At 37.7% G+C, this 272,479-nt stretch overlaps 2 protein-coding genes across 2 annotated transcripts; one reads left to right on the top strand and one right to left on the bottom strand.

Annotated features, from left to right (window-relative positions):
- The first annotated feature begins 44,611 nt into the window (after positions 1-44,611).
- Positions 44,612-129,796, top strand: PSMB7 (proteasome 20S subunit beta 7). The gene is made up of 8 exons (XM_051979621.1): positions 44,612-44,727; positions 49,051-49,144; positions 49,997-50,094; positions 51,687-51,827; positions 64,033-64,148; positions 86,442-86,500; positions 125,760-125,911; positions 129,579-129,796. The coding sequence occupies exons 1-8, from the start codon at positions 44,666-44,668 to the stop codon at positions 129,688-129,690; spliced, it is 834 nt and encodes a 277-aa protein (XP_051835581.1). The 5' UTR covers positions 44,612-44,665; the 3' UTR covers positions 129,691-129,796.
- An 898-nt stretch (positions 129,797-130,694) lies between these two features.
- NEK6 (NIMA related kinase 6) lies at positions 130,695-256,894 on the bottom strand. Its single transcript, XM_051979620.1, has 10 exons — positions 256,496-256,894; positions 212,589-212,693; positions 191,594-191,734; positions 188,885-188,947; positions 184,206-184,316; positions 168,640-168,748; positions 167,683-167,790; positions 152,389-152,483; positions 136,318-136,431; positions 130,695-132,249 (listed from the first exon to the last, which is right to left on the bottom strand). Exons 1-10 carry the CDS (start codon positions 256,877-256,879, stop codon positions 132,139-132,141), a joined length of 1,341 nt encoding a protein of 446 aa, XP_051835580.1. The 5' UTR covers positions 256,880-256,894; the 3' UTR covers positions 130,695-132,138.
- Positions 256,895-272,479: the final 15,585 nt, after the last annotated feature.

Here is a 272,479-nt window from a genome sequence, read left to right as displayed (position 1 = left end):
TAAAGATCAAGTTTGTAGCATTTATTAGAGAAAGTGTGAACAGATCATCCCTTCCCTCCCTCCTGTGCCTCTGAAGGTATTGTCTCTTCCCTGATTCTTCTCCCTCACTATTAAGGATGGAGGTGGGAGGCGGAGGGAATGGTGGCTCAGAATGTCATTCTCAGGAGTGACTCATAGCATCATAAGATTAGATTCCCAGTTTGGGAGGGATCTGAATTATCATCTGATCCAGCCTCCTCATTTTTGTAGATGGGTACACTGAGGTACAGGGAGGGATGCTGATAAGCCTGAAGTCACAGGACCAGTAAGCAGCCAAGCCAGCACAAGAATACAACTGCTTTCATTTTCCATGCAGGAATCTCACCCCAGCATCCTCCTGTCAAGTGAATAGTGCGCTGCAGAGGGTAAAGTACAAGGGCACTCTGTGTCCTGCTAGGCTTGAGTAATGTGAGGGTAAGTGGTTAGTAACCTCTTTAGTTCTGAGGGCTCCTGGTGGACCATCAACCTAAAACATAGCTTTTAGAGCTGGAAGGAGTCTTAGGGAAACCCTGAAGATGAGGATGTAAAGCTAGAAGGGCCTTAGAGACTATTCACTCCATCCCCCATCATTTTACATATCATAAAACTGAAGGCTTAGAAGTGACTTTCTCATAGTCACATAGGGAGCAAATATCAGAGGGGGATTGGAACCCATGCCTTCAGATTGTAAATCCAGATCTGGGTCTCACCAGACTAGTTTGGAATATCCTAATGACTGCCATTAGATATCCCTGCTCTCAGAGTAATGATAACTGATGTCTCTGAAGCATTTTATGGTTTGCAACATGTTTTTGTGCAGTGCTTATGGAAAGTAAGTTGTGAATTATCTTCTTTTTACAGATGAGTAAACTGAGGCTTAGAGAGAAAGCTCTAATAGGAGAGAAGAGAACAGCAGAGCTTTGTTTCACCCAGGGTCTAGCATGATGCCTAGGTTAGGGATTTGATCAGTTTTTGTTCAAATGAACTGAAAGGAGAGAAATGATTTGCTTGAAGTTTCAGAGGTAGAGAATGTTGATAAATTCAGACCTTCTAATATCAATTTAGTTCTCTAACAAGCCATTTAACTTCTGAATTTGAGTTTCCTCATTATAATATGAGGAGTTCTACTATTTTCAGCTTTAAGTCTATAACCCTACTCCATTATCTAGGAATAAGATACTGTCAATTAGAAAAAAACATGTTAAAAAAAGAGAAGACAATGAATTGAGCATATAATTTTTAAAAGATCTAGAAATCAACAATCAAAAAAGTCCCTAAAGAAGCACAATAATAGAAATCCTGAAAAGTCAAAGAAGAGATTAACAACGCCGAAAACAATAATATTGTTGTTATAATAACTTTTTAAGCTCCAAATTCCCTCCTTCAATTGAGCCCCTCCCTTACCAACTGAGAAGACAAGCAGTATGATACCCATTATACATGTGAAGTCATATAAAACACAGTTCTTTTTAATTTAGCATTTTAACGTCTTTTTGAAGACAAAATAGACAAGCAATTAGCCTTGATTTTAAAAGTTTAAAAGTGAAAAATGAGGAAAAATAACAACAAATGAATACAAAAATAAGGAAAATGATCAGAACCTATTATTTCCCATGATGGAAAAAACCAAAATAATTGTAGGATTATCTAGTCTAACCACTTCATTTTGTACATAAGGAAACCAAGGTCCTGCAAAGCTGAGTGATTTATACAAGGATATAAAGATAAGATTTGAACCTCGGTCTTCTGATTCCAGAGCCAGTCCTTTTTTTTTTTTTTTTTTTTTTTTAAACTGTATTTCATTGTCTCTCAATGAAGTAGATAAATATTTACAAAAATAAGAAATACCCATATTGAAGGAACAGGAACTAATTTTAAACAGTCAAATCTTGGAAAGCTAGGTTGAACAAACCATACAATAGCATTTGCAGCAGAAGTCTAAATAGATTATAAGTGAATACTACTAAATGTCTAAATAACCATTAATTCTTAAACTAGGTGTACAAACTGTTGTCATAAGTAGAGAAAGTAGGTACTTTCTCTTTTCCTTTTTTATTATTCTTCTTATTATTATTTAAAAACTTCTTTCTAATAGCTTTTCCCCCCAAAACATGCAAAAATAGTTTTCAATATTCACTTTTGTAAAACCTTGTGTTTTCCTTCTCTCCCAATCTTCCCCTCACACTAGACAGCAAGCAATCTGATATAGATTAAATATGTACAATTCAAGAAGGTTTTTATAAATTCCTTCTGTGAGACACATGTGGCCCTAATGCCCCAAACAGGGAAAGATAAAGCAGAAAACTAATATCATACATCAATATCACTAATGTATACTAATGTAAGATTAAATAAAACATTTGCAAGAGATTGGATTTATACCAAGAGTTTAAAAATTAATGTTAAAAAACTTTTAATATAAATAATAACATCTTTTTAAAATCACTTTATTATAGCATTAGATAAAAGAAAAAATCTCCAACAGAACACAGAATCCATTTGTGTTAAGGATACTAAAATGTATAAAAACATAAGGATCTTTCCTTAACATTATCCAAAATATGAATCTAAAACTAATAGCTAGCATTATTTACAATAAGATTGTTCATCATCTGAAGTGCTACTTGATATAGGGCTAGAAATGCTGGTCATGTCAATGAGATAAGAAATAGAAATTGAAAATACAAAAACAGTCAAAATTATCTCTATTTGTAGATGATATATGAATGAAAAAACATTAATTAAGCACTTATTACGTTCCAGGCACCATACTAAGTGTTGGCATTACAAATCGAGAAGTTAAACTCTCTTCCCACAAGGAGCAGTAGAGGAAAACAATACCCCGGTAATAGATAGGGAAAGAGGTAGTCATAAGGATGGTGAGTGGAACAATAGGGATGTCAATTAATATGCCTTTTTCAGAAAGAGTGGTAGAATGCTGCTTTGAATTCAGATCCCAAAGCAAGGTGAGGAAATTTGAGGAGGAAAGGAGTTATTTACAGGAGTAAGATAAAAGGTAGCTGAGAGGAAGAAGTGTAGTTGAGTCTGTGATTTATTTACAGAATCCCAGTGATTCAGTAAAAAAAATTAATCAGAGCAATTAATAGCTTCAGTAAAGTGAAAGGATACAAAATGAAAATACAATATCATTAACTTTTCTGTAGATCACCAACAAAATCCAGTGGAAAAGATAGAAAAATTCCATTCAGAGTAATTACAAAATATATAAACCACCTCAGAGTTCACCTATGGAGATGTTCTCATATAACTACAACAACAAAACACTACAAAAATAAAGGATGCTAACAAATTAGAAATTAATTTTTCATGACAAGGCCATTACAGTATAATAAAAAATAACAAGTGGTTTCTCTTTATCATGTTACTAAATTAATTTAAAGATATAATATTATATCAATCAAATTACCAAAGAACTACTAAATAAAATAATAACATTCATTTGGAAGAACAAAAGGTTAAGAATCTCAAGGGAAATAATGAGAAAATGTTGGAATGAAGAGAATCTAATATTATAAAATCTCCAATCATACTACAAAATGATTGGGTACTATTTGAAAAATTGAAGAGTAGATATTACTATTGCTGCTGCTGCTACTAGTACCACTACTAATTGTTAACATTTATATAGCTCCTATTATGTGCCAGGTACTATACTAAACACCTTACAATTATCTTATTTGATACTCATAACCTGGGAAATAGATATCATTATTATCTCTCCATTTTACAGATGAGGAAAACTGAAGCAAACAGAGGCTGAGTGAGTTGTTTAGATTTATATAGTAGATTTATGCTGAATTTGAACATGCATGATATTCCAGACTCCATGTTCCAGTGTTCTCAATCCACTGTACCACCTAGCTGCTACTATTACTACCTAATATTTTATGATGCTTCAGAGTTTTACTTCATATTCAACAAATTGGCAAAGAGGATAAAAGTAAAAACCCAATGCTGAGAAGCTATAAGGAGTTAGATACATCAATACACTATTGATCAATTGTAAATTGGTTCAACTTTTCTAGAAATAAATTTGGAATTATACAATATTTACTATTTACTAAACTGTTCATATCTTTTGATCCAGCAATCTTATCACTGGATATATATCCTAAGGAAGTCAGAGATAGAAAAAGTCATCATTATTATCATAATAGCAATTATACAGTTCTTGACAATTTGCAAAGCAATTTACATAAATTATCTCATTTGATAGGAAAAGGACCTCACCATTTTGGGGAACAAAAAAGCTGGAAACAATGTTTGTTCATAAATTAGGAAAACAGTTAAACATATTCTGGTGTATACATATAATGGAATATTTCTGAGCTATTAGAAACAAAGATGGAAAATTCAAAGAAACATAGGAAGTCTTGCACCAATTGATATAGAATGAAGTAGGCAGAATCAGAACAATACACACAATGACTACAAGGATGACTATTAAAACAACCAAAAAAGCAAGTGAATGTAGAATAAAATGCAATGACTCAAACTGAATTTAGAGGTCAGATGACTGCAAATGTTGAGTTTGGCAAATATCAACAAACAGTAGTTTTATTTCTCAGCTTTTGACTGTTCTTCTTTGTTATCAGGTGTGTTCTGGGTGATGATAGATAGATATAAAGAAATATTATGATATAAAAATTAAGGTATTGAGAATTTTTAAAAGTAAAAAAGAGGGGTTCAAATAATCCTTGGGTACTTGTTATTCCTTTGTGTTATTACAGACACTGGAATCAATGATAGTCTACAATACTAAGACAAACACATTCTACTGAGGGGACACAAATAGGATGTTTTCCTTCTGCTTCTTCTTCCCAAAGGATTTCAGTAGAGCACAAAATTCATATACAAAAATATCCCCAGGATATTTTTCTGATATTAAGGTACCCATTCAATCTTCCTGTGCCTCTCCTCATTCTGTTGCTGGTTTAAAAATGTTGATTGTGTCCTGTACAGAGTTCAAGGAACCAAGATAATTTGATCTAACTTCAGGGTTTATTGAATAATATGCAAATTGTATAAGTCAGGTCATACCAGGAAGGTACTAAAAAAGTACATATATTTCACTATATTACTCCCCTGAGATTCTGTCTTTATCTAGTTCACAGAAATGAAGCAATATTTGTTACTATTCCTATCCAGACATAGGTTGGTCCCTGAATGGCTCCCAGACTTTAGGTGCTGTGATATTTTTTAGTGAGATAAACAAAAGGATCTGGAGCCTCTTACAAATGCACTGATCTAAAGGTAAGCAGACCTTTTGTATCTTTGAATACATCAACCATGAGTAGTTCAGATAAGGCTAAACAGAGAAGTTAATAGAATTCCTTGGAGTCAAGGGCTACCCTCATGGATATTCATTTTCTGCTTTAAATCTATGATTCTCCTCCTCCTGGGTGAAGGGGCCTGTACCACCCTATCTCTTATATATATAAGCTGCATGCATTCTCAGCATGGAGAAAAATGCTGCCATAATGTAGCCATGACTGCTCCCTTCTTTTTACCACATTGCTTTCCACCACCCTAGTAGAATGTAAGCTCCTTGAAAGCAGGAGCTATTTATTTTGTTTTTGCCTTTTTATCCTCTGAACCTAGCACAGTGCCAGGGACATTGTAGATGTTTAATAAATAACTGTTGGCTATAAATATCCATGTTTGGTGTATCTAAAGTATCCCTATTAGTTTACCCAACAAGCCTGGAAAGTGACTTTTTATATAATCAGCAGCAGAAATTCCCCAGTTCTAATATCTAAATACCCACTGTATGCAGAACATTGTACTTGGCCCTGGGAGAAGGAGGAAGATACAGTTTGAATAAGACATCATCCCTCAACTCAAGGAGCTCACAGCAGGCAATGAAACACACAGAGATAAACATAACATGCAATACTGAATGATGGGTGCAGTGAGGCTGTTAGAGCATTGGTCATCTAAGACAGAGAGTTTCCTAAAATGTGGGTACCTTTGCTATGCTGCCTCATCGGGAGCAAGTTGTGTCTTTACAACTGGTGAAACTGTGAAATTCGTCTTTTTGACTTATATTCTTTCTGTGTCCCTCTGTTCTGTGCAGTTCAGCCATTGTGGGGTAACGAGGGGACTTCGTCCCTCTGCCCTCCTTCTCTTTTACTGAAGACCCCAGAAATCAGCCTAGAAGTGTCATATATCCTTCTTTCTTTCAGATGTTGTCAGTGATCCCTACCAGAACCAGGAATTTAAGCCATAGTGACCTCAGTCAGTAGAATGGGAGATATAGTCAGTTGGCCCAATAGAGAAGTCCCAAGAAATCCCTTGGGACTCCATTGCCTCAGGAAAAAAAAAAAAAACCTAATTTGACTGTTAATAACTAAATGAAACTGAAGGGCAGGGGACATTGCCCTATACTTTGGCGAATACCTTTGGTGAGGGCTGGAGCCATTTGCAGAGTACCTAGATACCCCAAAAATCCCTTAAGAGACTGGAGAATCCTGGGAATGTGAAATGTAATCTACCTGGTTTTCCAGGAAGAAAAGATCACTGTAGTTAGTTTGATTCTAGATACCTTGTCCTGCAAGATTCTAAAGAAATTTGTGGTTTTTTCTGTTTGCCATCTCGGGGAGGGGGTGCAGGGAGGGAGGGGAAAAATCGGAACAGAAGTGAGTGCAAGGGATAATGCTGTAAAAAATTACCCTGGCATGGATTCTGTCAATAAAAAGTTATTTTAAAAAAAAGTAAAAAAAAAAAAAAAAAGAAATTTGTATTTTTTTTAAAGGTTGTAAATAAAGTTGATCTCCCCCCCCCCCCCGGAATATTCCTTTATAAGTTATTTTCATTTTTTGCATTTTGCTAATTTTTTATTTTGTTGAATACTTGACTGCTAAGTAGTATCCTTTTTGTATTACTGAATTCTGTATAAATATTTAGTTCCCAGTGATTGATTTTGCAAATTTTCTTTTGTTGGTTGCTAGATTATTTAAATATCACTATTTCTTGTATTAGTGAATTCTGTAGAAGTATTGATATACTGATATATGTTCTGTATGAATGAACCCTGTATAAGAATTGATATTAAATTTAATGTGATAAATATAGAATCACTGAATGGCTAGTGGAAATATTAATATTTTCACATTTAGACAGACCCAGAGTGCTTGTCTTGTATGAAAGCAAAATGTCTTCTAGCTTCTTAAGGTGAGAAGCCCTGTGCCCCAAATCTCTAAATACCTGTTATTTTCCTCCCCATTTCTCTAACTGAACCAGCTTGTTTTCTCTTCCTGGTGGATGAGTTTGCAGTGAATTTACCCTGACAGTAGCAAGAATTCATGAGGGAATTTGGGGTGTCCTTTGGGATAAGGGAAACAGAGGAAATTGCTGGTACCTGTGACAATCACCTATACTAGAGGGATCCCTAGAGAATAATGATGTGCCATGTGTAGATAGGGACACTTTGTGCAGATCCCAGTAGGATGGCCTTATGCATTGAGGGAATTGTTGGAAGAGCTTCCACCTAGAAAAGTTTCTCATTTGAGAAAGGGGTCACATACATCATGACCCACCTCCCTGTGGGGAGAGTTCCATGTAGTTTGGATAAATCAGTGGACTAGGTTTCTGTTCTATGTGAGAGTCAGTTTTTCTTGTCTTTGTTCTTTCTTTTGCTTGTTGGTTGAGAAAGGTTCTGTAAGCCCAAGGCTTAAACAAGCAGAAATATTTGGTGAACTTTTTGCTTGTTTTATGAATCTGTAAATCAGTAAAACTTTGTGTTTGGGGATAATTGTGATTTTGTTCATCTGTACATGTAGGAAGTCACATGATCTTTTGACATTGGTTGTATTGAGATTTTACTGTGTGGCATTGGGGAAAGAAGTGCATGGAAATTATTTATATCTCCTCAGAGACCACAGAAAACAATTCTAAATCTAAAGCTAGGATTATAAAACAAAGCAAAACAAAACAAAACAAAACACCCCAAACTGAACAGGTGTGAGGGGAAGAATTTCTTTAAAACTCTCCTTCTCTTTTACTCAAGTTCTGAAAAATGGGCTTCAGGGTGTTTGTATTTTTAATTTGTCATTTGTCTTTCTCACTTTCTGGTGCAGTACTCCTTACTGAACCAAGTCATGGATTGCAACAACAGGGTGTTGTAGCCTGCCATCCCTAGAATCCAGGGTATATGGAACTTAAGTCCAAGAAGGGATTTGGACTTGGAATTGAGACGCTGCTAAAATATTAGCTCAATCCCTTTCCCTTCCCCAGAATATAAGGTGGTTCAAAGAGGGGGTGGATTATTCCCCATGTGGTAGGGAATGCAGAGCACCTCCATGGTAAACAATATGTGCATGGTCCAAAGACTCTATTACAAATGCATTAGAGAATGCAAATAAAGTACTCTATGATACTGAGGGGAAAGGTCATTTATTCAGGGGATATTTTCAAGAGAGGATGACATTTTAGTTGAGTTTTAAAGAATGAGAAACTATTGAGCAAGTAGAAATGGGACATAATGGGTATTTAATAAATGTCTTTTTAAAAAATAATGATAGTTTTATTTTTCAAAATACATGCAAAGATAATTTTCAACATTCATCCTTGCAAAACCTTGTGTTCCAAAATTTCGCCCTCTTCCTCCCCCTCCCCTTTCCCTTAGACAGCAAGTAATCCAATATAGGTTAAATATGTGCAATTCTTCTAAACATATTTCCACATTTATCATGCTATATAAGAAAAATCAGTTCAAAAATGAAAACAATGAGAGAATAAAAACAAGCAAGCAAATAACAACAACAAAAAAGGTGATAATACTATGCTGTGATCGACATTCAGTTTCCATAGTTCTCTCTCTGAATACAGTTGGCTCTCTCCATCACAAGTCTATTGGAATTATCCTATATCACCTCATTGTTGAAAAGAGCCATGTCCATCACATGATCTTGTTGTTATTGTGTACAATACTCTCTTGGTTCTGCTCATTTGACAAATGTTAGTTGAGTTTAGTTGAATTATTTATATGTCCTCATCCCTCCTAGTTCAATGGAAAGTGGAGTTTGATGTGGAGACATGGCTACAGCTGAGTAGGTATTAGAGGCAGGAGGCTTCGGCTGAAGTTGTCCTGGCCCTTAATGACAGTAGAGTGCTGTGGAAAAGCTCAGGATGCCAGGTTCAAGTCCCATCTGTACTAAGAGCTAACAATGATTTTTAGACAACTCTTTACCAGCTTGAGTCTGAGTTTCCAAGTTTTCAAAATCAAAAAAATTGTCCTAGAAGTTCTCAAAGGCTTCTTCTGACTCAACTGTGGAATTTGTCCCCTGAGTCCCTGAGGTTTTCTTTTAGAGAACTATAAGCTAAGAATTTCCAGGCACTGGTTTGCAGAACTTTTGTTACTCAAGGCTTTCACTTCAATGAGCGAGCACATTTTGGAATTGTGGTTTTTCCCTGCGCTCTGCACCTAAATAATAATGTTATTTTAAGCAAGTCCAGGCCTCTTTCTGAGCCTTAGGTCCTTCAATTATTAAATGAGGACAATGAAGGACTGTGCAATAGATAGATGGTTTCGGAAAGACCTATGAGCAGCTTCCACCTCCCTGACCCATCCTGGGACCTGGGATCATAGACTCAGAGAGAAGGGACTCCAGAGATCCTTTTGTCCAACTCATTGTCCAACGTTTTACAGATGAAGAAACAGAATCAGATACATTGAATAATTACCCTAAATTCATAGTCATCAGGCCTCAATGGCAGGATTTGAATCCTGATTCTTGAATTCTAGAACCAGTATATATTCTATTGTATCAGATTTCAAAGCATGTTATTTACCTTCTCAGTTTGTTTAAGCTACTTTAAGACTTTTAAGTTGTGTAGCAAATGTTACTCTGTGCATTGATAGAAGGAATTTCCCCAATGGGAGTCCCCTATGCCAATGAAATCACATAGTAGTCAATATTTATCCATCTACTTCATTGTGTTGTTTTGAGGAAAACACTTTGTAACAGGTACTTGAGCATCAACTATTGAAGTGAGAGTTTTTATCACTGTAACATGCTGATACAATAATTAACTCATTTTAGGCTTAGGGGCCATATGGTCCCTATCATCGTGGTTCCCTCCTCTCAGATTTTAGAAAGTTTATTTTATATGAAAAGTATTGAATTAAGGGCTTTTTGAGCCCTTAGTTTGGAAAATTCCCAACACCTTAAGCAATATATATACACTTGAAATAGAGAGACATGCACAGAATTCAAATAAGGAGTTAGAGAAGAATCTATTATGCTTCAGGTGAAATAAAAAGACAGGAGTAGCAATTATGATGTTAAACAAAGCAAAGTAAAAATAGACCTAATTAAAAGAAACAAGCAGGGAAACTACATCTTCCTAAAAGGAACATAAACATAAACAATATGAATATTAATATACATGCAGGAAATGATACATTCTTAAAGGAAAAAATAAGTGAATTACAAGAGTAAACAGAAGGTAAAACTGTGCTAGTTATGCTAGCTCTCAGAGCTAGATAAATCTAACTATAAAATAAATAAGAAGTCAAAGAAATGAATAGAATCTTTGAAAAGTTAGATATGATAGACTTCTAGAAAAAATTGAATTTTCTTAGTTGTACATAGCATCTTTTTTTTTTTCTTTTTGGGAGTAAGTGACTTGCCTAGGATGACAAAGTTAATAAGTGTCAGAGGCCAAATTTGAATTAAAATCTTCCTGATTTCAGGACCAGCGCTTTATTTACTGTACCATCTATCTACCCCTTTCCCTTTTTTGTACATACAATCTTCACAAAAATTGATCAAGTTTCAGGGCATAAAATCTCACAGCCTAATGCAGAAAAGCAGAAATATTAGAATACTCTTTTCATACCCCCATGCAATAAAAACTACATTCAATAAAGGACCTTGAAAGCATAGATTAAAAATTAATTGTAAACTAAATAACCTAATCCTAAAGAATGAGTGGATTAAAAAAAATCACACAAACAATCAATAATCTCATTAAAGAGAATGACGACAAAGAGACAACATTCCCAAATTCATGGATACAACCAAAGCAATATTTAAGGGAAATTTTATATCTCTAAAATTATGTATCAATAAAAGAAACAAAGAGTAGATCAATAAATTGGATGCACAACTAAAAAAATTAGAAAAAATACAAATTAATAATCTCCAATTAAACACCACAGTATAAATCCTGAAAAATAAAAAGAGAAATTAATAAAATTGAAAGTAAAAAATTGAACTTATATGTAGGGAAAACCATTGGTTAATTTGATTTCAAAAAAGAAAAAAATTTAATTATTCACATCAAAAATGAAAATAATGAATGTACCACCAATGAAGATGATATTAAAACAATTTATTGCCCAATTACATTCCAGTAAAACTAACAATCTTAGTGAAATGAAGACATAATATGTTGGTGTACATAAATATTACATCCATGAATAGTGATCAACAAAGCTATTTCCTCTAGCAGATCATCAACTTTAGGAATACCTTTATCCTCCACTCACGAGAGATCAGCAATCCACCATCTGAAGATACACTATCCTTCAGAGCAAGCCCATTTTGCTCTGAAGGATAGTGTATCTTCAGATGGCGGGTTCAGATCAACTTGATCAAATGGTCAATATGATGAATATTTACAAAGATGCAAATTGCCCAGATTAACAGGAAAGGAAATAGAATATTTACATTACCCTGTCTTAGAAAAAGAAATTGAACCATAAATGAGTTCCTTTAGAAAAACCTTAAGGACTAGATAGATTTATAAGTGAATTCTATCATTTGAGAAACAGCTAATCCCAGTACTATATAAACTATTTGGGAAAGTAGATGAAGAAGGAATTCTATCATATTACTTTTGTGACAAAAGTATGGTTTTTAATATCTGAACATGGAAGAGCAAAAGCAGAGAAAGAAAACTCTAGACCATTTTCCTTAACAAATATCAATGCAAAAATTTTAAATAAAATGCTAGTGAGGAAATTACAGTAATATATCACAAAGATGACACACTATAACCAGGTGGGATTTATACTGGGAATGTATTGCTTATTAAAGATTAGGAAAACTATCAACATAATTGACTATAATTGATGTATCAATAACAAAAACGACAAAAAATCATATCTCATTAGACACAGAAAAAGCCTTTGACAAAAGAAAACACTCATTCCTATTAAAAAATACTAGAAAACATAAGAATAAGTAGAGCATTTTTAAAAATCAAGAGTAGACGTCTGTAACAGAGATAAACTAGAAGCTTTCCCAGTGGGATGAGGAAGTACTAGCTACAGCAATAAGACAAGAAAAAAAATTAAAGGAATAAAAATAGGCAATGAAGAAACGAAACTTTCACTCTTTGCAAGTGATATGATAGTATACTTAGACAATCCTAGAGAATCAACTAAAAACTAGTTGAAGAATTAACAACTTTAGCCAAGTTGCAGGTTATGAAATAAACCCACATAAATCATCAGAATTTCTATAAACAACAAAACCAGTGGGAAGAGAAAGAGAAATGCCATTTAAAATAGCTGCAGGTACTGTAAAATACTGATGAATCTACTTGCTAAGACAAATCCAGGGATTATATGAACTCACTGAAAATAATACTTCTCACAGATAATAAAAAATCTAAATAATTGGAGAAATGTTAATTGTTCATGAGTGTGCCAATCCAATAATTCTACCTAAGTTAACTTACTTATTCAAGTATTCAATCAAATTACCAAAGACTGACTTTATAGAAATACAAAACAAAATAAAACAAAATTCATTTGGAATAACAAATAGTCAAGAATACCAAAGGAATCAGTAAAAAAAAAAATGTGCAGGAAGGCAGCCTAGTAGTTCCATACTATATTGCAAAGTGGTAATCATTAAAACAACCTGGTACTGTGGATCAGTGGAATAAATTGAGTATGCAATACATAGCAGTAAATCTATATTATAGTAATCTAGCATTTGATGAGTTCAAAGAGCCAAGCTTTTGAAGTAAGACCTCGACATTTAAGAAAAATTGCTGGGAAAATTGGAAGAAATTTGGTGAAAAACAGGCACACACCAACATTTCACACCATATATCAATATAAGGTCAAAACTGATAAATGTTTCAGATAGGAAGGATGATATCATAAGTAAATTAGGGGGAATATGGGAAAAAGATATCTGTCAGATCTATGGATAAGGAAAGAGTTTTTTTGACTAAAGAAGAAGTAGAAAGGATGACAGAAAGTAAAATAGATCATTTTGATTACATGGGGGAAAAAATCTTTTGTAAAAACCAAACTTATATAGCCAAAATTAGGGGGAAAAAACAAACAAACTGGGAAACTTGAGACTGAGGAGGAGGGGAATTTATAGCAAGTTTCACTGTTAAGTCTTTTTCTCAAATATATCAGAAAACAGTGAAATTTATAGAAATAAGAACCATTTCTCAGTTGATAAATGTTTAAAGAATAGGAAATGGCAATTTTTCTTTTTTCTCTTTCCTACTTAATAGTATTTTTCCCCAATTGCATGTAAAGATGGTTTATAACATTCACTTTGGTAAGATTTTGAGTTTTAATTTTTTTTCTCCTTTCCTTCTTTCCATCACCTCTCCAACACAGCAAACAATTTGATATAATACAATTATTTTTTATAACATATTTCTCATATTAGGGCAGCTAGGTGGCGCAGTGGATAGAGCACCAGCCGTGAATTCAGGAGGACCTGAGTTCAAATCTGATCTCAGACACTTACCGCTTCCTACCTATGTGACCTTGGGCAAGTCACTTAACCCCAATTGCCTCAGGGGAAAAACATATTTATCATATTATTCATGTTGTAAAAAATCAAAATAAAAGGGAGAAACCACAAGAAAAAAAAACAAATATCTTCAATCCATATTCAATTTCCATAATTCTTTTTCTGGGTGTGGATGGTATTTTCTATCCTGAGCCTATTGGAACTATCTTAAATCACTGTATTATAAAGAAAACCTAAGTCTATCATAGTTTATCATCACACAATCTTGCTGTTGCTGTGTACAATATGCTCCTTGTTCTGCTCACTTCATTCAGCATCAGTTCAGGTAAGTCTTTAAAAGATTTTCTGAAATCAGTTTGCTCATCACTTTTTTTAAATTAAAGCTTTTTATTTTCAAAACATATGTATAGATAATTTTCAACATTCATCCTTTCAAAATCTTGTGTTCCAAATTTTTCCCCTCCTTCCTCCTCCTCCTCTAGATGGCAAATAATTCAATATGCTAAACATGTGCAATTCTTTTATACATATTTCCACAATTATCATGCTGCACAAGAAAAAATCAGATAAAAAAGGAAAAAATGAGAAAGAAAACAAAATGTAAACAAACAACAATAAAAAAGGTGAAAATATTGTTGTGATCCACACTCATTCCCCACACTCCTCTCTCTGAATGCAGATGACTCTCTTTATTACAAGATCATTGGAACTGGCTTGAATCATCTTGCTATTGAAGAGAGCCATAACCATCAGAACTGATCACTGTATAATCTTGCTACTGCTGTGTACAATGTTCTCCTGGTTCTACTCACTTCACTCAGCATCAGTTCATGTAAGTCCAGGTTTTTCTGAAATCATCCTGCTAATCATTTCTTTTAGATCAATAATATTTCTATAATATTCACATACCATAACTTATTCAACCATTCTCCAAAAGAAGGGCATTCACTCAATTTCCATTTCCTTGCCATTACAAAAACGGCTGCTACAAACATTTTTGCACATGTGTCCTCTTTCCTCCTTTAAGTTCTCTTTAGGATAAGGTCCAGTAGAAACACTGTTGGATCAAAGAGTATGCACAATTTGATAGCCCTTTGGGCATAATTCCAAATTGCTCTCCAGAATGGTTGGCTCAGTTCACAATTCCAACAACAATGGAGTAGTGTTCCAGTTTTCCCACATGCCCTCTAACATTCATCATTATCTTTTTCTGTCATCTTAGCCAATTTGAGAGGTGTATAGTGGTACCTCAGAGTTGTTTTGATTTGCATTTCTCTGATCAATAGTGATTTAGAGAATTTTTTCACATGACTATAGGTGGTTTTAATTTCTTTATCTGAAAATTGTCTGTTCATATATTTTGACCATTTATCAATTGGAGAATGATTTGAATTCTTATAAATTTGAGTCAATTCTCTATATATTTTATAAATGAGCCCTTTGAATGTAAATCCCCCCCCCCAGTTTATCATTTCCTTTCTAATATTGTCTGCATTGGTTTTGTTTTGAACAAAATCTTTTTCACTTAATATAATCAAAATTATCTATTTTGCATTCTATAACGTACTCTAGTTCTTCTTTGGTCATAAATTCCTTCATTTTCCACAGATCTGAGAGGTAACTACCCTTTGTTCTTACCTTTTGCTTATAATATCACTCTTTATGTCTAAATCATGAACCCATTTCGAATTTATCTTGGTATAGCGTGTTAGGTGTGGGTCAATGCCTAGTTTCTGCCATATTAATTTTCAATTTTCCCAACAATTTTTGTCAAATAATGAGTTCTTATTCAAGAAGCTGGGGTCTTTGGATTTATCAAAGCACAGGTTATCATAATTTCTTATAGAACAATAATATTCCATTACATTTAAGTACCACAACTTACTCAGTCATTCCACAATTGATGGGCCTCCACTCAAGTTTCAGTTCCTTAAAAGCACAAAGAGAGCTCCTATAAACATTTTTGAACATCTAAGTCCTTTTCCCTTTTTATGATCTCTTTGGGATAACCCAGTAGTGTTACTGTTGAATCCAAAGTCATGCACACTTTTATAGCCTTTTGGGCATAGGGAACAAGCAGTTTTTTAAAAAATAAACCAAAGCTATCAATAGCCTCTAAAAAATGCTAATCACTACTATTTGGAGAAATGAAAATCAAAACAACTCTGAGATATCACCTCATACCTGTCAGATTAGCTAACATTACAGAAAAGGAAAATGACAAATACTGGAAAGGATATGGAAAAACTGGGATACTAACACACTATTGGCAGAGCTGCGAACTATTCCAACCATTCTGTAGCACAATGTGGAACTACACCCAAACTGCTATAAAATGCTGCATATTCTTTGACCCAGCAATACTTCTACTAAGTCTGTATCCCAAAGAGATTAAAGAAAAGGGAAAAGGATCTCTTTGAACAAAAAATATTTCTAGAAAACCTTTTTATGGTGGCAAAGAACTGGAGAATGGTTAAACAGGTTGTGGTATATGATTGTGATAGAATAATGTTGCGCTATAAGAAATTATGAGCAGGATGGTTTTAGAAACATCTGGAGAGACTTATATGAACTGATTCAAATTGAAGTGAGCAGAACTAAGAAAACATTGTGTACAATAACAACAATAATATAAGGATGATCAGCAGTGAATGACTTAGCAAATATATCATTAGCTATAATAGTTATAATAATCCAGACAATGATCCTAGACAGTTCTAAAGGATCTATGACAAAAAAATGTTATCCACCTCCAGAGAGACAATTGATGAACTCTGAAGCACACTTTTTAAAACTTTATTTTTCCTTTTTTTTTTGTCTGTGTTTTCTTCACAATATGACTAATATGGAAATGTGTTTGTTTGACTTCACATGTATAATTGCTATCAAATTTCCTGCTTCCACAAGGCAGAGGGAAGGGATATGAGAGAAGAAAAGAACTTGGAACTCAAAATTTAAAAAAAATTGTTAAATTTTTATATGTAATTGGGTAATATTTGATGAAATTAATAGAAATATATTTTTAAAAAATTTCATTGGGGGCATGATTCAGTCTCTTATAGTAGCTTTGATTGATTTAAAGAGGTATATAAGCTCCAATCACACTCAGTTCTGATCTATGCAATTAAAAAACATTCTCATCTAGTCAAAGCAAGAACCAAATAGGGGTGGTTTTAACAATATCTTTGCACTACTCTTTTAAGCCTTCTCCCTTGTTGTCTTTTTTCTTCCTTCATCCTATTATTGTCATCCCTTGCTCTGTCCTCTTTCCTTTTAAAAAATTATTTTATGTTTCCACAAATTAGCTTGGATTATCAAATACTATTATAAATAGTCTCCTGTTGCCAACCTCCCAAACTTGGGAACCACAAGAAGAAATCCTTAGACTCAAAAGTGGCATTGTGTATTAGCTTTTGACTTAATAGGCAGAAGATCTAGATTCCATTGCCTGCTTTTGTTACTTGTTGGACCTCAGATAGGTCATTTCCTTGGTACTAAGTTCACTTGGGTTTAATTTGGTGGGTGTGGGGGACAGGAAGGGCTAACCTCCGATCTCACATTTGTAAAGATAATTCCCAATGAGGAAACTTCATTGATGATCAACTTCTATTTTTCAACTTTCAGTCTTAAAGAGATGCTTGAGACCCTAAGAAATTAAAAGAATTAGTAGGATTATTTAGCCAATATGTGTTCAAGATGGATCTTGAATGGAACAGCCCTTCTCTGCCTCAGTTTACTCATTTGTAAACTGGAGATATTTGGATCAAAAATCTGTGGCTAGAAGGGACAATAAAAATAATATTCCTCTATCTCAATGTTGTGAAACAGAAGCAAAGCATTTTCATACTGCAAAATACTGTGAAGATATCAGGTATTATTACTCTTACATATTACTATTCAGTCAAGCTACAGGGCATGCTGCAAAGTGAGGTGCCCTCAGCTATATCTAGTGCTATGTAGAAGCAACTGATGGGGGTGGGTGGGTATCAGTTTTTCACTTAAGAAATTGCATTGGCAAGTTTGGTTCCCAGAGGATGGAAAGGATGTGGAAAAACTGGGTTCTAACACACTATTGGCTGAGCAAGCCAGAGACCCATCAGGGTTCTAGGTACAACCTTACAGGAGCTTTCTAATACCATCAAATTTAACTTCTATTCTGGTATGTTTTGCCCAATAATATCACCAGTGTTTACTGTCCCAATATTGGTTAACTAATTAATATCAATTTCATTTTACAAAATCATATTCATTGAAAAGATATGTCAAAATAAAAAATAATCACCCCAACTTGGGAGTATAAACTCCTTGGGGAGAATGGACTCAGATATAAAGTCATTGTTGCAAAGCATTTATCTCACCAAGTTCATGTCTGAATATGACATAACAAATGGATGAATTAATTTCTTTTGCTTGTAGGACATAGCATCTTTGTAGGACATTGTTGCTCCACTGCTGGACTTGCTCTTATAGGTCTTTCCTCTATGGGCTCAGCTGCTAAAGTCTGCCAAGAACTTCCATCACAAGGACCCTCTGCTTTCCCAGTCTCCACAAGTCCCTTCATCAAAGGGGAAAAAACACAAGATGGAGATGGCCCCATCTAAGACATGGCCTGAGAGACCATGTTTTCATAGTCCAACCTGATAGAAGGGCAGTGAGGGAAAAAGATTCTTCCTTCCCACTGGCCCTTTAGAACTCAGAAAGTCATCTTTATTATTTCCAGAAGTAAGCACAGCAAACATCCTCATGGGTTCTTTGTACAAGCTTCCAGGATTGAGCCCACATTGGCCAGTCCTGTGTTATACATGTGTATGATTCATTTAAATTTCCAAAATTTCCCATGTTTTGTCATATAGAATATATTTTACTATTCCCATTTCACAAATGGGAAGAATAAGGTCAAAAGAAAAGTGACTTTTCTTAAATCACATAGCTATTATATAGTTTTTATCAACTTCATAGTTCCCATTTCTATAGTACTTTAATATTTATGAAGTGTTCCCCTCATAGTAATCCTGTAAGACAGAGAGTGGGTGTGAGAGAAAGACAGAGTCAGTCAGGCAGACAGAGATAGAGAAACATACAGAAAGAGACAGAGAGACACATACACAATACACACAGAGAGACAGAGACAGGGACAGAGATAGAGACAAAGGCAAATACAGGGCAGAGAATTTGAAGCCAAAAGAACAGATGTGATTTGGAATCATTGCTCTGAATTTAAAGGGACTTTAGAGATTATTTGTACCAATCTCTTCATTTTATACATGAGAAAGCTCAGGAAATTTGGTATGTCAGAGAATCATAGATTATAATTAGATCTGGAAGATGTACTAAGGGACACAGAATGTTGGAACATAGAATATTAGAATATGGAATGCAAAATGTTAGAGCATAGAACATCTTCTCACTATATCAGAATGACATTCTCATAATTACATTGTGCTTTATTAAAAAGCTAGAGTCACATAAGTGGAAAATTAATGACTCTGGACTTATTGAGAAGCCAGATTCCTGCCAAAAGCAGGAGGGCTTGAACAGGGGATTGTGGGAAGCATAGAAGCTGGGAACTGTGCAGCATCTACAGTAATTTGTGCACAAGAAAGCTACACAAGTTTTTTATGCCTATTTATATCGAGAGAGAGAGAGAGAGAGAGAGAGAGAGAGAGAGAGAGAGAGAGAGAGAGAGAGAGAGAAAGAGAGAGAGAGAGAGAGAGAGAGAGAAAAGGAGAGAGAGAGAGAGAGAGAGAGAGAGAGAGATTTATTGTTGCCCTAGCAACTAGTGCATTGTAGACTAACTAGTAGGATTGTGAATAGGAGGTGGTACACACTTTTCCCATATTACTCCACCTTCCACCCCATAATCTAACCACATATGTCTGGCTGATGAGGGATGAGGGAAACTCTTTCTAAATCTTCACCCTGGACTTCTCCGCTGACCAGTTTGTCAGAGAAACTGGTCAGCACAATGGAAGAACATGTAGTTAACATCAATTATCTGACCTCTAGAAGTCTTATCTGGTTCCAACCTCCCACCCTATGATAATGAACCTTCATTTTTTATACCTTATTTAGAACTTTGCCCTTCTATAATAAACTTCTCTCGAATTATCATGTATTATATTTACTTACATATGTGTGTCCCTCATTCTCCCACCCCACAACCACATTCTATCTCCTCATCTCTCACTCATACTCTTCTCTTCACTCACACAAATATCCTAGCTCAGGCTCTCATCAACTCTTCCTGGACTATCAATTACTCAATAAATAAGTATTTATTAGGTGCTTACTATGTGTCAGGTAAGATATGTTAGTTGCTGGGGATATAGAGACAAAAATGAAAATCCTGCTCCACTCTGTCTCTGCTTCTTTGCATAGTTTCAACTCTGTAGAACAAGCTGCTCTTTCCAGGTAGAGTTCATCTTCTCTAATCTTCTCACCAAGCTAATTTGAACCGTGATTGATACTACCTCCCCAAACCTCCTCTCACCTCTGATTGGAGGGCTAGAAGGTAGAGTACTAAGCTTCTTCCAAAGCTTTCCTTTATGGAAGATAAAAATTGGGCTTTTTTTTAGTTCATTACATTCTTCATCTATTACTCTACTTAGTTTTCTTTTTATTATAATAGTTTTTTATTTACAAGATATATGCATAGTAATTTTTCAGTATTGATGGTTGCAAATCCTTTTGTTCCAACTTTTTTCCTCCTTCCCCCCAACCCTCTCCCTCAGATGGCAGGTTGACCAATACATGTTAAATATGTTAAAGTATAAGTTAAATACAATACATGTATATATGTCCATACAGTTACTTTGCTGTATAAAAAGAGTCAGACTTTGAAATAGTGTACAATTAGCTTGTGAAGGAAATCAAAAAATGCAGGTGTACAAAATTTATAGGGATTGGGAATTCTCCGTAATGCTTCATAGTCATCTCCCAGAGTTCTTTCGCTGGATGAAGCTGGTTCAATTCATTACTGCTCTATTGGAGCTGATTTGGTTCATCTCATTGCTGGTGATGGCCACGTCCATCAGAGTTGATCATCATACAGTATCGTTGTTGAAGTATATAATGATCTCCTGGTCCTGCTCATTTCACTCAGCATCAGTTCATGTAAGTCTCTCTAGACCTTTCTGAAATCATCCTGCTGGTCATTTCTTACAAAACAATAATATTCCATAATATTCATATACCACAATTTATTCAGCCATTCTCCATTTGATAGGCATCCACTCAGTTTCCTATTCTGCTTAGTTTTAACTCCAAGAACAAGATGCCTTTGTGTCAGATACCCCCAGTGGGCTTCCAGCTAAACTAGATCACTATCCATGTCCTGTTTTTATCTTTCTGTCTTCCTTCTCTATGCCATTATTTACCCTGTCCTACACACTTAAAATAAATATCCCTCTCATTTGTTTGTCATTCTCTTGAAGCTCACCTGGGGATCTCCTAGTGAAAATAATTTATTTATATTTTCTTATAGTGAATTACCTTCAAGGAACTATCTATACTTCTGAATCTCTCTTAGATTTTTTCATTATTACAATCTCATGTCAAATTGTATCACTTTTACTGTGTACCTGTTGTGGCTTTCTTCCCTTCACTAGATGGTAAAGTCCTTGAGAGCAGAGAAAGTGTAATTTTTCCTTTTTACTAAACCCACCACATCTTGAGTTTTTTAAGTGCTTAATAGTTATTGAATTGAATTGTATGTTAAGTTGTTCCTTGTTTTCCCTACCATACAAGAGGAGAAGGAATATATCTCATTTATCTTTCCCCAGTACTTTCCCCAATACTTAGCACAATGTTTACATCTATCATAGATTATATATTTAAAGCTGGAAGGGGCTTTAGAGGTCAACTAATTCAATTCCTTTATTTAATTAATTTTTAAAAACAATAAGCCTTTATTTTCTGTACTTCACATTTCACCCGTGGGAAAAATACAAAACTCTTATAAATATTCATAGTCATACAAAACAAATTCTCACATTGTCTGTGTCCAAAAAGGTATGCCTTATTCTCCATTGTAAGTCCATTACCTTTTGTCAAATGGTGTCAAATGGTGAGTTTTTATCCCAGAAACTGGAGTCTCTGAGTTTATCAAACATTACTATAGTCATTAACTATTGTATCTTGTGAACTTAATCTATTCCACTGATCAATTACACTATTTCTTAGCCAGCACCAAAAGATTTTGAGGACCACTGCTTTATAATATAGTTTTAGGTCTGGCACAGCTAGGCCACCTTCATTTGTAATTTTTTTTCATTAATTCCCTTGAAATCCTTGACCTTTTGTTCTTCCAGATGAACTTTGTTATTATTTTTTTCTAGCTCCATAAAATAATTTCTTGGGAGTTAGATTGGTATGGTACTGAATAAGTAAGTATTATTGTCACTTTTATTATATTAGCTCAGCTTATCCAGGAGCACTTGATATTTTTCCAGTTGATTAGATCTGACTTTATTTGTGTGGAAAGTGTTTTGTAATTGTATTCATATAGTTTCTGACTTTGCCTTGGAAGGTAGACTCCCAACTATTTTAAATTATCTATAGTTATTTTCAATGGAATTTCTCTTTGTATCTCTTGCTGCTGGACTTTGTCGGTAACATATAAAAATCTGATGATTTATGTGGATTTATTTTGTATATACTTGGGAACTCTTAGATGAAGCAGTCTAAGATTCTGCTGACATGCCAAGTGCTGCAATGTTCACTTTGGGTCAGGTAGTTTTATGCAGTGAAAAGAAAATTGTAATAAGAATCAAAGTATTTGGCTTTTAGTCGCATCCTTGCTGTGCAACTGGGCAAGTCATACCACCTCTTTACTCATCAGATTCCTCATCTAAAAAAGTGAAGACAGCGTCAATACTGTGTTGTCTGTGTTCTAACCTTCTGAAGTCTAAGGTTTCTTCTAGATGTAATATTTTAGGATTGGTTGTTAAGCTTCCTGTGACTTAAAGTGATTCAGTACCATAGATAGTTCTCATATTTTCTAAAAGATTCTCACCATTGAACCATGACATGTTCTAGGTATTTTTTTAGTAAGTTGTATTTGTGCCTTTTGCTTTTTATCTCACAGTTATTTCTGGATGTGCCACTCTTTCTCCCCAAAGGAGCCATCCCCTATAACCCATAAATGGTTAAGCAAAACCTACTAACATGTCAAATTCATCTGACAACTTTGTGTAACCCTCCCCCACCTCTCTAATGAAAGAAAGATACAGATTTCCTCATCTTTTCTTAGGACCAAAATGCCTCATTTTATTTATACAATGTTAAGTTTTGCATTCTTATTATAGTTACTATGTATATTCATAGGATCCTAAATTTAGAGTAGGAAAGAACCTTAGAGGCCAATGAGTCCAAGCTCTTCATTTTACAAATGAAGAAACTGTAGTATAGAGAGGTTAAATGATTTGTCCAGGTTTATAGACCTAGAGTCTGAGGGAAAGACTCAAACTCAGGTCTTCCTAAATCTATGTCCAGCACTCTATCTTCCTTGCCATCTAGTTGCCTATTGTTTTACTGATTCTGTTTATTTCCCTCTGCATCATCTCATACACATAAAGCCTAAATTTATCTGAATTCTTCAAATTTCAATTTCTCATAGCAGTATAACTCATTTTTTTTCATTCCTGGACTATTGAGTACTTTGTTTACAACTCTTTTCTATCACAAAAACTGGTGCCAGAATTTTTTTGTATATATGGAATCTATCTTTCTATTTCCCCCTCCTATATCTTTAGTGTTATACATTCATCATTGGAAATTCTAAACTAAAGAGTGTGAACAGTTTAATTATGTCTCCTTTAAAATTATAAATTGTTTCCCAGAACAGTTGGACTAATTCACAGTTTTACCACCAGGATATTTGCATTTCTGCCTTCCAATAGCCCTTTCCAACACAGACAATTTGCTTCTTTTATTATCTTTGCCAATTTGCTGGACTTATATATTTTGATCTTTTTAATTTTAATTTTTCTTAATGTTAGTCATATGGAACAATCTTGCATATATTGCTTTAATAATTTGAAATTCTTCATTGGAGAATTGTTTGACATAAATTGTGTCACAGTATAAAGGGTAGTAAATTTGAAGTTAGAAGACCTGGGTCCAAATCCTGCATTTGTCATTTACTGTGTGATTTCATCTTTTTGGAATTCAGTTTCCTATTTGGAAAATAAGAAAATTGATTAAATGACTTCTCTGACTCTTCTTATCTCTAAATCTATTGTCCTTTGATCATTTATCTATTGGAAAATGGTTCTTTGGCTTTATACTTATGTTAATTTCTTATGTATCTTGAATATCATCTTGAATATATATATATAGGAAAAGACAGGTTGAGTATCTATTTGGACTTTATTATGGAAGGAAAATGCTGATCTAAAATCCATCTTCTGTCAAATAGTTGTTTCCCACTTTCAGAGAAACTTTTAATCCACTGAAAGTCTTCCTCTAGTAGCTTATATTCTTGGGTTTACTGGGTGACTACACCTAATCATGTCTGATTTTGCTCACCTAATTTGTTTTGATGATACATATTTTTAAAACTAGTACTAAAAATTAATGATTGCTGCTTTATAATATAATTTGAAATATTTCCACATCATTCTAACTTTTCCTTCATTATTTTCCTTGAGATTCTAAACATTTTATTCTCCCATTTTAGTCATGTTGTGAAAGAAAATGCAAACAAAACCCAAGAAAAATAAAGAAAAATTATTCTTCAAATTATACTCAGACTCCATTGTAAAAGGCTGAAACTCTTAAAAGATATGCTTGAATCAGACAACCGAGCATTTAAGGCTAATTACCTATTCAACAATGACTCTATTAGCATATGATTGGAAAAATGGCCCTTCTCACTGTTTGGTGCTGGCTCAATGTTTGGTGTATACAGAAAATCATAAGCAAGGATTAGAGGGTTGGGTGAGACAAGTGAGACTGACTTTGCCGCAGGTTGAAGATGAGAGAAGTTGGTGGCGACCCTCATGGCAGTTTTTCTGTCTCCTTCATTTCTCCCCCTAAAGATCAAGGACTTTTGCTTATCCTGACTCTGACTGATCCCAGGACCTCCAAGGAGCTAGCCTGGACGTTACACTCCATCAGTTCTTTTTCTGGAGATAGATAGCATTTTTTATCATAAGTCTTTCAGAACTGTCTTGGATCATTGCATTGCTGATATAGCTAAATCATTCATAGTTAAGCATTATACAATATTGCTGTTTTTGTATATAATATTCCCCTGGTTCTCTCATTTCACTTTGTATCAATTTATGTAAGTCTTTACAGCTCTAAATGACTATTTTACTTAATAGTATGGCCTAAACATGAGCAATGAAAATTCCTCCAATTATTTATCTTCCTTTATTTTTATAAAGAATATTTTCAGAATTCTATATATTTATCTTAAATGTGTCTTGTTAGGTTTATCCCCAAATATTTGTGCAGGGTACTTACTTTGAATGGGGTTTTCCCATCATTTCCTCCCTGTGTGTTGTTATAGGACATATAGAAATAGCAATGTTTTGTGCATTTTTCTTGTGTCCTGATATTTTACTGAAGCTATTGATTGCCTCAGTTAGTGTGTTTGCTGCCTCTCTCTATTTTTACTATTCACTTCTTTTACTATCCCTGTTCTCCAAATTGCTCCTGGGAATGTAAGCAATCTACTACATCAATTTGCCTTCCTCTAATCCAAATGATTATGAGATGAGTTGTTTTGAATTAATTCATAGTAATTCATCCACTTATTCACTAAACAAGTATATTAAGCACCTTGCTGACACAGAGCCCTGTGCTAAGTTCTGGGGTAGAAATAAAGGCTATATAAGGCATTGTTATACAAATGTATACATTTTCAAATCCAGGTGGATTCATGATTTCATTAATTTGGATGTTACAATAATACATATTACAATCCACCTATGCTTGCCAGTACCATAAGGCTCTTGTCCATATTGTGCACAAATTTGCCAAAGAATGTCCAGTCAATATGGGAGGGCCTTCCTTGCTTTTTCTCAACATTACAAAGATAAGGATGCAATAATTGGCTTTGCAAAAGTTACATCTTGCTCTTGACATGTGCCTAAGACACTCTCTTTGAAAAATGTTTGTGGTCTAAGAAATGCTGTCATTATGTGCCAATGGGTGGCAGTTAGTGTGAAGTTGATGATGAGGGTAGAAGGAAGGGGATGATATTAGGCTCCTTGTCCACAGGAGTTACTATTCTAAATGCTGATTGCAGGGACGATGATAGAGGTAGGGTCAGGGAACTAGGGAGCACTATTATTCTTGGGGCTCTTAGGCACAGATTGTTGTTCAAGATGGTAGCAGTAGTTTAACCCTTCTGATATATGTTGTCTCTTTTCTCTCTCTCCCTTCTATCTCTCCCTCCCTTCTCTCCCTCCCTTAGCAGAACACTTTTCCCTCCCTGTCACTCTTTTTTTAAAAAAACTTTTTATTGACAGAACCTATGCCAGGGTAATTTTTTACAGCATTATCCCTTGCACTCAACTCTTTTTTTTTTTTAAAAGACCAGTCTTGCCCAAGCTGAAAATGTGAATTGGATATCTTATTCACAGTGCTACTATGAGGCTAGAAGGACTACTCATAGGCTAGATCCACTTTTCTTTATTTGTGCAATTTGGTGGCCCCCTGCTCCCATGTTCTCTCCATATTGATGTTGAACTTAGTGAGGTCACTCAATAAGATTAGCTCACTGTAGCTTAGTATTCTTGAGCTAAAGCAGTCCATCAGCTTCAGCCTCCCCAGTAGCGGAGATTATATATATATTATATGATTTTTAAAATAATTATAACTTTTTATTGACAGAACCCATGCCAGGGTAATTTTTTTACAACCTTATCCCTTATCCCTTTACAACTCTTATCCCTTAACACTTCTGTTCTGATTTTTCCCCTCCCTCCCTCTACCCCCTCCCCCAGATGGCAAGCATATATTATATGATTGTGCATTTCTTTTATCTTACACTTCATTTATAATATGATGAAATATACATACACAGACAGAAAGACAGAAAGAGGGAGACACAGAGACAGAGAGAGGCAGAAAGGAATGCGCTACAGGGAAACTGATTAATTCAAATCCCTCATTATAGATGAAACATTTTGCTTCACGTTGACACAGTCAGATCTGGTGTTTCATTGATTAACAGCACTAGGAAATATGGTTAGTGATTCAGAGAGTCATATTTGAGTGAATCACCATGAGATGCTCTAGGTTCAACCACACTATTTGGAACCACTGTTCCAATCCCCTCGTTAGACATGAGCGAATGAAACAGCTTCCCCTGTTGTTTGCTATATCTGATCATGATATTGTTCAAAGCTTGAAGTGTACCAAGTCATTTCTGATCCATGTGTGAAATTTTAGTTTTGCTATCCTTGATTTTTCTCAGTGCATATTTGTATTTTATATATAGGAACAGAAGAGCTAAAATAATAACTCATAAATATCTCATAGCTCAGTCCTTATATAGATCTTTACATCTTGTAAAGAAGTAACAAAGTATAGCTACTAATTTGAACTTTGTTGAAGACCTTAACACCTCATTGTCTCTGTTACCTATCCATTGCCTTCTGGCATTTTATTAACTGGTCCAGGGTAAATAAATTGTTAACCCGTGGCTTGATCAATTCCTTTATGCTTCATAAGCATTTCATACTCAAAGAGAAAGTCAGTGGATTGTCTCTTTCTTGGCTCGACACATTCTCTTTTCACCATCAAGCTGTTCTTTTACTGACTGCTACTGATGCCTCCACAAATTCTATAGTTTTATTCTAGCCCCTAGTATGATGATGCTACTTCTAGATACCTCAAAGGCTACACTACACTATTAGTCATGTGCCATTTTTTCATCTTCTCCTACAGACCTCAAGGACTTCTTTTCACTATCTTCTTTAAAAAGCATTGTGATTCTCTTTTAAAAAGTCCCACTCTTAGCAGGATACTAGAATGGCTTCAAGCATACTATTTATGTCTTCTGATTTAAAATCATTCCAATCCTGCCTTTCTTTTTTCTTATGGCTCCTAAAATATACAAGAAATCCAAGGAAAAAGCAATAGTTAATATCTTAAACAGATAAGAGAATAAATAGCTAAGTGACTTGGCCACAGTCAAATAGATAATCAATAGTAGAATTTGCATTTAAATCTAGATGTTCAGATTCAAAATTCAATGTGCAAATTTTTACTGTGTCATATTATCTTTCCTTTACAAGTCTACTTACCTTTATCTTTCCAAACTGATTTCATATTGCTCTATATCATATATTTTGCATTCTAGTCAAACTGGATTAACTATTATCTTCTAAACTTAATGTTTCAGCCTCTATGTCTTTTAAAAAATAATTTTGAACTTAACCAAAAAATAAAATGAATATTTTATTCTACTAAGATACTAAGGATTATTTGTGTAATTGTGAATTTCTATTATGCCCAGCTTGCTTTTATTTTAATGTAGTAAATTCAATATGTTATATTCAAAACCTTCTTTTTTTGAGTTTCCTTCTGAGTTTTCTTCTGTTAGTTTCTAGACATTAAATAAAAGTTTCAGTGACCCTATTTTTCTTTTCTTCTTTTTTTTGAGGGGAAAGGGGAATACTATTATAATTCCCCCTCTATCCCCTATCACAGCATTTGAAAAAAGGGAAAAGTAAAGCTCTTGAAATAAATATTCATAGTTAAAGCAAAACAAATTCACACATTGACAATGTCCAAAAATGAATATCTCATTCTGAAAATTAAGACCACCATCTCTCTCTTTGTGTGAAGTAAATAGTATGCTTCATCAATAGCCCTCTAAAAACATGGGTGGTCATTTCATTAAACAAACAATTTAAGTCTTTCAGAGTTATTTTCCTTTATTGTAAAATAGTTGCCCTGGTTCTGCTTATATTACTGTGCATCAGTTCATATACAAATTTTCAAGTTTCTCTGAAACTATTCCTTTCATCATTTTTATGGCTAAATAATATTCCATTCTATTCATATAACATAATTTGTTCAACTATTCCCCAATTTATTAGTATCTCTTAGCTTCCAATTTCAATTTTTAAACATATATGTCTTTCTCTCCTTCCTTCAATCTCTTTGTGGTATGGATCTACTAGTAATATTTGAGTCAAAACAAATGCATAATTTAGTTATATTGGGGAACATAGATCCAAAGTCTTCCAAAATGGCTAAACCAATTCATGGCTCCACCATAATGAATTAGTGTACTATTACTTCTCCTCCTCCTCTTCTTCCTCCTCCTCTTCCTCTTCTTTCTTCTCTTCCTCCTTCTCTTCCTCTTCCTCCTCTTACCCCTCTTCCTCTTCCTCCTTCTCTTCCTCCTCCTCCTCCTCTTCCTCCTGTTCCTCATCTTTCTCCTCTTCCTTCTCTTCTTCCTCCTATGCACAATTTGATGCACATAAGTTAGCAGCTCAGAGTTTTAAAAATCTAGATTTCTCTAATTGTTATTGACTTCATGCATTTTTATGTGTGGTTGTTGATGGCTTGAATTCATTCCTCTGAGAATTACCTGGCCACATTGTATCCCCATTATAAACTTTATGAGGTCTGTTTAAAATGCCCTCCTCACAACAGAATATTAGAATGGCTTTGGGAATAATTTGTTACCTAACCTGGTCATCCCAGTCCTGAATTTCCTACTCTTTATGATTTCTAAAATATCCAGGAAATCAAAAGGGAGGAAACAGTAGTTAATATCTGAAATAGAGTAGTCTGAAGTGTCCAATAGGCAGTTGTTGATATAGGAATGAAACTCGGAGAAGAGACTGGGGATGGAGCTATAGAGTTAATCTTCACGGAAATAAATCCATGAATACTGATAAGGTTGACAAGAGAAAGTATGAAAAGAAAAGAGAATGAACAAGGACAGGGCTTTGAGGATCATGCACATTTTTTAGGGGATGTGGTATTGATATTAAGCACAAGGTATTGGAAAAAGAACAGTCAGACAAGTAGGAGGGAGACAAGTATTGTGATGAAATCCTGGAGAGAAAGAATATTCAGGAGGAGCAGATGGTCAGTAGTTTTAAATGCATCAGGATAGTTAAGTAGGATGAGGACTGAAAAAAGGACATCAAATTTGGCAATTTGGATGTATTATAGTCCATTTACCCATGCTCAGAACTATCCTTCCTGGTTCCAGTGGATTGTGTAGGTAATTTGTTTCCATCCATGTGGTAGCCCAATACTGAAAGTACTTTGCATTTTAACAAGATTGATGAATGCCAAGTGTTCCCTTGATGTTTTCCCTGTCCTCTGACATGGAGGCTAGATGGGGGTAGTGCTACATCAGTTAAAAGAAGTTCCCTGCTTGGTGTTCTCTTTGCTGTGACTTTTCCAAGTGTCACATTCTCCTACCTACCTGTGCTTTGGACTCCATTACATGAGTTTATGCTTTTATGAGTTAGACCCTCTATTGATATTATGTATTTTGATTTTACTTTCCTGAATAAATTAATGATCATAGTTCTCAAAATAGACATGGAGGCTTGGAGGCAACCTTGGGAATTTGAAAAATCCAGAAGTCATAGGCTGAATAAGAAGGGAGCTTAGATGTGATAGATGTAGGAATGGTTATCTGCAGAAGCAGTCACATTGATGGTAGTGTGAAGTTGAATTGGTTAATTTTAGTGCAAAGATTGGGAAGAAAAGAAAGTAAAGTCAGAGTAGGGGTAATGGCCTGAGAAAGAACCAAAAGGTGAAAGGACTAAAGATTGCAATGAAGTGAAGAATAATTTAGAAGGGGGGACACATAGGGAGAGATTGAATGATAAAAAGTTATGGTAAGATAGAAGAATGTCAGTTTACTTATATGTTAATTTGCTTGTTTGCTTATTTATTTAGCTGAGGCAATTGGGATTAAATGACTTGCCCAGGGTCACACAGCTAGGATATGTTAAATGTCTGAGGCTAGATTTGAACTCAGGTCCTCCTGACTTCAGGGCTAATCTATAAGAATGTCAATTTTTGATTAAAGAGATGGGACATTTTTTTTTGTAATAGTGAGATACAGATTATAAGCATTCCTGTATGTATCTCAGGTATAGTAAAAGAATAAATTATAGGATTAAAAGCGGCCAAAGAATTGGGATATTAAAGAATTTTAAAACATTATTATAGATATTCCTGAATATAAGGGCAGAAGTTAGAGATGAAAGGAAAATAATGATGGACTCTTTGAGAAAGGGGATGGAAGTGGGGGGGAGTTAGGGAAGAAAATCATTTAATTCTTATACTGTTTTCTGAGAAATCTTACAGATTGAGGATTTTATGTACTATGATTTTTTTTTTCTATTTCTGATAGTCAATTTTCTAATCTCCTTTTCAAACTCAGATATTTTATGTTTTTAGACTTCTTTTAGCTGTCATATTTTCCTTTTAATGCTTTACTTTCTATGGCTATCTTCTTTTTCTGTATTTTGTAAAGGCTATTCTCTCATGCTTGTTTTAAAAATAAAAAAAAAGACACAGTTGATTGATACATTGAAAAAGTTCAAAAACATGTATCATGTGTAATGCCTGTCGATCTTTCATCTCTATGAAGAGATTGGTTGGAGTTGTTTTCTCTAAACTCTTCATTAAAATCACACTTGATTTTCATAATATTGATTTTTTGGTGTATTACTATTTTTTTCCATTTATATTGTTGTAGTTAATATGTATGTTTTTTTTTTCTGACTTTTCACTTTACTCTGCATTAGTGATTTTTCCATGCTTTTCTGTATGCATCACAAACACACGCCATTTCTTATAGCTCAATTGTATTCCAGTACATTCATGTACCATAATTTGTTTAGCCACTCCCAAACTGCTGGACATCTACTTTGTTTCGAATTCTTAGGTATTACAAATAGTGATACTATAAATATTTTGGAGTATAGGGGAACTTCTTTTCTTATCAATGGCTTCCTTTTCTTATCAATAACTGTAATGGAGTCTCTGGTTCAAAGAGTACCTATATTTTAGTCACCTTATTTGCAGCTATTTACAATTAATTCCAAATTGCTTTCCAAAATGGTTGTACCATTTCATAGCTCCAGAATAATGTATTAATGTGCCTATATTTCCACTATCCTTCAGGATCATTCAGGGGAATCATTTTTGCCAACTTGTAGGATGCAAGGTGAAGCCTCAGGACTTTTAAATTTGCACCTTTTCATGTCTTTATGAATACTTTGCAATTCTTTTGAGAACTATTCATATCCTTTGATCTACTGGGAATAACTTTTAGTCATATATATATATATATATATATATATATATGTGTGTGTGTGTGTGTGTGTGTGTTTGTGTGTGTGTGTGTATATAAAAATATGTATGTGTGTGTGTAATATATCTGTATATATGTGTGTGTAATATGTATGTATATGTGTGTGTATATATGTATATATATATATACACACACACATATACACACACACATCTGTATTTCAAACCCTTATCAGAAAAATGTGATATGAAGACTATTTCCCATTCAGTTATTTGCTTTCTTATTCTAAAAACATCATTGTTTGTGATGAAATTTTTCAATTTCATGTGATCCAAGTTATATATTTTATTTTTTATAATTGCCTTGATCACTTGTTTGGTTAAGAAGCTAGGTGGCACAGTATATAGAGCACCAGCTTTTGAAGTCAGGAGAACCTGAGTTCAGATCTGATTTCAGACACTTAACATTTCCTAGTTGTGTGACCCTGGGAAAGTCATTTAACCCCAATTGCCTTAGGGGGAAAAAAAGAATATATCTCCTACTCAAAGCAATGAGGGGTATATGATATTTTTTATCTTTTCGTTTTTAATGTATTTTTTAAACTCTAATTTCTCCAGTCTATTCCATTGCTCTATCTCACCATTCTTTGACCAATGCCAAATAGTTTGATGACTGCTGCTTTATAATATCATTTATTCTTAGTCCTTTTCATTATTTCTATTGGTATTCTAGATATTTTATTTTTCAAAATGAGTTTTAAAATTTTTTATTGCTCCATCAATTTCTATAAAGTATATCCTTGATAATTCGATTGACATATCATTAGATGTATACATTTTGTCAATACTATCATGTTTATTATATTGATACAACTTAACTATGAATACTGAATATTCCTTCAGCTATTTAGATTATTCTTTATTTCTGCAAGGAATGCTTTGTAATTAAAGCTATACTTTTTGTATACTTTGGGAAGTAGATCCTCAGATATTTTAGGCATATTTGTAGCTATTTGAAATGGGATTTCCTTGACTACTATTGCTTCTTGTGTTTTGTTTATATAGAAATGCTGTTTATTTTTGAGGATTTATTTTGTAGTTCTCAACTTTGTTGAAGCTATTATTTTACTATCTTTGCTGATTCCATGGAGTTTGCCAAATAAACTTTCTACAAATGGAAACTTTAGCTATCTTTATTCCTTTATTTTTTTCTCTTGTCTTATTACTAGAGCTAGTATGTTCAGAAGTATGTAAAATAATAGTGGGAAGAACGGCATCCATACTTCACTTTATATTCATTAGAAAAGGTTCTACTATATTCTCATTACATATGATGCTTTCTTTAGATGCTTTTTATAATATTAAAAATGTTACTCTATAATTATAATTTGTAGAATTTTGAGCATAAAAAGCTTTACTTTGTCAAATGCTTTTTCTGCATCTATTCAGATGGTCATGTGGTTTTGGAAAATATGATTGTTTTCTTAATGTTAAACAATCTTTGCATCCCTGGTATAAATTCCACTTGATCATAATGAACAATTTATTGGATAAATAAATTCCTTCAGCTGGCTAATAGGATTTTATTTAAAAATTCTGGTCAATATTCATTAATGATATTGACCTTTTATTTTTCTTTTTATGTTTTATTTCCCCTAATTTAGGTATTAGAACTACATTTGTTTTATAAAAGAATTCTGGTAGGATCCTTTATCAATTTTTGAAAATAATTTGTGAAAAATAGCATTAATTGTTTAAGAGTTTGATAGAATTCTCCTGTGAATTTAATCAGGAAAAGAAGTTTTGTCACTTTAGTACTTCCTTTATGAATAGATCTACATCCTTTTCTGAGATCAGGTCATTTGAGATCTCTATCTGGTCTTCTGCTATCTTGAGTATTTTATATTTTCAAATATATTTCTCTATTTATTTCATGTTTTCAGCTTTTTTTAGCATGTAACTGTAGACAATATATTCTGATTAATCTTTTTTATTTCTTCTGATTTTGCTGTAATTTCATGTTGTTCATTTACTGTTTTATTGATTTGGTTTTCTACTATCTTCTTTTTAATTAAGTTAGCTAAGGATTTATCAATTTTATTAGTCTTTTCAAAAAATCAATTTTTAGTTTTATGTATATTTTTTGTTTTCAAATTATTTCCTTTTGGGTTTTTAATTTCTTCCCTATTGTGCCTATTTTACATTTGTTTATTTGCTGAATTTTTAAAAAATGTATATTCAGTTCACTATCCCTCTCTTTTTCTATTTTGCTAAAGTAAGATTGTAAAGTTGTGGTATCCCCCTAAAGATCAGTTGCATCCCAGAAATTTTGCATCCCAAGAAATTTTATCCCAGAAATTTTAAATCCCCAAAATTTGTATCCCCAAACTTTCTTTTATATAATTATTATTTCTATGATTTTTTTCTTTGACTCACTCATTATTTAAGATTTCATTGTTGTCTCCAAATGGTTCTATCTTTTTTGTTTGTGATCCCTGAACCAATTTGTTTTTTAATAACATTATTTTCTATAAAGAATCTGCTAATGATACCTGTTTTTTCAAATATTTTTTCTGTGTCCTAGTAAAGGGTTAGTTTTTGTCAAAGTTTAATATGGCAGAGAGAAATATATTACTATGCTCTTCCATTTAGAAAATGTTAAAAGTCTTCATTCACATTTAAAGTTATAAAAGGTGGAAGGTGGCCTTGTTCCCACTGACTTTCTCCCCTTGCTCTTATCTCCTTGTATGTTACCCACTCCCTTTTGTTTTGTTCATTAGTTCCTTTTTCTCTCCTGCTTATGTCTTTTCCCTTTTTCTTTCTCATCAAGTAAATTCCCTTTCCTCTCTTACTTTTTGACTAAGAGTATTCATTAATTTTTTAAAATATTTTTTTTGGTACCCCTTTTCAAAAAGGATTTTTTTCACTCTCTTCATTACTCAAATTTTCTTTCAATTTAATCTAGATCCACATTCTCTGATGCATGAACTTTATAATTATCTGATTTCTCTCTTTTCTCTGTATTTTTCCTATAATTAAAGCTTTCAGAGTATTCATTCTAGCCTTTCCCCTCTGCATGCTTTCTGCTACTGCCTTGTAAGTCTTACTTCATGGATTCCTCTTTTCCACTGTGCTTCATTCATGGAACAATGCCAATTATTCCAAGTCTCAAAGAGGCAATTTCCCCATTACTCATCTATACTCTTTCTTATCAACCATTTTCCCTGCATTTGCCCAGAAATCTCCCTGTGCCCATGCTCTCCAGAGAATTCTAACTTCTCTTACTTGCAGAACAAGCACTATCTTTTGGGCCTCATCCAAAGCAAGACTTCATCTTCCTTCACTGTTCATCTCTTTTCACCTATAGGAGCACTCATCTCTAGAATCCTTTCCCACTTTCAAAGTAAGGCCTCCTTCCTACCTCCCTTCACTCCCCCCTTTCAATCTTTCCTTCTTCCCCCCATCCACTTCTCTGTAGATGCTTTTCTTTCTGAGACCACAAAGGTCATCTGTGATGGTTAGCCCTTAATTTGACCCTAGCACATTACACATTACCCTCTATTTCTCTACTGTCCTCCCCTCTTTTATATAACCTTCCATACTGAAATGTCTTTTTTTGTATTTGAAAGTCTTTCTCTTGTTGACTTGCAGAACTTGTTTCTGAATTGAATTGTTGAATTTTTGTAATCTCAATTTTTCTCTCCTTCTGGAGATAATCTTTGAATTTTTTCATTAGAATTTCATTTTTATAGGCAGGAATTTTGGGTCTCTTCTATTTTTTCTTTTATTATGGTACAAAATTTTTTTTGTCCTCTCATATTCTTCTGGGAAATTTATGATCCATAGGTTGTCTCAGTGCATGCTTTTTTTTTTTTTTTTAAGATCAATATGTTTTCCTTGCATGGTGAGAATATTCTCTTTTAATGTTATTGTGGCATTTTATTTCTAGGTTATCTTTCATTTTGTTTAGTTGAATTCTCAATCTTTTTTTTCTCTTTTGTCTTTTTGGTAAGGCTTGCTTTTGCAGATTCAAGACTTTCTATTTTATTTGTGGGGGTGAAAGATGTGACTTGAAAAAAAGAAAGACTGAAAAATATCTGAGGAAACAAAGGTCTGAGCTCCTGAGCAAACTGATTTACTAAGCAAAGCATGCCAGTTGTCCAAATCTAGACCAGGCTCCCTTTTCATCTTTGACACTGAACCCTGAATAGAGGGAAGAGGAGGACAACATCATTTTATACATCAAAAACAATCAAATAAGGTCATTTAATTAAAAGGAAACAATTAACCAGGATACAATATGAAGTAATCTGATTTCTAATTGAAGGAAAGATTAGGGATTTTCCTCTTAAAAGAAGAGAATGAACAGGTACAATTCCCTGAAATCAGAAAAAAGAGGTGTCTCATTTCCCCCAAAGCATCTGTGAACAATCAAAGGAACAAGAAAATAGTAACAATTATCATTAATTAGGCATTAACTCAGTCAAACTGGGACCTGTTGAAGACCTTAACTTAAAAAGGCCAAGATCTTCTATGCATTCAGGGCCATTTCCAGCCATTCTGATCTATATCTTGCCACTAGACCAGATGGCTCCAGAGGAAGAAGTGAAGCAGGTGACTTTGCACAGCCCTCCCTCACTTAAATCCAATTCACTTGCATATCATGGCATCACCTGCCTGATATCATGGTTTTCATATCTATATATATCATATCTCTCTTTGAGAATGAAGGACAAACAACAAGCTAAAAAATAACAGGTAAAGATGGTCCAGTTTTCCGGTCATATAAGGGTAAGTTCTAACAATACACCCAATCCCCACAACTAAATAAAGCTTTCTCACAGGACAAAAATTGGACTTGACCAATAATTGAATAGAAAGGAAATTGAGCAAGTTCCAGAATTGAATAACAAGGAGTCAGTTTGGTTCACTCAATTTCCACCACCATTTGCTATTTTAATCCCCTCAGTTCCTACATGTTTATCCTTTTTTCTATGCATAAATTCTGCTCTCATATTTATCATTTCTCTTTTATTTTTTAAATAAATTTATCATTTATTTTTTGTATTCATTTTTTAAAAATTGAATTCCAGATTCTCTCTTTTCTTCTACTCCTTCCTTTATCCACTGAGAAGGCAAAGAAAACCGATACCAATTATATAAGTGGAATCATGCAAAACGTATTTACATATTAACCATATTGCAAAAAAAAAGCAAGAAAAATAAAGAAACTGAAAAAATATTTCAATCTGCACTCAAACTCCATCAATTCCCTCTTTGGAGGTGGATAATATTTTTCATCATAAATCCTTTGGAATTGCTTGGATCATTGTCTTTATTATTATAACTATCATTCATAGCTGATCATCTTTACAATTGTTCTGTGTACAACATTCTCCTGGTTCTGCTCACTTCATTTTACATTAGTTCTTATAAATCATTCCAGGTTTTTTTCTGAAACCATTCCTCTCTTCATTTCTTATAGAACAATACTATTCCCACAAAACCATATACTATAACTTGTTTAACCATTTCCCAGTTGATGGACATCTCTTATTTCTAATTCTTTGTCACCACAAAAAGAACTTCTGTAAATATTTTATACATTTACATCTTTTTTTCCTTTTTCTTTGATGTCTTTTGAATACAGAACTTATAGAGGTATTGCTGAGTCAAAGGATATGCAAAGTTTTATAGCCCATTAGGCATAGTTTCAAATTGTTCTCCAGGATGGTTGGACTAGTTCACAACTCCAACAGGGCATTAATGTCCCAAATTTTTCACATCTTCAACATGTTATTTTCCTTTTCTGCCATATTAGTCAATCTGAAAAGTATGAGATGACATCTCAGAGTTGGTTTAATTTGCATTTCTCTAATTAGTAGATTAAGAACACTTTTCTCCCTGACAATAGTTTCAAATTTTTTCTGAAAAGAATCTATTTCTATCCTTTGACCATTTGTCAATTGAGGAACGACTCCTATTTTTATAAATTTGGCTCAATTTCCTATATAAGCAACAAGTCTTTATTAGAGAAACTTATTATAAATTTTCTCCCTGAAACCACACCTTCCTCCCAGCCCTTTCCCTTTCTTTCCCCCCCACCTCCTTCCTTCTTCCCCTCCTCAGTTTCCTGCTTTCCTTCTAATATTGGCTGCATTGGTTTTTGTATAAACCCTTTTTAATTTCATGTAATCAAAATTATATATTTTACTTCCTATGATCCCCTTTATCTCATTTTTGGTTATAAATTCTTCTTTTAACCATGTAAATTTTTTTATGTTCCCCTAATTTTCTTATATTATACTTTATGCCTAAATCATATATCCATTTTGATCTTATATTGTTATACATTATGAGTTGATTTATACCCAATTTCTGCCAAATTGCCTTTTAACTTTTCTAGTGATTTTTGTCAGACAGTGAGTTCTTGGTCCAAAAGCTTGCATTTTTGAGTTGATCAAATACTATTTTACTATATTCACTTACTACTGTGTATTATATACCTAATCTATTCCACTGATCTATCCTTCTATTTCTTAACTAGTACCAAACTTATTTGATGATTATTGCTTTGTAATATTTTGAAATTTGGTACTGCTGTGTCATCTTCCTTTACATTTTTTATTGATTTCTTCGATATTCTTAACCTTTTGTTCTTCAGATGATATTTTTATTATCTTTTCTAGAACCTTAAAATAAAAATTAGTATGGCATATCACTGAACAAATAATTTAGGTAGAATTGTCAATTTATTATATTGGCTCAGTCTATCCATGAGCAATTAATATTTCTCCAATTATTTAGATCTTTCTTTTGCAATTGTGGTCATGTAATTCATGAGTTTGTCTCAGCAGGTGAACTCCAAGTATTTGTCTGCAGTTATTTTAAATTTTCAATTTCTCTACAGTCCTGCTGGGTTTTGTTGGCACTATATAAAATGCTAATGATTTATGTAGCTTTATTTCATAGCCGGCTACTTTGGTAAAGGTGTTAATTTTTTCAATGGGGTTTTTCAGTTGATCTAATATTCTCTAAGTATACTATCATATTGTCTGCAAAGAATGATAGTTTTGCTTCCTCGTTGCCTATTTTATTTCTTTCAATTTCTTTTTTTTTGTCTGCTATGGTTATTATATCTATCACAATATTGGATAGTGATGATAAAGGATGGATATGCTTGCTTTCATCTGTGATCTTTTTGGGAAGGTTTCTTGCTCAAACCCGTTGCAAAAAAATGCTTGCTGATAGTTTTAGATAGCTGCTACTTATTGTTTTAAGGAAAACTCAATTTATTCCTATTCTTTCTAGTGTTTTTCTAACAGGAATAAGCATTTTATTTTTTCAAAGTTTTTTTCTGTGTATTATTGGGATAATGGCATGATTTCTGTTTTTTGTTGTTGTTGAAGTGGTCGATTATGCTGATAGTTTTCCTAATATTGAATCAGCACTGCATTTCTGATATAAATCTCACTTGGTCACAGTGTGTAAGCTTTGTGACATATTGCTGTAATCTCCTTAAAAGTATTTTATTTAAAGTTTTTACATTGATAATCATTAAGGAAAATGATCTATAGTTTCCTTTCTTTGTGTTCTTCCTGGTTTAAGTATCAAAACCATATTTGTGTTGTGTAGGAGAAAGAAAACTATCGACCAATTTTTCTAATAAATATTGATTCAAACATTTTAAATAAAATATACTTGTGTCTCTGTTACCATTTGGCCAATTTTGTTTTTTTAAGGTGCGATAGCAATGAGATCCAGTGAGAATCTTCTTCCTAAATATACTGAAGGAGAGAGGGGTAAAGAAGACCATTTTTCTGGGACTGAGCCACAGTGGAAAAGGCAAGTTAGTGGACAAACTCCACAAAGCAGTGGCAGAAATTACTTACAGGAGGGAGAATGGATACTTCAAAAGTTCTGATTGCTTGAACGGCAAAGAATCAAGAGTGATTAGTAAATACAGGAGTCATGAATAAAAGAGTGAGTCTGGAGTAGACAGAAAGGAAAGATATAAAGTAAGGAAAGTGAGGGAAAAAGATGTTCTTTGAACAAGGGTGCAAAAATAAAATTAAAATTAATAAACAGAAATAGTTGAAGGGGAAGAGAGGAGGAAGAAATCCATTTGATTGAATGAGAGGAAAAATAGAGGGTAGTGATGAGGTCCTGAGTAACTGGATGCAGCTGGCAGAATGAGACTTGCCGATTGATGGAATTACTCCCTGAAGCAGGCAGGGAAGGACACTGATGAAGATCAGTTTAACCTCACAGTCCCTCCTTCTGTGGAGATCATGAATAGCATTACCTTGCTATATCCAGTCAGAAATCTGAGTTATGTCAACTCCCTGAGATTACGTTTCCCTTATAAAGCTATCCTTTGCTTATGCCATCTTTGCTGAACCTCTTTTGGGTTATAACCCACCATAATATTCTGCCTCTTGATGTCTTTCCCTTCCCTGGTCCGCCTCCCCCATGTCTCTCCCCATATCCCTAAATACCTCTTACTGTCTCGCTTCTCATTCCACCATGCCTCATGGTGTCTTTCTCCTTCTTATAGCTCACTAACTCTTTTTAAAGTGCTAAACTTCTCTATAGATTTAACCTGCTAGCCAAGGGCATACTTCAACCTCATCGAGTGTTCCCTTTCTCTGGGCTAATTCTGAGTTCCACTAAGGAACTTGTCTTTTCCATCATTAATTATTAAAATCCCTTTCCTTGCTAACTATATGCTCTCCCAATTCTATTTCATATTTACCACTCCCAGTGTCTATTTTATCTCTTCATTTTATCTGTAACTTCTTCTCCTAAATAAATCTACTTTGTGAATTCTTCAAAACATTTGGTCCCTACAATCTCATAATTTGGTGCTAAACCCCAAACACACCATTTGGAACCAGGAATTACTCTCCTAATTCACATCAGTAAGAACTAAAAAACAGATAAAAGTAGGAGAGAAAAAGGAAACAATAAGCAAAACTCCAAAGAAAAAGAAATATCAAATGGGAGGAGGAGCTCAAGCCTGAGAAGAAAGCCAGTTGAAATAATGACACCTTATAAAAGAATAAATATATTATATAAAATATAAATATACTAAATAAAAGAATAAAATAACTGAAGAGACATAATGTTTACCCTGGAAGTGGAAAAAACCTAACTTTTTTTTTTTAAAAAGCCTTGTATTTTCAAAACATATGCATAGATAATTTTCAACATTCACCCTTGCAAAACCTTGTAGTTTCAAATTTTTTTCTCTCCCCCTTCCTCCATCCTCTCCCCTAGATGGCAAGTAATCCAGTATATGTTAAACATGTGCAATTCTTCTGTACATATTTCCACAATTATCATGCTGTACAAGAAAAAACAAATCCAAAAGGAAAAAAAATGAGAAAGAAAACAAAATGCAAGCAAACAACAACAAAAAAGTAAAATACTATGTTGTGATCCACTCTCAATCCCCACAGTCTTCTCTCTCGGTGCAGATGGCTCTCTCCATTGGAAGATAATTAGAACTGACCTGAATAACCTCAATGTTGAAAAGAACCACATCCTTCAGAATTGATCATCGGATAATCTTGTTGTTGCTGTGTACAATGGGAAAAAACCTAACTTGAAAAGAACACAATATTAGAGACAAATGGAGGAAAATATAAACCTGACTCATATAACTTTCAATATGAAGGGATTAAACAATCCAATAAAATGAAAAAAGAGTGACAGATTGGATAAGAAAACAAAGTCCCACAATCTGTTGCTTACAAAAGATCCACTTAAAAAAAACAAAGACATATGTATGAGGGAGCGATGAGAAAAAAATTTACTATGCATCAAGTGAATCCAAAAAAAAGTAAGTGTAGATTTCATGCTATCTGACAAAGAAAAAACAAACATTCAAAAAGTTAAAAAGGGAAATAGAGTTTATCAAAGGTTATTAAAATAATAACAAATTCTAAGAACCTCTACTGGACTTCAGGATCTCTTGAAACTATTTCCTGGTTACCTTATTTCACTAATTTTGGAACCATTGGTTTAAGACTGGGCTTACCTAATTGTCAAATCAGCTAGTGCAAAGGTAGCCAACCTCAGACCCAAACAATGTTTCATAGACCAGGCTGGCTATTGGCCCTGACATCAAACTCTATCTATAGCCCCTTTTCATTTCTTCCTTTGTAAATAGCTAAACAAAACAGTACTACTACTTCTTTTGGAGAATGTGAATCTGTTGGCTCCTTTATCCTTCTATTCACTATCCCTGTGACTGTTCAAATAAAAATAGCATGACCTTGCAGGTGTATTCTTTTTCTTCTACAGGGAGCCTTGGCTTCTATTTAAGGGCTGGGACCATTGTTTCTGTATTTAGATTCATAGCATTAGTTCAATGCACATAGTAATCCCTTAATTTTTCTCATTCATTTTTACCAATTAACACAGTTGTACTTTGCTTATTTAGTATCTTTCAGAAATGGGCTGTTCCACAAAAGCAAATAGCATGTTAAAGATATGGATTGATCTATATTATCAACAAGGTGTATGAGTCTTGGTAAATGATTTTTAGATATTTTGTTAAGCACTTATTATGTGCCAGGAACTTTGCTAAGCACTGGGGACATACTTTTCAAAAGTTCTCCTCAAGGAACTTACATGGTAATTGGAGAAGACAAACGATATATATAATATTTGTTTATACACACATATGTATGTATAGGTGCATATATATCTGTATCTGTATACACATGTATATATACACATGTATGTACATACATGCAATGAAAGTGGAGTGTTTTGGTCAGGAAAGTCACTGAGATAGTGAGTGAAGTCACAGGACAATTAAATAACCCTCCCTGTTCTGGAATGACAATATTGTTCTGAGAGATGAAGATGGAAAGGAATAAAGAGAATTTGTGACTGCACGGCCCAAAGATAGCTTACTAAGGATAGTGTAGTTCTGGGTCTAAGTAAAAAGTTTCATCACTTGGAAGCCCGGGGAACTAAGCTGGGAAATAGAATTCTGACTCAGCACAGTGAGAACATGATTAGCAAATAGCTATCAGTGCCTAATTGTTTCTATTTTAGGTATTCAGAGAGGAACTTGAAGGGACTTACTTTCAAACTGTTGACTGACTTCAAATACCCAGGATATTTGGAATTCTTGAATAAATGATTTCTAGAAAAATGAGATGTTATTATTGATGAAATCAGGGTAACAATTTCTAGTTCAAAATAAACATCTGACAAATTCACAATGGCCATTCACAATGGTAAATTTTAGAGGAGGTTACAGACAAAATGAAGAGGTAAAATAGGCTGCAAGAGTGGTAAAAATGAAGAGTTTGGGAGAGTAGGGTTACCAGGGAAAGGAGTTTGGAAGAATCCATTAGGGAATATGCTATGAGGCTTGATTATGGGTCATTGACTGGCAGTTTAAATCCCTAGAAGAGTTTGACAGACTAAGCGGAATTAGTTATAGTAAAGAGAAAGATGCCATTGAAGGAAGACACTACGAGGATGAGAGAGAATACTTCATATTTGGTTTAGACCTGGAAAAGACTTAGCAAAGCTCTTCAACATGAATGCCTATTTTATAGGGGAAGTAGCCTTGGCGGGAGAAGGGGAAGAATTTGGTAACTCTGAGGGAGGGATCAAGGAGGAGCCAGATGGAATGCACCTGGCAGACCAGATATGCTAATCAGTATCTCAAAGGTAGTTGAGATGCCCAGAGGTGGGAGGGATAATGGAAGCTGATCAAGACTTCCACCCTTACAACACCCCATCGCAACAGGATGTTTGTGGACTGGGTTAAACCTGATAATAGCCAACTGGATAGGCTTCTTGCTGACATGGGAAGCTCCAAGTCCACATTAGTAAGTGCTTAATTATTCCTTTCTGTACTTCTAGTTTGTTATGACCCTGGCCAAGTCACTTAACCACTCTCTGCCTCAGTTTCCCCAACAGTAAAATGGGAATAATAGCGCCCACCCCATTAAATATTTGCAAAGTCCTTAGCACAATACTTGGCACATAATTTATGTTTAATAGATGCTTGTTTCCTTCTTTCATCCCTTGCTCTCTCCCTCCCTTTCAGCTCTAAATGCAATGATACCGTGAGATAAGCGTGTTAGACCTGAGACATTAGAAGATAATGTAACAGTAGTTAAAATAGGTACAGGTACTGGACCTATGCTTTCATTGGTATGAGGAGCCAGGAGAAGTTGGCACCATCTCCGCCCCCTAAAGTCTTAGAGAACTGCCTGGGTCACTGAAAGGTTAAGGGTCTAGCATGAGTCAGTCAGCACTTGAATTCAGCTCTCCGTGACTCAGTGGCAAGCCCCGGTGGATTAGGCCCCTCCCCCCTCGGCAATTAACAATATTAAATACTAACAGCTACAAAAGAATGATCTCACTATGTGGGATCACGTAAGCAACAAGGAACGTGGGCAGTCGGAAATTGGAACCGTAACTTCCTGTTTCGTAAAAGGCACCTCGGCCTTTAGGACAAGAGCCCGAGAACCTACGTGCTCTGCGTCCTCCGAAGGCCCGCCCCATTCTCTTTTCGTGGAGCCGCCGGCGGCGCCGCGCCGGAAGCACTGTGCTTGCTCCCGAGTTCCCGCCCCGGCTCCGGAAGTACTCCCCAGGGAAAGATGGCGGCCGTCTCCGTATGCCAGGCCCCGGCCGGCGGTTTCTCTTTCGATAACTGCCGCAGGTATGAAGTAGGATTGGACTAGGGCAACGATTGGGACTGGGAGGCGGAGCCGCATTCCGTGAGGGCGGCCGGGGAACAGGGCTCTGGCCGGGCCGGGAGAGGGACGGAGGAGGGTTGGCGGATGCGGCCCGCGGGTGACTAAGGGATTCGAGATCCCGAGCGCGGGCCCGCGGTAGCTGTGGGGGACCCCCTCTCCTCTGCTCTCCTCAGCTGTTAATGTCGGGGGCCTGTGAAGGGGGTTCCTGTGTGTGACATGAGAACATGTGAGTTCTCATGGACTAGGCGCCTTCCTCGTGCCGGGCACTGTACTGGGAGTACAAAGAAAGGCTACAGCCCAGGGAGCTCACAATCTGAGGGAGACAGCATGCGAACAATCCTACGTCAATGTGCTACGTATAGGATGAATTGGAGATGATAAAAGGAAGGTACTAGAATTAAGATCGATCAGGAATAGTCTCTTATCGAAAGTGAGGTTCTAGCAGAGAAGAGAGCAAGGCAGTCCTGGAAGCAGAGAATTGAGGAGGGAGAACCATTCCAGCCCGAGAAAATGTCCAGTTGAGAGACGTTGGATCTTGTTTGCATAGACTGGGTCTTTAAGAAAACTGCAGCGGACTTATGAAGGGCTTTGCATTTCAGAGGATGTTATATTTGAACTTGGAAATGATGAGGAGTCATCGGAGTTTATTGAATAGGAATGATTAAGGAAGATCACTTTTGACAGCTGAATGAGGATGGAGAGGAGTGAGAGAGACTTGTGTCAGGCCAACCACCAGCAAGCTATTAAATATAGTCCTTGCGTAAAGATGGGCCAACCTCAGTTTGGTGACAGTATCAGGGGACAGGTGAAATGGGTTAGCTTGTATTAGATGTTAAATCGACAGACTCTGGCAACTGATTAGATTTGGAAGAAGGAGGTTGGTGAGCGTGAGGAATTAAGGATGATAACTAGATTTTGAGCCTGTGTGACTGGGAGAGTGGCTGTATTTTTGGAAGAAATAGAAACATTAGAAAAAGAGGAGGGTTTGGGGAGAAAGATGATGAGTTTGGCGTGTTGAACGTGTGTGTTTGTGAAAGCTCTTTCTCCGTCTTTCCCTAAAGGAAGATCACTCTGAGGTTAAAAGAGACCTCAAAGGCTTTCCACTACAACTCTTTCTTTTTTATTAATAAAGAAACTGAGATACAGAGAAATGAATTGACTTGACCAAAGGGTGTAATATAGTAAGCATCAGAGGTAAAGCTTAAACTCAGGAGACAATGCTCTTTCCACTATTGTAGTATTTCGTGTTCTTTATCCTGGTTTCCTTTTTTCCCCTTCATATCTCCCCAATCTCTTGTCCCTTTTTATTATTATTTCCTTTCCTCTTTCTTTTTCTTCTTCCTCCACTCCTGTTCTGTTACCTCTCAGCATCCTCTCATCTGCATTAAATTTTGATCTTGTACTTTTTTTTTTTTTTAATAACTTTTTATTGACAGAACCCATGCCAGGGTAATTTTTTACAGCATTATCCCTTGCATTCACTTCTGTTCCGATTTTTCCCCTCCCTCCCTCCCTCCACACCTCCCCCAGATGGCAAGCAATCCTTTACATGTTGAATAGGTTACAGTATATCCTGGATGCAATATACGTGTGCAGAACCAAACAGTTTTCTTGTTGCACAGGGAGAATTGAATTCAGAAGGTATAAATAATCCGGGAAGAAAAACAAAAATGCAAGCAGTTTATATTCATTTCCCAGTGTTCTTTCTTTGGGTGTAGCTGCTTCTGCCCATCTTTCATCAGTTGAAACTGAATTAGCTCTCTTTATCGAAGAGATCCACTTCCATCAGAATACATCCTCAAACAGTATCATTGTTGAGGTATATAATGATCTCCTGGTTCTCCTCATTTCACTTAGCATCAGTTCATGTAGATCTTGTACTTTTTTGCCCTCTTTTTTTGTTTGTTTTGTGTTACTTTTACTTTTGTTCTTTTTTTAATTAAAGCTTTTTATTTTAAAAATATGCACGAGTAATTTTTCAACATTGACTCTTGTATTCCACTTTTCCTCCACTTCCCCTCACATCCTTCCTTACATGGCAAGAAATCCAATATATGTTAAACTTGGTAAAATATATATGTTAACTCCAATATATGCATATATATTTATACAATTATCTTGCTGCACAAGAAAAATCAAATCAAAAAGGGAAAAAAATGAGAAAGAAAATAAAATGCAAACAAATAACAACAAAAAGAGTGAAAATGCTATGTTGTGATTCACACTCAGTTCCCACAGTCCTCTCTCGGTGTAGAGGGCTCTCTTCATCACAAGACCATTGGAACTAGCTTGAATCATCTCATTGTTGAAAAGAGCTATGTCCATCAGAATTGATTATCGGATAATCTTGTTGTTGTTGTGTACAATGAGCTCATTTCACTTAGCATCAGTTCATATAAGTCTCTCTAGGCCTCTCTGAAATCATCCTGCTGCTTGTTTCTTGTAGAACAGTAATATTCCATAACATTCATATACCATAACTTGTTCAGCTATTCCCCAACTGATGGGCATCCACTCAGTTTCCAGTTTCTTGCCACTACAAAAGGGCTGTCACAAACATTTTTGCACATGTGGGTTCCTTTCCCTCCTTTAACATCTCTTTGTTGTCCTCTTTTTTTTTTTTTTTTTTGTTTGTTTGGCAGATTATCGGATCACAGTAATTTCCAGATACATCCTTCCCCTTAGCAATAGTTTAAAAAGAAAAAAAAAAAAGTTGAGCAAAAATAAATAATACCCCTACCAATTCTGATAACATCTTTAACATTGGACATTTCTTCAGTGAAAGTAACCCTTTTCAGTTTCAAACTTGGTTGTTAATAATTACACAGCATCCAGTTTCCTTTTAAAAAAATAAAAAACTTCCCCCATCTCATTTACAGTGTAGTTGTTGTGTATATTGGTTTGCAAATTCTACTTCATTCTTCATCATATAAATCTTCCTATATGTCTCTTGATTCTTTCATATTTCTCATTTTCTTATAGTACAATAAAATTACATTATATAGTCAAATATTACCTTCCTGGGCTTTAACATAGAAAAAACATGCCCTATTCACCTCTGACTTGGTAAAATCCCTTTTTTTCTTAAGACCTCTTGTTTACATCTCTGAGTACAGTTTTTTTGTCTTTCTTTCCTGCAAGGTTTCTTCAGGCAGAGATTGTTTCTTTGGACTTTTGAGTCCTTACTGCAGAATGTGGAGTTTTAATGTCTTTGATAACTATTTGTTTAATTAAATTGAATCCTCTATTCTTACTGGCTTTTCTTCCTTTTCCCTTTTCTCCCTTCTGTGCTAGGATCACTTAATCTGCCCTCCTTCTTAAGCGTGATAATGAGTGTCCCCACGCAATAGAATTGATTTTATTTAACCCAATGCTATACTGATATGTGGAGAATTTACCTGTTGATCTCACGGTACTGGAGTTTTTTAGGTGCAGCCTCCAGTAGTTCATTTCTGAAAATCTGGAGAACTGGACTGTACCAAAATATTGCATGTCATGGGCAAAATTTGAATACAATTTTACTTTTTAAAAGAACAGTTAAATAATTGTTATTTTGGTTCTGAACTCACTGGTATAGTATTTTATCCAAATTTATTTATAAGCAGTAGTTTTAAAAAGAAATGAGAGTGACATAATGATTAAAGACCTAGCTTTGGAATCAAAACCTGTATTCTAGGTTCTTTTCTAAATACACTGGCTGTGTGACCCAGGCAAGTCACTTTGCCTTTGATACTGGAGGTGACTTTTCAGTTTGAGAAGGTGTTGATTTATATTGGTTGAGGAAGTTTTCTCATCCAGTAGTACCTTATGTCAGTGAAATCATGATTTTCTAAAAAATTGTCTAGCTGTATTTTCCATTTTGCTTAAGTAGCATAGACCCTAGATCCTGGCTTGGGTATCATGCAAATCCTTACTGTTCCTTTCTCCATCCCATCCCAGTTTGCTTTTGATAAAGTGATGTAAGCATTTTAGAATTGGAAGGTATTTAAGAAATCATTTAGCCCAATGCTTTATTTTAGACTTGAGGAAACTTAGGTGAATAATTGACTCAGTCACAGAACTTGACCTCAGGTTTGTGGCTACAAGACTTCTTGCAGAAAGAAAGCTTTGTGCTGTACCACTCAGTATGATCTACTAATTCTTCATCCTGTGCTCTTTCTACTCAAACAAACTGGTGCCTCCATTTTCAAGTTTTTCTGCTGAGAACTACTTCCTCCTTTTAGCTAATCTCCCACAGAGAAGTAGGGTGCTGTTTAACCAGATTTTTTTTTCCCCCTCAATGTCAGAAATGCCATCATTGAAGCTGAGTTTGTGAAAAAGGGCTATAAACTTCCAACAGCTCGGAAAACAGGCACAACCATCGCTGGAGTGGTTTACAAGGTATAGAAAGAAAACCTAGAATGTTAAAATTTTTGTCAATCTATTAGTATCTGAGAATTGTCAGACTATATGTGTCATACTGAATTCTGGTGAATAAAGAATGCTGTGTGGGAGTTAGCTATAATTTAATACTTTTTCTATCTTCCCCAATGCTGTCACATTAACATGTACATGCTGAACATTCATTAAGTAAATATTTGTTGAATTGAAACCTTTTAATTGGAAGCATTTTGGACATCATTTGATGCAAATGATGTTGATTCCCTTTTGTAATCATAAGACTTTGAATGGGAGTGAACTTGGTAAATTGTGTAATTCAACCCTCTCATTTTTATAGAAGAGGAAACTAAGCTCCAAAGAGATAGGTACCATGTTTAAGTCACAAAGTGACAGAACTTTGATTTGAACCCAGGTCTTCTGATTTTAATTTGCTATTTCTTGGGGATGAGTCCAGTAAAAGTGTATTATAGTAGAATATCTTTTTTAAAGCATGATTATAGCTGTTTTATTGGGAAGGAATGCTAATTTTTTTGTTTTTGTTTTTTATCCATTTTTTAAACCATTCTTTTAATGTGTACATTGTGTCTGATATGAATTTTAAAATTGTTTTAAACTCTTGATAGGCTTATTATCCCTTTTTTTAATAGATGAATAAATTGAAATATGTAGCGGTAAAGTGACTTGTACATGGTGACATAGCTAATAATTGTCAGAGATTTGATTCGTATGTATGTTTTCTGACTCAAATCCAGTGTAATTCCCATTGTACCCCACTGACTTAAAGACTTAAAATATGTTTTTGTGGTATGTCTGTTTGTTAAATATGTTTGCTTTTTTTTTTTTTTTAAATAGGATGGCATAGTTCTTGGGGCAGATACAAGAGCAACAGAAGGAATGGTTGTTGCTGACAAGAACTGTTCAAAAATACATTTCATATCTCCTAATATCTAGTAAGTATTGATCATATTTATAATTCTTGGTGTTTTGAGAGTTTGGTTTTAGTAATTTAAACTCAGTGGAACTGAAGATATTTGGATCATAAGATTTAGAACTAGAATAGACTTTAGAGATCATCTAGCTGCATTTTCCTTATTTTATAATTGAGTAGGCTAAGGCCCATTTTGGTTAAGTGGCTAAAGCCATACAATTCATATTAAGCTGAATTCTTTTTTCTTCAAGTCCAGTGCTATTTCCACCATATAAGATCTTTCAGATATAATACTTTTATAAAATTCCTTCCAACTCTCAATTTATGATCCATGACTTCATGAATTAGATGTTCTGTTTTAAAGATCTCATATCTTTAAGACTATTAATATTCAAAGAACATTGAAACAGAATGTCAGAATAGTAGTTCCTAGTCTGTGCCGTGGAGTTACTGCAAAGAATCCTGATATGGAATCTAGGTCTAAGATTTCCTTCCACCAGACTTTTTAGTCTCTGAAAGCTACAAAATGGCATTGGCCACTTCATATAGCCTCAGTATAATCAATAAGGAAATGTATTTTCTCTGGACTGGGTAACTAACATGTTTCAAAGATATGTATCACTCTTTTGCAAAAGGATGTAAATTCTGTGGTTAATAAAATACATGTTCACTTAAGTTCATAATAGCTTTTTTGTTAAGTATTTTCCTCAGTCATCAGATGCTAATAGAATAGCTATTGCTATCCTGTGGATCCAGTGAAATATTTTGATATTTAGGAAGGTTTGTTATATTTGCACAAGTTGGGAACTGTGTTAGAAAATAGAATATTAGAATAGGAAAGTTACTTTAGAAATAGGTTGTTAGAAAAAAGAATGTAAACTGAGGAGCTGGACCTTAGAATAAAACACAAAATGTTAATGCTGATAAGGATCTTGGGACTTGGAATATCTGAACTGAAATCATAAAATGTCTCCTAGAATGAACAGTAAAAATGACCAGAAATGCCCAGGTTTCTCAATAATGAGCCACGTGTCCAGACAGCATGAATTTATTATATTAATTTTCAGTGATAGTTGCTAATAATTGTTCTGAACTCTCTAATATGACACATGGAAGCATTTGGATGCAGAGGGACAGTGAGCAAATGTATTTACTTCCCTACTTTCTAGCTAATGAGGTAAACATCTTCTTGCTAAAAATATTTGGCAGATTGTGTACTCCAAGGTCAAATAAGTTATATTTGGATTGCAGACTGCATGTTGGATTCTCAGGATCTAATCAGTTCTCACTTTTTCTTTTGAAAAAGCTGATTCCTTTATTAGGTACAATGACTTGCCCAAGATCACATGAAAAGTTAATGGAGGAGCTAAGATGAAAACCACCTCATTTCATTCCTACATTAGTGCTTTTTTCATTATACTTAAGAGAATTTTAGCATTTTATTTGTTGCCTTTAACAGTCCAGATCTTAAATCTAAGCAAGGGATAGATTGAGTAATTGGGCTTACCAGTCTTAATATCACCCCACCTTTCTTTAGAAAAGTTATCTGAAGGTTTTCTATTGACTGAATGGGTAATTGGACCTTGACATTTCTAAATTGCTCATATTTTCCAGTTGCTGTGGTGCTGGGACTGCTGCAGACACTGACATGACAACTCAGCTGATTTCTTCCAACTTGGAGCTCCATTCCCTTTCTACAGGACGTCTACCCAGAGTTGTTACAGCTAACCGAATGCTTAAACAGATGCTTTTTAGGTAACTTGATGACTTATTTTCATTGTAATATTGTACTACTTACTAGGGTTTATTTTTTTTTTTAAATTTTACATTGTGACGAACTTCGTGCTTAGATGCATTTAGGATTGTAAGGAGCTTCTGAATGAACTAGTCCAAACCCCAGATTTTGCAGATCAGACTAAGTGAGCTCTGAGAGGTTGTGACTTAAACAAAGGAGCATGAGTAGTAGGGAGGAGAGTTAGAATTCCTTCCAGTCCAAGTTTCTTAACTCCATGTCCTATACCATCCATTCTATGACTTTGTCTCATAGAATTACAGATTTAGGGTTAGGAGGATGTTAGCAGAAATATAATCCAAATCGCCCATGTTACAGGGAAGAAAGTAAGACAAGAGAGATGATTGTGTCTCCAAAGTCTTGTAGCCCAGGAAGTTGTCTCTTGTGAAATCTACTTAATAAAGGTAGGACATGACTTGCCCAAGAATTTGCCTAGGGTAATGCAGCTAATTAATAGTCAGGATTAGAAACTAGGTCTTTAGATGACTAGACCAATGCTCTTTTTTGTGATATCCTGTTGTCTTCTCTGTCATTTAATGGGTTAGAATAGTTTTAATTCAGAAATAAAAATAGTTGACTGTTTTGGTAAAATATTGGATTCTGTGAGTTGTCTTTGTTTATTCATTTACACTAACATTGTGCACCTATTGTGTATAGAATAGTATAATATTAGGCACTTATGGGGAATGCATGGTTTAGGTAAGACATGGTCCCTGTCTTCCTGAAGCTTAAAGTTTGAAATATTGGAGTATATAATAATACATTATAAGTTTCAAATGCTATGTGAAATTGAAGACAGGAAGCAAACCTTTGAGCACCTTCTATGTATTAGGCCCAGTGAAAGACACTTGGGAGAAATACAAATAATAGGGTTCTTGCCCATGAGAAGCATAGTCTCTTCTGTAAGTGTAGTTTTCACATTGTGAACAAAGTAATCTAAAACAATATGATGACTGAATTGCTTTGGGGTTGGTTGGAGGTGTGTGTGTTTATGTTTAAATATGTATATTATCTGCAATCTCTTTGATTTATATCCACTTTTTTTTTTTTTCTTACGGGGGTTTATTAAACTTAAAAAAGGTAACTTGCTACTATGAATGGAATTATAGAGCTGGCATATCTAGAATACAGAATTTTAGAGTCAGAAGGGACCTCAAAATATAGAATGCTATTAAAACTTCAGTGTGCCCTAGGCACAGTTTAGTCCAACTGTTTTTGTGTTATGGACTCCTTTGATAGTCTGATAGAGCCTATGAATCCTTTTCAGATTAATGTTTTTAAATTCATAAAAAGAAATGACATAAAAGAAGCCAATTATGTTGAAATAGTGTTATCAAAATATTAAAAAAAAAAAAAAACAACCCAACAAAAACCAACCCCAAATTCATAGATCCTTGGCTTAGAATCTAATTAGATATGCTCTGTTTTACATATTAAGAATCTGAAGCCTCTTGACTTATCTAGGGTCTCATAATGAGTTAATAACAGAGCTTGCCCTATTTGTCAGTTCACAGATATAGAATGTATGGAGTTCATAAATAGAAAGTACATAGCTCCTTGTTGTACCTTGGAAAAGCATTGTGGAAAGACTACTGGAGTTCAAGTGAAGATGTGGGTTTGACTCCTGCTTGCACTGCCTAGTAATATGTGCAAGCATGGGCAGATAACTTAACCTCTGAGTTTCCTTATGTTGAAGTAGGGATTATGCGGCTTGTAGTGTGTCTCCCTCACAGATTGTAGGGCTCAAAAGAGAAAAAATATATAAAGTGTCTCATAAACTTTAAAGACTAAGATGACTGCCATCCATGAATACAATCGTTTCTACTTAGTTACAGCTAGACATGTGATTTCTAAGTAGTACCTCTGTTTCTTCCTTCTCTTAATCTTCCATTTTCCCTTTTAAATTCCAACCTCTCTGTGAAGCTTCTCATTTACCCAGTTGTTTTTGTTCTTTCTCTCTTCAAATTAATTTGTATTTACTTACCTGTGTACATTTTCTTTCAGTAGTAAAATAAAAGCTTCATGAGTGCTGGCATTCTCATGATTGTCTTCACATCCAAGGTGGAGCATGATACCTTGCCCAACCCAAAGACTTAACAATTTTTTTTTTAATTGAATGGAATTAAACCATGGGTATAGCCAATGAATTGTTGAGCATTCATTAAGTGCCTACTGTGTGCCTGATGGTGTGCTATCTGGATGTATAAACATAAAACTTCCCCTCTCCTTAAAGAATTTATATTCTACTGTGGATGATACATGTACACAGACTGAGGTTCTGAAAAGGAGAGGTGAAAAGGGCAAGCATTTCTGGAATGGAGCCAGCGTGGGAAGTGAAAAATGGAATGTTACATCTGGGGAATTGTGACTGGAGCATAAATTGTATAAGGGAGAATAATGTATTATAATAGTCTGAAAAGATAGACTGAAGCCATATTATGAAGGGCTTTTTTGGGGGGAGGATAATCATAAATCACTTATCTTTAAACATTCAAGTGGTTGCAGAGCAAAGATCATTCACAAGGAACAGTCAAAGTCTTAATTTCTCCAATCCATGCTTCAGTCCATAAGAGAAAATTTTTCATAGGAATTCTGAAGCAGAAGCTCATGGTTCAGTTTCCAAACTTCATCATTCAGTAATTTGAGGAAAATCCTTTCACCTCTCCAAGTCTCTTAGCTTTTTTGTATACCAAACTATTTACACAATGCTATTGAATTCCACAAATCAGTATTTTAAAATTTTCTTTGGGTGAAGTGTTTCTTAATTCTCTTATTAGAAGGTATTACATAATTCATTTTTCTAAATCTTAGCATTTCTAGTCTAAAGAGTAATGTCCAACTTGCCTGATCCTTGCTTCTCCTTTCCCCCAAGCCGTTGGGCATTTCTCTATCCTTCCTCTTATTGTCTTCTGCTTAACTGTGTTTCATTTTTGCTAATTATTTGTTTTTTTAAAAAATATTTTATTTTATTTAATAATAACTGTATATTGACAGAATCCATGCCAGGGTAATTTTTTTTACAACATTATCCCTTGCACTTGTTTCTGTTCTGATTTTTCCCCTCCCTCCCTCCACTCCCTCCCCAGATGGCAAGCAATCCTATATATGTTAGATATGTTGCAGTATATCCTAGATACAATATATGTTTGCAGAACCGAACAGATCTCTTGTTGCACAGGGAGAATTGGATTCAGAAGGTAAAAATAACCCGGGAAGAAAAACAAAAATGCAAATAGTTCACATTCGTTTCCCAGTGTTCTTTCTTTGGGTGTAGCTGCTTCTGTCCATCATTTATCCATTGAAACTCAGTTAGGTCTCTTTGTCAAAGAAATCCACTTCCATCAGAATACATCCTCATACAATATTGTTGTCGAAGTGTATAATGATCTCCTGGTTCTGCTCATTTCACTTAGCATCAGTTCATGCAAGTCTCTCCAAGCCTCTCTGTATTCATCCTGCTGGTCATTTCTTACAGAACAATAATATTCCATAACATTCATATACCACAATTTACCCAGCCATTCTCCAATTGATGGACATCCATTCAATTTCCAGTTTTTAGCCACTACAAACAGGGCTGCCACAAACATTTTGGCACATACAGGTCCCTTCCCTTCTTTAGTATCTCTTTGGGGTATAAGCCCAGTAGTAGCACTGCTGGATCAAAGGGTATGCACAGTTTGATAACTTTTGGGGCATAATTCCAGATTACTCTCCAGAATGGTTGGATTCGTTCACAACTCCACCAACAATGCATCAGTGTCCCAGTTTTCCCGCATCCCCTCCAACATTCATCATTATTTTTTCCTGTCATCTTAGCCAATCTGACAGGTGTGTAGTGGTATCTCAGAGTTGCCTTAATTTGCATTTCTCTGATCAATAATGATTTGGAACACTCTTTCATATGAGTGATAATAGTTTCAATTTCATCCTCTAAAAATTGTCTGTTCATATCCTTTGACCATTTATCAATTGGAGAATGGCTTGATTTCTTATAAATTAGAGTCAGTTCTCTATATATTTTGGAAATGAGGCCTTTATCAGAACCTTTAACTGTGAAGATGTTTTCCCAGTTTGTTGCTTCCCTTCTAATCTTGTTTGCATTAGTTTCGTTTGTACAAAGGCTTTTTAATTTGATATAATCAAAATTCTCTATTTTGTGATCAGTAATGGTCTCTAGTTCATCATTGGTCACAAATTTCTTTCTCCTCCACAAATCTGAGAGATAAACTATCCTATGTTCCTCTAATTTATTTATAATCTCGTTCTTTATGCCTAGGTCATGGACCCATTTTGATCTTATCTTGGTATATGGTGTTAAGTGTGGGTCCATGCCTAATTTCTGCCATACTAATTTCCAGTTATCCCAGCAGTTTTTATCAAATAATGAATTCTTATCCCAAAAGTTAGGATCTTTGGGTTTGTCAAACACTAGATTGCTATAGTTGTCTATTCTGTCTTGTGAACCTATCCTTTTCCACTGATCAACTAATCTATTTCTTTTTGCTAATTATTTGTAAAGATAGTTTTCAACATTCACTTTTATAAGCTTTTGAATTCCATATTTTTTCTCCTTTCCCAAGATGGTAAGCAATTTGACAGGAGAGCTATATATGTAAAATGATATTAAATATATTTTCACATTGGTTATGTGAAAGAAGAAACAGAATAAAAGGGAAAAAAATCACAAGAAAGGGGGGAAAATGAAAGTAGTATATTTGATCTGTGTTCTTTCTCTGGGTATGGATAGCATTTTAGGAGGGCCTTTAAATACCAGAGGAATTTACATTTTATCCTAGAAGTAGTTGGGAAGCCACTAAAAAAAATTGTAGGAAGGATACTAGTGAATTAGAACTCATTTAGAGAAGAGTAACCAACAAAATAGTCAGTGGACTAGAAGACCATACTTTATGGTGATGAGACAAAAGAGCTTAGGATATCTAGCTTATTAGGGAAGAGAGAACTGGGGAACCTGATAATTCTTTTCTTTTTTTTTTTTTTTTTTTAAATTTTTAATTTTTTTTTAAAATATTTTATTTTATAATAACTTTATATTCACAGAATCCATGCCAGGGTAATTTTTTTACAACATTATCCCTTGCACTCGCTTCTGTTCCGATTTTTCCCCTCCCCTAGATGGCAAGCAGTCCTATATATGTTAGATATGTTGCAGTATCTGATATTCTTTTCATTTGGAAAATAAATTAGATTTATTTTGTGCCTTCAGAGGGTAGAACATGAATAGTGAATAGAATTTTTAAGAGAGGCAGATTTTGATTTGGTGTAAGAAAAGTCTTCCCAGACGTTAGGACTGTCCAAAATTGGTGTGGCTTGGCTCAGAAGTTATTGAGATCTTATTGAAGTGTTTCAGCTGGAGAGTAGGTGATCATGTGAAGATGAGAGAACTTTTTTTTTCAGCTATGGATTGACCTTTGAGGTCTTTTCAAGCTCAGAAATACTTAGCTTCTCTGAATGACTGAAAGAATATATCTACTTAAGTTTCATTCAATTAAAAATGTCACACACAAAAAGCAAGTTGATGGAAATTAAAGGAAAAAATTGCTGTTTTTTATTTTAAAATCACAAGACTGTAAGAGCTCCCTCCAGTGGCTTGTTAAATATATTACAAAATTAAAACTGAATTCTTGTCAGATGAGGGTAGTTTAAACATTTAGAACTGGAAAGAATCTTAGACATCATCTAGTCTAAACCTCTTTTCAAAAGAAGGGAAATGACTTGCGTAAGTCCCCACAGATAATTTTCCAAATGGGGATTTAAATCCAAACACCCTAACTCAAAAGCTAAGTTGTTTTTTTTCCCCTGATATTAGGCCCTTAGATCTGGTAGAGGACCATAGAGGCAATTGAGTCCAGTTAATATGTTGAGTAACATAAGAACAGAGTGAATATGCACATTTCTAGTCTTCTAATTCAGTGTTCTAAATATTCTAAGATAGTTACCAGATGAATTATTCTAGGTAAAGAGCTTTACAACCTTATTAGATATTAAGAACTCAGAACTCTTAGGTAGGAAAAAGTTCAATGACTTTTTCCAATGATCTCCTTATATTATTTGAAAGAACAATCGTATCACCCTATATTTGTATGCAGTATTACACTTTAAAAAGCCTTATGGAAGTGAAAGTGATTTAGGTGTTCAAAGCTTAAACCAGTGGAATAAAAGCTTAGGCTAGTTACCATATTGGAAAGGCTTTGGTATTGTGCCACAATTTCAAGTATTAATTTATAGTTTAGTATAATATTTTATCTAAGAATGAACAAACTTAAGTAAGTTATTCGCTTGGTGATGAATTATTTGGCCATGGCAGCTATTGAAGTGAAAAAGAAAATGACCTTTAATTTTATTTGTTTTCACTGTAACTATAATGCAGTGGTAGAACAAAAGGAGTTTTTAAACCATTTGTAAACATTAACTTAATCTTATGTACTCTAGAAATGAATTATTTGTCCAGTGGATACCATTGAAAGAATTTAACAATGAACAACAGAAGACAAGCAAGTTGCAGTTAAAATCAAAGGGTAGCTCACAAATACTCCATAAAGAGGTAAAGGGATTGGTTTCATTTTTTCCTAAAGGCAACAAGAAATATTTAGTTCTCTTAAAAATATTTTTTTTCATTACTGTGAACTAAAACAAACATACAAATAAAATAAAATTTTTTGTGAAACTCTTCCTATTTAAATAAAGTAAAAAGATGAATTAAGAAACAAACAAAAATGCTTTTATTCCCTCTCTCCTAGATACGACCGAAGTTCTACAATTTCTGGTCTTGTTCCTTCTTTCCTCTCTCCTAGCATAATTGTAGTCAATGTATGCACACTTCTGGTTCTGCTGACTGTACATTTATTTTCATGTCTGTAGGTCTTTCCACATTTCCTTGTGTGAATCATTTTTTTATATCACAAAATTGTACTACATTATTATACACAGCAGTTTATTCAGCATTTCTCAGGTTTTTTTTACATATAGGTCGCTCATCTATTTTCTGCTATTACAAATAGAGAAACTGTGAGTATTTTTGTTCATATAGGGTTTTTTCCCTTCCTTTTATGTATTTTTGAGGTAAAGTGCTAGCAGTAAGATTACAGAGTTGTTAAAAGCTATGTTTTACTACTTTTAATGCATATCACTGTATTGTTCTCAAATGTTTGTACTAATCTGCAGTCCCATCCACTTCTGTTTTTCCACAGCACTATTAATTTTGGTTTTATAATTTTCTTGCTACTTTGACAATGCTAGGTGACGTTTTAAGGTTGTCCTGATTTGCATTTCTTTGATAATTAGGGAATTTCAACAACAAAGTGTCATTTGTTTTAACAGTATTTAATAATTACAGTTTGTTTTTTGAGGAAGAGAGGTGAGATAGTTGGGGTTGAGTGACCTGTCCAGGGTCACATAGCTATTAAGTGGCAGCTCGCTGAAGTGAACCCCCCTATCCGGGATCAGTGCTCTATCCATTGTTCCATCTAGCTGTACTCTAGAAACATCATTTCTTAGGACAATTTATTTTAAAGTGGTGCTTATTATGAGCATAAGTAAAAAGACTGCCATAAAAATTAAATGCAACTTATGCAGTTATTATCTAATATGTTTTTTTAAGAAAAGTTTTTATTTTTTATTATTCTGAATTGGATAAATACTAGGATTATAGTGAAACTTGGACTATACTTTATGTCTCTCTCTCTTTTTCTCTCTCTCTGTGTATATATATATCTTTTTTTAAGATATTAATTCTAAAGCTATATGAGTTTCTAACAAAACTCATGTCTTGTGCAGCTTTTAAAAGGACTTGATGTTCCTATTCTTTTGAATGTTCTTGTTCTTTTTTCTGCCTTATTACTCTAAATCTCCTTAAACCCTCTTTTACTGTTTTCCCTCTCAGCAGAGCAACTCCCTTTCTTGAAATCCTTCAGCATAGTCAAGTTAAACAAATTTGCATTTTGAGTTAAGTCTGAAAATGTATGTCTCATTTTAGTCCTTAACTTCTTTGTCAAGAAGTAAGAAGCATTTTCATTTCTTAGGAATCGTGGTTAGTCATTACACTGGACACAAAGTTCTTCACTCTTCAGTTTTTCTTTACAATACTATATAGTCTCTATATATTGAAGCAACTTTTGTTTATTGTTAAAGTGCTGGGCCTCTGGTTAGCAAGATCCAAGTTTAGATGTGACCTCATATACTCACTAAGTGAATCTGGGCACATCATTTGACTTCTCTTTACCTCAGATTCCTCAATTCTATAATGGGGATCATGAAAGCACCTGCCTCAAAGATTTTTCATGATAATCAAATGAGGTATTAAGCACTTAGTATGGTGTCTTGCACATTGGAACTATTAATAAACGCTATTATTACTGTTGTTCTCTTTGATTTACTCATTTTACTTTTTCTAAGTCTTGTTGTTATGACTTATTAGGTCATACAGACTTTCAAGGTTTTTCTAAATCTTCCCCATTAGTTATTTTTTATGGATATGCCAACATCTATTTTAGAAAATGAAGAACAGTCATTCTTTGAGGAACTTGATGAGATCTGCCAGGCACAGTCTTTGTGTGCTTGGTTCCTCAGCAACATCAGTGAGAGAGTGGGGAGATGGGTGAAGAATGTGTGGCAAAACATGACTCAGTTTTGAGAATCAACAGAGACCATATAAGCAACTCACAAGTTTTAGAGCTATATGTCATGAATTTTTTTTTTTTTTTTTTTTCAGAAAGAAAGCAAAGTGATATGGGAGACATGAGAATCATGTTTTTTTTTTTTTTTTTTTTTTTTTTTTTTAGGTCAACTATCAGCTGATAAGAGCAAAGGTTAAAATAACCATTAAAATAGAAAGGATATATAGGATAATATATTTTGAAAAGTTGTAACAGCTTTTAAGTCGATTGATCCAGATATATCCTTTGATGTAGAAAAGTTGGGAAAACAGGGAAAGATATTGACCCCCATTATCACCATTTCCTGCAAAAGCTCAGTATGTAAAATTCTTGTCATGGTGAAGAAACCAAAGGAGCCTGGAAATTGACTTAGCCAATAAATACTTGCTTTCCTTGCTAGGTAAAGAGCAATGACTGCTAAGGATAATTTCAGTTTGAACTGCAAGCTCATTTATTAAATAATACTGTAGCATGATGGAAAATTATGAGCCAGTATTGCTCTGTAAAATACTGAAAAGCTGTGGAAGTAAAAATTAATTTATAAAAGTTGGGTGTGAAAGTTAAATGAGCCAGATCATCTTGAAAGCATTCATAGATGAAACTGTAATGATGGCAGGTATATTTAAAATGGAATAATTTATTGGCATTTATTTCATGACCTATTTTTATAGTCAGTGTTAGAAAACACCATATTTGGATCATAGTGTACTTGTGGCATTTAGGAAGAAAAGGTGAAAAGAGTAATTGGATCAGATCAAGTGAAAATTTAAGGAAGGTGGGATAGTCTTGAAAGAATTAAGATTGACTTATAAGATGTCTCAAGGAGGAAAGATAAAAAAAGAAAAAGGAAAAAATAGAAGACTGTAGTAATGTGCCCCTTCTCTTTCCTCTCTCCCCCCCGTCCCTCCCTAATAATGGGAAGAACATAAAATTGACCACACTTATCAGACAGAAAAATACTTAAAATCAGAATTAATAGTAAATCAAAGGAAAAAACAGTTATTAGAAAAAGATTCATTATGCAATGAAGAGTTAAACCTGAATCATTTAAGCTTCTAATTAAAAATTGGAAGTGGACAATGAGAATAATAACTCTTCCATCTATATTAATTTTATCTAGAAGATAAACCAGTGTAAATTAATTACTACAGCAAGGAAACCAAAGGAACCCAGATAGTGCTAGTCATTTAGCAATCACTTGCCAAATGGAAAGAGATAGCTGCCAAAAGCAACAATGGATTAGAATATAAGCTTGTATATAAAATCACATGAAAAAAACACAAACTAAACAGTATCATCTTTATAAAGTAGAGAAGTAGTTGGGAAGAAGGAAGTTGGTAAGATAAGCAGCTAAGCAAAATCATCCCAAGGATATTAAGGATTAAATAAGAAAAGGAATTACAAACAAGAAAAATGGAAAAGATTTGCAAAAATTATTACAGAAAACTTTTCTCCATGAAGGATAAAGAAAGAGTCACATTAACTTGGATTCCAACATCACAATTCCTGGGGAACTTAACAGAGGAAATAGAATTGACAGTAAAGAGTACAGATATGGGGAAAGTATTTTGATTTGATCAGGCATACAGAGGAAGTTCATGTTAGAGGTGATAAAATTGTGACAGCATCAAATGAACAATATATAAGATATCTAAAGGAGAGAAAGATACCAATGACTTGAAAAAAAATTCATACCTTATTGATACCCCAAAAAGCAAATAAGAAAATGTTATTTAGAGATCTATATATCTATTCTCCTATCTTTACCTTTATGAGTGTTTACTATACATAAATTAAGGACATCTTTGATGATGATACTTAAGCAAGGCATAATAAACAGATTTATGCTTACCAAAAATTATGCCACCTTAGTAACAGATATATGGAAATTAGCGTTCTTTCTAGATATTCCTGTTTATAGATGACATTGTATTCATTGCTCTTACCCTTCTGGAAAAGTTTGATAATCACATAACTCAGTTTGGCCTGTTCAACAACACAGGATAGACTAAATGGATGAAAAATGTTTGCTTTCCAGATCTCTTTGTGCCTCTGAATGGCTATCTTGTAGTACGTATATCTGGGGCAGACAATATAAATGAACAGTGACCTGGCTCCAGTGTTGAAAAGGAAGAGAGTGGGCTATGTTGCTTCAAAAAACAGTACTTTGATCTATAAGCTTCCTATACTTTACTAGAGCTTTTGTATGATAGTGAGATCTGGAATGTCACAGCCTCTGAAGAACCAAAGATGGATAATCATCAAGAAAATATAAGATCAGAAAAGGATGAGAGCAAGATTTAGCAGATGGATTTTCTGAATGTTCTCTTGATTCTCAAAACTGTAAGAAAGAGCACTAGGGAAGTCCTTCAGTAAATTAGAATAATCCTCTGATATGTCTATGAACTAGATAAGAAGACATGAATGGGTTATACTTTGTACCATTGAACCAGTACTAGTTTTGAAGTTCACAGATCCATCAGCATTCTTAATGATCTCTGCATTTCAGAAGTGTAGCATTTATATATAGTGTTCCAGTTTATAAAATGTATATCTCTGTCAGCCCCTCAAGGCATAGGAGAAGGGATTTTGTATGGCTATTCATTTGCTAAATAGTCAGGAGCATATACCAAAGTTTGGTTTGCTCTTTTCCCTTTTGCCTTGATGACTTATTTCCTCAAAAATAGTTTCATTATAATAGAGTCAGTGAGGAAAATAGGGTTTTTCTTTTCAGGGACTCTTTGGCACTTTCTTTTATGTGTGAGGCTCCATTTTTAGTGTAAGCCATTTAGGCTTACAATTTAGTGTCCACAGAAGACAATGTGGCATAGAAAAAAAAGCCTGGTAGTTAATTGGTAGTTAGGGGATGGTGATTTGAATCTTGTCATTAGATGTACAACCATTTTCCTTCTGTAGGCCCCCTTTTGCTGTCAGTTGAAGCATGTTTTGTGGAAACCAGTGAGGTGGTATCCAGTGGATAGAACCCTGGGCTTAGAATCAGTAAGTCTCACTGTCAGGGACTCAAATTCTGCCTCAGACACTGATTAGCTCTGAAACTTGTCCTGTTTGTCTCAGTTCCTCACCTGTAAAATGAGCTGAAGAAGGAAAGAGCAAACCACACAGTATCTTTGCCAAGAAAACTCCCAAAATGGAGTCATGAAGAGTCGGACAAGACATAAACAACTGAACAACAAGAGTTTGTAAATGCAAAATTTTATCATTGTTCAGATATGAATAATCATTCAGAACACACCTTGAAAAAAATGAGTTTGGGCATAGTTTTGGAGAATCCTACCTTTAAAAAAGCCCAGGTAAAAAAGAAAGAGAATCATTTTGCTATCTTTATATTATAAACAGTGTTACTGAATGTCAGTGCCTTCCCTCTTAATTATTTCCTTTTTTTTTTTTTTTTTCCCGGAATATAATTTGCTTTGTTTATTTTAAAATTTGTTTAAATGATGCTTTTTTTTTTTTAATGTACACTCTCCATTAGGTATCAAGGTTACATTGGTGCAGCTTTGGTTTTAGGAGGAGTGGATGTTACTGGTCCTCACCTTTACAGCATCTATCCTCATGGATCAACTGATAAATTGCCTTATGTCACCATGGGTGAGTTGAACTACATATTTTAGAATGATGTTCTTTTCCTTTTTGACCTTTGAAATAAATGTTCTCTTTTTCTTGAACAGGTGTCTTTCATAGCCTTCTAACATTTCTTGACTTGTATTTTGGCTGCTACCCAAAAGAATGATTTAAAAAAATCACTTTGAAATCAAAACCTAGCTGGTTAGAGATAGTAAAGACTTTGGAATATTGAATGTCAGAATATAGAAACTTATCATTAGAAGAAACTTTGGAATTTAAAATGGTAGATGAGACAATTTTAGAGCTGGAAAGGATTCTTGAAGTTATCTAGTCCAACATCATCCTAAACTGTGAGTCCCATCAACAACATATAGGACAACATCTAGTTTTAGCTTGAAAACATCTACTGATAAAGGAATCTGCAATTTCCAAAAGCAGTCCATTTTAAAGAAAGTTTTTCTTTATTGAATTAGGAGAATGAAATGATAGGTGTCAATTTGTGCTTTTATTTCTGAGATTAATGGACACAGAAACATAGATACAGGGGTGTGTGTGTGTGTGTGTGTGTGTGTGTGTGTGTGTGTTTGTGTATGAGAGAGAGAGAGTAGTTAGTTCTTTAGTAAGCTCCATAAAACTGGATGTTTTCTGCATCTTAAAATTTTAGTAATTGGTATCTTGGCACCACAAAGTCTAGGAAACTACTATCTCGAGTCATTTGAAAATTGTCATTTAGAGACTCTTTAATCCCATTGTGTTATCTGTCCTCTTATGAGATTTTTATATAACAGCTGTTCTGTCTTTGGTGGGAAAATGATGTGCCCCCTAGATGCTGTACAAATGAATCCTTGTAATTATTTTTAAATGAAGGTTCTTAAAATAAATTTAGAATTGCATTCAAAACTGTTTCCTTAAAATGTATTCTCTACTGTCAGTTTCAGCTCGTAAGTACTGTTTCCTTCTTTTCTGATTCCTTTAAATTGTGGGATAGTAATGGGATAGAGCTGATTTTTAAAATATTTTTTAGTCAATGTAAGGAAAACATATCTGGTTTCCTTAACCTTTGGAATCATCCTGTTTGGACCAATAATAATAATCACTTACAATTTCCCTAGTATTTTATATTTTACAAAGCACTTTTCTTACATAAACACTATAAGATAATCCAACTATTACCTCCATTTCACAAATGTGCAAATTGATAAAAAGAGAAATAATGCTTTTTTCACAACAAATCTATAAGAGTTTTCATATAGACCCATTTTATAGACTGAAAAACTTTAGCTTAGACAAAATGGTTTGTCCCAAATCACACAACTAATGAGATTATTGAACATTAATCTTATATTTTATTGGGGAAAAAAATCATAGTAATGAAATAAAGATTTCCTTTCATAGTTCACCCACATCCTTCAATATACATATGCTTTATATTTACCTAGCTACTGAAAACAATTCTCATTTATAAATTCCATTGTAGGCGAGGGTATATGTGATTCAGTATTTCTATTTTACAAACCACTTTAATAGGTTAGAGTTGCCCATATATATTTTCTTGGTTGTTGGGTTTTTTTTTTAAGTAGTAGATTTTTTTAAAAAAAGAATTCACACACACATATACAAAAAAGAATTCACTCTTCATTCACCTATTTATTTATTTATGATGGAGGCAATTGAGTTTAAGTAACTTGCTCAGGGTCACACAACTAGGGTATGTTAGATGTCTAAAGTCAAATTTGAATTCATATCCTCTTGACTCCAGTCCTCTTATCTACTGCCATCTAGCTGCCCCAAGTAGATTCTTTAGAAGAACATTAGATTGTCTAATTTCTCATTCAAAATTTGTGTGGATAAGCCTTTAAAAATATACTATTTTGATTAAATTTTTTTGGGCATACTTTGACCACCAGGTGGTGATATTGCTGTGTGAGAAGTAGTTTTTTTTTGTTTTGTTTTGTTTTGAGGTTTTTTTGAGGGGCCATAGGTTTTGGATCCATGATTTCCTCAGTGTGGAGAGCTAGAATGTTAGGAAATCTTTTTGTCCCAACCATTTGGGACTTACTACCCATTTGAAAAATTAAAAATAACCATTTTACTACCATTTGAAAAATTAAAAACAACCAAACCAAGAGAAAGATCAATCAAGATAGTGCTTTATATGATCTTTTGATATGGTAATGTCAGGACATTAGGAAATGATAATACATAATTGTAACAATCTTATAAAAATATAGCAATATTAATCATTACTTATTACCTTTTGCAATTATTCATGTTTTAGACATGAGAAACTGAGTCTGTTTAAGAGATGATATAATTTGTTTATTCAATGTCATGCTACCAAATTGCTTCTCCCATTTTGTATGGTCAGTGTTCTAAAGTTATTAGCCTTCCATCTGTAATATCCTGTTCTGTGTTCTAATATTTTATACTTGTAGTTTTAATAACCTGTTCTGAGGTTTTTTAGCTGCTTTTATATTTTATTTCAAAGTCTTTTCCAGGTGTAATATTTTGTGTTCAACATTTATTTTCTCTGGTTCCATCCAGCTCACACATTCTATGATCCTATAATTTATGAAGTCTTTTCCAGGTATAATATTTTGTGTTCAACATTTATTTTCTCTGGTTCCATCCAGCTCACACATTCTATGATCCTATAATTCATAACCTCAGACTGCAGATTAAAAAACAAACAAATCCCTCAGGATCTTCAAGTTAGAATGTTTTTATTGAAGTAATCTTTTCTTGTGGAACATTTAAATTCACAGTGGAATTTGGGTCTCTACATGTAGAATAAGTGTGAAAATGGGGTTTTAATACAGATTTTTATAATTTACTCAAATTAGAACACTTCATTTACAAGACACAAAACTAAAGTCAAACTTGTTAATTAAATTTTTGAGAGATTTGACAGGAAGAGCTAGAAGCTACAAATTACTTAAAAGACAAAGGTGCTTATATTTTGTCTACTCATGGGATTATGTTGGCAACTAGCCAGAAAGTAGCCTGAAGACTACTCCTAATTTATGTTTAATTGACTATTGCTATCTTGTTCATATTTAATATGGTAGGATACCCCGAGTTGGGACCAAGTCTTGAGTGTAAGATCTTGGCCCTTGATTAGAAGGGGGCACTTGGGAACTCTTAGGTGAACTGTGTGTTAGTAAATCTGTGTTTTAAAAGTTTAATGCTATGTGACATGTCTGTGAAGAAAGTTTGTGGCCATCCAAAGAAATGCATTGCCTTCCTTAGATTTCCCCCTCCCCCTTTCTTTATTTCTCTCATTTTTTTTAATCCATGTAGTAGGTGGTTTTTTATTAGATTAATTTTTGAAGTAGCTGATTTTTTTTCTTGGCTATGTTAAAGATTGAGTAAAATATCCAAACTTAACCACTGAAAGGAAAGAAGTAACATATATATTTCTCATAGACAAAAGAGGCATTCTTATAATTCTTTAATTATATGATTCTTTTATCTTACCAGTTTTCTCAGCTTAGGCAGACCCATATAGGATCAGGAAAAGCTTAGAGGCTGTTGCTAGACAATATCTTGGCAACCCTTTTTATATCAATCCTGATACCCCTTCCCCACCTTTCCCCAAAAAAGTTTGATTTTGCTAGCTTATTCGCATAGAAGAATCACATGATTAAAAATTTAGACAGGATATTTCTGCCAAATAAGGCCTTTGTATATTTTCAGAATATTAGCCTAAAAGAATATTCAGCTAACTCTGCAAATGTACTTACTTGGCTATTTCTCTCCACTCTTGAGTAACAGGCAACAGTTGCCAGAGGCACTCATTCCTGCTTCCAGCATTAGTTCAGAGTTTTTCTGCCCTGGTATTCTGTCTTAGCCACCTTTCCATTCCTGAACCATGTTCCTGATCAGATCCTTCCCTAATGTCCAAATATCTTTCTGTTTGTCTTTTTAAGCTGCCCTGGACTAGAGAAATGCCTCATTGTGACTTTTTCTTGATTTTCCTATTCAGGATTCAATAGTATACAGTTTTCTAATTGGAATTTATCTATAGCAGGTCTTCTTAAACTTTTTCCACTCTCCATGATCTCTTTTTGCCCAAGAGATGTGATTTGATGTAGAAATGAAAATTTTCTAGTAATTTTTTTCTATGTGTTTATCTTCAGCTGTTAAGTAAGATTTCAAGAAGTGAAATATATGATATTTTGGCTTATTGTGAGTCTTTTTAAAGGTAAAAGCAAGTTATACAAATTTTGTAATTGATAAACACAAATAGTTTATCCTCCCTTTTGTTTATTTTCTCCTTTTCAAAATGAACTTTCTTTTAAAAAATCATCTATATTTCTTGACTTCCCTTTTTTTCTTTTAAATGTTCAGCAATATGAATTGCAACTTCATAGTTAACTGAAATTTCTGTCTTTAAAGTTACATCAATCTCTTAATTGACAAATCTAATACCCTCTTTATTCTTATTCTTGATTGCTGTGCAGCATTTTTGATAACTGACTATCTTCTTCTTCCTGGATACTCTCCCAGTATGGGTATTTGTGATTCCTCTTTCTTGGATTTCCTTCTGAGTGCCCCTTCTCAGTCTCTTGCTGGATCTTCATCTTTGTGATGCCTACAAACTGGGTACCCCCAACTCATTCTGGCCTCTCTTCACTTCACTAAGATAATCTTCACAGTTCTGCATCACTTGGTAATTTTATTAGCTTCCATGGTGTCGAATAATCATCTATGTAAATGACTCAGATCTATATTTCCACAGTTTTAGTCTTCTCTCTTAAACCTGAAATTCATCATTTAAGTCAGAACTTATCTTTCTCCTCAAACCTAGCTTACTTCTAGACTTTTGGATTTTGGTTCAGGATATCACCATCATTCCATCCATCCAGGTTCTCAATATTGGAGTTTTTCTCAATTCCTTACTTTTCTTACATAACTAATCTTTTGTTAAATCTTCATATTTGTATCTTCACAAGATCTCTTGTGTCTGTTCCTTTCTTCTCAGCCAACATTTTAGTTTAAGCTTTAATCACCTTTTGTCTGGATTAATGCAGTAATTTTCTGATTACTTTTTTCATATCAAGTCTCTCCCACTTTAACCCATCTTCCACACATAATTACCAATGTGATTTTCTTGTAAAAAATAAATTTTATCTTTTGTTTTTATGTCACCTAAGGAAAAAAAAAGAAAAACAGAAAAATGTCAGCAAAACTGATTAAGAAATTGAAAAAAAAAAACCACCTAATAATCTATATAATATTCCATACCCATAGATCTCCCATGACTGCAAAGAAGTGAGGAGAAAGGAGTTACTGTGTTCTTTTTTCTCTTCTTTGGGGCTATTTTGTTCTTTGTAACTTTTCAGTGTTTATTTTCTTTCTTAAATCAACAAGAATTAAAAATTTTCAAAGAAAAAGAGGGAGAAAAAAACATTAGAAAAATACAAAACTGTATTATGGACTTCATTTCTGGGGAGAGGAGTTGTCTCTTCATAGCTCTACTTTGAGTTCATGCTTGTTATTTGTAATTTTGCAGTATTCATTTCGATGTTTTTGTGGTGGTTTTTTGTATTACATTGTTATAGTCATTATGTATTCTGGTTCTTGACTTTGTTTACTTCACTTTGTAACTGTATGTGTGTAAGGCCATGCTTTTCTGTATTCATCGTGTTGGTCGTTTACAGCACAGTAACGTTTTATCATTTGTACCTCAATTCATTTAGCTGTTCTCTAGTTGATGAACATTGACTTTCCCTCCTAGTTCTTTGCTATAACAAAAAGTATTGCTATAAATATTTTGGTGTATAGTGGGTCCTTTTTGTTAGTGTCCTCCTTTGGGGATATCTCTTCAGTAGAAACTCTGGGTTGTGTGCAGAATTTGTACATTTTAACCAGTTTATGTGAATAATTCCAAATTGCTTTTCAAAATGATTATACTAATTCACATCTCCATAATATTGCATTAGTATACCTTTCTTCCTATGACTCCTCTAACATTGATTCTTCCTATGTTTTGTTATCTTTACCTATTTTCTGGGTGTTTAAAAAAACCTGAGAATTGATTTACAGTATTCTTATTAGGAATTTAAAACATTCTTTTCATATAATTGTTAATAGCTTGCATTTAAAAAAATTTTTTTCTTTTGAAAATTGCTTATTCATAGCCTTTGTCCATTTCTCTTTTGGGGGGAATAGTTTTTGATCTAATAGATTTCTATTAGTATTCTACATACCTTGGCTACCAAATCCTTATCCAGATGATACCAAGATTTTTTGCCCCCTGTATTTCACAACTTTCCTTCTTATTCTAAATATGTTAATTTTCTTTGTGCAAAAGTTTTTCATTTTCTTGCATTAAAATTATTTTGTCTTTTTTAAATAAATACATTAAGTACCCATCTAAAGTTTTTCTGAAATGTAAGTCCTACCATGTCACCTCCATATTCTTTTTTTTTTTTAATTTTTTAAAATTTTATTTAATAATTACTTTATATTGACAGAATCCATGCCAGGGTAATTTTTTTTACAACATTATCCCTTGCACTCATTCTGTTCCGATTTTTCCCTTCCCTCCCTCCATCCCCTCCCCTAGATGGCAAGCAGTTTTATATATGTTAGATATGTTGCAGTATATCCTAGATACAATATATGTTTGCAGAACTTAACAGTTCTCTTGTTGCACAGGGAGAATTGGATTCAGAAGGTAAAAATAACCCAGGAAGAAAAACAAAAATGCAGATAGTTCACATTTGTTTCCCAGTGTTCTTTCTTTGGGTGTAGCTGCTTCTGTCCATCCTGAAATCCACTTCTATCAGAATATGTCCTCATACAATATCGTTGTCGAAGTGTATAATGATCTCCTGGTTCTGCTCATTTCACTTAGCATCAGTTCATGTAAGTCTCGCCAAGCCTCTCTGTATTCATCCTGCTGGTCATTTCTTACAGAACAATAATATTCCATAACATTCATATACCACAATTTACCCAGCCATTCTCCAATTGATGGGTATCCATTCAATTTCCAGTTTCTAGCCACTACAAACAGGGCTGCCACAAACATTTTGGCACATACAGGTCCCTTTCCCTTCTTTAGTATTTCTTTGGGATATAAGCCCAATAGAAACACTGCTGGATCAAAGGGTACGCACAGTTTGATAACTTTTTGGGCATAATTGTCACCTCCATATTCAATAAATATCAAATCCTGGTTATTTACAGGATCAAATATAAAAGTCTTTTACTTGGCATTTAATACCTTTTATAACCTGACTCCTTCCTACTTTTACAGTCTCCTTAAATTCTGCTGACCTCCATATAGTCTTCAGTCCAGCCATACTGGTCTGCTTGCTGTTTCTTGAAGACATTGTCCTTATTTCCCATTTCCTTCTTTTTGCTCTGGTTGTTCTCCCTCCCACCCTTTGACTTTTAGCATCTTTGGCTTAGTTTAAGACTCAGACCTACAGACTGGCTAGAATGACAGGGAAAGATAATGTGGAATGTTGGAGGGTATGTGGGAAAACAGGAACACTGATACATTGGTGGAATTGTGAATACATCCCACCATTCTGGAGGGTGATTTGGAACTATGCTCAAAAAGTTATCAAACTGTGCATACCCTTTGATCCAGCAGTGTTTCTACTGGGCTTATATCCCAAAGAGATCTTAAAGAAGGGAAAGGGACCTGTATGTGCAAGAATGTTTGTGGCAGTCCTGTTTGTAGTGGCCAGAAGCTGGAAAATGAATGGATGCCCATCAATTGGAGAATGGCTGAATAAATTGTGGTATGAATATTATGGAATATTATTGTTCGGTAAGAAATGACCAGCAGGAAGATTTCAGAAAAGCCTGGAGAGACTTACATGAACTGATGCTGAGTGAAACGAGCAGGGCCAGGAGATCATTATATACTTCAACAACAATACTATATGATGATCAGTTCTGATGGACGTGGCCATCTTCAGCAATGAGATGAACCAAATCAGTTCTAATAGAGCAGTAATGAACTGAACCAACTACACCCAGCAAAAGAACTCTGGGAGATGACTATTTGTCAAAAAACCATTACATTGAATTCCCAAACCCTATATTTTTGCCCGCCTGCATTTTTTGGTTTCCTTCACAGGCTAACTGTACAACATTTCAGAGTCCAATTCTTTTTGTACAGCAAAATAACGGTTTGGACATGTATACTTACTTTGTATTTAATTTATACTTTAATATATTTAACATGTCATCCTGCCATCTAGGGAAGGGGGTGTAGGGAAGGAGTAGAAAAATTGGAACAAAAGGTTGGCAATTGTCAATGCTGTAAAATTACCCATGCATATAACTTGTAAATAAAAAGCTATTAAAAATAAAAATTAAAAAAAAAAGACTCAGACCTAAAGACCAACTTCTCTAAGAACCCTTTCCTGAATTAAGTATTTCTCCTTTTATTAGAATATAAACTCTTGAGGGTTAGGACTATTTTTACTTTTTCTTTGTATCATTAGTGCTTAGACCATTCATAGTTAGTTGATTGATTGACTGGAAGACTGATTATAATTAAGTGTTTGGATAACAGTATATTTCTAGTTTAAGTGCAACAATAGAATTGATGTCTTCTCAACAATTATACTTCTTTGAGAAATAGAAAGCTCTGAAGAAAGTAATTTCTATTGAGATGTTTATTTCAGCAGTCAAAGTAAAATATATCAGCATTAAGTTTTCATTTCCATGTATTCTTTTGATTTTATATGGAAAGATAGCAGCTACTAGTCTGTGAGAATTTAATCTAGAGATTATTTTTTTTTTAAAAATAATATGATACCCCCTCCTGTACCATCCCAACCATTGGGCTTGGAATTAGAAGACCTGGATTCAAATTGTAGTCTTGCCACTTCTTTTTGATCATGGCTGACTTGCTTCTTAGCAAGTGTATATCTTTATCTGTAAAATGAAAGAAAGTTGGGCTAGATGGTTATTGTGTTATAGTATAAGGTTTTATAATCTTCTAATACAGCTTTTTTGTGTATAGTTCTAAATTCTGATTTCTTTATTAGTTTTTGCTTTTATGAGTTTATCTTTTATAGGATAGTAATTAGAATATCAAATGCACAATGAGTTGAATCTATATAAAATAGAAAAGGCTAGGTTAAAATATTTGGGAACAAACAAGGCTATGGACTTTGAATTTAAGAATCAAAATTTTGACCTGTTGTAAATGTGGCACAAGGCCAATAGATGGTGCCATCAGCTTAAAAATCTTTGCCAGTAAAATCCCTAATATGATTACAGGGTATATAGGGTGTCCCGCACTTCATCAATTCTTAATTGTAATTACTATAGATGAACCAAATTTCCCTTTCTGTTTCTGCTTTAAAACATCAAGTGTCTTCTAGTAACTGGAATGGCCAAAGAATTGACAAAGAGAAACATTTTCTACTTTCTTCTTGCCTCATCATTTTTTGCCACAAAGTCTGTTCTCTCCATTTTGAGTTTAGTTCTCAATGTACAACTAAATATAAGCTCTTGTCAATGCCCTCCTTTCAGAAAGGTTAGTTCTGCTTTCTGTTCTTACTCCTTTGCTTTAAACTGTACTTCAGAGAGAGAGGTTAACTTGGGCAGCATTACCTGCTCTTGTTTCAGTGTTGGACTGAAATTATGCTCTCTGAAGAATGCCTTTATACTCTTCTGTCACTTGGTGCTTTCCTAATATCTTGTCTCTGTTGTGTAACTAGAGTTGAAACCATTTTAGACATTAGTGAACTTGGATTTTAATCTGGGACATGAAGGATTGCTCTTGGTTCTTTGCAGACAGATCTCATTGTTATAAGAACAGTATGAATTTTTACACTTAAATACATTTAAATAATTATTAACTTTTGTGATTCTTTCAACTGTGAGGAGTTTGAGTGATGTAAAAGAATTAAAAAGTAGAATAACCTGCCACTGGAAAAGTTATTTAAAAAGTGGACCAGGGTTAGAGATGCATTTTTGAAACCTGTCAGATCTACCTAGAATGAGCTTCCAGTAGAAGCAAAGTTTCTTTCTTGAAGAGCTGATAACTAGATAAGATGCAGAATGCTGAGTTAGAGCTTCTTTTTTTGCTGGTATGATTTAATGACATATGAATGTGATTAAGAGAGGCAAATATTAAAGCATTTTTTCCTGTGCCATTTTTCTGACTTAACTCTAGCTTTGGTAGTTATTTGTAGAGCCTTTATTTTTATTGATTTGTATTTTTAAAGAAGATACTGAATTTGGTGCCAAGAAATTTAGATTCAAATCTTGGTTCTGTTATTTTATGACTAATATGACTTGAGCAAGTAATTTAACCTTGCTTTGTTTGCCTCTCTACCCTTGTTGGCACAATGAAGATGTTGACATAGTTGGTCTGTAATATCTCTTTCAGGCCAGACATTTTAGGATTCTAAAAAAAAATTTATAGTTGCATAGAATTAAAATTCAAATCTCTTCCATGTAATATCTTCCTTTCAACTAGTGATCTCATCTGTATTTTTTTCCTCTATTTGGTTCAGCTTTTTTTCAAACTGTATATTGTATTGTGAATGAAAGATTTTGAGAAAATTTCAGTGTTGGTATTATTTTCTCCTTGAAATACTAAATATAAAATTGTGGATTATGAATACATGTTACATGCTGTATTTCAGGGGACATTGAAATAGGCTAAATTTCCTCTGTGAAAATTTTTGTGACTTTTTAAAAATTTCTGAAACGATTTCATATTCTCTGTGCTATTGTCTTTTTTTCCTCTTACCCGTCAATTTATAAATTTTCCTGGTATCTTTCAAAAGTGATCCCTGGCCAGATTAGTTTGAAAAATACTTGCATTAGTTAAAATAAAAACCTTTCATTTCTTAGGTACCAGTGGTTCTGGTATTTAGTCTCTTCTGGAGAGAAGGGATATTATAATCTGTCAAGTCAGTGAAACAGCACAGCAGTAATTGTGTGAAAAATCCCATATCCCTTAAAATAGTGTTTTAAATTATTTATTCTGAATAAAACTGGACTCAGTTATGTTTCTATCCCATTACTAGTATAAATTGAATTAAACTCATTGGGATAATTAGTATTTCAGAGAAAATGTCCCTTTACATTTGAAAAACACTTTAAAAATACATATTAAATGGAAGAATTGGTTTTTTTGTATGTTCATTGTAAATAAACAGCAAAATATCTGACATAGAGGTACATTTGCTGATGAAAAGAAAGCGTTCTTCCCTCTCACGAGGGGTTTAAATGTGATACTCAGTGCTTACTCAGGAGTGAAAACATCAAATTAAACTGTTTATGCTGACAAAGGACAAATCTGGATTTCAGCAAACGATGCAAGATTGTCTGATTGCCTGGCTTGTCTAAGGATAAAGCTTCTGGCCAAGACATAATGAAATGCATGCATAAAATTAAACCATGGAAAGGCAGTATTTCAGCTTTAGGAAGCAGCGAGATGTTCCACCGCTCTCTAGTGGCTGAACTGGGTCCCCTGGTACCCACGTTGTTTCATATTCATAAATCAGCTCTTCACGCATTGGCAATGTCGGCCTTCGGAGCCGGTGGAAACACCGAGAGACTGGGCCTCTCAGCCAGGAACCAGAGTGAAAAATGATCCCAATCGATGGGGCTGTGGAGAGCACCAAATTTTACCCAGAACGAGAAGCAAATTGACTAACAATGAGGGAGGGTGAGTAAGCGCCCTGTCAGGGAGGGCTGACACTGATGGATTGGAAAGTTCTAAATGTTACTCTTTTACCGCTGCATACATCTTGCACTGTGGCAGTCAGTGGTGGCAAACAGGTCCTTGGATGCCTAAAATGGACTGCTCCTTAGCACAAGACGTTTCAGTTAGTAAAAAAAAATCTGGCAAAATTGATTTGGAAGAAGAGCAATTGAGCTCGGGTTCCTTGTAAGGTGTTTTTTTTTCCCCTCTCCAGAATTCTGAGGCATTGTTGAGAGAGATGTTTTTGTTTTTGTTTTTTCCTCAGACAGGGATGCTGCTGGCTGGCATAATACCATGTGTGGTTCATTGGCCAAATTCATATCTAATTGCAGTATTATTCCCTAGAAGCCAAATGGAGGAAACTAATTTTAATCAAGGTCTTAAATGTGTTTTAATTGTGTTAATTTTCAAACCTGTACTGCCTTACATGAGTATATCATAGACTATTTGTCCCTATGCTGGGTAAGCAGTGCTAGGGATATAGTATACTCCTAAAAATCATAGAATCAAAGAATATTAATACTAGGAGGAATACTGGAATACAGAATGTTAGAATATGGAATGTTATTAGCATCTAGATTTTTAGAATAAAGAACATAAGCTATTAGAAAATCACAAAATTAAAAAGTATCTTAGAATTAAGAATAGTTTTGATCCTATTTATATTTTCTCAGAATGTTTTGACATTCTTGGTGAACATAAAATGGAAAAAACCAAACAAGGGAAATGATTTTTATATTTCATCCTTTTATGTAATGGGCTGCTGAATTTCCCAATGAATTAAAAAAAATTTAAAAACAGAAACAAAAAGCTCCTCAAACAAAAGATACATTGTTTGTACATTTTCAGAACAAATAAATCATATCATTTTCTTGGTGCATATCAGTTATTAATGTACTATATTGTGTTTTCATAAAATTGAATAAAAATTAATCTCATAATGGTAAAGACCAGGGTTCTGTTCCTGGTTCATATTTAATATTGAACACTCCTCTTTTGTCATCAGTTAAAAATCCTGAATGACTTGTGGTTATCAAAAATTATATACATTTTCAGAGCCTAGAAATTGATAATATTTAAATATTATATGCTGAAAGTAACTCCAAAAGGAGAGCTCAACAAGCATTTATTAAATGTTTCCTGTGTGCCTGGTGCTGTTCTGAGTGCCACATTTTATGAAGGACATTGACAAAGTAGAGCTTGCATAAACGAGAATAACTGAAATTGGAGTATAGCCACCATCATGGTACACAAAAAACTGTTAAAGGAACTGGAGAGAGTTTAGCTTAGAGAAGAAGGCTTGAGGGGGGTGAGAGTGGGGTCTGGTCTATGGAATAAAAATTGATGCTTTCTTGAGTCGGTTTGACTTCAGAAGTAGATTGTGGACAATGAGTAGAAATTATGTGGAGGTAAATTTTATTTAATGTAAGGAAAAACTTCCTAACAATTAGAGCTGTTTTAAATTGTATGGATGCCTTAGTACATAGTAAAATCCTTGCCATTGTAAGTTTTTTAGCAGAGTATAGATGACTACTTCTTGGAAATGTAGTAGATGGAATATGTGTTTTAGATCAGAAGTGGACTAGATTCTGTGATTTTCTAATTCTAATAAATATCTAGCTTCCCAGGGTGACTGTTTTGAAAGGGGCAATATATAAACATAAACTCTGGTATATTTGTTAAAAAAAAAAAAATTCTGTCTTATAAAGTGTCATACATCATAATGAAATTCTTTTAAATCTTTCTAATTTTAGTTTAAAATTGACATATTGGTCCTTAATGAATTTCTTTTATTTAAGAAGAAGAGGCAAATATGCCAGCTATAGACTTTATTAATCAGCTGCCTACTGAAGATAGACCACACTTCTAAATAAAATTACCCTGAAAGCAAAAAAAAAAAAAAAGTAGAGGTGGAGCCTGAAAGATAATGCCAGCATAATATAAATCAAATTCAAGGAGGTAACATCTGTGATTGAGCAAAATGGTATATAATTTGCTTATGGAACATAACGATTTCCTCAGTCCCTGATTTGGGTGTGAAATAGGCAAGTACTTCCCCCTTAGGGTTTTGTCCTTAGCTGCAGACACTATGTGATTATAGTCATCTATATTCTGTCTCTTAATTGAAGAGATGGTCCTAGAAGGGAGAGGGGCAGATGGAAGAAGGAGAGTAGAATAAAAGTTTACTTAGAGCATAGAGTGCTAGAAGTTAAAGGGACTTTAATAGACGCATTCTAGAAGGAAATCCATAACATAGAATGCCAAAAATGAACAGGAGTTTTAGAGACATTTAGAAATCTCTTGGAAGCTTTGTTTAACTAGCATCCCTCCTTCCCACTCTCACTTTACCTCCCCCAAATAAAATGAGTTTTGTTTGTTTTCTTATGTTGCTTTTTCCTGGAAGAGATCAAGCCATTTTGAAGAGATTTTCAGAGTAACTTGTAAATGAAAGACTGAAAGGAGTTGCTATAGAACAGTTTTATTTAAATGCAATTCTAGCAAGTCCAGTACTGCCTTTGGAATTGAAAAACTGTGGATCAGAAGGAGGGAAACTGCTTCATTTATACTATATTTGAGCAAAGTACAGAGTGTGATGATCTTTTTGTTTCTTTTTGAAAAGTAGCTGAATTCTTTGAAGTGTTCTCTTAAAAGTGTGACATTGGACAATCCCTTTTCCTTTCTGAACTTTAATGTTGAGATGTTAAAAAAAAAAAAAGGTTATGATAATACCTCCATTTTTATTGGCTTCAATAGGAATTTGATATTTACATACATATGTGCACATATATTTATATACACACACAGAGTACTTATGTAATATGCACTTATAGTTCAGTTGTTTAGTTATGTCTTATTCTTTGTGACCCATGGACTCTTATCACAACAGGCCCTTCTATCAGTATTGTTCATGGGGTTTTCTTGGCAAAAACATTGGAGTGGTTTGCCATTTCTTTTTCCAGTGGATCGCTATTGTCAGAACTTTCTATTATGTCTCTCTTGAGTAACCATGCATGGCATAGCTTTATGGAGCTACACAAGACCTTCCCCTGTGATAAGGCAGCGATCCAGGAAGGAACACATACATACTTGTTCAAACTCAGGTTTCAATTTTGCAGATTTTTTTTAAAGGTTGGCACACAAGTAATCAAACACCAACATAAATATGCAGAAGTCTCCTAATTTCATATTCTTATGATGATCCAAAACATCAAATTATTTTGCCATTAGATAACAAATCAAGATGACAGAACTAGAACCTTGTTGAATTTTCTCTGTTGAAGGTCTTCAGTAATGAGAACTTTCTCCAGAAGTGGTCCACTCTATTCTAGGAAAGCTCCTAAATGTTAAGTTAGTTCTTCATTTTATAAAATTTCTCTCTCCCTCTCCTCCCTCTCTTTTTCCCTCCCTCTATACTCCTCTCCTTCCTTCCCCTCTTTCCCTTTTCCTCTCCACCCCCTCCCATCTCTGTCTCTGTCTCTCTCTCTCTCTTTTTTTTTTGGCTTAGGCATTTGGGGTTAAGTGACTTGCCCGGGATCACGCAACTAGGAAGTGTTAAGTGTACAAGGTCAGATTTGAACTCAGGGCCGGTGCTCTACCCATTGTGCCATTTAGTTGCCCCTATATATGTATCTCTAGAAATATCTCTTTGTAACTTCCCTTCACTGTATCCTTTTGACTTATTTCAAAAGATTCTCCAGTCCATCACTTTACATATGCAGATTGAAGCCCCTTCCTCTCTTGCACCATAGAATTCATTGCGGGCTGTGGCCAAAAATCACTATCTGTTGACCATCCTGGTAATCCTTCACTCTGCTGATACTTTCCTTGTTTAGTAAGACCTGCCAGAGTTTATGATCTTGTTGGCATAGTCTTTTGGGAAGAAAAGAAGATTTTACTTTCATACATTGGTGTAATGAAAAGAATGCAGGTTTTGAAGTTGAGGACTTCCAATTCAAATCACTTTTTTCCCCTACTCTCAATATGACCTCAGCTAAATCATTCAGCCCCTTTAGGCCTCAGTTTTCTCAATTGTAAAATGAGAACGTTGAGCTAGCCTGCATTTCAAGACTTTCCAGCCCTCAGTCTGTGACCCTGTAATTTTAATGGAAGTATGTAACTTATATAGAATAATACAATTGACCTTGTATATGCATATTATACATGGTTTTATTAGTTATATAAGAGAACTATTAGATGAGAAGACATTTAGTAATCCTTTCAATGGTTTGACTTGTTATATATTGTATTTCAACATGTTGCTCAATCTAACGTTTGATAGAAAGGATAGCTTCAGAGATTTTTTTTTTTAAGGAACTAAGGATAGTTAGATCCTGAAAAGATAGTAACCTTCACAATATTTGAAGAATTGTAATGTGGAGAATAGAGTATTTTATTGTGTACTGGAAGGCAGAAGGAAGTTACAAAGAGACAGATTTCTAGAGCTACATAGGGAGATTTTATAAAAGGAAGAACTAAACTAACATTTAGGAACTTTCTTGCAGTGGAGTGGGCTGCTTCTGGAGGAAGTCCTCTCATCATTGAAGGTCTTTAAACAGAAACTCAATGACTGTGTTAGACTTGCTATAGAGAGGATTCATCCATTCATCCAGGGTTTGGGACTGATTGCTTCTTAGGTCTTGTTTAGTGTTTTTTTTTTTTTGTTTTTTTTGTTTTTTTTTTAATATCATTGGTTTCCTTTTTAATTTATTTACTTTATGCATTTAAAAATTTATTTTGAGAAGAGAGTCTAAAACTTCACCAAAGTGCCCAAAAGACTCTATGCTACAAAAAAAAGTTAAGGATCTCTATTCTAGTGAGATCAGAAGTGGGAAGTATATACTAGCTCCCATCATTTGGTGCTATCCTAAACCAGGACTGGTGGAATGAAGGCAGAAATACCTAGTGACAAAGAGTTGGGCAACTGTAGAGAGTAATTGCTGACTAACTTTTTTTTCCCCTCCACTTGCTTTTGGAAAGATCATTCATAGAATCCTAAAATGTTATGGTTGGAAGCACCTTAGAATGTAGAATTTTAAACCTTAAAGGAACCTGAGAACATAGTAGAATCTTGGATCACAGAAGTACCTTGTTGGAACATGGAACAATAGAGTATGAGACCTAGAAAAGAACCTTGGCGATGATCACATACAACTTTTTTATTTTATAAAGTAGACCTGGAAGAGAAAATTATTTGCCCAGTCAGGTTATGGATGTGAGGGTAAATGAGTGTATTCTAGTGGAGGAGAAGGGGAGAGAAGACTGGATGAAGAGAGATAGGTAGTTTGACAATGTGCTGCTTGTTTCTCAGAAAGAAAAAAAAGAATTTGGTATGGTAGATATTTTTATATGGGAAAATTAATTTTTTTTAATGGAGCTTGAATCTAAAAAAAACACTTGGTGGGGAGAGGATATTTTTTGATGATTCTTAGGGTCATGTACTATAATGCAGTAGAAAAGGATTTGAAATCAAGACCTTGTTTAGATCTGTTGCTTCCTATTTTGTAATCTTGGCCAAATCACCATGATGATAGCTAACATTTACATAGTCCTTATAATGTGCTGAGCATTGTTCCAAGTACTTTATGACTATTATCTCATGTGATTTTCACAACACTCCTAGGAGGGTAGGTGCTTTTTTATTATCCCCATTTTACAGATGAAGAAACTGAAGTGAAGAGATGTTAAGAGATGTCCAGGGTCCCACAACTAGTAAGTGTCTTAAGCTATATTTGAATGCAGTTTTTCCTGACTTTAGGCTTGTTACTCCATCTAATGTTGCTTCAGAGCTCTCTCCTGGGCTCATTTTCCTCATTTGTAAATTAGAATGTTAGGATAGATGAGAGTGTGTCAATATGAGGCTTCATTACAGCCCAATCCAGATTAAAATACAATTTGAGAAATGTTTGATAAGCAAAAAACACAGCACAATATGATGTTAATTTGATGTTTTCTAAGTCAGTATGTGGCCTACAAGAATTGAGTTTGACACTACTTGACTAGATGACTTATAAGGTCCTTCCAGCCATAAGCCATAAGATCTGTAAGTGGTTAGGTTGAAAGTTGAAAACTGAAACCTAAAAGTTTTTTGGGAAAAATTGTTGCCAAAAACAAACAAACAAACATTCATCTCTGAATTATCCCATCTCTCTACTACCTTTGAACTTTCCCTTACATCAAAAATTCAGGAAGAAAAAACATTCAAAACATCAAAGAGGTTTTGTTTGAATATGCAACATTCCATACCCATAATGCCCCATTTCTTTAATAAAGGGCGTAAAGTGATTTTCTCATGTCCTCCCTGGGTTTAGTTTGATCATTATAATTATACAACATTCAGTTTAGTTTTAATTTTTTATATATATTTTTGTGATTATTTTGTTTATTCTTCTTTTGGTTTTATTTCACTTTTTATCATTTCATATAAGTCTTTTCATTTTCATCATTTCTTATTGCACAGTAATATTTTATTACATTCTTGTTAGCACAACTTTGTTAGCCATCCTTTAGTCAGTGAGCATTTTCTTTATTTCTGTTACTTTATTACAACAAAAAATGATGTAACTATGGTGCTTATGTGGCTTTTCTTTCTTTTTGACACTCTTGGAGCATATATGTCTAGCAAAGGAATCTGAGTCAAAGGATATGGATAGTTAGTAATTTTTTTATTAGCATAATTCCAAATTGCTTTCCAGAATGGTGGAACCAATTCACAGGTCCATCTTTACGGCATTTGTTACTTATCTTTCCACTGCCCCTCCAGGATGTGCTATATTCTCCTATCTTTTTTTACCCCAACTTTGCCAATTTCTTGATTATAAGGTCAACATTCAATTTAGTTTAATTTTTTTAAATTTTATTTTATTTATTTATTTTTGAATTTTGCTTAAAAAAAAATAATCATCAACAAGTGTCAATTAAAAGCTTTTATGCCAGGCTTTTTTCTAGACCCTGGGGATTTAAGTACAAAGAATGAACCCCTACTGGCAAAGAGGTTGCATTCTAATGAGAGATTTGCATTTCTTTTTCTTTCTTTCTTTCTTTTTAAGTGTTCTAGAGCAATTTTTCTTATGGTTGTTAAAATTTTGCAATTCTTTTGAGAACTGTTTATATCCCTTTGGCTATTTAACTAATGATTCTTGATGCTATGTAGTTGTGTTAATTTCCTATTACTTAAGTATCAGGCATTTATTAGAAATAACTTAATGTAAAAATTTCCCCTTCCCCCTTTGAACAGTTTCTTAGTTGTACTGATTTTTTTTTCCATGCAAAAGCTTCAATTTCATATAATAAAAAAATACCTAAATTTTATATTTTGTAATGATCTTTCCCCTTTGGTTCAGAATTCTCCCTCTGACCATAACATTTGTGAATTTTTGATTGCCAGCCATTCCTCCTCTTTAAATTTTTTAATGCAACCTTTTATTTATATGTAGGTCAAGTATCCTTTTGGAACTTATATTGGGATATATGATATTGCATGCTATTCCATCCCTATTTTTTGCCAATCTTCTTTAAGCTTGTGGATCTTAGAACCTTTATCTAAGATTTGTGTTTAGTGATGGAAAGAACATTGTATTCATGTTCAAAAACCTGTGCTGAAGTTTTTGCCATTAATATTACCAGCTTTGTCATCTCAGGCAAATAGCTTGCCCTTTCTGGACCCAAATTTTTTTCTTATAAGTAAAATAAAGAAAATGAGATCTCTAACCTATCTTTCTTCTAATACTCAGTATAGTATTTTTTCTCATATATATAACAAGCCCTTAGTAAATGTTCAGTTATTGACTAACAATACTGTTTTGGAAATCAAATGGGATAATATATATAAAAATTTCTTGAAAACTAAAGCACTATTCAGATGTAAGGTCTACTGTCTACTACAATAATAACCTGTATTGCTATAAAACATTAGTAGTACCTTATTAATTTTTTCATAAGCATACTCCTTTTCCCTCTTATGCCCAATTGGATAACTTATCGCTGAAGTCTGAAGCTGTGTGCAGATTGTCCTGAACTGTAGTATAGCTTTGTATATTAGTTCCCTTTATTCCAAAGATCTCAGTCTGAAGATGAATGGAGCCAAACATATTTTCTACTTCTCAGAATTGCGACTTATAAATGATAAAATAGTGTGTATATATAAAACATTTTGTAAACCTAAAAATAGCCACATATTTGTAAGAGATTGTAATTCTTTACAAGAGAATGTAAGCGCTTGGAGGGCCTGAACTCTTTCCTTTTTTTTTTTTTGGGGGGGTCTTTGTAAAGCCAGATCTACCAGCTTAATAGTTGCTTAATTCATGCTTTCAAATTAGATTGAATTTCAAGCTCTTGGGGACTGAGGAGATTTGTAATTTAGTGAATTTACTAGGAGGCAACCCATAGTGGAAAGCTTACTGTATTGGTGACTTTGGATAGTTTTTCACCTTTTTGTTTCTCTACTTGGGCTCTAACTGGTACTCATTTTATTCTTCTTCAATTTGGAGTGCTAATCTCAGAGGACTTTTTCAGTTCTGAAATTCTCTTTGAAGCTTCCTTTTAGTTTTGCTATTTTATATTCCAAAGTTTCTTCCATCTTTAACATTGTCTAATATTTCTAATATTCACGGTGCTAACATTGTATTTCCCAAGGTCTTTTCTAACCCCAACATTAGGTGATTTTGTACTAATTTGTGGTGATAGCCCTGTTTTATATATCGAGTTTATCACCATCCCTTTTGAAAGGCTTCTTAAGAATTCTTTAATTTTCAGTTTTAATTTTCTTAAAGAGGAGGCATAAAAAAAGAAATTGGAGTTGCCTATTGCTCTAGTGCCTAAATGAATAGTCATTGCTTGTAATACAGGTCCACACTCTCTGCTTCCTACTGCTCTTAGATGTGATGTATTTGGTACTGTAAAGGTAATGATCCTCAACCACAGCAATATTCTGTAACAGGAGTATCTGTCATATTCATCGGGATTACCATGTTCATTGATTTGTGTCTGTAAATCTGCTGTTTCTACCCTTTAAATTTGATCTATAATTGGACCTCCTTAAATGGTTCAGATAAGGCAGTCTGTATTTTCTCAATGTGGTGTCACTGTCAGCGGCTCCTTTTTCATTATACATTCAGCCGACTTGATAAAATCAGCAGGACACCTCATTTGAAACTGTTTAATCGCTGCCTTTTTCCTTTGCTAAAACCATTGAGGTGGTCAAGCGATGTACACAAATCATTTTAAATAGAAAATATGGTTTTCTCTGTGACCCAGCTAAATAGATAGTGGTATGCAAAACAAGTTAAAAAGTCATAAATGCCAAAAAAATCTTCTAATTGGAGTAAAAAATTGTGACCAACTTTATTCTTGCTCCCAAAGTAGAGCGGCCTGAAATATTGCCAGGATCCAGTAAAGACAAGATGATGGTTTTCTAAAGAGTCACTCTTTTCTGAACAAAGCAAGTTTAAAATTTCAAATAGTGCTGAGCTGCTTTTTTTTTTTTTTTTTTTTTCTGAATATCCATGAATTGGGAGCATGTACTTATTTATAACACTGGGACCTTTGTAGTACTTTATTTGAAATGAATTTGGTAGCCAGTTAGTTACATCAGTACAGTAATAACCTTTGAACCAATCACTGTTGAGATAATATATTTTTGTTTCCTTGTCTGTCATTTTGGGGCCACTCAGTTGTTACTTGTCAGAGCACACACTGAAAATAATCGTCCCAAAGCCATGCTCTGTAGGAGTAGTGAAAGAGTGTGGTGGCAGCAGCTTGAGGTCCCATTACTGTTGCCAGGACATTACTTTCTTCCCAATGTGTCATTGCTGGTGTGCTAGTGTCCTCCCTGTGTGTCAAGGTGGCTGTTACCAGGACAGCTCATTAAAACAATCTAGTCTTCTAGCATGGTATTTAGCAATATACCCAACAACCTGCCAAAGCAGAAATGTGGGCCATAGGAATCAAAGTGGAGCAGAATATATAAAGTGATGTGGCATTCTCTCTTTTTTGTATTTTTCTTTTACACATTCTCTCTAACCTCATTTTCATGCTTCAGCAGTGTAGAATAGTTGAAAGAGCACTGGGCATAGACTTGGAAGATCTGGATTTGAGTCTTAGCTCTTATTTACATTGATTATGGACACCTGTCACTTAGCCTTACTTATCAGTATTTTTTTTATCTGTAAAATGTAATAATAATACTTATATTGCCCATATCATAGTGTCAAATGTTAAAGTAAATATTAAAATGCTAAGCAAATGTGAGTTGTTATTATTTTGTTATGAATAATATATTCTCACTCATGCTAGTAATTAAAGCAGGGCTTAAAACCAGGCTTTTTTGAGTTTTGTAAGTGTGAATATTATTTGAAGAAGAACATGCTGGGTATATATGGTCTAATTAGGATTGAGCATTTTTTCACATTTGAATGTGACTTTGTAGTATTTTGCCCTTTTTCAACAGCACAGACTTGGGAAATTGGACATTTTTTAGGCAAAAAAAATTAAATCTTTTTGAGTACTAGTTGAAAAGTATATTTCCTTTCCTTGTTTTAGTTTTTCTTTCTAACAGGGGGTTAGACTGGACAATGTCTTAAGATCTCTGTCAACTCTAATAAACTGAATCTTATTTCTTGTAGGTTCTGGGTCTTTGGCAGCAATGGCTGTATTTGAAGATAAATTTAAACCAGACATGGAGGTATGTAAAGCTGTTGTGTTTCAACCATCTTCTATAGAAATTTTATAGTGGATTTTCTTTAAAAGAAAACTTAAGTTCATTTGTTTCAAAAACAGTGTGCTCTATATAGCTACCTATGTACCCATCTCTCTGTCTAATGTTCATATTAAAAATTGATAACATTCCTAAAAAATGTATGCCAAAAGAAGTATGGTATAGCAGGAAGAATTAGCCTTAGAGTCAGATGGCCTGAGTTTGAATCTAGGCTCTGCCACTTAGAAGTTTTGTAACTTTGTGCAAGTCCCTTTACTTTTGCGGACCTTGCTTGTTTTCATAAAAAGGAGTTGTACGAGATGATCTCTGAGATCTGTTCTGCAGTTCAGCTCTACTTTTTTGTCATTCTGCAAATGTTAATTCACATTCTCTAATTGGGAATTCAAAATAAATGTGAAGTAAGTAGGACAGGAGTTTTTCTGATTTATGAATGAAGGGACTGAGATATAGAGCAGATCTCTGACTTACCAGTGGTAACAGCAGAACTAGAGTTCAGAGCAAGATTTTCATGGTCCAAACCCACTTGTGTTGGGTTTTCCCCCACTATATTCCATTTTATCTGAAGCCCATTATTAAAGAATTGATTATGGACACATCTCTTCGCTTTACATATCCTGGTTTTTCTCATCTGTAAAATGGAATGATAATACTTGTGTTTCCTGCATCATAGTATTAAATGTTAAAGTAAATGTAAGTCAATTTGAATTGTCATTATTTGTTAGGAATAATTTATTCTCACTCATGCTAATATGCAAAGAATACTAGAATGGTTAATTTTATATTTGCCCAACATTTCACTGTTATTCATTTCTGTCTTACAACAATTAGTAGTTTGCAACCTCTTGTGGGCTATTGAATCTCATCGTCCTTTATAGTATCGGAAACTAGCATGTCATTTTCACTGGAGTTTGGAGTATACATTTGTATGGTTTAATGATTGACTAGTCTACTCTTCTGTTCTGCTCTTTGGAAATAGGAATAGTACCTGATATTTATTTAGCACTTATATTTTTAAAAATAAATTCTTAATGATTTTTTTTCGATATCACTTAAATTTCCCCCCAGTATTCCTCTTCCTTTTTGTTTCAAGAGTGCAAAGCCATATAATATATACTTTTTTTTTTAAGAAAAAGAGAAAGAAGAGGAAAAACCCTAAAAGCAATCCCTATATCAGAAAAATTTCAAAATATATGTGTAATCCACAACTGTGGACTTCCCACTTCTTTAAGGAGTATCACTTTGAATTTTGCAAAGTATTTGCAGGATCTTCTTAGTTTAATGAAATTTGAAAATTTCATAATGAAGGTGACTAGATGAGATGATTACTACATGGCTTGAGGGCCATTCTTCTGGCATATTCTACCAATACCAGGATGAATCAGATGTCTTTCTCCCAGCCATATTAAAGGAACATCATGTCAGGTGGTAAACTTCAAAATGGTGGCTGATTTCTTCTTTCACATTGGGGTGCAAATGGCACAGCTGTATATGTATGATGTTAGAGTATCGCAAAATCCTGGAGGGAAGGTTCACAGCTTTTTAGGTCTGAATGGTTTGGTCCTTATCGTGGCATATGAAGAGGATGTATTCATTAATGGACCAGGCTTTTCCACAAACAGATTGGAACACTGGTTTCAAAGGGACCCTAATTTATATAGATATTTTTTATTTCTTTTTCCAGATAGGATGAGAAATAAGGATTATCTTCTGAATGACATACCACAGAATCTTTTTTTAATGATCAATACCTTTCCTATTTTCAAGACTTTCTTTGCATTCTTTCATTGTTCTCGTAATCATACTTCCAGAACAGGAAATTAAAATTGTCATTGACTCTTAGGATTTTAGAGGTAGAAAATGCATATAAAATCAAGAAACTTGAGGGGCTTTAGAATAAAGAAGTGTAGACTGTAGAAATTTTAGAAGTATAAGAGACTTTTGAACATAGCATGATACTATTGGAAAGGATACAGAACATTAGAATTGGCAGGATGCAGCCATGGTATCGTAATTAGAGCATTGAGTTTGATGTAAGAAATCCTAGGTTCAAATTCTGTAACAACTACTAACCATATGACTACATGTAACTAAACTTCTTGGGGCTTCATTTTCACAATGTACAATGTACAGATATACATGTACATTTTCCCTTTGTACAGTAAGGAGGTTAGATTAATGACTTCTAAATTCTTTCCTATCTCTAATACCTATGATCTAAGCATCTAGGGCATTGAGCATAGACTGTCACAGTTAGAAAGGACCTTAGGTCATCTGGTCTAATTGCTACCTTAATCAGAAATCATCCCTAAAATATCCATGACAGGTGGTCACACAGTCTCCACTTAAAACTTCTTTCTTTCTTATACATTGAAGACTTATTTCTGAATTTTGTAGCTTTGTACTTGTGTATGTAAAATTACTTTTAGAGGCAGCTGGTTCCATTTTTGAAGAACTTTAATTGTTAAATGCTGTTCTGTTAAACTTATCCATTGATGCTAGTTCTGTGCTCTTTGGTAAATCAAATCCATCTTCCATATAACATCATTTCAAGAGTCTTCTCCATAGTAGTTTTCATGATGACATCACAGGATATCTTTTTAGTTGGGTATTATTTATCTCTGCTTGGTCTTTTGAGTAGGATACTCATTTTATAAACCATGTACAAATCTGGGAGGAAATAAGGTTGTTGCTAGTCCAGAGTTTTGTGTTCAAGATAATTATTGTCTGTTCTTCCCCAATATTCAGTTGACTGATTCAATTTGATTTTTAGCCTACTAGTAGATAACTGCTTATTACAATCTAGTTAAGATTCCGTGATCTTGATATGTTTTGTTTAAAAACAAAATAGCAACCAAAAAACCCAACCATTTCCACCAAAACTAGAGGATATAAACTCTAAAAGGTTAAGAGTTTGGGGTGTGAAGAATTAGCAATTCTTTTTGTTTCCCTCCCATGTCATTAGGATTGAACCTAGAAATGAATGACATGTAGGCAACATTGTCCATTGCTACCAAATTTTCTCAGGTTTTTTTCCTTCTTGGATTTCAAGTCAGATGGAACCTTGAGCAAATAATTTAATCTGTCAGGATTTTTATTTCCTCAGTTGTAAAATGCATTGGATTAGAGCATTTTTAAAATCCTTTTTCTCTTACATTTTGTCTTTCTCTTCAGTCCCTTTCCAGCTTTTGGTTCTACTCCAACAATCAATCACTAAACATTTATTTAGTGGGTACTATGTACTATACAGTACTAAGTACTGGGGGATACAAAAAGGGACAAAAGATAGCTCTGCCCTCTAAGAACTTACAGGCTAGAGGAGACAACATGCAAACAAATATGTGATAAGCAAGGTATATACATGATAGATCAGAAATAATTTAGAAAGAGGAAAGCCCTAGAAGTAAGAGGGGTTGGGAAAGTTTTTCTTTAGAAGGTGGATTCTATTTAGGACTTAAGGAAGCCAGAGTGTCTTGTTTGAGGTTCAGATTACTAGATGAGAGTATCTCTTGGGGAATTGGGGTATAAGAATATTGGAAAAGTAGAAGAGAGCTATGATATGAAGGGCTTTGAATGCCAAGTAGAGTATTTTATATTTGATCTGGGAGATAATAGGGAACTATTGGAGTTTATTGGGGGTGATGAGTAGGGATGGTTGGATCTGTAGTTTAGAAAAATAATCACTGAATGGTGAGAAATTTGAGATGGGGGTAGGGCAGGCATACCCATCAACAGGCTATTATATTGGTTCTTAAGTGAGGATAATAAGGATCTTTACGTAATTGTGTGTAGCATCAGGATAAAGGAGGGGGAATATTTGAAAGATGTTAACAAAAATGAAATGGATAGGTCTTGGCCACAGATTGAATAATGGGGGATAAATATTAATGAGGAATTGAAGCTGATTCTCAGTTTGCAAGCTTGAGGAATTGGGAGATGAGATATACTTTATACTAATTATCTATACTAATAGGGAAGCTAGGAGCACAAGGGTTGGGGAAAAGATGATTTTGATTTTGTATATATTGAATTTAAGATTGAACATTCAGTTTGAAATGTCTGAGTAGCAGTTGGAGATGCTCGATTGGAGGTCGGTAGAATGTTTGTACTAGGATGGGTAGATTTGAGCATCACCAGTGTAGAGATAGTAATTAAATCTGTGGTAGCTAATGAGAATGCAAGTAAAGTAATTAAGAAGGAACAGAGAAGAGGGCCCAGGACAGAACCCTGAAGGACAGTTATAGATAAGAGGCAGTGACTGAAATGAATATATATCTAGCAAAGAAGCCGTCAGACAGGTAGGAAGAGATCCAAGTGAGAACAGTGTCCCCCAAATCTAAAGAAAACAGAATGTTAGGAGGAGAAGGTAAAAAGTAAAGTCAGGGATCAAGGAGAATAAGGCTAGAGAAAGGCCATTATTTGGCAACTTAAGAGATTTTTAGTACCTTTAGAGCAGTTTCAGTGGAATGATAAGGTCAGAAGCCAAATTAAAAGGAGTTAAGAAGAGAGTGGGAGGAAAGAATGTGAAGGCCCTATTCTAGAGGGCCTTTTCAAGGAGTTTAGCTGCAAGGGGCCAAAGAAAGATAGGGTGCAATAGTTAGCAGATATAATAAGTGAAGGCTTTGTCAGGATGGCAGAGATGTGGACATGTTTGTAGGCAATAGGGAATGAACCAGTCAGAGAGAAATTGAAAATAAATGAGAGTGGGGGTAACGGACGAATGGGGGGAGCAATCTGTTAAAGGAGATGAGATGGAATGTGAACACTTGATCAAACAGGAGGGTCATTAGTCTTGGTAAGGAATATGACCATCTCATCATATGAGGCAGGAATGAAGGAGAAGATAGTAATTGAAGGCATCTGATAGAAGATTAAGAAGAGGTAAAAGTGAGAGCTCTTTGGTTTGACCTCAGTGTTTTCTATAAAATATGGGGCAAGATAGAAAATGCGAGGAAAGGGAAGCGTGACAGGTTTGAGGAGAGATGAAGACATTTGGGAGTCTCATTGAGGAGGGTGGGATATTGAGTTAATAAAGGAGATATTGTTGGATTGCTTAGAATCAGTTAACATTCCAGTTGAAATTGTGGAACATAAATTTGAAGTGAACCCAGAAAGAATGGTTGCTTAACTTTCTTCATCTTTGTTCACTAACATATGTGAAGGCAACAAATAATGAGAGTAATTTAAAATTGGAGCATGGAGCTAGGGATTCAAGAGAGGAGGCCAGTGGAGAATTGAATTGGTTTACCAAGGAGTCAAATTGGGGAATGGGGAAAGTGATTATTACAGGAGAGATGATGACCCAGCAGAGAATAGAGGGATCAAGAGTTTGAAGATTACAATATGAATGAAGAGTAAGAGTTTGTATGGGGTAAAAAACATCCACAGATTATGGTTAGATATGGGAACTAAGAATTCTTGAACATAGAGATGGTGTTACATTTGTGGCTGATGGCAACATCAGTGATATGATTATCATTGGGTGTGGCTGAGGTAGAGTAGAGGAGTAGCTCAGAAGAAGTTAACCGTGGAAGAGCTTGGTGGTTGAGGTGTTTGAGGGAGAATAAGTGTGTATATTGGAGTTTCCTAATCTAAGGGCTATAAATTGGGGAGGAAAGAAATTGTAAGCTATGTCCTAAACTCATGGAGAAAAGGGAAATGCTATGGGTGTCTGTAGACAAGGGCAGTCATGATTTTGTTTAGGTGGTGACTATGAATAACATGAATTTCAGTGATGGAAGAAGGAGGAGAACCTGGAAGTGATATAAAAGAGCAAGGAATATTCCAATTCCTCTGCCTCAACCAGTGAGCCAAGAAGAATGAGTAAAGATGTGGGTATAGGAAAAGGGTGGGCAGAGGATATGTATCTTGGGGCAGGAGTGAAGATGAGGAGAAGGGGTGAGCAGAGAAGGAGAAAGGGAGCAGATTTTAGTAAGAACTAATAGATAAAAGAAGAAAAGGTTTAAGTTGAAGAGAGATTTATTGCCTAAGAGTAAGCCTTCCAAAGGGCATTATACAAGGCCTGGTGGTTGAAAATTTGAGATGGAAAGTTTGAGGGGGATAAGAATGGGGAATTAGGAGTTGGGGGATGTGTTTGATGGTGATCTACAAGAGTTCAGAATCCCTGGCATATAACTATGATATGATTGGGATTTGGCACCTGATATAACCAAGTGTGAGAATGTTCAGTGAATGAAGGGGGAGCCATTCCTCTTCCCAGTGGAGGTTGGAGAACAGGCTGGAGGCAAGTGTCATATGAAGGGGAAGCATGGTCCTGCTTCATGGCTTTTTTGTTTTTACTTCCAAAAATTAGAGATTAGGCAGGAGGAGATGAAGTTGAATTTGCATAGGAGGAGAAAGCAGTTCCATTCCCCAGTGTCCTTCATTCCTCAAAGGACAGGAAATTGAAGACCTGAAGTCAGAGGGTAGATTGCTCCTCTTTGCACCTGTGGGTCTCCATATCCCAATTAGGAGATTGGACTGACAGTAAAGGTTGCCTAATACTGGCACGGATGGCTTTGTGGTAGATGGAAAATACCTGGCCCAGTCCCATGACCCTTCCTTGAGGGGACATGCTATGCCGAGCAGGAGATGGAAGACACAAGGTACTTGTTCTGAATTTCTGTAGCTCTTCTTTTCACCTGAGGAGGCTAGCAATGAGCCATAGCAGGAAGCAGACTTCCTGTAAAGTAGGATGTCCTTTTGGGCAGATGGAAATTGCTTAGGCTAGTCTGTGGCAGCCTTTCCTCAGGAGATACATTGTGCCCAGTAGGAAATGAAAGGCGCAGTGTGTTCACAATTCCATTGAGCAGTACTGCAGTCTTGATAACACTATGCCCTGTTGTCATGTTCCTCTTTGTGAATACAGCAAATATGTCATCATATAACCCTTTCCTCAAGGTCTAGTAGTTTTATGAAGATGCATATACTATTTATGGTTGAATGAAACATTTTTTAATATGTGAATACCTAGATTGTTACCTGAGATTGACTACTTCTATGAGATTAAGTTCTATAACAAAGGTAACCCTGGGGATGGAAAGAGGAAATAAATTGGAAATGTCTTATTCTGTATGTACGTTAGATAGAAAATTGAGGTTCAGTGAAATTAAATGACTTGCCCATGATCATGAAACTAATAAGTCAAAATGACTGAATTTAAAGTTCTATAAGTAGGAAAGCTTTTATTATGATGAGAAATTACGAGCCCAAGTTGTTTCATTAGTATCTCTTTGTATGAAACCACTTGGATTTAAAGAAAAATGAGCAACTTAGCTTTGGACTACTGTTTTGAAAGCTGCCAAATGCCTTTCTTCTGGGACCTTGGGTGCCTTGTTGGCTATACGGTTTTTCTACTGGTCATGTTTATTATTCAGTATAGTTGTAGTTCATCTAAAACTACAATCACGTCCATTTTGTTGCTTCCTGAAGATCTAGACAAGATCCAAACTCTTAACTAGGTAGATTATTCTAAATTAACTAAGTCTCACTCTGAATATAAATGTAAGTTTGTGTATAGAGAAGAGATTTTGTGAAAAGAACGTTAGACTTGGAGCACATGACTTCATTGGAATCCCTACTATTAGACTACCCAGGGTGCCTTTCCTCAACTCTGGGCAGTCCACATACCCATGGGCATGGACACACACACTTATGCATATCCTTCAGATATCATGACACTTTATACTTTAATGCACTTATTATTATAGTTTCCTGATTGTGTGTCATATGCTATAGTCTACTAAATTATGATGGTATCCATAAAGGTAACTTTGTCTTACCTGGAAAGACAATGTGTGATGATGGGAAGAACACTAGTGTGTATCAAGAGCCACTTGTGACTGGACAAGTTTCTCTGAAAACTCATCATCTTTTTCTGTCACGAGGGAATCATTAACTCTTTTTTTTTTTTTAAGTATTTTATCTTATTTTATAATAACTTTATATTGACAGAATCCATGCCAAGGTAATTTTTTTTTACAACATTATCCCTTGCACTTGCTTCTGTTACAATTTTTCCCCTCCCTTCCTCCACCCCCTCCCCTAGATGGCAAGCAGTCCTATATACGTTAGATAGGAATCATTAACTCTTTAAACCCTTTGGGATAGTAATGAAAAAGGATAATTCTTAAGGCATTGTAGAAATGAGAATTATTTTATTTTATCTTTTGTTTTTAAATGTTTCTACAGAATGGAAATTTTCTTCTACTGGTAATTCTCCCTTGGAATGAATAAGTGACATTGAAGTTTTTCACCTTAGACTGCTTTTTGTATCTAGTTCAAGTACCCATTAAATGTGTAGTTCTTATGTGATGTCATCCAAATAGCTACCCCTTTGGTTGGTCACTTTGGTTGGAAACTGTGTCCCTTTAGTGAATTGGCATTACAAATAAAATTTGGTCACTATGCTCAAATTTTTTTCTTCTGTTAACAAAATGTGGCTAGGAGAGTTGTAGTTAGTGATTTTGTATTAAAAGTAATGGTGTCCTGCTCTAATTAGGAACAGTAAATAGATCCCAGTATCCTCTATAAATGAGATTATTGTGTGGTTATATTTTCTCAATGTGAGATTATATTTTCATGTCATTCTTCTCTGGTATTCTTAAATAGGATGATTCATGAACATAGGAAAAAATGAAAAATGCTAAGTCACAAAAAACAAAGTTTGAAAAGTGAGCATGAAATCATAAACTGTCACATTTGTGAGTAACTTTTGACCATAAAACTTTGAAATGTGAGAACTGAAAAATATTTAGAATATAGACTGCCTTAGCTGTAATTGGATAGAACTGGAAGAAGCTAAGAGTATAGAATATAGTATTAACAAATGGAAAAGACTTTGGAACACAAATGTCATAATATAGAATATTAAAGGGAGAAGATACCATATCAGCAGAGAAGAAAAGTGACTTGTCCAAGATTAGACAATAAGTCATTGATAAGCAGACTCTACAACCTGGGTCTTGAATCTAGGTCACTTGATCCCATTCCATTGTTTCATCAATGACATTGTGAAACATTTCTGAGTTTGAAAATCAAAGATGAGTAATTACTCATCAACTTGCAATACTAGTACTGAGATTCTTTTCAGTAAAGATTTCTTATAGATATTCTGTAATGGCCATGTGGTACAGTGGATCTTTTGATTTTGGAAGTCCAAATATTTGAATTTGATTCCTGGTTCTACTACTTTTTGAGCCTAGATACTTCACTTAAACTCCCTGAGCCTTATCTTTTCTGTAATATTTTGTCTAATTTTTTCTTCACAGGTAGAAGAAAGTACTTGGTGAATTGTAGAAATTTGCTATAGAAGCTACCATTATTGTATTACTTACATAAAGGGCTTTGTAAAATTTATAACACTATGTAAAGGCCAGATATTATGAGTCTTTCTTTTTTTTTTTTTTTAATTTTTTAATAATTTTTTATTGATAGAACACATGCCAGGGTAATTTTTTACAGCATTATCCCTTGCATTCACTTCTGTTCTGATTTTTCCCCTTCCTCTCTCCACCCCTTCCCCCAGATGGCAAGAGTCCTTTACATGTTGAATGGGTTGCAGTATATCCTAGATACAATATATGTGTGCAGAACCGAACAGTTTTCTTGTTGCACAGGGAGAATTGAATTCAGAAGGTATAAATAACCCGGGAAGAAAAACATAAATGCAAATAGTTCACATTTGTTTCCCAGTGTTCTTTCTCTGGGTGTAGCTGCTTCTGTCCATCTTTGATCAATTAAGGCTCTCTTTATCAAAGAGGTCCACTTCCATCAGAATACATCCTCAAACAGTATCGTTGTTGAGGTATATATAGATCTCCTGGTTCTGCTCATTTCACTCAGCATCAGTTCATGTAAGTCTATGAGTCTTTCTTTTGTGAATCTGTTCCCGAAAAGTAGAATAAAAATGAAGAGCTAAAGGTTGTCATCAGAAAAATGTCAGGGTAAAAAGAAAAGATAGGCCAGTTACATGGTTAGATGAAGAGATTATTGGTGAATAACCTGGGTTCTCCTTTCAAATCCGTGCAATGTCAAGACAATACAAGGACAACATGCAAGATATTTGGTAGGCAATCCTCCCATTTTCCCCTTTGATTTGTGGGAGGACATAAATGAGAATTGCACAGGATAAACAGGCATGAATAAGTTATCATCTGCAAAGTTAAAGGGAATACCCTTATCAATGAAATTATAGACCTTTGGAGTTTTAAGAGCACTGGACTTGAAATCATACTATATGATTACTAGCAGTTACTATTTAACTTTATTGTCCTTTTTTGGCTTTTATTTTCTCATCTGTAAAATGGGGATAATAATGACTTATCTACATCACAGGACTGGTGGAAGGATAAAATGAGATTATATGTAGAAAGTATTATTCTGTACCTACAAACTGTTAGGTGTGTATGCGTGTGCACGCACCCCCCCCATTATTTTGTAATTGGATATACAGTGTATACTTTCTATTTCAGAACTATTGTAAAAAGACTTGAATTGTAATCCCACATGTGCCACTAATCCACAGGGTAACCTTGAGTTTATTGCTTCCCCTCCCTGCTTCTCTGTAAAAAATGAAGGTAATATATATTAGATAGTTTTCCAGATCTCTACTGGCTCTGAAAATTTTTGTACTTGTTCATTGTGTTTGCTCATTTACTAAATTCCTGTAAAGGATTGATTATTTAAATTTGTGGTTTTAAGTGAACGTTTTTATTTAGTTAAGTAAGCCCTTTTACAAGTTACAGTAAGTGACAGACCAGCAAAAAAATCAATTGTTAAGGTGTATGTAGAATGCCTTTTCTAATTAAGGCAGTTTAAAGTAAACAATAGGCAATTAATACTATCAACAATAGACATAATAGTGCTTAGAAAAATTTTGGAGGGATTTTTTTTTTTTGGGCCAATAAGTATGAAATATAGTTAGAAGTTTTAAAATTCTGATGATGAAGAACAATTCCAAGCATGCTATTTTTACTACAAATTACATTTTACTATAGATTTACTATAGATGCTGTCTAATAACATTTCATAAGTTAAATATTCAGAATGTGTAAGTAAAGCCTAAGGTTCCTTAAATAGAAAGACAATTATTTATCTTTTTATAAAGAGGATTGAGTCAAGGCTACATCTCTGCTCTGTGCATACATTATTGTAAAGATGGTATACGGAGGACTTTGCAGAGCAAAATTGCATGATCAAAAAATGATGATGAGGATAATATTTTTAAAATATGTAGTACTTTCTGTTTACAAAAATTGTGTCTTTCTGATCCTATTCTCTCTTTCTCCCATAATTAGATAATAAGTTTCTCAGATCTGGTGGTAGATCTGGGGTCAGAGAGCTTGGATTGAAATTATCAGTCTTTAGTATGTATAAAATTGTTCATCTTTGAATTTCACTTTTCTCATTTCTAAAACAAAGAGGTTGGACTTGAGGGCCTTTATCCTTGATGATCATAGGATTTAGAACAAGACTTTATCTAGTTCCATGCTCCCCTTCAATTTACAGAGGAAGAAACTGAATTAGAGACTGGTGGAAGAGCAGGTAGGATTTTTTTTTTTTCTTCTTTTAAACTAAGGTCTCTTTCAGCCCTTAGATTCTGCTAAAAAAAAAAAAAAAAAAAGTTGGTGGCAAGAAGACCATGCTTCCTCTTTTTTCCAGCAGCTGCCACCTCCAGACCTGATCCTATTGCCCTTTGACCTGCTCCATTTCCAACCTGTGCTGGTTTGCCCTTCCTTAGACAATCTAGTAACTTCTTGCTCTTGGAGGTCTCATTATATAGATGCTGCATTTGGACACTGGATTGACTTAATCTATTGAAACTCAGAAACTCTGAGCTCAAGTGATCCACTGTCTCAGACTCTCAGAGCTAGTAAAGGCCTGGGCTACTGTGCCCTGCTTAAAATAAACTTGTAAAGATATCTTCTGTTTTTGCATGACTTAAATTTTCTCCTAAGTCTTTCTCGCCATTCTATAACAAAAAATTTTTTATTTAAAAAAACAAACAAGAAAAGAGAAGAAGATAGTGGGGAAGAGGGAGAAGTGAAACTGATCAGTGCATTGGAAAAATCTCATAGTATATGTATTGTATCACACCTGTATGACCCTCTACTTCTGCTTCAGAGTGAAGGAAGTTGTCCCATATTTCTTCTTTGGGATCATGCTTCTCCTTTGTAGTATTGCAGCAATCATTTATTTTTAGTAGTTTAGGTGTTTTATAGTTATTGTATTTGTCGTATATTATTATGTATAATATATAATGTAATGTGTAAAATACAATGTTTTATTGTATATTGTTTTCCTGACTGCTTACTTCACACTTCATCAGTTTATATAAATCTTTTCATATTTCTCTATATTCATCATGTCTGTCATTCATCATGCACAATAATACTCCATTATATTCATGTCACATTCCCAAATAAGTGGACATCTTTTTTATTTCCAATTCTTTGCTACAACAAAGAGTTCTGCAATTAGCATCTGATATATATGGATTGTTCTTTTTATTGGTTGTGTCCTTGTTATGCGTATATTTGTTAGTCCTTATATTTTTCTGATTCTTAAAGTATCTTGGTACTGGTTAAAAAAATGGTAGGGAAAAATCTATTAAAGTGGAAATAATAATACTAATAGCATTTTGCCAGTTAAAAATGCTCTATGGTTTGCAAAAACATTTTATAAATATTATCTAATTATATTCTCAAAGGAGCCTGGGAGGAAGGTTATCATCTTCCTTATTATCATCCTCATTTTCCAGCAAGACAGATGTTAAGTGACTTGCCTGGGGCTACATATATAGAAAGTTTCTGAAGTTAAATTTGAACTCAGTGTCTTCTTGACTCCAAGTCCAGCATTCTCTAGAAATAAGATCACACCACAAATCAGGAAATTGAGGTTCTTGTTCCAGTTAATGCTAATAATTAGTTGTGAAACTTGGGGCTCCAAATTCAATGTAATATTTGATCTTCTTTGTCTCTTGGAATGTAATATTTGATCTTCTTTATCTCTTGGTCCTACTTGACTTTCTGGGTTCAAATGATTCATATATGGCATTCTCTTGGGGAATAAAGACCCTTTTTAGCTAAGCTTACTGAAATTCTACCCATAAGTAACTAAATATTAATTTCATTTTACAGATAAAGGAAGTGAAGTTCAGGGAGATTAATGGTCATATGGTCATATTCTTTCCAGATTATTGGGGCTGATTTGCCATCCAGAGCCCCTTTATATGCCCAGTACTCTTTCTGCTATACCACCCAGCTTCTCTTGGAGCATCTCATTTGGACCACTCATACTCATTTCACATAGTTTACTTTGTGTGATATTTATTTATGTTCATGTTTATCAAAGAGCCATAAGGGCAGTGACTATGAATATCATTTAAGTATGTGTAACTCCTAATGGCTAACTCCTGATGGCTAATTCAGGATCATGCATATTACTTTAGAAATGCTTTCTAAATGAATGAATAAAGCATGCACATCTCAATATGTGATGAATTATGTTTGCTATCTATAATTTTGACAGTAATTCTATTCATCTAGTGCTTTATTGTTTACAAAGTGTACATAACTGACACCACCCTGAGTATTAGCTTTTTTGGTAGTAAACATGGATTTCATGAAACCATTCACAAAAAATTTTTCTTTGTAGCCCTATGCATTAACTAGTTCAAGAAATAATGTTAAGGGTACTTATCTTGGTATTTGTAAACCACTTTCTAGTGTAAATCACTCACCCAACTTTGACTATTTTATGTGGAAGTAGAAAACAACATAATTCATTTGTCAAATGAGGAAGTTGGACTAGTTGGTCTAAGGTTTCTACCCTGGTATATCTTGGTACCTGTTAAAAAGAGGAGTGGTAAAGGTAAGGAACTCAAAGTCTGATAGAGTAAAAACACAGTTATACTAAGTCTAATGATTATGTTCCTATTCTTAGTTATAATCGCTTGTGAAACTTAGATCCCAATTTCCCTAGATGGTAGAGAGCTAGTTGTTCTCCAAGATTTTTTTTCTAGCTCTAACATTCTGGTGCCAACTTTCTATGGTCCCTGATTAACTCTAGTGTTCTTTGTTCTTCATGGTTCTGATGTTCTATTTTCTATCATTCTGTGTTCTGAAACTTGTTTGGAAATGCAGATCCATAAAATGGTTTAATTGAAATATCGATGGTGGTCATATTAGAAATACTAATAAGAATCATTTAAAATGTAGCTAATTTTACTGAAAGTGAATTTCTTTGTATGGTAAGAACATTTTCATTTGGTATGTGAGAAATAAACTCTTGAAGATTATAATTCATTCAAATGGGTAGAAGATTAATATTTAGTCTGTCAAGATCAATACTGTTCCCCCTTGCACTAATTGTCAGAAAATCTTGCTCAGGCTACTGAAGGGTAGTGGTGTGCTACAAGACCACCACATCACAGAGAGAGGATTCAAAGGCAAACTGTCCTGCACCCTCTGGTATCGACTTGCAAATTAGCATCTGGAATCTAATTAAACAAGCTTAATGAAAGTAGCAGCTGAATGATGCCGGAAAAGACAATCAGCTTTTTTTTCCTCTCTGATATATATTCTGTACTATTGAAGTTGATCACCAAACACATCGTGTGAGCACAGTTAAGAAAAAATTAGCATTTATTTGAAGAAGAGGAACTGTTTCTCATTCTGTTATGCTTTTGGCATGCGCTGGCGTCCCACGAGAGCCATGCCACAGCAGAGAGTGCACAATATTTATAAATCCATGACAGGCAATAATAGCAACTTGAAAAATTCTTTTGCTAGAATTTCAAGTTGAGAGCTGCCAAAAGCAGAGAGAATCAAATCTGCACCGGCAGCTGCTGTGCCCTACAGTTAGAATTCTAGACTTTGAAGATGCTCGACTTAAAGAAATGAAGACTGCAGGCTTAGCCAATTTCTGCAGGTTTCTAGAGCCCTGGCTCTCTGCCTTTTGAAGATGAGTTGCTGAAGCTTCTACCACTGCCTGAGGCATGCTAACACCAGCAGGATGTTCTACTCTTTCCCTGTCTCCTGTTCCCCCTCTTCCCCCAGCCCCCCAGTCTTAGTGTGTCTTCAGTTTAAAGTAGCACATGCTTTGTCAATGCCAGCCGGGATGGTCCTTTCCCTGGTTGCATTGCGGGAGAGATGAGCTCTTAGCCTACACCCTTCAGAGAGAAACCACAAAAGATGGATGGTGACGTACACAAGTGCTGCTTCAGCTGTCTGATTTATGGAGTCATATTTCATCATAAGGCAAGACCTGGCCTCTTGAGAAAAAAGGCCTTATAGATTGCTAAAGATGTTCGTAGTTTCAGTCCTGTAGTTGCCTCAAAAAGGTAGTGCCAAATATCTAGCTGTGGTGGAATGGAATTAATTTGTCATATAGCCAGTTGTAGAATAGAAATGGGAGAAGAGTGCAGATGGAAAAGGCCAATGTTAGGGCCTTGAATCATAAGAATACTGTGGATTGTTATTTTAATAATAATCTCTTGGCAAAGAGAATGGAGTGGTTTCCCATTTTCCTTTGCCAAATCATTTTATAGGTAAAGAAATTGAGACAAAGCGTTATGTGACTTGTCCAGAGTTACACAGCCAATAAATATCTGAGGATGGGTTTTAATGTGGGTTTTTTTTTACTCTAGGCCTGGTACTCTGTCTGTTGTACTATCTAGTTGTCTCAACTTGGGCTCTAGTTGATTTTTTAGGCCCTTTTCAGCTTCAAATATGCTTATATAACCATCCTTGCAAGAAATTCTGAAGTAGTATCCCTTTATAGTACACACAGAGACTGCTGTTGAATTGACCACTCATCAAGGAAGGCATGTTTTTGCACTTGTAAGAAAATGTAAGTGTCATCACAAAGCATTCACCAGTGTTCATTTACATGGGACATTGTGCTTAGGACATAGTTAATCTCTCTAATCTAGTTTGAGGGAGGCTTCCAGTTAAGTTACATGGGAAAAAATAAGCAGGAAGTGAAAATAATTCACATACAAGCCAAGGGTAAGTGCATTTTTTTTTTTTTTTTGAAGATGAAATGTAAAAAAACACAACTCCTCTTATATTTCACCAAAAAAAAGTTGGCAAGTACTTTCTTCTCAGTGGTAGAGATTGACCAAGCCACTTCCCATTTATGTGTTCTTGCCAGAAAACTGAGTTTTTAAAGTGCCTCCCTTCACATACAGAAGGAGCTAGTCCAGGCCGGTGCTTGAGGAGGGTTGAGAAGAATATAGGATTTTAAAAAAAAAAAAAAAGAGTTAAGAAAATTTCCCTTTTCTTATAATTTCTTATTAACTCTTATGCTTTGAGTGACTTTTGATTTTTGTGTGTGTGTGTGTGTGATGGTACTTTTTCCATTGATAATACATAATAATAAAGATATCAAGCTTATTTATTATTGTATTTTATTATTGTAAATTTAAGTTTACAAAACTCTTTGTATATATTATCATATTTAATCCTTACAACCCTATAAGGTCATTACTGTAGGTATTCCTAGTTTACAGATGAGGAATCTGAGCTTCAAAGGGATTGATAAGAGTAAAAAGACACTTCTGAATTTGGCAATACAGATTCTATCACCTGTGTGACCTTGAGCAAATTAACTTCTGGACCAGAGTTTTCTCTTTCCTCTGTAAAATTGGAACAGATGACACTGAAGGTTCTTTCTAGTGCTAAATCAATAATTATATAACTCACCCCTTATCACTTAGCTAGTAAGTTGAACACAAGATTCATACTTAGGACATCCAGATTCTAAGTAGAGCGCTTTAACCTGCCTCTCCAATGACATCTCCCTCCCACCTTCTTTTCCCGTGTGGCTTTTTTCCATGTTTTATCATAAATTCTCTTTAGAGGATCCTACCTGGTATGCTGCAGGCTTTTCCTCTTATTATTTTTCACTCGGACAGTAACAATATCAATTCACTTTTATACAGTACTTTCTTTTAAGCTTTGGGAAGCAATCTCCTCCCAACAACCCTGTAAAATAGGAAAAGATTATTTTAATAAAAATAAAGTATTATCTTCCCCTTTCTTTCTCATGGTTCTCTTCCCCCCACTGTTCTTTGAAGAACAGGAAACTGAGTCCCAGTGAGGATCACACGTTAAATATTGGCCCAAGGACTTGAGGGCAGAGCCTCTGAGACTCAAGTCCGGTGTGCTTTCCACTTCGCCACAATTCATGACTGGTACATATTATTTTGTTAACAAGAAAGAATTTTGTTTAGATTGTAGATATTTTGTCGCTTTTAACTATTTCCCCCTCCAATATGTTCTCTGAATTCTTCTCTTCTATAGCTTTTATAAAACATTACATAGGAATGATTTTTCTTTTATAATAATGTGAGACATTAAGAAGGCATGTTTCCCCAAAATCTATCATGAAATTAAATTCCTGAGAAATCTTTGAATATTGAAGTTATTTTTCTGTTTCAGGCACTAAGTACTACACACATATCTTTTAAGAGCCTGAATAAAAATAAAGAAAAAAAAAACAAACGTTATTTGAATGATGAGAAGAGTAGTGTTTGTGGGGTTTTTCCCCTCCAACTGCCAAAACTTTTTAATCTTTGTCAACAATTGTTCTGTTCTCTGTCGTATTTCCACTGTCTCTGTGTGCCTGGGAGCTCCACAGCAATGACAGGCTGCATATGAATTCTGTATTCATTAGTGATCTTGATCCAAATGTCTCTGTCCCTGCCATAGGGGCTCAGGTGTGGAAGCTGCTGGCTAATCCCACCAGCTGACATTCAGCGGTTTAATGACTCCGTAGGAAGGTGACCACTTGCTGGGAGGCTTGCTGGCTAAACTCAGACAGCAGACAATGAAAATCAAGGAAGACTATCAGTGTTAAGCCGAAGCGCCTTCCCGAGGAACTTGAACCCACGTTGGCTTCAAACACAGAGCTTAAGCAAATGTAAAATTAAAAAGAAAAGGCTGACCTTCAGTACCTGAAGTAAACAACTGTTTTCATATTCTGCATTTCTGTCGTCTGTCTGTTGATGTTTTGTTGTTCAATAACACTTTAATAGGTGCCAGCTTAATGAGGTGATCTTTAGACTGTTTTCCAAGTTTTTATATTTTAAGGTTATGTTTGTGCAATTTCATCTGTTTAGGTATTGCATATGTCTACAGAGAGCCAAGAATCTTTCTGTAGATGAGTGCAGAGGACTAATGTAGCCATATTCATTTGTTTTCTTGCCCATCTTTTTTATCTGTATTTGACTATTTTTAGAATGAATTCTTTGATTAGCTAATTTTGACAGGTGTCACTAGCTATTTTGACAGCTCTTTAGTGAGATCTGCCTTCTGATGATAGGGATTCTTACATAGGTTCAGTGTTTCAGTAGCAGGCCTAAAGCAGCACTGGAGCTATTTAGGGGAAACGGATATTGGCACTTCTTGGTGTTCCTGTAGAATCTTCAAATCAGAGGGGACCTCAAAGATCTTCTATTTCCTACTACCTTTATTTAATGTCAAATCTTGTTGGTATAAGAAATACAGACAATAATGAGGTTTTGGGTAGTCATTTTTCAGAAGAGATATTTCCTAAGGTTGTTTGGGGTATGTATTTTGACTTGAAACTTGAATTATTGGTCTGGGCAGTTTAATGGGAAAAGTTCTGGCCCTGGTATTGGGAAAGGCAGGATTCAAATCCCACCAGTAACATTTACTTAACTCTGTGACCATGGGAAAGTCACTTAACTTTTCCCCCCAAATATCATCATCTCTAAAATGGGAATTATACAACACAAGATTGTGAAGCCCATGTGAAAATGCAAAGTACCTTTTAAAATATAATAAATATCAGTAGCTTGTTAGTATCATGTTAAAAAAGTATTTTCTCTTGAATGCCAATTAGAGACTTTCAGTGAACCAGATGTTTTCATTTATAGTAAGTTTTTTTCCTTGACGTGTAAAATTAGGCACTTGAATATGACTATTTAAAAGATCTTTTGTAATTTTAATACCCACTATTCTAAGGCCTCTCCAGCTCTTAAGTTTAGTATTCTAAGACCTCTATGAGCTCTGTCCTCTTTTCAGTAGTTTCTTTCAACTTGAAAACTCAGATTATTTAATTTTGCTTACTATGAAAAAAATAGCTTTTGAATTGTCACAAACTTAAGATATTCTTGGGATGCAATATAGAATTATTTTTTTACCAAACATTGATTAGTTAGTTTTAGATTTGTAAAGTTCAGTAGGAGACTTGGAAATCCATTAGATTAGATTGTTGATGAGGTGGTTGATAGTTAATTTTTTCATCCTAATGTTTTGTGTCACAAGTCTTCATGGTTTAAAAGTCAAAATTAGTACTTTTTTAGTTTGAACTTTTTGGTGTTCTAAAATTGAGAATGCAGAAAAAGGGAAGGGCTTACTGAGTTGTTTTTCCCTTTTAGCTCTCCTGTCTACATTTTCATATCCCATAGTATAAATATCCACATCGCTTGTTTTGATGTTCACCTGAAGATAAGAAAGGTAGTATGGTATCTCAGACGTTTCTGGGAAGAAGAGTTCTAAAATAGAGTTTCTTAAATACAACTGCTGTTGAGATAATCTCTTCTGTTGAGTCAGAAGTTGAATTTTCCTAATAAGTGGGTGTTGAGAAATGTTTTTCTCTGCTTTTCAGTGTCAGGAAGTAAAATAGGTTAGATGGAAAGTTACTTTTTGATAAAATTACCAGCGAGTAGAAAGGGTTGATTGTGGACTCTGTGGAAGGGCAGGACCTTGGGAATTCTGGAAATTAAAATTAGAACTATAGAATGTCACAACTGAAAGGAACCTGAGAACATGAGTATTAAAAGCTAAAAACATTAGAACTGGAAGGAACCTTAAATAAAAATATTAAAATCTGAAAAAAGTCATAGAATTTTAGACCTTGAAACTTGGGATGTTTTTGCTAGAAGGAATTAGAGGTCATTTAATCCAGGGTTTCTTAAACTTTTTCCACTAGTGATCCCTTTTTGTCCAAGAAATTTTCAAATATATTTTTTATGTTTTGACTGAATAGTCATGAAACCTCCACGAGATTGTTACCCGATTTAAGAAGTTTTGATCTAATCATCTGTGGAGATATCCTGTATAACCTTTGAAGTTCTTAATTTTCTAAAGATCTTAAATTTATAAGATCACAATTCAGTGCCCACAAATAGCTAACTTGTATAGTTATTACCTTTGGGAAACTTGGTTTTCTTTCTTTTTAAGAAATTTTTCCTTCAAAATTTGTTTCCATACTCCGTTATATAATAGAATTTTGTTTCCTTATATTCAACCAACTTATTCAGGTGTCTACTGTTTGTTTATTATAGCATTATAATCATGGAACATAATATTGAAATATTTTTCAGGTTACAGTGGAAATTAATTATGTAATTATTTGTAAAACATACCAAAAAGTCATTTTCTTATTCATTAGGTAAATATAAGACAAATAATTATTTTTGATGCATTTCTCTGGAGCAGTTTGTATGTTTCTAATACAAACTAATACAAATAGTTCCAATTCGTATGTTTCTAATAACAGTAGAACATGGGGGAAATACACCATATAGGTGAATATTTCATGGCTTTTCTCTAATAGCTATCTCCCCCAAAAAAGTAATTTCTGTATGATTAGAGAATATTTAATCAACATATTCAAGAATTGGAGTTAGGAGGATGAGGATCTTAGGTGAAATTTCACATTGGGAAACATGACCATAAATATAGTAGAAAAAGCATTGGATTGGGAGTCAGAGATAATGTATTAAATTTGCCACTACTATGACACCTTGGTCAAGCTAGTTAACCTCTCTGGGCTTCAGTTATTTCACCTGTAAAATGTTGTGGTAGCTCATTTCCAATTTCCTTCCATCTCTAATGTTATATATTTATATTATATATTACATATGTATTATATATTTTATAATATATATATAGTTATATATTATATTCCTTTTAAAAATATGTTTAATGTCTTTTTTTTAAACATCACCATAATTTCTCCCGAGATTCCTGATCTCCCTCACTCAAGAAAGCCTTCTTATATAACAAATAATATTAAAAAAAAAAAAAGAAAGAAAGAAAGAAAGAAAGAAAAAAAAAATGAGGGAGTGGGGAAATCAGCAAAACTGATTTGAAAAAGTCTGAAAACATGTGTGTGTTAAGTTTAACACTTGTGGACCTCATCTCTGCAAAGGTGTAGAAGTGTCTTGTTACATCCCATTTTTCAAGCCATAGTTATAATTTTTCAGTGTTCTGAATTTTTTTTCTGTGATGGTTCTTTCTGCTTATATTGTAGTTATTGAATATATTGTTCTCTTGGCTCTATTTAACTTCATTCTGCATCAATTCGTAGAATTGACCCTGTTTCTCTGTATTTACCCTTTGTCACTTCTTCTAGCACCATAATAATGTTACAATTATGAATTGCAATTTTGTTTTGTTTTTAAAAACCATTCTCTAATCAATGGAAATCTGTGTTGTTTCTAATTCTTTATCATAAAAAGTGCTGTTACAAATATTTTAGTGTGTGGGACTTTGTTCATCTCATTCATCTCTTTCATTCATAAGCCTAGCCTATAATCTCTGAATTAAAAGTTGTATTGAAATCTCAAGATTTGATTTGATTTGATCTTATTCTTAATAATATCGAATATTCTTTTGAATGGTTAATAGCTTGCAGTCCTTTCTTTGAGAACAGTTTGTTCACATCCTCTGACCACTTATCTGTTGGGCATGACTTTTAGTGTTATGCATATCTATTAATTGTTTATATAGTTTTGATACCAAATTTTTATCAGAAATTTGATGTAACGACCCCCCCCCAATTTGACCACTTCTCTTTTTATCCTTACTTATTTTTGGCCATGTGTTCAAAAGGGGGGGGAGGGGGGCTTCTTTCTTAACTAATCATCCTTTGTCTTATAACTGGTTTAATTGCCATTGCTGATTTGGTCTAAAAAAGTGCATAATTTAGAGCAAATAAGATTCCTTCCTTTACCTATTTCCTATTGTTCTTGTCACTATCTGGAACACTTAATGGTTTGAAAAAGATGAATTAATACAGAGGTTAAACATTTCAAGGGCAAAAGCTTTAAGAGAAATAGAGAAGCAAAAAGTTAATTCTGTCACTGCAAATCTATTTTACAAAATTTCATCACAGCTTACTTAATAAATGATAGCTATCAATACTATAGAGGAAGTTAAAAGAGGAACCATGAAGTTAACCCCCAGAATCATTAACTAAACTGCAGATTTAAGACTGTTATCTGACTTGGAGTTTGTGGTGTACAACAATGTAGTTGCATTTTTCTATGTCTGAGGCTTAGAGGAGTACTGGGAATGAAATATAAGAAGGAACATTATTGGACGGTAGCTTAGAATCATATAAGTTTTGTCTTGGCAGGTAATTTGGCATAAATTGTTAATGTAAATCCAGGTTAGTGGGGAAGACGTTATTTTAGTAAAAAAGATAAACTGCTGATTAATTCAGTATAGAACTCAATTACAAATTGAAAGTGTCTCTGCGGGACTCCAGGACCCTAAAGACAGCAGATGTTGAATTGATACTCCAGCACATTTCACAGTGGTATGAAATATTAACATGGTTTATTACACTTGTGTGAGATACAGTATTAGAAAGGGGGAGTGATAGTAAGCCCAGATCTTGTGAGTAGGACAAACTACCAAAACCCTAGAATCTAATATGCAGTGAAATATCATTAAGGACCCTAGCAAAGGAGTAGGTGTGTGTTTACATAATTGTGTAGAAAATAAGTATAAAATAACATTCAGACTTAAGTAATTGTGTGATCTTTGTGTGCTTATATTGTGTGGGTAAATTAGCATCATAATGAATATTGTACTTTTCATTTAACAGGTCATCTAAGAGTTAAGCTTTAACTTGTTAACCCGTAAGAATGAGGAAGGGTTCTTGGCTTCTCAAACAATCTTCCAGTTAGTTAATCATCCCTATGTGTATTGGGCCAATAGTTTTAAATTGTGTTTGGATTCCTTTTTTCTTCCTGGCCTAAAACATTATGTAGACCATATTCTTGCTACATGGTATTCTACAAAATGCCATTTTAACTCATGTAGAAAGAAATTGTCTTCAAACAACATGTTTATATTAATAGCATAGTGTGGTAGAATTGGGAGTCAGAGCACCTGATTCTAGGTCTAAGATTTTGTGATCGCAGGCAAGTTATCTAACCTTTCTGTGCCTTGGTTTCCTCAATTATTAAAATGAGAGGCTTGATTTATGTGATTTCTAAGACTCCTTCAAGTTGAAATTGTATTTCATTTCAATACTTTTGTAATTTCATCAGTGTTGGATAATACCTCCATGTAGTTAATTAATCTTCAGGCATTTATTAAGTTCTCAATATGTGCCACACACTACTGTAGATGTTGGGGAGATAAAAGACCAAAGTAACATAGTTCTGTAGTCAAAGGGGTTTATATTCTAATAGGGAGAAGGGAGGTATAACACCTATCCAGACTTCATAGAGTGTAGGCCGGGTGCAGACACTGTGCTAAACACAGGAAATACAAAAAAAGGCAAAACCGGGTCCAAAAGCTCACCTTCTAATGGACTGTCTATATGCAAATAAAAGTCTTAGGGTGAAGGAGATGAAAGAGGAAGGAGAAGCCTGAAAATTTAGAATTTGAGCTCAGTCTTAAAAGAGGCAGCAAATCAGTGGCCAAGGTAAGTAAGTAGAGAGAGCATTTCAGTTAAATGCACAGATTTGGGAATATCATGTATGAGGGACAGCTAAGAGGTTAGTATACTTGAATCATAGAAGAGAATAAAGTGTAAGAAAATTGGAAAGTTAAGCTGAGTCTAGATTGTAAAGGACTTTCAATACCAACCAGGATTTTATGTTTGATCTTCTAGTTAATAGGGTCATGACAATGGTCTGTTTTCCCATAAGGAAGAAAAGTAGCTCAGTTGAGATGGTGGTGATGGGATGGGTAGATATGGAAAGCTTATGAAGAGAAGAGTGGGATGGGAAATCACATAGGGAGAAATTAAAAGATTATCTTAGTGCAGTGAGCTCTGGGTTGAGATTAGATAACAAACACTTGTAGTGGATCAAATGAGCATTATTGTGACTAACAACAATGAAAAGGGACATGAGAGGAATCATTGCAATAATCTAGTGTTAGGGTTTGGCAGGTGACACTTAGAATGTCAGAGAACAGATGATTTCCAGGCATAAAACAATATAGAATTGAGATCAAGAATAAATAAGACAGTAACATACTTGCCCGTCCTTTCATCTAGCAATGTTTCTACTGGGCCTGTATCCCAAAGAGATCATAAAGGAGGGAAAGGGACCCACATGTATAAAAATGTTTGTGGCAGCCCTTTTTGTAGTGGCAAGAAACTGGAAACTGAGTGGATGCCCATTAGATGGAGAATGGCTGAATAAATTATGGTGTATGAATGTTCTGGAATGACAAGCTGCTGATTTCAGAAAAACTTGAAAAGACTCATATGAATTGATAACTAAGTGAAGTGAAAAGAACCAAGAGAACATTGTACACAATAACAAGATTATGGAGTGATTAGCTCAGCTGGATGTGGCTCTTTTCAATAATGAAGTGATTCAGGCCAATTCCAATGGTCTTATGATGAAGAAAACCATCTACATCCAGATAGTGGATTGTGGGGACTAAGTATGGATTACAACATAGTATTTTCACCTTTTTTGTTGTTGTTTGCTTGGGTTTTGAATTCTTTCCCACTTTCCCTTTTTTGATCTTTTTCTTGTGCATGATAATTGTAGAAATTGTGTATAGAGGATTGCACATGTTTAACATATTGGATTACTTGTTGTGGTGGGAGGAAGGGATGGAGAAAAATTTGGAACACAAGGTTTTACAAGTATGAATGTTGAATCTTATTTTTGCATGTATTTTGAAAATAAAAAGCTATTATTAAAAAAAAAATTAAGACAGGCTTTATACCAGTTACTTAGCTGTTTGAAAAAGGAGAAAGAATGGCGTGGAAGGCAGCAGATAAACTATAGGTGTGGGAATGCAATGAAATTTAAAGTAACAGATTGCTGAGCAACTTTTTTTATACCTCAGTAGTTTTTGTGAATTTTTGTAGTTCAGAAAGTCCAACTTTTTGATAAGCCAGGAAGTGCTGAATTTAAATCTGGACTTAGACATTGAACAAGTCACTTAACCACTGTTTGTCTCAGTTTCTTCTACTGCAAAATAAGTTTCATAATAGCACCAATAAATTGGGGTTGTTTTGACCCTCAAATATGATTTATAAAGTACTTGATACAGTGCCTAATACATAGTAGACATTATTTATATGCTTATTCCCACCCAGTCCCATATACAGCCAGGCTGCCTTCTACGTAACTTGACACCCTACTGGGTGTTTAAAGAATCTGTGGTCATATCTATGCAAGAAATAAGCTATGTAGATTAGTAATGGGAGGTATTTGGATATTTATAATTAGATAATCTGGTGATTCATTGTTGTTGTTTGCCCTTTATTTTCAGAGAGAACTGTGACATCAGGGAGGTGATGCCATGACATCAAGTGAATTGGATTTAAGTGAGAGAGGCTGGGCAAGGTCACTGGTTTCACCTTCTCCAGAGCATCTGGATCCAGTGGCCAGATGCAGATCAGAATGACTGGAGATTTAGAGTTGGAAGGGTCCTCAGAGTCTAGGCCAGTTATTTCATTTAACAGAGGAGGAACTGAGACCCAAATAGGTTGTGACTTGATCCATGTCATACCACTAATAAGTGGAAGAAACCGAATTTGAACTTAATTCCTGACTCAAATGCCAGTGTTTTTGCCATTGTATGCTTTTTCTTCCTATGTATGGCACTAGTTTATCTTATTGGTAAAGTAAACTTATTTTTACACAGTTCTCTCCCATACTTTATTTTCTTACTAAACTAGAAGAAATATTCTTCACTTTCTCACTTCTGTACCTTTGCTTGTCCCAATTTTTATGATATGCTCTTTTTTTCCTGTCCTTATTTCCACTTCCAATCTTTAATACCAAGTTCAAATGATATTTCCTTCTTAAAAACTTCTCAGATTTTCCTCATTAGAAATTCTTTTACTGTCTTCAATTACATTCCCACTCCCATGAATATTTTTATTCTCTGTTTCTCATATTGAATTTTGCATTTAGGTTATTTGTATGTGGCATTCTTCTAGCAAGTTGTAAACTCCATGAGACCAAAGATGTCTTATTTATGTTACAGAAATTTAACTGAAGAAATCCAAAATGTTTTACCAAATTTGGTGAGATTAATGACCAATGAAGAGTTAGGATCATTGTAAAATAATAAAAATAACATGTTTTGTGACTGTATTATGACACAGTATTGACTCCAAGGAAGTGAAAATGACAGTCATCCAAAGGGCAATGGCAGAAAACCTGGTGGATATGAATATGCAGTAACATGTAAGAACTAGAATAAAAGATATCAAGAAATAATTTTTTAAAAAAAGAAATAGGGACTGACTACTTGACTAAGTAGGGGATAACTATATGCCATGTCAAGAGAAAGCAAGAGTGGCTCCCATCTTGGTATTCTTTCTGCTCTATCATGCTAAAAAATATTTGAGCCAATGTTTGGCTCAGTTCTCCTGAATCCCAGTTTTGAAATCTTTCTGTTATATCATACTGTCTGGTAACAAATAGGCATCTGTAGTCCTATTCCCTGGTGTAGGTAGTTTTTGAAAATCACAAGTACACTTCAGAATCTTTGTATAAAACCATAAATATCTTTGAGAGACTTATCTGTTAATTCTGTGTGTCACACATACAAAAATTATGCATAGATTTAAAGAAAGAATTCCTAGTCTAACTTTCTCATTTTATGGATAAAGAAACAGGCCCAGAGAACGTGAAAGTACCTTGCCCAAGGTTATAGATACCAAGTGACAGAGGCGAAATTTGAATTTGTTCTCTCATTCTGAATTTAATGGTTTTTTCAATATACCATGAACTTTGTTGTTAATGTGTAATTTCATGGCCAATGTAGTTATACTCAATTAGTTATAATATAATTATAATATATATATTATATATAACAATATATAATGTATAGTATAGTTATAATTATAGTCATACTCAATTGAAGTTTTGTGTAAAGAAGAATAAAGGTCATAACTGAAATCTTTGAGCAAAGACTTTACTGAAGGACTTATGATGTAGCATTGAATTTTACTTGTAATATAAGGTAGTAGATATTTACTTTTAATGGTGAGATGAAAACAAAACAAAAAACATGGATTATAGACCACACTCTTATCTAAATATGGCATATATATACAGCCTGAGTGCATTCTGTAACTAGTATTATTTTTTTTTAATGTGTACTAATTTATTTTTTTCATTTCAAACTTTTAAATTTAGGATATGGCCTATAAATCAGAATAACAATGTATGAGTTTTTAATCACTTAGCCTATATAAAAGAATTTATATGTGGAAACTCTTAAAATAAAGGCTTCTTAATCTGAGATTCATGAAGTTGGATGAAATTTAATATTTCCTTCAATTATTTAAAAATATTTGGAGAATGAATTCATAGTCATCATTATACTTCCAGAGACATTAAAAAAAAAGATTAAAATTCTGTGTTCTAGCTTCATTTTCAGCTCTGAGATCTGAGGCCTAGAGAGATGAAATAATTTGCCCAAAGTCATATAAGTATTAAGAATCAGGAGGACCTTCAATCCAGTCCAACTCCAATTCTCATGTCCTTTCCTGTTTGCCTATCTCTCAGTAGTACTTGCAGAGAATTTCTAATTTCTCTCTTGATATAAATTATCAATATTTGTATTTTTGGTGTATTAGCAGACTCAGATAACAAAATATCAGTATTTTCCCAAACTGAAAAGGATCTGTGATCTCATCAATGTGGTTATTCTCCTCGTTAATGTTTATTACAACCCATCTGTGCTCATTGTGCGTGACTTATCTATGCATACTCACTGGCTCACCACCAGGGGATGGGGCTGTCACCTGATGGGTTATTCCATGATTGTCCAATCTTTTTTCTGGTCTTTTTTTTTTGATGACATTTTTTTGATTCTGCTCATGCTAATCAAGTGTCCCCTCCATTGTCCTTTGGGTATTTCTCAGTTCAAGTTTTTCAAGCAATAGTACTCTGCCACTTATAGCCTTAAAAAAGCTCTGAGTCAATATTCGTGTTCAAGGACTCTCCTGGCCCAGGACAAAGAGGGGCAAATGCAGAATTTCAAGAGTGCTTTAGGGCATTTGCTAGGAATTCAGCAGGTAAAATATCATGCAAGAGAGGCTTGAAGACCAGTTTTGAGGACCTGTTTGGGAGGCAGGGAGCAATTGTTTGATGTAGAAAGGGTGATGAAAGCAAATGTAGCTCAAACTACAGAGGGCTTTCAGCCTCACCCAGCAGAATTTGAACTTTCCTTCAAAGTATTGGCAGTAGTAGGGAGATACTCTATAATCTTGAATAGATAAATGACACTAGATCTTATAAATAAGAAACATTAGTATTGTCATTCCATTGGCAAAGTCCTTTTGTCCCAACTGTGCTGAGAGAGGAATACTAGTATCCTGTGGTGGTGGTGGTAGCATTGTATCTAGAGACCGTGGACCCAGATTTGTCTCTTGGCTTTCCTACTAACTTGTTTTTTGCCTACTTGTTTTTTGATTTCCCCCATCTGGTTCTCAGAATCCTCATTTGTAAAATGAAGTGATTACAGGGGTCCTCAAACTATGGGCCAGATGCGGCAGCTGAGGATGTTTATCCCCCTCACCCAAGGCTACGAAGTTTCTTTATTTAAAGGCCCACAAAACAAAGTTGTTGTTTTTACTATAGTTAGGCCCTCCAACAGTCTGAGGGACAGTGAACTGTCCCCCTATTTAAAAAGTTTGAGGACCCCTGGACTAGCCTATAGAAGATCTCCAAAGTGCGTTCCAGTTCTGGTCGATTTTTATTATTGTTAGAACTGAACAGGACTTTAGGAATCATCTATTCGTGTCTTCCATTTTATATATGAGGAAACTGCTGTTGAGAAAATGACCCAGCAACAACAGGGATTCAAGTCCAAGTCTTCTGACTCTTTCCAATACACCTGCTCCCTTTCAGAATACTCCAGTTTTAGATGACAGCATTTCTTATTATTTCTTCTTTCTTTGGGAACTCTTTATTTCTGATCTCTCCCTTGCCTGGTGAACCAAAAAACACTTCTTCACTCTTCTCTGATATTGGCCACTTCAACCTTTAAGGGATAAGGGTACACTGATCAGGTACATTTTATGGAGACAGGGAATGTTTATTATCATTGAACATTCTTTGCTTTTCATTTTAAGCAGTGCTTTTACTGTCTTATTTTAAAACCTAGTCTTTCTTTTGTTCCTCTTATACAATTACATTTTATCTAACATAGCCTGTACATTTAAATCTGTACATTTATGCATTTTATAGGGAAAAGGCTACCTGCTTCGTTCCTTTCCTTCTCCTGCTTTGTTCTTTCATTGTCCACCTGAAGCTTACTTGGGTTTCTTTGCCCCAAGTTGTCTTGATTACTTGCCTCCAAGAATAGGATAAAACATGGGGGTTGGTTTAAGCCAAGATGGTTTTTATATCTAGTGTTTCAATGAATCTTGAACAGACTTGAATTCTTTTGGAGCATTTGGTAGGTGCTCAAAGGATTGTAAGGAAAAGTACTGAGCAAAAAAATGATGAAAGCTAGAGTTTAGGAGCTGGTCATTCTCTTTTCCTCCTAACCTTGAATCTGTATGGAAGTTTTTGATCTTTGTGTTAATAATTATGAACTACAGTAAGCAAAAACATTTCCTTAGTCTGGTTTTCAGACTACTACCTGTGTCTTAGAATTAATATCTATTATCAGTCTGAATGACGAGTTCTGGCTGCTTTCCTTCAAAAAAGTGGTATGAGTGGTGATTTCTCTTTATTGTGAATATTCCAGTATTATATGTCCTCTTGCAGCTTATGCTTGTCTGCTTTTCCCTCTAGAAGTTTCCATTCTTTCTCATTTTTATGTGCATACTAGTTATATTAACATTTTAAGGGTAACATTTTAAGAGAGACTTTGACAAGGTATACTGGATCCATAGGAAGAAAACCTTGATGCTAAGAAGATCCCAAACTATATTATGATAATCAGTTTATGCAACTGAGGATATTTAGCCTAAAGAACAGTCTTTGGGGTGGGAAGCGGGGGTGATGAGTGGAAGGAGAGAACAATAAGATAATTTATTTCAAATATATTATGTGGGAGAGGATTAGACTCATTTGTAATTTCCTTGGAAATATTCCTTGGAAATTTACAGACTTGCATTGTATCTCAGTATTTAAAAAAAAAAAAAAGATAATTTGAGCTTTCAGAAATACTTTTTTTTAAGGTAGTAAATTCCTAATCACTGGAAATGCTGAATTAAAGGCTGGATGACTAATTGTCAAATGTTAAGAGGTTGAACTCAATCACCTTTAATAATTTTAAATTCTTTTAAGATATAATTTTTAATGTCTCTAGGGCATTAGTAATATGTTGCCTTCTACTTGGATAAATTGATGAAGTCTTGTGTGTACTGAGGTCATATCTCTGAGATCCTCTGGGTTGGAGTCAGTTGTTTATGTAAATAGGCATACCCTATAAACCTCTTATGTCCCTCTTCCCTCTGTGAGGTGTTCACATATTCTATTCACAAAAGCCCATTGGCAGGAAAGGGAAGAGTGGAGATAGTAGAAGAAAACATAACGACACACTTAGCCCCTAATTCCCTACTCGACAGATGCAATCAGCACCAGATGCAGTTCAATTATACTTAACAATTCCCAGGTGTTTGTATAGGAATACTGCATTTACCCAAACAGCTCTCACAGAAAACAAAATCTAAATTCTTACAATCTTGCCATGCAGTCCTGGTTTCCATAAAATTAGACCAATTTTTTTTACCCTAAAAACTTACCTACATCTGTGATATATCAGCTATATTGCAGAACTGAGGAAGCACATTGTTTTGAGTGGTTACTTCATTCATTCATTTATTTATTTTTTGCTGAGACAATTGGGGTTAAGTGACTTGCCTGGGGTCACACAGATAGGAAGTAGTGTCTGAGGTCAGATTTGAACTCAGGTCCTCCTGACTTCAGGATTGGTACTCTATGTATTTCACTACCTAGCTGCCCCTGGGTGGTTTATTTTAAACACTTTTTTGAGCTCTTTAAATGTTATTCAGCAACTTGTAAATGATTCTGTCACCTTGAATATAGTCAGAACTTCAGAGCAATAAAATGTCTAGAAGCCTCTTTTATCTTTCTGATATTTTCGTTCTGTTTTTCTGTTGTATTTTAATCTTGTTTTGAAATTACTCTATCCTAGCTTCATCCTCATAACATCATGTGAGATAGGAACATGTATTGTCTTTTTTTTACAGATGAAACTGTAATTGAGAGTAGATGATGATTTTCCTGAAGTCATACAATTTGTCTCTCAATAGCAAGTTCTTTCCATTGTACTGTATTATAATTGATATATCAGAGCCAGAAAGGACGTTAAAGAGCAACTACTCCAGTCCCCTTACCCCACTTTTTACAGATAAGGAAAGTAAGATGCAGTGAGTTTAAGTGACTTGCCTACGGTCAAGATATTTCTTCTTTAGTTTCCTAGAAAAGTTATAGTGAGCAGTGGACCATGGGCTAGGTAGATCTTTTCATCTCATGTAATCATTGTTCTCTTACTCTTTAGAACTGTAGAATCTAATTGTACATAGATTGATGAAATACCACATATGGAATATCAGGGCTAGAAGAAGGGACCTTAGACGTTAGAATGCCAAAACTAGACAGAAAGAATCTCAGGACACAATTCAAGTGGAAATGACTTGTTAGAACATAGGATGGTACACTATCCAATGTCATATAGCAAGTTTATCACCATTTCTTTGCCTATCCTGTGCTGTCACTTCCTTAAAGCCTTTGGTAGTTCATGATGATTCAGAGAACAAATACCATGCAGAAAATCAATTCCTTTTTTTTTTTTTTAAACCTTTATTATTTTGAAATTATGTGACTTTTGATACAATTTCATTTTCATATTCCCAAGGCTATCCCTGAATAGCCTGTCAAGTACTCTATCAAGTATGTGTATAATTTTCCTCAAGAACTAAGTAATATATATTAAGTACGTGTAATGGATCACTTAGATATAGAAGAACATTAATTTGCTACTGAGGTAGCCAGTACATCCAGTAGTACAGGCCCTTAAATTTTACTTTGCTGCCATTCCAAATCTGAAAATCACTTACATGGGAAGAGAAATTCGATTGAAGCTATATACAAGAAAAATGTGGAAAAGTTCCTTAGCTCTACTATTTTGGACCTGCACCATAGCAGATGTGGAGAGGTAATCTATCAGTTTGTGAGTGTCTACAAAATGCAACTCTCTAGATAACAGGTTTAAAGTAAAGATTTAATACAGTCTCCATCTACTATGATGTTGCCGTGACAGTTTAAAACTCATTCTCTAAATCTCAGCAGACTTTATAGCTAGCAGTGGGCCAATATAAAGTTTAATAGCATTGCAACACATAAATCATCTTTTAAAGATGCTACTAGTAGCTCCAATATTAAATGCAGACAATCGTCTGTGTTATAAATAATTTATCAAACACCATTTCAGATTAGCCTTCCATGCTGAGTTATTTATTTTAGCCTTTACTGTACTATTCCTAAGGCACTTTTTGAAAGATCCATTACTGGTCAGTTTAATGAACTTGGGGGTCTGTTTTGTCCCCTCAAGCACTCTGGTACAGCTGTGGTGACCATTACATGGCTGATCTGGACCTCTTGGTGCCTTTTACAAGTGCCGCCCATTTGTCATGTAGTGGTAAATGGAGTTGCACATTGGAGTCCTGGGACACATTGTGTGATGTAGTGATGGAGACAAACAGATAGCTCTATAAAGTGCTGCCTGTCACAGCTGACTTGTATTATAGTACATCACTCTTATTGTAATCTCATTTAAGAAGCAGTATAGACCTGGGGGACTGATATTCCCAGTTAGCTTGGTCTTTGTAGCCATAAAGCAGGAAGTACTCCTTTTATATTCTCTGAACTTTTGAGGGGAGGGTATGCTTTTGGTTAGGATTAATTATTACAGCAGTTCCTTCATAACACTGTAATGAAGATTCGTCAGCATATTTGTTATAACCTCCTTTTCTTTAGCCTGTTGAAATGTTGCATGCCTTTGTGCCTTGTGTTGACTCTTTTTAGAAATTATTAAAATTTGCAAGAGAATGCTTGGCTTATTTATTAAAGGAAAGTTATGGCTTTGGCAAAAATTTAAGGTAGTTAATTCAACACTGACTTGAAAGTATCATGCTGTTGATGATGGAGGAGGGTTTAGTGACTAGGACATTAGATTGGGGACATGAGGGACACGGGAGGACTTGTGTTCTAGTTCTGTCGGCTGCTTACTAACTGTATGATAAAGGGGAAGTCACCTGTCTGGGTCTCTTTCCTCTTGTGTGAAATGATAATCTCTAGTGCCTTTTCAGCTCTTAATGTTCTGTGTTCTAGGACATCCCTCTATGTCATGGAGATATATAATATCTATATGTCATAACACACTAAATTGTAGTATCCGTTCCAGCTAGATATTCTTTGTCCTGTGCTTTAATGTTTTAGGTTCTAAAGTCTTGTCCATCTCCACTGTTTCTTTCTTTCTTTTTAAAATTATTTGGTTTTAACTTAATGTTCTTTAAAGGGCCTTTCTTTGCTGTCATTTTGTGATTATATTTTTTTATATGAAAACACTAGACTTGGAGCACCTGTTTGGTTTTGATTCATATGTCCTAGAATTCTTTTGTCTTATATCAAGTTGTGTGCCATTCTCTACGTAGGAATAAAGCCGTCTTTAAGCAGTTGGACCTGCTTTTTCAGTATTTTTCCAGTGGGGAAGGGTATATAGACAGATCCATCCTTTCTCTGCATCTAATCTCTCTTGTGTGATACCTGGCCAGAGTTAGAAGTGCCTAGTCTGTGGCAGTTAATAAACCAGTCCACATGGGACTTGAATCCGTGATTCTGGCATCATTAGCATTGTATTCTAACTAAAATTTGTTGGTCACAGTTAAAAATGTAAACTTTTACCAAACCATCCTTTCTCTCATGTCCTGGGACATGGATATCATTTTATTCTTTGAACAAATGGCACCTGCACATTTTGTCACAGGGGATTAATTCTGAAATTAATGTTGGCTGCCTTCTTTTAGTGTTATTATGGGTGCAATTGATTTCTTCTATCATATTCCTTGATTTTTTTCTTGATGAATTTGCCAAAAGCTTGATAATTCAGGCAAAAGGTAATAAATGTTTTATTGATGCCAAGAGAAAATATATTTTGCACATTATCAAAAATATGTTTCTTGGCTTAAGTACCTCCTTAAGGTACTTAATTAATTAAAATACTTATCAAGTATTAATCAAAGAGGAGCCCTGTAGTATATTGGAAAAGAATGCTGGACATGAAGTGAGAACTTTTGGATTTGAATCCTAGCACCAACAATGATTAGAATGGACAAATCACTTTATCTCTTTGAGCTTTAATTTTCCTCATTTTTAAAATGGGGATGATATTTATTCCTATTTACATCATAGAATTTTAATGAAGAAAGCACTGTGTAAACTTTAAAGTGCTTTGGAATAAAATGACCATTATTATTAAAACAATATTAAAGAATTTTAAATATCCATATTTTTACACATTGATATGTTGAAAATTGTTAAATAATACCAACAAAAACAACATGCAAATTATCATTGATGTCATAAGCAAAGATAGTTGCTTATGAAGACAGATGGTCTTTAATCAAATGTGTGTTGAGAAAGCATCTACAATTCTCTTCCTGCTATGGTTTTGAGTTTTCCTTACAAAATAGTAGAATTAAAATAAAAGGCATACCCTGCATCTTGTATTCATCTTTTGGTCCCTGTCACATTAGACTGTGACAATAGGAAACCTATTTACTCACATGCTTTTCTATGTCTACAGAATGCTGAGATCATCTTTGAAATAGTTGTCATTTTAGCAAGGAGTGGGAAGGAGAAATGATTCTACTTCCTTAGGCCTTAACTTCAGGGACATGTGAAACTGGTGATTGAACCAGAAGCAATTCTGGGAGGATTGTGTCACATTAAGACTGTTGACAGTAATGTCAATATTGACATAATCAATGCATCTTGAACTGCTTTGTGTTTTAAAAAAAATGTTTTTACATATATAATCTAATTTGAATCATTAAAATTAGCTACACAGGACCCAAGAGATCATCTGATTTGGGCTAACCCTTCTCACTTTCAGCTGCTAGCAGTGAAAAGTGACTTGTTCAAGTTCACAAAGTTAATTATATTGGGGCACTTCATTTGGCCTCAGTAAAGCAGATTGTCAGCAATTTCTTCAGCCCTGGAGCAGATAGGTCTCTGCCATTAGTCATTGTGGTTATTTGAGGCCACAGATATTTGAGGCCACCTGGCTTTCCAGATTCAATACATAAGCGCTGCATTTTAACCTTTATCTTAACTTATTTTAACCTAAATTTTAAAAATCATTTTTAATGATTTAAAGTCCCCAAATAAAGGTTTTTTCATTTAGTTCTTTATTTTTTAAAATGGCTATCTCCCTAGTTTTTTCCCTATAATAGTTGTGACCCAGTTTGACCCCTTCAAGTTATCTGCTAGTACCATCACTTAGATTGCCTCTCACAAAAACCCCATCATCTCCACAGAGAATATTGATAAATACAGAATTGGGATTATTGCAGTTTTTAGTGCTTTTTGTGTCCTTCACTACTGAGGTAGTATCATGTGGTCTTAGAATCAGATTGTTAAAACTGGAAGCAAATACAGAATGTTAGAATTTGAAGAGACTTCAAACCTAGAATTTTGGACTGAGAAGGGTACACAATAATAATAGTAATGACTGACCTGTATACATGCATAGAGACAAATGTAGGTACAACTATCTATATCTACTTATCTTTAAAATGTACACATTTATAAAAATTATCTCCTTTGAGCCTTATGATAACTCAGTGGACTAGGTACTCTTCATAGATGAACAAAGGTTTAGAGACATTCAGTGACTCCTACAGTCATGTGGTCAATATTAGTCAGATTTTCAAATTTTGTTCTCTATTATCAATGCCTGCTTTCTTGCTTCACAAGCGTCTTATGTAGTCCAGTCCTATCTTTTCTTTTCTTTTTAGAGTGGAAACTGAGGCCCAGAGGGGTTATATGAGTTTTTAAGCTTCTGCCACTCCTGGATAACAGAGTTAAGATGGGAACCAGCTGTCAACACATCTGGCCCTGTGTTCTTTATTCTGTATCATGCTATAGCTTCAAAGGTTTTTTATCATTTATTAGCTTATCATTTACTTACAGCTTATTTCCCAAATGAGTTTGGAAATGCTTTGGATGAAAAACTTTTACCCTACGTCGTGCATCAGAACCTTTCTTACTCTTCCCTGCCTGAATTGGATGTAGCCAGTCTTTTTGTTCACCATGATTAGGAGATGTTAAGAATTTGACATTTAGCAAAGTATAAATTGTGGAATCCATTGGTGTTTATAAATGTGGTATTTTGGAGTTTGAGATAGGCTTGGATTATCACAGAGAATTTGCTAGGCTCGGGCCACCCAGGTACTAAATTTTAGTGTGTCTCTTTCATTGAGTCTGTAGAGGGAGCTAATGTTGCTGGAATAAGTTGTTATTGCCTGGTGCAGCCAATACAGAAAATAAAGGGGGGGACATTCTTCTTCAAAGCTTTCTTGTCTGCATATTAGTCCTGACTGCCTTCTAACAGCTTCTTTCCTCATGTGTAGGTGAGTTCAAATCATGGGACTGGAATTTGTATCTGGGAGTTTTCTGTTTCCCTTAGAACATCGGAAAGGAAACGAAAGAAGAGACCATAAAACATGGAATGTTAGAGCCTAGACTATGATAGCCAGAAAAGACTTTAGAATATAAGATGTTAGAATTAGAAGGACTTTTACAACATAGAATATTGGAACATGGAACAGAAAGTTAGAGCTGGAAGAGATATTTTATTCCTGGTCAAGAATTAAACACATCAGACCAAGTCTGGAGGTGTGACCTGGTCAGGATTTATGTATTTAGTTTTATAAGTTAGCTTAGTTTGGGGGGATGTGCCCCAAACTGGGTTTCCTAATTCCTTGCCCAGACTCAAAACTAACATAACTTGTCAAGTTTAGCTTCAGACACTTACCTACCCTTACTTCCTTCTAGATCCTCTCATGGCGTTCCATCACTGACTTTTCCTCCTACACTCTTAGTATTCTTCCTCTTTCCTTTTTGCCTTATCCCTCATGCAGACTATTAAGGATAGGGTCTAGATCTAGATTTTGTTGGCACAAGGAATTTGTGGATAAGGAAACTCCTACAAAGGTAATTTGGTACCTAGTCTTCAATTTACAGGTTTAATGTGGCAAAATAACTTTCCAAGAGTCATGTATCAGAAGCAGGACCTGAATCCAGGTCTTCTTGCTTTAAAGGCTTAGTTGTATGTCATTACGCTATATATAATGACATAAAACTTAGATTATTATAAAATTATTATAAAATTGGAAAAGACTTGAAAGTAATAACTGAATTTCAAAATAGGTTTAAGCTACACATGGTTATAGGCACTTTCTTCATACCATCTTTTACCCTTCCCAAAATTATTACACCCTCTTTTCCCAGCCCACCCTGATAGCAAAGGAAGACTTGTGTGGGAGTTATGTTCTTTCTAAAAATAGGTCACATCTTTATTTTGAACATTGAAAAATTGATAGCATATCTCTCAAATTTTTGGCAGTACTGATATTTAAAAAATAAACAACATTATACTGTAGGGGGAAAAAAGTGGACTTACTGTCATACAATCAGAAGTACCTTTAGGGGCTGCCAGGTGGTGCAGTGGATAGAGCACCAGCCCTGAAGTCAGAAGGACCTGAGTTCAAATCTGATCTCAGACACTTAACACTTCCTAGATGCGTGACCCTGGGCAAGTCACTTAACTCCAACTGCCTCAGCCCTCCCCCCCTTCAAAAAAAAAAAAAGTACCTTTAGAGATTTTCTTACCCAACCATTTCTATTGACAAAGAAGTAAATTGAGGTGCATGAGAGCAAAGTGACTTTCCTAAGTCACAGAGATGATTGAGGATTTGAGACCTGCAGAGCTCCGATTCCAAGATCTAGTCTGCTGATCACTGTGCTGAAGTCAGAGAAGACCTGAAGCCATAGTCCAGCTGTCTCACACACACACACACACACACACCCCACACACACACACACGTATATCACATCCTTTTCTGGACATTGAAAGTGTCCCTCCCACAATGTCTGTGATAGATGGTTGATCATGCAGCTTCTGCCTGCACACCCTAGGTGATACAAAGCTCATTTAAAAGGGGCCCATTTCACTGAGACATGCCTCTCCTTTACTTCTTAGTTCCTGCCCATTGAGCCTTGTTCTCTTCTCCCAGGCCAACTCTTGACAGTCTTCCAGCTATTTGAAAACAGTGATTATATTCTTTCTAAGGGTCTTTTCTCCATGCTAAAAATACTCTTTAGCTATTCCTCATGTGATACAGTTAGAAATCCTCTTACTATTCTGATTACCCTCCTCTGGAAACAGGATTATAGTACTTAGAGCTGAAAGTGACCTTAAAGACTATCTAATCTAACCCCCTCGTTTTACTAATGAGGAAACTGAGGCTCAGAAGGTTAAAGGACTTGCCTGTAGTCACACAGTATCTAAGCTGGAATCCAGAGTTCTTTCCACTGCCTCATGCTGTCCTTTCTAATTTATGTCATCAGATTTTTGTTTTCCAAAAGAGGAATGCTGAGCTTGGGGGTTGGGGAGGATGATGATCAAGCATCTGGATGGAAGGTTGAGGAGAGTAGGATCGGACATGGAAAGCCTTTCTAGTTTCTTTCAAATGGTTTACTTGTAACTGCACATAATTCAGTTTAGCAAACATTAAGTATCTATTTTGTGCATAGCACTATTGCTAGGTACTGGCACTGAAGCTATTGTCTTTTGATTTTGCATAAGGTTTATTGACCATAAAACAGGTTCATGTTATTTCTTGTAGTTATTAAAACAGAGGACTACAGATTGCATTCAACAATGGCAAATATTTCTTTTTTCGTTTCTTTTTTTTTTTTTTTTAGGAGGAAGAAGCCAAGAAGCTAGTAAGTGAGGCCATCTCAGCTGGGATCTTCAATGACTTGGGATCTGGAAGCAACATAGATCTCTGTGTTATCAGCAAATCCAAGTTGGACTTCCTCCGTCCATATGAAATTCCCAACAAGAAGGGAAATAGGTGAGCAGATGTGATTTTCTCTTGTTAAAGCATAGAATGAGCTGGAAGAAATGTGAGAATATTTATCGCTAAAATATATAATTGTGGAGCGGGAAAGATTCTCTTAGTGTAGAATGTCAGAGCATAAAACACAGAGAGCTAAGAGTTAGAAAGATCTCATATGATTTCCCTCATTGTACAAATAAATAAATAGGCTCAGAGAAGGTAAGCAATTTGTTCACTAATACACATCTAGTAAGTGAAGGATCTGAGATTCGAACCCAGTCATGTCTTTTAACTCTTAAGCACAGGGCTTTTTCTGTTATGTCATACTGCCTTCAGTTTTTTCTTAGGTTTGGTCTTCATTCTAGACCATTATTGTGCCTCTTCTGCACAAATACACATCATATTAAGAAAAGTAGTACTAAGTCCTGTCTATAAGACAAATGACTGAATTAGGAAAATTGTTTTTCTTATAAAAGGTTTCTTTAAATTGTGAGATTCTCTGTTGAATTTAATTTTGATTTATATAATCACTAAATTTTACCCCATTAAAATTTGAGCTCCTTGAGGGCAGGGACCATATTTTTGTTAGCACAGTGCCAAACAGAGAATAAGTGCTTAATAAAAGCTTGCTGACTTGACTTTCCAGGATTACAGTGTGGGAGATGGTACAGTTCAGTGAAAAGAGCACCAGGACCCAATTTCTATTGTTGGCTATAACACTAATGACATTTTAACTTAAAGACCTTGACTTCTCAGGGCTTTTGATTTTCCTGTTTTTAAAATAGAAAATATTGGACTTTGTCATTTCTCTTAGGGTCTTTATTTTCTATATTTTATACTTAAGTAGTCCATATTCCTATTTCCTTTCTAGCTCTGGTGGACTCCAGAAGTATCTTATGACTAAACTTTGAACAGAAGCTTCTGAGAGACACAGGTTTTTTCTGGGTGTGTGGAGGTATAATTTATGGAATTACTTTCAGCAGAAATTACCACATATTGTCATATAACAGCTGATGGCTATCCTGTGCATTGATCCTCTGTCTGATCATGTACTGGTTTTGTATTCCCCCTACCTTAACCCAAGGATGGAAAACACTATTGCAGTTACTAAATTGTGCATTCAGGAAGAAAGGATTTTATCTATTTGAAGAAGCAATGAAAATAGACCATTTAGTCAAGAAAAACAGATTCTGGGCCCACTTTGGTCACCAACTCATTGTGTGACTTTGACAAGGTGATTCATCTCTTTGGACTCAATAAAGGAATTAGGTTAGATGACTACTTAAGGTCTTTGAGCTTTAGTGTTCTCTTAGACCCATGAATTATCAGAACTGGAAAGTGGAAGAATATGAAATGTTAGAGCTGGAAGGGACCTCAGAATTTTAGAAATTATATAAACTGACTGTCTCATTTTACCAATGAGAAAATAGTCTAGAGGAAGAAAAAAACTCATCCATAGTCCTTCAGCTCATTGTGGCAGAGCCTGGACTTCTGACTAATTATTACTTGTATTTGTGCTCAAAACTAGAGGGAAAGCAGTCAGTCTCCTGTAAAAGAGGCTGGAGATTGGGAAGCAGGGCACTTATCCCAGCATGCTTTCTCTAACAGATGTGACCTGAGGATATGAACTTGGCAACAGGGGTTGAATTGTATAGATCTTGACTTTCTAGGGGTTTGTCCCAGGTCTTTTGGGCCCTTGCCTGCAATCTAGTGTGAGGCTGAGTGGGTCTAGCCTTCACATTTCTTTGTCTTCCCCTTCTTTATGAGTGTTGATAATGAAGAAGAATTTCTCATTGGTTAATCTGAATCTTAAGAATTCTCTGGGCTGTCGAGTTTTGCAGTGTGTGGTTTTTAAATGGTCCAAGGCTCATTTACATAAGGTAAAAAAGAATACCTTATATGCTGCTGAAATTAAGGGCTTTATATCTCGAGGAGATTTTTTTATTAAATATCAAGGAGATATTTTAATGACTTTTTTTTTTTTAGCCAACAAAGAGCACCTCATCCACAAATAAAGGGTTTGTTCAACAATGGTCATATTGTCGCTACTAGAAAATTGCAACATGACATTTCCTCATTCAAGCCCCCAAGAACAAGCCTGGTGCTGGCTTTATACTATGAGATTATAGTATAATAATTGGCAAACATTTATTGTCTACCATTTACTTGCAGAGTACTTTGTTGGGCTGATCTCTAAGATTCAGAGCTGGGAAGAACTTTCTAGAGAGAGATCAGATTCTTCATTTTTCCTCTCTGAAAGGAAAACAATCATAGTTCTTAAACAGATTTCTGTATTGCTTTAATATTTACAAAGCTCTCAAAAGTAAACCTAATGAAATTATCACCACCTCCATTTTGTAAGTGAGCAAACTAAGGCTCATAGAAACTTGCTCAAATTTTCACAAGTACTAAGTATAAGAATTTAAACCCAGATCTCCTTGCTTACTGCAGAGGAATACAAGAATCTGTTGTATGATTTCATCTGTGTATTTTGGGCACTGGTATAGAGCATAGTGAAGACTTAGATATGGAATCAGAGGACTCTACGTTCAAATTCTGCCCATTACTAAGTGTGACTTATAAGTCGTCTGGCTCCACTTTTCCTCCTCCGTCAATTGAATGGTCTTACTAGATGACTTATTTTTTTTAATAGATTGTTATTGATACTTTGTTTTTTATTCTGTCTAAATTTCCCTCATATACAGATCTACCTCCAGAATAATTGTTGATTATGTGATTCTAGACCATCCTCAGTTTTTGTACAAACCAGTTTTTGGCAAAAGGGATAGCCTGTCAGATCAGAAAGATTCAGTTGTGGTGGAAAAAACTTATATTTTTGCTTACATTTTTAAAAAAAGCTCCTTTTGCAGTTTGTATTCTTTCTAAACTGTGGTTTTAGAGACGGCATATTTGGTTCCTGCAGAGACCTAGAGATGACTAAAAAGAATGCTCTTCCAATGTCTCCTTCCATTACAAGTTCCCATTTAGAAGTAAGGTAGATTTTTGAGGTGTGCATGTCTTATTCCAGCCAGTAGTTTTCTGCAAGCCCAAATGAGGCTTTATATTTATGGAAACAAACTTCCCAATTGGGGACAGATGGGAGGAGCAGTTGGACTTGCATTGGCATTTGACGGTGTCTTAATTCCCAGCCCCACTGTGAGGATTAACTGTACAAATATGTATCTTACAGCCTGCACAGTGCTCCTCAGATGCCTTGTTTCCCAAGTCAGGTTAGGTCTGTGTCTCCAGCAGTGCAGAGCTCAGTTTATCACAGAACAGCCCCTTCCATTCTTTGAATGGAATTATTATATTGCCTGAAATCTGGGTCCCTAGAACTTTTACCCATTCTGTCCAGCTCCCTTTCACCTTGCAAGTGCCATGTGAGAGTTTATGCTTTGTCAACCTGAAGAGTACATCAGAGCATTTTCAATTTCTTGCATGAAGAAGTTAAGGAAGCAAGGTAGAAATATCACTGTAGGCTGTGAATTCAATGGAGGTTTAAGTCTCAAACCTATTCCTTAAATAGTTTACTATATAATTATCTTGGGAAAAACCCTTGCATATCTAGCTCTGACATTGTCTTTCTAATATTTTACGTTCAAATGTCCTCTTTGGCTCTTATATTCAAAAACTGAGTTCAATGAAGCCTCACCTTTACCCCTTTCTCTTTTGTTCTTCTTAGATTTGGCAGGTACAAGTGTGAGAAAGGGACAACTGCTGTTCTTACTGAGAAAGTCACTTCTCTGGAAATTGAAGTCCTGGATGAAACAGTACAAACAATGGACACTTCCTAAAAGGGGTTTGCTCATCAACTGTACCAAATCAAAAGGTTTGGGGTTGCCCCTGGATCACCTGATGTAAGACAAATGCATCGATAATAAACAAATGGTAATTGTGTAACTACCGCAGTGGTCGTTTTATTACAGGTTTTTAAAAATTACTTCAATTCCTTTACAGGATGTTGGATATTCTCAAACTATTAATAGCAGCGTATATTTTGATGGTTCTTTAATGTTTACAGTTTTCCCATTAGATAGGTTAATATCCCCATTTTATAAATGAGGCAACTAAACCTCATAGTTATGGAAATCCTATACCTACTATCTAATTACCATGTTATCTGGATTAGATTATAAAATAAAGTTATAGGACTTGTAAAGACTTTTTCTTTGGAGAGGCGGGGCAGAAGGAAGCAATAGGATTAAGTGACTTTTCCAGAGTATCTGAGGCCAGATTTGAATTCAGGTTCTCCTGATTCCAGGCCTGTGCTCTCTCCGAATGCATCATCTAGAGACCCCTTAAATACTTTTAAAATAAGAAGTTCCTATGTTATTTTATAGCAGGTAAGTATTGGTCCTTTTCTCTTTGAGGAGTATCAAGCCATTTCTCTGGTTTTCATCAATGTTTAAAAAGCATCCACCCGAAGGCTTTGGCTTGATACATGCAGACATTACACCACTTGTGTTCATTTTACTATTGTCATTCTTAAAGGTGATTTTTACTGTAAGTAACCAAATAGAGACCTTTGCAAGTGCCCAAGTTTGAGAGAATGCTCTGAAATTATTTAGGCTCAGCCATTTTTCTAGCTGCATGTCCAACAGAGAGGCCTCCTCCGGCTTTCTTATTCTGTAAAATAGAAGAACTGGACTAGATCCCCTAGGTCCCTTCCAACTCCAGTATTCTGTATCTCCAGCTCTGCAAAAGTCTCTGGGACACAATTTCTTCTTTTCAGATGTTGAAGGAATTAGATTAAATGAAATGACAAAGGTAGTTCTATTCAGACACACACAAGTGTAACTACCTTCTTACCTCAGTTTTATTTCAATATTGGAGAACAAATATTAAGAACAAAGCAAACACTGCATTTGAAGAAAATCTCAAAACTCTACATTGTGGCCACAGAAATAATGTCACACAATTGGGGGTGGGTTTGAGGCAGTATGCCAGACAGCACAAAGTCCTGCTCGAATGCCTCCCCACAGCTTGACTTCAGACTCCCACCAACCAGGGAGTCCTTTTCATTCTGATCCACTGGAGCATCACCAACTCCCAGGAATGACAGTTGTATCGATGTGTAAAACACATTCCATCTACCTCCTTCAAAAGGTTAAGTTTACCACGAGTTCACATTTAGAAGTTCATTTTCACAGTTGATTAGACCTGGATTCTAATCCTGTTGGGGAAAACAAGACACGTAGAGCATTTCTGTACATAACTGAGTTGGACATTCCTCTTGAATGAGGCCATCCATCATCCATAGTCTTGGTTGGCATTTGTGTCTGAGTAAAAACTGCACACCTTTGAATTTGTTAAGGCGGATAATGGTGGAACAAAAATATCGAGAGGAAACCTTGGCCACGTTCAAGCTGATGACTTTGGGAGAGAAAAAAAAGACGATATTTGTTTCTTGAATTCCTGGTAGAGCTGGGAGCCAGGAAGTATGGGTTTTAGTCCTGGCTTGACCATGTATTTCGCAGTGTGACTGAGCAAGTCACTTTTCCTATATGGGCCTCAGTTTCCTTCTCCATCACATGAATCATTTTGTATTAGAATCTTTTAGGTCCCTTCCAGCTCTAACATACTATAATTCTAACTCTTCTGCACTTCTTAGCTAGTTAGTTAGTTATAAGCAGGTAAAAAAGTAGCAAAATCTCCACTTTTCCTTTAGAAAATTTAAAGCCACCAAACCGAAACCAATACTACTACTACCCATGTTTCCACTTTGCAACAGAGAACATCAAACACAGAGTTTGATCACTTACAAAGGATATGAAGGACTTAATTAAATGTACTATTAACAGTTTGCAAAAGAAGCTTATTAACAGTTACACAAATTACCAGTCCGTGGCAAATCTTACATGTGTATAAACACTGACGAACAATTTGATGAAGGAGTTCTTTTTTGGCATTTCACATTACAACTGAGATACAAGAGAGTGTTTCACTGGAAGTTTCCCCGAGACACTCTTGTTAACAGACACCCTGTATTATACACAACTGTTTAGAGAAAGGACTCCTTGAAGAGGAATGGTAACTGTCCTTAGCTTGCTCCCCCTCCCCCCACCCCCTCCCGAGCTTGCACTGCCTCTTCATTTTTAAAGCCAGGACCAAAACCCTGCAGAACTACTCAGGGCCTCTTTGCTCAATTGTTCCTCTCATGGGCCACCAGTCAGCTTCTTTGGAGAAAGAAAATTCAAGTAAGATTAAGTGATGATGGCTTTGATGGTGAATCGCCTTTGGATTCAAGTGCTGGCGTTCCAGATGTGCATCTGTTTGGCTAGCTGGTGCACATAGCCGATGTCGGGTCTCTGGTCAGGGTCTGGGTATATGCACATACTGACCAATTCTCGCAACTGAAAGAGAAGCAAGAGAACTGTAACCATTAATGTGGAAGGAATTTTTCTTTGAAGAGACATTCTAAAAGTCAGAGCCAAGACCTTCACTCTGCTCCTATTTACTCAGCTGCCAAACAAGGGAAGCTTCAGTGGATTGAGGTCTAAGTACTATTAAATTCTGTCAATTTGAGGTTTGAAACAGGGCAAAAACCTATAAATATTGGTGGTGTATATATCCCCTGAAAAAATGGAGGTAAGCAAAGCTATTAAGCCCATTTTCAGATGGAAAAAAGCTACACATTTTGGCATATTAAACATTTCCATATTTTACATTTTTAACTTCAAAAGGTTCATGACTGTCAATGTGAAATAATCTATCCATTTCTGCAGATCATCATAGGTTGGGGGGAGGGCAGCTCACCTCGCTGGTTAGGTTCATCACCAGAAGATTTCTCATCTTATTTTAGTTAGATTGGAGTGCAGGTGGCTTGCATAGTCCATTACTGGGTCCCTAGTGATTCAGAGACTTTCCATCATATTTGGCAGAGCCACTGAGAACCCAGGCTCACCTGCACCCAAGGATCAGGTTTCAGCAAAGATCTTCAGGGGAAAGGATTGACATTTTCTCACAGAGCCTCCCTTCACACTGCAGTGAAGCACTGAGCTATAATACAGACTAGGGTATACCCTAGAACCCGGGAGTGTGGATGTAAAATGACAATCACGAAGATGCTAAAATCAGAGGACACAACTCAAGGATAGGGCTTATTGATCATCACAAATGCATTAAAATGCAAAAGGGTTACAGTCAGATTGCCCACCTCCCAGCCCCCTTTATTGTGCACATGAAAGACGGGAGCTTTTAATTACACAGACTAAAAGCTGCTCATACCTCCAAGGCTGGGGAAGGAACAGCCTTGAGCCTCTGATCTTCTCACATTCTTCTGATTGCCACAGTGCCAATTATTTTAACAGTAATTAAAATAATGACCTTATAAAGCACACACTTAAATTGCATCATCCCTCCACTATTTGTTTAAATACCTAGTTATTGCCCAGCACCTATGGTTTTGAGGATGCCAGAGGGGCTGTATACTAGTATTTCACAAACTGTCCCATGAATGTGCTTGAGCTACTGAACCAGGCCAGGGAGAACAATACAGGAAGAGGGAGGATGGAAATAGAACCTTGCTTTGTACACATTTTGCTCGCAGGGTCACAGGGACCTTGGAAGCTATCTGATCCAATTCATGCTTGAAAGTAATCCCCACCATACTATGTCCCTCAAGTGATCATCAAGCCTCTACTTAAAAGAGACCTCCAGGAAGGAGATACCTCTAGCAACAGCTCCTGAGGCAGCTCAATTCACTTTTTGACAATTCTACAGGGAAAGATTTTTGTGTTTTTTCCCTAACATCTAGTCCAAATTGTTTGTTTCTTTTGAACTTCCATCCATTGTTCCTAATTCTGCTCTCTGAGGCCAAACATAATAGCTGACCATCAAATATGACATCTTGAGAGGTTTCAGGCACTCGACCAGGAGTTTAAATTTTGCTACTAGATTGACAGAAAGACATTTTCAAATGGATTCTAGCTCTAAATAATAGCCATTGGCTTCTCTCCTCTGCCCCATTCTCGTTACCTATAAATTAAAAGGATTGGACTAGATCAGGTGTGTCAAACATGTGGCTTGCATCTCCCAACAACACTCCTGAATATGGCCCAAGCCAGATGAAAATATAATTGGGAAATGTTTAACAGAATAAAAACAATAAAACGTAGGCATCACATTGTTAAACTAAGCCAATATGTTAGTCTTCCTGTTTGTTGGTCCCTATTTCTACTGGAGTTGGACATCACATCCTGTGATCAAACATCTTTTTCAGATCTGACATTCTCCAAGTCAGTCCCAGTTTTCAGCTCTAAAATTTCCTAAAACTTTATACTGTTAGTGTAAATCTAAATTGTGGAAACTGGCACCATCTACTTTGGGGCTTGGCAAATTTGAATAGCCAAAAGGAAAAACTGGCATCAAGTTTATCACCGTAGCCCAATGCCTTTTACTTAGGCATACCAATGGTGTTAGTGAGTTTGTGTTTTCTAGTTCCTCAGAACCAGGAAACTACAGTTAGTCACATATTCTCTTCTTCTTCTGGAAAATGACAAGTAAATATACTTCTTGCAGGTAAGAACCTCATCACAGATGGCCACAGCCAGATTCCCAACCAAAATAGTGATAACGGTATTTAGCCATCAGACATTTTGGCTTGGAGGACTAAAACTTCTAATGGCAGAGACAGGTTGGTGTCATAGTCCATTCTACTGTTCTATTCAGGACCTGATCGTTGGACAAAAGTTTTAAAAAGTAAATTCAAACCTACGTCTTCAAATTCCAAATTAACCTTCCCAATGTAAATAGGGTCTTGCTAAGAAAAGAGCAATGCCAGTGGTATTTTCTCCTCAAAAAAATTAAAGCAACATGATTTAAGGTTATTAATGATCATTAATGAAGCAGAGACTTTATTGCCTCACATCTAAATAACCGTAGGCACAGTGCTGAAACATTTTGGGCTCTTTTCTGATTTTTAAAATGAGAAGAATAAGCTAAATGGATTTCACCTCTGAATAATAAGGCAAATAGGAAATTCTGAATCTTATTATTTAGCACACAACAGGTTTTCAATATAAAATTGGGTTAATTTTTGAGTAGGATACATGTACATAAATACATATCCAGATGTGTCCAGATTGTGCATATACAAGGTATAACTTGCGGATGCATGTTTGTGATCTTCCAGATTTCCTTGATTAGAAGTGATGGGTCATGCATTTCCAACCCCAAAGTATTCTAGGACAACATTATTTTGGGAAATACTGAACTAGAACATTCAAATAAAACCACCATGTTCATCCCAGTGCATAAATGATAAATGACAATGAGCTTGATTACAAAAACAGCATCTAAGAATTCAAAACAGTAGAACATTAAAAACCTTTCCCACTAGTAACCTCAGATTCCCAAACCGAGTACGTAGAGTTAGTTGTTGTCTGCTCCCTGGGGGAGTTAGTGGGAAAGAGAAAAACGTATGTCATGATGCCTCCTTGGGCCCCGGATTGTTGGAGTGCTGTCACAGAGCAGGCCTATCCCTAGCAAGGATTATCCCCTTTTGGGAAGGGACTTGCCTTCGAAGCAGTTTAAGTTGCTACTAAACAAAGCTCTCAATCGCGGCAGCCTGCAGGCCCTCCTTTACCTGGCTGTCCTAAAGCACTCTGAGAAGAGCTCACGGAAGGGAAGGCCTTGTCTCCTCAGAACAGGGGTGATTCATCTGCTTCTGATGATAAAGACCATGAAGCTAAAGACAAATGGGGATTCTATCCTACTTATTCAATTTCTAAAAAGAAGGGGGAAGGAACCTGGTTGCTAGGAACAGCAAACAGCAGGGCGAGAGAGTGAGAGGTCTCTTGCCTTCTCCAGCGTTCTGTTAATGGTGTCTAACACCATCTGGAGCCCTTCTCTGGGACCCAGTCTTGGAAAGCGTTCTGCTCACCTTGGACTGCAGCCGTGCACTACACACACTCTTTAGCATAGCCAGAGGGAGGCACGCAGACAGTAATTGTGCAGACAGGAAACACATCTGTCAGCTCACACTAATTCTGGCTGCCGGCAGGTACATCCTCAAGTGTTCACCGTTACCGAGTGGGGCTGGCCCACGGGGACACTTCTAGCAAAGTCCACACTCCAAAGGAAGGCAGCGGCAGCACAGGAGGAAAAAAGACCCTGGGCTCGATGTCAAAGGGACCAAGCCTGGAAGCTTCCGTGTCCCCATCACCCTGAGCCTAAGTTTCTTCCCAAAACGATGAAGCTAAATGAGCTCTCCTCAAGTTCCTTCTAGCTGTAACAATGTGGTTCTCTGCAAACTGTCTTTGGGAAAGTAACCAGGGCAGGATGGACAGATTAGCTGTCTTTTTCATCCAAAAGTGGTAGTACCATTGCTAGTTGTGGCCATGAAATCAGTAACTGGCCTGACCCCTAAAACTCCTGACAAAGATACGTTGGTGACTCTGGCTAGTGGCAGTTTAACTCACCTTCTCAGAGTAATGTTCTCCTGGAAGAGGAGGGTAGTCACATTGCTCTATCTTCTGACACAGAGAAAAAAGATTCATTTTATCTCCATAGAAGGGACTTTGAAGAGCTGCCATCTATAAGGAGGAAACACAAAATGAATTTTCAGTCTAGCAGTTGCACAAAGCTATTTCTTGATTCTAACAAGTGTCTAATATTTTGGCCACCAACTAGGACCCCTCTCAAGAGGACACTGCCCCATCCCCTTTCTTGGACAAATCACATAAACTCTTGAATCTCATATTTCCTCATCTGTAAAATAGAGATTAAAATATTTATAACCATCCGCCTTCTAGCTTTGTGATTAAAGTGGTTTGTAAACCTTAAAGTGCTACAGAAATTGTTATTCAGTACTCCAACAATCTATAATCTCATTGATAAAAGTAACGCTTTTCACCCACACATATCAGAAGCTCTTTATTGCTAAGTAGAAGGTTGTTTTGTTTTTTTAGTGCTGGACCAAAACACATTTATTATCTTGTGACCAACTCGGTGACAATCTCCTCCATACTTAGCTAAGCTGGTTCACAAACAGTCGTGGCTCTGTCATCTGGCACAAGGTCAAAACCTTTCAAGCAAGAGAGGGCTTGTCAGAGCTTTTGCTCCACTAGTAGGATGTGCAAGAATCCTGGGTCACCCTCATGTCAGGAGGAGGTACCAGGAAGATTTAGTGGAAAATTATCAATTGCTGTTATTTCTCCCCATCTGCCATCCTCCCTTCCTGGGAGGTCGCCTGATAAGAGAAATGGTTCCTATTTATTTTCCTGGTTTTCATAAAAGAATAAAAGGAAGAAAAAACTTCCTAATGACACTTTATTAAAAAACCACCCTTTCAGTTCTGTGAAATCCCACTGAGACATCTGACTTCCTTAGATCACTGGGGGAGAAAGTAAGCGTCTGGATGGGAGGAGAGGATGTTACTTCAGCAAGATCCAGAAACACCCAGATTTATAAAAGTAGACTTAGGAAAAGGAGAATGAGTATCCATCCATCATAGGAATTATCACAGTGGGAGTCCTGTGGTCTGTGATCGCATGGGGCCAGAGAAAGGGTCATTTGCTCCCTGGCTGGAAGAATTAGCACCACTTACTTGGGGGAACCTAGGATTGTCCCCTGGCTCCCCAAGAAGAGGCTCTTCAAGAGAGCACAACAATGGGGAAGGGCTGAGACACAAGTAGATAATCCAAATTACACAGGGGGTCTCAGCTTTGTATCCTGCCTGGTGCTATGAGTAAAGTCTGAATGCACATCCATCCCCTTTGGAAGGATAACAGTAGCAGCAATTCACAACATACAACTCTTAGCTTACATAGTACTTCCATTACAACTGCCCTCTGAAGGAAAAGGTGCAAATATTATTACCATTTGACAGATGAGGAAACTGAGGCTAGAGAAGGACAATAATGGCAGAGCTGAAACATGAACCAGGTCTTCTTCTAATCTTTCCAGAAATAGCACAGTTAATTCTCCTTTCTGTTAGAAACTAATGACAGAAGACTGCTGCTTCTGGCCCCCGTTTCTCATCTGTAAAGCAGGGATACCACTACTCATGCTACCTACTTCACAGGATTGGGGTGAGGGAAACACTGTGTAAACTTCAAAATAACAAAAAGTGCTCATTTATATCTAGATTTAAGTGCCTCGATTTGTTCATTAATAAATGGATTGCTCAGTTTCCCACCCCCTCCCATTCTGTTTTTTTCATCGCCACATTTTCACATCTATACATACACTGGTGTTGCTGTATGTTCACCTATGTGTTGCATACATGTGCATAGCCACACGTGTGTGTACATATTTCCCTCCCTCTTCCTCTGAGACAAACATTCCTCATAGCAAAGAGGGAGAAAAAACCCTACAGCAAAGCTAACCGACGCACCAGCTGAACGTCCCCTGGCGGCCCACGTCCCCTGGCGGCCCACGTCCCCGGAGCCTCTGCGGAGAAGGAAAGAAGCTTCCCTTGCGCCCTCCCGATGTCGCGCCTTCGCCGGTGCCCTCGCCGGTGCCGCTCCCAGCCCTGCCGCGCTCGCCCCAACGGCTCTCCTGCTTCTGCTCCCTTCATTTTGCCCCCCGTTCCCGGGCCCTCCTGTTTCACACAGCAATGGTCCGTTCCGTACCAGAGTTTGTTCAGCCCCCACAAAAGCACCACCACAGATATTCTGGTTTTTAATGGGACTTTTTTGTTTAAACATGGACCTTCTTGGAGTGGGAGCCTAACCTACCACTGGCCCATTTGCGCAACTTTCTAGTTCTGACAACTGCATATTTTAGGGTCCCTTCTCCATCTAAAACTCTGCGAAAACGTCCCGGTCAGACGGCCGCTTTGTGCTGGGCCTCCCGGCCCGGCCCGGCCCGGAGAAGCCCTGAGGATCCTCCTGTCGGGGCGCAGCCAGGGCCCGGCTCGTTCCAGCTGTGCCCGGGAAGCGGGCGAGCCCGGCCCGCCATTTACATACGAAGGCACGAAGAACACTAATCAGGCCTGTCTTCAAAGGCGAGCGGGGAGCCGTGGAGAGGCTCGGCAAAGCGAGCGGCACGCCGGCCCAGCATGCGGCCCGGGCTGTGCCCCATCTGCTTATTAATCCGTAATGGGATTCAAGTGTTTCTTGTCACTCTCGCTCACTGTTACCTCCAGCGCCAAACAATGGGGCAATGCCTCATCCTAATGAAGCACCGTGGGCTAATTGTGCCTGATACCTCCTCCGCTCGCAGGGCCCGTTTCAAACCATTTTTTTGCAAGCTGCATCAAATCACCGAGCTCTTCACATTAGCCTCGGCTGAGGGGGCTACGCGCGCTCTGGTTTTAATAAGGGGACCATTTGATAATTGTTAGGCCCTCGCTCATTATCATGCACCGGGGAGACTGTCCAAAGAACACCGTCTTGTTGCAGAAACACACAGCAAGCTTCCAGCAGAGCAGTGATTTTTTGTCCGTGGTTGTTTTTTTAAAATAGTTATCAGCCCCTTTCCTGCGTCCCCTTGCCCGGCACAGATCCCAGACGAGATGTCCCCGCAATGGTGGAAGGATACAAGGGTGCGAGGGTGGCAGAGCGCACACCAGCTGTGTCCCCCCGAGGAAGCCCGCTGGGCCCTGAGGGTCGCTCGCCCCATGGCACTGCCGACTGCTCCCCGGCTCCCCCTGCCCCTGCCGTCTCAGGCCTCCGCTCCCGTCCTCCCCGCCTTCCGGCTCAGAACTCTCGGGACACCGTGTGAACTTCCTGATAGCCTAAGTAAGTTCTTCCTCATCCCCAGGGGAGACGCTCCCCGGGGCAGGAACCGGACTGGCCTCTCGGTGCTTGCGCACACTGGGTGCTCCACAAATATTTGTTGGGCTTCCTGTTGCTGTTGGAGCGACAGGACGTTGGTGCTGGGCGAGGACGGGACTCAGACACAATAGAAGGGCTTCTGGCATTCTGCAAAGTGGCAACACTCGGGGGATACAATTCAAATAATCAAAATGGTAACCAAAGGGGCACGGGTTAATTGGACGGTTACAAAAGTACATCTGTTGCCCTGGCAGAGAGCAGCTGGGAGACCAGAGGAGTCAATCTAAGTCATTTGAATACGTCACTGAGCAAGAAAGAAAAAGGATTAAGCTGAATTTTTCTGTGCCAGTCATTACTGTTCAGAGGAGGAAGCCCGGGTAAAGCTCCGACACAAAGCGTCAGGAGTGACCTCCCTGCACACGGCTGTGACCTGGCAAGCGCAACCCCCCAGCGGGCTAACTCTGCAGTCACGAGAGACCCAGACTGGTTTGGCCACTTAGTTAACTGGGCAAGTTAACTCTTGGAGCCTCAGTTTCCTCCTCTGTAACACGAGGATAAAAACGCACCATCTCCCACAGCACTGCTGCGAACAAAGTGCTCCGCGACGCCTGAAAGCATTGTTGTCAGATGTTATTTTACAGTTTGCAAAGGACTTTCCTCACAACAACTCTGTGTGATGAGCAGCTCTCGCCCCATCACACAGATGAGGATGCCTCAGGTAGAGCCTGGCATGGGTTCTATCTTACTCCGTTAGGCCGTGACGTGCACTCACGCTCCCTGTCGCGCTGCGTCGGAATCCGGCCACGTTTGTTTTCTTCCTCCTGAGCCCCCCAACCTCCTTGCCAAGCAGCTTTCTCTGGGTCTTTCTCTCGGCCCCTCTTGCAGACAAGGGCCTGAAGGGCCTGGAGAGCCTCTCGAGGAGTCAGCGAGGCTGCCACGGGGCCGCCCGGCACGGACAGCTGACGCGGCTGCGCTGGGCGGGAAGGAGAAGGTGTGGGCTCGGGTTCCAGCCCGCGGAACTTGGAGTGCCGGTGCAGCGCTCACTTGCTTCTCCTGAGCTCAGTGGCTCATTGACAGCATGAGGAAGTGGGAGCTCCCCATAGCCCTGGGCTTTTAGTAATCCTCCCTGTATCCTCTATTCAATATGAAAAATAAATTCTAAATTGTATCATACATTTACAAATAAGAACTAAAATCAATTAGATTCAATTATATCAGTAAGATAGTTTTTTTTGTTTTTTTTACTAATTATTCCCCCTATCCACTCTGACAAGTTTCTCATCCCCACCCCAACAGGGGTACATGTTCCCCAACTTGGGAATCCCTCACCCAAAGCACTCTCGAAATATGAGTTGCTATTCACTAAGCTGATTTGCCTTGCACACCGTAGGTGCTTAATAAATGGCTCACCAAACTAACACCCAAAGTTTCAGGCTAGAAAAGTTCCTCATAGTAATCTGGAGGCTTTAGAGCTTCCCCAATTCAACAAACATTCCTACGGTTTTTAAGACAATGCTGAGCTACTAAAATATACAGGGCTGGCAAACCCAGAGTTGTTGGATATTTTTCCCTGTTTCTCTTGTTTGGTCTTAATCACGGGCACAGACTCCGTGGCTGCTGTGCGGAGTTCGAGCACTAATTCTGGAGGGCACCGCTGGATGTGTGCCGCAAGCAGACCCCTCACTGGGATGCCAGCGCTAAAGGCCCGGATCCAGCAGCACTGATCTCGGAGATGAGCTTCCGTGTAAATAAATAAATTCTGAGGAGCCCTGGCTGCCCGCTGGGAGCCTCTACGGGGTGCCAAGGATAATGAAAATAAAGCACAGGTTCCTCCAGTAAGCGCCAGGCTCCTCAGTTTAGCCCAGAGCCTCCGGAGCTGAGAAAGCTGCCCACTGATTCCAAGTGGGGCTGGTGTGTGCAGGACTTACTCAATCAGGGCCCTGGGGTCCTCCGTGGCTTGGGTTCAGGCTGTTCATACCCAAATTGGGGACAAAGGTCTGAGGCTGCCTCTTCCTCTCCTGCTCCATTCCCTCTCTCTTCCTGCCCCACTTAAAGAAGTCCCCTGCGGGGATTTATCTCTCACTCACTTCTCCCCTTCAAAAAAAAATGTATATATATCACCTTCTTATCATCCAAGCCAGCCAAAGACACATTTCCTATTCTTTTGCCTCACTCCCTGAGACTCCTTCCCCTGCCCCCTCCTTCCATCAGGGTCAGCTCCTGAAATGCAACAGCAAAGACCCCGGGCTTCCTGTCCGCACTAGCCAAATCCTTCGCCTTCTCTTTGGGCCCTTAGTTACCTCATCTTTAAAAGGAGGAGGCAGATCCAGCTTTTCTAAAGACCTGTGAATGTTTTATGTTTTAACGTTGTAGTTTACAAGTTCCCTCTCATCTCTGACATTGCAGGTCTAACATTCTAAAGCCGTATGATTTTAAGTCTCCTCCCTTCCCCAAGTTGTTCAGTCATTTTTTTCAGTCACGTCTGAATCTTTGTGAACTCATTGGGCATTTTCTTGGCAAAGATACAGGAGTAGTTTGCCATTTTCCTTGTCCAACTCATTTTACAGATAAGGAAACTGAGGCACAGACAAGGCTAAGTGACTTGCCCAGGGTCACACAGCTGGGAAGTGTCCAGGGCCAGAATTGAAATAGGAAGCTGGGTCTCCCTAACCCTAGCTGTCCTTAATTCCCCATAGGTTCCTCCCTGCCCATCACACACACACACACACACACACATTCTTTCCCCTGCCCCAGCTCTTGAAATGTATGAATGGTCACAAGTGGCACTTTAAGAGTGCCCTGATTGGGCAGGGGAGAGACTGGACAGAGACTCAGAGGGAAAGGAACAGAGATCAGATGGCAAAGGCCATGGAGACCTACGCTCTCCTCCTTGAATTTGCTTCTTTGGCTCCCAGGCTTCCCTTTAAAACAAGGGATGGACACGATGCTCTCTGGCTCTGAGGGTCCGTGGGGCACAACATATGCCCTAAGAACACCAGCACAGTGCCATGTCTATTATATTGTCATTGTTGGGAATCAACAGAGCAAAAGTTCCTCCCCAAAGTCTCCCTTTGTAGACTTTTTCTACAGAATTTTCTAGCCAATACCACCAGCTTCTCTGCTTGGTTTTAAGGCTACAAAACATCATGCTCCTATGCTGGCGATCTTCTGGTGCCCTTTCCCTCAACCCTGCCCTCTTTCAGCTTCCTTTTGTGTACTGTCTTTCCCAGTTGGATTATAAGCTCCTCGAGGGCAGGAGATATTTTTCTTTTTATTTGTATTCTCAGTACTTAGCACAGTGCCTAGTGTAGAGTAGACACTTAATAAATATTGACTATCACAAAATCCCAGAATTAAAAATTACTCTAGAGGGAATCCAATCCAACAATAGCTGACATTTACATTGAGCTTACTATAATCAAAATGCTTCACAAATATTGTCTCCTTTGACCTTCACAATGACTCTGAGAGGAAGACACTACTATTATCTCCATTTTACAGTTGAGATTGAAGCAAACAGAAATTAAGTGTCTGAGGCCAGCTGTTAGAACATAGGATGGAGAACATGTTACAATTAGAAGGACCCTAAATATGCTATATATAATATATTAAGTTACTTATCATCTTAGGGAGAAGAGAAAAATTTGGAACTCAAAATTTTATTTTAAAAAATGAATGCTAAAAATAGTCTCCACATATAATTGGAAAAAAATAAAACACTATTTAAAAAATATAACACATCAGTGCTAATGGGAAAAGAAGAAAGGTATAGTTATAAAGTTACTGAAACAAAGAAAAAGTTTCCTTTTTAAAAAAAACAATATTCTAAACTCAGAGATAAGGAGAATACTCTGGATATAATTTATCTGGATTTCAGCAAGTCTTGGTAAAGTATCTCCTTCTATCCTTGTGGAGAATATGGTGAGATATAGTTTGGATGATATAATCAGATGGATTCAGAAACAGCTGGATGCCTGGACTCAGAGTGGTTATTCATAGTTCCACGTTAACGTGGCAGAAGTCTCCAGTGGAGTGATCCAGGGATCTGTTTTTGGTCTTACGCTATTCAAAATTTTTATCAATAACTTGGATAAAAACACAGAGAGTATGCTCATCAGACTTGTAAATGAAGGAAAGACCAGAAGGAATAGCTAGCACAATTCAGCATCCAAAAGGATCCGGAGAGACTAGGGCTGGGCTGGACTTGATATGAAATTCAGTAGGGATAAGTGTCAAGTCTTACAATTGGATATCAAAGAAATCAGCTTCACAAAGGTAGACGAGGTGGGGAGGATTATGATTAGAACTGTTCTGAAAAATATAGGTAAGTTTTAGTAGACTACAAGTTCAATATAAGTTCAACAGTTAGGAAAGCTAATGTGATATTGGGCTGCATTAAGAAGGTCATAAATTCCAGGAATAGAGAAGTGATAGTTATAACTAATATTTATATATGGCTAACATTTATATAGTGTTTACTATGTGCCAGACTCTGTACTGTTTTAAAAATATTATCTTCACAATAATACTGAGGGCATTAGGGGCTGTTATCATACCCATTTTTTAGATTGGGAGACTGAGGCAAATACAGATTAAATGACTTGCCCAGGGTCACACTGCTAGTACACGTCTTTGGAGGAATTCAAACTCAGGTCTTCCTGATTCTAGATCTCCTAACTTATGTAAAACTTATGTAAATTGAGCCAGATGACTCAGTTAATCATTCAACTAGAATTCAACTAGAATAACAGTCTTTAAAGATGAATGGCCACTTGTTGAGGATACCGTGAGGGATTTTTCTAGATCATTTCCAAGACTGTTCCACTGAGGTTTTGACATTCTGCATCTCAGACCTCCATCTCCAAACTCAGGGCCCAGCACTCTTGTCACCCTGCTGTTCTGCTGTGGGATGTCAGAGATGTGTGCCACACGGACAGAGCCGGAGTTAGGAGGAGCTAGGTCAGAGTCTCGGCTGCTTACGAGCTAAGGGAACACCGGCAAGTCACTCGATTTCTGCCTCAATTTCCTCAACTTTAAAACAGGGAAAATAAGAGCACTTATCTCTCAGCATCCCTGAGGATCAAAGGAGATATCTGAAAAGTGCTCAGCACAGTGCTGGGCAAATAAATGCCACTGTTCTTGTTTTCATCAGTCTTCAGTGCGGACCCCATACTTCTATTCTGCTCATGGGTAACTGATCATAGGATATCTGTTCTTGGGTAAGACTGAGCCAAAATCTACTTCCCTGTGGTCCCACCTCACTCTTCTCCTGGGCTGAGCAACACAAGCTCAATCCTGCTTCCAAAAGATTCTCCTTTAAGTATTTAGATATCTGATATTAAAAAGAAGGTAACCTTCTCTTGGCTAAACATCTTCAGTTTTTTCCTATGATTACTGCACTTTAATGGCTTTAAGCCCCTTCCCCAGCAAGTTTGTTAATGTCCTTCCTGAAATGTAAGAAATGACCACATTTCTCCAGGTTGGGGGGGGGGTGGAGCTCGACTATGGGAGAACACCCAGATTCTTCTCTGTCCCAAACAGACTTTACAGGCATGGAGGAAACACGGTCCGCGCAGAGGAGTGGGGCAGAAGAGCGGCTCTCGTTTCCAGAGGCCTGACGCTTTACCAGACTTTCGCCACAACCCTGTGAAGCCGCTGGGACGTGGACAGGGATGAAATGATCCAAAATCACACAGCTGGCAAGTCAAAGTTTTATAAAGATTTAGGGAACAAACAGGTGCAAACACCTCCTTTTATAGCCAGGAAAATGGAAAACTACTGAGATGAAGTGATTAGCTTACAGTCACCTAAGTAGCATTAAGAATTAGGAACGAAATCCAGGCCCTCTAACTCAAATTTCTGTAATGTCTCTGTGGAGCCGGGATTCAAACACAGGCCCTGCTTATTCTGAGGCCCGTACTCTTTCTGCTTCATGAAACGATCCCATTTTCCTCATTTTATGCCACAGGCAGCTCCAGGCCCCTGGACAGAACTTGTTCCCATTTGGGGCTGTGTTAAGTTCCCTTTTGAAGAAGACAAAGGGCCGTTCAGCTCTGGGATATTCCCAGAGGCTGCTTAATCCCGCTGGCAGGATTGTATTGATCTATTCCATTGACTTCCCAGCACCAATAGTTCCCTTCCTAGCTGCAAACCACCGCAGCAGGCCCTTCCTCCCTCCCGTGCTCCAAACAAATAAATCAGCCCCTATCGAACTGAGGGACTCATGGCTGGTAATACACTAACGATGGGACATTACCTTGTTAAGCAAACATTTAGTTACCTCAGCTGAAGATTGGAGTGGAAGAGCTGGCTGAGTGAAAATCCAATGCTCCCTTCACTTTCAGGAGGAGGGCGACAAACGGGAGTCATATGTGCCGAGAAGGACAAAGAACCTGGCACCGATGGCAACCCCATCCATCCAAACAGCAAGAAGCCCACAGAGGCCGGGCAGCCGGGGCCGTGGTGGGGGTCGTGGTGGGGGCCGGGCAGCCCGGCCGTGGGGGGGGTCGTGGTGGGGGCCGGGCAGCCCGGCTGTGGGGGGGACCGTGGTGGGGGCCGGGTAGCTGGGGCTATGGCAGGGGCTGTGGGCTAGGGCTGGGCAGCCGGGGCTGTGGCGGGGGCCAAGTGGCTGGAGTCGTGGTGGGGCCCGGAGCCGCTCAGAGATATTCAAAGGGGAAGAAGCCCTCAGACTTGGGGGCAGTGGGGTATGACAGCAGGAAGACAGGTTGGAATGAGAAATCTTGGGCCCAAATCTTAGCTGTTTCTGTCTGGAAGGTTTTGAGCAAGACACATCCACATCTCACTCTCTCCTTTTATAAAATGAAAACTAGATGACTTCTAATACTTTAACATTTTGTTTTAAAGAGTAAAGTTCTTGGTCACTAGTCAATGGTCCACATGCAGGTTCTCCAACATGGTCCCTCTCCTCTTCCTCTGTCTTTGTACTAGTTGTTCTCCACACCTGGACTGAACAAATTCCTCCCCTCTGCCTTTTACTTCCCTGACTTACATCCTACCTCACCTTTTCTGCACCTCCCCCCAAACTCAGCTGCTGTCTTCTCATCCCAGGTGCCTCCTACGTTCTCTGTATATATCTTTTATCTATCTTCCATTAGAATGTTCGCCCCTTGAGAACAGGCCCTGTGTTTTTTGCCTTTCTCTGTATCTCTAGTACTTAACAAGGTGCCTGGCAACATAGTAAACATTTAATAAATGCTTTTGGACTTGGCTTTTTTAACGTCTAAGGGTCCTAACAGTTGTAACATTCCGTATTTATTTTGCCTTCAAAGAGTTGTTCCAGCTGGCAAACTATGCTGTGTATGTTCTAAGGACAAATGAGAACCAATGAGATAATATTCTGAGCAGAAGTACCAAATCACAGCCCACAAACTCCCCAATGTGACCAGAACCAGATTAAAATGTAACTGAGAAGTTTGTAACAAAATGAATAAAAATGTAATCCAACATAATGGGGTTTTTTATGTCAATATGTGGCCCAAAAAAATCTGTTTCTATTTGTGCTTTACACATAGATTCCTTAGTGTGTGTACATGTGTGCATACACACATAGACATACAAACGTGCACACCTATATCCACATGTACATATGGATACGTGCGTATTCAGTTATAATTATTATTAGGGTAGCTAGGTGGCAAATTGGGTAGAGCATCAGGCCTGAAGTCAGGAAAGCTCATGAGCTTCTGGAGTTCAAATCTGACCTCAGACACCTTCCAGCTGTGTGACCCTCAGCAAGTCACTTAGCCCTGTTTGCCTCAGTTTCCTCATCTCTAAAATGAGCTCTGGCAAATCACTCTGGTATCTGCTAAAAAAAAAATAAAACAAAACCCAAATGGGGTAATGAAAATTTGGATGTGCCTGAAAATGGAATACCAATTATTATTAACATCCCTTCCAGCTATCAGAATCCTGAAGTACATATATATGTGTGATACATACATGCATGCCTTTATTAGATATATACATGTATGGATACAAGTAAGTATATATTTACTATTGTACTCCATTCCACTCTATGTCTCCTTGGACCATGTGATGGATTCTCTGTGGAGGATTTATGGGGAACAGTTGTCCAGGATGAGAAAGAATGACGGGTTACAGATCATAAGCCACAGGAGAAGGGTGAAACCTCAAGCGGTAATGGGTCCATACAACCAGAGGGATCCTGCACATCCATAAATGTGCCTCATCATGGCGAGGAGAAAACTCCCCAAATCTGACCGATCCGACGGGACTGAAAAGCTTCATGATGTCCGTGTCTGTCGGCTTGGGATCAACATCGCTAAATGCTTTCTTCTATGGGAGTCCCTTTCACAGAACTCTACAACTAGTATTCTCTTTCTCTTGTTTTCTTTCTTCTTCTCCCTCTCTCTGTCTCTTTCTTTTTGTGTCTCTGTCTCTCTCTCCCACTTACACACACACACACACACACACACACAATTTATATAGCTCTTTCCCAATCCTCTGCCACCCCCCAAGGATAATACTTTTCCCATCAATAAATGACTTTGTTTTGATTCCATCTTGCATACACTTTCCTAGGTATACACTGGCTCCCTGAGAGAATCTAAGTTCCTGGATGCCAGGCTCTTTTTTGTTTTTATCCCAGCAGTGCTGGGACACGGCAGGCCAACAATCACTTATTAAGCACCTACTATATGTCAGGTCCTGTGCCAGGGCACGATCCCTGCCCGTGAGAATCTCCCATCCTAATGGGGAGGACAACATACAAATGACTGCGTTCACAGATGATCCATGCCATGTAAGTGGGGGGTGTGCCCAGAGGAAAGGCACTGTATTTGGGGGGCAGGGGACTGGACAGGCCTTTTGTGATGGGGAGAAGCTGAATGGAGTCTTGAACAAAAGAAGGTAGAAGAGAGCAGCAGAACATCCCAGGTAGAGAGCAATGTGTAAGCAACAGCAGGCAGGCCCGGGCAGCCGAAGGCCTCAAGAGAGCCCAGTGTGGGACCAGCGAGGCCAGGTTGGGAAGGACTTTAAAGGCCAAACGCAGCTTTTTATCCTGGATCCCGCCACAGCAAGAGCCGGGGGAGCTGGAGGACGGCGTCATGGGACTGTGATGGAGCCAAGGAAAGGAGGAAGCGGAAAGCTGGACTCCACCGACAAGGCTGTCACTATCCTCCTAGGCCCGAGGCTATGGGCCCGCACAACCACGGGCTACGTAAGGGCAGAAAAGCAGATGCTGTGAGCATAAAAAACAAAAGGATTTGGCAACAAACTGGATGTGTGGGGAAATGAGTGAGGATGAGGGGGTTACATCAAGGTTGGGAGCCCTACGACTAGAAGAATAGTCGTTTCCTCAACTGTTTATAGAAAAATTAGGAAGAAGACAGGGTCTGGGAGAAAGATAGTGAAATGACTTTTGTGTCAGATATGGTGAATTTGAGATGCCTAAGGGTCGTCCAGTAAAACAAGACTGATGCTCAGAAGAGAGTAGGGCTAGAGATAGAGATCTGAGAATTATCTGTATAGAGATGGCAATTTAACCTTGGGAGCTGTGAGCTCACCAAGTGAAGCAGTTTATTTAGAGAGAAGGGGGGCCAGGAGAGAGCATGGAGGAAACCCATGGCTCAGCAGGCAAGCCTTGGGTAAAGATCTAGAAAGAGACTCAGAAAGAGCTGTCAGACACAAGAGACAGGATTATGAAAATCTAGAAAGAAGAGAGGATCCAAGAAGAAAAGATGATTGGTTTTGTTCAACACTACAGAGAGACTGTTCATTGCAGGCTGGCCATGGGAAATCACTTCTTTGGCCACAGCAACTCAGAAAACCATCAACTAAGATATGTTGAGGTTAAGAGGTGTGTGTGTTGTGGGAATTCCCACAATGAAGAACTTATGCTCCTTTAAAATGAAGAAGGAGGGTAGTGAAGTGGTACAGTAGATAGATTAACAGGCTTGGAATCAAGAAGACCCGAGTTCAAATCTCACCTCAGACACATGCTAATTGTGTGATCCTGGCCAGCTCACTTAATCCTCAGTATCCTCATCTATAAAATGAACTGGAGAAGAAAATGTGAACTACTTTTTGCCAGGAAAACCCCAAATGAAGTTATGAAGAGTTGGACATGACTGAAACTACTCAACAACAACAAAATGAAGTGTATGGTGATGGGTTGAAGGTAAAGAATAGGACATGAATTTTTGGACACAGCCAATGAGAGAATTTTTTTTATTTGATGATGTTTTTGTTTTTCTTTTTCAGTTGGGAAAGAAAATAAGATTGTCAAAAAAAATAGGAAAAGAAAAAAAAAAGGTCATTGAATCATTTTTTTAAATGTGTAGAAGAGAACAGAAGAAGGCCAGAAGGAAAAGGAGAAAAACAGGAAAGCTTTGAAAGTTACATGTTTAAAATAATCATATACTTAAAAGGAAAAGCAAGCTATATATTAGAGATTTGCAGTTCTATGTATAATTTATGGATGTTTTATTTAGTTTTTTAAAATTCAGAATAAAAATAAAATTTAAAAGGGAATTATGATTCTCTTAAGGAGAGACAGAGATCCACAAGAATGAAATCAAGGATCCCTAAATTACTGCAGAAAATTACTTAGGCCCATTTAAAATCAGCTAAAGTTAACACACTTCAAATTAAGACTATTAGGAACAGAAAAATTAAGGTGCCTAACTTATGACATGTGGAACAAAACAATAAGCTTATTACAATGTACCTGTGAGAAATTCAGGTTTTAAGGATGTGACTAGTATTACCTTTTTTTCTTTTTCAATTTCTAGGTCCATCCATTCTATTTCAGAGGCTCCTTTGCCTATAAATGTGCTCACCTCCCCATTTTAAAATCTTTTTTTTGGCTCTCCTACCTTTTGATCTACTTTTCTCTTTTCATGTTGGCTTTGCTTTCTTTCTTTTTACTCACTCCTCCACCCTTGGTCACTTCTACTGCCCTCAGAATCATGAAACTGCCCCCTGCACTGACAGGGATCTCATGCAATACAATCCCCATTTCTTTACCGTTTTCTCTGACCTATCTGCAACATTCAAGACTGTTCTACTCCCTCTCCTTTTTTCCTCTCTCAAGTCTCTAGGACCTTGCTTTCTCCTGGTTCTTCTCCTCAGTAAGGTCTTAGATTTGAAGTCAAGAAGGCCTGTCTTCAGATGCTTGCTAGCTGTGGGAGTCAGGGTGTCATTTAACCTTTCTTAGCTGCAGGTTCCTTAGCTATAAAATGGGCATAATAATGGTACCTACCTCACAGCTTGTCATGAGGAGCAAATGAAATAAACTACATCAAGTGCTTAGCAAGCCACAAGTGTTATATAATGTTAGCTATGATTATGATGGTGATAGCTTATCTGCTGGATCCTTTTCCTCCTTCCTAAATGTAAAAGCTCCATCTCTGGCCCTATTCACAGAATCTGAGATTTAGAAGGGACATCACATCTCCTTCTCTTTCAATTTTAGGGGTAAGCACCCATTCAGCCTTTATTGGAAGACCTTTTCTACTGGGAAAGTCAGACAATAGACAATCCATTCCATTTGAGGACCCACTCTCATTGTTTGGAAGTTTTCTTCTAATTCCAATTTTGGATCTGCCTCTCTGCAACTTTATCAAGGGCAATAGAAATAAATCTTTGACTATCACCTTTGTTGTATGTCTCCCAAATCTGTATCTTTTTTGTGATCTCTCTTCTAAGCTCCACACCACCATCTCAAATTGCTTCCTGCCAAACACTACACAGGCATCTCAAATATGACCAAAATTGAGCTCATTATTCATTATCCAATCTTATATTTTCTACCCATCTAATTTTCTCTCCGTATACACTAATATCACCAATCACCCAGGCTCAAAATATCAGAATTATCTTAGATTCTTCTAGCTCTCTTATCTCAAATATCCAATCAGCTTACCAATTCTATAAGTTCTACCTCAAAGTATTCTACCTAAAGTCCTTACCTCAGCAATATCCTCCTAATCCTAAAGACAATCTTCTTGTTCATTCTTTCAGTTATCTCTATTTAGACTTTTGCAACAGCCTCATTAGTCTTCAGTTTCTCCTGTCCAACTTATCCTAATATATGCCTGATTAATCTTCTTAAAGAATAACTCCAGTAATATAATTAAACTAGTAAAAAAAAATTCAGTAGCTCCTTATGCCTATAAAAGCAAAAGGTTCCATGTTCCTGTGCAAGTAATCTTCCTATCCTATGCCAAAACTGTGTCTTGATTTCCTTATTCAAAGGAAAAAATTCAAGTCATTTTGTTACTCATGTTAGAACTGAATCTAAAACCCTTAAACTATCTTTCAAAACCCTTCATGGTCCCTCTCTAGCCTTATTTCCCACTATTCCTCTTCATGTATTCTATACTTCAGACAAACCATCCTGGTCACTCACTACCTTCTGAATAGTCCCATGCTCTTTCCTTCTTTCCACTACTCAATTATATTCTATGGTTTTGAATGGAGCTCTTCCAGTTAGGAAGAACCTTAAATAGCATCTAGTCCAATTCTCTCACTTTATAGATAGGGAAAATAAAACTCAAAGAGAGTAAGTTCTTACTTGAAGTCTTAGAGGTAATAAAGAACAAAGCCAGGATTGAAACCTAAGCCTTTGATGCTAAGTAGCTGGTTCTTGACATGTAGTTATAGCTTGAATACTCTGTGCCTTATGACTTCTGGGGGCAACAAACAATCATGGCCCATGTCTTTACTCAGACACCTTTACTTTGAATACTCTTCTTCACAGCATTAAATTAAATCTCTGAAATTTCTTACCTCATACAATAAACAGCCCAAAGACCAGATATCAGATTTAAAGTTATAGCCATTTTCATGAATTCTCTCCGGGGACATGTAGTAAGGTGTTCCAACTGAAATGAAACAGGGAAAAAAAATTCACTTTTTCTTTTTGGCTAGAGAAAGGAAAAAATCAGTAAAGCCCGAGAAAGCAGCAATGCAGTAAATGAACACTAAGACTGGGAGTCATGGTCTCATGTTGGGCTAGATGAGAAAAATCATCTTTTTCACTTCAGTTTTCTTATCTGTAGAATGAAAGAACTGGACTTGACAAACTCCAAGATTCTACTGAGTATTAACTTTTTTCAAATATTCTATGCTAAAATACTTGCAATTCCAATTTTACTTCCAGCTCTTATAATCTATGTTCTAAGATCCTATCTGTACTAACATTCTACAATTCTATATCTCTTCCTTTCTTCCCCAAGGAACATCAATTAATTATTAAAAGATAATCTTTCCAATTGACAATGTGCTTCAAATGATGTTTGTTCTCCCCCATCAGTCTGAGAGTTTATGAAGCTTTGCTGAGGTACCAAATCAGATCTTTAAATAAGCTGGAAGGTGGGGTATAGATGCAAGGAGTGAGAAGAAAATGAACAACCTATAGAAAGTATGGGTATGCTGGTGTTGTCAATCTGCTTCTAAAAAACTAATCACATAGAGGTGAACTCTCTGTTTTTCTCTCCTTCCCTCCCTTCATTCTTTTCTTCTTCTCTACAATTCATCTGGGCAAATCTTCACCTTTCTGGCCACTGGGGTATTCATTTGTTAAATGATAAAAATAATCATAACTCCCTCCATATATGAATATATAAAAGTATACATATGTTTATATCTACATTTATCTACTCCAAACTAGCCCCATGCTTTGTCCTTCTCCTACTATTCTATGATATCATGTGTGTATGTGTGTGTGTGTGTGTGTGTGTGTGTGTGTGTGTGTGTGTGTGTGTGTAGGGAGAGAAAAGAGAAAGAAAGAAAGAATAATCAATAGTTATTTTGTGTGTATATATAATAAAATAAAAAAATATACGTACACAGAAAAAAAAATCACAAAAAATCCATGCAGGCATACACATGACATTTCAAGTCTGTAGACACTCATTAAATGCCCACCATGTGTGAATATTTTGCTTTATACTTGGGAAGAGACACAGTTTATATAAGATAAAATACCTGTCTCTGTGATCAATCAAATGAAAACTTATAAAACAGGAAGGAATGCTGTGTAGCATTCAATGGCATGCTCCCTCTTATGTATTTAAGATGAAATTTATAAGTAATAAAGAATTTTATATAGAATTTTTAGAAAATACTCCTTTCGTGTGAAGTGAATTTATACCTGCATATGATAAATATGGAAATATGTTTAGAAGAATTGCACATGTTTAATCTATATTGGATTACTTGCTGTCCAAGGAAGAAGGAGAGAGAGGAAGGGAAAAAACCTGGAACACAAGGTTTTGCAAAGGTGAATGTTAAAGCTACCTTTGCATATATTTTGAAAAATAAAAAGATATTATTATAAAGAAAATAATTTATACCTGTATACAGTTAAGACAATCACTAAGACAAAGACCCATCAGGCTAGGGGCAGAGAAGGCACAGTCTACAGAGGAAGTCAGAGGGTGATTCATTATATGAAGGAAGGTGGTTTATTCAGTCCTATGTTTATCCTCTGCCACATGCAACTCTGAGCCCCAGTTACAAGTGTGAATGAGGTCAAAGACTCATCCTGGGACATCAGCATCATCTCAGCTGCTTTGTGCTCCATGCACTGGAAGAGGGAAGAACCAGCATCTATGCTACAAATTCCCCCATCTATTCCAGACGGGTTTCATTAGTGTGCAGAGATGCTGTGAGAGAGCAGAGCACACCACAGGTATGATGGGAAGGAAGGAAACTGTGCAGTCATGGGGACTTGTCTATCAATGGCCAGTAAATTAGAAGACTGTTCCGATGCTGAAATTTCTGTTCTCAACCTAATGGCTTCCTTATTTCAGTGATGGCTATATACCACACATTGTCATTACCGGACCTAGGGAGTTTTAGCACCCCTTCAGGACCATCATTTCAGAAGCAGCCTGAATCTGAAATCTCAAAATCTAGGTTCAAAACCCAGCTATACAACTCAGTACCACACAACTCTGGCAAGGTCACTTTCTCTGGAAACTTTCTTTATTTGTAAAATGAAGCTGATTTAGTTCAATTCAACAAATATGTATTAAGTTCCTATTGGCTGAGGGTACAAAAGCCCTAAGGGTCCTCACTAGGAATAATTCAAATAGGACACAAACCACTGTTTTCATGAAGCCTTCATTCTCACAACAGAGCTAAAACACACAAATAGGTAACTAAAAAACCATAATAAATAAATGCATTGGAGAGATAGAGAGTATTACAAGAGAGCTAAGGGGAAACTTCTTAAAAATAATTATGTACCTTTACACAGTACTTCACAGTTACAAAAAAATGTATTATCTATTTTCTGGACATTCCTACTTTACAGAACTTGAAGGATTATTCAGGTTCAAAGGCAGTATATAGGCGTAATGCAAAAAACATAAATGCACCACATATATGCAGTTTTTAATCAGAGAATTTCCTAGTATTAAAAACGATGATAATTTTCCAAGAATGGCATGCATTCAGTCCTCATTCTTGATTTTGGAGTTTTACTATAAGAGTGTACAGCTGCAGTACTGTCACTCATAATGTCTGATGTAAATATTCAGCACAGCTAGTTAGAGCTATGTTGAAATCATAGGATATCAGAGCTGAAAGAGCCCCAAGAATTCAGTGTGTTAAGAATACAGAACAGAAAATGTGGAATGTCAAAACCAGAAGGGACCCAGAAACATAGACTGTTAGATCTAGAAAGGCCCTGAGAACAGAGCATTGGAGAATATGGAACACTGCATGTCAAAATGAGAAGAGAGCTAACACATAGAACTTTAGGGCTGAAAGGGCCCAGAGAAGATAGCACATTAGAATACAGAACATAGAACACAGAATGTCAAAACCAAAAGGGACTTGAAAACAAAGAAATCTGGGGATGGAAGGAACCTGCGACTGTTGAATGTTAGATCAGAGAATGTTAGTGCGGGGAGAAATCTTAGACATGAGCTAGTCCAGTCACCTGAGGGAATTCAATAAAGACTGCCTGACTGAACGACTGAACCCAAGCCAACAAAACTCAGGAGTTACTACTGACTGATCTTAAAACAGACAATTTGATAAGGGAATCTTTTATTGTTTCTGTTTCAACAGCACCTTCCAGCAAATCTCTAATCCAGCGCCCAAACATGGCTTCCCAATCTCTCACTTTTCTTTTTCACAGTGGGGGACAGAGCTCTGAATATGAAAGAGGAACCTAACAAATTCTGACCTTTCTTGTATCTTTACAGAGAAATCTGAGTTTCAAACAGAGAAATATCAGAGCAAAACAGGGACCTCAAAGGGGGAGCTGATTAAAGCATCCCTTCATTCCTGAGACATGCCACTCCTGTCAAAACAAACTTCGAAATGTTTTGAAATACTTGTGGTTTTGTATATGAAAAAGGCAAAGCTTTCACCTAAGTTTTTATTTTGAATTCCTGTTCAACTTTTTTTTTTGAGAATAAAAATGAAATAGAAGAATATATTTTGTTACTTATTTAGGATTCCCTAATTAAGGTGTCCTATGGGTACCTGTAGGTACCTGGTTATTGGGACAAGCAGATCCACATGGTATTAAAAGGACAAATCCAATCCCATTTTAGAAGAGCATGAGAGAAGGAAAGGAAGAATAGGGTGACAAGAATGAACAAAACAAGATACAATGAGAGCTGGTCAATGTCAATGGAAAATGTAACTTCTGAAAAAAGAAGAAGTGTTATTTATAAAATGTCAGAGCCAAAAGGGACCTGAGATCAGAGTGTTAGCACTGGGAAACAACTCAATGCCTAAGATGGTAAAACAGGAAATGGCCTTTGAGAATCAAATGTAAGGACAGAGATCATTAGAACTTTTCATTCTAAAATATTTCCCAATTTCAGTATTTTATCTTCTATAGATAAAATTTCCAACTCTGAAATCAAATAATCTTCAGAATGTTTTGTTGTTCAATCATTTCAGTCTCTTATGACTCTTCACAACTCCATTCTTGGCAAAGATACTGGAGTGGTTTGTTATTTTCTTCTCCAGCTCATTTTGCAGATGAGGAAACTAAGGCAGAGGAGAGTAAGTGACTTGTCCCAAGGTCATGTGGCTGGTAAATATCTCAGGCTGGATCTGAACTCGGGGAGATGAGTCTTCCTGACTCCAGGCCCAGCACTTTATTCACTGTATCCCTCAGAATGGTTAACAATCCCAAAATTGTTTTTATAGATGCATCATGGCGAGGACTACCAAACCAAATTTTTCTAACAAAGAAGTAACTAGCCATTTATCCTTATTATGTTCAAGGAGTTCAGGGAGAAAAGACAGAGATAGCACGCATTCACTCATGGCAGATCCTACCCCCCATTTAGAGATTTAGAAAGTCATCTGAAGGTGATTTCATATGTGCAAGAATACTTCAATTCCCAGTTGGGCAGATGCCAAAGAAAGTTGCTGATTAATAGTCCCCGATTAGGCCATCCTTGTCAAATTGGCCAAAGCAATACATTGGTGAGCCCAGATGATTAGATTGGAAGTCCTGGGCAGTTCAATAAGAAGCACCTCATTATAGGGGAATTCCTTCCCCTGGCCAGGAAGAGACCTGGGCCCGTCTTCTCTCCCTTCCCCTGATGGTTATGCAGAAATTAAAGCATTCGTCTTTTAAACAAGGAAATTGGTAGAGGGTGTGGGGAGGAAAAAGAGGAGACTGTACTGTGCATTTTCTGACATCCCCACAGAAGCAATAATAGACTTGCTGAGGAAGGGCTGTGACCCAGACTCATACCCAACCCAAAAGCATCAACTTCAATAAGAAAAAGGACTCACTCATCCCATCACTATTCACACTGCTGTGATCTGAGGCTATGAAGTGACAATTTTGAATCAGAAGGCAAGACCATTCTGTTTGTTTGCTCTCCCAATCTTAACTTTTATGCCAGGAGGTGGGCACTAAATGACCCACACAAACTGGATTTAAGTCCAGGAGCCTCTCAGAACTTGGAAGGGCCTGGGTGAGGATGAGAACAGTGGTGAGACACAAAGACCAAGAGAGTGAGAGACAGAAAAAGAATGAAGGACAAAGAGAGAATGAGAATCACAGAGAATGAGAGTCAGAGAAAGAACGAGAGACAGAGAATGAGAGGCAGAGAGAATGAGAGACAAGAGAGAATGAAACAGAGGTGAGAGAGTGAGAGTCAGAGAGAGAATGAGACAGAGGTGAGAGAGTGAGAGTTAGAGAGAGAACGAGAGATAGAGAATGAGAGGCAGAGAGAATAAGAGACAAGAGAGAATGAGACAGAGGTGAGAGAGTGAGAATCAGAGAGAAAATGAGACAGGTGAGAGAGTGAGAGTCAGAGAGAGAAGGAGACAGAGGTGAGAGAATGAAATTCAGAGAGAGAATGAGATGGAGGTGAGAGAGTGAGAGTCAGAGAGAGAACGAGAGACAGAGAATGAGAGGCAGAGAGAATGAGACAGAGGTGAGAGAGTGAGAGTCAGAGAGAGAATGAGACAGAGGTGAGAGAGTGAGGGTCAGAGAGAGAGTTTATGTTAGGCAATCTAGTGTACTCAGACTGGCTAGGTCTCTGAATTCCTAGAGGAAGGAAAGATAAAAGAAGATGATGCATTCCAATCTTCCAGGCACAGTCTATGACAAACCATGTAAAATGGCTTCTCAAGAGTCTCAGTTTCCTATTCTCTAAAGTGTCATCTCAAAGATCACTTTGAGCTAGAAAAGTTCTTTTTAATATTTTTATGTTCTAAAATCCTTTCCAGAGGGAATACTCCAGGTCTCTGGATCCTTAGAGCAGAAGAGACAAGTGGTACACATGAGGGGCAGGCAGGTACACATGCATGCACACACGTACACACATCCCATTCACTAGTTTTCAAGACTTAAACTAGATTAGACTAAGATGTAGATTTTAGGACACACAGATAGCCTGAAATATCTCTTTCTATTTAGTGCTCTAAGTTCACTTTCTCTTCTCATCATCAGAAGGACATTGTGGAACAGCAAATGGAGTGCCGGACTTGGGGTGACAGGGATCTAGATTTAAATCCCGCCTCCAACATCCTCCTGTAAATGTAGTTATGAATGTTACTTCTGAACATCTTGAAGTGGAGGAGTGAGGTGGGCACCCCCTCCAATGATGAAGACTGCAACCCATCCACACATTCTCCATTGCGTAACTCTTTTCCAGATCTTGTTATAACTTACTGGGGGAAGGAAAGGTGTTTAGTCATCTTGCTGGGGGCCTTAGATCTCCTAATATTAGAATATATGCAGCTTTTTATGGAAGAGTTTAGAAGTTTTCTGAACAAGTAGAGAGGTGAGAAAACTGGGGAAATCGGGGACTTTTAGAGGGGTATGGATTAAGTTTGGGGGTGGGAGAAGGAATGGAGGGACTGTTGAAGGGATGGATGAAGTGAGGATAGAAAGGTATGGGGAGAAGATAACAGGTAAAAAGAATCTGAGAAAGAAAATAGTAAGTAAAAGTAAGATGGAGGGGAAATTCATAAATAGCAATTATATCTCTCAATGTGAGCAGAACCAGGGGAATATTGTATATGGTAATAGATACATTGTTTTAAGAACAATTTTGAGCAACTAAGCCATTTTAATTCTTATAAATAACAAATTAGAAATAGAGGATATCATATGAAGAGTAATACTAATGTGCATTAAAAGAAAGAACTGATAAACAGAAGTGTACATAGAATAATTTTACATTGTGTGTATATGTGTATGTATGTGTGTGTGTATATATATCTATATATCTATGTATCTATATACATAGATACATAGATATATATCTATGTATATAGATACATAGATATATAGATATATATATAGATACATATATATAGATATATATAGATACATATAGATATATATATGTCTAATGATAGCCATCTCTAAGGGAGGAGAAGGAAAGGAAGGAACAAAAGGAAAAAAAAAGATTTGCATGATAATTTCATTGTATTTTTGGAGGGAACAGTAAGTTGTACATGGTAGATTTGCAGTTTTGTGTACAATCATCTTTTTGTTGTACTGTGTTATGGAAATGCTTGTTTTGTTCCCTGAATTGAAAATAAAATAAATTTTAAAAAAAGAAACTATACAGCATAGAGGCTGTGCATCTGTTAGCTCCCACTCTCACTACACAATGGGCCTATCTGCTTTTCCAGACTCATATCTCTTTGATGACATCTTTTATACTATTTGTTACTGTTAATAATTTAATGTTCATTGTTCGAATGAATGATAATGGGTTAACACTTGACTTGCACTGTTTTTTCCTCCTAATGTCTGCTTTCCAAGCCTACTCACAGTGGAAGATGCCTCTGTGGGACCTGAGCCTTTCCCCAGGTCACTGGGCATATATACAACTGATTTTATTAAAATAGTTTCTCAGTAAGATTCTTCTATTTCTTTCTGATGCTTTTGATGTTACTCTGGTTTTGATGTTTTTGGTTTTTGATCTGGATTCTTTGGGTTTTGTTCTCCTGCATTTCAAAATCATTCTTGTTTGCAGAGTTAAGAACAAGTACATCCCTACCCACCAATAAAGTGGGATTTTATTATCTAAATGAATTTCCCAGCTTCACTAAGAAAATGGAAACTTGGCGGCTTTAGTCTGGGAGGAGTAAGGACAAATTCTCAGGAGCCCCGTGATCTTGTTCAGCTCCATCCCCGTGAGTCCGTGGCAGAATCATTTCCAGTCAATTGATAGGAATTTATTAAGTGTTTAGGCCCGATGCTAAGCCCTGGGGATAAGGAAGAAGTGCACTCTCTTCCCTTGAGAAGATCTATTGGGAAGACGCTGGGGGTCTTGGGAGACATCTGGGTGGCACAGGAGAGAGCATGCAGGAGGCCCGGAGTTCAAGCAGGACCTCCAACATAAGCTACGGGACTCCGGGCAAGTCACTTAACAACACTGTCTGACCCTTAATTTCCTCCTCTGTAAAATGGGGCTGATGTTAGCCTCTACCTCCTAGGTTGTTATGAGGATAAAATGAGACACTACTTGTAAAGTACTTTCAAAACTTCAAAAATACTACATAAATATTAGACATTATGATTATTTTTCCTCAGTAGGCCTAAATTGGCTCATCTGTAAATTGAGAGAATTATCCTTTTTGTGTCATAGATATTTGTGACAGTCTGATGAAGCCTATGGGTCTTTTCTCAGAATAATGTTTTTAGATACATAAAATAAAGTACACAGAATTACAATGGAAATTAATTATAGTTAAATATAATTATATATACACACAGGTATATATGTGTGCCTGTATGTGTATTTGTACATAAAAATACATATATACATGTGTGCATACATACCCATAAGTTTATAAAATCTAGGTGAAGTGTTCTTGGAGATGATGACTCTCAGCTCTAGATCTTATGAAATGTTTAGTGAATTGGGTATAAGAGGAGAGAAAGCACTTCATTAGATATCCATTTAAGGAAAATCAAGAAAGTGGGGGATTTGGCAATTCTCTCTAGAGGCAAAAATAGGGCAGGAGCTTGGGGGCCTCTTCATCCTGCAAAGCAGCCTGCCTGCTCTCTCCAAGTAGCCCCTTTCCCCCCGACATCACAAAACCTCCCCAAGACAGCTCCATTATCTTTGTAACTGAGGACCAGCCCCTGCCTAGGACCTCTCCAAGGCTGAGAACCTCAATGTTGGTTTCTAAAATGGAAATAAAACATAGGAGATATGGGAGAGTAAATATATGGATTGATCCAACAATAAATGCTCTGTGAATACATAGTCATAGACAATAAGCTTTTATTAAGTGCCTGCCATGTGGTGCAGTGGATAGAGCACTGAGCCTGGAACAAGGAAAACCTGAGTTCAAATATGGCCTCAAACAGCTGTCACTTCACCCTGTGTCTCAGTTTCCTCATCTGTAAAATGCGCCGGAGAAGGAAATGGCCAACCACTCCGGTATTTTTGCTCAGAAAACCCCAAGTGGGGTCACAAAGAGTTGGATACAACTGAAATTACTGAACAACAATAAAAAAGCTCATTGCTCTAAATAAGTGGAGAAGCCAAAAAAAAGGGGGGAGGGCAAAAAACAGTATCTGTCATTGGGGAGCTCATGGTGAGATAGCGAACAAGCAGCTGTGTACAAATACTGAAGGTAAATAGGAGCATGCCCTCCTGCCCAGTCCCAAATCCTGCAATGTATTAGCACAGGCAGCCTTCTGGGGTGATGTGCTACTTAGAGGAAGCCCCACTGCCTGGGTCTCTTCACTGCCTTTCTGACATTTTAGGAGTGACTATGTCCCTGCTCTGTCTTCTCTTCAAGTTTTAACCCCAATCTCAGACCAATCTTCTACATCCAACCCTTCTTCACAACCCAATTTGAAACTGAGTGGTTTTAAATGGAGCCCAGTAAGGAATAAGGTGACCCTGGAGGTAACAAGCAGTCCACCTAGCAGATCATCAAGTAAATGCTGCATGACCATGTATTGGGCTTGTGGCAGCAAGAATTCCTTCTCAGGCATATAGTGGGCTAAAAGACCACTAAGGTCCCTTCCAACTCAGATTCTGCAGCTCTTGGAGCTTCAAAGGCCCTCAGCATTTTTTTTTAGCTCACTGTTAGACAGCTGTAATTATTAGAAGACTTTTCCTCATACTGACTCAAAATTTACCTCCTTACAATTTCTACCAATTACTTCTAGTTTTACCCTCAGGTAATTCTAATTCAGAACTAATTCTTAGTTCACTTTTTCTCTTACACTGGGAGAGAGAACATTAGAATTGCCCTCCATGGTATTTCCACAATCAACCTCAATAATGATCAACGTGGGCATTTATATAGCACTTTGTGTTTGCATTTTTGCATATATGATCTCACCTGATCAGCTCAAAAATCCTATGAGGTTGTATAATCATCCTCATTTTAAGTGTAAAGTGACCTGTCCCTAAGAATGCATGGGTGGGAAATGGCAGGCACACCCTGTTGGGTGATTCCCACTGCTCTCCCCTCTGGGGGTAGCCTGTTCCATGATTAGAACCTACAAGTTCTATTAACCTGCTATTCAGGGGCAGAAGGGACTCCACCTAGCACAGCTGCCCATCTTGCAAAGATTGACACCTTTACCGGGTTGACATTTTTGGTTTGAACTTTATGGAATCTCAGGGTTGGACAGGTGGTCAGCTGGTTTGGGAGCAGAGGTCACAAAGTGTAGCCCACCACTCAATTCCACCGCTTCTGCCATAGCCCCTGCAAGGGTCTGTCCGGGTGCTCAAAGACCTCTAAGAATAAGGAGCTCCCAAGGTAGCCCATCCCATGTTGGACAGCACTAATCACCAGAATTATGATTTAGAGCAAAGAGGGATCCTTAAAAATCATCTAATGCAAACCCTTCACTCCACGAAGGCCCCTGGAGGATCACACAGTGAGGAAGGAGCCCCCTTCCCAGCAGTCCCACTGCCTCCCACAGCCGTCCTCCCTCACAGCGAGCTGGAAGCGCCTTCCCTGGGGCCGTCTCCCCTCCCCTTAGCTCTGCCCTCTGGGGCCAAGGAGAACAAATCTAATCTCTCTTCTCATGACAGCCTTTCAAACCCTTGCAGCCCAGGGATGATGTCCTCCCCCTCACTCTCCTGCATGATACCATTCCCCCAATGGCTTCGGCACGGCTGCTGCTCTCCTTTGGCAGGTGGTGAGTGCCCACTCCTCCCCTTGACAGGGCTCTCTGTCCATCAGTATTGGCGTAAGTGGGTCCCGCCTCCCCTCCCTCCAGACGTGGACTGCCTTGCAGCAACCGGCTGCTCTTGCTCCAAGCGAGACACACGCTTGGATCTTGTGAGCTGTGTACGGGCAAATCCTTCATTTCTCTTTCATTACCCCCGCGTGTTCTGTCACTTATTTTTTCCTGTATGCAATCCTGCCTGACAAATATGATCTGCTGCCTGGTAATTCGTCTGACGCTTATTCTGTTCCTTGCTCTAATTATGGCTGCGGTCCCTGACACGAAGGCAGCCGCGCTGCCACCGCCGGGTAGTACACCTGTCACACTGGCTGTAGTACTGCCTAATGCCCTTTTATGCCAGGCTGATGGGAGCAAACACGAAATCTAAGGGAGGCAGGGCTGGGGGAGAAGGGAAACAGAAGAATGTATCTGCATAAGTCCCATGTTCAATTCATGGGTCAGTCCCTTTAGAGATCAGAGATCAGCTGAGTTGCTATGGCAATGCTGCTCCACACTACTACAACACATAGTAGGTCTACCTTAAAATGGGGGAATGTGTATTTAAGCAGATGCAGAATTATCCCCCCAGTCCCAACGAAGCTAGAAACAGAATCAAAGAATCAAAACTAGTTAAAGCAGAAAGCAAATCCTTGGAACAAGGAAGGTTGGGGGACAGAATACAGAACACAAACACATCACTTCACCCAAGACTCAGTTTTTTGCCTATAAAAGGAAGGGTCAGTTAGACTAGATCTCCAGGGTCCCTCCCAGCTCGAGAGAGCTCTGCAAAGGTTAACATAACTTCGAGCTGAGTTGATGCAAATTCTTCATTTTATAGATGAGGAAAATGAGACTCAAATAAATAAAGCAATTTACTTGAGGTCATGCAACAAGTTAATGCCAAAGGCAGAGATTAGAACTCAGGCCTGCAGATTGAATGACAACTAATTCAATGACTTTAAAAAGTTGGGAATTGAAGAACTGGTTCATTATTTTGGTTTGTAATGAGCAGAGAGTTTCTTTTTTTTTCCCCTTCCATCCTTCAGCTAGAAATTTAGTAATAAAAATATGAACTGACATTCACATGAAGCTTTGGGATTTTAAAATGCTGACCCTGTTTGATCCTTAAAATCTCAAGAGACAGAGTTGTGTATTGTTATCTCTTCTCCGCACAGCAGTAAACTGAGGCTCCTGGACTTGCCCCTAGGCCATACAACAAAGGACTAAGACTAAGGCAGAACTTGGACTCTTCAGTTCAAATTCAAATCATCTTTCACTCCAACCTGTTCCCATTTTGCTCATGTTCAAAATAGTTTTTATCTGCATTTGGAAAAGGGACAGGGGTTCACAAAGTGGTGCTCTCCTGATAACTACATAGGAATCTTCAATTAGTCCAAGGATAAGGATTGTATGCTTAGACAGAGTCCATTTCTAAGTCCCAATTTATTCTTATTATTATAATAAGTGCAGCAGCCAAACTAGATAAAATCATATTATTGGAAAAGATCATGTTTCTGCCCGTTCCTAATGATGTGATCTTAACTGGCTCTGATGGGTGCGTGTGTGTGTGTGTATGTGTGTGTGTGCATGTGTGTGCAGTAGTGAAAGAAGGCTCAAATCTGACAAGATAAAACTAGGGATATCTTAGCTGCTCAGGAGAAAAAATTGGTTTCTCTCAGTTTCTTCCATTTTGTCTCTCTTCCCCATACCTCTCCTACCCTTGATGTGATCACAGGATACAAAGCAAAGTTCCACCTTCCATGTATGAATATGTGTGCACACACCTATGTGCATGTGTGTTCATATATTTTTAAGGTATTGCAACTAATGTTCTAAAAGCAGAGTTCTATGCCTGAGTGGAATCAAGGGAAAAGCAATCATGGGGCTGTGTAGTAGGACGAGCTCTTGGCTCGCAGCGTGTCAGGATGTCTGAGTTTGAGCCCCAGCACTATCACTGACTCATTTTGTGAGGGTGAGCAACTAACAACTCTTTGGACCTGAGTTTCCACATCTATAAAATAAAGAAATAGGACTAGATGATTTATCAATCAAAAATGTATTAAAGTATCAATCAAAAAAGTACGAAAATGTACTATACGCCCATGCACATCAGGCACTGGTGATACAAATACAAAAACCCTTTTGGAAGCTTAAATTCTACTGAGGAGATATGTGATCACAGAAAAGTAAATAAAGTTGTGTGAACAGCTTAGAACTGTCCATTTAAGACTCTGGATACACCCTGGACAGGACATATGCCAAATAAAAAATTGGAAAGGGGAATGGAATAGAAACAATTCAGAGAAGGACTCATGTGGAACATGAAAGGAATCAAGGTTTCCAAGACTCACAAATGGGAAAAGAATACATGCTAGACACAGAGGACAGTTAGTCTGTTCAAAGGTGTGGAGAAAGATGGGAAAGGATGAAACATCATATAGGAAGAATAGCCTATTTGGCTAGAGCATGGAGTGTGTGAAGGGGGAATAATTTGTTATCAGTCTAGTAAGTTAGCCAGAATGTGAGAGGCTTTAACTATCAGAGGGGCTTGCATTTTATCCTTAAGGGAACAGGGAGTCATTGAGACTTCTTGAGCAGAAGGCAGACATCTCAGACCTGCATTTTAAGACCTGCATCCTACTGTGTGGGATGGATTGAAGTGAATAAAAGGAGACTATTTATAAAGCTACTACAATAGTCCAGAAGAAAGGAAATGAATGTCTGAAGAGAAGTTCTAAGATTCTATTCTAAAGTTCTCTGCAGTGCTACATTATGTTCCAATATTCAGAGAATCAGATGATTCAGAATCTCCTCCAACATCTTCATTTTACAGATAAGTAAGCTGAGGCTCAGAGTGCTTAAGCAACTTATCCAAGATTAGCAAAGAGCAGAACCAGGCCTAGGATTTGAATCAAGGTTTTGATGCCAAACCGAAACCTTATCACTATGTTCAAAGAGCTTTTCCATTTCTAATATGATATTCTCTAAGGTCCCTTCCAGCTCTAACATTCTGGATTCCAATGTTTCTTCCAACTGTCAAACTTTATGTTCTAATATTCTTAAGATTTTTTGAGCCGCAACATAAATATCAGAATAGCACAGGGAATGTGACTTACACTTAGACTTCACCATGAATAGAAAAGGGAGAAGGAATAAATTGGATGAAACAAACATTCTCTCTTGAGACCTCCCCCCCAACTTGAACAGCCCAATATTACTTGAGCCATAATAGTCAAGGTTAGTATCATTCCTGAACAAGATAATAACCAACTCAATAGTGACTGAGAGCAAAGCCAGCTTCCTAGTATTCAAATGTTCTGAATCAGAGGGGTATGACACAGTTGGTTTTTTTAAAGCACTTTAAACAGCTACCACTGTTTGATCACCAGAATTAATAAATTTCACCAAATCATATGCTATCCGCTACAAGTCTTACAGCCATCTGGAGCTATATGAATAATGCACACTAACAGTTTACATGAAAAAATCATATTTTTCAGAGAGCTCCTTCGCGTGAACCAAAAGACGCTCCCATATTATCATTCTGTTTACACTCAATGTGTGTCACTTGCACAAAGGTGTCGGAACATGAGAGACAGACCAGCTTGTAAGTTTGGGGTGAGACAGAAATGAATTGGGCCCAAAAACATTTTTAAGAGGTTGGGGAGAGAAAGTAGAATGGAAGAACTTTTCTGTAATTCACAATTTCCCTTTTCCTCATAACATTTCGGTGAAAATTTTAATATAAGTAATAGCAATAGTAACACTGTCTAGTATTTCTCATCACAGCTTGGCTAAAATGGACAAGTCACTTCCCCTCACTGGGCCTTAGGTTTTCTCAACTGTAAAATGGGAGTACTGGAACAGATCGTATCCAGGTCCATTCCAGCTCTAATAGTTTTAAGTTCCACGTTTCATAAGATTCTGTTCTTCCAGCAATTTTATGGCTTAAAAAGCCCAGAAGGCACAAGCTTCAAGCACATTTGACTTTTACAAAAACCTGAAGAAAGGTCAAGTCCTTACAGCAGCTGCTGGAAAGTACCAAGAAACAAGAAGCACAGGAGAATTCAGGGCTCTCCAGCTTTCTTGTATTACCTACTCCAAGACAAACTTGGGCAGAAATGTCTTTATAATGGGTCCTATCGGCATCTCTAGTCTTGGTATTTAAGTATTTAAGAGAGGAGGAGAGGGAGGGTTAAGGGAAAGGAGTGAAAAGAGAAGGGGAGGAGAGGAAAGGAAGAGGGGAAGGGGAGAGGAAAAGAAGGGAAGGGAGAGGAGAGGAAAAAAAGAGAGAAGGGGAGGAAGAAGAATTGGGGAAGCCTTTCTTAAAGAAAGGCTTACTCGTACCAGCTTTAAAATAAAAGAAAATAGAGGGTAAGACTCCCTAATTCCAAGTCTCACTGACCTCTGGGAAGGCAGGCACTTACCTAAGGAGTGTGCTGCCGTGGTCTTGGAGCTGAAGAAGCGGCCCAGCCCGAGGTCTCCCAGCTTCACCACCCCCGTGGCCGTTATGAACACGTTGGCAGGCTTTATGTCTGGGAGGGAAAGAAAGCTACAAGTCAAACTCAGATTTACCGGAACCCCCCAGAGCAGCCAAGGCCGGCGGAGCCGTGGAAAGCCCTGGGCGGGAAGCAGGAGACCCCGACCGGCTCTGTCACTGACTTGCCAGCGGGCCCAGGCCCAGTCACTTTATTTTGCCGGCCCCCCTCCCCTGGCCTGTAGAGTAACAGGTTGGGCCCCATGGGGCAAAGTCCTAGGGAGCCCTTGCTCTGGAGTCGGAGGCCGTGACTACAGCCTGACTGCCTTAATCCCTGGTCTCAGTTTCCTCATTTGTAAATATGGGGGAGAGACCAAGCGTCCTCTGAGGAGCCTGCTAGAGACTGGGCCTGTCATCTCACCTGCTCTAATGCATTAAGTTCTAAGGCTCCTCTGGCTCTGTGGAACTTCCTGAGCCCTAAGGTTCTGCCCGATTCTAAGGAGTCCAGGAAGGCCGGCAAACTGTGGGAAACCCTGTGGGGGAACCCAGAAATCCCACCACCCGCCCCTCAGCACACCACAAGAACACAATGCAGCCGATGCCGGGAGCTCGCCGCACCCCGAGCTGCAGCCTTCCACTTCTGACACTCTGCTAATGGCAGGTTTGACACTTGACTTAATACCAGTGTCTAGAATACAAAGCAGCTCTTCTTCATAATGCTCCCCTCACTCTGGACTGACTCTAACAAGGAAGCAAAAAAAACCAGGAGAAATCCATCTCGCCAGTGCCGCCGTCTCTCCAAACATGCGTTGGCTGCACATCAGCATAATTGTTTTTGAATGTAGCCACTTACTAATTGGAACATTATATTATTATTCAGTGAAAAGAGAGAGCGGATTAATGTTACCTCTGTGCATCACCCTGCGGGAGTGCATGTGCTCCACGGCGCTGCACAACTGCACAAAGTACTTCCAGACCGTCCTCTCGGGGATTAACCGTTTCTGCTTTTTAAAAAACTGTGGAAGAAAAAGCGACACCCAACGGGAGGAGGACAGAGGGGAAGACGAGGGGGATGGGGAGGAGAAGGGGGAAGGGGCAGGGAGGACAAAGAAAGACAAGCGGAAAGAAGAGGGAGAAAAAGAGAGGCAGGGGAAACGAGGGAGGGAGAGAGCAAAAAGGGGCAAAGGAGGAGGGAGGCAGGAGAGAGGGGAGAGAGATAAGAATAAGAGAAACAAATAAGCAAGAAACAAGTGAGAGATAGAAGAAGAAAGAGAAAGGGGAAGGGGAAGAGGAAAAGAGGAAAGGCCCGAGAGAGAAGGATGGAAATGAAGGTGTAAAGAAGGGAGGAGCAGAAGGTAGGAAAGAGAAGTAGGTGTTGAAGTGAGAAGGAAGAAGGGCAGGGAGAAGAGAGGAAGGTGGAGAGACAAGAGAAGCAAAGGGTGGGGAGGAGAACACAAGGAAGGGAAAATGAGAGATGTATACAATTAGGAAAAAATATGACCAATCCCACCCTCCCCCAAATTTTTCAGGTGCAGTGGAAAAGAACACTGAATTTACAGTCAAAAGACCACTTAATATCAGTATGATCTTGGGTAGGCCCAGAATCTTAACCTCTCCTACCTCTAGTTCCCTCATTTGTACAGTGGATAATTCTTTCATATTCTTTTACATCATGTGACGTAAAAGCCTGACAGGAGCTCTGAAATGAGCTAATCCCCACAGAGGCCCACAGTGTGACATGGTCAGTCACCGGCCGGACAAGGATTCAAACCCTCATTTTTTTTTTAATTATATGAGGCAAATCATGAGAACATGTTGTACACTGTAAAGCAGCATATGAGTGCTGGAGATTTTTGTTTTGCTTTTTTTTTTTTTTTTTTTTAACTATTCAGGTTACCTGCTGATAACTGTTCTTTCCCTATCAACTATAGGAAAAGCCAGCTCTGCCCGGTCATTACCATTCTACTCCTTCTGTGTGGTGTAAGCCTCCTACAATTCACTAATTAACAACCATTACGAAAAACATACTTAAATAGGTTTGACATTCTTGAATGGACACCAATTATAATTAGCATTAATCTCCTTAATTACCTTGTGAAACATATTTAATGCCTCAAAACAACAAATGTTGAGGATATCTTCCCTTAAGTAATAAATGGAGTTTGGGGGAAAAGAAAAAAAAGTATATAAATAGATAGATAGATAGGTTTTCTGACAATATTCTTTTCTAACTTTCTAATATTCTAACATTCTAATTGAATGGTCATTTAACAAGTTCAAGATTCTCCATCCCTCCACTGCCATCAAACACTTTTTTCCAAAGGCATCAAAGACTAGGAAGCTCGGTACAATGGAAAGAACGCTGACAAGATATCAGGCAGGCTTTGTTGTGGCCCTTTATAAGCTCTGTGACCCTCAGGAGTAACTTCTCCTCCCTGGGTCAGCTTCCTCATCTGCAAAATGTGGATTCAAATGAGGCGATTCGCAAGGTCCCTTCCAGCTCTCCCAGGTGACGTTCTCAGAGCTCTTCCTGATCTAACTTGCCACGACTCTAAGATTGTCCTAACTTATAAAGCAACAGCAAGCACCCTGAATTTCAACAGCTTGGGGATTAAGAGAAAACCAAACAGAACTGCCTGGGCTGCCTGGCCAAGGCCCTTCGGACGCCCTGGAATGCGGGGCTGGCCCTCTCCGACGGGGACGGCTGCCAGGGAAGTGCCTGAGACTGGTAGCGGGATATGTGGCATTCGCAGGCACCAGCCAGCCCTGGCAGGAAGCCGCTTATAAACCTCAAACTGTAAACTGGGACCCCACTGGCAGAAGTTCACCAAGGAACAGTGTGTGCAGGAACTGGGCAGCCATAGCTCATGCAGTGTCAACAGAGGCTTCAATCTCTCCTTTTTCCAGTTCTGTACGGATGCCAACTGCCTGCCTCTGGCCTGAGTTTCACGAACGATGTCACTGCCAGGCTTGTTATCTGATTCAATAGATGTTCAGACCAATTCTGGCTGCTGAAATCTCCCCCCCCCCCCCTTCAAGGACCAGCTAGAAGGTCACCTTCTCCAAGAAGACTTTCCTAATGGCCTTTCCCTCTGGAAACGATCTCTCCCTTCCTTGAGTCCCTCTTAATGCTTTGTCTGGAACATTTCTAGTATTCTCCACTTAATTCTCTGAATTAACCCCTCAATCTACTCTACTCCATGATCTGTGGGTTCAGCCTGCATAGCTAGCCCTACTCCCTTTCCCATGGCAGATCTCAACCCTCCAGAGACTTAGAGGCTCTTAGCTTGGGGTTCATGAACTTGTTTTTTTTTTAAACAATTTTTGTAACTATATCACAATATGGTTTCCTTTGCAAGCCTATATATTTTATTTTACTCATTTAAAAAGATGACTCCAAGTCTCTAGGTTTCACTAGTCTACCACCAAAGGGGTCCGTGATGCAAAAAAAGGTTAAAAATCCTTGTTGTGAAACCTGGTTCCACGAGTCACTGTGGCTGAAAAAAATCCAGCCAGCAGCCAGCCTTCTAGCACCGTAGTCTTTGTACTGCTTGAGACAGCGGGCACCAAAAATGTGGTGCTTATGCATGCTGTTTCAGCTTGCTAAGACCTGCTGGAGTCTCCGCTCCACTGGTAGAACTTTCAAGAGCCCAAGGTCACCTCCACAAGACAGCGAGGGAAGAAAGGGGGCACTTATCATACACTGTCTTATTCAGATCACAGCTTTGTGTTCTGGTGAAACAAAAACAAATGACAATGGGTAAACGGCCTGGGAGACACACTGAAAGCCCCAAGACTTCAGAGAACCAGAGGAGGTGGGAGATGAGGATGGGGAAGCAACTGGAGGCCAGGATGATACTTAGCCAATGTTAAGGGATCAATGTAAACCTGCTAGAGTTAAAGATCACTGACAGAAGAGAAAATGGCTAGCCTGGAAAAACAAGGACTCATGGAGACACAATCCCTGCCTTTTATTCTATGGAGGAAGAGGAGGCATAGGGTGGTAGAAAGATGGTTCTAGAGTTAAGAACTCTGGGTCCAGATCTTGTGTTCCCACCTAGTCGCATGACTAAGCGAGTCATTCTAACCTCTTCTTTGGCTCTACTCTCCTCAGCTGGAAAACAAGGGGTTAGTCAAGAGGCCTTGGAGGGCAGCCCCCCCACTTGTGACCCTATAATCTTGTGACCCTAAGAGATGTTTCTGATGGGAGACTGGACTTGTTCTGCTCGCCTTCAAAGGGCAGAACTAGAATTGGAGGTGGAAGGCACAGAGGAGTTCTGACCTCGATGTAAGCTGTTGCTGTTGTTCAGTTGTGTCCAACTCTCTGTGACGCCACTTGGGGTTTCTCAGCAAAGATATTGCAGTGATTTGCCATTTCCTTTTCCAGCTCATTCTACAGATGAGGAAACTGAGGTAAACAGGATTAAGTGACTTGCCCAGGGTTTCGCAGATGTAAATGCTTAAGGCCACATTTGAACAAAGGTCTTCCTGACTCTAGGTCTGGTGCTCTATCCACTAGAAAAACTTCTACTGAGCCTCTTCCAGCTCTGACACTTTGTATTCCCAAGGCAATGATCTTTTCATTGGCAGCATGGTCTGCCAAATACCAAAATATCATAAATGATAACCCCCAAAAAAGTAGAATGTTGTATCCACTATAAGATGCAGACATTTTGTCAATAGGTTTTGTTTCATTGTCTGTTGTTTTTTTCTGTTGTTACAAGGAAAGGCTATATGTGAGACAGCGCTAGATGAGGAAGTAATTGGGGTATTTGTTTTAGTTTTTTAGTAGTATTTTATTTTTTCCAATTACATGCAAAGACACTTTTAACATTCATTTTTGTAAAACTTTTGAGTTCAAAATCCTTTCCCTCTCTCCCATTTTTAAAGGGCACTAATGAAATTTTGACAAACAATAGTAGTAACAACAAAAATAAAAGATCTGGGGAGGGACCCTAGAAAGTCCATTTTCTTTATCTTAGCTACTGTGGATCATAGAATTTGCAATTAAGAGAATTTACACACAAGTCACCCAATTCAACCTCCAGATAAGGAAACTGAGGAACAGGAAAAGGAAATGATCATACTAATAAGTCACAAAATCTAAATGCCAACAAGAGCTCACTCTAAAACCAACTCACTCTAAAAACTACTACATCGTGGTCCTTCTGGACGGGCCACCCAGTTAGGGATCCTAGGCCCTTGGTGCAAATCTGACAGAGAGTGCTCTAAGCCCCAAATGGAGACACAGATACAGCCAGACTGAAAGGGGAGATGGAAAGTGTTATTTATGCCATAATATTGGTATAATTCTCATTAAAGTATTTAAGAAAGGAGATCCTAGACTGCAAGTGGTAATTTTCTAAATGTCATGTCCAATAAGCCTTGCCTGACATTTACCAGGAAGCCCCAAACTCTCCAGTGGATTCCTGCACCACCGCATAGCTACGGTACTCCTTTACAGTCACTCGTAAATAACGTCGGCACCGAAGCCCTGGCCCGGTGGAGCTGCCTGGCTCCGTCAGCCCCACTCTTTCTGCACAAGATCTGCAGGTTTCTGCCGGCCTTGTGCTGGGTTAGAGAAATGAGAAGGGCAAGCAGCATGGGGATGCAGCTTCCCTGCTGCACCAGGAGAGATGCAGAGCCGTGACTAGGGATCTGCAGCCCGGAATAACCCCTCAAGCGATGCTTAGGAGAAATCTGGAAGTCTTTTAAGAGAGAGAGGGACAGACATTGGTCCCAGGGGCAGATCCTAGGACCACACAGAACAAAAATAAGCTACAGTGCGCCGCCTCCAAGGAGAGGAAACACCTCATCTGTTAACATCACATTTTAAATTTTTTTCTTGATAATACAGTTCTTATCTTATCAAGAAAAATACAGTTCTTGCTTCATATATGACATTGGAGAAACATTTACTTACTCAAGGGTAAGGATGGAGCAGTAACTCCTGCAGCAAACAGATGCTTTGGGGAGGGGGATTAAAAGAGAGACTGAAACAACCCACCATCCAAACCACTTCTAAAACCCTCAATGTATCATGATAAAACATAAGATCTGTAAGGGACATAGGGATCATTCACTCTGGCCCACCAAGGAAGGAGTCTTGCCCAAGGTCACAAGGGAAATCTTATTCATCTCTTACAGTAAAACTTCTTAACGTGGGGGTGTGTGACCTCAAACGGGGTCCTATAAGGAAATGTGGGACTCATGAAAAATCTGCCAGCAGTAAAAGGTTTTTGAATATTCTCTGTCCTATTGTATCAAATATTCTGCCAAGATTTAATTCTTCACATAAAAATAAGCACATCCATCTCAAATTTGCTTTCCTCTATAATAAATGGTAAAATTATATGTATGTCAAAGAATTGTTTTAAAATAAATTTCTTTGTGATTTATTATTGTAAATGTTTCGTTTACATACCTATTGTATATACCTAGATATTTAGAATTGCATAAACATTTCTTGGACAAAGTGGCTGAAATATGGTCTAAGAAAATGCCATTCTTTTTCTCCTACAGGCACTCCCTGATCCTTCAGGCTGGAGGCAGGGTCATTACCTAGGACCAGCGGCTGAACAGGTTTAGTACTTTCCTGTGAACTCATCTGCTCCAGAGAAGGCGGCTCACCAGCCTCTTCCTAGAGAAGGAAGGACCGGGGCCTTTCCCAGTGTGGCGGGGAATCGGAGGGGGGCAGCTCCCATGCCCACCTCTCCCATCTTAATCTTGTCACTTGGAGCCTAAGCCATGACAAGAGTCCTGAAGGGACCACCTATGGCTGAGCCTAGAACTCTGTCCACTTCTGGGCTGGGCTGGACGTGGCTCTCACTGGCTGGGGCTTCTGCCACACCCTCAACACCAGGTCACCAGGCCTCTTTCCACTGGTCACTCCCAGCTCTCCTTGTCAGAAGAGGACCCATTGTGGGAGTGCACTCTACATTTACTGCCACACCGGGAAAAGCCTCAGGTCACCCTGCCCCAGTTCTGGTTTGGGTACATCTAACTTGGGTATCTGGAGAGGAATGAGGAACCTTGACCAAGGAAGGAGATGATCTTTATGAAATACTTTGAGGATCTCGGGGGTGAAGCTTTCGTAATGGGTAATCTTTGCTCAAATCAAAGCCCCTCCATGTCAAAAGTTGCTATGGTCAAAAACACAATTCAAGACATATTTGGAGGGAAAATAGTACACAAGAAACACCCTTGTTCAGGCCCTCAGCCTCTTCCACAGTAGCTTCCCGTCCCTGTCACCGTGATTTTCCTAGGGCAGAGACCTGACGATGACCCTCTCTTACTCAAACCGCAGTGGCTCCTCAGACAGCAAACACAAATAGGAACTCTCCTGTCTGGCACCACGAGGCTCCTTTCTGCCTTCCTAACCTCCCTCCCATCCAGCTATCAGCCCTTCTTGCTGTGGCTCACACACAACACCCCCGCTGCTAACGCCACGCCTTTAGCCAGGCTGCTCCCCTTCCTGGAACCTCTCAGCCGCCTCCCGGGAGCTTCGGTTCTCCTCCGGGGTCTCCATCAGCCTTCCCAAATGTCCTGGCACTTACTTTGTACATATTCCTACATGTGTGCTTGTGTGCACACACAGCTCCCTCCCCAGCATCCCCCACAAGCTCCTCGGACAAAAATTCTCATCCTAATCTTTAATAATAGCCTCGCTTCTGCAGTACTTAGCACAGTGCCTGGCACGTAGCAGCCCCTGAGAAGTGCTTGTGGATCGACAGTTGTAAGAATAAAGAGATGATATGCAAAGGACTTTGTAACAGAAAAGCAGCAGAGCAAGGCAAGCTTTGACTTTTATCCCAGAATGCTGCCTTCTTGAGGAGGAGGCAAAGAGATGGGCTAAAGAAAGAAAATTGTGAAATGTCGGAGAAATCAGTATGGGGGAAGCGGAATCTCGAGGTATGTGTGTCCCACAGGGTTGGGACTAGAGGAGTTAGATGTAGTTACTTATGGGAAGCGGAGAACTGGCGTAAGCTAATAGCAAGGATGTGCAGGGAGCCGGAGAGAGGGGCCTAAAGGAGGGGGAGACAGACAGAGAGGGCAGGCAGAAAGCTCAGGAAGCTAGCTGTCGCTGCTGTCAGGGTTCTCGGCTCTGGTGCTCACGAGAGCACAGGCAGGCGATGCTACAGGAGACCATAAGCTGCCTCAGCAGACAATCTTCTTGGGGAAAAGCATGAATCAATCCCAACACACCGGGGTAGGGCACTGGAAGTGAGGCGGTCTATTTACATCTAGAGGGTGAGCAAAAGGGAAAAGAGAGAGAAGGAAGAGTCAGAGAAATGGAAGGAAGGCATCAATAATTAACAATGATGGTACTACGGTTAGTAAAGCTCTTTCTAAGAAGGGCAGTGTCGTAGAAGCCGAGGTGGGGAGACAGTATCTAGAAACAGGAGGTGGTTCACAGGGAAGAAGCCTGAGAACAGCCGCTGGGCCCATCGATCCATGGCTTTGTGTCCTTGGGGAGAGCAACTTCAGTCCTGGAGCAGACGCTGCAGAGGTAAGGTAAAGGGGGCCACGGGTGTAGAATATTCACTTAGGACCTCTCAGGGTGCACAGGAAATTATGACAATAAGAGCAAGAGTGAGGAAGAGGGTCAAGTAATATTTAACATGTTTTATAAGCCATGAAAGAGAAGATGGAAAAAAGAGATTCAATTAGAGTAAGCTCTCTGCTGGACCCGGGAGACAGAAAGCAGTTTCTGGAAATTCTACATCCTACCGGGGTTGGGGAGCGGGGTGTTACAGTACTTACACAGAAAGAGATCCAAGATGCTGGAGATGAGTCAGGGTAATTATGAGTGGGAAGTGATAAGACTGTCAGAGACCCCCAAGTCTAAAACCCTTATTTTACAGAGAAGGAATTTGAGGTCCAGGAAAGTTAAGAGGCTTCCCAAGGTTACACAGGCAATAAGTCTTTCTTCAGAGAGTTTAGCTTTTAAGAGAAGGAAGTTTACTGCTTCCTCACAGAAAGGAAGGAAGGAAAAATGAGAATAGAAATGGAAAACTACTTAGGATTTAGAGTTACAGGTGAGAAAATATGGAGTAGGAGTGAGCACAGAAGGAGAAATAATTCAGTTTACCAAAATATAATTATATAGTATTATAATAGTATATACTATTATATAGTAATATAATTTTGTAATCAATGGTCGAGGCAGAGAAGCGGTTAGGACTTTGTAATCTATTGCTGATAGTGATGTGTGCTAGCTAACTAGGGGAAAACTTTGTGACTAAAAATCTCACACAAACTTCTTCCCTAACCCATGGATTTTCCCTCTAGGCCACATACAACACTGCAATATTCTAATCTTCTGTGCTTGTGTTGATATTCTGTTCTGTAGCATCTTCTCGCTCTGACAGCCTGTACATTCCATGTTCTGCAACAGTGATGATACTCTCAGAAAGAAACAGGGTGGGGCAAATGACCTGTGCGTAAGGCTCCTGCAGGCTGCATATGGACTCAGTTTAAAAATGTATTATTACCTATGTTTTATTGTACTTTTTATTTATCTTGTTAAGTATTTCCCACCTATATTTTAGTCTGTTTGGGCGGTGCTGTGGGCCACCCGCCCGGCTGAAGGCCTGTTTTACAGTCTCTTTTGCTTTGGCATTCATTTTCTAGATGCTGACATGCTACACTTTAAGGTTCCTTCCTGCTCTAATCATCCACGTCCTGAGGTCTCTCTCGACCCCGAGGTCCTACCATTCACCGAACATTGACTGAGTGCCTTTGGAGTGTGGAGCACTGCGCCGGGGAAGATACAAAGATAAATACGCCCCAGCCCCTGCTCGGGAACATGAGTGACTGGACGATGTGCTCTGGAGTACAACAGGCAACATCAGGCACACACTGAGAAAGACAAACTGCTGTGACATGATGATGATTTAGTACATGACCAAAGCAGGGAGGTGAACTTTTCGAAAGTGTTCATTTATAATAATCATTGAATAATGATGGAGGGAAACAGGTAAAATGCAGAGAGCGGGCTGAAAGTGCGAACAAACATGATATACCACATCTGTTCTCACCGGGGATGCGTCTGAAGATTAACATCTCTGAGAATGCATTAATATGTCAACGAAAATATAGAAGCAGGTGATGATGGTTCAACTAAAGCTGCTTTTCCGCAATACAAGTATTCCTCCGAGCAAAATAACAGAAGAGCAAAGCAGTGAACATTTTCGCATGCCCTGGTCCCTGTGGGGAAGAAAGTCAGTAAGCTTAAAGAAAAAAATGTCTCTAGCTCCTGATGGAGGGCAGCCTGACTGGGACTGCAGAGCTGGCCCAGAGAGTGGCCCAGCCCCAGCTGTCGGGAAGCCCTGGTCAGAGACTCCTGCTCTTTCGCAGTCCTGCTGGGGCCCCAATAGGAAGGGAGGAGATGCAGGGGGAGAGCCATGGAGCCTTCACCTGACCGGGGAAGGGAAACCTCCTCTTCCTCCCTGCCTCCCTCTTCTGGTCTTTAAAAAAGAGGAAGCCTTGTGTGGTGGAGAACCAGGGTCCCAGCCCAGCTCTGCCTCTAACTGGCCCTTCTCCCTGGCCCCAGTCTCCTCGTGAGGGCCCGACAGCCAGCTGGCTAGGTCAAATTACAGTCCTTTGTAGGTCTAACATTCTGTATTCTTTGGGTTTTCTAAATGCTTATATTCTATGTCCTAACATTCTGTCGCAATTCCTGCCACTGCGAACTTTCTTTTCCCAGATCCTTCCCAGCTCTTACATCCTCTGCTGTAACATCAGGCATTATGAAGTCCTTCCGAAGCTAACATATTTTGTTTTAGCATTCTATTCTCCAAGGCCCTTTCCAGCCCTGATATTCGGATTCAATTTATCCTGCCCCTGGGTCCCATGCCCAAGGCCAACGTCCATCCCTCACACAGGGAAGAGGAAGAGGTACCACAACCTAGGGCTGCCGGCCCTCTCTTAGCGTCTGTGACGTGGGTGTGCCCTCCGTCAGTCCAGAGCACCACTCCAATGCGCCTTTTCATCCCGAGGGATGCTTGTCCACGTCATGCTACAGATCTGCTACAGAGGATCCACCTCACATCCTGGAGACTTCCTTCAAGGGAAATGGGGTCAAACTCAAGTACGGAACCATACTGTAGAATCTCTGCAGGGCACATATTGACTTAGAAGCCACATATGTTTCTATATTTCTTTTTTTATTAATACATCAACACATTAGAATCAGATAAGAACTACATTTTAATCTGGTTTGGGTTGTTGGGAGCTCTGTAGACCACATGTAGCCTATCTGGTTGACACTTTGGCTTTAGGATTTATTTTCATATCTTGTCAACATCAGTAGGCTATTTGGGGATTTCCTTTTATTTGTACAATACTCTATTCATGTGGCCAGCTTATTTCATGCATTTTCTTGATAATATCCCTTCAGTGATTTATAGTCCAAGGATTAACACTGGACTGTTAATATTAACATTAATGCTACAGCTTTAATAGCTTAAAACCACACCAAGATTTTTGGGATTTTCTTATATATGATATAAGGTAATTTGGAAGGGAGAAAAGGCACTGGGAAATAGGGAAAGATCAGGAGAGGCTTCATGTGCTTTAAGATGGTAGCACCTAATTTGGGCCCTGAAGAACATTAGGTATTCTAGGAGGTTCAGATGAGGATTCTAAGCAGGAAGACAGCCAGTGGAGAGACACACACAAGAAGATTGAATGCCCTATAAGGAGGTATATGTCTCTTCATTTCTCTTTGAGTCACTTACAACTTTGATTCCTCAGAGGTCAAGGTTTTCCAAAATTTGCAACCATATAGCATTTCCAAGAAAAATTTATTATAAAAAAACTTTAAAGCTGACTATTAAAAGAGATTAACATAAAATGCAAAACAAACAAATAAAAAAAAAACCCTTTCAATTTGGAAAACATTCCTAGAAAACCTGAAAAAATGTTGACAAAAATTAGATTTAAATTAACAACTCATGTCATAGACAAATATAAATTTGAAAAGGCTATATAACTCGAATATTAAAGATCATATCTTAAAAATTTAGAAGAAAAATGGATGTAATTAATATTTAGGGAATCTTCCTAACCAAACAAGGAATAAGAATAAGAATCATTGCAAAAGATAAAGCAGATAATTTCAATTACATGAAATTGAAAAGTTTTTGCATGAATAAAATTATCTCAACAAGGATAAGAAGAAAAGTGGCCAACTGGGGAAAAAATCTTTGTGTGACCTTTGTAGAATGGCTAAACAAATTCTGATATGTGATTGAAATGAAATATTACTCTGCTATAAAATAGTAAATATGATAATTACAAAAATGTATGAAAAAACTTACATGAACTGATACAATGCAAAGTAAACAGACGAAGGGAAATATTATAAACAATGAGTAAAAATCTATAAATGGAAAGAACAATAAAATATTCAAAACTGAATGCTGTGAAATTGTAATGACCAAGTTTTCCCCAAAGAAGAGACATGAATAGGTACCTCCTCCTACTTTTTTGGAAAGGGATAGAGTGGTGAACTAAGGGTGCGAAATACTAATGGTAATATCAGTCTTGATCAATACATTGGTTAGTTTTGCTAAATTGTGTTCATTTTCTCTTTTTTATTCTTTTGCTACAATAGACAACCTTCTAGGAAGGAAAGGAGGATAAATCCATTGGTAAATGTGATATGAAATAAAAATACCCTCAAATTTATTATTTTTTTTAGAAAAGATCTTAGCATTAGGAAATACTGTGGGATCATTAAAAGCACTGCACAATTTCCTAAATACCATCCAACCAGCTCTCTTTCCTCATAGTCAATTTTGGGGACAATTTATCCATCCTCAGGATCTCTTCCAGATCACAGATATATGTGCTGATGTACTAACTCAATACACTGTTCATCCAGAAGCATACAGTCTGGCAACAGGCATTCATCATCCATCTAGTTAATTTTGTATTAGGTTGATCTCTTTTACATAATGTTATATTTTATTGAGGAGTCCCTATAATATTCTGGGTTTGATGAAATCAGCACAGTATCATCAGCAAACCAGAAGCATCTGGACCAGATGCTCACAGGCCCTCAAAAACTCCTAGTGCAGGAGAACTAGATTAAAATGTAATTAGGAAATGTTTAACAAAATAAATACAACAGAGATAATGTTAAATTTCAAGTTTCCTAAATCAATATGAAGCCTTCAGGGATCCATTTCTATCTGAGTTTGACAACACTGATCTGAAAAAGTTCATCATATATGTGGGAACCCTTCTCTTCTCTAAACTCTGTTGAGAAACTCTCTATGGCAGTGATGAATATACATCTCCCTGTGTTGTTTGAAATAAATCAGCAGGACAGAATGACAAGAATAATTCAGAAGCCATTCTTCCAATGTGGCAACTACTGTAGAAAGCACTTGGGGTCTGAAGTATCCAGGTCAAAGTCTCAGTAGGGTAAAGAGCTTCTCAGCCCTATAAGCAAGAATTTTATCTTGATAATTATAACACAATTACCCAGAGTCATGGAGCCCCCAGCATGAGAAGCCACTCAAAGCCCAAGGCAGTGGCAGCAATCTCCCCCCAGCTCCTCCTTCCCCACTAACCCTAAGGGGATCAGTGTCCTTCCGGGAGTCGGGTTCTCCGCTTCCTCCGACTGTAACCTCCTTTCATTCCTTTTCTTCCGCTACATCTCCTCTTAAAACTCTTCTTTGTTCTCCCTGTGGCTTCCAGTCATTCTGCCCCTCCAAGCTCTCCTAGGCCATCATCTGGCTTCCCTTGGCTTCCCCTTACAGATAACTCTCTCCTCTCAAAAGCCCTGCCCTTCACGGTACCATGCTCAGACCTTCCCCAGCATTCATCTCTCCTGAGCCTGCTGCTGAATGGTGCTGGGGAAGCCCCCAACTCTGCTGAGAGGACCCCACAAGGCCGAGCCTTCACCAAAGTAAGGTAATCCTTTTATTCTTCACCGACTTTCTACCTTATCACACTGCCCACAGTGGCTATTCCAAACCTTTCCTTCTCTCCTTAAACATCCCTTGCCATCTGTCCTTTTCTCTCAGCAAAACCTCATATTATACTGAGAAAAGAGAATCATTCTACCTGATCTCCCAGCTCTCACCTATTCTATGCCACAACACTTGACATCATTCTAGTTCCTGATGAAAAGCTGTTTTTATTAAAAATGAGGTCAATTCCTCTACTTGTACTACTGGTCCTATCCCTTTCTAGTCCCTTCTAGCAGTTTATCCCTTCAATCATCACTCTCTTTTTTAATCTTCATTATCTCTATCTATTTGAGAGTATTCATTACTACCTAAAACATCCCTAGGTATCCCCCCTCTCTTTAAAAAAATCACCTACCATCACTTACTATATCTCTCCTCTTCCACAGTTAAACTCTTAGAAAAGCCCCTATATTTACTGCCTTTATTTCTGCTTCTCTCGTTTACTTCTCAACCCTTTCATTGTTATTCAATTGTTCTTCAGTCACGTCCTACCCTTAGTGACTCTTGGGATTTTCTTGGCAAAGATACTGGCATGATTTGCCAAATCCTTCTCCAGATAATTTTACAGATGAGGAAAATGAGGCAGGCAAGGTTTAGTGAGTTACACAGGGATACACAGTAAGAATCTGAGGCCAGATGTGAACTCAGGAAACGACTGTCTCCTGACTCTGTACCCTTTACCTTTGCTTCTGACTTCATCAACCGAACTCTTCAAAGTTATCAATCTTTTAATTGCCAGATCATGATACCACTGAGCACCTTCTCTTCTTAGATACTTTTTTTCTGAATTTTTGTGACATTGCTCTTTCTTGATTCTCCTCCTACCTGTCTGGCTGTAACTCCTCAGTTTCCTTTGACTAATCATTAACCATTTCTTGCTCCCTATTCCCCAGAGCTTTGTTCTAAGACCACTTCAATTCTTTCCATATACCAGGGTTAACCTTTTTGGCATAATAGTCTGGTGAATCCCATAAATCCTTTTCTAGAATAACTTTTAAAATGTATAGCATAGAAATACAATCATCAAAATATTTTTTAAAAACAAGCTAAGAACTCTCACTCTAGGCTTACATGAGAATCTGCATTATGCTATGAATTATGAAAGGGGAAGTTCAGCTTACAAACACTGGGAAAGCCTCTGGGTTAGTTTTTGGTGTCAGCCAAACTGCTCCCAGGTTGGGGAGGCACTTAACCCAGGGCAGGGCCACAGCTGAGCTACTTGTGTGGTCATTCACAGCCCCTACCCTCTGCATCTCCGAGCACCCATGCCTTGTAAGCCATAAAACAAAAAATGCTCCCCTGCAACCATCAAGCTCTGCTAAATGACAAAGGAGTACTTTAACAGAGTGAAGGAGAAGACTTTCTTTAATCTAAAATGCTCATGGCCAGACAGTTATAAGGTAAGGTTCTGGGAAACTGGCACCTGGGAGGCTCTCAGCCAAGACACCCAGCTCCCACTCCAGGGCAACAGCTTTTTGCCTCCCTACCCTACTGATGAGGGCTCAGGGAAGATAGAGGGCAGGGCAGAGTCAAACTCAGAGGAATAAAAACACTCATGTGCAGTGTTATACGGTTCCCACCAGGGAAGTGCCTCACACCCTCAATATCATCTCTGTGGAAGTGGGCACGGGAGCTGTCTTGGCCCCCTCATCATCCTTGGATCTTCGTTACTATGGTGGATCCACAGTTTCTGCCTGATTTGATCCTGGTCATGAAAAAAGAGCTAATTGTTGAAGGAGGAATGCTGGCAACCTTTGAAGGAAGAATACTCATTCCAGCGAGAGAGCGGAAAGAAAAGTCAAACATGTCTGGTTATATGCTCTAAATTCCAAAATAGTCCATTTCAAAGGATTCAGAAAAAGGACAAGGTAGAATTCCATGGCCTTAAATTTGTCAGAAGAATTTAGCCCAAGCAGGTAAAGAAATTCTCAAGGAGAACATTTTGATAACACAGATACAAAAGATTCTGATTTCCTAAGTTAGTTGTCTAGAGAGAGACAGAAGGGCAAATCCAGGGAACTCATTCACAAATGAGGAGTTTTTAGGTCACCTATAAAACAAAGACCAAGGCTGGATAACCAAAGATAAGTTCAAAAAAGTAACATGGTCAGGAGCTCTGAAAGTCTACATGAGCTATGGCTAGCAGGGAAATGTGAGGAACTCTTAACTGGGTTTTGCCTGCTTCTCAACTTTTGAGGATCTCTTTGATACTGACTCAGAATTGACTTCAATCTGGCCCTCTATCTTCTGACCCTTGGGATGAGTACCCCATTTCCCTGGGAGAATACCCTTGGGGTTTTTTGTATATTTTTGCAAAATCAACTTAAGATTTCTGGCCCTTTTGAGCTGCCTGAATCATGACATCTCAGCACACACTATGGGAAACTTCCTCCCCTGAATCTCCACCGTGGTACATCATGCCATTACACTTAAGAGAGAGACTGTAATAACTGTGTGTCTATCTTGCATCAGTGTAGAGGGAGCTTACCTTAATCATCTGAGAGAGGTCACCTGCATCAGCCAGCTCCAGGACAATGTTCAGCTCACTCTCTTCAATGAAAGAGTCCAAATACTTAATGATATTTGGGTGGTTCAGTTGCTGCAAAGAAAAAAATAAAAAAACAGCAAAAGGTGAGGGGCACATGGTACCAGGGTCTGAGACTTCAGAATCAAAGGACAGAGACTGTGAAATCTGGGGACTCTTGGAGTCCTGGTTGAAAATTCTATAATTCAGGTAGATGTTCAGACATCTTTTTGACCCTAGTTCAGGCCCTCAGTATCCATCACCTGAACTATCATCACTTGCTAAATGATTACCTCTCTCCAATCCGTTCTCCTCAGAGTTCTCAAAAATCATCCTTTTAAGGCACAGATCTGACCATGCATTTGTCCTGCTCAAGAATGTTCAGCAGCTCCTTCTTGCCTGTGTAATGTGGCATTCAAAGGCTTCCAGATGTGACCCAAACTAGCTTCCCAGACTTATTTCACAGAGGCTGCTCTTGTGTTCCAGCCAAGCAGGCCCTGCCTGAGTGATTTTTGCGCTCCGTCTCTCAATCCTTCCTTCAAGGCTCTGCTTAGGAGGCTTTTCCTGGAAAAGCCTTTCCTGATGACTGCCCGAGTTGTGGGTGCTATGCTACAGCACTCCATCACATGGACCAGAGAAAGCTGAAAGAGCGTGTCAGAAAGACCAGCCATGGATGAAGAACCTACGGTCCAAAGAGATGCCCTACTTGACCAAGGAAGAAAGCTAACAAATGGCAGAGACGAGGCTTCCAGGACAACAATCTTCCTCCTATTACATTCTGTTTCTATCTAGGGTAGCCTGAACCAGGATCTAGATTCCTGGTTACAGATTATAATCCATGAGATTGTAAATTCCATAAAGGCAGGTCCATTTCATTTTAAAATTTTTTATCTTTTCCAGTCACTTAATATGTTTGTCTCACTGAGGTAAGTTTGAACGGAATAAAAATGTGTTGAACTGAATGGTACTGACTTTGTATGAGATGCTTCAGTTCTTGACTTTTTCCACTATACTCCGGCTGCTTCAGTTTCCTAATTTGTGAAATGAAGGAGTTAGACTACATAATCTCTAAGGCCTCTTCCAGCTGACATTTTGTATTCTAACTTCTAACATCTAAAGATCTTCCAGCTCTAACATGCTGTTTTAAGGCCCTTTCTAGTTCTAAGATTCCAAGACACACTTCCAATTACAGATCATTCAGTAATACATCTCAGGAATAATCAGTCAGTAGGAAGATAGGACTCAATTTACATAAAACTTTTCAGGAACATATCTACCATATGAAAGAGAATGCTCCTTCCACAAAAACAAAACAAAACAAAACAAAACAAAACATTTCTTTAACTTGACATTTCTTTGGCCTGGGACCATCCCCCTACATCTCCTCAATGTCCTTGGGTTATTTAGATATAGCTGTAACTAACACCAGCGTGGGAGCTATCAATTAAGGAGAGAGATGAGTCGCAGGTATTGATTTGACAAGTTATTAGCTTCCCGGCAGCAAGGAGAGCGAGAGCCTACTGCTGCCACTGACAGAACTATGGGCACCGGTCCCTCCAACTCCTCCCCAGTCCCCCAACAAGCCCCTGAACAACTCTGCCCGCCGGCTTCTCAGGGGCCCGGCTCACACCTGCATCCAGTTTTCTGAAATGCTGACCAGCACGATGAAAAGGGGCTTCCTGAGTTGACACAGAGAACTTCCCCTGTTCTCCGTGATTGGCTCAGCTCCCCAGCAGCCCAATTCTCTCCATCGCCAGAAAGATCTGTCATATTTTGTTGTGTCATTCACAGAAGGACCGATATACATTTGAAAGAAATGCCCTATAGGCAGCATTAACAAAGATATCCCCCGTGAATTGGCAACACAACCTGATTTACCCAACTGGCTTCTTAGCCCAGGCTGAGCTGTGGCTGCTTGGAGGAAATACTAGAAAAAACATGGAACTCAAAATCATTAGACCAGAGTTCAAGTTTTGTCTCCTGGAAGCTGTATGACCTTCTGAGCCTCAGTTTCCTCATCTATAAAATGAGAAAAATTAATATTTGCCTTTCCAACTTTACAGGTTTGCTTCTTAGAAAACATTTTGTAAACTATAATATGGCAAAGCAATGTGAGCACTGAGCACTATTTTATTTATCTCGATATGAAGAAAAATGAGTGCAAGGATTTTAGAAATATCATCATGGGTCATTTGCAGCATAATATGGTGGGAAGGATTTTTGAAAGAGAGGGACTCAGTTCAAATCTCTTATCTACCACTTGCTATCTCTGTGACCCAACAAGTAACTTAATCTCTCTAGTTGTCAGTTCCTTTATCTGTAAAATAAAGGTATTGGACTAAACTAGAACTGAGGTGCCTTCCAATTCCAAATATGTGATTTTTTTTTTAAAATACAAGGCTGTCAAGAAATAGGGTGTGCAAAATAAAAGAAAGCATAATGGTCTCAGAATCAGTAGATCCAATTCAACTTCTAGGACCCACATTTATTGGCTGTCTGGCTCTGGGCAGGTCACAGCCTCTCTAGACTCAATTTCCTCATCTTTAAAATGGAGATGATGATAATTAACATTGTGTACCACCTTCAAAAGGATATTGTAAGAAAAGCTTTCTGTTTAATGCTAAAAAAACAAACAAACAAACAAACAAAACCAACAACTATAGAAATGCTATACAAACTCTACAAAATGCCAAACTATTATTGCTATCTTAGAAAGCATGAGGAAGAAGCACAGAATGTCAGAATAGGAAAGGACCTTAGATATCATATAGTCTAATTACCACCACTAACCATATGGAAGAGGAAAAAAGGAGGCTCAGTGGCTTGCTTAGAATCAAGGACCAGGACAAGAACAAGAACTGGGGGATGTGGGGGGAGGGGGAGCAGAAGATGTCAAGTAGAACCCACCATAGAGCCCCATTTTTCAGAACCCCAGGCCAGATCCTTTTCCCCCTTTCCTTTTTTTCTCATTGTCATATAGTTTCTTCTGTCCCTCCTGGCCTCAGGTTATCCAGGAGAGCTCTGTCAAACTTCTGGCCAATTAACAAGAAGCAAGTCCTCAAGGTAGCAAGAGGTAGGAAAAGGTGTGTGTGGGAGGAAGAGTTTAAAAAAAAACAAAACCCCCAAACAAAACAAAATCCTACTGAATATTCAAATATCTAAGTTCAGCCACAATGCAAAATAAATAAATAAGATGGGGAGAGAGTGGCTCAATCTCAAATCTAAAGCTCTATTCAGAGCCAAGAGCAGCCAAACCCTGCCCTCAGGCCTAAGCAGAGCCAAGCATACATTTTTGATGTTCTCTGGGAAAGAATATTTCAGAGCACCTGTCACACTGCATGCAGGACCCAAGAGGGGAGAGAAAATAAATCCATATGTATAAGGCAGGGATGGAGACCAGACATGGTTTGGTTTTATGTTGATAGTATTTTTTGCTTCTAACTGGGAAAGAGACTGAAACAGTCTACATGGTGTAGTGGAATGAAGACTGGATTCAGAGGCTGAGGCTTTGGGTTTGAAGTCTAAATTTCGCTAATCACGATCTGTGAGATCTCAGGAGAGCCACCCCATCTCTCTGGCTTTCAGTTTTTCCCTCTGTCAAAATGAAGGAGTTGGATCACATTCTAAAAGAATCTTTTCTAAGGTCCTTTTAGAAACAAGAAATTTGAGAATGGGATCCTCAGACTGCCAGTGCTCTCGAGATAAATCAAGGAAGGAGGGATGCTTTCTGCCTTCATGATGTGGATTATAACACTGCAACAGAGTCAAAGAATATTTAAAATAGTGGAACCTGAGAGCTAGAAGGAGCCACAAAGGGCATGGAGTCTAAACCTTGTCTAAGCGTGAGTCCCAGCTCCAACAAGACAGTCAATCAGTTAGTTTCCATTCAAAGACCAGGGAGCTCACTACCTTACAAAGCAACTGGGGGGGGGGGGGGCGGGGCGGGGAGGGAGGGAGAGGGAAGAAGAGGGCTGGTGCTTATTTCCTCAGACACGGAGCCCAAATCTGACTTTTTTTTGGCACTTCTCTCCACAACCTTTAGGATGTGATCCTACACAAAGGACCAAACTGTCTAAGTTTCATGTCCTTCCCCTTCTTACCCAGAGAATAAATATCTGGCCTTGCAGTCAAAGGACCAGACAGAAACCTCACCTGTGAAGCTCCCTAACCTTAGACAAATAACCAAACTTCCCTGGCCTTCAGTTTCCTCTTTTGTAAAATAGGGTGGACTAGAAAGCTCCAGGTCCTACAGGCTTATAAAATGTGCGTTGTTGTTGCCATTAATGTCCCCCTGCTCCCCCCAAGATCAGATCAGGTACCACCTCCACCATTTTCCCGATTATCTAGTTAACAGGATTATTATTTTTATGACTACAAGACCCCATATGAGTTTCTTCTCTGGGCAAAAGTTTCCATCACTGATAAAATGAGGATAATAATATTTGTATTGCATACCACACAGGGCCACCGTGAGGATAAAATGTGCTAATTCATGGACGTGGATGTGCTTTGTACTCATGGAGTACTATTATAAATGTCAGCTCAAATATGTCAGACATAGGCTCATACAGGAGGAACACAGGCTCAGGGACATTCCCAGGGATAAATTAGAATATCCTAACACATTGCATAAGAAGTCTTACCTTTAAGAGGTCAATCTCTTTAATGCAGTCTTGTCTGGCTTTGGCATCCATCATTTCAAATATCTTTAAAAGAAACACAAAACACCTATTTTAGAAACCAGAGAGAATAACAGAAGATATAAAAGATCACAAGTAGCTAGTACTTCATAGTTCACAAAGCTCTTTCATCCCCGAGAGAGGCAATGTGCTACAGTGGATGGGGGCTTCAAAGCCAGAAAGACCTGGCTTTAAGTTCTGTCTCTGACACATTCTGGCTGTGAGATCTCAGGCAAATCACTGTTCTAGTCAACTCTTCAAGATTAAAAATTGCAGAGAAGGTACCAAGCTCATTAAGGGAGAATTTTCTCATTTGGGAGGTACCTATATCAATGAAATTACAAGTCTAGTCTTTATCCCCATCCCACAGAGATAAGGAGTGAAAGTCATATTATTTCTGGTTTAGTAAACTGGGGTGAGGGCAGCTAGATGGCTCAGTGAAAGAGCACTGGGCCTGGAGTCAGGAAAATCTGAGTTCAAATGTGACCCCAAACAGTGATTAGAACACTTAGTTGTGTGACTCTAGGCAAGTCATTTCACCTTTGTTTGCAGTAATCCACTGGAGAAAGAAATGGCAAGCCAGTATCCCTGCCAAGAAAGCCCAATGGATAATATGACCCATAGGGTCACCCACAAAGATCTGGACACAACTGAACAACAACACAACTGAGATGAATCTGTGATTCAAATTTGTCATACGAGGCACTTAATGAACGCATGAGAAATAGATGAATCTTCTGATTATATGTAGGTATAGGAAATCCATCATGAAATTTACAACTAAAATATCAAAGTCATACATGACATGTCATTTTAAAAATGTGTTTCTTTTGCCCATTCAATTCAAAATGGCTTTTTCTTCTCCAGGTCTAGTTCACAGAATTTTAGAACTGGAAGGAATCTCTGAACACAGAATGTTAGATCACAGAATATTTAGAGCTGGAAAGGACTCAGACTGTTGAATGTTAGTGTTCAGCATGGTAGAGCCCTATGTGACCCTTATTGATCATTCTCTCTAGCCAAACATTCTTTTGGAATGGATATCATCAATGGAGGGGAAGTGACTTATTTCTTGACTCCCAATCTGTGGTTTTTTAACTCCATCCATCATGTGCTTCTACATGAGCTTTTAATTAGCAGAGTAATAAGCATTAATATTCACTTCATAACTCTATAAGAACAAATCAGGGGACTGTTGAAGCTCTGCTAAAGGATTAAAGGGAGATTTAGTTGAACAAAATGATGTTTAAACTTTCCATATGTGCAATGAGTTTACTGTTTCTCACTCATGACTCATATGTGAATGTTTGTGAAATGCACAGAGAAGTATTTTCATTTTCTAAAGGGGAGTAGGATGGAAAATTATTTTATTAATAATGATGATGGTAGCTAGCATTTATATAGTATTTTGAGATTTGCAAAGTGTTTTATAAGTATTATCTCATTTTATATTCACAACCCTGAAAAGTAGGTGATATCGTTATCCCCATTACACAGATGAGAAGACTGAAATAGAGTTTAAGTGACTTGCCTAAAAGCAGACAACTAGTAAGTATCTGAGGCTGAATTTAACTCAGCTCTTCCTGACTCCATGTTCAGTATGCTTTCAACTGTGGTTCTGTTTTACTTAAATTTATTCTTTGGCTTGCAGTTTATTAAAAAGAAAAAAAACTTGAACTAAAACTACTCTAACATCCCTTCTACATCAAACATTCTAGTTCTAACATTCCTTCTTGTTCAGTTTTCAGTCATGTCTGACTCTCTGTGACCCTGTTTGAGGTATTCTTGGAAAAGAACCTGGAGTGGTTTGCCATTTCCTTCTTTGTCCATTTTACAGATGAGGAAACTGAGGCAAATGGAGTTAAGTGACTTGCCCAAGGACACACAGCTAGGAAGTGCCTGAGAGCAGTTCTGAAGTCAGGAAGATAAGTCTGCTCGACTCCAGATCTGGTACCCTATCCACTGCAGATGTACCTGCCTAACAAACCGCCTAGTTTAAACACTATGGGCTCTTTCACTTTCTCAGTGGTCGTGCTCCGGGGGGTCCCCTTTGGTGCCTGCATTCTGAAGGAACTTTCCCGGCTGATCCCCCCACCTCCCACCCCAGCTCTTCCTCTGTGGGCGAAGCGCTCGCTCCGGGAAGGTGCGTTTTGTTGCCTCGTGTTCATCGTTACCCTTGACTCTCTCAGGGCTCCCACAGCGTGTCCTAAGATCCCCTCCCGGGGAGCAGTCTCCCTTCTCCCAGGTCTCCTCCTCAGTGCTGACACAATTCTGAACAAACAGGTGCCAGGGGGGCAGATGGGAAGGGAGGCTGCACTCTAGTGGAGAATGTAAATGGTTTCCTCTGCAACGACGCAGTGAAAGGATCCCAGGGAAGCCGACAGCCATCTCTAGAATGCCCAGTCACTGAGGATAACCTCTCGAGGCAGGAACACCTGGTGTGGACTTTGGAGGAGACCTGGGCCACCCTCAGTGCCGGGCGGAAACTGCTCCTCCTGCATCCCAAGCCTCCGAGCTCCGGCCATGGAGGACTCCCTTCGTCCAAATCGGCTCCTAGTCAAAGGGGCGAGTCTTTGTGGCCAGACATGCCCAGAGCAATAGTAAGGGGAAGTAAGATCCGTATGTTGGGGCTGCAGTGGGGAGAGAAACCAGCCTCAATCCTAAAATGGTTACCTGGACCTTCTTCAGAGCCACGGTTTTCCTGTCCAAGAGGCACGTTGCTTTGTAAACTTCACTGAACTGCCCTCGGCCTATCTTCTTTTCTATCTGGAAGTCAGCTAAGGTACAGCGATAGGGAAACGAAGTCAAATGTCTCTGAGAAAGAAAAAAATGGAGCAAGAGTGAGACAACCGGACCGAGAGTCCCAGCTCTGTCACAGCGGTGGCAGTTCTGCCTGTGGCCCGTTGGCTGAGGAGAAGCCCACGGTGGCCCTCCACACGGGCCGGTTAACTGAGAAGCGTGGGCCCTTGGTCAGGAGGAAAAGGCTGCAAGAACTGGGGGAGGAGAGGAGTTCAGTGGGAAAAAATATAACCGCAGGAGGAGCCCCCCAGGGAAGCCGCTAGTGAGGTTCCCAAATAGCTCAAACATCCCTGTTCTGTCATCCTGACATTCTGTGCTCCAAGGGCCCTTCCAGCAGTGACCCTGTTCTTTGGTCACAGAAACAGAGGGGAGGAGGGACCTCCAGGGCTATCAAGTTCAACCCACAGCTGAAAAAAAAAGAAAAAGTTACAGCATTCCAGCAAGACGTCATGGGGCTTTGCTGGAAGACTTTCGAAGAGGGGCACCCACTGCCTTCCAAAGGAGCCCATTCCACATTTGGATAGTTATCATCTTTAGGAAATTTTTCCTCATTTCAGACCTAAATTTGCCTCAACTTCTACCCACTGCTCCTAGGACAGTCCTTGGAAACCCAGCAGAAATCCAACTTCTCTCCCAAAGGACAGGTTCAAAAACCTGAAAATATTTATTCTTCCCCCTCAAAATCTTTTTTTTTTTGGGGGGGGGCAAGCATTCCCATATCCCTTAACTGATCATTTCCAATAACAGAGAAGTCACTATTGTCCAAATTAGCCCATTTCAAAGTTCGAAGAAGGTTCTTTATCCAGACAAGTATGTACAGCTATATAAATTGCTGCCACTGATACAGCACTTTAAAGTCTGTGAATTATTATTATTATTATTATTATTTTACAAATTTTAACTCATTTTATTCTCACCCCAGGAGGCAGGTGTTATAATTATCCCCATTTTATAGATGAAAAGACTGAGACAGAGAACAGTAAGGAAATTACCCAAGGTTATACAGCTATAGAACTTCCTGAGGGGAGTTCTAAACAGAGGTTTCCTGATCCCAGATCTACCTCTCCAACAGTTGTATGTAGCAGCTTGTCTTGAAACCCTGTAACCATTCTGGACTATCCAATTTATTATCATCATCTTTTCTACAATGTGGTTTTCAGAACAAAAAATACTCTATATGTGGTTTGACCAGGGCAGACTACATTGAGACTCTCACATCCTTAGTCCTGGTCACAATATCTCTCAATGCAGCCCAAGGTCAAGCTCACTTCTTGGCTGCCATATCACAATGTAGATTCATACTGAGTTCATAGAACACTCAAAATGGTCAGACTTTTTCAGGCAAACTGCAGTCTAGCTGTTCCTCCCCAACCTTGTGCTTATAAAGAACTGATTTTTAACCCAAATGTAAGACTTTACATTCATCTGTGTTGAATTTCATTTTATTAGATTCAGCCCAACATTTTAACCTGTTGAGGTCTTTTGGGATCCTGATTCTTATAATGTATTACATGAACCATTACTTCCACCCATGTCTGTATCATCTACAAATGCCATCTCTTCTTTTATCCAGTCACAAGTCACTGTTCAAAATGCCAAACAGCAAAAACATTGCTGAGCTACTGGACAACAATGAACACTCAATGCCTATTTGGTGGGTCTAGCCATGCAGCCAGTTCAGGAGCTCTTAAATGTGTCTGCTGTCTTTTGGCTCACATTTCTGCATTGCATGACAAGAGACTTCATCAAATGTTTTACTAAAGTCTAGGCAAATATACCTGAGGGGATGAATTTGATAAATTCAACAAATATTTGTCAAAGAAATGATTATTATGTATGAGATATTAGAAATACAAAGACAAAATGGATATTTTTACCTTTGAAGAACTTATATGTTATTGGCCCTACCAATCTAGTAATTCTTGACTAAAAAAGGGAAATTATGTTATTCCTATATGACCTATCTTGAAACCAGGCTAACTTTTGGTTAGCACAACTTCCTTTTTTATAGGCTCATTAGCCATCCCTTTGGTAATATAATGTAATATTTTACCAAGAACCAAAGTTACACTCACTAGTATATAGTTTTAAATTTAGATTCTCTTCTCTTTTTAAAAAACTGAAATGGTATTTCCCCTTCTCCAGTCCTGTTGCACCTCTTTCATTTTTCATCATTCAAAGATAGTAGTTAAACAATCACAGACACTAGTCCTTTCAGTAATCAGGATGTAACTCACCTGAGTCCAATGAACTGAATTCAAAGACAGGCTCTCCTACAATCTCTTTCTACTTCTCTTAGATTTCAAATGACTTATATTATTTTTTGCTTTCTAGTTCAAAGATCATTCTCCTTAGAAGAGAAAACAGGAACAAAAAGGGGGAGGGAGGAGTTGAAGCTTGCCTTCTATCCAATCATCAATCAATCCTTCCAGAGCAACAATGTTATCCTTTCTTTGGTCTTCTTTTTTCAAATATCTTTTGAAAAAAAAAAAAAAAACCTAAACTCCTTTTTCTGTCCTTAGTTTTTCTTACCAATCTCAGTTCATCCTGAATATTAGCACTCCTGACACTACTATTGTAAGGCTTTTGAATTCATCTATTGTTAGCTGTCTTTGTTTTTATGTTTTAGACACATCTTTTTAAAATCTAAGTTGGTCAGTAAGTTCCTTGTACAGCTGCATTGGTCTCTTTAAGACATCTCCCCCTTTTCATCAGAATGGTTTCTTTTTTGTACCTTCAAAATTTTATCTTGAGGTTTCCTATGTATTTGTGCTGGCTACCAGAGAATTTTAGTCCATGACATGATTCATATCCTTTTTCTGAAACCTTAGAAGTCTGCTCTTTCAAAACAGAGGATACAATTCAGGCTACATTTAGTTTTCTTCTTCTCTGTCACAAAACTCCACAATGTAATGGCTGCTTCCCTCAAGGTTCCCATAATTTCTACTTAAGCGGCCAGTTCCTCTTTACAGTTGAAAATCAAGCTCATAAAAGCAATGTTCCCTGATTGCTTCCTCTATCTTTTGAAAAACAGTTTGTGCTTCTATGTTCTATGAATCTATTATTCTTAGGAAATTCTAATTGGTAGCATTGTAAAAGGAAGATGAAACTATTATTCCAAATTCTAGAGTCCTAGGATATAGGAAAATTATCATTATAATAGACAGAAATGCTCCCCAGTAACATGTCCCCCAGAATTCATTGCCCCCAGCCTTTCCCATAAAAAGGTCTCTGTGGCCCCACTTCCAAGGTATGTCCACATATTAGCTCTTTGTGTGATTCTCTAAGTGGATGTTCAAAGTCCAAATATAACCAGAAAAGTATGCACCCTGATGGGATCTGCATACAGATAATTATCAATTCCAGCCAAGGCAAAAATGTCACTGTGTCAGAGAATTCTGTCAGAGTGTTGTAATGAAGGGAGGCATGGAGTTGTGAATTTAACTTCAGGCCATCATTCTCTTCATAAGCTCTCTCAGCTGAAGTGCCCACGAAGAGCATCTTCAAATAAAGTGACACTCCCGGTAATTATTTTCAATACTTCAAAGTCAAGGTTAGCTTAACTTTTATCTTTAGGAGAGAGAGAAAGAATCGGCTTCCTAAACATCACTGATTACACAGCTCCACAAAATTGATTTTTATAATTCATGGCGGGAGGCCCAAGATTAGAATTTTAACTGACATAGAGGTTTATGGAACCAGGTTAACTTAAAATTGGCATTTATATGGAAAGGTTAGTCCTGGGGAATTGGGAAATTACTTAGGTCTTGAATTTCTCTTTAAGGCTTAATAGCGTAAACTGATTTGTGACTTTCTCAAAGGCAAGATGTCATAGTGAATAAAGTGCTAGATTTAGAATCAGAAAGGCCCAGGTTCAAATTCGACCTCAAGATATTAGCTGTGACTCTGAGCAATTCAACTTCTCTCAGTTTTCAATCTCTGTAAAAGGGATAATAATGCTTCTAGTACTTTAACCCTCATTGTAAGGTCCCATCTTACAGTATTAATAATAGGTATAAATTTCAGCTATTGCTAACCTTTCTTTTGATCTAGAATACCACTTTGTACTTCTCTTATATACTAATTAATTATATTTGATTCTGCACAACAGCAATTCATTTTTTCATATAACAATTTAAGGTTTTTGTTGTTCAGTTATTTCAGTCATGTTAGACTCTGTGACCCTAATGGGGTTTTCTTGGCAAAGATACTAGAGTTGTTTGTCATTTCCTTCTTCAGCTCATTTCACAGATAAGAAAACTGAGGCAAACAGGGTAAAGTGATGTCAACCTGGGAAGATGAATCTTTTGGACTCCAAGCCCAGCACTCTACTCCACTATGTCACCTAGCTGCCCCCAATTTAAGGTTATAATTTTTGCAAGATTATCATACAAGATGGGAGGAGGAGAATATGTCCTTATTCCTTTTAAAGCTGAGGACAGTGTTTTAAAATCTATCTCCCCCAGTGACTACCACAGAGTTTATGGCAGCACTCAGAGATATCTTATCTAAACTCCTTATTTTATAGATGGGGAAACTGAGGCCTAGGGAGAAAGTTACACAGAGGCCCAAAGTTACACAGAACCAAGATGTGAACCCTGCTTCTCCAACCTCCAAATCTAATATTCTTTCCATTATACCATGCTGCCTTACAAAAGAAAGTGCTTTAAACAACAACAACAACAACATTAGATGAATAAAGAAACATACAAAAGATATTTACAACTTCTCCTGGCAGCAGTGGGTGGAGGGCTAGCCTTGGAATCAAGAAGACCTGAGTTCAAGTTCTGACTCAGACATTTTACTACCTTTATGATTTCTCAGCTAAGTTATCTCTCAGCCTCAGTCCCTAGCTCACCAGGTTGCTGTGAAGATCACACAAGATAATATGTAAAATGTTTCCTTACAACACTATAAATGCTAGCTGTCATTATAATATTATTCTACTGCTCTCCAGTTCACTTATAGACAACATCTTGGATTCCTTCTCACACTGGAGATTCTGAATCTCTAAAAGTACACAAAGGTTCAAAAATTTCCCATTTAGTTCTCGGAATCTGAGTATTGCCAAAATCACATACAGTGTGTGACAGAGCTAGGACTTCTAAAATCCAGCTGAATGATCTTTCTACCAGAGCACATATTATCATAGAATAATTTGTCCATCACCAAAGGTCTTCCCCAACCTCTTCCATACCCTTGTCTTTTCCCCCCTTTATTTTTCAATTAATAAGGTAGATGGCCCAGATTATCATCCCTTCTCTGGAAATACTATTGCTCCCTGCCCTGTTCAGGGTTCTTAAATCACAATCTGGTTATCCAACTGTCAGGGCTGTTCTTCGAGGAAGGGTTGGACTAAATGTCCTTTAAGTTCTCTTCCTGCTCTAGGACTATTGACTTATTCAAGATACAAAGCAAGGACAAGAGAACTATTCAGTCCCTCCAACAGCTTCATAAAGAACAAAAAGACAGAAATGGTGTAGAGTTCAAGTCCCATTTTCTTCCTTCATAAGATCTTTGACATCTCCCAAGTCCATGCAATCCTATGAATGCTCTTCTGTAGCACTGCTGTAGGCCACATGGCTCTCCCAGACACTGGGTGTGCTGAGCTTGGGAGGTGCCCAGGAGAAAATGGATGGGATCTGGAGACAGCATGGGTCCACATCTTGGCTCTGTCACTTACTGCTTGTGTGACCTGGAGCGGACACATTAACCTGTCTGGGTCTCTATTTCCTCATCTATAAAATGAAAAGGTTGGACTTGGTGGCTTCTAAGGTCCCTTTTCAGCCCTAAATCTATGATCCTCTGATCTAAGATAATCCACAACCCCCCCCCCCCCAAAAAATAAAAATAAAAAAAAAAAAGAGTAGGGTTGTCAGGCCATCAGTGGATGAATGTCTCAACAAGTTAAAAGATCAGTAGATGTGGGGCTACATGGGATACTAGAAAGCCTTTCTTTTTTTTTTTTTTTTTTAGAGAAGTGCTTAAACAAAATCCCTGAAGAGAGAAAGTGACCTGTGTAAAGCTGTAAGTAGCAGTTTAAGAGAAAAGTCCTTCTAAGTACTCTGACACTAAGTAAATTTGGTTATTTCTAACTGTATCACACTGTCCACAAATTTTGTGTGTGTGCGTGTGTGTGTGTGTGTGTGTGTGTGTGTGTGTGTGTAAGAATTATATGTTCTTACATAAAAGAAATATATATCTGGGTATGGGGGCTTAAGCCTTGATGATTCCCATTGTCAGCAGGCAACTAACCTCCACTCCCAACCCCTTTCAGGAGTTAACCCCCTGAGGGTTCCTAGACACCTCAGAAGCTGACAAATTCTGGAACCTTACAAGACTACAGCTGCACATTTACATATGCAATGACCCAGATTTGCATCACTTATCTCAACCAATCTGAACTAATTGAAGCAATACTGCCTCATAATAGGCAAGAAAAAATGGAGGAATATAATATTCAAAACAAAATAAAAAAAACCAGGAACACCAGTTAGATATCAACTTTCATGCTACCATCCATAATCCATTAGAATGGAATGTGTTAATCCCCAAATTAGCTACAGATTTCAAGATCATCCTACCTGCCTAAACAATAGGAGAGACTTTAGAGTTGAAATATGCCCTAAAACTAGAGAATACTAAAATTTTAAAGTGGCCTAGGGTTTAGAATGTTACATAAATTTTTTTTTGAACAGGAAGAGAGTTTAAAACTCATAAATGTGGTAGTATTATACCACAATTTCCTTGAATTGTTCTACCTCAGTTTTCCTAAATTGTTCTGCCTCAATTCCTTGAACTGTTCTGCCTCAGTCCCCCTGGTTACAACCCCTCTTCCTGACCATTAGAACTGATATAAATTAGGTTTGGAGTTCTGACCACTAGCATTCCAGAGAGCCATAAAACGCAGATTTTTTTTTTTTTTTTTTTAGAAATAGGTAAGCATATCTCCTATTTCAGACATCCTGGCTCCTAGTCCTCCCAATTTATCAGGATTTATGATCCTTCCTTACCCGGAACCTGTCAGAACCAAATTTATGGTCTGTTCCTGGAAGTTCCTGCTCATCAGTGCTCACCCTCACCCTGCTTTGTTCCCCTGATAAGGACTCCCCTAGAGCCCTATAAGAAGCCCTAGAATCCTTAACTCGCTGCTGGATGCTTTGAGATGTGAGTCCAGTCCAGCCCTGGGGCCAACATGGATCTTGTTTTGCCCCAGCCTAATCTCTCCCTTTAAATAAAATATTAAAAACTCTCTAATCTCTATCTTGCCTCAGTTTCTCCAGCATTACAGTAGGAGTAGGGGAAAGGAATAACTCATCTCTCTCCCATTCAATTCTGGCTAGAACATTTGGGAAGGAAGAAGGTGATATGTCAGGGAATGGCAATGAAGAGGCAGCTTTCTGCCATTAACAATGTCCTTGGGGCAGGTAGTGGGTCCAGTTCCTGACTCCAAAGGAGTCAGGAAGAACCAACTTCAAATCCAACCTCAGACACCAGCAGTGTGAACCTGGACAAGTCACTTAACTCCAATTGCCTCAAAAACAAACAAATCAATATCTTTCATGGAAAACTGATTTATACTCTTAAAAGAAAAAGCCACTCCAGGCTTTCAGGTCTGTTATAGTTTCTAATACAGAAGGTATGGTGTTATCTCAGGAGGTATGATAAGATCAATATGGATCATTCAGGCTAGGCCAATTATTTTTCTTGAAGCACTTAATTAGCACAGAGACCTTCAGGCCTTTGAAATAGCTTCCTGGTGACTTCAGTACAAAAAGCTGGCGAATGAGAAGTCAGTGGTTCCTTCCTCAGACTTCTGACCAAAAGACCAATATGGTCACCACCATAGAGGCAGCGACTGAATCAATGCTACATGCTTGTATATTCCTTTCTTGGCTAAGGTTAAGTACACTTTTTTGGTTAGCTCTTAGATGGTCTACGACTGTTAATTGTGTTCCAGTTTGGAACCTGGACTGCCAAACCTTCTTGAATAGAAGCCCAAGGGTGCTGAGGAAAAGGGTACGGCAATTAGCACAAAAGTAAGGTAGCTGATCAGCCACACTGAAAGGAACTGGAAAAATTTGAGGATGCACAATCTCCCCTTTGAGTGTTTTCTCCTTTGGATAGGCAAGAAGCAACAGCTGGAGGCAAGATGCTTCTTTCAGCTCCTCTCCAGTCGCCACAACTGGGTCCAGGACAGATATTGATTTGTAATATTATTCCATCACATTTGCAGGAGTACTTGTAAGTCTTCATTATTTTTGCTAAGAATTATATCTGGTTTAAAGAAGTCATATTGATGGATTTACATTTTTATATATACTAAGGTAGAAATTCCTCTGAAAGTCCATATACTTGCAAATCCAAAGAAATATATACTTCTCTTCTCTCCTCAGGAAGTTATCTGTTTACTCAGTGATATTCAAACAACTAATAAAAATCCCTTCCGAGAGAGCTCAAGTTACTAGATAAGAAGGGAGGACAATTGTACCCCAAAAACACAACTTGGTGCCCTTTGAATATCTAATGGCAAATGAATGCATAGAACTTTAAAGGCTGGAGCACTCTTGTTGTTATTCAGTTGTTTTAAGTCATGTTTAATTCTTTGTGACCCCATTTGGGGTTTTTTTGGTAAAGATATTAGTTTGCCATTTCCTTCTCCAGCTCATTTTATAGATGAGGAAACTGAGGCAAACAGGGTTAAGTGAATTGTCCAGGGTCACACAGGCTGGCTATTATTTTAGAAAGATGAGTCTTCCTGATTCCAGGCCAGCTCTCTATCCATTCTGTTACCTAGCTGCTCTTGAATACCCTTTATACAGAACATAAAGAATGTTTGTTCAAAAGTAATAATCAGGAATTACAGGACCCGAATCTGATTTCAATCCCACCATTTTCAACGTCACTTCAGGAAAGTCACTTAATTTTCCTAGGCCTTCCTAATCTGTAAAATGAGAAAGCTGAACTGGATGACTTCTGAGGTCCTTTCTAACTCTAAAAGACTTAGAAGTTCAAGAATGAAAAAGAAAACATGAATTAATGTTCTTGATTTAAAAATATGTGCTTCCCCCATTCAGGCACAGTCCCAGAATTATGGGACCTCACATGTCACCCAAACTTTATCTAACCCTTTCCAGTGAAGGAGAGTTCACTACATAAGAATGAATGAAAAAAAGCATTTATTAAACTCTTATGATATGTTAGGTATTGTGATAAGTGCTGAAGTTACAATTACAGTTGTTTCTTTTTTTTTTAAACAAATCTAATTTCAAGACTTTATGTTAACTCCTATTTTCCATCATTCCCTTAAGTAACTGTCCTGGTTCTTATTCAGACAGCTGCATGGGCTACAGAGGTGGAAAGGATGATTGGGCATCAAAAATGGGAAAAGTGCCAATTCAGTCAACTACCCATTTCCCTAGGAGAAATTATGATTCAGAAAGAAAAAAGGGAGCAATGATCAGAATGGAAGGTGACCAAGATATTATATAGAGGATTAACCCACTGGTCAGGGAGTAGACTAATTAATCTCTGACATTCCTTACACCCTTAATGAGATAGAGCTTCCTATGTATGGATTTGAGCCCACTATGATCAGGCTGAATAAGAAATAAGAAATCTGAATTAATGTTGTAGTTTATACCTTCCATCCTCCACTGTACTGTTCTAGGTAACCTCAAAAAGAGAAAAGAGAAATTGGCTTTTTCTGTTTGAATCTGTAATGTGATTGATGGGTTCTGCCTCTAGTTATCAAACTCTGAACCCAAACTTCCAACAAAATGAGGGAAAATCAACCTTTAGGTTGGCACAGTTGAGCTGATGATAAGGAAGAATTTCTTAACATTTACAGCTCTGCAGCAATGGAACAGACTGACTCAATGAATGTGTTCAAGTAGGGGGAAGTCACAATTTCTTCCCTCGGGCTTCTGACCAGAAGACCAACATGGTCAACAACAGAGCAGGGAAGCTACATCTTATAACTACGCCATAGAAGGGGCTCCTGCATTGGGAGGGAGATTACAGTAGATGACTTCTGACAATCCTTTCAGCTCTGCCATTCTATGTTTTATGCTCTAATTGTCTACAATCTAAAGATCCCTTCCAACGCTAACATTTTATATTTTATTTTCTAACATACAAGGTTCTAAAGTCCCTTCTAGTTATAGCTTTATTTGTTCGAAGGTCTTCTCTAATATTAGCATTGTGTGACGAGCCTGAGCAAATTAGGGACAGATTTTGGGGGATTCTCTTCTTTGGCATTGAGATAAGAAAAGGACCCAAGGATTCCCCATCATCTTGCACTGCAGAAAAGTCCATTTTCCACTCAGCTTGGACTAAAGACATAAGCACCCCAGAGTGGATTCATCAGAGTTTAAAATCCTTGAATCATGATAACCTGTACTTATGAATAAATACCTTTTTAGTTTTTGAAGGAGCATAACATTAAATTTTAAAAGAAAATAATATACTCGCCCAATTAGTTTTCTGAAATCTCATTAAAAAATTTGGCCTGACTAAGTCAGACTTCTGACCTGAATTTTAATTATCTTTACGCTGGATGGAGATCTTTTTTCCTTGATATTTGCAATGCATCATTAATCTTAAGGCAACTGTTTCTCTGATTTTAAAATGCATATTTCATCAGAATGACATTTACTGTAAACTAATTTCACCTTCAAAGACATATGACATTTTATAGAAGAGGAAAACCTTAACAGATTATAAAGTCTTATCTTTGTAAATGAGTGTGTCCACCAAAAAAAAAAAAAAACAAAAAACCACTCTATTTACTGCCCAGACTAACTTTACGAATAACAGTAGCCCCTGTTTCTATTGAGCACTCCAGGAATTATAATCCCCATTTAACATATGAGGAAACTGAGGCTCAGAAAGCTAAAGAAACCCCCCATGGTAACATGACTAGTAAATGTCACAGTATGGGCCCATTTCTGCATTATATCAGGCTGCCTCTTGAGCTGTTAAAAACCAAAGTTCTTGAAATTATGACTCGACCCCTTTCCCCGAGGACCATCAGCACCTCATGAAGGCGTATGGCGCAGTGAAAAGAACACTCCTAAAGTCAAAGCAGAAACAACTCCCTGCAACAACATCAGCCTGGGTCTCATTTTCCCCAGTTTATCAGAACGCTACTGTGTAATGTTCCAATCCTGACACTGCCAATTACGAGTGGAACGATCTCAGGCAGGTCATGGGGAGGGACGCCATTGGCTCCTCTGCAAGATGAAGTGGCGGGCCGCTAACATTCTTGTCCAAAAGGTCATTCCGGCTCCAACTACCCATGATTCCATCACTCCTCCTAGTTCTAACAGCCCTGACTTCAGATGCTCCACAATTTTGCTTTGTTGGTATTTTTTTTTAACAGGAAAGCTTGGTACAAGGCAGAAAACAAAAACGTGACTATCCTGCTCTCCCACTCCTACTCTGGAAGGCCCCCAGGAAAAATGCCCTGCTCTCAGAACTCATTACTGGGCTCCGGACAGATGCTGGCAGGCCTGGAGAAACGTTCGCCCAGTAATAGCCACATGGAGAAGCACGGCAGCCTAGAGCCCGGGTAACGGGCGAGCACGGAGTAATAGTTACTAATTACACTTAACTATGGCATTACCGATTCTAACATGTGCTACAAGATGCCACGAATGTATCTGTGGCAGCAGAACACTTCCTCATCTTGTTCATGAAATAATTACAGGGGCTCTCTCCTGCCAAATGAGGCAGTAATTAACCCTAATTGCTCAAAATGCAACTGGCTAATTCTAGGAGATTAATCAAGGGGATTCAATTATTATTGAATGACTTAATATGACAAATTGGTGCATTACCAGAGGAGACACCATTTGCAGAGAATGCAGGAAAACCACGAGAGTAGTCAGGGAGAAGGGGACTGCCCAAGAGGTAGCCAGAGTCACAGCCTTCTTGAGTTCTGGCTACCCGGCTTCCTGCTCCGGAATAAGACTCCTTTTCTTTTCTACCCTCTTTCAGCCAAGAGTGGGAAATCAAAAAAGGCATGGAGAAAGGACCCTGGACTAAAAGTCAAGAAACTAGGGTATCAGTCCCAGCTCTGCCACTAAATAAATGGCCCTGAGCAACTTAGGCAACCTCTCTTCAAACCTATTTTCTATTCTATGAAATGAAGATGGATTGGATGATACCTTAAGCATATTTTAAGGTTCCTTTGAGCTCTAATATTCTATGCTCTGTGTTATATAATTCTCTATATGATAAAATTTCTCCTAGGTCTAACATTCTATATTTTAAAATGACTTTCACCTTTAATATTCTACAAGCAACGTTCTAACATCCCACGGTCCTTCTAGCTCTTTTTTCTGCTCTCAGGTTCCATCCCGCTCTTGTATTCCATATTCTAAGGAATATGGTCTTATTTTTAAAGATCTTACTAAGAAAGTCTCTTCTAGGTCAAACAGTCTGATACTAATTTTCAACAGCTTTGCTAATGAAATCAACATTACAATTCAACAATTATTAAGCACCCATGTGCATGTACAATACTAGGTATTGGGGGCACAAGGTGAGGGAGGGATATAAAAATAGATGCTACAATGGGTAGAGCTCAGCTCAGGGGCTTAGAATCAGGAGGACTCATCTTTGTAAATTCAAATTTGGCCTCAGACACTTTACTAGTTGTGTCACCCTGGACAAATAGGACTCAATCCTATTTACCTCACTTCCTGATCTATAAAATGAACTGGTGAAAGAAATAGCAAACCAATTTAATATCTTTGCCAAGAAAATCCCAAATAGGGTCATGAAGAGTTAGAATGCTAACAACTGCAGGTATTCAGGAAAGGCTTCACAAAAGAAGTAACCTCTGAGTTGAGTCTTAAAAATTCACCACTTTCTATATGGTCTATAGGATTATCAAGTGAGGAATCTTCATGGAACTGCAAAACAAATTATGAATCTTCTAACACAGAATAGGTAAGCAGTGTTCTATACATTAGAATTCCAAGTAGGATATGCTCTCCTACTTAATAGCTGTGGGGGAGAGAGAAAAAGAGGTTCAGGGAATAAAGAAAAAACCAAATCAATGAAAGATAAACCTCAAAAACTGTATTAATCCTAATTATTTAAGCAAAAATAACATCTATAACAGAACCAATAAAATCTGTCCCATAACTAAAATGTTTCTACTTCCAAATCAAGAAAGGTTTGACTAGAAAAATTAAATCTTTAAAAATAGTTAAGATTATGACATAATCCTAGTATCTAAGCTCTAAGAATAAGAGAGAAAGCAGGGATGGCTCATGGGTTTAAAAAAAAAAAGAACTGGAGAACAGAATCATAGTACCACAATAGGTGCTCAAAAATATTTATTTCTTTCCAGATATGGTCTCCTCCATCTTTTCCTTGGATCCATCCTTATCCCTACCCTCCTCCCACACTTCTAAAAACTGAATAAACAACAGTTCCTTGTTCAGACCTTGTACGTCACTAAAACATCATGGCACAGTCAAAGAACACCAGATTTAAAATTAGATAATGTAGGTTTGAATTGTAGCTTGAACACTTACTAGTTATTTGACTGCAGACAAATCTTGAAGCCTCAGATTTTACATCTGTAAAATGGAAATAACAGTATTTGCATTGTCTTCTTTCCAGAGTTGCTGTGAGGAAATGGGCTTTATAAAGTACTCTATAAAGGTGAGTTATTTTTATACTTGGTGTGCTATTTTGTATTCTGCAATATGTCAGCTTGTCTCATATGCCTGACTATAAGACCAAGGGTGACAAGAAATATATCATTGAGTCAATTATTCACTTCTCAAATTTGTGGCCTCTCACGGACTAACTCTACCACCAATTAACCTGCATATATTTTGTGCTTACATCCCTGTATGCTACCCACCAGCATCACCACCACATACAAGGGCAATTTTGTTTTATCTCTGTATCCCTAGTGCCTAGAGAATAGTAGGCCTCTAATCAATGTTGTGGATGAACAGGTCACACGATCAATCATTTAAGGAAACTTTAGAGTTGTTATTCTTAATTTGGTGAACCCTGTGGTATGGCAAAAAGTGAAACAGATTGATTCTATATCTATAGCGTCCTAGATATGAGGCTACTGTGTGTCCTACCCAAGCCACCTTCCTTTGTGGGCTTGTTTCTTCCTCTACAAAATGACAAAGTTGGTCTCCCTCCTTTAAGTCTTCCCCCATTCCAATTCATCCCCCACTCAATTGTCAAATTGATCCTGCTAAACCACAAGTCTGTCCATGTCTATTAAACAAACTCCAGTGGCTCCTGATCACCTCCAGGATCACACAAAAAGCCCGGGCTTGGCTTTAAACCCTCCTTATCTTGGCAGCTTCTCACCCGTCACCACCACCTCCCTAACACTGACCAGAAACACTGGCCTCCTGGCTGCTCTCCACACACAGCACCCCCATCACCTCCAGCCTCTGAGCATCATCCCTGTATGTCCCTCTCCTCCTCATCTCTAGGAATCCTCCTGGATACCCCAAGTCTTAAACTTTTTCAAAAAGCCTTTCCTTGTCCTCCTTAATCTCAGTGCCGTCTCTCTGAGATTATTTCCAGTTTATTCTGTATATATCTTGTCTGTACAAGGTTGTCTCCCCCAATAGAATCTAAGCTCCTTGAAAGCAAGAGCTGTCCAGCATTTCTTTGTATCTCCAATGCTTAGCACGGTCCATGGCAAAGAGAGGACATTTCAGAATGCATGTTGCAAATTATCAGATGGTCTCAGAAATCATTCTACTTCTAAATCTTTTCTATGTGTATTAGAGAAAGGAGCATATAGATTAAATAAACTTTGCCAAACTCAGGACATGCTTCCATTGGAAAAAAAGGAGAAGTCAGAAACACTAAAAACATTTTAGGCTGGAAATGAAAAGACAAAAACCTCAAAGATGTCTTTAAGTCTCATTTCCAATATTTGGTCTAGCAGCACATCAATTAACAGTGAAACTTTAACAATGAGCTTTAATCTTCCACAGGCATACCTTAGAGATATTGCACTTTTGGTTCCAGACTACTACAATGAAGCAAAAATCACAATAAAGGGAGTTATACAAATTTTTTGGTTTCCCAATGAATATAAAAGTTATATTTAAAACTTTACTGTACTCTATTACATGCACAATAGCACTATGTCTAAAAACCTATCGTTACCTAGCTTAATTAAAAAAATACTTTACTATTGTAAAATACTAACCATCATCTGAGTCTTCAGTGAGCTATAATCTTTTTGCTGGTGCAGGATCTGGTCTCAATGTTGCTGACAGCAGCCTCAAATGGTGGCTGGCTGATCTGGGTGGTTGTTGAAGGCTGGGGTGGCTGTGGCAATTTCATAAAATCATACAATAATGAAATTTGCCACAATGCCCTACTCTTCCTTTCGTGAAAAATATTTCTGTAATATGCAATGCTATTTGATAGTATTTTATTCCACAGAACTTCTTTCAAAACATATATTGGGTTACTTGCCATCTAGAGGAAGGTGGGGGGGAAAAGGAGGGAAGGGAAAAGTTGGAACAGAAGTGAGTGCAAGGGACAATGTTGAAAAATTACCCATGCATATGTTCTGTCAATAAAAAGCTATAATTAAAAAAAGAAAAGAAAAAGCTTTAATAATTTAAAAAATATTTCATAACCACCCCCCCAAAAAAAAAAACAAAAAAAAATTGGAGTCAATCTTGTCAAAACACTATTGCTGTTTTATCAACTAAATTTATGTCTCAAGGAATACTGGTGTGGTTTGTAGTGCCCCGAAACAATTGCAATAGTAACATCAAAGATCACCGATCATAAAAGTAAGATTTTATGATGATCAATTATGATAGACTTAGCTCTTCTCAGCAATACAGTGATCCAAGACAACTTCAATTGATGTGGGATGAAAAATACCATCCGCATCTAGAGAGAGAAATATGGAGACTGAATGCAGATTGAAGCATACTTTTTTCACTTTTTTGTTTTTTTTTCTATAATGGTTTTTCTCTTTTGTTCTGATTTTTTGTTGGAATCCTTACTAATTGCTAACTAATTAGAGTTGATCTAATCTTACAAGAAGATGTTTTGGGCAGAAATTACCTTCAAGAGGAACCTTAGAAACCTTCTCTTCAAAAATCCATTGCCAATTATGCAGTAGTCTGGTTATCTTTAATGGAGATCCATGTGCAAAATTTGGAGCCATGGCCAATAAAATCTGCCACTCTGGGATGGTTTCACAGCATGCATTAATTTGTGCATTTGTATAGAAGGTATATATCTTGTCAGGTCTTGTCCCAGATAATTGTATTGCTCGCTTAATGGCCTTTAATAGAATCCTAGCCACAAGCACTGGGTAAGGGGTAAGGCTTTGTTCTGGTTGTGCTGGGAGGTTCACCCACTCTATCACACTGTCTCCTTGATGAAGGACTGCTGTGGGTGCTTCTTTCGTAGCAAAAACTGATATTTCCAAGGGTTTTTGAGTTACTCTCTCAACTACATTGGATAAAGCCAGAACTATTGGATTCCTGGCACATGAACTAATGGACAATGGAATCCTATTGGACTGTTTCTAGGACTTATGGACATGTGTAAATTTTTAGGTTGATTCATGTTGTTACATTACTACTAGCCTGTGTTATATTGCTATGTACTTATGTAAATTATGTATAATGCCTCCCATATTGATGGATTTATGTATACCATGTATATCTGTTACAAAGTTCTGGCCCATATTGATGGATTTATGTGTACCCCCTCAGAAACCCCCTATGTTTTAAAACAAAAGAAAGGGGGAGATGTTGGGATCCTTACTAACTGCTAACTAATTAGAGTTGATCTAATCTTACAAGAAGATGTTTTGGGCAGAACCTGAAACAAGGTACTAAGTAGAACTACCATAATCCCTCTCTCTGGAAGGAGGATAAATAGGCCAATGGGCCAGTCGGAGAGTTCTTGAGAGAGGAAGACGCTACAAGTCGAGATTTCACTGGAATGACATGAAGACTGGAGCTGGCTGGAGGCTGAAGAAAGCAGAGGCAGAGGCTGAAGGACCAGACCTTTGGATTTAAAGACATTTGGAGAGAGCTCTTGGAACCAAGCAGAGAGATAGGCCTCTAAGCTAACCGGGCTATATTGGAAATAATAAAAGATCTGAACTTTTATCACCTGGCTGCGTTTTGAGAAGAAGAAGCTCACCACAATTTTTTCTTTTATAACATGACTAATATGAAAATATGTTGAAAATTATCATACATGTATGACAAATCAGATTGCTGTCTTGAGGAGGGAAGGAAAGAATGGGGGAAAATTGGAACTAAAAATCTTACAAAAATGAATGTTGAAAAGTACATGTAACTAGAGAAAATAAAATCCCATTAAGTGGAAAAAAAACATCAATCACAGATCATCATAACAGATATAACAATAATACACAAGTTTGAAACTTTCTAAAACACAAGTTTCTCACTAAAATATGAGGCAGAGACATTATATGAGCACATACTGATGGGAAAATGGCACAGATAGTCTTGCTCAATGCAGGATTGCCACAAACATTCAATTTGTTTTTTAAAAAAACCACAATATTTGCAAAGTACAATAAAGCAAAGCATAACAAAATAAGGTCTATCTGTACAGTCATTCTGTAGGGATGAGAGTGAGAATAACAATAGGACCTCACATTCAGTACATCTTCTTCATCCCTGCCTGTTGAAATCTTTTTCCTTCAAGGCTCAGAACATACATACACAAAACTGGCCCTCAATCCTTCAGCTGAAATGTGTTATTAGTCCTCCTCAAATTTTGCCTGCAACTGTCCTTTACCTATTACAATCTATCCTGAATTATAATTTTTTATGCCCATGTCCTATTCCATCACCTAGTAGATAGAAATTCTTAAGAACAGAGACTATATTATTTCTTATCTCAGCCATGAGTACAATACCTTGCACATAGTAGGCACTTAATACACATTTGTTGAATTAAGTCTTATGGCTAAGAAGCATTTTTATTAATTCACTGGATCATCATCACAAAAGCTCTGTGCTGTAATAGTGCTAGGATAAATATCTCTGGTCTGCAGTGAATAGGAGTGGGGAGATGGAATTGAAGGCTCATCAAGAAGTTATCTATATGGGCCAGACCAAGATAGCAGAGAGGAGATACATCTTTATCTGAGCTCTTCCTGATGTCCCTCAGATCAACACCAGATCAAGTCTCTGAAATTGTTTTGGAGTCACAGAACCCACAGATATTTGGAGTGTAACTAATTTCCAGCAGAGGATATTTTAGAAGAACTTCAGAAAAGGTCTGTTTCAATCGAACAAGAAGGGAAGGGCTGAGCACTGGCTGAGCTCAGGGAGCCAGGGCAGTGTGGGCCCCAGGAGCCAGGGAATATAACCGGAGGAATCTACTGCAGTGTTGGCTATTCTGCCCTGGTTGCAAGCCAGTGGATCAGCAGATGAGCTGTGAGACATCCAACACAAACACAAAAAGCAAATAGTGAGCCCTGAACCCCAGAATAACCTGGCCTCACCCACTCAGCACCGAGAATGAGTCAGTACTGACCCAGCACAGTCACTGTCACCTGTAGAAGAAGCTTGGACAATCTACCCTTTGTCCTAAAAGCAGACCTCAACCTTAAAAAAAAAATGAGTAAAAAAGCAAAATGAACTCTGACCATAGATAGTTTTTAATGAAGAAAAAGAAGAACAGACCTCAAATCCTGAGAACACTAAAAGCAAATCATCTTCAAATGAAGCCCCAATGGGTGATATGAGTTGGTCCCCATGTCATAAGGCTCTCTTGGAAGAATTCAAATAGGATCTTAAAAGAGAGTTAGAAGAAAAATAGGGAAAGGAAATGAAATATTGCAGGAGAATTTAGAAAAGAAAACACAAATTATCTGAAGAAAACTCCTTACAAAATAGATTTAGTGAAATTGAAAAAGCATATAACTCCTTACAAAACAGATTTGACAAAATGGAAAATGAAAACATTTTGTGAATTTGTGAAATGGAAAAAAAATTCATTGAACAAAACAACTCATTTAAAAATTTAATTGGCCAAATACAAAAGGAGTTAAAAAAAACTAAAGAAAATAATTCACTAAAAATTAGAATTGAACAAATGAAAATGAATGTCTCAATGAGCCATCCAGAAACAGTCAAACAACCCCCACCCCCCAAAAAAAAAATTAGAAAAAAATGTAAAATACTTCACTAGAAAAACAACTGACCTGAAAAACAGATCTAGGAGAGACAATCTAAGGATTATTGAACTTCTTGAAAACCATGATAAAAAAAAGGGCCTAGATTTCATCTTTCAGGAAATCATCAAGGAAAATTGCCTTGATATCCTAGAAGGAGAGGGTAAAATAGCCATTGAAAGAATTCACCAATCACCTCCTGAAAGAGATCCTACAATGCAATCTCCAAGGAATATCATTAACTAAATTTCAGAATTATTGGACCAAATAAGTTATTTGTGCAAGTCCACATGGCTAGCTAGTTAAGTAACAAAATCAGGACCCAAACGTGTCTTTTGTTCTCTCTCTTAGTAAATTTGTCATTAAGCAGATATCTCCCAATCCATAAATTCAGCTCTGAATTCTAATCTCACACAGAATCCATCATCTGCTGCTCATCTCTTCCCAGGAATCCTATCAGGATCTCAATTTCAATAAATCTAAAACAAAACCATCTTCACCACACTCCAATCTCCACTTCCTAATACTTGTCTCTATTTCCTTATGTCTCATCTCTAGCTTCTTACTCAACCAGGTTTCTAACTTTGGACTCATTTTTGACTCTTCTCTCTCCATCACCCCACAAGCCCAATCAACTGCTAAATGTCAACAAAATTTCTCCAATCACTCCCTTCTCTCTGTATCAGGGTAAAGAATTTTTTTTTTTTTGGCCAAGAATCATTTGGACATTTATAACATTATTCATGGGCCATACAAAATTATTAACTTGTAGAACTCAAGCAGTGGGAGATTATTGTACCTAGCTTTCACCATATTATGGCCTGTATTGTCTTGGCAAATGATTTTGTGGGCTTCATGTGGCCCACAGGCCAGACATTCCCTGCCCCTGCCCTATATACACCACCACCATTTTCATTCAGATCTTCATTACCTTTCACCCAAACTACTTGAGTGCTCTACTACCATTCTTTCTCTTTTCTAATCTGATTCCTTAAGAAACATAGTAAATCCTCTAAATGTTCATCTTACCATGTGGTCTCTAGGACAGTTTTTTTGGGAGGGGAGAATGGAGTAATTAATGCAGATTTTTGGAAGAAACATTAGACACCACATCAGGGAGCCCCTCCTAGCAGAAGAATCCTGGTTCCATTACTTCTGACCAGTAGTCATTCAGCTCCTGATGGAAGATTTCTATTGAAAATAACCCATTTCACTTTGAACAGTTCTAATTATTTAAGTTTTATCTTCTACTGAGTTGAAATCTGCTTCTCTGCAGCGTCCTCTGACCTATTCTAGTTCTGTTCTCTGGAGCCAAGCAAAACAAGGCTAATCCCACATACATATGACAGTCTTTCAAAAGCTGAAGTCAGGTATTTTATACCTACTAAGAGTTCACCAGGCCAAATATCCCTACTTCCGTCACCAAATCCTCAAAAAGGCAGTCTTCCCATATTTCATTATTGTTGTCTGTGAATCACTGGAGGTCCAGAGGATGGGGCCCCAGACAGAGCAAATGCAGCTTTCTATTCACTTAAAAGGAAGTGGTTCCCTAAAAAAGAGTCAATGTGACTTAGAGTAGAGATGGCTGTGATGATGTGGCTTAGAAAATGTCCTTAAAAAGGATGTCTCCTTTTCCCCACCAACCCTCCCAGAGAAAGCCATTATACTTACTTGGGGGTCAGGTGGACACTCTGTCGCTGGCTGATCCCCAAGGTGACGTGCATGGCTATGTTGTCCTTCCATGGTATCATGCCAATCCGCACAAAAAAAGATGGGCTAGAGAAAGAAAAGAAAATAAAGTCCCAAGAGATTAGCTATGAGTTTAAGCTCCTTTTTAAATTAATACCTTTTCATTTTACACTCATTTTCTTTCCTTCCAAACCCTGACCCTCCCTTAAAAAAACAAAACAAAAAAGCTTGTAACAAATAGGCAAAGTCAAGCCCATCAACTGGGAAATGGGAACAAATTATGGCATATTAATATAATGAAATGTATGATGCTGTCAGAAATAATGAAGGGAGGGATTTCAGAGAATCCTAAGAAGACTTTTAACTGATACAGAATAAAGTAACCATAACCAGAAGAACAATTTATACTCTAACAACATAGTAAAAATAAATAATCTGGAAAGACTTAAAAATCTCCACCTGATACAATAACCAATTTCCATGGGCCAGCAAACTCCATTCATCCACTCACTAACCCAGGCTCAACAGTGAATCAATGTATCTCCCTATATCTAATCAGTTGTCATATCCTACCTCCTGTATATTAATATCCATCTCTCTACAGTCACCAGCCTAAAGTAGATCCTACCTAATTACTTCTCAAATAACCTATTCTACTTTCCTCTTTCTTCCAGTCTCCCATAGGCCTCTAATCTATCCTGGACTCCTGAATGAGCTATCTGAACTATCTGAGCATGTGTTCTCTTGCTTTTAAGACCTTCAACTGTTCCCTATTGCTCCCAGAAGAAGGGACTTGTACTTCCTATGTGTCCAGCACTCTCCAAGGAATTTATATTCTACTGGCAGGAAATAACACGTACATAAATAAAAAACATACAGAAAATTAGTACAAAGTAATTTTGGGTTTTGGTTTTGGAGAACTAACAGCTGGGGAGAATCAGAAAAGGCCTCTGACAGGAGGTACCTTTGACCTGAGACTTTGGGGGACAGAGACGAGAGAGCAAATGAGGAAGAAAATTTCCAAGCACAGGGGACCAGCCTTGTATAAAGGATTTGGAGGGTGGGAAAGTAAGCAGAGGCTACTATGGTTGGAATGTTATGCACATGAGAGGAAATAAAGTAAAATTAGTCCAGAAAGATGGGCTGACTCTTAAATGTTAAAGTATAGATAATTAGTGCCGGAAGAGCCCTAGGACATCATTTTAGTCTAATTTTATGATTTTACAGATTAAGAAACTGAGTCCTAAAAATGGGAAATGTGCCCAAGGGTCACCTAGTGAAATCAATGGCAGGGTCTCCAGATCCCTAATTTCAGGTTTTCCCCAGGACTTCCCAAGCCACTTTTATTTATTCCAACACCAGAAAAAGCATTTGCTTTGCTATCCACTTCCTCCACACCTCTTCTGGGGACCTTTACCAGGGATGGATTTTTTAAAAACTGGGGACCTTCCCTCACAGCCCCAGGCCTGCCACCTATTCACCCTCATGACAATAAGATTCTGAGTCAGTTCTTGAAAGGAAACTCCGCTGGTATCTGGAAATCATGGACAGTGCATGCCCCCAGGGGTAGGCCCTGGTGCTCCAGCAGCAGGGCACCTCCACTCAGGACCCGCTCAGCATTCAGGGCTTAACCGCAGGCTAACAAAAGCCTCTTTGGAAAAGACAGAATTCCTCTGCATGTCAGGGCACTGGAGCTGGGCCTTAAACCCCAGGAAGACACGGCTCCCACAAAGGCTGCTTTTCTTATCACCCAGGCAGAGCCAGTCCAAGCAAAAGGGAGCAGGGTTTAGTTCTCTCCCCAAACGGGAGACACAAAGCTAAGCCCACAAAGGCGGGGGACAGGCAGGAGGAGAATTCCCATGGAGTCCCAACTCCAGCTTGCCACGTGCTGCTCATGTGACCTTGGGGGAGTCACCTAAACTCCACAGCACATACTATACCTGGCACATAGTAAGCACTTAATAAATGCATTTTTACTCACTCATTCATTTATTTCCTGGGGCTCAGGTGACTCATCCATAAAATGAAGAGATCAGACTAAATAACTTCTAAGCTCCCTTACAGCTCTAAATCTATAATATTGTGATTTCTGGTTCCCTGTGTTTCAAAAGCGGTGATAGCCTTCATTCTCAGTATTGAGATTCATAAGGGAACCTCCCCTGTCTTTGGTTCTCTATAAATGAACCTTATGTGAGGCACTTAGTCTCATTTAGGGAAAAAGAAAAACACCAAATATCCAAGATAAAGTGAAACTTGGGACCTTGAATATTAGAGTGAAAGGGATCTCAAAGATCATTTTGTCACACAATTACAGAATCCAATTTTCTTCTTTTATAAAAGAAACTGAGGTGCCAAGAGAAGGATCTTTCTACTGCACCATGCTGATTCCTGCCATTCCAACTTGCCTATCCCCAGCCCTTTCTTTCTATAAATGGAGGCTGCTGGGAAAATAACAGGAAAGGTCCACGAAATGCAGATTATGTTTAATTAAACAAGGGGAAAAAGTCAAGAACACAAATTTACAAGAGTAGAAATTCAGCCAGATATCATCTGCTGAATACAATGAATCTTAGTAATTCCTTTTAAAACGTGACCAACAGAGAATGAATATATTTAATCACCAGTCAATAATTATTACTATACATAATTTCTTAAATACCAATGTCTTTCCAATAGTTACAATGCAATTTAGCTTTTCTTTAGATGTTACCTAGACTATTGTAACCAAAATGAATTGGATCTAATTGGTCCCCCGTTCGATCTATCCTTCAAAAGCTACCAAAATTTGTATATTAGGACAGGGCTGGAATGCCTTCTGCAATTTCATGGGTTGGCATAAGAAGCAGCATTAGGTAGTCGAAAATAAAATATATTTAGGATTAGAAAACTGGGTTCAAATATTTGATTTTCTAATTACTGTTTATGAGATTTAGGGTAGGTCACTTCCCCTCTTTGAGCCTCACTTTCTTAGTGGGTAAAATAAGGGGAAGGGACTAATGTCTAAAGTCCCTTTCAGGTCAAATTCTATGACCAAGCTTATAAGTGCCTTCTTTCCCCTGAAGTTTCCCCCAATTGCTTCAGCTAAGAAGTCCTGCCTCCCTTTCTTTGGAATAAATGTTCCCTGTCTCCCATTCCATTTTCTATCTGATCTCCTCCACCAAAATACCCACCTTATGCTTTTCAACACAGTACAAGCTCTAACAGGTCTAGCCAAGCTGGAAAGTCTACAAGTATGAGCAAGGTGACACATAATGTTGTTCAAGGACAAGCCTAGCTGAAAACAAAGAGGTTTCTCACTGAGTTGGCTGCAAGGATGAATTTTTGATCCACAGACACATTCAGAGATCACCTATTAAGGTTTAGAATAGCAAAAGCATCTATACCAATGAAATCTCAGGGACCACATCATTTTCCATCATAATATCTATCATAATATCCACTGCCTTGCATTTAGCAGATAATAAATAGGTGAACTAAGTAAGAAACTGGAAAATGTCCAGATGTGAACAAAGAAAATTAAAGATGTGAAAAACATTTTCAACAAGGAAATGTTGAAAGAAGTTGGAAATAGTATTCCAAGAAGCAAAGATGGTATCTTAATTATTGTTAATGAGCAAAAAACAACTATTTATTACAGCACTTTAATGTTGGCAGATGAGACACAGATTTTTCTGTGGCCAGAAGATGGGGCTTTTGTGGCCAGAATTTTTCACACATAATAAAGGAGGGAATGTAGCCCAGGTACTCTGAATTTCCATGCCAATCAAAGTGGATTTGGGGCGTGAGATAGGGGCCATCTCTACAATGGAGGAGCTCTTACGGGGTTTTCTTGGGGAGAGTTCTCAAAACAGGTTTGGACAACAAAGGCTCATAATCAAGGATATAACATAATCTATAAGGAAGTTCCTAATCCTAAGTCAGAAAGTTGTCTGGGACCACACCTCCAAACCCATGCTGGACAAAAACAAATGACAGGGCTGGCCTTGCCTTAGCCTGGGATGTTCTGCTGGCTTTTCCTGGCCCGAGCAGCTTTCTGCCTCATCAGACAGGTGCAGAGAAGGCCAGCAGATGGTAGCAGAGAGCAGCCTGCTGACCACACACTGGTGAGCCGCTGAACAGAAAGGCAGGGGGAGATGCGGTAGTGCTGGGGGGTCACAGCGAGCGCTGCCCCAGCGGGCCATACCTGCCAGCTCAGCGCCCCAGAGGCACAGAGCGCTCCCCAAGGCCCGGCCTCCTCCGCGGATGTGTCTGGGCCACCAGTGTCCTCTGCCCGAGAAGCCTTCCCGCCGCTCACGGGGTCGTCTCCGGGAGAATATCCCCCCTTCCCCACGCACCACACACACACCCGTGGGCAGGAGGGAAGACTTTCTTCTTCCTTTTTTTCTTTTGACTAAAGTGTCTTTTGTTTTCCACATGTCGTAGGCCAACAGGTAAAAGTAAACATCTCACCCATCCTTTGAGGAACAGCTTATGGTCTTGGACTCCAAGGCCTGACCCCCAAATCACAGATCTAGAATTGGCAATATCTTCAAAAGCAACGAGTTCGGCCTTCTTTAAAAACTAATTAAGGCACAAGGGGCAAAGGACCTGGTCCAGGGTCATACAAGTATGCGAGAGGGATTTGAACTCGGGCCCGTGACTCCCGTCATCATTCTTTCACACTCTATCGGCTCCCAAAGCTCACCATTATACTTCCTTGCTTCCCTGAGACCACTGATTTTGCAAGAGATGGTGCAATGGGTGCAGTCAGGGAAACCACCAGATTCCGGGGCTGGGCGGAACTGGCAAAAAAGGAAATTGAAAGAGTTGTTCTACAAGGCGCCTTGAGCAAAGGCACTGAAAGTTAGGATTTCAGAGGGACTGTTTTTTGCCAAGTCAGTTAACAATAAAGAGGCCCTTGCCAGAAACGCAGTCACAGGCCAACTATGTCAGGAATGCAGGGGCCTGTGGCTAATCTCAAAGGCTAAATTCTCAAAAAGTCAATGCAAGGCAACCAACATTTCTTAAGCACATTCTATGAGTAGAGCCCTATGCTCAGATCTGGGAAGACAAAGATGAAAAGCAATATGGTCTCGGCCCTTAATGGAACTTACCATTGGGGGGTGGGGCAGGGGCAGAGAGGGAGAGAGAAGGAAAACAGAGGCAAAGTTTGTTTTGGAATCAAAGGATTTCAGCCCCAAACCTCTGTCACTTATTCCTCTGACTCTGGAGGCGTCACATTCCTTTGAGAGATCGTTCCATATAGGTAACATGAGGGCACTGAGATTTTCCTTGGTGAGGTGGATGACTATGGATATGGAAGACTGCATTCACTGTCAGACACAGCCAGCAAATACACTGCTACTGCTTTTGCTTAACTTTTTCTTTGTTCAAAGGGAACGGTCACTGGATAGGGATTGGAGGTGGAGTCATATATCTGAAAATGACTGTGATATAAAAACAGAAGGCATCAATAAAACTGTATTATAAAAAAAACAAACAGAAGGAAACAATTCTCCCACAAGTCTGTTCTTATTATCTTTAAGCTTCCCTTTAAAAAATAATAATAATGAAAAATAAGTGTACTAAAGTAGATGATCTCTAAGATCATTTCAAATTTCAAATTCTATGACTAATTATTAGATAAATATACACAGATAAGCATGAAACAAGATGTTATGTGACTGAGGCAAAGAAGAACTCTAAACAAGAGTTTCTTGCTTTAGGAATATCTGAAGAAGGTTAGATCAAAGAATAATGGATTAGAGAAGCTGGGTTCAAATCTCTGCCTTCTTGTGACTTTGGCCAAGGTTTATGAACATCTCTAAAATTAAGTGGTTGAACTAACTTCTCAGGTCCCTTCCAGTTCTTTGATCTTATAACAAATATTCCAGTTTGGCTAGAACGCAGTTTGTGAAAGGGTATAGGATCAGATAAAGCCAGGTAGGTTGTAGATTGTGGAGGGCTTGACTGCCAAACTAAGAAATCTCTATTTTCTTTCATTTCCTTAAAATTTACTGAGGTTTCAAAGAAGATTCTACATATAAGATATGCTATGGGTTTCCAATAATTTTTAAGCCCTGCCAATCATTCTTCTCTTTCCCTAATTACTTCAACACCATCACCACCATTTTTTTTCCTCCATTAATAAAAAAGATATTTCTTGGAAGGGAGATAGGAAATGAGGTGGGGATGCGAAGAGAGAAGAAATATAAAAAAATTATCCTGGACAAGTATCATTTATCTATTAGGCTTTTGCATAGATGTCAAAGAAATAATGGTTGTGATTTTAACTTGCATTGGGCTAGAACAGTTAACTCATTAGAAGTGGGCACTATTTTAATTGTGGCTTTTTTGTTAGATGAACTTTGCTCAACAAAGTTACAGACTATTCAAGTTGGTATGGACCTAAGAACATGGAATGTCCAAAGAGAAGACCATATAATGTTAGGATTGGAAGGAAACTTAGAATATAAAGTATTAGAAGTGGAGAAGCCCTTAGAACCCAAAGTGAGAAAACAGAATATTAGAATTAGACATATATATCCCTCCTCTTTAACTTGGAAATAACAGTTCCTTCCCTGTCTACTTTATGGTGTGGTGAGACTAGAAGTGTTGTAACTGGAAAGAACAATGAAGATGGGAGTTGTTATTATTGTGATGCCACAATAGCAAATTATGGTTTAGTGGAAAGAAGGTTGTATTGGGGGGAAGAATTTGAGTTTGAATCCCAGTTCTACTATTAATTTATAACTAAAGAACTCTAGGTAAATCACTTAACCTCTCTGAGCCTCAGTTTCCCCTTCTGTACACTAAGTTGCTTGAATCAGATGCTCTCTAAGGTCCCTTCCAATTCTATCTTCTTCTTCTTCTTAAGGCTTTACAATATAGGTTCAGAAGCTAGAGTCCTACCCCTCCTCTCAGTCTCTGGGGATGCCAGTGTGACAGCTTAATCACTTGACAGGAAGCAGCAAGATCTCAGACCCAAAAACGAAGGCAGCCTGGTCAAACCAGACATTAAACTTGGAGCTGATTACATCAGATATCCTCCAACTGTTCCACTGTGAGCTGTCAGTTCCACAGAAAATAATGTCAAAAGAAGGATTGGTTTGACAAATGTTTCATTGGCAACAGATGTATAGGTTTCAGAGCCTAAGAACACATGGGCATTAAGTGGCAGAAATGGGATTCAAACCCAGATCCCTTGGTTCCAAATGGAGTATTCTTTTCACAACTTAAAGAGTGGGTCCTTCTTTCTTGTACAATCTGACCCAAGGAGTACTAAATCCACATCTAAAACAAGAGCTGTGACCCAACACATGTTCACATATAAAACAACATAACCATTTAAACCTATCCAGGAAGATTTTTTGTTAGTTGTAAGCATTAATAAGCATCTACTCTAAAAGAGTCACTATGTCAAATGCTAGGGATACAAAGAAAAAAAGCCCACAATCAATTCTGTTATCATATAGCTTATTGAAGAGGCAGCAGGGTCTTCTGGAAGGGAGTACTAGACTTGAAGTCAGGAGACCTGGACTTAAGTCCCAGCTCCAGCACTTACTAACTGTGAGACCTTAAGACCTTTCCTTTATTCAGGTCTCAAGCATTTTATCTACAGAAGGAAGGCAATGGACTGGATGATATCTAAGGTTCCTTGTAGCTCTAATAGTCTATAAGAACACTAGTTTGAGTGTGATCAAATCACTTTATCTCTTTTGGGTCTTGCCTTCTCTGTAAAATGATAGTAATATCAATTCTCCCAGGCTTCCTAAAAGTTCTTTGCAAAAAGTAAAGTGCTATAGAATCAGAGAATGTAGAAAGGGACTTAAAAACACAGAAACAGTCTAGATTCAATATTCCAATATCCGTTACGAAGTCCCCTCTAGCTCTAATAGACTATGCTCTATGATTATGTATCTTGGAATCACTCTCACTTATTAGTAAATGCGATCCAAATCCCTCTGCCAAGCCTCCTTCTCCTGGTAATAAAATATTGGCACAAAAAAAAAGAAGAATCCCCTCCTCCTCCTCTTCCTCCTCCCCTAACAATTGTTTTACGGTTAAAGGTGACAACAGGAAACAAGAGAAATTATACTAGAAGTTCTCCCTGTTCCCTCGAAAAAGCCCATAACTAGTTTCATCCTCTCTGGAGTGGGGCCAAATCATTAATGTCTTAAGAGACGGCAACAAAGCAGGTCACAGTTCCATGGATCCAAGTAGGAAGTGTTTTTTTAAGGAGTGGTATGGGAGGAAGCCTAGCAATGAGAGAAACTAAGATTGCAATTAGGGGAAAGGGGAAGCAAAGGAGGTAGTATTTGAGTAAGGGTATAAGAAACAATATTTAGGCTTTGAGTATTAGGGTTAACACCAACATTTGGTTAAGAGTAGTCAAAAGGGAGTGGTGAGGTATCTAGAAAAGAAAACTGATTATGCTCCAAGACTGTGTAACTACTAGGTAGTCATATAACCACTTTGTACTTCAATCTCCTCCTCTGTAAAATTAAGGGGTTAAAGTGAAAGACAAATACTTTTATTAATGACATGACTAACTGTGATTCCAGAGGACCAATAATAATCTGTGCTATTCACCTGCTGACAGAAAAGACAGATATATTTAGACAAATGCCAGTGTGAGAAATTCTTTTGCTCAACTATGCATATTTGTTAAGAGATTTTTCTTCCCCTAATTAAAGTAGAAAAAATTTTTTATTAATAAAATAATAATTTTTAAAGAGATTTAGGTCACTAGATGATCTTTGAGATTCTTTTCAAGCTCTAACATTCAATCAGTCCATGAACACTTCACTGATATTGACAGATCATAATTTGATTAATGAAATTACTAGTAGCCTCCTCATTTAGCACCTCATCTGAAATTCCTCCACAGGGAAAACTTCATCAGAATCATTAAAAAGAACAGTCTTGGTAAGAGGACAATAACAACGAGGTTATCTGGAGCAAGAACAGACAAAGATGGAATAGAAATGTTTAAAACTATTAGTGGTCAGCCTGCTTTTGGAAAAACTATAATCCTATAGTAAATATTTCCCATATAGTTCTAAGTGTAAGAACTTAATTACATGAAGCAACTCTGGGAGAAAGATGACTTGAAGGAAGGACTAAGAGCAGGAATGGGGGAATGGAAAAGGGAAATAAAAGAGAAGAGGGACTTAAAAGAGAAAAAGACTGAGGAGAGTTACTTTGGAATCAAAGTGGACAGATTCCCTGAAATAGGAAGTACTATCATACAAGTCACAGGAAGGAAAAAGAAAATTGTACAACTAAGCAAGGCTGGGCCCAGAGTAGAGGGTCACACATCCCTTGGGTCTGGGGCCATCTGTAATCATTTTCCTGCTGAGGACAAACCTAATCCCAGCCTACTCTCCTATGCTAGCATGCAGTATGGCTCTATCAAACACCTACCACTGAAAAGATAAGAAACCACAAATAAAAGCTAAATAGCTCTGGGAAAGTACAGGGGATTACACTGGGTAACTTAAGACTTTGAGGAGAAAGTTCAAGTCAAAAAGGTATCAGAGCTGGAAGGGCCCTCTGACGTCTTCTGATACATGAGGAACTTGAGAAGAGATCCTATTCTCTAACACATCCCACTGGCTGGAAATTCAGTACTGTTCTTGACAGTCCACCCCATATTCATACAGCTGCCAGAGTCAAGACATCTGAATTCAAGCTTCAACTGTCACCCACTCATTGTGTGATCTTGGGCAAATTCTAAATCAGCATTCCCATCTGTTGAAGGAGGAGGCTGAAGATGATAAAGCTTTAAGGTTAGTAAAGCACTTTATAAATACTTTAACACCTGATCCTCAAAACAAAACAAAACAAGACAATGAAGGTACTATTATTACCCCCATTTTACAGATGTTAGTATTATGGTCACATAGTTGGTAAATGTCTGAGGCCAGATTTGAATTTAAGGCTTCCTGACTCCAGAGTCAACCTTCTAATCTACTTCTAATCTAAACCACCTAACTGGTTGGACCAGAACATCTCTTTTACTCCTTCAAACACTAACAATCTGTAACATTTTCCCCACAAAGCACTGCAAAGTTTATAAAGTGTGATAGACATTATTTTCTCCCACATTCAAAACAGCTCTATCAAGTAGATAAAAATAATAGTGCTTCACATTTCTATAGTGATTCAAGGTTTACAAATCACTTTCCCCTAGACAACCTTGTTAAATAGACAGTATAGGCAAAATCAGAGCTGGGATTCAAATTCAAGTTCTTCTGATTCTAAATCTAGAACTCCTCCTCTACCAAGCTATTGTCTTCAATATTGAAAGCCAAAAGAGCAGCTAAATGGCACATTGGTTGGAGCATCAGCCCTGAAGTCAGGAGGATTGGGGGTTCAAAGTCAGCTTCAATTACTTAACTCTTACTAGCTGTGTGACCTTGGACAAGTCACTTAACTCCAATTACCTCGTCCCCTTGTTCCCCTTCCCCCTAGCAAAAAAGGAATTTAAAAAGTATTTAAATTCAAAAGTATTTACATGTACCACACAAGAGACTCTATTTTACCATCCCATACATTAGATGCAGTTCTTCCTCCAATTTCTTGTCCAGTAAGAGTGCCAGTTTGCAATCTCATGTTCTCTCTACAGTCTGGACTTACCCTGGAGGGTACCGAGGGCCAGATTCTGAGCCAGCCACAAAGTGACATTTACAAATACCTCAGCGGGCAAGAAAAAAAAAAAGCAGAAATAACTCCAAGGAATATAAAATTTGCTTTCCTAGATATTTTAACTCCTCCCTAAGCTATACCTAAAAACCAGGAAATACCTAGTAAGAGATAAAGTTTTCTGCTTTAAGGAAGTTCGCCCAACCACATACTTTGGAAAATAGTTCTTTAAAAATGCCCTCTCCTTGTTCCTTCAAGACTAGATGTATCATGGCGCTACTATAAGCGCCCCATCCCACCCCTGCCAAAATTCCCTCTAGAAACAATCTCAGCAAGTCAGCTTCCAATGGACTGCCACCCTCTACCCCAAAGACAAGGAGTAATAGTTGGAGAAGGCCTGGAATGAGGAACCAGTCCACAAACATTACAAAATCCTCACAAAGCCAGCTGTACTGAGCCAGACAAAGAACTGAAAATTATAAACAGCTGAAACCCACCATATAAGAGCTAGCAGGGTCCTTCGGTGGCATCCTGTTAAGGTTAGAAAGCGGCACACACTTTTAGGGCAGAGAACAAAGGATATTGGAGCACAGAATATGGAGTGTAACATCTAAAAAGGAACGTTATCTCATCAGGAAGGTACAACACCAAAGGGTAGATCCAGAAGGAACCACAAAACACACACTCCTAGAATATAGACTGTTAAGGCTGAAAGAGGCTTTATAGAGGCCATACAGTCCAACCCTTTCTTTTTTAATAACCTGGGAAAGGAAAGCTGAGAGAGGCTAAAGTGATTTGCTCAAGATCACAGAGAATGAGGGGCGGGACCAGGACTAGAATCCAGACTGACCAGCCTCCAAGCTCTTTCTATTATACCCCACATTTAACTTAGGATTTATCACACCTTAAAAAATAAAACTGCTGAGAGTTGTTCTAAATTACTGGAGTGACTAAAATGGCAGCAGTAACAACTATTCATCCTATGCTGGGGGGTGAAGTTGAAAAATATCACACACTAGTTCCTAGAGCTTTTTAATGTTAGTAACTCTGCCCAGGTCTCACCTAGCTTAGAAGGGGAAACTCCCACTTTCTCTTTAAAAATGAAATTACTTCTTTTATTTGACTCAACTTACCACTTCCTACTTTCCCTATCCCCCCCCTCCCCCCGGTAGTAAGGGCTCTCTCCCTCTTCAAAGATTTCATGTTTACTTAAAAATGTACCTACTGCAGAGTGTAAGCTCCATAAGGGTCTCAGATTGTGTGCACTCTGTATTCTCAGGCCTAGTATTGTTAGGTTGTTTTCAGTCCCGTTCAACACTTTATGAGCCCATTTGGGATTTCCTCGGCAAAGACAATTGGATGTCTTTCTTCTTTATCCGGTTCATTTTATAAAGAAAGAAACTGGGGTGAGCAGGATCAGGTGTCTTGCCCGGGTCACCCAGCCAGTAAGTGTCTGAGACTGGATTTGAACTGAGGAAGGTGAATCCTCCGGTCTCCAGATCTAGTGCTTAGTCCCCTGAACCACATGGCTGCGCAGGTCTGGCATAATGCTTACTAAATAGATGTTTGCTGAACTGAATTAAAATCCATGGATGAAATGTATATTTTTTTTAATTTTAAATAAAATTCATGGATCACAAGATCAAAGCACTAGAGCTAAAAGGGGAAATGATTATTGCTGGAGGAGACATCAGAGACCATTTGATCCAAACCTCCCATTTTACAGATGGGAACCTGAAATACTGGAAGGGGAAGTGTCACACAATTACTGAACAGCAGAGATAGGACTAGAATCCTGGTCTTCATAGGATCTTTACACCCAAGAATCCGACACCCATGGAACCACCACCATCCTTTCAGCAACCCATGTTTATAATGTCAGTTATTAACAGTCTCTGCCTGTTGCTTCTCCACATATGGAATCAGTCACCAAGTCTATAAATTTTCCCTATAACACCCCCCTAATTCAGGTCTTCATCACCTCTTTTCTTAACCATTCCAAAGGCCTCCTAAGTGACCTTCCAGCTCTCCCATCCATCCATCACCCAGAAGCCAAATTCATATTCCTACAACAGACCTGACAATGTCACTTTCTTGCTGTCTCTTAAGTAGCTAGATTCCAACTGTTCTTTAATAAAATACAAAATTCTCAAGCCCTCCACAGTTTGCCTCCCAGCCACTGTTATATCGCTGCATTCCACATACTCTCTGTTCCAGCCAAAGTGGCTCATCCATGACCTTTCATCTCTTGTCTCCCTGGCTTTGCACAGGTAATCTCCCCCAACTATGACATACTCTGTCGTTTCCTAAAATCCCTAACTTCCTTCAAAGCCCAGTTCAAACGCTATCTCCATCACACAAAGGCTCATCCTCCAGCTGTCCCTCTTGAAATTGCCTTACAATACTCTGCATTTACTTACCTGTAACCGTATCACATCCCTCCCACCTCAGATGAATTTAAGTTCTTCTTTGCATCACCTGGAACAGTGCCTTGCACACAGCTAGGGCCCTAAACAGGCCATCAGGAGACCCATCAGACCTGACTCCCTACCATATGAGCACAAGCAAGTCATCATTAACATTCCCAATGGCTTAAATTTCCCCACCCATATAAAATGAGATACCTCTTATTCAGTATTACCTTGAGTCCAGAAGAGGGAGATCAATAATCTAACATTCCATGTGCTAAGTCCTAACATTCAGCTGGACCTGCTAATTTGAATATTTTATGATGTTGTGTTCCAAACTGGTATTAAGGGATTATCACTGGACTCAAAGTCAGATCTGATTTTGAAATTTTGTATCTGACATTTGATGGCCTTGTGCTGTTGAGCAAGTAACTTCTCTGAACTAAGACTTCCTCATCTGTAAATGGGTAAACAACTATTTGCAGCAACCTGATTAACAAGAAAGTTCTTTGTCAATTTAAAGAATTACGGGAATGTTAGTTGTTATTATTGCCTTTGTTCTAAGGCTTCTTCTAGCTCTAGCATTCTGTGTGCTAAGGCTTTCTTTCCAGATCTAAGATTCTGCAGTTCTACATATTATTATATTAGAAGTTTTTACTCTATTATTATTATATTATATATTTATATATTTACATATGTGTGTACACACACACACACACATATACACTACCTACTATTCTACACAACAAGCCACGTTACCTCCTCCGCACATGGCCCAGACAGCTCCTGTAAGGATACCAGTGCTCTTGTAACAGTTGGAAAATGGAAATGAGGAGCCCAATAATTCTCCTCCCCCAGGCAGAGGGCAAACCAGGGGCCCAAAGGTTAGGGCTCCAACCCGAGTCTCAAGAAATAGCCCTGGGGTTCCCCCCACTCCCCGAGAAGCTCATCGGGCTCCCACACAACACAGCCTCTCGGAAACAGCGAAATGATGCTAAAACATCGTAACCACAAGATCAGTGAGGACTTTCTGAGTTCTGCTGCCTGGTTTCTCTTCCTCCCCCCATGGCTCTGCCACAATAAAATAAATCTGACAAGATGCTTGGGAGATAACCCATATATTTAAATGACTATCTCCGCCTCATGATTACATTACCTCCTTGGTTCAGTGTACCCAGGGCAAGAAAGGCAAGCGGGTCCTGGGAGAGTATTATTTGTGAGTGACTTTTATTGTCCATTATCTTACAGCATTTACACCACCGCTAGGATGCCTGGTAGGAATATTTCACAGCAGAAATATCTCTGTCGTTAGTATTCACATCGCAATTTAGTCGGATCAACCTTTCAATCCCATCCATCATACAGAAGGGCTTTTGGCAAAGAAAGCCTCTTTGTGGAACTAAATTATTGCCGGATGCTGAGGGCCCCAGGGCCCCCTTCTAGAGTGTCCATGGCTGAGCATCTCACTGGTTAAAGCACAGTACTTATTAATAAGGCCTGGCCATGGAATTGCAGGACATTAGAAAGGGATCTTAGAAAATACAAAATCAGAACTGAAAGAAACCCTTGAAGATAGACTCTTACAGTTGGAACCAACCTCAGAAGTCAGATAGATGTTAGAACATAGAATGTTGCTGCTAGAATTCAGAAGGGAACTTAGCAATCAGCTAGTCTAAGATCTTTATTTTACAAATTAAGAAATTAAGTCCTAAGAATCTTGGGGACTCTCTAATTGATCAGACATCTTTGAAAAGAGAGACCAATGTAGTAATATTAAGAAGAAATGAGTTCAAGTAAGATCCTGTCAATAATACTCTATGTGACTTTGGACCACAGTTTTTTCATATGAAAAACAAGTTAGACTAGATTCTTATTCAAAGTTTCTTTAACATTCTAGTATCTTTTTTAAAAATTTTAACATTCTGTCTTCTAATGGTAATTCTAGGGTACCTACCACCTATAAAATTTTATACTATATGTTCTAAATTCTGCCAATAACTCTCTATATGACTTTTCTTTATAAATTTCTTCATAAGAAAAATGAGTTAGGCTAGATTCTTATTCAAAAGTTCCTTCGACATTCTAGGTTTTTTTTAAACCCAACATTCTATCTTCTAATGGTAATTCACCTACCACCTATAACATTTTATGCTATGTCCTAAAATACTTAAAAATTTATTTATTTCTAAGTTTGTCTCCACCACATCATCTTAATTATATTTGTTCAATCAATGCTGTCACAGAAATGGGATATGATAAATATATATATATATATATATATATATAAACAATACAACCAGTCAGGCTTTGCAACTTTTAGTAATAATTGACATTTATGTAGTACTTTATGGTTCCAAAGTACTTTACATATATTACCTCATTTATATTTAAAGAAATGAAATTTGACCATAGAATGTCCTAACTTTTTATTATTTCAAAGTTACTTTCAGGATTCTGTGTCCATTCATTCCTATTTAATTATTTTCCCTTATGTAGCCATGTTATATACTTGGTGCCATCAGTTCTGAATGTCTGGTTTAGATTTTTCTTTGCCTTTGCCTTATTTCATAAAAGTCCTTCTATTCTTCCTCTCTCCCCTAACTTCTCAGTCTTTCATATTTTCTCAGCTCTAACATTCTAAGTTCTAAAATTCACTAACCATAAAACCTTAGGTAAGGCACTTTCCTTCTCTGGGATTCAGTTTCCTCAGGTGTAAAACAAAGATATGTACAATATAACTTAATGATACAACTTTTAAGGTCCTTTCCATTAATTAGTTTAGTTTGAATGGAGAAACCACAAGACCATGTAAATACAGATATACATACACATATCCATATATATAAACATACAAACACACACATAAATAGACAGACAAGTAAACTTTTTGATTGTTCTCCTATAAAAGAGAAAAGAGTTCTTAGCTTTCTCAAGCAGCAAACAGACAAGTCTAGAAAAAAAGACATAAACATGGCCTCAGCCAATTGCTCGAATTTCCCAAAGCAGTAATCAGACTTCTATCCTGAAACTGGTATTATTTCCCTTGTATTAAATCATCAGGCGCCCACCTTCCAAATAAAGACCACAGATGTCCCCAGAAATGCTTCCAGAGATGTAATTAGTGATTCCCCAGCACATCTGCAGCCTCCCATCTGGAGCCCTCACCAAATGATGTGATTCCTGGCCAGTACAAAGGAGTATGAACAGGTAAGGGGAAGGAGATGGAAACTCCAAGAATGAGGGGACAGAATATTCACAACTACTGAGCACAGGATAGGAAACTTGTGGCTTAATGGTAATTCACAGAAATGAAAGAAAAAAAAAACCCGCCATAATCTGGATCTTTTTTTAATGGATCATAAGCTTAGTATGAGTCAACAGTATGACAAAGCAGGTCTCAAAATGCTAATGCAGTCTTAGATGTCCACACCAGAGGCAGTGGGGAATGGAATAAGTAGGGGATATGAAGTTAGAGGGCAACATAATGCAAGATCCAAACTAGAAACAAAGCTGATGCCAGGAATTGGCTGATCAAATTGTAGCATATAAACAGAACTGTATAGTACTGTGTCAGGAGAAAAGGCATAAACTGAAGGTTCGGGTCTCCCTCAGCTCTTAATCTGATGGAACATACTAACTATCCACAATGCAAGGATATCACGTCCCATAGTCCTCTTCCCTAATTAAGACTCACAGAATATCAAATTCGGTTCCAAATGCCACATTTTGGGAGTGATGTTAAAAAGCTGGAACCCATCTAGGCTAGGAAGACAATCAGAACATGCAAGACTCGGGACCATGTTCCATCAAAATTGTTGGGGAAACGAGATAAATGTTTAAGCTAGCAAAGACATAACTGTCTTCAGATATCTTAATAATATATAATGTTAAACCAGAGAATGTAGAATGTAAGAACTAGAAGGGTCCTTCGAACATAAAATAATAATAGGCAGAAAGAACCTTAGGTCACAGAAAGTTGGAACATGTAAGTCTGTTTCATAAAACATGATCTTTTCTTTTTAAAAAAAATAGCAAAAAACCCTAGGGGTGGGGATGGGAGAGGGACAAAGAGCAAAGAAAAGGCAAAAAAACAAAAATGCTACAGATTACAACACAGGATTCCACCACCCCAGGGAAGTTTCAGAAACATGTCTGGGTATCTGGATGTTCCCAAGTCAGACATTCATTAGGTTCCATTTACATAATGCAGAACTGACTTAGTCTGAGAGGACTGGGAAAAAGAGCAAGCTTTTGCAGGAGGCAAGCTTTGGAAACACTTGGGGTGGTCTGTTCTTTGGCTTCCTTAGTAATGAAAGGGAAAAGATCATCTCCCAATCAACACTGCCTTATTGATTGCTCTAGTCTTCCTGCCTGCCTCAAAATTATCTTTAAAAAAAATTAGATCAATTAGACAAGTATATAATCTCCTTTAAGTGGTACAGTGCTATCGAATTTTATAGAAAAAGAAACTGAGGCTCAGTAGAGTAAGACAACTCAGGTTCACACCGATCTTCGTTCCTGATAATCCTGCTCTCCGCTCTCCCTCCCCTTCTCATTTTTGAAATCACATATATCCTGGGAGACCTTGGACAAGTCACTAGTCTGAGTCTTAATCTCATCACTTATAAAAGAGTAACAATACTTTTTGCCCTCCTCATCGCATAGGTCTGGGGTGAAGTTCAAATGAAAGGCTGAATGTAAAGCATCTTCTCTATAACCATGAAGGACTCACTTTGCTCCCAAAGATCCATACATGGCTGCTTGTGAGGCATCTCTACCAGTGCAATTTGCACCTGAACCTAACATAGTCCTCAGGAAATTATGTGGCTGAAAAAAGTTCCTCTCCTAGCAGCAGACCTGCCCTTGGAGAAATGAGTCCTTGGGTAATGGACACAGACCACAAACCAGTCTAAGCTGGGAGCCCTTGTCCTAGTAGAGACTCTCATTTCCACATGCTGGAAGTCAACTAAGTCTTGTTGGGGGTTAGAAGTGCAGGAATGATTTACCACCCATCCATCAACCCCCCAAAAATGAGGAAACAGACGTTTAATGAGATCAAATGAACTCAATAGGTCACAGGGACATTTGGTTATAGAGTAGGGACTCAAAAGGTCCTGAGTCCAAGGTCAGTGGCTCTGCTGCTGCCCCTCTGCCCATCATGTGTAAATATGCCAAGCCGCAAGCGTGACAACCATCCATGATTCTCATGATTCCAGTCAGCACTCCTGGGAGCCCCTGTGGGAACCACTGGATAATTAGGCCCCTGATCAAACATTTTAGGCTCCATTTTTAGACTTTTTAGAACTTCATGGAGCCTCCAGAGCTATAATCAAATCAGAGATTACAAGTAACTCCAAAGCAATTACATTTCCAGAGTACTTTATTCTAACATGCCTTGTAACCCCATTTTGCAGATGAGGAGATGCTCACAGAGCACAGCTAACTTGCTCAGGATCAGAGAGCTAGACAGTATAGGAGTCACAGGTGGAGGAGTCAGGACAAACCCAGGTTTACCTGACTCCCCACTCTAGAGCCTCTACTTCAACTGCAGGTTCGCCAATTCAAGAGAAAGTTTTCTTCATACAAAAGTTTAGGCTTTTTACTTAGGCAAAGATTTTCCCCAAGACCTATACGATGGACTCAAATGCCTCAGACATTCACTGGTTTGGTTTTTTAGATTCAGCTTCACTGTAGTCAAATTCCTTATGAAATAGATCCTGCTCATCTCTCTTGATCTTGTTTTTTTAAAGTCAGATTCATGAGGGAACTTCAGTACTTCAGCATTTGGTGCTGGGCTCTCTTTTTGACTCAATCCCTTGCAGAAAGCTTCATCATCCCCTTCCCTCTTTTACCTTGCTCCTTGTTCTCCATTCCCACATCTTACCTCTCTCAATCTTTACCCCATTTCTGCTTCTCTTTCCTTGGCTCCCTTCTCCCTAACCTCTCTCCTTTTTCTATTTCCCTTTATGTCTCTGGCCTCCTTTTTCTTTGTCCCTCCTTTCTGCTTGCTGTCATTGCCCAGTTCTGTCTTAGTTTCTGTTTCTGTTCTGCTTTGTGCACCCTTTCTTTGCCCTGTATCCCTAATGGCTCATTTTCTGCTTCTCAGCTTTCTGTGTGGCTGCTCTCCCTCTGAGTCCCACTCATCTTTCAAATCACACACATACAAATAAATACCTGCTGCCAACCCTGCAGCAGGATAGGAAGATGGCTGTAACTCCAAGGCCAAATGGAATCAACAACTTCTCTCAGAGGATAAAGTCCCTCAAAAGCCCTGCCCTTAACTCACACCCACTCCTTACAAGCAGAAGTGTAATTTCTTTTTAAAACAACATACTCGTATATAATAAAAAGATCAGTTTCTTCTACAATTCTCTTCTTGGGTTCTTTTTTTGTATCTTGAAATGGTTATATTTGTGATAACTGCCAAATTCATAGTGAAAAAGAAACATCAAAAAATAAAGGAAGCAACCAGAGCTCAGTCGAACCCTTTGCAGGAGCTAAAATAAATGTGAGGAAATGCCCAGTCTTTGCCCCACTTGTGCCAGACACAAAAACCCATCAACTCCAATACTGGCCTAAAAGGAGCCCCATTCCCCAGAGTTCTTCCCACATTGCTATGTCAACACTATATAATCATTAAACAAACAGAGACCCAGTGAGATTCACTGTTTTGTACCTGGGAGCAAAAAGACCTGAATAAGTCAATACCCTTAAAGGTGTTCCAGGCTCCCCAGAGACAACTGAGCAAGCAGGATGTGCCAATATTTGAATAATATCAATAAAGAACTTCCTCTTCTGCTTGGAATCCTTCCCTCTATCCACATACTTCAGTTAAAAGGGCATCTATCTCATCTCTGGCCAAAGATGCTTTTTCCACCCCTAAAGATCACTGCTTGGGCATCATGGGATCTGGTTTATTTGTGCAATTAGGATGCCCCAATCTGTCATCCTTCAGAGTCCAGCCTCAGTGCTCCTTGCTCCATGGACAAAGCCTTTCTGATTCCTTCCATGGACCTCTGTCTCCCTCTCACACCCAAAATGTTGGAGGTGAAAGAGACCTAGGAACAATGAATGTTAGAATATGTGGCACAGAATGTTAAAGGACTCCAACTCACAGAATGTTATGAGTTGAACATAAACTTTTTAAGATGGAAAAAGTGCTCAGAGGTCCCACATATTCATTTAAGAGATAGGGAATGTAAGCCCCCAAAAGGAAACTAAGATTAGAACTGTACTTCTTCAGCTCCCAGTTCAATGGAGTTTCCATGGCACTGTAGACCCTACTAGACTGGATGCAAGAATCTTGCTTTTATTGAAAAAGTGTCATATTCACATATATGAATACATAAATAAATTAACTGAAGTTGTATCCAAATTAACAATTCACTTCTTGAATTGAACCCTACCAACAACCAGATGATGAAAAGAGTTATCAGATAGACAGGTGGTTCTTCTCTCTTTACAACAGCTTTACAAACACTCATTTCTTCTTAGCACCTTTCTCTGTGAAGAGCTAATGGTATCAGCCATAGTTCTGAAGGAGGTGACTCATAAGGTATGCTGACTAATGTGCCCACAGGTGCACTAGGGATAACTTTCATACTCAGGGTAGGAAGTTGGGATTTTCTGCCTCCTGGGGACACTAAATTTTCTTTTTTTCTTCCTTGATGATATTCCTTATCCTCTTCCAAGCCTTCCTGGCACCAGAAAAATCTGTTCTAATGATGAGACTTCTACTTCTTTAATAATCCTTGATTTCAACACTGTGGATGCTTTCTCCATTGATGTAGGTCTCATTCTTTCCACACCCTTAATAGATAAATTTATGAATTGCTGTGATTAAAATAATATTAACTAATGGACAACCTTTTCGTGATAAGCATTTCCCCACATGGCTAGTCTGATCCTCAAGTGATGAGCATAATCCATTACTGGGCCCACAACACAAAGCTTTCCAGTTTTACAGGACCTAGCAGAATTTCCACTAAACTACATACTCTTTGAGAGAGTGGGGTCTCCTCTAAACCAACAAGCATTTATTAAGTGCCTAACATAAACAGGGAGATACAAAAGGAGAGATGGGGGAGAGAGAGAGAAGGAGAAAAAGAGAGAGAGACAGAGACAGAGAAGGGGGGAAGGGAGAGAGAGAGAAAGAAGAGAGAGAGGAGGGAGAGAGAGGGAGAGAGGAAGGAGGGGAAGGGGGAGGGAGGGAGGGAAGGGAAAGGAGAGACAGGAGGGGAGAGGGAGGAGAAAAAGAGGGAAAGAAGGAGAGGGAGGAAAGAAAAGAGAGAGAGGAAGGGAGGGAGGAAGGAGAGAGAGGGAAAAAAGGGAGAGAGAGAAAAGAAAGAGAGGAAGGGAGAGAGAGACACTGAAAGAAAAGAGAGAGAAGGAAGAGAGAAAGAGACACAGATAGACGAGAGAGAGAGAAGAAAGAAAGAGAGAGACAGAGAAACAGAGAGGGGAGGGAGAGAAAGAGAGAGGAGGGAGAAGAGGGGGAGAAAGGGAGGGAGGGAGAGAAGGAGGAGGGAGGGAAAAAGGAAAAGAAGAATCCTTGCTTTCAAGCAGTTTATGTTACACTAAGGAGATACAATATATAAACAGATAAGTAAATACACAGCTATTTAGGAAGGCAGAGAAAAGCTCCACATTATAAAGAGGCATTGGAAAAGGCCAAAGGATTTTTTTCACTTATTTTATGTTTCTTGGGTGTTTTGGGGGAGAGAGGAGTTGGCAACTTGGTTAATATGGAAATATGTTTTGCATGAGTTCACATGTGTAACTGATATCATCTTGCTTGCCTTCTCAATGGATGCTCTCCTAGAGAAAGGGAGAGAATTTGACATTCAAAACTTCAAAAAGTGAATGTCAAAATAAATTAAGCATAATCTTTTTTAAAAAGAGAAGCCGTGCAGGAATATTAGTTTACATTTCACTACTTCCTTTTCAGATGAGGAGGCTGAGGGTCGGACATGGTATTACAAAGGCCTTATAACATCACCTCATTTGATTTTCACCACTAGGAGGCGGACAGCATTCGTAACGATCTCCACATCAGGGAAACTGAGGCCCAGAAGAGACAAGTGACCGACCCCAAGGTCCCACAGCAAATTGGTGGCAGAGAAACCTGGAATGCGTGCCCCCTAACTCCCAGTCCCTGCGACTTCAAGCTCGGCTGCCTCTTCGAGCCAAACTTATATTTCTTGTAAAAAATAAAATCAAGTTCCAAAATTATGCAACTTTAGCCATCATGTGATTTGAGGCCACAACTTACTTCAAAGCTGTCTCATAAAACCTCCCTATGAAACTTGCAGAGCAGCCAGATGCCGGGGCTACAAGAAGAACATTCGAGAACATCTGGATCCTGCACCTCTTAGCCAAACGGAAGCAGATATTTTTCGCTTGTGTAAAAACATTTAATTTTTGCCCTAAGGATAACTAATGGAGCATGGGGAAACCATGAAGCCAGTCAAGCACAACATGAGAACTGATATTATGATGATGAAGAAAATTTTTTTTATGTAATCAAATATGACTAATCCTTTTTCATAAGACACTCTAAACTCTGGGAAAAGGAGCGATCATATTTTCAGCCTTAGGAGTTTGGAAATAAACCACAGTGCCAATTGCACACTAACGCTCCCATTCTTGGGATGCCTCCTGATCCCTTATGAGCAAGTGATGGTTCAAAGAATGAGCCTGAGTCATTTATCTTTGTTTTACTATGTTGTAATGAAGGAGAGCTAGACTTGGACACAGAAGCCCCAGGTTCTGGTAGCAGCTCTGGCACTAACTCACCGTGTGAGTTTGAGCTCGGCCTTGGACCAGTAATCTCACCTCTCTGGGCCTTAAGTATTCACCACTGTAAAACGAAAGAGAGTCAGATGTCTCCTAGGTACTGTTCCAAATCATACACTCATTCGAATAGTACTAAGCCCCTGTGTCCAGATCAGACGCTCACTGCAGGAGAGAGAGGCAGTCCCTGCCCTCGTGGAGCTCTGGAGAGACAAGCTCGGATAACCAAAATGCACAATGCAGCCTACTATTAGGCATAAGAAGAAAAAGCGTGTTCCCAATATGGAGGGATTGGGGAATTTCCAACTACTACTATTCTATGTTCCAGGTCCCTTCCAACTTCACTATGTTCTAGGTTCCAAGGTTCCCTCTGAAACTCAGAGTCTATTATTCTATGAAATACAAACCTTGGACAATGTGCTAGTTACTCTTGAAATTTTCAGACCAAAATTTAAAACTAAAAATCGACAAAGTGAAAGTAAGTTGGAATAGGAGCCCTGGGAGATTAATGACAGCCTTTTAAGTCTTGTGAAAATAAATGTATTCTGTAGCAGACAACTTAAATGATAGGCAGGCCTCTGTTCACCCTTTCCTATTATCTTTACCCTGTCATCCCAGAACTGAAAACAGTTTCTTTAACTTAGAAAAAAATAACACTAAGAAATCCAGAATTAGGAAAAATAACACAGAGAGTACTTCTCACGCCCAAGAAAAGCTCCAAAAACTTTACATATCTTCTAATTTATTCTTACATCATTGCTACCACATTGCAATGTATGTGCTTTCAGGGAGGCAAGAAATCTAGACTTGAGCCCCAGCTCCGGAACTTAACAGACCTTAGGCAAACTTATTTGATCATTCTGAGCCTCAGTTTCCTCATCCTTAAAATAGGGATAACAATATTTTGCATTATCCTCTTCAAAGGATTGTTCTGACAACAACACTCTGCTGTAAACCTTAAGATGCAATGAATTGAGAGCTATTATTCCTATGGCTTTATAAGAAAAAGAAAAAAATGTCAAACATGAAGAAAACAAGTACAAAACACTAGATGGGTCAGTTTAGTTCTGGCTCTGCCAAGTTGCTATGAGACAAGAAGTCAAAAAGCACTTATTAAGCACCTTTTATGGCATTTTGTGGGCACTGTACTAACTATTGGGAATATGAAATTAAAGCCTCTGCTTTCAAGGAGCTCACAAAATAATGGGGGAGATCACATGCAAACAAGATATAAACAGGATAAATTGGAGATAATTTCATAGGGAAGGCACAAACATTAAGGGTTGTGAGAGATAGGATTTTAATTGAGACTTGAAGAAAGTTAGGGAAACCAAAGATTGGGAATACCAAGCATGGAGCTCAAACACTGAAATGACAAAGAGTTAGGAAATGGAGGGTTTTGTGGGAAGGACAGCAAGGAAACTAAGGGCAATGGAGCACAGAGAACAAAGCGGATGCAAGGAATAAGAAGACTGGAAAGGTAGGAAAGGACCAGGTTGGGGAGGTCTTCATATTCCCCAAAGAGGGTTTTATATTTGACCCTGGATGTAAAAGGCAGAGACTGAAGTTTACTGAATAGGAAGGTGACAAGGTCTGATCTGGACTTTGGAAAATTTCCCTTTGATAGATGACAGAGGGGCAGACTGTAGCTAGGAAAGACTTGAGGCAGGGAGAGCAACCATTTGACTATGGTAATTGTCCAAGCATGAGATGACCAAAGTCTACACCACTTTGGTGGCAATGTCAGCTCAGGTTTTCTCACCAGTACTTTGAGAATTATAACCTTTGTACTCTTTTCTTCCCAGGTTTGTTGACCCAGGTCCTCTGACTCTTAGACCAGGATTGCTTCCATTATACTCTCACATTTGGGAGGATCCAAAGGTACCTACCATAGAGCTCTGAATATGATGGATGCTCATGAAGTATCTAAGAAAGGGCAAAACAACTCACATTTACAGTGCAGCAGTTTACAGTTGAGGGCAGCTAGATGGTGCAGTGAATAGAGCACTGGATCTGAAGTCAAAGCTCCGAGTACAAATCTGACCAAAGACACTTACTGGCTGTGTGACCTGTCTGCCTCAGTTTTCTCATCTGTAGAATAAATAAGGTGGAGAAACTAGTCCCCTATCTTTGCCAAGAAAATCTCAAATGGGATCGCAAAGAGTTGGACATGACTGAAACAACTGAACAACAATGAACAACTTTACAGCTCACAAATACTATTCTCACTAACACCAGTGTGCTCTGGTGGAAAATGTATAGGATTAGAAATGTGACTCATCTTTGAATACTGATTCTACCACCCATGCAGGTCTCTGGCCCCCAGTTTCCCTCTCTGTAAAATGGCTGCATTGGAACAAATGGTCTCTAAAGTCTTTTTCAGATAAAGATAAAGACATCAGTAAACAATGCAAATATTTTCCCTTCATTTTACAAGTGAAGAATTTCAGCTAGCAGGTAATGGGACTTGTCCAAGATCTCAAATGATAAAGAGGCAGAAAAGGGTCTTCCACTCCAATTTCTCAAAGACACTATCTGGATGACTTTCATCAAGTCACCTAATCTCCTTGGGCCTCAATTCCACCTACAGCCTAATGAAGGGTTTATATCCCAGAGCTTCAGAAGTCCCTTTCAGCTCTAGCACTACCCTAAGGGCTATGATCCTAAGTCCAAACACAGAGCTCTTTGCCTTACCCTGTGCTGAAAAGGTGTCCAGATGCCAGTATCTTAGAGGTCAGAGCAGGGTAATCCAAGTTGTCTGCTCAGCCTTCAATTCTGTAATTTTTCTTCTTTGATCTGTGCGCCCACACTCCTTAAGGTTTAAGTAATCAATTTTAAAAAAAGTTTTCCCTTCCAGAGACAAAATGGCACGACAGCTACTCCTGCTCCCCTCCCACCGCCAATTCCAAAGGGCTAATTTTGTCTTCCAGAAGTTATGGCTGTAATTCTGTTAATAGGACGCAAGATCTATGGTGCGCTCAACCCAAAGTGTTAGGAAAGCGGCTTTTTCTACAGGAGAAGGAATATCACAGTTTCCCTCTGGGGGGGAAGAAAAGCATAACTGGAACACAGGCTCCTTGGGGGCCTTATTAGATCCTCAAAGAGCCGTCGCAGTTGCTAAAACCTGCTTTTGCCAGCAGAAGCTTCATTTTACAAATATACAACAGGAAAAGCATAAAAGGGTGAGAAAGCCCTAAAGATTAGGCTTCCCCGTTGCAGAGACCGACAGAAACACAGCTCTATGCTGCAGCATTTAGCCTTCATGACTCCTGATTTTAATAGATGTATTTAAGTGCTTTATAACCATTTGTGAATACAGAATGTTTCCTGCTTTATTTTTTAAGTTATTGTTTGCCAGCTGCTGGACAGGAGAGTGCTTTAAAAAAATAAAAAAAAACTTCTCCAGACATGATAAAAAATCTTATTGTTCTCACAAATGGCCATGAGGCCTCTTGAGGATTTTTAAAAATAACGTTTTCTGACTCAGTTTCTCCCATCCTAATCACAAAGACAAACACCAAACACAGATCATCAATTTAAAAAGGAAAAAGTTTCTGTAAGACATCTAAAAAGTTATTTTCTTCTGCCCTAAAATTCAGGTACCAAATATTAACAACATTTCTCAGAAAATCCACTACATAGCTCAAACATGATGTAGTAAAAAGAGCACTAGACTTCAAGTCAGTCACTAATTGAGACTAAACTATGGCCTAAAGTTAACTCATCTTCTCTGAGTCTTACTTTCTTTAACTATCAAATATGGAGGACTAAACTAGACAGTCTCCAACATTCCATTCCAATATTCCTTCCAGTCCCAACTTCTATGCTCCAAAGTTCCTCCTAAGTGTACCATTCTGTGTCCTACATATCCTAACATTTTATGTCTGAGGTCTTCGCAGCTATGGCATTATATATTCTAACATCTGTGTCTACAATAGGCTAGACAGTCCTGTACTCAGATATCAAAATACTTGTGCTAACAACACTCAGTAACTTCTTGTTTGAAACGATGCTTATAAGGAAAGAGTTCTATAAACTGCATGATTTTTTAAAAATTTACTTTCTTATTACAAAAGTCCCTTTTTTATTACAAAAAGTCCCTTAGTAAATCTTAACAGATATTAAGAGAAATTCCCCAGTAGTTTTGGTTAGAAATAATTTTCTTGATTTCATTAAGAATTTGTGCTCTTTATTGGATCCAAACCCTTAACACAACTATGTCATAAACTGAATGATTGATGTTTGAAGGAAACAAAGAGGTTAGTCAAGTTAAAATTACCCTCTAAACACCATGAAGATGAGTAGACTCATGATATGTACTCAAATAGAACACTGTTGGAGTGGGAATCCAGGAACATCAATTCTTAGCCTCCTTTTACATTGTACCCAATTGCCAACATAGGAAACAGTCTCTGCCCAATCTCATTTTTTTTTCTTTCATTTAAGGCCCAGTTTAGATCCAATATTCACCAAAAAAAAAGCTTCCTCTCTGATCAATCCAGAGTTCTCTTTCTCTCTCTTTCTTATAAACTTAGTCACATTCTAATCTGTATATGTTCCACTTCTACTGGATTACATATATCTAATAGCAGGAACTGTTTAATGATAATAGCAACTCACATTTCTATAGCACTTTATTGTTCACAAAACACTTCTTCACAAAAAAACTGTACAGAGATGACACAAATTTTATTATCATCATTTTAATTAATCAACAAATATTTATTTAAAACCTACTAAATTCTAGACTGAGTACCGAGGATACAAAGAAAGGTCCTGCCCTCTAGAAGCATACAGTCTACAAAAAACTAGGTACATATTTAGATAGAAACAGGGTAGACAGAAGACAAGATCCAAAGGCATCAGCCAGCCATCTTGAAAGAAACCAGGAGCTAGTGACAAGGAAGGAGAACATTCTAGGTATGGGGGACAGACAACCCCAGGCAAAGGCATGGGAAGGGGAGATGTTCCTCACATTTGAGAAACAGCAAGTATGCCAATGTGTCTGGATTATGTAGTGCCTGGAGGGGAATGAAATATAACAAGACTGAAGGGTAGAGACTAGGTTGTCACAAGTTTCAATAGCCAAAGTGAGGATCTCACAGTTAATCTTGGAAGTAATCAGGAACTACTGGAGTTCATTGAGTGGGAAGGTAAAATAGTCAGATCTGTGCTCTAGAAAAATGATTTTGGCATCTGAGAATGGATGATACTGGGGTGAAGCTTGAGGCAGGGAGACCAATTAGAAGGATGTTGTGAAACAGAGGCTCAGAAAAGTGAAGTGATTCGCTCAATGTCATGCAGCTATTAAATGTTAGAACCAGAGTTCAAACCCTATTCTCTCAAACTTTAGAACATGATGCATTAGAGCTGTAAGAGATCTTAGGCAGCACAAGAGAGTATGACTGTCTCATTTTACAGAGGAAAAAAATGTTGCTCAGAAGTTAAGTGACTTGTACCAGATCACAAAATGAAGAACTGTCTCTAGGGTCTTTTAATTCCTAGCCCAGAATTCTTTGTAGGATTTTTATATAACAGTAGATTAATAAATATTTGTTGAATTAATATGTAGTCTTGAAGTACAACATCAAAGAATAAAGTCTGCAAGACTGTGCTCTGAGCTCTGGACCCCACCGATTCATGCTGTTAGAAGGTCCTTAGTATCATCTACCAAAGAATACTAGACATGAAATCAAAAACCACTGTGCAAATCCTGGGTCCTACTCTCTGACCCTAACGAGTCTCAGTTTTACTATCAAATGTAAAATGGAGCTATCCCCTTCACAAAATGCTCTAAGTTAAAGGGCTGTGTCAACATTCGTGGATTACAAAACTGTGAGTCATTTTTATTTTGCTATTCCTATATCAATAGCTGGTCTCAAGTCCGGGGTTCACTTTTACTTGACAAGCAGGCAGGATAGATCAATAGGTGCAGCTGGGCTCCTGAACACACTCAGCAGCTCCAAGTCCTCTAGAACACAGGCTTTTATCTAACCTCTGACTAAGGAGGTGCCTCTCTCCTCTTCCTTCCCCTCCCTGTCTCCCTCTCTCCCTTTTTCCGCTCCGTCTCTCTCTCTGTCTCTGTGTGTCTCTCTGAATCTCATTCTCTCAATTTGTCTCTACCCCCTTATTGTTTTACTTTTCTCCTCCTCCTCATCCTCCTCCTTCTTCTTTTCTCTTCTCTCTCTTTCTCTCTCTTTCCCTCTTTCCCTCCCTCCCCCTTCTCTCTCTCTGCCTTCCAACCCCTTCTCTCTTTGTGTGTTTCATTCTCTCAATCTGCCTCTACTCCCCTTATTGTCTCACTTTCTTTCTTTCTTTCTTTATCTCCCTCCCTTCCCCCCTCTCCCTCTCCATTCTCTTTCTGTGTCTCTCTCTTCTTCTGTCTCTCTGTCTCTATCTTTGTGTCTCTGTCTCTCCTTTCTTCCCTTCCTCCTTCCCTCCCCCTCCCTCTCTCTCTTTCTCAACTAGGAAGACACTTGGCTGAGCTCAGTAGCTGGAAAGGGGAAAACACTGGAGCCTGTGCCAGGAACAAGGCAGCTTCTGTTCCCATCCCTGACGTGTCCCCTCCCAGCAGAGATGAACAAGCAGACGGGTCAGGCAGCCAGACAGAATCATCCCAACTATCTTATATCCGTTTTTCTTGTCATCAATTGAAAGGTTCCATTTTACAAATGAGGCATGTGTGACAGACGTCCTGTACCCTGTAATAGTACAATGTAAGCTCTCTCCTTGAGCTGCATATATAGAAGCAAGGCTTGCCTGGGAATAAGACCCATGTTCCAGCCACTAGCCCCCTGAGTAATTTTGGGCAAGTCATTTCTCCTCTTTGGGCCTCATTTTCTTGGCTTGTAAATGAGAGGATTTAATTAGATGATTTCTGAGGTCCTTTCCAGTTGTAATACTCTGTATTCTGACATGCTCTGTCCTAATGCCCCTTCTAGCACTAACATTCTATGCTCTAACATAAGGCTCCTAGTAGTTCTAATATTTTTTTGTGAAGGATTCTTACTCTGGGGTCTGTGAATACATTTTAGAATATACATAAAATTAGATGAGGGAAAATTACATCATTATTTTCACTAACCTTTAACTGAAATTTAGCATTTCCTCCAACATTATTTTGAGGCTTCCCCAGACTACCAAACTCCTCTTCTCTGGTGATTCTCCAGGATCTTTCTAAGTTTAGGGCTTGGGGATTCAAGAGTGTGAATATGCTGGTGAAGTCCAAAGTTTCCCTGCCACCTGTTCAGTGTTCATCCCAAGAGGGTCACTGACCTGATTATTTGGTCTTTGACCCTTGTAATTTAAGAAAACATGGAGACAAATGGATATGATTTCCAACGCAGTCTCTTTCTGCTAAAGAATTAAAGGAATCAAACTGAGGGCAGCATTCTTTGAGAAAAGTACTGTGAGGGCAAGGAAGGGAGGAAAGAAATACTAGCACATATCCACAGTCTGTCCAGAGCCAGAATCCCCAAGTGCTGTTGCTGTCCAAAAGTGATGTCAAAGGAAAATATCCTGAGACTGGCAAGAGAGAGAGAAGGGAGTTAACAGGAATCACTCACCTGCCCACCATGACCCAGACTTTTCTCTTCTCATCACAGTTACCTCCTAATTGGGTAACCACAAATTATTATTATAGATGGTTTTTCAACTAATTCACTAGCTAGATATGATGCACCTTTGGAGAGTATATTGATTAACAAGCATTTAGTATGTGCCTCCTATTTGTTAGGCACTTAATGCTTAGTACTGAGGACATTTAGACACATACAAAAAAAGATTCCTGCTGTCAACAAGTGTGGGAGTTAACATGTAAACAAGAAGTTACTGGAAAGATATAAACTAAGTAAATAGAAAATTGTCTGAATGTTCTCAAAAGAAGATCAAGATGAACAAAATACTTCTGAAACTTGGGAGCATAATGATAATAAGGCTACAATAGTTACAAAGGATTAAAGTTTATAAAACATTTTCTTCACACCAGCTTTGGAAGGTAGGTAGTTATTCAAAAAATATCTATTGAGAGTTTGCTAGACACCGTATTAAGCAATAGGAATGTTTGTTACTTAGTTTTTCAGTTGTGTCCAACTGCCTAAGACCCCATTGTGGGTTTTCTTGGCAAAGATAATGGAGTGATTTGCTATTTCCTTCTCTAGTTCATTTTACAGATCAGAAAATTGAGGCAAACCAGATTAAGTGATTTGCCCAGAGTCACAGCTAAAAAGTATCTATGGCTGGATTTAAACTGAAGTTTTCGAAACCTAACCTTAGGGTCAGTGCTCTATCCACAGCTAATAGGAACAGTGAGAAAGTTAAAAAACAAAGTCTCTGCCCTCAAAGATTTCATTATAGAGAAACTAAGAGATAGGCCTAGGGTTTCCTAGCACTACAAAGGCTCAGGAACAGCACATAAGCCTAAAAGGCTAGATGTACAGATACATACTACATATGGAGAGTCAAGTGTGGAAAATGTATCACTCTCTCCATTTTGCAGACGAAGAAACTGAGACTCTCCTATGCAGTCGATTATATTTTCAAGACTCCCACTTACAGGGGAGATGTCACTAATTTATTAGAAAGAAAAAGAGGAAGGAGAAATGAGAATGCAGAAATTTGATAAGATTTCCTAACTCATGGTACAGTTTATCTCTCTCTGAGATCCTCTTTATCAGATGGTCAAACTTCAGGATCAGATTAAAAAGTAACTAGAAAATATTGAACAAAATAAAGAAAAATACAAAAAAAAAAACCCCAAAGATAATGTTCATTTGTGTTTTTCTAAGTCAATATGCAGCCTGTGGGGAGAAATGCCTTTCTAGCTGGGTTTGATCCCACTGCTCAATGGTTTTTACAGGCAGCTGTATTGCTGTGTGAGATCGATTATTGATTTTAATCTTAGATTAGGAATCCTATTATCAAACATAATCTGGCAAATTCATTCACTTTTTTTGAGTGTCCATTATGACTTTCAAAGATTTCTCTTTCCCCATTGTCACATAACATTAATCTACAAATATTTCAACCAGATATCATATGATTGTTAGAACATAACATTATAGTGCTCCTAATACATTAGCTTCCTTTTCAAAATACCAAGGTAACGAATTTTTAACGGTTTAGTGATCTCACATTCTGTCTCAAAATTTTGACTATAGGGCAAAGGTCTGTTTAAAGATCCTCCAGAGTGTAAAAATGAAGCTTTTGTTGTATACATTTTCAGATTCAGTTTCCTGTTCTAGTCAACTTTGTTTTAGTAGTGGTAGGAAGAGAACTAGAAGTTTCTTTTTTCCCCAAAAGCATTTTATTTTTCCAAATACATGTAAAGATAGTTTTCAACATACGTTTTTGTAAAACTTTGTGTTCCAAATTTTTTCCCTTTCTTCCCTCACCTCCTACTTCCCCAAGTCAGCAAGAAACCTGATATAGGTTAAATATGTGCTACCCTTTTAAATATATTTCCATATTTGCCATGTTGTGAGAGCTAGAAATTTCTAAAGAGAAAACATAGAATGTTAGAGCTGGGAAGGGTCCTGAGAATATAGAACCTTAAAGGAAAGAAATCTCAGATCACAGAAGACTAGAGCAGAACAGAACCTCAGAGCACAGACAATTAGCAGAGTGGTGTAAAATAGGGACTAGTAGCAAAGGGCACCAAGGGCGAACTCTAAGCAACCTTATGGACAGCGTCTCTGGGGAGGCTGTTTCTGTGGGATAAAAGCAGAAAGAGTTCACCTGGCACTTAAAGGGGTAGGGACTGGAGTACTGAAATCAATTACTACCTGTAGCTTCCTATTTTCACTGATTATAAGAAGTATTTTAGTTCATCATTCTTGCTAAGAGGCCTCATGGTACAGCACACAGAGAAGTGGCCTTGCAGCTGGGAAGGTCTGGATTTACCTCTAACATACATTGGCTAGGTGAAGCAGAGCAAGTCACTTATCAGTGTCAGACCGTAAGATGCAGAAGGACTTCCAACCTTCTCATCTGCAATTTCCCTGTATTAATAAGATCACAGGTCCAATCTCTATCCTGTCCTATTCTTGCTTTTGTTGTAGTTTATTTGGTTTCAGTTGTGTCTGACTTTTTCTGATATTTCCTTCTTCAGCTCATTTTGCAGATGAGGAAACGGAGGCAATCAGACTTTCCCAAGGTCACACAGGTAGTAAATATCTGAGACAAGATTTTAACTCAGGAAGAGGAGTTTTCCTAACTCCAGGCCCAGCCTCTATCCACTAAGCCACCTAGCTGCCTGATTTTTTTGGTAAATCAGTGCTAATATGAGAACATAGAATGGTAGCTCTTACAGTACCTTAGAGAATATCTAGTTCAACAGCCTCGTTTTATAGATGGAGAATGAAGGGTAAGTGACTTGCCAACAGCATAAAGTAAGAAGCAGAGCTAGAATCAGGATCTGGATCCCCAAAATCTAGTACAGAACTTTCTAGTTTCTCGTGTAGTTTCTGTGCCACCTGATAAGGTCATTATCCCACCAAGCTTAAAAATAACATGGCACCATGATTAGACATGATTCTCTATGGGCCCAAGATTATATCTCACAAAAACTTCAAGCAAACTGTAATCTAGTGTGAGAGCCTGATGCAAGACATTTCTAAATCAAAGAAATCTAGTGGAATAAGTGAAGAGCCAAGCATGCAACCTGATGGGGCCCCGAAACTCCCCAGCCTCTGAATCAGATTAAAATGTACTTAGGGGATAACAATACCAAAAAATACATTGAGACATAGATAATATGATGTTTTTAAAACTTAAGTCAATATGCAGGCCACAAGGGTCCTTTTGTACTGACTAGTTCTCCTATTTCTTTTTGATTCTGACACCCCTGGGGAAGAGAACATCCTCAACCAGAGCTGCTGATCTCTCTGCTTCCCCTTATTCACCCAAGATTTGCTTGCTCTGAGCATAAGTTTATAAATACTATGTATAAATGCACATACTGCACTATATACATACATATATATGTGTATATATATATATATTTGGATAGACCTATGCATACTTATACATACAGGGTAGATAACATGACTTAAGTGACTTGAGGGCCTGAGTTTAAATCCAACTTCTGCCACATTCTGTGTATCTCGCAGGTTGCAAAGTTGGCCATATACATGAGTGGAATTCCCTATAAAATTGAAGGTCTTGACCAAAGCATATAATATGAATCAATCGACTTTATTATGTGCCTATTATGTGCCATTGTACTAGACATTAGTAATACAAATAAAAATGAAGCAGCATGTCCCTTAAGAATCTAAAATTCTATGAACAAATTAATGTCCTTTATATGAGAATTTGTACATAGATGTTTCATTGTTCCTCGATATGTGAAAATATCCTGTTTTCTAATATTCTATGTTCTAAAACTGCTTCCTATTCTGACCAGTTTTTCTCCCTCTTCAACTCTTAATTGTCAACTCCTCCACGAAGCCTTCCCTGATTTCCCATTCCTCCAGTCAAAAATAATATTTCCCCTCAGATCTCACAGTGTGTTCCTTTTCTGTAGCTCTCTCTAATGCACAGAGAATGTATTTCCATAATCTAAGTTTGTGTCAACATCCCCCTACTTGTAACCTCCATGAGGACAGGGATCATACATATCCTATCCAGCATCTAGCAGAGTAGTCTACACATAATAGATACTTACTAAATGATTAAACAGAACTGAATTATTCCAGCTGCACTCTTTAAGCCCATTGTGAATATAGTATTTCCATGAGAGGTCTTTGGGATTATTTCTGCCAATTCTGAGCCAGAGGAAGCTTTGGAAAGAAGACAAGAGAACTTCTCACCTAGCTGTGCTACCCTCCCTCCATGCACCCCCCATCTGTGATAGACAGCTGCTCACAGGTCCCAACCTCTGATTATACCAGACTCTTCAAGGAGCAGTGAACTACAGCAAACACTGTGTAAATAATTAACAAAACATCTGCCTCCTGAATGAAATACTGCTACTAAGATTAGTTCTATGCCCAGGGACTCCACTCTCTCTGAGAGACACTTGTCTTCAAATTTTAAAGGCCCACTTTTTTTTTTTTTTTTTAAAGGAAGTGAAGGGGACAAAGGCAAAGTGCCTCATTTCTATACCTCCCCCACCCAGTAGACTTTGGGGACTTTAAGTGTCTAGACATTTACATTCTGCCTCTTGCCCCGAGCAGCTGCTGTCTTGTTCCTCTCTATTTTGGGGAAAGGCAATTTAGGAAGAATTAGTGGCATCTGGATCCAGTTTGGGGCCTCAGTGCAGATGCCCTTGGTCACCCTTCACACACCTCAAGTAAGACAGTGCCGGGTTTAAGTTTTAAAGATGAAGCCAATGATCAGAAAGCCTACAGGACTAGAGACCAGAAGATCTTGATTTAAGTTTACATACTGCCCTTCCCTAGTTTTGTGACCTTAGGCAAGTCAATTAAGTCCCTGAGCCTCAATTTCCTAATTTGTAAAACAAAGGGATTGTCCAAAATGAAATCTAAAGTCCCAGACAGCCAAAGTGTCAAACAAGACTGAAACAGATTAAAATGTAATTGGGAAATATTTAATGAAAAAATAAAAACCAATAAAACATAGCATTACATTTAAAAACTGAGTCAATCTGCAGCTCACAAGGTTCCATATATGCAGCTCAGTAGCCTTCATTTCTATATGAGTATGACACCACAGTCCACATAGATTCATATACTGAGTTTAAAGTATTAAAATGAAGAATGTTAGGGATGGAAGGACCTAAGGATATAACAATGTTAGGATACAGAGCTAAAGTCCTTTTACAGCTCTAATAAATACACAGAAAATGTTAAAAACTCAAAAGAATTTGGAAAATAGAATATCAGATGTGGAAAGAACCTTACAACACAGAATATCCAAAAAAATTTTAAATGTTATCTGGAAAGGACTTTAGACCATAAAATGGTAGGGCAAAGAATGTTAGAGCTGAACAGAATTATTTGATGTATGTGCTGATTCACTGACCTAAAAAAAAAAAGTACTTGTCAAGACATACAGGAAAGGACTAGATGTGGGCTCAGTATTGGAAATACACAAACTCAGGTCTGCAGCATCTGCCATTTTCTACGTTGGTGTGATGTGAACAGACGAGGCTACTCCCCAGTGTTGTCCCCCTCCTCCCCTTTCATTTCTGATAAGCCGGCTGCAGGCAGTGATGATAGGGGACTCTTCAGAAGCCCTCCAGCTCTTCTCTTTGGAGCACCACAGGGAGCTGTGCGTCACCTCTGTCGTTACAGGGAATGGAGCGCTCAATGGATTCAGAAACCCAGCTCCTTTCCAGACACAGTCTGTGGTCAGACTTACCAATAAGTATTCTGAGAACCAGAGAGGTTCTGTTACTTGTCCAAAGTTACCCAAGAAGTATGAGGCAGAGAAGAGATTCAAAACCAAGCATTCTGGTCCTACCACCAGCTCTCTTTCCTTTCTATGTTGTACTACCTTTATACCTTCCTTGCTGGACCTTCCAGACAACACATGAAACCTATGATGAAAACTTCTTGGATTGATGCCTTTAAAAGCATAAAATAAAACACAATGGATTACCAAGGAAAGTAATGATGATGAAACGTAGTTATCAAAGTATTTTAAAAACAAGTTCACAAACCCTAAATTTAATTTTTGTCCTTTAATTCTCAGCAACTAGAATAATGCCTGGCCCACAGTAAGTGTTTAATAAGCGCTTGCTGATTAACCCTATTTTATTATCACTATTGATGATGATAATAGTTCAAAGAATTGCAAAAGATTTCACATTTTATAAGTAATAAAGCTCAAATTTGAAACCAAATCTCTTGACCTAGTCCAGGCTTTTCTGTTATAGTTCAGAGCTTGTGGAAAAAGAAGGCAAAACTCATATGACAACTTCTGCAGAGTCTGGAATGAGATGGGTGGGTGTGTTTGTTTTCACACCAGAAGCCCCATTAGAGAGACAGATGTCGAATTGCTAGATCATGCCCCAAGTTCATTTTTCCAAATTTAATGTCACAGGAAATTACCCTAATGACTGGCTGTAGCATGTAAATCCTGCTAATCTGTGTCTGGCAGCAAGGCACAAGAATGCTGCTTAATTCAGACCCAGCCAAATCATAGGATTGTGTTTACGTCACTAAATTCAGACAGGAAAGGCTGATGTCATCTACCTGTAGTTTTCTTTTCTTTAAACTAACATTTTTTTTCCATGAAAAAATCTCTTTGCTTTCTAGACTGCTAGAGTGAAGGGAGGCAGCCAGGTACTCAGGATATAGGTGAGTTTTCCTACACAGTTTAGCCTTTTCATTAGTCAAGCACAGATACTCATAGATACATACTTGGTGGCTGGAAGCCGTCTGGCAGGCCAGCAATCATTCCAGAAATGCTTTCAGTCACAAAGTCACAGAATTTCTTAGTCACAAGGGTCCTGAGAATATAGAACACTGGAACAGGAAACATGAAATATTCACACATAAAGCTACCCTGGAACACAGAATGTGTTATGGAAAAGTTATCTCTCTCTCTCTTTCTCTCATAAGTATATTATATAACATGCCTGATGTAAAAGGGTCTTAGAGGGCATGTAGTCCAAATACCTTAACCTACAGTAAAAAATCTGAACCTATGAAACTAGGGAAATGACTTCAAGTGACAAAGAGCATTTGAATAGCAGAGCTGGGATTAGAACCAAGTCTCCTAACTACATTCCATCCTCAGAACATAGAATGTCAAACTTACAGGACCTTTAGAACACAGAATCTGGTCAGATCTGGAAGGAACCTCTGACACCGCAAGTGATAATGGCCCAAATGAGTTCTGTGGCATGTGTGTGCATCTTTTTTAAGGATGACATCAGGATAAAAGATAAAAGATGAAAATAAGGACTATTTTTACCTCCCCAAATCACAGGCCAGACGGGAAAGAATCAATCAATGCCAGAAATGTGGCTGTGCCTTCCTGCAAGATCTATTATTTCACACCTTAAATTAGTGTATCTCAAAGCAATTTGCAAATGTTCGTCAATTTGCAGAATATACTTATGAGAGAGAGAGAGATACCTTTTCCACTTAATGCAAAGGAAACTTTAAGAAAGACTCAAAAACAAACTTCAAAGCATACTTCCTTCACAAGTAATAATTTAAGATATGAACAAACAAGGAGACATATTGGGATAGTAGAAAGAGCCCAGGGCTGGTACCTAGATTCTCATCCCTGCTCTGAATGAGCTCTCTATGTTCATAGAATCATAACATTTAGGGCTGAAAAAAGGCTTAAACCATTTCATCCAATCACCTCATCTTAGAGACTATCTATTAAGGGTTCTCTCTTCAGAAAGAAAGAAAAGATACATAGCTTAGCTGAGAAATAGGACCTGAAGTCCAGAGAGATTGTGACTTGTCTGAGGTCATCTATACAGGATATCGCAAAACCAGTATTTGACTCCAGGGGCTGACCCCAAATCCAGTACTCTGTTACTACACATCACTGATGCAAGTGCTCCATCCCCTCTAAAAGGCAATATATATATATATAGGGACATTACAGAATAAGACAATTTCTAAGCTAGAAGGAATTTTAAAATATAGCATTCTGGAACATGGAATATAGGATGTCAGTGCATGAAAGGACCTTAAAACATGTAAAATATAAGAGCATAGAACCCCAAATGCTTGAATTTTGAAATACTGAAGGTCAGAACTTGAAGGATCTTAGAATGCACAATGTCAGGGACAAAACAACTCTGAAGAGATTATTGGGTCTGGCTTCTTCAGTGTACATCCAAACTGGAGCTGAAGGAAGTAATTTGCACAAAATTTGAACATAGCCTTCTGAGTCTCAGTCCAAGTCTCTTTCCACTATAATATCAGTCAATCAAGTTTGCAATTATAAATTTATTGTTCAGTTGTGCTTGACTCTTTGTAACCCATTTGGGGTTTTCTTGGCAAAGATACAAGAGAAGTTTGCCATTTCCTTCTCCAGCTCATTTTATAGATGAGGAACTAAGGCAAACAGGGTTAAGTGGCTTTCTCAGGACACACAGCTAGTAAGTGTCTGGGGCTATATCCGAACTCAAAAAAACAGTTTTTCTGATTCCAGACCTCACACTATATCTACTCACTGGTTCACCTAGCTGACCAAGTATTATCTAGGATACAGAGACAAAAGAGAAAGCCCCTGGCCTTAAGGAGTTTACATTGTAATGGGAAAACAACATGTTGCTATATAAATGCAACAAGATCCATGTAAAGTAGATACAAGGTAACTTCAGAGGGAAAAGCAGCAGCAGGAATGGAGGGGAGAGACAGGAAAGGTCTTCCATAGAAGACAGAAGTCTGGGGCTGGAAGACAATCTTGGCTTCTAGGAGCTGCAGGTGAGAAGGGAAACAGTGCAAAGAAAGGGAAACTGGACATCCAGTGTCATGTGAGGAGAATAGCAAGGAGGTCAGTATGGCTGAACTGTAGACTATATGGAAGGATGTGGAGGAGCGGAGATGAAATAATATTTAAGAAGACTGGAAAGTTAGGATGAGCCCAAGATGTGAGAAATGATAAGTCTGAAATACCCCATGGAAGAATGTCTATTTGATTCTAGAAGTAATAGGAAAACATTGTTAATTGAAGAGTGGATGACAAGGTTAGTATATAGTCTGCTCATCCTATGTTCTAAAGTGTCTTTAATACTGTGCCTCTAAATACATTCTAAGGCCGATTCTGCTATATTATTAGACTAAAAATCACAAGTGATTGTGGCAAAAAAAAAATGTACATGTCTTCTTTCAGGCAAATGACTTCACTGGTCTAATCCTCAAAATAGCTATCTGAAATATTCCCAAGCAGATGTAGCTAACTCAATATGACTCCTGATCAAACTTTTATTGTTCTATCCTATCAATCAGGTCCTGCAAGCTTTCTCTAGAATTCTCCCAAAAAACTAGTAAGAGAACCAGTTAGCAATTCTAAGAGCTCTATGTCTAAATACTGGCATTGTTGCATTATCTGAATGTCACTTCCCAGCTCAGAGAGAAATAAAGAAATGAAATAGGAATGGGGGAGAAGGATTTGGGGCAGCCTTGTTCCTGGTTGTTCCTTAGGGATTATTTTTTTAAACTCTCATTTTCAGTCATTTCCAAAGCTGCTGGGACCACAGAGCTTCACAAACCACAGAGAGCATTCCAACCTCCTGTGCCTTTTCTTCTGGGAAGTTGGGCAAGAACCTTCCTAAACCTTTGCCAGTGAGGATCTCTGCCAGGGAGTGACTCATTCTACCCCTCCCCAGAGTTGTATTTTATTTGGGGGGAATGAAGGAAGGCTGTGCCATGATGGGGGAGGTGGAGTTTCCAGCAAACACAGAAGTGCTGTGAGTTGAGAGTCGGGGTTAGGGTTTTTTTTTTTTTTTTTTTTTAAGGGAATTGGGCCATTAAAAAAAAAATGACATGGAAAACTTGCTTCAAATTCTTTGGAATCAATCATTTGTGATTTAGAGAATCAAAGAATGTTAGAGTAGAAGGACCCTTAGAATACAGAATGTTGGAGCTTTTTTCCCCCTTTTTTGTAAAGAACCTATGATCATAGTATAAGGGAAATGGAAGGAACTTTAAAGTTCATTAGGTCCAAAATGATTCATGAGGCAAGTGAGGGCCAGAAGGGGAAATAACTAGATCATAGGATCATAGATATAGGTCAGGAAGGGACTTTGGAGGCCAGAAAGTTCAGCTCACTTGTTTTATAGAGGAGGAAACTAAGTCACAAAGAAGTTAAGTGATGTTCCCAGAGTTACAAAAGCTAGTAACTCACCTGAGGCAGGATTTGAACCCAAGTCATCCTGCCTCTAAGGCCAATGTCCTACACACTATGGTCCAGTGGCCTGGAAACCTCCAGGACTCCCTGAAACCCTTTCAGGGGAGGATCCACAAGGTCAAAACTATTTTTGTAATACCAAAATATTTTCATTTCTAGTGGCAAATATCTATAACTCTACATAAGCAAAGCTCTGTGAGGTAGGTGTGGTCATCAATAATTTTTATAAGTATAAGGAATCCTGAGACCAAAAGTTTGAGAATTACCGTACAGTGTTGGGATCAAGGTCACAAAAGTATTAAGTAACAAAGCCAAGGTTCAAACTAAGTACATTGGCTACAAAGCCAAGTCTCTTTCCCATCACTCTATACAGCCAGTTTTACCAGCGGTTGAACTGCCTACCCTATTTCCTTAATTAGTCAACACAGCATGACTTCCCCGACTGAGGATCCCAGAATTTAGAGCTGGTACCTTAGAAGCTATCTAATATCCCAATTTTCTCATTCCTCAGAAAAGATAACTTGGGCCCTGGAAAGGAGAATTGACTCACCTAAAGTCACACAGCAGGTACAAAGTCAGAGCTAGAACTCATCATTCTCTTTTCTGTTAATACCATACTATAGTAGAACTACAACAATAATTTTCCTTCCATTTGGAAAAATATATTTTTTAAAGAAGCCACAATCATCCATATACTGTGGCTGCATAAGGTAGATATCTGTTTGTATTCTCATTCAAGCATCACATTTGCATATGCAAAATATCTCTTTCTCTCGCTAACAGAGAAAGCTCTCTGCCCCTCATTACCTTTTTTGTCCTATCCCCAAATCTAGAAGAGTTAAATTTTGTTGGGGTTTTTGGTTGCTTTTAAAGAAAATGGAAAACATTCCATTGTACAAAAACACAGGCAAACCAGACAACAGGTCATCCCAAAAGTAACAAGAGATCTATCTATGAGTAATAATAATATAACTTCAATAACTTTAGGCCCCATGATTTCATCAGTGTGGGCACTCCCTCAGCAAATATAGATCCAACATTTCTACCCCTCAGAAGCTAGTTTCAAAACTTGTTGGAATCAAATTATGTCATCACCAGCTAACCAACCTTTTGTGGGTTCTAACTTTGTGCAAAGAGGACAATTCTTTTTAGAATGCTCTTTAGAGAACCTAATTAGTTATCTCATTTAATCCTCACATCCCAATGAGGATCTAGTAAGATTATAGTTCCTCATTTTACAAATGAAGACTCCAAGGTATCCTAAGAAACTTTCTCAAAGTAACAAAGTTAAATGGTAGTTTGAACCCTAAGCAATATCACAGGTACTGCTTCCCAAAAGTTGGACAATTAACTTATAGAAAAGTTATCCAGTTTTTATAGCTTTATCATCAAATAATGCATTCTGGTGTATTGAAAAGTGAACTGAATTGGAGTTGAAAGGTCTGGGTTCAAGTTCTAGCTCAGCCACTCACCCATTGTAGAACCTTGTTAAAAGACAGAGCTGATCTAAATTTCCTCCCAATTCTTATATTTTGTTCCAAGGCAATTCACTAATCCTATAGCAAAACAATTTATAAAGCACTTTCCTGACAATACTGTTAGCAGAAGTGTGAATTTTTGATGCAGATTTTACAGATTATGCAGATCGGAGCAGTTTATACAGCTAGGATTAAAACCAAAATTCAAATTCAGGTCCAGAGTATTTCTATATATGCTATACCATTCTGTGTTCTGAAATGCCTTCCAATGCCATCCTACAGCCTAAGTTTTCTCTGTAAACTACATTCTGAGGAAATGAGGAGGGGGGGGAACCCATGGATACATAACAAAAATTCTCTCCTAATATATAGGAATCTGACAGAAAAAAGTTGCTGTTTTTATTTAAACTCAAAATCAGCCTAAGAAGATTCAGAAATGAAGTGTTCCTGACCTTTTGAAGGAAAGACAAGATATAAATTTCTCTAGAATCAAGCAATCTGGTTGTGTCTGTGTCACTGTATACACTAGAACTAAAGGCCCAGAGAGGAATGGTCTGCTCCCCCAGACCCACAGACATCCAACTAGGGGTCAGGAGAAAAAGTTCTAGGGCCCCAGGTCAGGTGATGACAATGAATTGAGATTGGAAGAAACAGGTACATGTGTTTATCATAAACCAGTGTGTCTGTTTTTATGTCTGTTTGTATATGCCAGCGTCTTTATTTGTGTTTGCATATCTGTCTCAATGTGTCTCTGTGTTCACCTATGACCATCACCATATACACTAAGAGTCAAGAGCCATGGAGTCAAACCTCAGCTCTGATACCTCCTAGTCATTCTGTAATAGTGGAAAAAGGACTTTATTTTTCTGAACTCAGTTTTCAGCATCTGTAAAATAGGAATAAAACTACTTGTACTAAGTACTTCACAGACCTGTTATGAAGAAAGCACAGAAAAGTCAACTATTATAAATATCTATCTGTGGGAATCTTAAGGTAGTGTTTGTTTCTAAGTCAGTGTGTCCATCCCGCCATGACCCAAAGTGCCCTCCAAAGCTTACTTTTCACTCTTGTTTTCTCATTTCTGGAAAAACACAAAAGCCTAAGCCCAACTTCTCTTTCTGGGAGCCTCCCCCCATGCAGCACACACAGCAATGGGGCTGTGCACAGGAAGAGGAATCTTGGACTCTGCACAGCCCGGAGCAGCTGGGAGCTGTAGGCACTGAGGGAAACTGGCTAATGGCCAAGCCCCTTCCCGCCTGGATGGAGGGAATGGGGACAACACATGGACGCCGAGACACGGAGACTCTTGCAAAGCAACACAGACAGATAACGGGAGCACACCGACTCGGGCAAAGGCATCGACCGACGCAGATGGACACACAGTCAGACAACACACCAATAGAAGGACAAACGCCCCTAAAATGACTCACAGACACGCCGCCACGAACATGCACAAACCGACCCAGACACACAGGAACACCCAAGCTCAGCCAGGGTCAAGTTCAGCCACCCCTCTCCCTCCTCCTCCGCCACCCCGCTCCCGGGGGTGCTGACGGCCCGAGTTCGGGGTGCTTGGGAAGAGGGAGGACTCAGAAGAGGGGCCCTTGGAGAAAGGGGGTCCCGGGGCGCTGAGCCCTGGAAGAAGGGGGTAAAATGGGGGAGGGGGCGCGGGGTTCTCCTGTTGCCCCAAGCCCGAGATTTCTCCTCTGTTCCAGCTCCTTGCCCGGCTGCCGGGGACCTGAGATTGCCCCTCCCCACTCTGCCCCCTCTGGTCCCCCCAAACCCCCGGGGGCCTTACCGGCTCCTGCGGGCGAAGCGCGGTGCAGCCGGAGCCCCGGAGTCCCAGACGCAACTTAGCCGCGCGGCCGCCAACACCAACTCCACCGCCGCTGCCGGGGCCGCGCACGCGCGCTCCCGCCTCCCCCGCCGGGGCCGCGCCTGCCCCTCCGCTCGCTGTCTGCCACGCAGGCCTCCCGGGAGCGCGGCCCCGGGGCCCACGGGGACTGCGAGGGGGCGGGGAACAAGCCCCGCCCTCCCCGGGCTCCCCCAGGCCGCCCTTTGTCCCCTCCACTCCGCGCTCCGCCTCTCCCGGGGCCCCACCTAACATCTCTTTCTGGCCAGCAGCCCCTCTCCATGTACAGCCCCGAGAGGTCAGCGACCTTGACCCGGTCACTTCCTTCATCTAAGAGGAGCCTCAGTTACCTGATCTGTGAATGAGAGGGCTTGCTATGATGATTATCTTCTAACTAGCCAGGCTAACGAGCTGTGGGACCGGTGGGGAGGGCACGGAGCCTCCCAGAACCTCAGTTTTTTGGCCTATAAAATGGGGATAATAAGATTCTTGGAGGAGTTGTATAGAAAGTAAAGTTTTAAATCCAAGCTGAATATGAGTTATTGTGACTATATTCAAGATCCCTTTTAGCTGTGACATTCCCTATACAACTACTTCTCAGTCGTACCTTCGGGCTTTTTGGGGTACTCCGGGAAGAAAGGTCTCGAAAGTTCTGTGACGCTGTGGGGAGGTGGTTTCCGTAACCCACTCGAAACCTCCCCACGCACAAAAAATTCTTTGAAATGAGTAAATTAGCAACTAGCACTAGGGTGCCATTGTCCCCAAAAGAAGAAAAAGGAAAAAAAAAAAAAAAAAAACAAATCCTAACAAGTTATTTACAGATTTCTGCCTCAGCCTAGGAGGGAAACGGGAAGGATCAACCTGAGCCTTTCTTACTTTTGTTTTTAACTCAATGGGTTTTTTCCCCCCAAGTCAAGATGAGTCACAGTGGAGCTTCTCTTTGCAGCGTGATGCTCAGAATTAGAATTGTAGTCCCAGTACGATGGGAGGCTATAATTTTTCCTCCCACGGGAAGTCTGTGTGTCACATATTTGAATGTATCAAGGAGAAAGAGCTCACATTGTTCTCCCCTGAGGGCTTAGGGATTAAAGAAGGACTTAAAAAAAATAGCTTTTTATTTTCCAAAATACATGCAAAGATAGTTTTCAGCATTCACCCTTGCAAAATGTGTTCTAATTTTTTCTCTCCCTTCTCATATATAGCAAGTAATTCGATGTAGGTTAAATGTGCAATTTTTCTTAACATATTTCAACTTTTATCATGCCAGAGCAAGAAAAATCAAATAAAAAGAAAAAATGAGAAAAAAAACAAGCAAACAAACATCAAAAAGGTGATCCCTATTCAATCTCCATAGTTTTCTCTCTGGATGCTAATGTCTCTTTCCCATCACAAGTTAAAAAAGAACTCTTATGATTTTATTATTTCTTGTTTTGAAAGAACAGATGGAGGGTAGATAAGGAAGATCATACAAGAGATTCTCAGCACAGAACTTTCCTATAAACTTTAGGGTAGTAGCATTTTATTTAAGATTATATATATTAATAAAATTTCTGGGATCTCATTAATGGTTTCATCTTTTAGAACAATACCTGGTACATGGTAGGTGCATAATAATGTTGATTGATCGATTATTGATTAATTGATTGTCTATGTAGGTAGTGTGGTTTAATGGAAACAGCTGACTGGTTATCCAAGGACAGGGGTTAGAATCCCAATTTTGCTGCTTTCTAATTATAGGGCCTTTGGTAAATTATTTCTATCCTTTGGGCATCAGTGTCTTCAAAATGACAATACTTCTGTAATTCTTGCCTGGGATCTCACAGTTAGCAAGCATTAGAGCAGGCCCTAGAACCCAAATCTCCAGATGGCACATTTAGAATTCTTTTCACTCTTATAATCTTAAAGTGCTGGAGGGATCAAGCCATTTGGCTTCCACCCCACAAAAAAAGAGGCTGCAGAGAAAGGAGAACAAAAGAAGAAACACATGTCTCCAGGGGAAAAGCCTGGTTGGTCTCTGTCCTTTCTTTTGAGGTTTGGGGTTTGGCATCATATTTTGTACTTGGGCCAGGTTAACCCACAAAATGAGTCTTTGAGAAACTTCAAATAAAATGTAGGGTGTCAGCATCTCTTTATCTCCTAAGAGAAACATTTGTATAAGCATCACTTCTGGCTGTTCATTTCATATGAAACTGGCCCTGGATATAGCCATAATCACCATCATCAGGACTAGTCTACTTGTCCACTACAGTCCTGTAAGGAATTATTATATTTCCATTTTGCAGATGAGAGATCAGAAAATCAGAGAGAGAAAGTCACTTGTCTGAGGACACAGAGAAGAGAAAGGTCAGAGCCAAGACTCAAAACCATGTCTTTCAATCTCAACTATATGACACTCCATCTCTGAGAGCTTAAAAGAGGGCTCTCTTCTGGGCCTCAATGCTTGTACGGCACTAAATGTGCCAGGCAGCTCACTAGAGACAGTGATCGACAGAACAGATGGAAACTAAGAGGCCACCTGGTTTTAAAGCAAATTATATCATCAGTCCATCAATACAAAATCCAAAACATAAGGGAAGTGCTTAGAACAAAATGATGTGAATCCCATTTATCTTTTTCCCCTCCTTCCTCTAGTTTGTCAGGGAATGAAGAGGATTTTCCACAGCAAAGTGGCAGGCTTGGCTCTTCCTTATAAACTACTCTTCCAAACCCAATATCTAAACCCTCTTGAGGATTTGTGGAGTTCCACAGTAGGTCTACAATTCCATAACTGTTAATATAGCAACTTTTCTTTGTACTGCATAGTAGTGGCATAGTAACAACATCACCAGGTTTCATAGAATAATTATTCTTATCATCTGAGCACTTTAAAGTTAACAAAAGTGCTTTTACAAATATCATCTTATTCTAGCTTCACAACAATCCTGAGAGATAGGTATGTTTGTTATGGCCATTTTACAGATGAGGAAACTAAAGCTAAATTGCCCCAGATTCACACAGCTAGTGTCTGAGATTGGATTTGAAATCAGGTTTTCCTGATGCCAAGTTTATCATTTATTCACTGTGATACCTAGAGGCCTAGAATGTTAAGATTTACAGGAATCAACAAAGCACATAGAATGTTAGAACAATAAAATCTAGAAAGGTAAAGTTGGAAAGAGCCTTAAAGTAGATCGCAGAATGTTAGAAGTGGAAAGGATCTTAAGAGGGTTAGAATGTAAGAGTTGAAAGGAACCTTGGAACATAAAGTATTAGAATACAGAACACAGAATGTTAGCGCTGGAAAAGGCCAACATCTAATTCAACCCCTATAAATATATGGTGAAAATGAGATTTAAAATTGCAGCCACTTATCCAAAGTCACACTGTAAAAAGTGCTGCTTTTCCCTTTCTCCTTCCTATCTGCAGTTTCTTTGCAGACTCCGAAACCCAGGTTAAGGTAAGTACAAAGAGCAAACAACTCCTAGGCCCAAGAAAGGAAGCTCCTTTGTCCCAACTACTGCTAAGGACTGCTTTTACAGGTGGGTGTGATTCTTGAGAACATTTGGGACTTCCCCTCTGCCTCTGAACAAGTCAGAGTGAAGCTGATTGATGCCCAGAATTAGTTAATGCCCAAACTTATGGTATGAGCACAGCTGGAAAGAAAATCAAATTTCTTCCAGATCAGATGACATTTTGAGGGGAAATGATTTTCATTGACTCAATTCCTGTTAGGGGTCAATTTCACCATAGGCAATTCCCTTTACTCCTAAGCTGAAGTTAAAATGAGCCTTGGGAGAAGCACACTGCATATTAAGCAAGAGATACACAGCCAATGTAGTTGTCGGGTAATCAGTGACTCTGCCCAAGAAGATAGTGTCATGGGTGGCTAATGAAGTAAGAGAACTTAGAACATAGCATGTTCAAATATAGAAAGTTAGGATTAGAAAGAATTTTAAAATACTGAATGTTAGAACTGGCAGGAGTCTACATAGAATGTTAGAATTGGAAAATACCTTGAGAAGATAGAATTTTGCAATATTGAACATAGATTGTTAGGACTGGCAGGGACACTAGAAGAGAGATTATTAGATTATAAAATGTTAGAGTTAGAAAAGATTTTCAAATATAGAATATGAGAGCTGGAAGAAACCTTACAACATGAAATATTAGGATCTGGAGGGACCTTAGAACATAAAATGTTAGGGCTTAAAAGAATATCCTTATTTAACATGAGAGAATTTTAGAAATGGAAGAGACTTTAGAACATAGAAAGTTAGATGGAACTGGAAAAGGCATGGAATCTCAGAAATTTAGAACCTATAATGTTAGTACTACAAGCAATTCAAACTACGTGAGATCTAGATCAGAAACCATATGGTTTCTCTTATGTGGCTAAAGCAGAGGTGGACAACCTTTTTTCTGACAAAGACCATTTGGATATTTATAACATCATTCGTGGGCCATATTATCAGCTTACAGAACTCAAGAAGTGGGAGGTTGTTGTACTTAACTTTCAGCTCATCATCTCCTGTTTGATAAGGCCAATGATTTTGCCGGCCTAAGATGGCCTACAAGGTGGAGGTTCCCCAACCCTGGACTAGAGCCTAAGGTTTTTCTTGTCCAGTATTTTGTGACTTACTCCTTTTTTTATTCATTCCATATGGTGAATTATACATATTCCACAGTAGAAGGAACCTGGAATTGAACCAATAGCAGGAGGACAAAACATTCCTCAGCCCATAGGAGAATATTCTGGAAGGAGACCCCAAATAGCTTCTAGCAATGGGGGACCATTTCATGGGAAAAGAACTGATCTAAGAATCAGGATTCTAGTCCTGGTTTTATCACTTCCTGCCTGTGTGACCACTGGTATGTCATGTATTCTTTCTGGGTCTCAGTTTACACATTTGTAAAATGTGTGGATTATACAAAATGATTTCCTTTAATAAGCACTCATTACATGCTAGACAGTAATCATTTGTAGCTCATCTAAGACTTTGGTATCCCCAAATTAGAGAATACTCCTCAAATAGCTTAGTATGCTTTTATTGCTGTTGTTTTTTTTTTTGGGGGTGGGGGTATTTTGAGACTGGATCTTCTTATCTCACCTAGACTTTTTAGTCTAGTACAGGCCCAATCTCATTGCTGATACACAAAGGAACTTTGATCTGCTCCATTTTCAACCCGGGCAATCTGGTAGTATAGGCCACTACCAGATGCTCACCATATTGGTGCTAGACTTTAACCCTACTTCAGCTAAGAACTCTCAAACTCAATCAATCCACCAGCCTTAGTCTCCACAGAGGCAAAGACTACAGACATGATCATTTATAAAATCAAGTAGTGCTAGGTATTTATCTTATCACACTATTAATAATAGCTTACATTTCTATTGTTCTTACAAAAAGTTTGTAATATAATATCTCTTGATCTTCACAAGAATGCTAGAATATAGGTAACTTGTCCAAAGTCACACATGAACCTGAAGAGAAAGGATCAAACTTATATCTCCTAATTCACATCCCTTAATTCCTAGTCTAGTATATTATTGAACAAATGAATGAATACATGCATTGTTGTTTGCGTATTATTTTCAAAGAAAACCAATGACATCACGGGGCAGAATTGTATAGTTGTAAGCTCTATCTTTCAGAGTCATCAAAGTCCAGTGCCAAGACAAAAGTCAGAACAACTGGAGATAGTCTGGGATGCAGTGGATGACTTTGGAGTCTTTGACGTCTGACCAAAGTCTAAGTGCTCCATAGTGCCTGCTTCAGCCAACTTTTCATGGCTGTTGGAACAAATTGCTTTTGTCCAACCATTCTGCCAAAGAAAGTTTTCCCATGCTCTAACTCACTGCTGGGTTTGAGGCCTGTTACTTACCTCAACCTGGTTTAGCCATTCTGCCAAGGTGATTTGAGTAGGGTGTAGCTGCTGCTCCTGCTACAGCTTGGAGCCACAGGTGACAGGTGAGTGCCAGGTGGACACCAAAGATGGATGAGTAGGTCTAAAAAGGGCTCAGCAAGTCCTCCCACTAGAAGTGCTAACCTTCCTTGAACATCCCATCTATCCCTTAGATACATAATAACAGGTTCACTATACTGTAGCTCCTTGAAGAACTTTGTTCCTTATTAATCTTCTCAAGTAACATTAAGCACAGTGCTCTCTGTATACAGTGTATCTAAGGACTAGAATTTAAGAACAGCATTTGACATATCTGTTCCTTTATTATGTCTTGCCTTGGATCTACACATATTATTTAATAAATGTTTAATGAATTGAACTTGTATACATTAGGCTCTTGATCAATGCTTTTTGAGCTAAATTTAAGCATATAAGCTTAAAGGTTCAATGAACTTAAATCAATGTCCATATAGAACCTTCACTTAATATTTGCTGATCATAGAATCATATTTTTAGTGCCAGAAGGGGTCTTTGAGATCATAGTCCAATTTCTTCTTTCAAAGATGTGGAAACTGAGGTTCAGACCAGATGCTTACTAATATCACAGAGGCAGTAAGTGGCAGAGCCAGGATTCAACACCAGATTTGTACCCCAATTCAGCTCTTTCTACTTTTCTTGGACACAAGATTGACAACAGCCTGAAGTGGTACATCAGGTGACAGGTGGGGCTAACGATCTTTCCCAATCCCACTGACAATGACTGATTTCCTCTTTGCTGCCCTCCCAAATACACTTAACAAAAGCCCAGGCCCTTTACTCTCTAAGCTGGAGTAGTGGAGAAAGCTGAGCACTGATGTGTTTGTCAGAAGCAGCCGGCCTGTGGTTAGCTGTTCCCAGTGAAGGCTGAATCCAATCCTAGCAGGATAGGCTGTGTGCATGCAACCTTCTCATATTTCTGAAAGGTCGGATTCCCCGAGGAGGCATTAATGCTGCAGGAATGCATACCACTATGTGACTTGTCTCAAAAGCTGGGCGGAAAAAGTCTCTGTGGAATGGTCCCCAGCCCCCCCCCCCATCTTTACCCCATTACAAAGAGAAATTCCATTTAATTCAAAAAAAGTTTAAGTAGTGCCTACTAAGTGAAAAGTCAGTCCAATTAAACACTTATTAAGAGTTTGTTATGTACAGATGCAGCTGCTGCAATGGAAAACCCTGCTAGATTTGGAGGGCAAAGGTTCAAATCCTCCCTCTACCACATAGGATCTATAGGACTTAACTTTTCTTGACCCTTATCTGTGAAATGAAAAACTATATTATATAACTTCTAAGGTCCCTTCTAACTCTAAAAATATGACTCTATGACTAACAAATACTAAATACCCATTTAGTAGCCAATTATGTGATCATATATTGCCCACTATATGGAGACTGATTTAGGCTTCCTGAACCTTTGAGATTATTTGCTGTATAGATTAAATTAGACTCAATAAACATTTATAAAGAGCTTGATGTATATAGATTCAAATCATTAAACACTTATTAAGTACCTACTATATACGGCTTTAAGAAAAGATACATTAAAGATCCACTACATACAGAAAATTGTTAAGTATAGAGTAAGAGAAAGGATTAAAAAGAAAAAGTCTGTCCTCAAATATCTGAGAGTGTCAGGGAGAAATATGACAGAAACTTATAGTTATAGGGCATAATAAAACATAGCAATGACATAGAAGAGGCACAAAGAGGGAAACAATTGGCTAATCTTTGAATATAATATCTGGAAGAGACCTTAGAAGATTCCTTAGAGTGACTTGGAGATTATCTAGTCTAGTCTTCCTATTTTTCAGATGTCCAAGATTCAAAAAGGTTTGGTGATTTTCTCAAATTAGTGACAAAGACAGGACCCAAATCCATGGGCCTGATTCCTGATCCAGTGTTCTTTCTACTAGGCCAAGGTAACTTTCTTAGAGCAGGACTGCTCAGACTCATTGCTCCTATTTTGTAGATGGAGAAAGGAAGAATCAGAAGAAAAAACCATCAGTCCCAAGTTGTAGAACAATAGAGGATTCTACAAATTCATAACTCAATTCAACAAAAATGTAAACATCTAATGTACCTTAGCCTCATCTATGAACCCAGCCTCCTCAGTTATTTGTGAGATGGTGAGGAAAACCCTTAGAAAGTGATTTAGCATTCTGAGCTACTGAATGATTTTCAAGCAGTAAAATGGGCACTTATATCCCAGAACCTTCTTCTCTTGGTGTAATGGGAAGATCTCAACTCTTCTAACATCTCATCCAAAACCAGGAAGCAAGACAAGAAGAATGAGTAGAATTAAAAAAAAAAAAATGAAGAGCCATTATGATGTTTGCAATGCCCAAAACACAAATCCAGAATAGCAGAGTAATTCTAAACCATCTATAAGCAAAGCAACATAGATTGCTCACAAGATCAATGAGAAATACTAGAAAAAGTAAAAATCTTTTTTAAATGGAAAAGAAAGGTCTGGAAGAAAGATTTAGAAAGAAAATTTGTTAGTTCTCTCAGGCTGATAAAACTACTTAGCACAAGAAATATAAATCCTTATCCAAGTAATAGACTTGTTGAAAATTAGACTGGATCAAACATAAGTTAATGACTCCATAAGACAATAAGAGATTTTAAAACAAAGCCAAAATGTTAAGAAAATGTCTCTCCTATCAAAAATAACTGACTTGGTATATAAATCAAGATGAGATAATTTAAGGATCCTTGGACTGTCAGATAGTTATGAATTTAAAAAAAAAGATCTAGGATATCTATACCAAGTAATAGTGAAGGAAAACTACCCAGACATATCAAAACAAAAGGGCAAAATAAAAATAGAATCTACTAATCATCTCCTAAAAGAAAGCCTAAAAGGAAAATGCCTAGGGACATCATAGCTAAAATTCAGAGCTTCCAAGTAAAACAAACAAACAAACAAAAAAATCATTGCAAATAGCCAGAAAGAATGAATTCAGGTTCATAAGAACCACAGTAAGAATCACTGAAGTTTTAGCAACTATCACTAAAAAGAAGCAGAGACCATGGAATATAATATTCCAAAAAGCAAACCAAGAATAACTTGCCCAGTAAAACCAAGTATAATCCTAGAGAAGAAAAAAAATGGGTTTTTCAAAAAAAAAAATAGAGAACATTCAAATATTTGTTACCAAAAAATAAAACAAACTAGAGTTTAGTAGAAAATTTAAAATATAAATTTGGAAATTAAGAAAAATATAAAAAGGTAAATCACACAAGTAATCTGAAAGGACTTTCTAAGAATAAAATATTTATATTCTGATGGACGGATAGTAATCCCCTTAGGGGTCCTCAAACTTTTTAAATAGGGGGACAGTTCACTGTCCCTCAGACTGTTGGGGGGCCTGACTATAGTAAAAACAAAAACTTTGTTTTGTTGGCCTTTAAATAAAGAAACTTCATAGCCCTGGGTGAGGGGAATAAATGTCCTCAGCTGCAGCATCTGGACTGGGGCCATAGTTTGAGGACCCCTGCTAGAACCTTAATGTTATGAAGAAGTTAAATGAGACAAAGGCCTTGAGAGTATTTTATCTTGGTTATCTTAAGAGAAGAAAGTAAAGGAAGAGGAAAGAATACAGTAGAGAAGAAAAAGAGGGGAAGAGTTGGGAAAAGGATAAAGAAGAGAAGAAAAAGAGGGGAAGAGTTGGGATATTTATCTCACATAAATGGGTAGACAAATGGAATTCTACACAAGTGAGATAGGAATAGAGGGAAACAAGTATTACTTAAACCTAACTTTCATATGAACTGGTTAAAGAAGACATACGTACATACATACATAAATAGTTTGCTGTAAAAATACATTCAGTTCATTGATGAAAAAAATGTTAAGGAAGGTGGTCTCAATGTACCAGATGTCAAACTCTATTATAAAGTAATAATTATCAAAAACAATCTGGCACTGGTTAAAAAAAAGAGTAGATCAGTGGAAAAATTAGGTACACAATACATTGTAGTAAATGACCATTGTAATTTGATAAATCCAAAGTTTGATAAACTTAAAAATCTAAGCTTTTATTTGACATTTGCTCATTATTTGACAAAAACTTCTGGGAAAACTAAAAAACTGCATGGCAGAAACTAGGTATAGACCAACATCACACACCATGTACCAAGATATGGTCAAAATGGGTATATGATTTACACATCAAGAGTGATACCATTAGCAAATGAGGAGAGCATAGAAGAGTTTATGTGTCAGATCTATGGATAATAGAAGAATTTAGGAACAAAGAAGATATAGAGAATATCATGAAATGTAAAACATATAACTTTGATTATTTAAAATTTAAAAGTTTTTGCACAAATAAAACTGATGCACCCAGGTTAGAAGGAAAGCAGAAAACTGAGGGGAAGTATCAGCAGTATCTCTGATAAATTATCTCTCATTTTTCAAACATATAGAAAACAGCAAAATTTGAAAGAATAAAAGTTATTTATCAATTGATAAATGTTAAAGGATATAAACAGGAAGTTTTCAGACTAAGAAATCAAAGCTGTCTATAGTCATATGAAAAAAATACTATAAATTACTATTGGAATGCAATTTAAAACAATCCTGAGGTATCATCTCAATTATAAAATTGGCTAATATGACAGAAAAGGAAAATAATAAATGTTAGAGTATTAATGAGAAAATTGGGACACTAATGCATTATTGGTAAAGTTGTGAACTGATCCAAACAATCTAAGAGCAATTTAGAACTATGCCCCAAAGGCTATAAAACTGTTTATATGCTTTGATACAGCAATGTCATTACTAGATCTGCATCCCAAAGACATTTTTTAAAAAGGAAAAACAACCTATTATAAAAATATTCAAAATATTCAAGTTTTCTTAAACAAAATGACTACTATGGAAATGTTTCATATGATAGCACATGTATAACCTATATCAGATTGCTTCCTGTCCTAAGGAAGAAGAAGGGGAGGGAGGAAGGGACAGAATTTGGAACTCAAAACTTTTTTCAAAAGACTATTAAAATTGTTTTTTCATGTAATTGGGGGGAGGAATGTATTTTTTAAAAATACATTCAACTCAACAGGAGGAAATGAGAAGAGGATAAAAGGGGGAATTAGAAGAAAAGTAGATTCAGGGAAGGATAAAGAACATGAACACTAAGGTTAAATACAGTATCATAAAAAGAAGCTTAACTAAATAAAGGTAAGAACCTGTGTTGGGGTCTGAGTGAAGGGCAGAGAAGAGAGTCAAGGAGCAGAAGACTGATACTAATTTCATCAACCTAGACCTTGATGAGTATACTACTGTCCTATGAATCTCTTCTTCTTTTTAAAGAGAAGGGAATGGAAATGGGAATGATTCACCCATAAAATAGATGATAGAATGAAGAATCCAACAATTTATCATTTACAAGAAACATACTTAGATGAGCATTTAATCCCCACTATTATTAGTGGAAAGAGAGAAGAAAGATTCCCTCTATTTCTGAGTTGAAAGGTGAGTTCTAATTTGTGGGACATGATCAAAACCCGTGAACACCTGATAATGGATACCAGCCGAAAAATAGGTGTGGAGTCAGTGAATTCCCTGTCATTGATGGTATCCAAATAAAAACTGGAGGACATTTGTTGGGAAACTATAAAGGAGAGTCCTACTTCAACTGGGGTTTGGGCCAGATGACTTCTAATGTCTCTTCTAATTTTAATATTCTTCAGGACATCCTAAGGTCTCTTCTACCTTTCAAATTCCATGATTCATTGGCAAATATCATCCACTGTGACATCTAGGATTGGGTTTCAGAGAAGAAAGTTAGATAAAGTATATATCTAGTATTGACTTTACTGGATTTTTATTGCTACTACCTCTGTTGCAATTTAAACTCAACAGAAAAAGTCTAGAAAGCAGTTGCATATAAGAAGTGGGAACTTTCTGTGAAGGATGAAAAAGAGAGAAGCATCATATAAACTGCCCCACAATGACTTTATCCAAGTTTCACATCAATAGTGACTGAGAGAAATTTTTGTTCTTCAAAATTTTTCTTTTTTCTCTACCCAAATCTTTCTCTTTGACCCTTAGAAAAATTGATTAATCAAACTGGCCTTATGTTACTTATATAATACCATTTATTATATTTCCTCAACTAAAATACAACAATAATAATTCACATATTCTATAGCACTTTCAAAACACTTTGGGTAAGGTACTTCTTTTCTCTGAACCTCAGTTTTTTCTTATATCACATGGGAAACATTTGATAACCTTGTCAAATGAAAATATATGACAGGATCCAGATTAAGAGCAGGTAGTTCTCCAAAAGACAAATCTATATTATTAATCATCATTGAAAAAAATATTTAAATAAATAATTAGAGAAATGCAAATTAAAACAAACTTGAAGTTCCATCTTATACCAATATTAAATTGCCAAATTAACAAAAAAGAAAAATGACAACTGTTAAAGGGACTGTGGGGAAACTGGCACCTTAATGCTAAGTAGGTGGAACTGTGTTTATCATTTACTTCTTGTGGAAAATAATTCATAACTATAACCCCAAAGTCACTAAGCTGTTATTTTGCTTTTGACTCATCAATTCCACTACAGGCCTGAATCCTCAAGAAATAAAACAGAAAGGAAAATATATGAAAGAATGCTAATAGCAAGTCTTTTTATTATGGCAAAGAACTGGAAACTTTGAGGGTATCCATCAATTGGGGAATGGCTGAACAAGTTTTGTCACATGAATGTAATGGAATATTAATATACTGAAAGGGTAAAAGGGATGATTTCAATAACCTGAAAAGACTTATGTGGACTGATGCAATGAAGTAAGCAGAACCCAAAGAACAATTTATACAATGCCAACATTGTAAAGAAAAACAATTGTGAAAGACTTTAAAACTTTGATCAATGCAAAGACCAGCCATGATGTTAAATGACTACTGATGAAGCATATTATCTACTTCCTGAGAGAGGGCCTGGAGGTACAGAATGGTACATATATATTTAAATGTTACAAGAGTTTTGTCTTGTTTTGTCTTGTTTTCTTTCATTCTTATTTTCAATGGGGGTAGGAGGTAGGGGAAAGGGAAAATAGTTATAGGATAGCCAAAAAATAAAGAAGAAAAAGAACAGAAAAAGGGCTATTGAAACATTTTTTAAATGCATAAAAGTGAACAGAAGGAAATCCAAATGAAACATAAATAGGACAGCTTTGAAAGTTATGTTGAAGCAATCATATACTTAAAAAGAAAAGCAAATAGTCCATTATAGAGATCTGTGATTTCTGATACAATTTTCTTTTTCTGTTCTATTTGGATACAGAAATGGTCATTTTAAATGAAACTCGAAAGAAAAGACATGGCAGCCAAAAACAAGGATAGTTTAAAAGTAGATTTTTTCCAAAACATAATGGAGAAGTGTGATATAAGTTTATGGGTAATATTTCTTCAAAAATTTGGAAGCAATGTAGGGAAAAATAAGTTTGAAGAAAGTTTTGTATAAGAATCAATTAAGTAAGGTAATCATAATAACTTTTAAGGATGAAACTAAATGGAAGACAACAAACATAAAAATGGCAAAGATTTGTCAAAATTTCTATAATAGTTGTGTTCTTCATCACTGATATAAGAGGTATCACAAACTGGACACTAACATCACAGTCTTGAATGTGTTACATAGAAAAGTAAAGATGATAGTAAATTTTTTAAAAATGGGCAGAGAACCATTGGATTAGTCCAAATATACAGAGAGGAGGTCCATGGTGAGAATACCATTTTGAGGGAATTGGGAGATGTATTCTAGAGTTATCTTAAAAGAGGAAAAGTTGAAGAACTTGAAAAAAATCATGGATGATATTGGTACCCCCCCCCAAAAAAAAAAAATGAAAAGATATCAAACACTATCAACCCATATACATACTTCTCCATCTCTACAAAAGTTTTATGGTAATTCACACCTGTCAAGAACAACTTTGATAAAGATATTAGAAAAAAAAGAGGTTTTTGCAAAGCTATTGTATGGTAGACCATAAATTTAAAGTCACACAAATGACTGCAAGGTGCAAAGAATATGAAATACCATTGTGTTCATTACTTGTTTATTATTTTTCTTAAAAATTAATTCAGTTGAGCAAAATATTGCTTTAAAATCTTGCCTCAAACAGAGTATCTCCCAAGAATTTGTTAGGATTATAAAAGGTTCTTTGATAGAGAACAGAAACAGCTTAATTATTTAATTTAATTTAATTTTTTCTGTTAACCAAAAAACTCAATTTCTCTACTTCTTACATTCACCCCCCACTGAGAAAAAGAGAAAGTCAAAACCCTTACAACAAATATGTATGGTCAAACAAAACAAATTCCTGCACTGGGTAGAAATGACTTTGTTCAATGATCTTATGAATGATGATGAAAAATATAAAACATAGAGACATATACACCAAAAGTATTTCCCATTCTCCTGGAGTATGTCCAACACAGCATCGAAATCAAAGAGAAGTACCAGTGAGGATAAGGCCTCCCAGATGCTCCTGTTTTCATGTGGCTTTGTGCTAATTGTATCAAGCCCCAAGGATATTGCTCAGCTTTCTACAAGAGATCCATTGTCATTCAAAAAAGTTCAGCCTGATTATATAAGAAAAGCCAAATTGAAGAATGCCTGTTGTCCAGGCTGAGATAAAGTTGGATCTATCCATATTCATGATCCATTAACATATATAACTTGTAAAGCCACAGCAATTATATAATGAACTGGATCCATAATTGAATAAAATAAAAAAGTATGTTGGGTTACATGAATTACGAATAAAAATAGGGACATTAGCCCACTATCACCATTACTATTCAATATTATATTAGAAATGTTAATTTTGGCAATAAGAGAAGAAAAAGAAATTAAAGTAATTAGAGTAGATAATGAGGGAACCAAATTATCACTCTTTGCAGATGATATGATGGCATACTTAGAGAATTCTAGAGAATCTACTAAAAAAACTACTAGAAACAATTCACAACTTTAGCAAAATTGCAGGAAACAAAATAAATCCACAGAAATCATCAGTATTTTTTATATATTACCAATAAAGCAAGAGATACAAATCAAAATTCTATTTAAAATAATTGTAGATAATATAAAATATTTGGGAGTCTACCTGCTGAGGTAAAGTCAGGAACTATATGAATATAATTACAAAATACTTTCCACACAAATAAAGTCAGATCTAATCAACTGGAAAAACATCAAGTGCTCATGGGTAGGCTGAACTAATATAATAAAAATGACACTACTACCTAAATTAATCTACTTATTCAGTGCCATACCAATCAAACTCCCAAGAAATTATTTTACAAAGCTAAAAAATAATAATAATAACAAAGTTCATTTTAGAGAACAAAAGGTCAAGAATTTCAAGGGAATTAATGAAAAAATGCAAATGAAGGTAGCCTAGCTATACCATACCTAAAACTATATTATAAAGCAGCATCTATCAAAACCATTTGGTACTGGCTAAGAACTATAGTAATCTATCAATGGAATAGGTTAGGTTCACAAGACACAATAGTCAATGACTACAGTAATCTAGTGTTTGATAAACTCAAAGACCCCAGTTTCCATAAGAACTCACTATTTGACAAAAATTGCTGGGAAAATTGGAAATTAATATGGCAGAAACTTGGCATTGACCCACACCTAACACCCTCTACCAAAACAAGGTCAAAATGGGTTCATGATTTAGACATAGAGTGATTTTATAAGCAAATTAGAAGAACAAAGAATAGTCTACCTCTCAGATCTGTGATGGAAGGAATTTGTGGACAAAACCAATGAAAACAAGATTAAAAAGGAAGCAATAAACTGGAAAAAAATTTACATTCAAGGATTCTGTTAAAGGCCTCATTTCTAAAATATATAGAGAATTACCTCAAATATATAAGAATTCCAGCCATTCTTCAGTTAATAGATAATAGTCAAAGAACAATTTTCAGATGAAGAGATTAAAATTATTTCTAGTCATATGAAAAGG

This window comes from Antechinus flavipes, chromosome 2 (assembly GCF_016432865.1).
Source record: "Antechinus flavipes isolate AdamAnt ecotype Samford, QLD, Australia chromosome 2, AdamAnt_v2, whole genome shotgun sequence".
Lineage (NCBI taxonomy): Eukaryota > Metazoa > Chordata > Mammalia > Dasyuromorphia > Dasyuridae > Antechinus > Antechinus flavipes.
This window is presented reverse-complemented; position numbering and strand designations above follow the sequence as displayed.

What these genes read in the sequence shown, in the direction of transcription:
- PSMB7 (XM_051979621.1), top strand. Translation starts at nt 44,666, where the DNA reads ATGGCGGCCGTCTCCGTATGCCAGGCCCCGGCCGGCGGTTTCTCTTTC. An exon ending in TCGCTGGAGTGGTTTACAAG is followed by an intron (nt 49,145 to 49,996) that starts GTATAGAAAGAA and finishes TTTTTTAAATAG; the next exon opens with GATGGCATAGTTCTTGGGGC. An exon ending in CCCAACAAGAAGGGAAATAG is followed by an intron (nt 125,912 to 129,578) that starts GTGAGCAGATGT and finishes TGTTCTTCTTAG; the next exon opens with ATTTGGCAGGTACAAGTGTG.
- NEK6 (XM_051979620.1), bottom strand. Translation starts at nt 256,879, where the DNA reads ATGAAGGAAGTGACCGGGTCAAGGTCGCTGACCTCTCGGGGCTGTACA. An exon ending in CGCTTCGCCCGCAGGAGCCG is followed by an intron (nt 212,694 to 256,495) that starts GTAAGGCCCCCG and finishes TTCTTTCTCTAG; the next exon opens with CCCATCTTTTTTTGTGCGGA. An exon ending in TGGCTCTGAAGAAGGTCCAG is followed by an intron (nt 188,948 to 191,593) that starts GTAACCATTTTA and finishes TTTCTTTTAAAG; the next exon opens with ATATTTGAAATGATGGATGC.